Source organism: Podarcis filfolensis (assembly GCF_964270895.1).
Source record: "Podarcis filfolensis genome assembly, chromosome: 4".
Taxonomy (NCBI): Eukaryota; Metazoa; Chordata; class Lepidosauria; order Squamata; family Lacertidae; genus Podarcis; species Podarcis filfolensis.
The window spans coordinates 53,937,986-54,211,953 of NC_139607.1; the positions used below are offsets into that span (position 1 = coordinate 53,937,986).

The 273,968-nt window shown below is 40.6% G+C and overlaps 3 protein-coding genes across 12 annotated transcripts; 1 reads left to right on the forward strand and 2 right to left on the reverse strand.

Moving 5' to 3' along the window:
* The first annotated feature begins 20,835 nt into the window (after positions 1-20,835).
* GRIK1 (glutamate ionotropic receptor kainate type subunit 1) lies at positions 20,836-171,715 on the forward strand. 6 transcript variants are annotated; one of them, XM_083611277.1, is made up of 18 exons: positions 20,836-22,138; positions 104,262-104,429; positions 108,146-108,403; positions 111,600-111,781; positions 116,839-116,892; positions 118,467-118,640; positions 120,766-120,909; positions 132,608-132,715; positions 135,384-135,428; positions 140,000-140,113; positions 140,596-140,799; positions 141,755-141,978; positions 150,018-150,136; positions 156,069-156,286; positions 160,060-160,285; positions 162,436-162,686; positions 165,105-165,270; positions 171,230-171,366. In XM_083611277.1, exons 1-17 carry the CDS (start codon positions 22,015-22,017, stop codon positions 165,252-165,254), a joined length of 2,763 nt encoding a protein of 920 aa, XP_083467403.1. In that variant the 5' UTR covers positions 20,836-22,014; the 3' UTR covers positions 165,255-165,270; positions 171,230-171,366. The 6 variants fall into 6 exon arrangements, with proteins under 6 accessions (XP_083467403.1, XP_083467402.1, XP_083467406.1 ...); XM_083611276.1 differs by lacking the exon at positions 165,105-165,270 and having other exon boundaries at positions 171,230-171,715; XM_083611280.1 differs by lacking the exon at positions 135,384-135,428.
* A 31,406-nt stretch (positions 171,716-203,121) lies between these two features.
* On the reverse strand, positions 203,122-225,618 carry BACH1 (BTB domain and CNC homolog 1). 2 transcript variants are annotated; one of them, XM_083611296.1, is made up of 6 exons: positions 225,389-225,604; positions 216,802-216,941; positions 214,997-215,290; positions 210,561-211,919; positions 208,478-208,684; positions 203,122-206,159 (listed from the first exon to the last, which is right to left on the reverse strand). In XM_083611296.1, exons 3-6 carry the CDS (start codon positions 215,231-215,233, stop codon positions 205,881-205,883), a joined length of 2,082 nt encoding a protein of 693 aa, XP_083467422.1. In that variant the 5' UTR covers positions 215,234-215,290; positions 216,802-216,941; positions 225,389-225,604; the 3' UTR covers positions 203,122-205,880. The 2 variants fall into 2 exon arrangements, with proteins under 2 accessions (XP_083467422.1, XP_083467421.1); XM_083611295.1 differs by lacking the exon at positions 216,802-216,941 and having other exon boundaries at positions 225,389-225,618.
* Positions 225,619-236,597: 10,979 nt separating this feature from the next.
* On the reverse strand, positions 236,598-263,201 carry MAP3K7CL (MAP3K7 C-terminal like). Of its 4 annotated transcripts, XM_083611339.1 has the most exons (7): positions 260,591-262,519; positions 259,248-260,206; positions 258,473-259,156; positions 258,227-258,335; positions 249,761-249,822; positions 239,935-240,050; positions 236,598-238,873 (listed from the first exon to the last, which is right to left on the reverse strand). In XM_083611339.1, the coding sequence occupies exons 4-7, from the start codon at positions 258,294-258,296 to the stop codon at positions 238,693-238,695; spliced, it is 429 nt and encodes a 142-aa protein (XP_083467465.1). In that variant the 5' UTR covers positions 258,297-258,335; positions 258,473-259,156; positions 259,248-260,206; positions 260,591-262,519; the 3' UTR covers positions 236,598-238,692. The 4 variants fall into 4 exon arrangements, with proteins under 4 accessions (XP_083467465.1, XP_083467463.1, XP_083467464.1 ...); XM_083611337.1 differs by lacking the exon at positions 258,473-259,156 and having other exon boundaries at positions 259,907-260,206; XM_083611338.1 differs by lacking the exons at positions 258,473-259,156; positions 259,248-260,206; positions 260,591-262,519 and adding an exon at positions 262,616-263,201.
* Positions 263,202-273,968: the final 10,767 nt, after the last annotated feature.

Genomic DNA, 273,968 nt, shown 5'->3' on the forward strand with positions numbered 1-273,968 from the left:
TATTTTGTGATGGTAAATTGTGTGCAAGATGTTTAATTTGGCAGTGTTGTTTTAGGTTGATACATAAGATTTCCTAAAATTTCTTATCTGCCTGGTTGTAATTTACTGGATTATTTTGTATGCTTTGTGCATTTTTCTTGGAACAGAAAATTTCAAAACCAGAATATATTTTCCCCTACAAATATGAAACACAACCCACACTTTATTTAAATGTTCACATCTGTACCTTCCTTCCTACACAGTTTTGGTCTCTTGTTGACTGTTTACACCCTGTTGTGGAGCCAGGTGCATAATAGTGTTCAAAAGCAAACATTTGCTTTTAAATGCAAATTTAAAGGCCTCTCATTTGAAAGGAACATCTAACTTGGGTAGCTGAGTGGCACAAAGGGTGTTCTATTGCTGCATCGAAGAAGATGCTTGAGTAACATGATAAGTGGAAAGTAGTCTTCCTCTGAGTCACTCATATCCAGGTATTTAAGCATACAGTGCTCATACAGTCAAACCTGCCAGCGACCAGTCCTTCAGGCATTTAGCCAGCAAACTGTTTTTGTTCCATTATGATTCTATAAATGTCTTTTTAATTGTCTGCACCTTGTTGCTCTTTTCTAATTGTGCAGTTTTATGATGATTGTAGGAATTTTTACTTGTTTTGATTTAATTCCTAAAGTGGGATCTGTGGTATCACAACCCCTCCAACATGTGGAATCCCCAAACCAGGACACACGTCTTCCCATCCGTGCTCCCACATGACTCGCATGAGATCATGGAGCCCCAAAGACATGCTTGGGGGGGGGGAGAGGCTGTGTTTTGGGACACTCTGCAAGATTGCAGCCCTCAAAAAGTGGTGTTTTTTCCAGACTGAGATCTTGGAGTAAAATCGCATGAGATCATGGAGACCAAAATGACCAAATTGTGAAAGAAAAAGTGAAAAGTTGTGATATCTGGGTTTGAGGATTGAAGAAATATTGGTTTTTAGAAAGTGGAATAGCTGGATGTTACCTTGGAATGAATATTTTGAATAATTTTCTATATATAGCTGACAGACAAAGAATCTGAAATTATTTCCCCCCTCTCTTTCCCACTTTTTCTTTCTTTTTCTCTTTTTGAATTGTGTTTTTACTTATATTTATAATATACTTATAAAATACTTTATATTTATAACATACTTATAAAATATAAAATATAATATACTTATAAAAAATGGGTATTTGATATTAACTTTTGTATATCTTTTTTCAAACTTTTATAAAATCTGGGAGGGGGGGACTCCAAAAAAGAGCATCTCTTCAACAAGCTTTTTAAAGTTCAAAGGCTGTGGATTCAAGAACTTTACCTGAATACTTGTTTGTCACAAAGAGCTATATTTATAGGCCACTTTGTTGCAGAATTAAAAACTCTTAAGTTCAAGTATGGGCAATGGGCTCAAGCATACTCAGGTATTTATTAGACTATGGACATTATGCTCAACTGAGCACTGAATTTTCCAGTGTGCTACTGGCATGGAAAACTACAAAGTACATGCTCACACAAGATTGCCAAAGGATTTCTCAATTACTGAATTGATTAGGACTTTCAGATCTTTATTTCAAAGGCAAGATCATGCAGATGGAAGCATTAGGCACTCCTGCTAATGCATCCTTCAATTAATGGCCACTGTCAGCAATAACAAACACTTGTCTGCTTCCATTTTAAATCAGCCATGCTGGGTATTTCTTGCCTCCTTTCTTCCAGTTAAATTGAGAGTTAAAGACGTAATTATTTTTAAGATGTATTACCACTGAGTGATACAGAGCCCCAGGGGTTTAACTGCTTTATTGACAAGCAAGAAATTATGTTGGCAGCTGCACTGCAAATGCAGTTTTGCAAATGGATGACCTGGTCATAAGGGACCCATAGAGCTGAAACCTGAATGAAAGCCACTGCTGGAGTGGCAGGACTCTCATCAAAATGGGCCAGATTACAGGTGGAGAGAAGCTTGCGGTCAGGGGATATCACACTTTGCTTGATTGACAAATAGGTTGACCTATTATATTTGCCGTAGGGACGGGGGTGGCGCTGTGGGTAAAACCTCAGTGCCTAGGACTTGCCGATTGTATGGTCGGCGGTTCGAATCCCTGCGGTGGGGTGAGCTCCCGTCGTTCAGTCCCAGCTCCTGCCCACCTAGCAGTTCGAAAGCACCCTTAAGTGCAAGTAGATAAATAGGTACCGCTTTATAGCGGGAAGGTAAACGGCGTTTGCGTGTGCTGCGCTGGTGCTGGCTCGCCAGAGCAGCTTCATCACGCTGGCCACGTGACCCGGAAGTGTCTTCGGACAGCGCTGGCTCCCGGCCTCTTAAGCGAGATGAGCACGCAACCCCAGAGTCGGTCACGACTGGCCCGTACGGGCAGGGGTACCTTTACCTTTACCTTTTTATTATATTTGCCAGTGTCACTTCAAACCACAACTGCATCAACTTTGCAACTTTACATCAGCCCTGTATTCAATGAGGATAATATTTAGCCATACCCAATGTCCACCCCACCTATGTCACCATGCCAGACCATAGGTTATGGTGCAAGCCAGCACCCAATCAGCTTATATACTGCCAATATATAAATCCCACACAGGAAGACCATTTCTCCTGCAATAGACATTCAATATGGGGATTTCTCTCTCTCTCAGCTCACATTGCACCCACCTGAAGAGAAAAGGGTGAAGGCAACTGAGCTGAAAGAACACTTTGCACAAAATGTGTCTCAGCAACACGCAGGGGTAGGGGAGAATATTAACACTTCCCTGCCTAGACCCCTGACAGAAACCTCTCTTTGAGACTCCAGATGCAAGCACCTAGCACAAGAAAGGAACGGGAGAGGAAGCACTCAGCTCTACATGCAGGTCAGGCTTCTGTTGGCAAAGGCCAGGCCCCGCATTCTGGCCATTGCTATTGCTAGCTGTACATTCACAAGCACTTTTGCTGTGCAGGAAGACAGCCTAGATGCATGCATACAGAACTCCCCTGCAACCTCCAAGGCAGGGTAGAGGCAAGTAAGATCACAGCAACTTCAGTGTTCCAGTGTAATTAGTTTTTAAAAGAACACACACTCGTGGGGAAGGGTGGTCAAATTGAAATATGCCCCCAGCCCCTTATTGCGCTTCTATTTCCTCTCCAACCTGTAAAAGATACATGAACAGTTGAAAAAGAAAAAGAACACACACTCCTCAAGCCAGCCCCCTCCCAGGCTTGAAATTTTGAAAAATGTTTATCCTGTTCCCTGTTCCTGATAACATTGCTGAAAATGCTGCCTCATTTTTCATGGTCTGCAAATGGGGTTACAGTGAGCAGAGTAGCATCCCTAGCACAGTTTAGCTGTTACCTTCTCATGTCTCAGTTTTGACTGTTTTTAAGTCGGCACTCACCAGCTGAGTTTGCTGTTAGAGGGAACGATATATAGTGTGCTGTCATTTGGGGTGACTGTTATGATTAAACATTAAATAGTTGCATATTACTTACTGATACATCTTTTTAGCAGTTTGTTTTTTAAAAATCATTATCAGTATCAAATATGGTGCTGACTTTTCTACATGCTGGCGACAGCTTCCGAGTGGTCTGATTAAACCAGAAGCTAATTTAAATTGGTGGACTTGTTTTATTCCCCCTCCACACCCAGTTTAATAACAGTGGGATATGTCAGGGTTTGGTAACTCCATAAACAGCCAATAATATATATGAAATCAAACAGAAAATACAATAACCTTATCCCTACCAGCTTTGCAAGAGCTTATTGCAGTGTATGGTGATTATGCCCGCAAGCAAACAACAAATTGTAAATTAAACTAATACCAGGTTTATCATTAGGAAGCAAACATTTTAAGAAGGGTGGAGAGAAGCTAAATTAATCCCAAAGTGGATTGGGCCCCCTCATTACGTAAGACACTAATCCACAGCAAAAGCCCTTTTAGTAACATATGGGCTGCAATAATTTCCGGTGCTTTTTGCTTCTTAAGCATAACAAGCTGTTAACCTAGGGAAGTTTTCTCTGCTATAGAAGTTTGTAAAGAAGTGCAACATGAAATCTCCCATTTTTGTAGAAAGAAAGAAAGAAAGAAAGAAAGAAAGAAAGAAAGATGATGTTTGATATTGATAGTTGCTTTTTTTAAAAGCACATCAGTATTTCACATGCAACTGGAGACTCCCGCAGTTATCATTTGGTTGTTAATTTAAGGAAAGCAGGACCCATTTTAGAAAAGTTAGGCAGTTAGAGTCTCTAAATCCTTCATAAGGCTGATCTTTTCTTTTCCAGCTCTATGCAAATGATTGTAGAGGAAATTAATTTTGCTGAGACTTGCCCTGCTCACAGCATCTCTGCCACCAGTAACAGATCTTTGCCTTTTGCATTGCCTTTTGCTTATCCAGTGTCAGCAAAATGTTTCATTCCAGAAATATTCAATCCCCAGACTCATTTTCTATTAACTCCAACCCATTGAAGAGAATCTGTATAAGGGAGGAAGAGGGATGCACTTCATGAAAATTTAAAGTTTAATTACCATTGTGAACGTACCGTGAATTATCTTTCTAAATCTATTCATTATAGGCATTAACTAACGTGGCACTAGCATATATTTTCCCAAAGCATAGGCATAGTGTCAGTTCAAACAACAAGCTGCTATTTAGGACTGTTCTTTCTCTTGCTGGCTTTTTGCTTTTTAAAGCAATGCTGCTCAGAGCCCAAACATAGAGAGGGGGCAACCAACAGCTTGGTCAATCAATTAAATCTGCACAAATTTTCCCTGGCCTCACTTTATGTGGTCTTCAGCACCTATTGAAGTCACCCAGTATTCCATCCCTATCATAGTCCCTTCTTTCCTGTTCATGTCTTGCTCCCTCCCTCCAACCTGGCTTTTAAAAGTGTTTCCTCAATTGTTCTGTATGGTCTTTGCACACAGAGCATCAAGCTAAGTTATTATTATTATTATTATTTATTATTATTATTATTGAAGAGTACAATTGTGTGGGTGCTGGAAACTTCCATCTTGTGGGCCCATACTTCCCTCACCTCAATTCTGTATTCTGTCTCACTCTGCCAAGCTTCTCTGACACTTTGCTGAGTGGGGTTCACTCTGCAGGCACATTGTAAGGCTGCTGCTGGTGTATTGCCCTGGAATCTTCCCCATTGCATCTACTTCCTGCAATTTAGGCTGATGGCACAGCTTGGCTCCACTGTGGCAGCTCCAAGTGATCCCAGAGACTCTGTTGTGCTGCTTGCTCCCTCTACAAATGGTGCCAGCCATGCAGAAGCTATGTATCAACCACATTTCTGCCCTGCAACAGTAAAGGCACATCTGAGCTTGAGGGAGGAAGAACTCAGGCACCCATTGTCTCCATCCCCAGTCTCTAGAGGCACCATGTAGTTTGGTGCCAGCATCACGTACATGTATCATGATCATACAGGGTTGCTAACTATAAGGTGTGACTGTGCAATGGTGACAAAGGTGATAAATTTATTCTGCATGATGTTTCACTGTGTGGAACTATAGCCTAGAACTATAGACCCAAATGCAAATTGTTTGATTAAATCAAAAATAATAAATGGGGAAAAAATAGAATTAGAAAAGACAGGATGGGTTGAGGAGCTGGGATGAATTTCAGCAGAAAAAGCTTCACTCCAACAGCTGCGTCCAGTGCTGTTTTTCTAGAAAAAGAGGTGCTGGAACTCACCATGAATTCACCCTCGTTTTCTTAGAATGGCAATGGTGCCCACTTGAGAGGGGCTGGAACAGAGTTCCTGTGAGCTCTGAAAAAAAAGCCCTGGCTACATCCCAGAAAATTATTTTAAGAGCAAGGGGAAGAAGCATGTGAGACCAAGGTTATTTGTTTCCTTGGCATCCAAGGATGACCATATTCTCCTTATATGGTAGAGACATTATTTTCACTTTTAGCAAACACTTGTCTGTAGCAGGGAGGTATAGGGATTGTGTCCCAGACACCATGAGACAATTGAGGGGGAGCTTTGACTCAGGATAGCTTACAAAGATCCCATTTTGCCTCTGACAAGTTCAGAATCTTCAAAACTCCAGCCTTTAGCTCAGGATTTGTGATTCACCCAATCATTTGCATTTCCCTATTTTATACATTCATATACTAAAACATTACTTTTTTTAAAGAAATATTTTGCCTGTTTAATCAAAGATGCATTTTTCAAGGAAATATTTTTAATCAATTAATTTAACCAATTAATTGTTTAAAGTTTGCTGCTCAAAACAAATACACAGTCTTCCTCTGTTTTTCCCTATCTCCAACACTATCCCTACTTTGTATTGTCTCCCCTGCATTACATTTCATATTGTTAGCTTGTCTGGGCACAAATCTGTCCTTTTGTACTTTATAAAACATTATACACATCATAGATGATTCTATGTAAGTCATATTTAAATATCCATTAAAATTCTATATTGCCCTTCAGCTGAGGATCACAGGGCAGTTTACAATATAAAAATGCAAAAATACATAACATAGTAGCAAACAAAAATGAAAACCTCATACACAGTAGAGTGGTACCTTGGTTTACAAATTGAATCCATCCCGGAAGTCTGTTCTTAAACCAAAGCGTTCTCAAACCAAAGCGTTCTTAAACCAAGGCATGCTTTCCCATAGCAGCAGGGGATTCAAACAGGGGGTTCAAAGTTCACAAACCAAAACACTTACTTCCAGGTTTGCAGCATTCTTAATCCAAGTTGTTCATAAACTAAGCTGTTCTTAAACCAAGGTACCACTGTATTTATTATAATTAATAATAATAATATCCTGAAGAACAGGAGACTAAAGAAAACGAACTGACTTCTAGGTCATGGTGGTGCACACAAAGGTGAAACAGGTGAAATTGCACAGACCACTCCCTTTTGTTCAATTTGAAACTGAAGCTGTGAATATCTCACTGCATATTATCAGGGTTAAAAGTCTAGTATACACAGCTAGGATGTAAATGTATTTGTTGACTGATTATGCAGACCCATACGCTCGCCTCACTGAGATTCAGGCTTTAAACCATTTATTCCTTTTGTGGGATAAAAATATTACTAGAACACAAAGAAAAGATAAAACTTAAATTCTCATTGCAGCTATATGCCCATTTGATGTAAGACTTTGTCTGAATACAAATATTAACTCTATTATTTCCCTCAAGTGTGTAATGGTTTCCATTAGTAATAATAGTAAACCTATCCCCCAAACTGTTTGGGTTAATAACTTACTGTTTGCAAATTGCTCTGGAAAGAGCAGATATACTGTTCGCACTTGGGGTTGTTAGTGGCTTTGCTCATGGGCAGCAGCAAAAAGAAATTCTGCCTCATCACAAGTGCTCTGTGAATTTTCAGCCTTTAAAATAACTACAGTAGTTATATTTATACGGCACAAGAGATGCATTGATCTGAACACACACTGACTGGACAGTGTACTCTGCCCCACAAGCATTAAAAACAAGGAACAAAGTTAGAAAGGGGAGTAACTGTTTTTTCCGTTCCCTCATTCCTTGAAAGCAGAAATAATAGCTGGAATTAACTAGTATATATATATATATATATATATATATATATATATATATATATATATGGGATGGGAACCTGTGTCTCTCCAGATGTTGTTGAACTGCCTCTACAGCCATCACTCAGTGATGATAGAAATTGCCATTTGACAACATCTGGATGGCCACAGGTTCCTCATTCCAGTGATAAAGGCAGTTCAGTCTCATGGTTGATATGTTATGATACGTTGCTATATACAGCCCCATTTCATGCATCCCATAATTAGTGGATTCCCAAACATGAAGAACATTAAGCTGAGCCTTGGTGGATCAGGCCAAAGGCCTATCTTGCTCAGCATCATGTTCCCACAGTGGCCAGCAAGATGCCTGTAGGATAGGAAAACAGTAGCGCCCTCCACTCTGCCCTGTCCTTCCTACAGAGTCCGTATTCCGTTATATGGGAGGTATTTGCCATTTCCAAGGCACACAATCAAAGGCACAATAATGAGAGGGAACCTGCCTTATTTATTATTTGCTTATTTGTTTTTTTTAAAAAAAACACCTAGATGTTGTTAGACTGTGACTCCCATGATTGTGATTTATTAAATTTATATACCGCCAACTCCTAGGAGCTGAGGGGTTTTTGCCCCCCCCCCCATAAAATATTAGCGGCCCCAATCCCTAAGTTGAAGAGCATTGCCATTCAAATGGTGTGCATCATGTGACTGATTATGTGGGGTAAGGCTTAACTGGCCCCCCAATATTTTATTTAAATTGGCACTCTCATCATGCCTGACTATTGGTCATACAGGCTGGGGCTGCTGAGAATCGGAGTCTGAAAACATCTAGAGCAAAGGTTGACAACATCATGGCCATGGGTTCAAGGGTGCCCACCAGTACTTCCCATAGCATCTGCAAGAGCTCTGAGCAAATATCCCCTCAAAAGTCCATAGCATATGTGAGACTCTTGGCTATTTTTCCTCAGTTTCTGTTTGGCCTCTTGTACACTGAAAATACACACACTTCCCTTAAATGTGTCCGCGTTTCGTTGGATGCCAGCTTGAACACCCAGCCTCCCTTCCATTCTGAATAGATGAGAGGTGCAGACAGCTTCTCTCTAAGGTCGGGTTGGGTGGTGGCTGATGTAAACACCATTTCTTCTGCTGAGCAGGGGCATTCTTACACCATTTTGTAGACCTCTTTCTCTGCTCTTTTAGATGTGGCAGACACTTTGAATTGTGCCACACACATCCATTTTGTGACTGGCACTCATGATACTTTCTCAGAATTTGGGGCCTCTAGACTGGCCATCCCCTGATCTAGAGGGCCACAGGTTTACCACTCAGTACTCAAGGCTGCTGTGCAAATGATGTTTGAAGGGAAACCTTATACATATCTACTCAGAGGTTAGTCCCATTTAGCTTGGCGAGGGTTATTTCCAGGTAAGTGTGCAAAGAAGTACATCCTACATAATGCTGACTTGCAGAGGTGTGGAAGCTTTGATAGCTGTGAGACTCTCTAGAGTTTCCCCCCTAATATGTTACTGAGTTAAACCAATTATTGGACTACACATCTCATCCTGATTTGAAATTAATGGAGTTGTAATGAGCCAAGCACACCAAAATATTCCTATGATATGGTTCAGTAGTAATCAGACATCTCATACATTTTTTTTTCTGCCTGTGTTGTAAGCATCGCAGCTTTCAAGAAGTCAGAGAAGCACGATCTGAATATAGTACAACATGAATGTTGCAAACATCCAAGTGATTCTTTGCATCCATGTCTGTCTAATGAAATGACACTATTTCTCTTGATCCTTTCTGTTTTGTTAGCATTTTCATCGGCAACAGTTACATTTCCAGACAATTCAGAAGTTGCCTTTTGCATTCATTTCCTTCAGTAACAATATCTGAGTTCGTGGCAGCAGCCTAATAAAGATGCATTGCTCTTACTGTAGCTAATATATCCTGCTCAATATACTTGTTACAGCTTAAACTTGCTTTACATTTTCTTCGAAAAGAACCATGGTTGTAAATCCCTGGGTGTAGAAATAAAAATAAAAGGTATCACAAAACAAGATTCAAAAGGCAGGATCTTTCTAAAACCTGGTCACCCCAAACCCTTCAATAAACAAAAGGGGGTGGGAAGCAACTTAACAAGTAGAACAAAAACTGTTCTATGAGCCATTGTTGGATTTTACAGATTGTAAGAAGTACAGGCTTGGCAGATCTCTGTCATCAGGCTTGGCAGATCTTGGAGGATCACTCGTCTCAGGTGGGTGGTGACTGGGCAGTGCAGTGTTCTCCTGGATGCAACTGATCATCTAGATCTGCTGCTGTTCTGGAATCAGCTGCGCTCAGAACAGCTGACCACAGCCACTAAGTAGACAATCAGCACTCTGCTAGTGTCATCCCTAGGCAAAGTGTGCTGCTAATGTCTATGGACACCAAGAGACTATTGCTTCAGCTGGGCTTACAATTCCAGTGCAAACATCAGTTTCAGCTGAAAAAAAGCCCTGCTTTTCACTGGGAACACCTGGGATTGAATCTTGAACTCCATGCATGCAAAACATCCACTAACTACAGAGAAGCTTTCAGTCATGTGAATCCCTCCTGCAATCTGAATTGCTATAGGTTTACCACCCCATTGGTTTTCATAAGAACCAGAACTGGGTCTCTCTACAAATTAGGTAATTCCACTAAGATGGCCTCAAGTGTGGCTTGGTGTGTGTGTGTTTTATGACAAGACTAAACTTAGCCCTGACAGATCAGTTGGGCTGACCAGGGACGGAGCAAAGAAAGGTATAGAGAATACCCTTCCTTTCAGTATAGCATCCGGTCAACTGATTGTGAATTATTGTGGCTTTTCACTTGTCTATAATACCAAGCATTCCTGTCTTAGATGGTGCCTGTAATGGCCCTGTTTCTCATTTCTCATTTGGAATGAAAAAGACTGTACTGCAGAGGATGAAGAACCTGTGACCCTCCAGATGTTTCTGGACTCCTTTCATGCCTGCCCATCGGGCCATGGTGTTTGGGACCGTTGGGATTTGGAGGCCAACTTCGAATGGAGAGCCACAGACTCCCAGCCCTGCTGCTCTGCATTCTTTCCCCTTCCGGCAGTGTTCTCCAAGAGCACTGAATACATGATCTGGGAACAGAACAGTTTCCTCAAGCAAGGAATGAATTCAAGGAAAATAAACTTGGGGAATTAAACTTCAGTGTGCCTAACTAGTAAATGATAAATATTTTGCACTGTCCCTTAGGTAATCACAAATACTTGTTTAAAACCATAAAAACATTTAGAACCTTTTCCTTTGCAGGAGGAATTTATTTTAGCTGACAGAGTAAAGCCATCTCTCATCTCCGGTGCTAATACAGCATGTAGTTCGTGACCTTTTCTAAGGGAGAAAATGTTTTGCCCGTATTCCCTTTCATACTATAGCAGAAAGTAATGAGTTCTGGGTTGCTTTACAAGTTCTTCACGTAATGTAAGAGTGCCTCTGTAGCCATGAAAAGACAGCTGCTTTATTGCAATAACACAGAGATTCGAAGGGAAGCATCTTAGGGCTTTCCACACTGCAGAGTGCTGCAGCATAAGAACTGCAGGCAGTTGGTTCAAGGGACTTCTTGCATCAAATTCCTTTCTTACCATGAGCATGGTTTTACTGTAGAATAAAAAGTATGCACTTGATGGGGTGGGGAGATGGAATTGTGAAATCATGCTGCTTATTTTACATATAAGTTAATGCTTCCTTTTAAATAATTTTTAAACAGATAAACAGTGAATATCCAATGGCTGTTTAAAATCAATTCCAGCTGGAAGATAGGCAGTGCAATTCTATTGATCTTTATTCAGCAATAAAATGTTTTACATGCAGCAATGTGCTCCTGAGTAAGCAGAGTTGCACCACTGCAACCCTAAGCTTGCTTATTCAGAATTAATCCTTTTCTAAATGCAAAAAGGAATAGGAATGATGATGTGTAGTAGTAATACTTTTAATTTGTACACCACTTTTCTACACAGATGTACCTGAAGTGACTCATAACCAAGAGCAGAAATACAGTCTTCATATTAGCACAATACACTTATAGAACAGTTAAAGAAATCCACCCAAGCATGCATATGTATAACCTCATAAAATAAGCCACAATCCTTCCTGGAGGAGCATTTCTGCCTGGAATGAAAAGGATATCTGCAATCCAAGGTAAAGCCCCAAACCGCAGTGCCAATACAACAAATTCTCTAAAACTGCTTTCTGAATATAATGAACTTGACATAAATATTAAAACTCAGGGCATACTTTCAGCTTCCTTGTGCTGCAAAGGCAGGCTGCAAACAAGGTCTGACTATGCAGAAGACCATGTCAAGAATAATATCGGCTGTAGGGATAAAATAAGAAAACCTTGTGTGAGTAAAGTCTAAACAAATCATGAGAAGCAAATATGCATTTGGGGCACACAGCCTCCTAATATGCCCTTGTCAACAAACTGTCGTGGTAGGTCGTATCCAAGGTCTGTTCCAAGTGGGCTGAATAGAGAGGAAGGTTGGTACAAATTAGTCAGAGGTCAGCTTCTTAGATGCAACCCGGTTGCAATAATTATTTTATCTTAAAGCTCATGAGCAAACCATTATCTACCAACCTAACCAAGGGTTGTAGTGATGGGGAACCAGGATTGTAAAACATTTTGTATGCTGACAATATTTTTTTTTCAAAAATCTGTTAATCTCTTCCTATATGTTCCCTCGGTCACATGTCTTATCTCTATATCTACCACTGTGATCTATTCACCTGTGTTTATGGGTGGGTGGTTTTGATCTTTCTTTAGCATTCTGGTCCAAAGGCCTGGCACCCTGCCAAAGAACAGAAATACCATAATATAGTGGTGAAGAAAAATGAATGTAATACCTACAGGATACAAATAATTATGCTGTAACATTTTTCTCCTTCAAATCAATGATGTGTAAATCTATAGTCTCTAAGATGCTAAACAGATATATGGTACAACCGTACTTGGAATACCATGTAGCGTTCTGGTCTTCTCACCTCGAAAATGTTATTGTAGAACTAGAAAAGATTCAGAAGCAGGTGCCCAAAATGACCGAGGGGGTGGGACCAGCACTATCGGAAGTCCAAAGTGTTCTGGCCCACTTCCAGCTCTTGAGGCTCCTAGCCATAATAAAAATAAGAATGACAGCAGCTGAAAGCAAAAGAAGGCACCGAAAACAGAGCAAGACGTATAAACACATGCGTTGTTGTGTTTTCCAACTGAGAAATAGCTTTGCTATTTCCAGGAATGAGAATGCTTGGTTAGATTTTAACATTTGCTGAATCCAGGAATCAGAGGGGTCTGGCATAAAGCTTAACACTCCAAACTCATAACACAGTTTAACCTGATAAGATGTTTTAAAATATTTCTTCCTGTCCAATATTACCGATGCTGCAAACACCCACAATTTCATTTTAAAACATGGCATAGCTTTGGACTGGGTATCAAGCTTATTACATCCAAAGGGATGCTGAACCCTCCTTCCTTCCTGCCTTTCTGCAGCGTGGTGTAGTGTTAAGAGCAGTGGACTCGTAATCTGGTGAACCAGGTTTGATTCCCCGCTCCTCCACATGCAGCTGCTGGGTGACCTTGGGCTAGTCACACTTCTCGGAAGTCTTTCAGCCTCACTCACCTCACAGAGTGTTTGTTGTAGGGGAGGAAGGGAAAAGGATATTGTTAGCCACTTTGAGACTCCTTAAGGTAGTGATAAAGCGGGATATCAAATCCAAACTCCTCCTCCTCTTCTTCTTCTTCCTTCCCTTTGCTCTTTAACTTCTTTTCTTAAAACTGGGCTGGAAGAACAGTGCCTGGGATAACAATCCAGGTAATTTCAGTCAGGGAAGTTCCAGGTGCCTTAATCCATACACTGCTTTGGGAATACAATTTAGACACCACCCCATTCCCACTACTATACTTACTATAATATACTTACCTTATACAGCACAGCAGGCCTGGGGGAGCTGTGTCCCTCCAGAGAACACTGGACTACAAATCCCATCATCTCTGCCCATATACTGGTTGGAGCTGAGGGGCGTTAGAAGTCCAAAAACACCTGCAGGATTCACAGGTTTCCTGTCCCTTTCACAGAGAAATACTATTTCAGACATCAGTTTTCCAGCTGAGGGGAATAAAGATGCCACCATTTCCCCTTGCTATTATTTGAAACACTCAATTATTAGTACTTTTTCACCTCACGCCAAAATGTCAAATTCAGAACCAGGTGTGGAGCTAAGGTGAGAAAAACACCACCTGAACCAACATGGGAAGATCAGGAATTGGTGCTGTTCAACATTACACAGAAAGTCTGTAGCAGTCCAAGGGATTAAAAATAACAGTGTTGATTGATTTCTCACTTTTGCAAAGGCATTTTTTATTGCTAAAAACACTGCATTATGTATCATAGTCACAGTGGAGGAACTTGACCTATATCAAATGGATTGTTTCAATTATCTGCACTTCAAGATAATTAAGAATCACAAGAAGTCCAAAGTGATCTATGGGGAAGGCTGGCAGTGCACTTGACAACATTACTAGAGATACGGTCGACCTTCCCTGACCTCAAGTTTGATCCATGTACCTAACAATAAGCACGAGGGCAGAAAATGGCTCAGGTTTTTCTCCATCCCAGCTATCACACAGTATTCTAAAGCATCCATTTTCAGTTGATGGCAATGCTGGCAACTAACTTCCAGACGTATTCACAATACAGCAAAAACAAGCTATCCTGACTGAGATATATTATCCTGTCTCATTTTGTGCAGAAAACACAATGAAGTGTTTCTATAGGATCAAATAACAAGATTGTCATCAGCTAGCTGCAATGAATGCATTCATGCAGCAACACAACAGAGTGGACAGAATGTGAATTAATCCAAAGTCAAGGATAAAACAAAACAAACAACAGAGCTGAAGTCTGTGCGGTCCATTATCAATCCATATGCTACTAATTTTATCTGTTTTTATTTTATTGGGGGGGGTAATCAAATGAAGAAGGAAAGAACTAGGTATTGTGAGCATAGCTGTCAACTGTTCCCTTTTTTTAAGGGAGATTCCCTTATTCCAAATAGGATTCCTCACAAGAAAGGGGGAAAGTTGACAGCTATGATTGTGAGACGAGGTTAAGGGAAGCTGCTTGCTTTAAAGAATTGTTTCATTGGGATTTATTTATTTATTTCAAATTTATCTCATTGTTCTTCCAAGAAGCTCCAACCAGTGTGTGAACAGGTGTATCTACTTCCCCATTTTTTAAAATCACAATCCTGTGAGGTCAGTTAGGCTGAGAGATAGCAACGGGCAACGTTATGGTTGCTTGAGGATTTGATGCCCAGCCCTCCCTGCACCTAGTTTAACACTCTAACCATTCCATAATGTTGGCTCATCAGGAATCACAAACACAACAAGCATAGAAGCTCTTGAACTAGTGAGCAGATTGATACAAGTTCTATCTCTCAATTCGAGTTGCAGGTTTGAGATAGTGGAGTTGGGGAAGGGAGTGGCACTAACAGCATCCTTTACATAACCGTGCCCCTGCTGCCTAGATATGCCTCCTACAGAGCTGGTTTTTACACATTGCTCCATCCTGCCCTTCATCACATTTTTGCTACTCTGACTGCTTGCACCCACTGACTTGAGTGTCTCTCTTCTCTGGCTGCACCGCACCATAGTCATTCCTTGCCCTTTGAACCAGTTGATAGTTTAGCTGCTGGCTTTGGTCTGCCCTGACTACACTCCCACTCTTGTGATCTTGAAAGGATTCCACAGTTGCTGGTGAGGGTTTTTGGCTTTGCTTCTTGCCTCTAGGATGGGTTTCTCAGCTGCTTGCCACTAGCAGTCTCAGACTTTGTCTTGCTCCTGCTCCCAGATCTTGGCTTAGATTGTACAACTTCGTATAACTGCAAGAACACAAAACTGCCAATGATGTTGACTCATTAGTCATGACAAAATGTAATTTATGAAGCTTTGGGTTTTGAAGGGGGGAAAATAACCATATATTATTCCATACATATCTAATTCAGACATAGCTGAGAAGTAATTCTATAGGAAAACAGATTGCTTTCTTTCTTTCTTTCTTTCTTTCTTTCTTTCTTTCTTTCTTTCTTTCGGCACTGAGGGATGGGGAGAGACTAGTGGGTTGGCTCCCAAACACTGTTAATGTAATAACATTTGTGGCCAGTAATAATAATAATTATTTTTTTTTTTGAAACTCAGTATGCATTGGCAATAAATTAGAATTTCTGGGTTGGGGCCAGAAGATTGTGTATGTTTCTAAGAAGTGGGGTGGATTTTAAGAAGTCTGGAAAGCATTGGAATCTGAGGAGAAACTGTTTAGAATCATATATTGATTCTAAACGAGGTACAAAGGACAGAGTGGATGTGTATACAAGATGCTAAATTAATCTTGAGGTGAGGAGAGAAGAAGTATAAGGAGAAATCAATAATAAGTGAATATATAAAGATAATAAGTGAATGCTGAAAGATAAGTTACAGGTAGGTAGCCGTGTTGGGTCTGCCATAGTCAAAACAAAATAAAAAAATTCCTTCCAGTAGCACCTTAGAGACCAACTAAGTTTGTTATTGGTATAAGCTTCCGTGTGCATGTACATGAAAGCTCATACCAGTAACAAACTTAGTTGGTCTCTAAGGTGCTACTGGAAGGAATTTTTTTATTTTGCTGAAAGATAAGTTCAACAAGGAAGGTTGCTAGAAGTTCGGTGTTTTAGGACATTGCGAGCCAAACCTGTAATGCCCACAACAGAAATACTCTAGATCAATTTAAAGTAAATGTTACACTTCCCATCATAAATATTTTTAAATGATTTGCTTGTTGTATCATTTCAGCAGTTCCATAGTTCAGTTAAACATTATGTCCAGTAATGTTGCAGTGATGTGGCTTTTGCTTTGGTGAGCTATATTCTAAGCATTTAGAAGCTGGTTCAACACACTTTATTTTGGGCTGTTAGTTTTCTTTTGTTTTCTTTTCTTAGAAACAATACATCCCCCCAACAGATATTGAAAGGTGATATTTTTGTATTAATAAGCATATTGTTGTTCACAATAGGCTGCAGGTCACTGAGAAGTTTCCGGGGAATTATAAGTGACAAGTAGTGCCCTGCAATTTTCTCTTCTAGGTTTGTCATGTAGACGATGGTTCCTGAATATCAGTCTGGCCCTGTTGATCTTCTGTTTCACTTTGTTGAGTAGGTATTGCAGCCTGAGGAATGCCTGACATGAATTCTTCAGCTGTGAATGTCTGTCTCATTAGCCTGAACAGATGCATTCAGGATCGCTCCAGTAGCAGTCCTACATCAAAGCTACAGGGATAAAATTTATAATGTAGGACATATAAATAGCCTTCATTTGATTACCCTAAGCTGGATTCTTGCAATAAAAGTCAAATTTACTCCCATAATAGGCCAAGTTGCAGTAGCAATTTTGGCATGACTTAAAACAACAATAGAAACACATTTTAAGCAACCTAAAATAATTGGTTGTGTTGTTGCAAGTAAGCTCCCATTTCTAAAATAAAGGGACATTACTAATAGGCATAACATTTATGTGTGAACATTTGGGTCCAGTTCAAATTGATTACATATTTTTCAGCTGCAAACCAATGGACAGTAACCTCAGAGCTCAGTAGGACTTCTGAGTAGACCTGTGCAAGATTGTGCTGCTAATTAATCAATGCATTCCATTCAAATATGTTTGCATATTTTATTTGCATATTACCAAAACTTCAGTGGCCGAATTCAGAGGCCTGCACTATGTATGCCCATGGGCTGACATGTCCAGTGAGATTTTTTTATGTTTTCCTTTAGGCAGAAGATCCCCATGTTGTTTCACTAGCTACTTATGAAAGCCTCTGCAGTTCCAAAAATTATGATGAGCCATGCAACATGGGGGCACCTTTGGAGATGTGGAAATAATGGTGCAGTTATTTGGATGGTTGGCAATACAGTACAAGTGCCTTTATTGAGGTATAAAAGGAAGTATAAGGAGAGGGCTGCAGCTCAGTGATAGACCATCTGCACTGCATGCTGAAGGTCCCAGGTTCTGTTCTGAGCATCTCCAGGTATGACTGAAGGAGATCCCTGTCTAAAATCCTGGTGAGCCATTGCCAGTCATTGAAGACAATACTGAGCAAAGTGGACCAATGTCTGACTTGGCATAAGGCAGCTCCCTATGATCCTAAATAAATTCCAGTTTAACAAACAAGATGGCTATTCATTGTTAGAAGGAGACACTGTCTTAATTCCCCTCCTTTAATTTGCTATTATGATAGCACACCAGAACCAAAGTAGCTAAAGCAAGTGTGCCCTTAACTCACAATCCAATTGATTACAACCTGTCCCCACCAATTAAAACTGTCCCCCAGCAATTAACTGATCAATTTAGTTGATTAAGCTACTGATGGAAAGCTGCAGCCTTGGGAAAAAGGGCTTTTGTTTGGTGCTGCTCGCAGGGGAGCCATGTTTGCAAGCATCAGTCGAGACATAGATTTGTCTGGACTGATCACACAGAGAGTCTCTCTGCCAGTGCTACGCATGCCTGGCAACCACTACTGCGAAGGCTCTGCATGCAGTTGGCCAGTTCCACATTGTAAGCAGCTTGCAAGCATTGTGGTTTTGCCATGGAGTGCCTTTGGAGCTTAGAACATTCTCACGGTATTCCAATGCATTTTACTAATGCACGGAATTAAATATTGGCAGTGCAATGAATGAGTAAGCAAATGTGGCAGCCAGCCTGCTCTGAACAACATCTCACGTGCAAAAGGCTCTGGGCACTGAAATCTGCTTGACATAGGAAGGGAGCACTGGCCAGAAAAGAGCTGGGATTTCCTCTTGACTCTTGTTTGTTTCATTTGAGGGTACGTCAGGATGCTGGCCAGAGAAAGGCAACAGGGAACATGATTTGGATGTGAACTGAAACCTAGGCTGGTACTTCAGACAATGCAGTCCTCCAAGTGCACTGAAATATAGTGTCGCCACTGAATACTAATTCAAGAACTGATGTGAATTCTGAACTGTTGACTCAAGAGGTCCAGAGGCTAAAAATCTCCAGGAGAGCCATAATGATAAGAAGGGATGACATTCTCTTTTAAAACAAATTTGCAAATATTGCCTGTACCTTTCACACACAGTCTGTTTTGATTTGCAGTGTGTTTTCTACCCCCTGCCATAACAAAGCCAGTACTTAAAAGTTAAGCAAGACTTATGCCTAAGGTTACTGTCGGTAAAATTTTAAATCCTCACATCATCCTTAATTGGTACAGCCTAGCATAGTAATACAGTTTAAACCCTAATCAAAGCCTTTTTGTAGCATTTGAATAGTCTAGTGTTTACTTTTGAAAATTTATATCATACATGAATTCAGTAGCTGGCAGTAACAAATCTCCTATGTTTTGTTATACTTGTTCATTTTCTTGTACTTTGCTTCCTGTGTGAAAAAGCATTTACATGATTTTTTTTTGGAGTAAAATAAGTTACTAGTACAGCCGGTGCATTTTCCATTTCAATTTTGTAATTTTCTGCTTGAGAAACATTGCCTTATGTCAATGAAGTGGATAGTATGGTGACTGACTTTTAAATTGATACTTGTTCATGCATCCCCATTATGAATCAAGTCAGGAGAGCAGTGGAAATAAAACTTGTTAATCATCATTCAGTCATATTCTGTCAGTGGAGACGACAACATATTGGCGGGCCCCACATGAATGCTGCTGCCTTTGATTCATATTTTCATGGAATTCACAGGTAAATTCCTTGCGAAGTGCTTGTAAATTATGTTTTTAAATGCTGCGTTGCAGGGAACTGATTTTGGCAGGCCAGAACTCCCCACGTCTTGGAGCCCGATTTGTATCTTATATTTTCAGTCTCCAGTAAGCCAATTCTGAATAAACCCTGCTCATTAGGAAATCTATGGTTGCATGAGGATTGCTTTGGTAGTCAGCTCCATGGAGAGCATATAGGGACTCACTGCAACTAGAATAAATCTGGCCTCTGAGATGCAATCCAGACCATAGCTTGCCACAAGCTGAAAACAGGTGCACTCCAGAAGGTTGCTAATGGATTCAGGAGGTTACCACTAATGTGGTAGTGAAAAAGGGTAACTGCTTTGCCCACCGGAAACCCAAGCCATGGTTTGGCCTGTGTGGGAATGCCAAGCAGCAGCAGGCAAAATGCAATGGAGACTTGAGATGAGCACCGCACCCCATAGTGGCCTTTGACTTCAAACGTATCCATTCTTAAGGAAATCAGCCCTGAGTGCTCACTGGAAGGACAGATCCTGAAGTTGAGGCTCCAATACTTTGGCCACCTCATGAGAAGAGAAGATTCCCTGGAAAAGACCCTGATGTTGGGAAAGATTGAAGGCACAAGGAGAAGGGAATGACAGAGAACGAGATGGTTGGACAGTGTTTTCAAAGCTACCAGCATGAGTCTGACCAAGCTGCGGGAGGCAGTGGAAGACAGGAGTGCCTGGCGTGCTCTGGTCCATGGGGTCACGAAGAGTCAGACACGACTAAACAACAAAACCGTCCGTCCAGGGGCACTGCCCCAACCACCTCAGCCAGCCCCTCACCTGCCTGTCATCTTACTTACATGCAGCCTAGGGAGCATAGGAGCCAACTCCCAGGGACTAAAGTTCTTTCTCCCCCTCCCAAATATTTGTGGAGGCTGCACCTCCCCAAAGGTGATGGGCATTCCCATTCAAATGGTGCGGACCACATCTTGTGGTCGGTTGCTTGGGGTGGGGCTTACCTGTGCCCCCATATTTTATTCAAGTTGGTACCTCTGCCTGCCAGCTTCCTGGGTCTCCCCGTTGCTACTTGTGGGAAGGAGGTGGCTCTGCCTGTCACTGACTCTCGCTCAGCCTCCCGTTGGCCACTTGTGCTTCCTGGCAAGGAAAAGGGTCCCATGGGCTTTTTTAAAAAAGGTCGCATGCTGGATATGAGGTGTTGGTGGCTGAAGTGGATCGTGGGAAAGTCGTCTCTGGACTCCCCTCCCCCCAAGCAGGAGCGATGAGGTCATCTGCAGGTGCACCTGGAGAACTGATGGACTGTCCTTACTCTGGCAAGTGAATGAGCCTTTCAGGTTTTCACTGTGATCGCGACATACCAGCATAAGGGAAGCAATAAAGTGAAGCCCGTCATAATTCTATAGCTGGGTTCAGGCCATGCTTTTCAAGCACCGGGCTCCCCCTCCCAATCATGACTCGCAGCTGATCCCTATATAAATGTATCAACGCAGCCCCTGCAGTTTTATTGAGGGCGTGGCTGCAGGCTCTGAGCCTTTTACACCCCGGGAAGCTTGCTGGGCTGAGTAAAGTAAGTAACCGTCGGGGAGGGAGAGTTTTTAGTCTCGCTGCTTAGCCCCGCAACCTCGAAGCTGCGTTTCCGAATCGGGTTGAGCCTGCCACTAGCGGCGAGCGAAAGGCACTCTGCATATGCTCAGCGGCGCTGTCTCCTCGGATCTCCGCATGCCCCGAGCTGAGTCTCGGCCGCGGCCTCCGAGGGACCCCGGCTCCGTATAGACCTTCAGTATTTAATTCGGCAGAAGGCGGCGACGAAGGGGCAGGAGAGACCTGCCAAGCGGGCGGGCCGGAGAGGAGAGCTGCGCCGTCTGACGTCACCAAAGGATTTTCGTTCACTTTCCGTCCAATTGATCGGCTTGGAGTTGACAGTGTCCCCTTTAATGAGCCCCGAGAGCGGCGCCGGCCAATGCGGAGAGGAGCTTGGCCGGGATCATCAGGCGGCGAGCAGAGACTCAAATCAGTGCTGGAGCGAAGGCGCCCAAAGTAGTTTAGTTCGTGCGGGGAAAGAAAGAGAGCGAGAGAGACGGAGGGAGAGAGGCAGGCGCGCACGGAGAAGCTGCGCCTCGGTCCCCGCTCGCATCTGCTGGAGATCCGCCTCGGCCGGGGGACCTTCCCGCTTCCCCTCCCGCTCCAGCCCGGATCTTTCCCCCGCTCGCGCGCCTTTTCTCCCGAGGGACACTTTGGCACTTGGCGGCAGGTCTCATGAGGGAGCCGCGTCGCCGGCCATTTCGAGCGGCAACTTTCCAACCTCACCAACCGCTTCGCTGATCTCTGCGAGGAAATCTTCCTTCCCCACCCTCCCCACCACACACACACTTAGCACCCCCGACGGCTGTTGGATGCAGAGGGGTAGCGTGATGGACTAAAAGGGGGAGAAAGTGGGGGGTGGGAGACGACGGGAGAGATCGTAGTGGATCCCCTCCAGCAGCAAGATCGGCAGATCTTCATGGTGTAAATAGAACACCCCCCACACGCCGCGATCCGACCCCCTGCACCCCGCAAGCATCCACCACGCCGCTCCTTACCAGGATGAAACAAAACCCCGAGCAAGAATGAGGGATCGCGATCCTGCCCGAGTGGGAGCAGCAGCTTCTGCATGAGGGGCGAGCAGAAGCGGGGCCGAGAGGCTGAAGCATGAATCCAGGCGAGGAGTGAAGAAGATGGAGAGACCCCTTTGCTGCGAGCCGAGGCACTCCGCGATGGAGGCCGGCGCAGGACTCTTCTTCCTCCTGCTCTACCTTTGCCTAGGCGTCCCCCAGACTTCCCAGCAAGTGCTCCGGATCGGTGAGTGCCGGGCGAGAGGGGGGCGGGGGCCCGGAACGGCGGAGCTGGGGTGTGCATTTGTTTTATATAGGGGAAATCTGCCTTGTTGGCTTTTATGCACGAAATCCCCCCCCCTTAAAATAACATATCGCACGCACAGGGATGAAAATGGGGTAAGGCATCCCCGCCCCTAACCACGCTGTGAGAAAAATCAGCCGGCTATAATTCTATGCATGTATTTCTCTCTGTGTGTATCTATATATGTGTGTGTGTGTCTATATCCTTCACATGACTTGGAAAGCTTGACTTGTTACCTGCTGAAGCGCTTGCCCAGGTCCGCAGTGTGCGGTGGTGACTGGGCACACTCGTAGCCCCGGGCTGCTGAGAGGCTGGCTGGCTGGCTGGCTGGCTGGCTGCAGTGCACGCAACTGACCTCTTGCCTCCCCCCCCCCCAACTCTGGTCGGTCCCTGTTCCTTGGGAGGTGTTTGTGTCGCCTATGGATTGCCTCCTGGCTTTCTCTTCCTCTTTCCTCGTGTTCCTTGGATCCGTAGCACTCTCCCCCACTTTCCAAATGCAGCTACTCAGAAGGTCTGAGAAATAGACAGAACGAGCAAAAGAAGTTTGGTTGGTTGTGTGCGCGTGTGTGGGGTTTCTTAAGGTGAGTTGCACTCTTCAGCACTCAGCCCTGAAAAAGGAACGGTTTTGTTCCCCTTTAGGGTGCCCTTTTCAGGTTATCTTTGGTTTGGAAACTACTCTGTCTGGATTTCTACCCCCACCCCTTGCATTTGCAAGAATGGAGCAGTAAGGGGTTAATTTCCCTGCCCCCCTCACCCACTGAATTCCAAGTGTTTGTGTGGAAGTGTGTTTATGTGTATGAGAGCAAGGAGGTTAGAGGGTGTTAGTTTACATTAATTCTGAGTCAGCTATGTTCTGGTGGTTCCATTCAGTCTAACTCGCTTGAAACCGATGGTGTTGAAGTGCTCACACTTCACATCAAGTTGTTTTGGGTGTCAAACTAGGGAAATGTTGGCGGCTTCTCCCTATTTAACAAAGCACAACCTTGAATAAAAGATACAGCATTTAAAACACTTGCTGACAGGGCATTTGAAGCTAGTGTGGTTATTCTTTTTTTAAAAAAAATAATGGCACCCAAGAAACAGTGTGACTTGATGACTTCAAGAAGCAAGCCAGAAAGTGTTTCTTTGAATCTGAACGAAGAGTTGGAGCTAAAAATTGTACAGTTTTGTTGATCCATTGGCGTGATGGTGTGTCAGTTCTTTTCCCCACACTGATACTGATTACTTGGCAGAAATACACCACAAAGGCTGCACATGTGTGCAGTTTACTGGAGAGAGAATTAAAGGGAAAACTTTGCTCCATGGAAACCAGGCAAAGTTCAGAGGAAGTGTTTCTTCCCACAGTGGGCTTCTTGTGTCAGTCAAGTGAGACAGTGAATACCAAGTATCAAAAGAAACGGAAGCAGACACTGGGGAAAAGCAACAAGAAGAATACATGACTCAAGCAGGATTCCCAAACATGTTTCTTTTTGCTGACTGAACTTGCATAGCGAAGTGGCTAACAGATGCATGTTAAGTTTGTCCTTTAACCAGGAAACTTTGAGACTATCTCAGAGACTTAATGCTTTGTAACTGTGAAGAAAGGCCTATTAAATGGAAAGGAATTCAGTTATATCCATAGGCATATGGCTGTATAATTTGAATTAAGCTCCAGGAAAAATTGTTCTCATGCTGATAGGATCTCTCTCCTACAAAACAGGCAAGATGTTCCTTGCAAGTCAAGTGGGACTTGATGATGCTGAGTATTCCATATCTTTCTTTTGTGAGTACGTAACAGTTTTTTGTATAGGAAAATGCCTATATCTCATCCAGTCTGAATAGTGCTTTATAACATGAGAACACAGTGCAGTAGCAATATAATAAAGGGAAAAAATGCTGCAGGGACATATGCATTAAAAATTAAAAGCAGCAATAATCCTCATACAACCATGCTTCTGTGAACCTCTGAGACCTCTGGGTATAGGGCGGTATATAAATTCAATAATTAAGAATAAGAATGTTTCTGAGATCAGCCATGGGAAACTGTCCACACTAGACATGCAAACATAAATAATGGAAAGAACCCCATAATATGCCAAAGGGTTATCTTGGGTGTTGTTCCTGAAAGGCCTTCACTTGCATCCTATCTAACCTTGATCCTGAGAACTCATATGCACTCTACCTACATGAATAATCCTTGTAAAGTCAATGAGCTCCCCTTTGTGATTAAATGGAAGCTTGATGCGTAATGGGAATATGTTCAACAGTGTGTGAGCTGCTTTAGAGAATGCACATCAAGAGGGGCTTAGGATGCAATCTCGGAACTAGTTACACTTAATTATTGCACTGAAATTGTTGTGGAAACCAATATCAGATTATGGAAAATGAAAATGGCAGCCCAGCAGCCCTAATTCAGCTTAAATTGCTGTGCTGCATCTGAAGCCTGATTTCATTCTCAAGGAGCATTCTTAGCTTTCTAGCTGGAAAATCTGTCCTTTTTTTCGTGTAGTAATGCACAATTAACACTGACCCTTATGGTTTCTATAGGGCTATATTGTGCAAGAAGGCAGAAAGGGGCTCTGTGTTCTTCCTGTTCTTCTTCTATCCACTCAAGAATGATACAAAGACCCTGCTATGGCTCATCTGTGCTACACAGAGATTATGGGAGAAACACTGGAACATGAACCCTTGTAGCAACTTAAGTTAGGGTCCCGGGGTTGCACTAACTCTTCTGATGTAGCACTAAAGTAAGGAGCTATCAGGATGATAGCTTGAATCTCTGCACTCCAGAACCTAGAAAGAACATGGACATAATACAAAACCATAGTCTAGTGTTGCATCACAAGCTTGCTCCCCCATTCCTTCTCGCTCTTCAGTGTGGCTGTGAGAAGATGGGAAACGTCCACTTCCATTTACAACTATACATAATTTGTTTTGTCCATATAAGAACAAACTGGTTATTTTAAAGCATGACTTGTCCAAGCAAACTGAGAGCAAACAATAGTTTCCGATCCTGGCTTTAGATAAACTAGGGATGGGAAACCTATAGCCCACCAGATGTTGTTGCGCTCTAACTCCCATCGGCTCCAGCCAGCATGTCCAACAGTCAATGATGATGATTTGTTGTACAGCAGCATCTTCAGGGATGAGCCATAGTGAAAACTAACCAAATTCCCAGTAAAAATAAAATGATAATCAGCAGTTGGTTGAAAACAGAAGCAGATGCTTATAATCTCTTCTTGGCCAGATCAGATGAAGAGTGTTGAGTGGGGGTTTGGGGTAGGGAATATACTTGTGTACCTCACTAAAAGGTATATTGTGCCAAATTTCTCAAGACTGTACACCACAGCCTGACATCATATGGTTACTAACTTAGCAGGAATTAGTCTACTATAGGAGTACTTTGCTATTAAGCTCCGTCAGGTATGAAAACTGACGGCATTAACAGATGGGAACATCTTCTTCCTCAAACTGACAAGTGGAATATCAAAGAGTGAGCTTCATAGCTTCCATTTCCCCTCATATGATGAATTCTTGTGAGTCTGTCCTATTGTATTTCTTAAGGGATATCTCTTCCTGTTCTTTGACACATGACAGAGCAGGCAGAAACTGTCCGTACATTCAACAATTGATTGTTGTTCCATTTATCTGCATCATCTTGAACCAAAGTACTTATTCCCAAATACTGTAAGTTTTTAAAAACTGCAAACAAACAAAGGTAGAGCAAGCATTGCTGCAATTGGGTTTCAGTTGGTGGAAGGTGTATTAGCTGCACTTCCAATGTTGCAATTTTGACCATGCTGCAGTTACCATGTCATTATTACTTATTAGAATCTGGTCTTGACTTTTAACTTCAGGAGCTGGTTTTGAATTATCTGCTCTGCACCCATGAAAAGATACAGCTGCATGTTTTGATTCTGTCCTAGAAAAAATATTTTCTTTTTATCTTTATTTTCTTATTACACTGAAAATATATGTTCTCCTGTCTATATTGATTAATAAATCTCTTATTTAAGTGAGTCTGTTTTCTGCCAGAATCCACTTAGCAGGATTTGCTAAAGATTGCAATTATGTCTATTGCTTGGTTAAGCTCCTGGGAAAGTGTTCATTTGGGAATGTGGTGTGGAAAGGAATTGAAAGGCATGCAGCACAATGCTGTGCGTGTTTAATCTAAAGTAAGTCCCTATGTGTTCATAGGTTCAATCCTAGGTTCATTGAGATTTACAGAGTGACAGGGATAACACTCAACAATAAGGCAAAGATCTGCAATCTGAATTAATTACTACCAGTTGGTAACATCAGGACCATGTTAGTGTGAAATAAATAACCTCTGAGGATACTGACATTATTCAAAGTGTCTGTATGATGAGTTTGTTGTTGTTGTTTAGTTGTTTAGTCGTGTCCGACTCTTCGTTACCCCATGGACCAGAGCACGCCAGGCACTTCTGTCTTCCATGATGAGTTTAGTATTGGAGTTAAAACTGGGATCAGTGTTCAAGTTACCAATGACACCTGGGTGTTCAGGGCTAAAGTGAGGACTAAGCAGCCTCCAAAACAGCTCATTTCTGTGCCACATACATTTGCATAATGTCTACATGCCTTATTCTACCACTAGAACTTCTGTTACACCTGTGAGTGCTTTGATGACTCGCCATTGTACCAACCAGGCAGAGGGCCTTCTCGGCAGTGGCACCCTTCCTGTGGAATGCCCTCCCACCAGATATCAGGGAATTAAACAACTTTTAGAAAACATCTGAAGGGAGCCATGTTCAGGGAAGTTTTTAATGTCTGACATTTTATTATTTTTTCTATATTGCTGGAAGCCGCCCAGAGTGGCTGGGGAAACCCAGCCAAATGGGCGGGGTATAAACAATAAAAATAACAATAATTTCACAAATGCCTATTGGCAGGTGCTTATGACATCATAGAGAGCACTAATAACTTATCCCCGCCACATACTATATCCTATCTAGGTATTCAGTATCAGACCTCATAGACTAGAGTTGGCAAACTCCATCCACACTCTAACCATGTTCATTTGAATGTCTGCAAAGGCCCTGGATGTATGACTGGATGTATGTAGAGCTAGCTATACGTAACCAAGAACTTGGCAATTGGTTTCTTCTGTTTCCCTGAGGAGCCTGAGAGATGGGTGATTTGTCAACATCAGCAACTGAGCCCACAGCTATGCAATGATTTCTACTCAAATCTCTTAATGTCCAGTTTTCTCTTATTCAACAAGACTGGCTCCATCAGTGTGGAAACTACTATTGACTTCAGTTGAATTGTACTTACACTGGTTTATAAAAAAAAACACAACTACTGAAGTGCAATTATTAAGGATGACTAACTTGAGAAAGAGGTTAACTTAATATGAATATTGTCATAGGAGGTGGTGAGATCATGCAAAGTTCTTAAGGTAGTGTCAATTATTGTTCTTAACTTTGGTTTAATTTTTGGGAAATTTCATACCCATTTTTCTATGCACTAAGTCAGTGCAGTATACACTGAATAAAAACTTAACGGAAATGAAAGGTTCAATTGTGTGATGCAGTCTCAAAGTACTATACCCCCAATTTACTGGGAAGTTGTCCTGTACAAGCCCTATTGAAGTGAATTTGTAAAACTCCCATTCATTTCAAAGACGACTGATGCAGGCAGCTTCTTCTGAAAACCTTACTGAAATGGAAGAAAATTGCACTGGAATAGAGGATCAGAGACTTACTTCCTCTATACATAAAGAATGAACTGGCTTTTTGACAATATAACATTTTGATTTCAGTGGGTTGCTGACTTTATGATTTCCAAGAACATGTTACAAAAGCCTTTCCTTTGATGTATGTGCTTGCAATGCACTCCACAGTAATAGCAGAAATGTTATCTTTATATGAACACACACTCATGTGTATTACCAAAAAATGAGAGACCAAGTTCATGAACCCAATACATTTGATTTGATATCCAAGAATTTTCATTTTCTGTAGTGAGAAGAACATCAAGACTTTATCAAACAGTTCATGAGGCTTTGATGAGATTAACTAGTGGATGATACAACCTGACCCCTCAAAGTGGAAATGTACATGCAGAGCTCATGTCACAGAGCTCCAGCTGTTGCGGTCTTTGGATAAGAAGATGTCCACCATAGTCCCCTTGTCTGAGTGGGGCCACTCTTTCATTTCTCTGTCATCACTGTTCATCAATTTGCCCTCTCCATTGGCCTCCATCTGTAGAGCTGTTCCAAAGGAGAGGACAAGGTGGGTGGAAGCAATTCCTCCTCTGTTCACTTCTCACTTGTTTAGAAGGGCCAGATGAATCAGTAGTGATAGGAAGGATATTGTACAATACATCAAAAATAAAATAAGCAAGAAAATACAATTAAAAACCATGCAGCATCTAGCACAACGTATTACAATTGCTAGAGCAGGGAGAAAAACCATTAAGTGGTCCACCAAGATGCTCAGCAATTTTCAAGACATGTTTGAGAACTAGGTGAACAGAGCATCCTTGAAAGGGGCTGGCTGGCACCCTGAACAGGAACACTCCACTCTGCCGTATAACATTTTTTGCAGGCCCAACTTGACTACAACGACGTTCACTCTTGTGCTTTTTCACTGATTAATGCCAACATGTTAATCAATCTTGCAAGAGGCATCTTATTACAGTTTTATATATGTGTGTGAGAATTATCATTACCGTCTTAAAACCCATGGTTACAAATATATATTTACACCAGATAAATAAAAGGCAAATGTCCTGAAAATATAGTAAACACATATATTTATCAGTTATGTGAATTGATACTGATTGATAGCTTTGCTTGTACCAAAATGCAAACATCCGTTTAGCCAAATGAGGATATGATGATGCAGGGATTAGAAAACGCCTGCTGCATCACATTTGATTATTCTAGGATATCTGCTTTTGAATGAGCAGGAAGAAAAATGCCACATTCTTTTGAAATCCATATGCAATCAAAGAGCTATGTTTTTCATTTTCAGACAAAAAGTGGCAATCTGAGTTTTATATTCCAGAGTCCATCACCTGCAGGTTAATTGTGTTGTAATGTGTTTAATTTACAACATCTTCACTTAAATTACAAACCTGTTACAAAAGCCCATTGATTGACTATTACAGTTGGAAGATGAATAGTCATGTCACCAACAGCTTCCATTGAGATTCTGTGTAACCACTGTAAAAGAAATACATTTTGTTATCAGCCACATATACTCCAGTCCAGCAGACAAAGTGGTATCCTCTATGGAGCAAGTATGACTGCACAATTCCAGTCCCCTTACTGGCAAACGCACTTGCACTCCTCAGTTTCAGAAGCTGCTGCAGTTCTTGCAGGAGGAAGTTCCCCTGTTTGCCTACCACTGGAAGAGAGCCTGGAGATGCCTATTTGTACCACGTCCAGGCTAGGGATGCCCATCTGAAGGACTCCATTTGGAATCTTGCCTTCACCTTTGTTTGGGTACAACAGTATATCTTTCTCCTGTGTAGATTAGGTTACCTCAAGTGGAATTCCAGCAGTCAGAAATTGAACCCCCCTCCCCTGAAATATGTTGTTCATATGTGTTCTGTTTTAGACTCCATAATATACAGCTGGGCAATACATTTAAGAGGGAAACCCCAAATGTTACTGTTTTAGAGACAGATCACCAGCTGTTGTGATGCTCAACTGTAGGTAAGCTAGAAAACCAGCAGTGTAAGGTGCAACTAAGGCACTAGTCTCCAGTTCTGGTTCCTTAGGGGAATCTACTATGCAAAGAGAAGAGAACAGAGGGTATCGTCTGGGCATGCAAGATGCAAACAAACTGTTGCCCTGGCAAACCCAAATCTGACATGGAAGATTTTATCACCCTTTCAGGTCAGGAAAAAACTCCTTTGGTTGGAAGAATTAATATGGAGCCTGAGACAACTTAATAAATGCTGGGAGCCCTTTCATCAGCAGCTCTGAGTGACTTGGCACAAGGACAAGGGAAAATAGAACCAGAGGGTCAAGTCTCTAGCCCCAGAGACTCCTGTAACTGTTGTTATGGATCACCCTGATCACCCTGAATATAAATAGAAATGACATTTTTATTTAAAATGTATGTATACAGCCCTTCATTCTATTCAGAATTTCAAGGCACGGTCTCATCTATTTAGTAGTAGTAGTATTAACCTCAATTTTTATCCTGGCCTTCCCAAGGAGGCAGTTGTGCAACATCATAAATAAAGCAATATTTTTTAAAATGGAATTAAACACTAAAAACATATTTTCATTATGTATACATAGTTGCTGAGCATACCAATTGCCTGGATGCAGAGAAATGCTTTCAGGCAACATATAAATGATGGCAGTATGGGGGACAGCATCACTTCAGTAGGGAGGGAATTTCATAATCAGGATGCTGCTCTGTGGGCTATACCTACCACCAAAGTTGGGTTAAACATAACAGGAAAGTGAGGGGTGCAGGTGAAGAGCCCTCCTAAGTACTTTAAAGCATGTGCTAGCAATATGCTAGGATAAACAAAAGTGTTTTAGCTTGGCGTAGAAAAGCTTCCAATGTGTGAAACCAGGTGAGCCTTTAGCAGGGATGGAGACCTCTGGCTGGATGGGTGGATGGATGGAGACAACTCCTAACACCCTGGACCACTGGCTATGCTGACTGGGGATGATTGGAACTGGGAGGGAGCCACACTCTCTCCACTCCTGCTTTAAAGAATACATTTGTCTTGGCTATTCTAGAGCTTTGGTTCTAGCAGCTGAGGGCTATGTGAAATTCTATGACGGGCTGCAAAAAGTTGGTTGGGACACTGGCTCCCTCTGTTGCTCCTTCCTACATTCTGCTGTCTTATATAACACTAATGTGAATTACATATCAGCTAAAGCTGAGTGCCAATGGACACTACAGCTTCAGCATAATGGTGAAGAGGCAACTCCCATATGCTACTATTGAAAGCTTGCATTGAAATTGTGTGCTCTGCTGCCAGTGTGCATAGGATTAGACTTTAAAAGCCGCACTATATCAAATATGTTTGTATTTTCCAGAGGGGATAACTGCTACATTAATAGTTAGCTTGTCTAGTTATTTTTCAATTTTGGTTTGCTTTTCTGATTCTTACTGTGGCTACTAGTCACTTCAGGGGATTAGAATATTCATCTCTGATATTTTCTATGCAACTCTCCGAAAGCCAGCAAAACTGGAAATGTCTTCATTTGTAACTGTTCCTGTTTCTTATAATTTGAATATGGTGCCTGATATTCTTTCATTACCTGCACTTTAGATCAGTTCACAATATTTAGTCATCTTCCACTTATTTATATAACTTTTTAAAAAGTTGGTCTCAAAGCAGTTAATAGAAAAAAGAAAATAAATATAGTAATAGCACAATGATGGATGGAAGGCTTAATGTTTACTAAGTACTGACTCTTGATATAAAAGCTTTTTTTTATTGCATTGTCAGAAAAATTCGCACAGCGGCTGAAGCTTTGTGGAGGAAAGGCAGAATCAGAGTCCATTCTGGCAGTTTGGTGGGACATTGTCGCATAAGTGACTAAAAACAGATCTGCTCAATATGAGTCTTTCTGCAAAACCTCCATTCCTCCTAGTTTATCTGACATGCTCTTTCTTTCTTTCCTCCTTTCCTCTGCTAGTCTGAGTACCTGAAAAGACAAAGGAGACAATTGATTTGATGGTGGGGTTTGTTGTTGCTTTGTTCTTTTCCTTTGTTGTATTCTTACTGTCTGCAAATGATTCCCCTTCCCCCACAATAACCACAATACATAATAAAAGAAATTATATAACCACTATGTAATAGTGACAAACATGGCCAAAACATCCAGGTAAAAGCCCTCTCTTTTGTCCAAGACTCTTACAGTCACCCCAGCCCTCAGCTCACTGGAAATATCAACCCTAACTTCAAAGAGAAAGCAAAACCACCACAAGGAATTTCAGATAGCTTACCTTCCAAAAACAGAGACTCTTATTTCACCAGAGTCCCATGTCCTGAGCCAAGAAAGGTCACTCACTATCATGTACATTAGTTCCAGTTCCCTCATGAATCTCCTCTTTCCCCCCAGCAAATTCTGTAATGCTGGGCAATCACAGCAGCTCCCATGATCATGGCATTAGCCTCTCAGCCAACACAAGGATGGCTGGCTTAACTGAGCAAGCATACCAACCGGCAGCAGAGGCCCATCGTGTTTTGTCACCTGAGGTGAAATGGGAATGCACAATGCTCCATGATCATCTATTCCGTCCGCAGTTCCCCCCACTTCCGCTGGAATGCCACCCCTTTTGCCAATCTTGCTAAGAGCCAGGGCAGTTCGGAAGGTGTTGTCACCTGTCGTGCACAGGAACAGCCCCTCTCATCAAACTCAGTGAGAGCTGGGGCACTCCAGAAGATGGAAGCAGTGGGGAAGGCAGGGTGCCACCTCTTGTGCTTCTACCACCTGAGGCGGGTGCTTCACCCTGTCTCATCAGTGGGCTGGCTGTCCCAACTAGTTCCATGATTTGGTGTAGGCTCACCCATCAGTACTACTTAAATAATGTCTTGAGCCAGGTACCAGGGCTGATCTGAGGAATTGCTGCACACTATTTTGTCTAACAGTTGTGTTTGGCCACATGAATATGTGTTCTCCTGCCCAGGTATATTCAGAACTGGCCATGAAGGTGTATTGCAATAATAAAATACACTGGAAATGTTGGGTGAGAAATCAGGCCTCTGCTTTTCTCTCTGTTTGCGCCAGGATGTAAACAGCATCCAGCAATTTCTGGCTCTGACAGATTCCATTCTTTGCTATAGTTTCATAGCAGTCAATCAGAAGACTTGGTGCTTTAGGAAATTCTGATGTGAGAGAGGTCTTTCTTCAGGTAATTTGCTTACTTGAGCTTGTAATTTTATTTCAGCATAAAAATGAATGAATCAAAGAATTGGCAAGATGTTATTCCTTGGAGGTTTGTGCCTTGCTCTGCTGTGGTATTGAAACATGGGTGAATTTCAGATTTATGCAAAAGGCAACCACTTAGATTCCAATTAAATCCAAATGGTCAGTAATTAGCTCTTGTTTTAAAGCCTCTCAGGAATTCTAAAAGAAACAATCTTCAGAAGGAGCAGCAATTAGGGAATGATGCTAGATTATGCTTAAATTCCTTTAAATTGCATTAAAACTTGAATTCTTCCTGAAAGATAGAAACTATTTCAATAACCGGAAAATATATGGATAGGAGCAAAATATATAATTGTTTGCAATGTGCATTCAGATTTATAAAAGATAATCTGAAGACTAAATGGCATACAGAACTGAACATTTCTTGTCCTCAGTGGCTCACGCTATAGTCAATGCCTTTGCTGCAACATTAAGGCACAAAAGTTTGTCCTGCAAACTCCATGAGCCATTAATTAATGCACAATTAAATTCCTCACCTTACAAATGACTCATATTAAATAAAGGTTGAAAACTGCCCAATTTCTTGCCATTTCCACCCCAATTATTGTCTGTGCCATTCTCACCTAAATGGAGTATACTTTTTAATCAATATAAGGCTCCATCTGCACAATACATTTAAAGCAGTATGGAGTCCCCGTACTGGGATCCTGGGAACCTTAGTTTGTGAAGCATGCTGACAGATGTTAGGAAACCCCCCTGTTTTGTTCACAGAGTTACAATTCCCAGAATTCCCTGGAATTAGAAATTGATTGTTAAAGCACTCTGGAATTATAGCCATGTGAGAGGGAATAGGCATCTCCTAACAGCTCTCAGCACCCTAGACATACTTCAGGTCCCAGGATTCTTTGGGGGAGCTATGACTATTTAAAGTGGTATGGAAATGCACAGTATAGATAGGGCCAAAGTTGTTCGTGGTTTATGACTGCCGTGGCTGATGTGTTGCTTCTTTCGATATGTAACTATCCAAGTCCCAAGGTCATCAATGGAGACCCTTCTCCAAGTGCCCTTGCCACAAGAGAAAGGGGTTTCTTAGCAATGGCCTTTGGGTTATGGAATGCCCTCCTCAGAGAGCTGGGTCAGGCACATACTGTACTATAATGTCCTTTCAGCGCCTGGCATTTCACACACCTTTTTAACCGCCATGTTTTTAATTTCCGGCATCGTGTGGTATGTTCGTGCATTGGATCAACTCCATGGAAATGGTTAGGCCTTTTATTTATTAGTTGCTGCTGCTTATGATTTTTGGCTTCCCTCTCTGATATTAAAGTACAATTTTTACCATTGCTGCTGTGTATAGGAGGTTCTTGATGTGGATTTTTAAATGTTTTTATCATTTTTTGTACGCTGCCCAGAGTATGTATGCAGGTGTGTATATATGTGCATGCACACACACACACATGCACACGTGCACACAAATATATATGTGTGTTAACCTAAAGCAATGTGCCTGTGGTTTCCAGGCAGTCACCAGCTTGAGCCTTCAGAGCATACCCTGGGTTCATATACCTATACATGCATGCAATATATCAATATATGTGTGATCTCTCTCTCTCTCTCTCTCTCTCTCTCTCTCTCTCTCTCTCTCTCTTCTTTCTTTCACTCTCCCTCTCTCTCCCTCCCTCCCAGGTTTTCCATATCATGCTTAGTGTCCCACTTCTGCAAATAATTTCACACACAATCAATACTGAAAACACTTCTCCTAATTTTCCCTACTCAAAGGGCAATTGTTTTCATTTCCCATGCCTGCTATAAAACTAAGTACATTCTGTTTATACTGGTGGAGGACGACCTCTTCGGTGTTTTCCCTCCCCTCTTCATTATGGACTATTTTGTACGTACTGTTCAGTAATAAAGCTTAAATCTTTCCTCCCCTCCAAGTATTTTAAGCAACTCCCTTTAATCTTCTTTTCTCAGAAAGGCTTGATTTGACTGACTGGTCCAGAGATTGTTCAGCAGTTTAAAAAAAAAAATCCTGTCCAAAGAACTGATTAGTTTTACTGCATAGCTTTGGATCTGTGACCTCGAAGTCCAGTTTGTCCTAGTTTATGGAGGGTTTATGATTTAGGAAAGGGAATGTTCCCGTTGCCTTGCTTTCTCCTTTCTCTGCTGATGCAAATAAAACTTTACAGTAACAGAGTTCTTTAAAATCAAATGTTTTAAACAACGGGCGTATAAAAAATAATGACCAGCTGCCTCTATAATTCGTAAGTGATTGTATCAATTTGCCAGCGAAGTGAATGGGAATTGTGCAAAAACACTCAGGTGAACAATGCAGCAAATAGTTGCTGCACTGCTCCATTGTGACTCTTGTTCATTTCACATGGAACAGTTCCCAGTGGACTGCATTCACTGTAGCTAGTATTTCTTTTTTCTTTTTCTTTTTAAAAATTGTGTGTGTGTGAGTATGAATACTAAAGGAAAAACCCAACTACTTGTATTTGCAGCCAGAAAATTATGGAGGGTGTAAGAACCTTTTCCTGTTTTTACTCTTGTTTCTGACACAGTCTATCCAGAATTTAAAAGGGTTAAGCATGCAGTCAGCTCACTCCCATTGAAGTCAACAGGCTTTTAATGGGCTTGAGCTTCAAGTATCTTACTATTCCTATCTTGTTTTTTCTGACAATGGCCTTAAGATCAGTGTAGTTTGTTCTTTTACAGAAGGGTGACTGTGGTGGAAGGGACTCCAGATCAAGAACCACTTCTCACATTATATCTTTTAGATGTACACCAAGTGTGTGCCTAAAAGTGTGAAGTATGAATATGGTAAACTTGCCTTTGAAAACATGTGCACTTTGTGGCAAACTTACTTTTTTGGGGGGGCAATGCATAAAATGGCCTAATGTTTGTATACTCCTTTAAGACCTGAAACATTAAGACCTCAAAATTACTGTAAACAGTATACTATGCTTTGATTCTGCTATGGAAACACTAGTTATTTTGTGACGCTAGTTCCATGGAATCTTGATCTGAAGAGTAGAACATATTGCCAATGGAATGAAGTTAGTTACTGTAGCAACAGTATCACATTTGTATACCTCTGTAGTGCTGTCCACGTGTTACCATTAAGTGTTAAGGAAACGTGTGAGAGGTCACCACTATTCATTCCAGGGTTCTAAACTTCAGGCAGTTGTCATCCACTAGTAGTAGAGTGATGGAAACAGCAACAAAGGATTGCAAATCCAGCACATTGTTCTCTGTTGCCTGACCCTGTGATTTCTTAATGCTTAATGGTAGCCCTGAAGGAGAGCTTGTTTGATTGTGGTAATCTGTGTAGATAATAGGCTTCTACAGATGGACTGATCCATTCCTATGGGTACATTAGCCTTCAAACAGAACTTTAGCGATAATTTAGTTATTTAAGATACATCTGGGGTCTGGGTCAACTCCAATTAAAACTGATAAAACGGAGCTTCCCAATTTTATTCATATTGCAGCTGAAGTGGGCCTATAAGGAATTATTTGGGCCTAATGAGGAATTATTTGGCACCCTTTGATGCAAAGTAAGCTAGCTGCCTTTCAAAAATAAATATTTTACCAGAACAAGCAATGTAATTCTACTGGGGAGTTCTTTCTGGTATTTGGAGAATCAGCATAGAAAAAGAAAGGGAACGAATAAGAAAATGAAAGGGAACAAATGAGAAAATGAAAGGGAATGAATAAGAAAAGAAAACTCAGAGTGCTCCTGGGTAGCTCATTCGGTAGAGCATGAGACGCCTGGTTTGAGCCCCATGTTGGGCAAAATATTCCTGCATGCAGGAACACACACACACACACACACACACACACACAAATATTAATTCTTCAAGTTGGGCAGTTATAGCTGCAGAGCTAGCGAAGCGACTAGAGTGAGGGAAAATCAAAGGGCAAAATGGCCCACCAGCTGATTTCAGAATCTTTCTTAACATTTACTCAGAGGATGAAGGAAGCTATGCAGTTGTGGGCATAGCTGAGTGACAGAGCACATGCCAAGATTTCTAGGTTCAATGAATGGAATCCTTTTTGTCTTATTGAAAAAGGATAGTAAGTGGTAGATCTAGAAGAACTATTACTAGAGTCAACAGTACAGGTTAGACAGAATTATGCTATGACTTAATTTTTCTGCTTCATATGTTAAGTCACAAAACTTGCCGAGTTAGAAAAAACAATCGGCCATCCAGTACAAATTCTTCTTTGCTTGTTATTATTGGCCTTTATTGGCATAAGTTTAAACAATAAAATCATACAAAGTCATCCAAATACAATAATCCAAACACATACAATATATAAAAGACTAGACAGCCACCCTTGAGTAAATCAGGCAACTTTAGATTTAGCTTTAAAAATCTTGGCTAAATATCCCAAAACAATCTTGGTAGTTTTGGGACTATCATCCCTCAGTAAATATTGGATTACAAACTCTTTGTAAATCAATATTTTAAGCTGTAAGGGAGTCACTAGGAGATCTTTGCAAAGGGTGTTGAGAAGAGGGCAATCCAAATTTATGTGATATATTGTATGTGGTGTTTTCTTATTACAGGAGCAGAATCTTTTCTGGAAGGGTTTTGTTGTTTGTTTGTTTGTTTTTAAAAAACACCTTCCAGACAAAACAGAGGAAGGAAATGTATTTAGATGAGCTGTCATAAAAGCTCTGTGATGCAATGGAGTATCTAAATTATAAAAGTAATTAGGCATTACTCCATGGTGGGGCTTCAATCCTAAGTAAGCAGATGAACATACAAAAGGATGGGAGTTTTTGGATTTCATGGTCTAGTGGTCTCTGCTTGATGAGAGAGAAGATTTGTGGCTCATCTGATAGAAGAAGGGAATCTATTGCAATCCCTATTTGCCTGAGTTTGAGGGTAATATCAGAAAACCATGTAAAATTATGTGTATCTCTCAATAAAGAAGTTAGTAAACTTTCTGGGTCTGTATTAAAATGAATATTTAACCCGTATTTGAAAGTCATAATCCAGCCCCTAGATTTCAAGAGATGCTGGCATAACTCTGCACACATAGCCAAGTGTTGTTGTTGTTGTTTAGTCGTTTAGTCGTGTCCGACTCTTCGTGACCCCATGGACCAGAGCACGCCAGGCACTTCTGTCTTCCACTGCCTCCCGCAGTTTAGTCAGACTCATGTTTGTAGCTTCGAAGACACTATCCAACCATCTCGTCCTCTGTCGTCCCCTTCTCCTTGTGCCCTCCATCTTTCCCAACATCAGGGTCTTTTCCAGGGAGTCTTCTCTTCTCATGAGGTGGCCAAAGTATTGGAGCCTCAGCTTCACGATCTGTCCTTCCAGTGAGCACTCAGGGCTGATTTCCTTAAGAATGGATAGGTTTGATCTTCTTGCAGTCCATGGGACTCTCAAGAGTCTCCTCCAGCACCATAATTCAAAAGCATCAATTCTTCGACGATCAGCCTTCTTTATGGTCCAGCTCTCACTTCCATACATCACTATTGGGAAAACCATGGCTTTAACTATACGGACTTTTGTTGGCAGGGTGATGTCTCTACTTTTTAAGATGCTGTCTAGGTTGGTCATTGCTTTCCTCCCAAGAAGCAGGCGTCTCTTAATTTCGTGGCTGCTGTCACCATCTGCAGTGATCATGGAACCCAAGAAAGTAAAATTTCTCACTGCCTCCATTTCTTCTCCTTCTATTTGCCAGGAGGTGATGGGACCAGTGGCCATGATCTTCGTTTTTTTGATGTTGAGCTTCAGACCATATTTTGCGCTCTCCTCTTTTACCCTCAATAAAAGGTTCTTTAATTCCTCCTCACTTTCTGCCATCAAGGTTGTGTCATCTGCATATCTGAGGTTGTTGATATTTCTTCCAGCAATCTTAATTCCGGCTAGGGATTCATCCAGCCCAGCCTTTCGCATGATGAATTCTGCATATAAGTTAAATAACCAGGGAGACAATATACAGCCTTGTCGTACTCCTTTCCCAATTTTGAACCAATCAGTTGTTCCATATCCAGTTCTAACTGTAGCTTCTTGTCCCACATAGAGATTTCTCAGGAGACAGATGAGGTGATCAGGCACTCCCATTTCTTTAAGAACTTGCCATAGTTTGCTGTGGTCAACACAGTCAAAGGCTTTTGCATAGTCAATGAAGCAGAAGTAGATGTCTTTCTGGAACTCTCTGGCTTTCTCCATAATCCAGCGCATGTTTGCAATTTGGTCTCTGGTTCCTCTGCCTCTTCTAAATCCAGCTTGCACTTCTGGGAGTTCTCGGTCCACATACTGCTTGAGCCTTCCTTGTAGAATTTTAAGCATAACCTTGCTAGCGTGTGAAATAAGTGCAATTGTGCGGTAGTTGGAGCATTCTTTAGCACTGCCCTTCTTTGGGATTGGGATGTAGACTGATCTTCTCCAATCCTCTGGCCACTGCTGAGTTTTCCAAACTTGCTGGCATATAGCCAAGTAGGAGACGTAATTTGTCGCTCCTAGAATTTGTTGGAAGAAGGATGCCTGTACACCCTCTTTCTTTACTTGAAAGACCATTCAGCATAGAGTTCGACTGTGGTGAAAATTCCTCTGGATGACTTAAGCAACCAAACTACAAGAAAGAATAGAGAAGGCATATTAGAGTGGCCTAATGTTGTTCCTATTATAAACAAAATCAATCAAATGCAGAAATGTCTATGCCCACCATAGGCAATGAATGTTAGAAGAAAACATCACCTCTATTTCTGCTTACTGCTCACAGTCAAGAGAATGTGTTTCTTCCCCTCTATGATGGTGGTTGGCCCAGGCTGGCCAAGTGGCATCTAGTTTGGAGACCAATGGCTAAAAAGTAGAACAATAATAGAATATATAAATAGGCATTTTAATTAAGGTCACTAAGAAATGTTGCCCATAGCTTTTCCCCTCATGAATAACACTCTGTTGGAGAAAGCTTCTTCACGTTAATATTTTATATGCAAAATTTTTTATATATGTGCCTGTATGTGAAGTCCTTAGGTGGAGCTGATTGTATTTTAGAATCTGACCTCATGTGAAGGGAGAACTTTGTTGTGTGAAGCAAAATGCATTTCCAGTATTTAGACCATTGTCTGGAAAAAGATACAGACCCCCCTAGGAACATAAATTGGCTGTGGTTGTGCTACAAGAAAAAAATCAAAGATGATGGTGATATTTGGTGGAAACTAAATAATGACCTGTACCCTATTGAAATTAATGATGTACCTTTTCTCCTGGTTCTTGTTAATTAGAATGTTCCTCCTTGTATTTTTTCCTTTTTGCATCTCCTACCTACTCGACTGTAGAGTTCTTCAGTCTCAGCTCAACACCGACTCATTCCCCTGAAACCTCATTAGAAGCTTTCTTTCTTTCTTTCTTTCTTTCTTTCTTTCTTTCTTTCTTTCTTTCTTTCTTTCTGTCTCTGAACTATCAGTTTGGGCACAGAGGGTTTTTCACCCATCCATAGCCGCTTGATTTTCTTTGTACCAAACCACCCAGAACTCAACAGTGGTGTAGCCAAAGATGAATAAAAATTGATATGTTTCCAATAACAGCTATGTTCAAAAATTTCATTTTCCATCTAAATTGTTTAGTCATCAGCTGGAAACAGAAGAAAAAGTTAAGGGTACTTTGCCCAAGATGCATTTTAATATAGGCAAAAAAACTGCTACCAGTACCCCACCTCTTCTAGCCTTATCTGCCACTCTAAATTGTATACTTGCTTCACTGAGCAGAATAAAGATATTTCTGAACCATGCTTATTAAAGGATATACTGTATTTTTTGCTCTATAAGACTCACTTTTTCCCTCCTAAAAAATAAGGGGAAATGTGTGTGCGTCTGATGGAGTGAATGCAGGCTGTGCAGCTATCCCAGAAGCCAGAACAGCAAGAGGGATTGCTGCTTTCACTGCGCAGCGATCCCTCTTGCTGTTCTGGCTTCTATGATTCAGAATATTTTTTTTTCTGGTTTTCCTCCTCCAAAAACTAGGTGTGTCTTGTGGTCTGGTGCGTCTTATAGAGCGAAAAATACGGTAGATTTTTCACTTTGGAATGAAGAGCCTGTCTTACACATCAGTAGTTGATTACATCCTTCCCACACCCAAAGTTTGTCATGCAAGGTAGAGGCATCAAAATACTGTATTTTTCTGTGTATAAGACTATATGTCCCCCCAATTTTTTAAAATTTAAAATTGGGGGTCATCTTATACATGGAATGTTGCAATTATTTATTTCTTAATTTGGGGCTCAAAAAAATAGGAGTCATCTTATACATGAGGGTGTCTTATACATGGAAAAATACGGTACTCGCATTAGGCAGTGTGCTTTAATAGATCCAGGCAATTATGTCATTGGGAGAAGTTATATGTGTGAGATGATATATAGACCTCTATTTGTAACCCTTTGCCTCCTTGTTGTGGTTCTAATAAGAGATTATGTGCACCCTGGTGGCAATTGGGAAATAACTCTGTCATTTGGTCTAATTGGAGCTTTCCTCCGCTAATGCATATTGCAGGTACGAGGGGCCCAATTCAGAAGGGAGTAGAGCGGGGACAAAGAGTTAAAGCACTCCCCCATGCGAGGGCCCTGTTTCAGATCAGTTATGAAAGAAGAAGCTTGAATTAAATGGCGAACTACGTGGTAAATGTCACATGTAGTTGGGCCCCTAGAGTAGTATTCAACTAAGGCTGGATCTAGACACATCAAAGAAGCGTTTCAGTTAAACTCATACAGGGAAATCTGGTTGGGAAACATGGGACTCCACAACGCCATCTGGTGTCACTGTTGTATATCACATATATAATGCATATATAGTGGTACCTCGGGTTAAGAATTTAATTTGTTATGGAGGTCTGTTCTTAACCTGAAACTGTTCTTAACCTGAGGTACCACTTTAACTTATGGGGCCTCCCGCTGCCGCCACGCCACCACCGTGCGATTTCTGTTCTCATCCTGAAGTTCTTAACCTGAGGTACTATTTCTGGGTTGGCGGAGTCTGTAACCTGAAGCATCTGTAACCTGAAGCATCTGTAACCCGAAGTATCTGTAACCCGAGGTACTACTGTAAAACACTTTTTCTTTACCAATCTAGCTGAGTCCCAGATTTTACTCAGAGGAGACCTATTGAGCTTAACGGACTTAACTTAGTCATTGATTTCACTGAGTCCCCTATGAGTAATGCTGAGTTGGATACCACCTTTAGGCCTCTTGTCTATGCACTAATTCTGTGAAGCAGCTTTAAAAATAAGATAAAGTTCTTTGGCATTATTTTACAAAAAAGATGTGAGTGTTGCTAGATACTCTCTTCCCCCTCCTATACAATTTCAGAGTGTACTCGCATCCAGGCAAACCATTCAGGTCTTTTAAAAATGTCAACGATGGGCAAATGTTCCACAAATGTGTCCCCTAGCCTCACAATCAGGACATTCCCCTCAATTTGTGGTGAAATGTTTCATCTCTTTTCCTTTCATGCATCCCATCTCCCTAGAGGTCAGAAATCTCATTTTACTCAGGCCGGTGATAAATTATTCAACTGAAGTAAGTAGAGAGCATAAGGATAAAAGTCATCTTCAACAGACTTATTTGCACACTCGGTTGTCCTGAACTAATGTGGTTTTTGCCTCATCGACTTGAGAAAAGGGACTCTAATCATATGTACATTAAGTAATGTTAAAACAGGCAAATAAGGAATTTGTTTCTTGCGGAGCACCTGCATTTCAGTGCTTGGGGGCATGGTGATCATTCACAGGTTCTGTTTCCATTGAAGCAGAACTTTAAGCAAGTGGCCGTAATTTTACTGATAACTCTTTTCAAAGGAAAGCACGTGGCAAAAAAGAAATTATGATTTAAAATATTGAAGATGACAGCCATCTCTTTGATATGCCTCATTTAACAGTAAAAGTTAACAGACAAGTGTCATGGGACTTTCCCTGTCTCTGATTTACTCGGGAGTTTCTGAGAGTAACTGGAAAAATCCATCGTTAGAGCTTTTTTGGCATTATCATTGCTTTGACATTTGGTTTAACATGATTATAATTCTTTGTAGGGCCTGGCAGTAAAACAGATAGGAATTTCCTGCCAGATCTTGTTCCTCCACATGTAAAGTGATTTCTGTTTTGTTCTTTCCCCTTTAAGGCTTTTTTTGGGTATAAAAATATGAAAATGTCAACATGGATCTGCGGTTCTCAAATTTGAGTTTTCCCACAGGTAACTTAATGGTGACTGTGATCATTTATAATGGGGTGGGGATATCACCACAGGGACTCTTTACCTTTACATTACACAGTGATGAAGCTTTTTGGCAAATGCATTCCCATATAACCTGACCGAAATTTCATTGCTATTTTGGAGATCCTAGAGTTGTTTACAACTTATTGGGGCAACTTCTCTGGAGGTATTCACAAGGGATCTTTCCTCCAAGAAGAAACCTATAACTGTGTAGTGACTTTTCATGGATTTCCATTGCTGATAACTTTATGACAAGATTATCAAGATAATCAGAGCAGATTGTGCCACTGTTTTATTGCACTGTTCTGGGGGTGTTTGGGGAAAGGATACAACTATTGAACCTCCTAAGATGAAATTTGCATAGGAACTGAAACAGAGTAGTCTCAAAGGAAGGTCTGAAGGCCCTCCATCAGTGTGTACTCATAAGGAATAAACACAGTTTCGCTCACTAAAATTTGGAAAGGAAGCCAATAAAAAATACACAATGTGCATTTTGCGTGACCCCAAAAATACTGCTGGAAAGTGATCTACATTTACTACAGTTACTGACAAATGTCCACAATGGGGATAAGTACAATCTGATAAAGCAGGGCCCTCTTAAAATTGTGCATGGAGACATATTTCTTCCAGTCTAGGAAGTTACTGTGCTATTCCATGTATAAGACTAGGTTTATTTCTTTTAAAATCATGCAAAAAATGGGGGTCGTCTTATACATGGGTAGTGCATAGGGTGGCTGTTTGATTGGTTGCTGCTGCAACTGTTAACGACTATTGTGCATGCTATTGGTTGCTGCGTCAATGGGTGGTGTTGATTGGCTGATGCTGCAGTGATTGGGCGGGCGATTGGCAGCTTCTGCTGGTGAGGTGACAGACGAGAGGTGGATTTTGTGATGCGTGGGGGTGAGCAATTTTCGGAAATCCTCCCCTTAAAAAAGCTCAACAACTCTGTGCCATCTCCCCCCATTTTCTTAAATTTGAGTCCCAAAAATAGGGGGCATCTTATACACGGAAAAGTACGGCACATAGTTTTTGCTCAAGGGATGTTGTATAAATTGCAGCCTGGTTTATGTTTTCTCAAATCAAGCCCCACTGTGTTTTATGGGACTTGTTCACTACTTACAGTACATCAGATTGAAAGTTCTCCATTAAAAGGTACCATGTTTTACAATAAAGCCAGAATTTGGGAACCTGGAGGCCAAATACTTTGTGCACATTAAGGTCTTTTTGTAAAACTGAATTCACTTTCTTACTGACAATTTATCAGTGTTTTAGAAAGTGAAATTTCATTGGCTTTGGGGAAATATAGGCAAAATACAGGAGCCAGCATATGAGTAAGATGTGCTATGGTATCATGCAGGCCCTTTTCCAGTGATTCAGTGTTGCACCCATAGTAATACTCACTGTCTTGAACTAAGGACTCGGCTATACAGCTGCAAATGTAACGTTTTAAGTGCATTATACAAAAGTGACACTAGATGGCGATGGTGAGCTAATGGTAAATTCAATATACGGCATATTTTAAAACGTTTTTTTTAAAAAGCATTTTCACAGCGATTTTTCCTATATATCTAGATTCAGCCTAAGTCTAGTGCGCTGAGTTCTTTAAACCAAACACTTATCACTGAGAGATACCTCTGTCTTGAATTCAACAAGGCACACGTGCACAAAAAGGAGACGCAACATAGCAGTAACCTGCTCAGTTACTGTACTTTTGAAGTAGAGTCTCATCATCTTCAGTTTATTCTTGCATGGCCGTTGATTTGTGATCAGTTTTCATGCTATGTAGATTAAAGGGCTGTGGTGTGCATTTTTCTGAATACGTACATACGTACACATCTAGTGTTTCATATCTCATCATGCTGCTGAATATTCTGTCGTTCACCGACCAACTTTTCCAAATATTCTGTGAAGTTTCAGATTGGCAGCAGTTTCCAAATTTTATAATAATTTCCAAAATGTCTGCGACTTCCAGATCCATAGTGACGGAGTCTGTAGAGAAATCTTGAAATGATCTCTCTAGAAACAATAAAAGCGCCATTAATTGCTGCTTGGTTGATTTATATTTTGACAAAAATATATTATTCCGACTGAAGGCAGCACCAGCTAATTTGTTGTTATTCATCCATATAATTAAAGCTCATTAAGATTCTCAACTTGAAAAGCTTTGAAGAACTAAAGGACAAAGCCCTGCCTACATCTATCCCCCATCCCCAACTGGTGATTGTCAGGGCTCTGAGGAGTGTGCAGTGGAGCCAGGGTTCCCCCAAGGCTGATCCAGGAGAAGGAGTCAGTGATTTATGGGCTTTTGTGCCACCTGTGAAGCAGCAGCCAAGGCTGGAGGAAGGGGAAGAGTCTGAACAATTAGAGATGGGGAAGGATGTGCAAGACATGTCAGAAGCAGAGGAAAGGACTGTTCCTGAGAGGAGTAGGCTGGGAGAATTCCCCCCACCCTCTTCCCCACTGTCTCCATGGACCAGGAGGGGCTTGAAGAGGCAGGCACAGCAGCAACATCTGTATTGGAGAAGGCGTATGGCATTGTTGTAGAGTCTATACCCGTGGATCCCCAACTCCCCACCCCCCACCCGCGGACCACTTGAAAACTGCTGAGAATCTTGATAGATCACTTAATTATTTTTCTGCCTGATGTAGCAATTCAAATGTTAATACGATCAAATACCAAAAAAAAAAAAAGAAATAAAAGAAGCAGTACAAATAATTTTAAAAACCAGGACAGCTGTTCTTTTTCAACTTTTATTTGCATTTTTAAAAACAGGAACAGGGCATATTTAACCCCCTCCCTTCCACCGTCCAACTTGCAACTTCATACCAAATACAGTATGTATACATACACCATATGACTTCCCTTCCTCACTTTTCCTGGTTCCTTTGCTTTTCTACTACTCTGCGTAATCCACATCTTTTTAATCATCCAATTTGTTATCTATTAAATACTCTATCTATTTAAACTCTGCTGGATTTCCTCAAGACCTGCTAAGCTATGTATTTGTCTATACTGGAAAAACCAGCACAGCTGTTCAATGTAATGGATGTGTCTTCTCCCATCTTCAACCACTAATTCACAGACACATCACAGACCACCCGAATGAAATCTGTGGACTACTGGTGGTCAACAGACCAGTTTGGGAACACTGGTCTATCTGAGACCATGGGAAGGAACAAGCATTTCCCCAACAAGAGGCTGCCAACCATTACATTTGCACAGTTATGCAGCTACCAATGCTGGATCAGGGCAGCTATATCACATTAGTGGTTAGACAGAGGGAATTCTCTTCATACTCCCCACTGTTTTTTTTATTAGCTCTTTAAATGAACCATTTCCTAAGGGGCACTATTCCAGCCAGTAGTCTGATCAAATAACTCAATTTCAATCTCAATCCTTTTTTGGCATATATACAAGATTCTGAAAGGTTCAGTACAATAAAATCACTCAGCAAAATCTGCATCTAGCCATTAAAATAATGTTAATGAATCCTGATTGCGTGTTGCAGAAGCCTGGCTACTATCTCCATCTTATCCCTACCCTGGGTAAACATTAGGAAGGCTACCTTACATTTATCTGACTGCCACTCCCTTCTAACAACCAGCTGATTAATGAACATAGATTGAATTTGGGAAATCTCCCTTGCAGTATTGCCGAAGTTAGCGCATTCAGTCTCACTAGCAGATACCCCCTGCGCTGATTCAGGCTGGTTAGATGGTAGAGATAAGTCGTCATTGGCTGTCCACACTGCACCATCCCCAAACTTGCACAGACGCTATTCCTGATTTGGCTACTAAGTTCTTGAAATTCCTTGTCTAACAATCTGCGTTTAATTATCTCAAACACAGGATTTCCCAATAAGCAGTACAGGGAGTCCAGTGAGATTCCTATCGGTTTAATTTTGTTCTCAGTCCCTCTTAACCCTTCTGATGCTTGGTATTCAGCTAACATGGCCGCAACAAGACTATTAAGTTCAAATCTGTAATGCAGCAACAACCAAAATAAAAATGTTAGCAGCCACGCTTTTGTTACTGAGAGTCTTTTGTTTGTTTCTAGACACAGGGCAATATAGGGGACACAGTTTGGTATACCAAAAATTTAAGCCCAATCCTACCTGAACATCTGCTTGGAAGCAAGTCCAAAGTTCTGTATGGCATTCTTATTTGCAGTCCTCGTCTAACTGAATTCAATGTCAACACACTCAGTGTGTTAAATTTAGCTCTCCCTGATCTCTCCTCACCACTCTATTTAGTGATATATGACCAATGGATCATTTTAAATATGTTTTCTGGAGAAGTTCTCCTCATGACGACCCTTTATGTCCATTTTCATTTTGCTTGCTTTTCTCCCACACTTGCAGCCCACCATGTCACAGTGGATTTTGCTTCATTGGTTGGATAAACTCCCTGGAGCCAACGGTCATGCACGGTAAAAACTAATCTTTTGTGAGATGATGTAATGGCTGGGGGGTTTTGCTAGATAAGTTCAGCCTTGGTGTCCCTGGTGTTTTGTCCCAAAGCACAGGCACATAAAGAGGATAAAGAGAGAAATTGGATAAAAGGCTAAAACTCCAGCTCATAATTCCTTCCCTCAGTGCTCTCAAGACAACAATGGAAGGTTGGCATTAATCTTACACAAACAGGACAGGACTGTATTTTGCTCTTGCTTCCCCACACCTCTGCCTGCCATACTTTTCAGCATACATGGCACACAATTAGAAACAGAACTGCAAGGACTTTAGAGCATCTATGCAGCAAAGTGCCTGGAGATGTATAAAGCTTCAGGGAGAGCTCTGCTGTGAACTCTGCCATGTTATAGGTCAAGACTTGAACATTTTAGACATCTTCAGTGGTTGCATTTCATCAGAGTGCAGGAACTCTCTCCTGGCACTGGTGGATTGATTCATTGATCCTTCACTGGTGTCTGCATGGCCAACAGCTTCTTCCTGGTTAAGGAGCAGAAAAGGCACTGGTTCTTCCAGCTTATTCATGTAAAATGAAAATAATAAAACAATGCAGCTGATAAGTCTTTCTTACTTTTACAGGCCCTTCTAGAGTTTTATTCTTCAGCAATAGATAGCACAGAGGGCCTCAGCAGGCAGGGGAAACATCAGGTTGTTAGTGCAGATGACAGGATCTTTATAACAGGCAATCATGATGGCATTAGTGTTTATCCACTGCAGTGCGAGTATAAATCACAGCAAATGGGCTTTCCCTTGGAGTTGGGATCTGTTGTTTTATTCCTTCCCAGAAGCAAATGTTTATCCACCAAATCATCAATGTGTCAGCCATGGTTTATGCTTAGTCCAGGGAACTGTCTGCTGACTCTCTCCTTAGCATCACCAAGGGAAGACAAAGGAGCTATTGTGGTCTCACAGTGTCGGATATTCTCCAGCAGAGGAATTTCTAAGTTAGACTCCCTTGCAAATGCTAAATAGCAGAATCGGAACTGATGTAGTAGTTTGAATTAATCTTGGCAAGGACAAAGACGATGGGCTGGTTCACATGTAACGCCCAGCCAAATGAGCATGCTTCGTGTGAGCATGCAAGGGTTGAGGGTTCCTGGAGAGGAGATTGAAATTGCTGATTGCTCCTCAGTCTTGCTTTTGCTGTGATGATGTAAGATGAGCCATAGTCTGGCATAGTGTGATGTGCAAACCAGGCTGATGGTTTCCTGCCCCATTCAAGTGTTAATTTACAGAGTTACTATCATTATGATTGATGTCAAAATGATGCCAAGTGATTGGCAGGTGGTTGTCCTACCCACTTATCAAAGTTGGCCTGTGGGGATGGGGACAGATAGTAATGTGGCCTGAGCCAAAAAAAGTTCCCCACTAAGCTGGGGAGCAGACAGCAGTTCAGCTATGACTTCCTGTCAGGGGTGAGCAACCTGGAGCCCTAAGGCTGCATAAAGCTTACCCTAATTACAAAAGCCCTCTGCAAGTTCAAACCTCGGACAAAAATGCCCTGTCTCCCTGTGTCAGCCCACTGGTTAGGAAGGGAAGAAAAAAGTGAAAAGAATGTCACTCTTCTGACTCTGATTCTGTCCACTGCTGGGTTTGGCACCATTCACAGCTGCCATGGGGTCCCTGAAAAGACCCTGAAAAGTAACCCCTAAGGGAACCCCTGTGGGGAAAAGAGTCCCTGTTCTATGCCATATGTGGCTGTGATGAATTACCTTATTTTAAAGATCTCTGGCTTTTAAAATAAAAGTTACTCTCAAAATGACAGAATATTATCCAGTTCAAAATATTATGAACAGATGTAAGAAAGCAACCTCTTTTCCACTGTGGTGCCTCTTTTGTTGCTTGTAACTTTCTTCCCAGGAAGTGAATTTGTCTTAAAAGCATTCCTCCCCCCACTCTTTTGCTGAGAGGGAGAACTTGTTCCTGCTGGGATTATCCTGCACTCAGTACTATTACATATGGTTGGACCCTCGTTATTTTTTTCCTGACTAGAACAGAGAGCCACCAAAAGGCAAGATCACATTTCATTTTTTCCTCATCTCAGCCAGAGCAGCTGGAGGACAAAGTCCCAAGAACCTAACAAAATAGATTGCAGTTAAATGGAAAGCAGAAAACCAACAACCCGTTATCGATCAGGGTTTCTGCCTAAGACTTTATTTCTCTGCTTCAGCATGACAAAAGCAGAGTCTTTGCCCCCCGCCACAACTGCCAGTTGAGAAACTGCTGTGCGTGGCGTACAGCTTTTCCTCATACCATTCTGAAGAGCTTCCTTATTTTTTGGTCCGTAGCTTTGAGCAACTTCAAACCAGCAGGGTTTTGGAAACGCTCCTAGCAATTCCTCTTCAGAAATCCACTTGTGCTGGAGCAAAAGTATGCAGTGCACACCATGGAGTATATTCTCCTTTCCCGAAGATGTCAATATACAGCAGATTCTACCTTAAATTCAGCCACTTTCAACCTGGGTAGTTTCTTTGATGGGCACTAAGATCTTTACTCTTCAATGCAAACTCTTGTTGTTCCGAGTCATTTTGGTGTCCCTTATTTAGTCCAGTAGGCAGCTAGCTTTATGGCAATCGACTAAAAGTCCTAATCCACAAAAAGATGTTTAACAGTTTAAACTGAAGCTTGATTAATGACACGAGAAGATTATCAAAGGAGATTTAAGAGTAACCAAGGGTAAAATGAAGGACTTGAAATATCCTTTTTTTTAAAAGGAATAATAAAGTGATCTGTTAGGATAGTCTAATGCTAACGTTGAGGACCTAATACACTAAGCACTTACACTGGAGTACTTTTCTCCAAATTAATTGCACCCATGTAAGTGGCTGGTAAATCAGCCTGGTGTTTGTTTCAATCTAAAATTGCCTTGCTGTAAAGGTCAGCTTATATTTTACTATGAAATGTATATGACTAGGAATAATGGTTTTGCAGCGCCCGCCCCTTGGTACAATGTCTGAACCGTTGTTGTTGTTGTTGTTGTTGTTGTTGTTGTTGTTAGTTTGTTTAACATTGTAGAGATAAATCTATCAAGCATGTGTTCATTAATTTTGAGATTTTGCCCTATTCCAAGGGTAATTTAAAGCAATTATGCATATACATGAAGGATCTGTGCTCCCAAATGCTTCTCAATATGAGGGCCAAGTCTGCTCATTACGCACCAGTTACATAGAGGTCAGTTGAAAGAGCTCGTGCTGTGAAGTTATTTGCCATGTGGGTTTTCCAAACTGCATGGTGGAGACATTCCAATCACTAGCAAAGGAAGTTTTGTGGTGGCCATTGGCAGTGGGAGCACCGCATGGCGGCTATAATATATGGAAGGGGCCTCGATATGTGGATTGGTGCTGTAGCATAGAAAATCTCTATGCAAACTTCAGCAGTGCTCAGGCCGAGGCCCCCCCCCCCAATGTCTGCATTCCAAGCATGACCGGGAATTGTTTCAGCACAGCTGGCAGCAATTGGAAAAAAAGCATCAATATGGGGGACGTTGCAAGCCACATTACTCTTAGATAAGCTGTAACCATTTGTCTTCTTCCTACTTCAGCTGGAGAAAATACAGCCTCTTGCAAAAGGGGAAATATCTATCGTGACATGAACTCTAATCCACTTAGTAAAATAAACGGTTCCAGAGCTGGAACTGGATCTGCTCTGAAAGTTACCTTGTATTATTACCCAGAAGCAGCAGCAAAAGGATTGCCAAGCTACTAACAAACTCTATCATGGTGCTTCCAAGTATTCTGCAAAGGGGGAAAGTTTACATCTTCCTATGGGAAAAAAAAAGAAAGTGTGCCGTCCCAATGTGAGGATAAGTTCTGCCATCTGCACTTTTCTTTGAAGTATTAAGAAAGAATGTACCTATAGGCATGGTTAACCTCCAGTTTGTGGACTTGATCTGCCTCCCCCTCAAAGCCACTGATTTTGGTGGCAGCAGCAGCAAGTAAAAAACACACACAACCCAAACCAAAACATTAAAGTACACACAGTGCTGGGGTAAGTGGAGCCAAAGCCCCCACAATAGATTCAAATTGCCTCCTTCCTGAGAAGGAAGGTGTGGCTGTGTGTGTGCCTGCCTGTATGTGTGATGTGTGCCAGCTGGATCTGGCCAATGGCCCATCTAGTCCAGCATCCTGTGGCCAGCCAGATGCCTGTGGGAAACTGGCAAGCATGATTCAAGCATAGGAACTCTCCCCTCCTGCGGTTCCTAGTAATGGGTATTTAGAATCAGTATTGCCTCCAACTATGGACATCATGGCTATTAGCCACTGACAGTGCTCTACCCCATAAGAAGAGGAGTTTGGATTTGATATCCCGCTTTATCACTACCCTAAGGAGTCTCAAAGCGGCTAACATTCTCCTGCCCCTTCCTTTTCCACAACAAACACTCTGTGAGGTGAGTGAGGCTGAGAGACTTCAAAGAAGTGTGACTAGCCCAAGGTCACCCAGCAGCTGCATGTGGAGGAGCGGGGAAGCAAACCCGGTTCACCAGATTACGAGTCCACCGCTCTTAACCACTACACCACACTGGCTCTCCATTTGTCTAATCCTCTTTTAAAGCCATCCAGGTTGGTGACCATCACTGCTTCCTATGGGAGTGAGTTCCATAGTTTAACTATGCTCTGCGTGAATTTTATCTAGCTCAAATCTTCTAACAATCAGCTTCATTGGATGCCCATGAGTTCTAGTGTTATGACAGAGGGAGAAAAAACATTTGTCTATCCACTTTCTACATGCCACCAGTGCTTTTTTTTTTCCTTCTAAAAAAATGGTTAGGGGTGCTCTCATTTTCCTACTCATATTGAAATACTGCCCCTCAATGAGGCCAAACTTAGATTCACAAAATGTTTAGGGGTATGCGTACCCCTGCGTCCCCCTAGAAAAAAAGCACTGCATGTCACACATAATTTTATAAACCTCTTATCATGTCCCCTCTTACTGCAGCCTTTCTTCATAGGACAGCCTCTCCATCCATCTGGAATAAAGAGAGAGCTTCCATTCTTCATAGTCTCCTTGCTGAACATTAGTTGCCAGACTTTTCTGTGCCATCAACCTGACGTTCCAAATTAATAATGATGTTTAATTCATTAATCAACTTAGAAAGCAGCAACACATACCAATAACAAACTCTGCATCAAACAATAATTTGAGCTTCAGTCCTTGGATCCAGCAGTATATGCTTTGAAGTGGCTGCAACTGCTTCGTCCTGCTCTGGCTATGATTTTACGCTCCAATAGCAAAGGAAGTCACAGGTGATTCTTGGCACCTCCAGCTAGCTGGCCATTCTGCAGGAATTCATTATCAGGCTTTGCCTGGGATGACCCTGACAGGCTTTCGGCTCATGAGCCCCAGATGCTGCTGTGCCCTTATTGTCAAATAGCTTGCACTTCTCCAGATCCTGATGGAAGTCTAAAGGGCATGCCACAGGATAGCAGGCTTCATCATTTGGGTCTGAATGTTTCTGACACTAGATTTGTGACCCCCTTTCTGGTCTCCATGCCAAATGTTTGCTGTTGGCATTTATTCTGCTGAGAAAGACCAACAAATCCCCGGTGTGTTAAAACCTTAAAGTGTGTGTGTGTGTACGCGCACGCGCATGTGCATGAATGATAGAGAGATAGATAGATGATAGAGAGATATAATGCATGAATGTTAACAGTGTGCAGTGACTTTCCTGCCATTACATAACTTAAAAACAAATGTTCTTCATGTAGTAAAGAAAGAAAGTGATAGCAGCATTTAAGAAGGCATAATGTATGTTTCGTACATATCCAAATGTACACTACGGTCTCCACTCATGTGCAGGCATGCACAACAATGTGGATGGTACAGTGGCTGCGGGTGTGTATTTGCATCTGAATTGCAATACATGTAGTAATGCATGTCCTTATCCTAACCCCCCAAAAGGGCTCATGTGTTTTGCATCCAGACATCTTGCTCTGTTGATGTGCATGCACACCAACTCTGTGTGCAGAGGTCTCTCAATCCATGAAGGATACTTGAGTGCCGAAGCTTTATACCTTTTTCCTGGCTTGGGTCAATTATGCATATGCCATGATGCATATCAATGATGTCTGTATACGTAAGAGACGCACCACTATTTCCTGAGCCCTAATCATCAGAGCTATGGGGTTGGCCTCAGAAAACGAGACTAGTTTCCTGCTCCCAACAATCCCAATGCAGCCACCAATCCTGCCATTGTTTAGGGGAGGGTTTACTTATCTCCTAAGCCTTCAAAGGGGGGAGGACCCCTATCATGTTCCCTGAAGTACCTTTTAAACTTTTAACTATCCGGCTTTCTGCTTCTTTTGCGAGTTGCTCTCTGGCGATTAAGTCATTTCTACCTGCCTACGTTGGGTCCTACTGTCCCTGTGCCCCTAAGCTAAAGGGTCAGGGACTCATCATAGTAGTTATTCTCTTTCTCTGAGAGAACCCAGTGCTCTACGCCTCATTTTGGTGTGTTTGTGTTTCCCAGCTCCAAAAAACACTGTGGTGATGCAGTAGCACCCTCCTGGAGAAGTCTGCATTGGGATGGGGGTAACTATTGGGCCAACTGAGACCTTGGACTTTTGGCTTGGGAGCACCAGTGTGGTGTAGTGGTTAAGAGCGGTAGACTCGTAATCTGGTGAACCGGGTTCGCGTCTCTGCTCCTCCACATGCAGCTGCTGGGTGACCTTGGGCTAGTCACACTTCTCTGAAGTCTCTCAGCCCCACTCACCTCACAGAGTGTTTGTTGTGGGGGAGGAAGGGAAAGGAGAATGTTAGCCGCTTTGAGGCTCCTTTGGGTAATGATAAAGAGGGATATCAAATCCAAATTCTTCTTCTCTTCTTCTGTAACAAAATTCACTGACACAAGTATGAAAATGGCTAAATTATTCATCCGTCTCTACTCCCTGAAGGCTACCACTTCAAACAAATGATTGATAAATGTTTTTAATTGTGTGCACATATATATTTGTTGCTTATCTTATATCTCAATCTGAAATTCGTTTCCTTGGGATAGATAGAGATGCCCCTGGAGAAAGAGTACTCAGCTGTGAATGCAGTGAAGCTTCAGAAATACCAGGCCAAAGACCTGGAAAAGATATGATGTCCACAGCCTGTCTGCTAACTAATGAAATAAAAACCCACCCCACCTACCACCCTTCCAGTTTCTTAAGGCACAAAAATGTGAAGACCACCCACAGAAATCTTGTTTCTGATTCCAGTGGTGAAAGGGCAAGCTATATTTTTCTATGTCTAAAGGCCTTATCTTTTGTGGCTTTGAAATCTGAAAATGACATCTATCCCTTTTTTCCCCACCAGCCAAGAATATATCATAAATTTGGAATTCAAATGTGCATTAAATTATCTATCGGAGCGTTCAAATAATCTTGTTTACGTTAGCCACAAATTCACATTTAGAATGTGAAGGTGCATTAATACTATTCAGGGCAGGAAATTCAGTGGTGCAGAGATATTATTGAAAGATTTTAGCAACCTCCTAACAAATAAATGTGACTGGAAGAAGAACTAGAACGATAAAGCATCAGCAATGCTGGAAGTATCAGCACAATATTTGCTCCCACCGAGGCAGTTGTGTGGATGCACGATGCAGAAATGAAAGCAGAGAAAGGGAAAGCAGTGGAAAGAAATCTGAACAATTGCATACCGCCAGTGATAATGTCAGATAAGGGCAAATGGGATGGGGAGGGGAAGCAGGTGGTAGGGTCAAGGCAAGGAAGAACAAAGCAACATGAAGACAAAGTGCAAAACACAGACGAGCTTAAGACCCAAGAAGAGGATTCTCAGGAGACCCACGACTAATTTACTAGATAAGATTTATACTTTGTTCAGCTTTGCTGTTATAAAAGAAACTGATAACAAAAGGCCACAATTTCTCAGAGATTTTTGTCTCAGGAAAAGCAAAAGTCAAGCAAAGAAGAGAAAGCAGTTGTCAATTAGAATACTAGGAAGTAGAATTTGAATGACATTTTGGCATTCATCCTGAGTGGGTGGCACTGAGCTTCTTGCCGATCGGAAGGTCAGCGGTTCGAATCCATGCAACAGGGTGAGCTCCCGTTGGTCTGTCCCAGCTTCTGCAAACCTAGCAGTTCTAAAGCATACCAATGCAAGTAAACAGGTACTTTTGCAGTGGGAAGGTAAATGATGTTTCCATGCGCTCTGGCACTCATCACGGTGTTCCGTTGCACCAGAAGTAGTTTACTCATGCTGGCCACATGACCCAGAAAGCTGTCTGTGGACAAACGCCGGCTCCCTCAGCCTGAAGTGAGATAAGCGCCACACCCCATAGTCGCCTTTGACTGGACTTAACTATCCAGGGATCATTTACCTTTTTACCTCATGCTGAGCAAATCTAGGCAGAATTGCTTGGAAGTAAGTCCCACCGAAACGAATTCCATGAGACTTCACTTATAAGTAAATGTGTGTAGGATCAACGTATAAATGAAATGCATCTAATATTTACCAGTAAAGCTGAATTCCTTAGTACACTTAGAGACTAAGAATACAATCCTAATCAAGCTAACTATGGAAAAGCAACAAACAGTCTTGTGGGGCCTTAAATACTAACAAATTGATTATTGCACAAGAGAGAAGGAAAAATAAATAGTAAAACGAAATGCAAACATCACAAAATCTTAAGTGTTTGTAAAACAATTATATCAACTGTTCGCAAAGTAGTGTTGGTGATAACACAAACATTCTGGCATTGGTAAATTACCTAACACCTTTAGTGGCATAAAACCAGTTCTCTCTATTAAGGCAGCAGTTGATGAACTATGTGATAAGTTGCAGTTTAGTGGTTTCAAGCTGATGTCTATCTTTGAAGTTCCATTGCTCAAGACTGACCTCTTGGAGGTCATGTTTTACAAGGCATGCTCTTATGCTGTAACATTACTTAGAACACAGATGAACAACGGTCAGCAGCACTGAAGAAATGCAATATGACATGAGTTGAAAAGCACTGGAGCATATGGAGTCAGGACATTGATCCATCCGTCTGTCACAGAAAACAATGGAAGAGTGCACCTTTGGAGGTGAACTCAAACGGTTGGAGGGTTACAAGCACCTGCTGTGGCTGTTGAGACTGATACGGGAGAGACATGTTTTGTTGCAGCTGGGGCATGGCTGTTCTGGTGCAGGTGTACCATGCTGTGTTCACAAATTAGTTCATGCCATGTGAAATGTCTGAGTTGGCGCTTGAGAAATCAAGATATGGAATTGTAGAAACCCTAAATGTTGATGGGGATGCAGGTGGCGCTGTGGTTTAAACCACTGTGCTGCTTGGACTTGCTGATCGGAAGGTTGGCGGTTCAAGGCCCCGCGACGGGGCGAGCTCCCGTTGTTTGGTTCCAGCTCCTGCCAACCTAGCAGTTTGAAAGCACACAGTGCAAGTAGATAAATAGGTACTGCTCCGGCGGGAAGGTAAACAGCGTTTCCGTGCACTGCTCTGGCACAGGCTGGCCACATGACCCAGAAAAACTGACTGCGGAAGCAGACAAACGCCGGCTCCCTCCGCCTGTAAAGCAAGATGAGCACCGCAACCCCAGAGTTGTTTGCGACTGAACTTAACTGTTAGGGGTCCCTTTACCTTTAAATGTTGATGGGATCAGGCTTTGCCTCAATCTGACGTTTATCTGCTGCTGCACAAAAAGCAGATGCAACAGCTGAAGTTGCATAAACAAGAGAAGCAGCAGCAAGCACACCAACCTCAGTTCATTTAAACCTCGAGCTAGAGATTTGTGGCTGTGCAATACTGCAGTGCATCAGTGCTATGGGGATAAATATGCTCTGATCGGCTTGAGTGTGCATTGCAGGGAGTGCCACTTTGCTTACTGTAGCCTCAAGAAGAAACCAATTCACTAGTACTTTGGTGCTCCATAAAAAACTTGCCTCAGTACCAACACAGGTGTGTTGTGGGGCTGCTGTCCTGGTGCAGAAATGGACTGGGATTCTCATGCTAACCGCATATACACTAACCTAGGAATAAGTCCCACTAACTTAATAGAACAATTCTTGGGATTGCACGATAAGTCTGCACTGCTGCTAACTGGCCAATACATCTTTTGGGAAGCGGCCTTTCTTCCTCTTCAGCACCTGATAGATGCTGTTTTTAGATTATGGATCTGGAGATTGTCTCTTGCTTCTGTTATTAATTTAAAGCAAGCTGTCAGCCTTATCCCTAAAGTGATTTGTCAGCAAAAGACAGCTTCTGTGATTTTATAAAAATGCATCTGCTGTATGAATATATTTTTCTTTTTTATGCCTGTTGAGTAGAGCATAAATCCCATGATATTCTCAAACATTATAGTTTTTGCCTCCTATTTCTACAAAGCAGGGCAACTCACCTTACATTAGTTTTCATTACCTCGGGGGGGGGGGTATTCTTTATCCATTCATTATTTGTAGGAGAGGAAAAAAGGGTCCAGATTTTACCAGGGTTTTTAAAAATAGAGTCTGAATTAACTTTAGGAGTTGCACTGATTGGGGGGAAAAAGGTCTATGGGGAACCTAATTTGGAAATGCTCATTTATCATGATCAATGGAGTGGAACCTTTATGAAAAAAGTAGTTACCCTCTTAGAAGATCCCCTCAGTGGGGATTTTTAGTCATTAATTTGTCCCTGCTCTTGCAAAAAATAATAAAAAGTACCCAATCATTTTAATTATTCAAGGGCAGGCTTTTTCTTATTGTGTGACACCACCACCCCATTTAATAAGGTGGGAGTGGAATGTGTTGAAATTGTAAAGTTATGGCATGCATTTTTTAAAAAATTCCTTTAAATAAATTTTAAGACTCAGTCTGTTATATGTAATACAATTTGAAGGCCACAACAATTGCACAATGCATCAGTTAGTCCAGACAAACACTGACAATTCTGCTCAGCTATCTATTGATTTCAGTTGACATTTCTCCTGAAGTGTACGTGTTTGGGATATTTTGGAAAGACCCTGGACATTATTTGATAGCGGGTTCACTCAGGCAATTGAGATGTGAGACTGTACTATCAGCAACCAGTGGACAGTTGCTAGAAGAGACACTTTGATATACATTGTCCCCAAATTAAGGGTTGGAATGGCATTGGAATGGCAATTTCTGTGAATTTATCAACATTGGCCACTCACTCACATTCACTACAAACATTCTAGGTAAAACTGTTTTTTGTTAATTTCACACCAAGTAAATGTGCTCTCCTGTTTTGTTTCTGTGAGGCAAGGTGGATTCCCATTGAGCAGCTTGCTTCAATGAGAGTTGGAGGTGAATTAAGGCCTTTTGAGCCTCTGCCTTCAGTCCATTTCTCCAATGTCCCCTTTCGGGGAACTAAAATATCCAAAAGGATCAGGCCTCTGGCCTAAATATGGGCACTTCTGCATTCTAGGCTGTCCCACATGGAACATTCCTCATGCCATTGAACAAGAGAGATAATGTGGGAGGTACTTGGTTCCTCAGGTCCAGGGAAAGTCATCCTTGAAGGTCCCAGCTCTGGTTCTATGTGTCTTGGTACTCTGGGATCTGGTTCAGTGAGCTGCTGCCTACCAGACTTATGTTCAGTTCACCAGCATCAAGCTCAAAGCCTGCTCCACATCTTCAGCTGGTGACATTGTAGGGTTCCACTCACAGCTGGATTTTGGAGTCGTGCCATGTCTCTTTATCCATTCTAATTCAACAGCTATTTCTCACTCCATATGATTTCTCTGAAGGCATATAAATATAGGCGTGGGTCAGGCTGTTGATATCTGCAGCCCACACTGGGGGACAGTGCCAACTTGATGCACTCCAAATGTGTTGGGCTACAGTTCCCATCATCCCTAAATGACCTTGATGTCTTGGGTTGATGAGAGTCATAGCCCGAAACATCTGGTAGATACCAGCTTGGGAAGTGTGATCTACACTGTGTACCATACCAGAATTCCCTTAAGTGGGGTACTATGTCCTGATTCGAGAATTTGAATCACTGGCTTACAACAATGTGTGCTTGTTTGTGGAAGGACCTGGCATTTTGTGGTGCAGCACTCTCAGGTCCCTAGAGAAATAGCTATGCTTTTGTGTTGCAATCAGCAACAAGCATTTCATGCATGCTGGGCTGGATCTATGTTGTGGTTTGGAGAAGTCAGTGGCAATTGCCCTATTGATTTATATAGATTCAGTGGATCGCACCTTAGCTCTTCCTGTTTTATCTTATAACAATGTTGGACTGGTAGCTGAATAGTCACAGCTGTCCCAATCCATCTAAAGGTATATATACACAGATTATCTGCATGCATTCCTAGCAGGATGAAGCATGCACAAACAGATCCTGTGAATGCACTTGTCCGTCCGAAAAGCAACCACTGTAGCTTTATGTACAAAGTCATAAAATCACAGAATTGTAGAGTTGGAAGGGACCATGTGGGTCATCTAGTCGAACCCTCTGCAATGGAGGAATCTTTCACCCAACGTGGGGCTTGAACCTACGACCCTTATATTAATACTCAACTTCTACTGACTGAGCTATCCAGAGTCCCTATTTAGAAGTTAAAATCCCACCTATCCGGTGTGTGAGAGAAGGCGGCACTCAGTGGCATCTGGGTTTTTAGAGTGTGCTCCACATACAGAGCCACAGCTGCTCTGCACATCATGTGTTGGATCAGAATTACACTGCTCTTTCCCACCATCCAAAAACTGATAGTGGTCCACATTTTATTGACTCTTTGTGTGAAGATGTTAATCACTGATACACTTTCAGAAACGCTCAGATGTAAGGAGAAATATGTGACACTTGCCAAGATATATGCAAATCCTTGTTGACAGATGCTGGCAAATTGTAATTGAGTTTTAGCTCCCAGTAAATATTCATATTTTTTAAAAGAAAAGAAAAAGAAACAGACTTCTAAAAATATATTTGGCACTTATTTTAACATTAAAATTGTTTGTAGGGTTTGCACATGAGTGACCAGTATAGTTACAGTCTTAGTACAGTGTATGCGTTCCACAGGAAGAGTTTTATTCAGCGTGTTTGTCAATCAGAATCTAGATGCCAAGTTGACTGTAGATCAGAAGCAGGTAAAGCAGAAGGGCAAGTGGCAATACTTCTGCCTTCAAATGTAGTATCTGGAGACGGTTGTATTTCGAAAGGAAGGGAAGCAGGCTGGGCCAAAACATACCAAAACACACAGAGAACCAACAAGCTGGAAGGAAATGACACACAAAACAAAACCTAGGCCTTTAAAAATAATAAACTAGACTAGAACATAGAAATGGCTATGACAAATCTAAACATCACACATTCATGAAGATACATTTCTCGCCAATGCCCCTCATTCTATAGGACCACAACCATGCCATTCAGTATAGTGATCTAAGAGAAATGCTAACTTTTCAAATCCTCCTGTCTAAACTATTTCTAAATTGTTCCCTTACAAGCTAAAACAATATAGAAGCTGCTAGATTCTAGGGTGTCAGTAGGACTTTTTAATGGTAAAACTATTGCCCTTGGGAGTTGTAGGATTTGTAATTTTTACCCCGATGGATGTTTTATCCTTTTGATTAGCATTGTAAACAAGTGGGTATGCATTCCTGTTCTGTCCTGCAGTTCCCTCTTTGTAAAACTGCACCTGTTTGGATGCAATCAGTCTCTTTGAAGATGGATATGCCAAATGTGGCTTGTAAGCATAAAAATGAGACCAGGAGTTCCAGCTAGCAGGTATTTACACAGAATCCATTAATAAGCTTGGAAAGGGGAAAGAAACGAAATGAGGCAGTGAGAAGATGCGCACGATCAAAAGCAAAACAAGTAGGTTCTCTTCAGGCAGAAAATAGGCACATTATTATAAAGCACATGTTCCTCTCTGAAAAATAAGTACTATATTACTGGCACTTAATGGCATTCCTATCTGCAACATTTCTGTTCCGATTAATCCGCTGCACGGTTGAAGTGATCCACTTTTGTGCGCTGGCTAATGTGATGCTTTTGAGCGTTTGATACGCCTCCTCTGAAGTGTTCTTCAAGAAAGGAGCACATTCAAAATGTGAGAACTCTTTCACTTATAAGACCGTATGCAAGTGGGTGTTGAACATTAGGTCTCTGGTGTTTTGACAAAAGCAAAGAAGGTTTTTGATATGTCATGCACTCAAGAATCCATAGCACTGACCGTAAATGTGATTATACCAAATGTATATTTGTTCACAGCTCTTTTTCTTTTCTGCTTTCAGAGAACAAAAAAGGGCAGTATTTCTAGCTTTGCTTCATAATAAATGTTACAATGTATGATGTGTGTGAATCAATCTTATCTGTGCAGACCCAGCAGAATGAAAGGTATAATGATGGGGGAGTGAAATGTCAATACATAATTCATATCTGACAGAGTTCTATCAGGCAGCACTTCATAGCATAGAAGAGAGGTCTTCAAAAGCATCTAAAATTCATCCAGCATCAGCTCATTGTGTTTCTGCTTGGGTGGCAGAATCGATGATTTGAAATGAGCAAAGTGCCATTCTGTACCATCGCTAAAGCAGATGTGAGAAAGGTCCAGGTCTCCCATTCTGGCCAAGACGCCTCTAGCCAAGCAAATCTTGGATGGCGTTTCTCAAGTGCACCACTAAAAGACCATCCCAGTATCAAATATAGAATATATTTTTTTAAAGATTAAAACTAATTTTGTCATTTTCATTCCATTTGTCTTCCTTTTGAATGTCTTGCCTTATACTTTAATATTTAGTTACAGTGCCAAATTCTTGCAGTTATCCTAGAAATAGCAAGTAAAAAGTCAGCACTAAACTGGTTTTGGATTAGGATTTCTATTGCCAACTGTGGCATTTTGTGGCAAATGATTCATGCACCTTTACATAAATATGAGGAAAAATAAATTCCAGAAAATACCCTCAGTTGGTAGCCAGTTTTATGTTTCGCACCTTCAGCTGGTGTAACTTTTCCTACTAGGATATGGCCATCAGTAATTTCATAATAATAATTTTATTATTTATATGCTGCCCATCTGACTAGGTTGTCCCAGCCACTCTTCCAGCAAAGTATATAAACACCATATGCTGGCCATTAGCTGCATTAAACCCTCCGCTGGCATTGTCAGTTAACAGTTCCTTTTCAAGCTATCATACAGTGAAAGGTTATACCACTATTCTGTTATTATCCTGCCTGAAAAGCATAACACTTATTTTTTTATTGTTGACAAAATACAATCCTTTGCTATTTTTTTGGGGGGGGGGAGGAACCGCACAGTGTTTTATCTCTGACAAAGTTTGAGCTTGTGGAGGATGCGATTTATGGACAAAAAACAGCAAGTCAAGAGAAAATGCTTGCAGTCATTATGTGCCAAAGCTTCAGAGGGAGAAAGCCTGTGACCCTCACATTGTATTTTTTCAAGTTGTTAAACCATGAAGCATAAGTCTTTTCTAGCCTCAGATACCCCTTAATTAGAAATCCAACAACTGGTTTACGATGGAAGTTTATTGAAGGTCAGCCCCAGCCCGACCCTATGCATATCTCCTTGTGCATTCAGTGGAGCTTGCTACCAAGTTACGTGTGTGTAATGTTGTAAATGTAGTTATTGCCTTTATGCATGTTCACAGGAGTTTGGATCCTGGATCCAAGCTATAGCCTAGGTAAGCAGAAATGAATTAATGAAGCTCTGGTTTTGTCCCACCCCTTTCTACGAAAATAATAGTTAAATCTGTTACACCTAGACAATTCATGTAAAAATTTTAAGTCTCCTTACTGCTCTGCATGTAGAAGGTGCTAGGTTCAAACCCCCTGGCATCTGAAGTTTAAAGGATCAGTAGGCAATAGGAAAAAGTTCTGCCTGAGACCTTGGTCAATGCTAGGCTAGATGGGTAAATAGTAAGACCTGATAAAAGGCAGCTCCCTGTGTTCAATTTTCATGGTCCATACTCATATCTAGAGATATGCAAATGTGAAATAAAGAAGGTGAATTATAGCACTTATGAGTCATGAAAGTGCTTATCCGTATCACTCTTCTGATCCATTGATTAGAAAGTATCACTAGATGCAGGTATGATTCATGAGAGCATATCCGTGTTCTTAAAATATGATCTGGGATGAGGGAGGAAGCAAGTCTGGCATAGCTTAAGTGGCAGCTTGAAGAACATAGCTTTTAGAACAGCCTTTTTGGTCACTGAGAAAAACAGGATTTGATATACTCATTTGCATTTAACTTCAGTAAATGCAGAACATAAATGTCAGAATCAGAAAACTGAGAGTAGGGAGGGGAAGTGAAGAATTATGTATGGTTTCTTTCCATGGCTCTGAAACATGTTGTAGGGCATAAACAAAATATAGATTCCCCAAACCCTTGACATCTGCTATTTTATTTCATGCATGATTTCTATACATACTATATTTTGCCATGCAAATAATGGTAATTAGTATGGTTGTGCATCAGATTTGGATAAATTCCACATCTTGAGCCAAATGAGGCTGGTTTGAAGGGATCTGGCAGATGTCTGAGCTGAATTGGGCTCTGAATTACTCTAGGTCTAGGCCAAATCTGGGTCCTCCCAAAGTCTTGTGAGTGATTCAGAGATTCAGAAGCAAAGGGAGAGTCAGACATTTCTTTCCAAACCTTCCATGTAAGGAAACGACCAGGGTGGGTAATTGGGGGAGAGATGGGTAGTGTAGTTTTGTGACTTAAGGGGAATACGAACCTGCACTTATCCTTCTGAAATTTGACAGTATTAATACCCTTAAAGAGTGCTACTATGCCTCACACAGGTCTGGCAACAATTTTTTTTTAACCCCAACACAATAGATGTTTCATGTTTTTATACGTGTGTGTGAACATTTAAAGGAGCCAGAATAAAACCTCAGCATTTATTGTTTAGAATTTGGTGATCTTTATCTACTCTGGTGATAAAGGTGCTACAAAGCCTAGATTCCTGTTGGCATCCATCTGTCTCAGGAGACCATGATGCCAAAGAGGGTTGGGGCAAGAACACAGCCCTGTTTCATGCCACTCTTTATAGGGAAGGCATCTGAGGAGGAGCCGTCATATTGAACAGTGCCACACATGTTCTCATGGAAGAACACAATCATGAAGCTTAGGTGGGCATCCTGTCTTGCAGAGCACTGTGAAGAGTCCTTTTTGACTGATGAGGTCAAAGGCCTTTGTCAGGTCTATGAAGGCGATGTACAAGGGGTGTCTCTGCTCTTAGCAAGCAGATGAAGCGATGGGCAGAGCACTATCAAGAACTGTACTCACAGGAAAACAGGATCTCTAACACAGTATTCAACAGTATCCAGACTCTGCCTGTCTTGGAAGAGCTGGCTGTCCCTCCCGCTCTCCCCTGACAAGCTGAAAAATGCCATCAACTCTCAGGAATGTAGTAAAGCCCCAGGACAGGATGGAATTCCAACAGGTGCTGAAGGCCAGCTTAAATTCTTCCCTGATGACACACCTCCATGGCCTCCTCTTGCAGTGTTGGGAACAAGGATCCGTGCCACAAGACATGTGTGACTCCAGCATTGTGACCATCTACAACAGGCATGGCCAAACTTGGCCCTCCAGCTGTTTTGGGACTACAAATCCCATCATCCCTAGCTAACAGGATCAGTAGTCAGGGATGGTGGGAATTGTAGTCCCAAAACAGCTGGAGGGCCAAGTTTGGCCATGCCTGATCTACAAGAACAAAGGTGACTGCCAGGACTTCAGTAACTACTGTGGGATCTCCCTGCTGAGTAGAAAGCCTACATGTCGAACAATTGGAAGGGGCTTCTTCCCCGTCACCCCTTTTTGAAGATGGGGACAACATTTTCCCACCTTCAGTGTACAAAGATCTCACCTGTTCTTCAGGAATTCTCAAGATTATAGACAGAGACTTTGAGATTACATCTTCAAGCTCTTTTAGTACCCTTTGGTGCAGCTTATCAGGTCTGAATTCATTTAAAGTAGAGAGGAATTCCCTTACCATCTCTTTTCCTGTCTTGGGCTGCAGCTGCCTCCTTGCATTGTTTATTTTGTTATCACCAGGTTGGCCACTGCTTTCCTTTTGGATGACAACAGAGGCAAGGTAGGTGTTGAGCAGTTCCGACTTCTCACAGTTAACCTGCATCCTAATTTTCTACTTAAGTTCTCCCACCCCAAATTAATTCTAGAACAAATGTGAGGAGGAAAATGTGCTCATCAAGGATGGCTGCACTTTAATCTATTTTAAATCCTCAACTTTAATCTAAATCCTACAAGTCCAAAGATATTAGTCACTATTCTTCATGCTGCTTTTTGTAAAATGAATTCTTTTCCAATTATGAGGGGAAATTATATTATTGTTTGAAAAAGCCCATGAGATTGATCTCCAGAAAATCTACACAAGTTAACTTTTCTTCCATATCTTCCTCTTAGTAAGCATAGTGCAAGCACCCTATAAGGAAAGGATACAGTATTTGTGGCTAACTAATGGTATGGGTGGGGACGCGATGGCACTGTGGGCTGTGGGTTAAACTACAGAGCCTAGGACTTGCCGATCAGAAGGTCGGCGGTTCGAATTCCCGCGACGGGGTGAGCTCCTGTTGCTCGGTCCCTGCTCCTGCCAACCTAGCAGTTCGAAAGCACGTCAAAGTGCAAGTAGATAAATAGGTACCGCTCCAGCGGGAAGGTAAACAGCGTTTCCGTGTGTTGCTCTGGTTCACCAGAAGTGGCTTAGTCATGCTGGCCACATGACCCGGAAGCTGTACGCCGGCTCCCTCGGCCAATAAAGAGAGATGAGCGCCGCAACCCCAGAGTCGGCCACGACTGGACCTAATGGTCAGGGGTCCCTTTACCTAATGGTATGGGTGTAGACAATTGTACACAGTGGGAAAAGTGGATTAAGATATTCCTTTCTCCTCATTTCCTCATTCTTGTTCCCAGAACGCCTTACCAAAAAACAAAACAAAATACCACCTCCGTGCAAAAGGACAGGTTTTCCCCATGTTGTGTCACACCCACATTGTCCCTGCAACCCCCCCCCATGTTATCTGTAGGTCTTTTGCCTTGTTGTTGTTGTTTAGTCGTGTCCGACTCTTCATGACCCCATGGACCAGAGCACGCCAGGCATTCCTATTTTCCACTGCCTCCCGCAGTTTGGTCAGACTCATGTTAGTAGCTTCGAGAACACTGTCCAACCATCTCATCCTCTGTCGTCCCCTTCTCCTTGTGCCCTCCATCTTTCCCAACATCAGGGTCTTTGCCTTGTAGATGGGGTCCAAATCTGTTGCAGCCCACCAACAGGAAGAAGAATCCTAAGAAAGCTGTCAATTATTCATCATCTCCCTCTGCCCCTCTGTCTGGCAGAAAAACAAGCTCAGCCTGTCAGTTCTGATTAAACCCCAGCACCCAAGAATCCAGAGGGAAAAATCTGCAACCCAGGGATCTAGGGGATCCCTGTTGCCCCACTAACCCATAACAACATGGAAGCCATTTCTTTTTTAATGAGGGTAATTTATAGATATATAGGCTTGGATCCTAAAATAAGATAGATGAAGGAAGTCCATAAAAGGAAAGTTTCCTACCTCTTTGTCCCTCCTTCAGCAGTCTGTGCACCCTGAAAAGTCTTCCCAGAAGACTGGGGGGGGGAAAGCTTTTTGAACAATGTGAGCTGGGGCAAGAATGATGCAGTGGGGAGGAAGGGATAGGGATAGGAGTAGGACCCAAGCCAATGTCATTTTTCAGTGTGCAAGGACCCAATTAAAAGCACTTCGCTTATGTTTGTTCTTTGAGACAAAGTTTGACAATAAATGGTCGTGGTCACCATGACCCAGCACTTAAGATAAGCTGGAATGTTTGAGCAAGGCTGCACTCAGACAGCACATTATTTTCCTGATGTTTCCTCACTGCATAATTTCACGTTTCATGTGATCTTTCCCATGATGTAAAAGCCACTTCTGGAAATCTCACAGAAGTTTACTGCTTCATTCAGTGTAAATTGCTTTCAGAAAAAAAAAATCCATTTGCAACCCTATTAACCCGGAAAGTTGCAGGAGCTGTGCACTGTAATTTCCCTGTGGTTTTCATGGATCATACCACTGCCACTCACATGATGATATCTTGGGCGGTATTCTGGCATACAGTTCTTCCGTGGCTGAATCATGAGGGAACAGAAGCACACATGTATATAACGGATGGCAGCTTTTCTGCCATGTATATTCCACCAGTCCTGTTCAAATGCAAGAGCGTACCTGCAACATGTGACCTACCTAACCAGCTGGTCTGGTTCCCCATTGGTCAGAAAGAGTTAGAGGTCACTATAGAGACAGCCTTTCAAAAGCTGAGCTGCCTTGCAGCTGCATGTTTCTGCCATCAGGGTCCCAGCTGGGTCTTGCATACAACTGAAGAAATTCTCTATCTTCACTGCCTACTTGTAAGTGGACCATAACAATTATATAGGAGTATAGTAAATAGGCTAGGATTAGTCCCGTTGTAGAGCTACAGTGCTCTGGTTTATTTTGTACTCTCTTGACTTTCTGCTTGCTTTCCCCTTACCTTTTACAGTCATACCTTGGGTTACAGACGCTTCAAGTTGCGCGTTTTCGGGTTGTGCAACGCGCCGAACCCGGAAGTACCAGAACAGGTTACTTTCTGGTTTTGGCACTCGTGCATGCACAGAAGCACTGTATTGCGACCCATGCGTGTGCAGATGTGGTGCTGCGGGTTGCGAACGCTGCGGGTTGCGAACGTGCCTCCTGCATGGATCACGTTCGCAACCCGAGTGTCCACTGTATCTCTAATACAGTTCCACAGTGTGGGCTGCCTTTACACTCTGAGTAATTTCTAAGGGAACTGTCTGGGAAACACAGGGTGTGTTGGTTTCAGAGTTCCTGGGTCTTAGGAAGTTTAGTGGGGTCTGTCAGGGAAATGAACAAGCTGCTTTGGGCTTGGCAGGCTTCCTCAACCTTGCCCCCCCAGATGTTTTGATACTATAATTCCCATCATCCCTGACCACTGGTCCTGCTAGCTAGGGATCTTGGGAGTTGTAGGCCAAAAACATCTGGAGAGCCGAGGCTGAGGAAGCCTGGCCTTGGGGTAGAATGAGACAGCTGGGAGCTAGCTCTGCTTTCTCCAGCAATTTGTAAGAAGTGCAGGGTGCGCCAGCTCAGAGCCTTTTCAAATTAATTGCTTTGATTCATCCCAGGTTTCACCCCTTAGAGCAGGCATGGCCAAACTGGCCCTCCAGATGTTTTGTGACTACAACTCCCACCACCCCTAGCTAACAGGACCAGTGGTCAGGGATGATGGGAATTGTAGTCCCAAAACAACTGGAGGGCCAAGTTTGGCCATGCCTGCCTTAGGGGCTGTGTGGATAATTTGAAAAGGGTGATGGTGGCAGCAACTACTGGAGAGTAAGACCCAGCTGGCAGCAGTTGGGCAAGGAAGAGGGTGTGAGAAACTCTCCTCTCTCCCCTTTGTCACAGGGGGAACCCCCAGTGCATATTTGGGGTTGGGTGGGAGGAAAGGGAGGAAAGTTCTGTTGTACAAGCATACTTTATCCTTGCACAAACCTACCTGGACTGGGAGATGTTTGTCTTATTGTATGCAATTAAAGTTCTTGTCATTTTTGTCCATTCCATTTGCAATTATCTTTTTGTTAACAAATGCATGAACAGAAACATTCTTATAACGGTAAAGATACATCTGATGAATCGCAATAATTAGGCAGTACTTCCAAACAGGAAAAATAAATTCTTTAAAGGCTCATGCTTTGAGTTTTAAATTGCTTTTGCTGTCCTGGGTGCATTTTGAGAGATGGAAGAGGATTTGACTGTGTATCTGCACTGGATTCATCCAGTGTTCAGCTTAGTTTTAATGAGCAATCAGGCATGTTGCAGCAATGAGAGATTCTTTCTTATAAGGAGCATCATTGATAGGGAAGGATAATTCCGCTTTTGAATAATGCAGGGAGGGAAATTAACATCAGAATAGCATGTAATGAGAATAACAGAGCAAAGGCAAGCAGTGCAAAAGGACGTATCCCTTGTTCAACTTCACAAAATGTATAATGTGGTGACGATCCAGTATGTGTTGTGTCAAAAATAGAGCTTCTTGAGTTCTATTCTGCTTTAGAGGAATTTTACTAAAGAAAAGTGTTCTGCAAGAACAGTAGTGGCTGAAAACAGCCACCAGTTTATTTCTTTCTTTCTTTTTATAAGTAATTCACTTGTTGTGCTACCAGATTTGTAAAAAACTAAACTAAACAACCCACCTATTTTCAACACTGCCAACTCCCAGTCTCAAGGCAACATTTCCAATTAACAAATGCATAATATTGGTAGCAGATACATACACGGTACTTTACTTTCTCTTCATGACTGTTTATGGCTTTCCAGTGCATATATATATATTGCAGAATAGAATCAAAATTCCAAAGACTGGCAACAAGGTTAGATTCTTGAAAAAGTTAGCAAAGATTGTACTATTTATTAATTGTATGTCCTCTTCAGGCATTTCAAAGAGGGGGGAGTAAATCACATGAGAGGAAGGCAGTGGGGTTGAGCGTGGCAATTCTGCTCCTTTTCTGTCATTCTGCCTGTTGCCTTCCAATTTTCATGGAGGCTTCTGGCATGTTTTAGAATCCTGGAAAATCCAGGCTCCAAAATATGTGGGGAGCCTCCACAGACACAAAAGGTTCCTGAGTCCCCAATTCAGTCAGCTACGTTCTAGGAGTAACAGAGCAACCCTAAGAAAAGGAAGCCAGAGAAATTTATGTCAAATTAAATTAAATTAAATTAAATTACCCATATTCCCAACTTCAGTCAGGATCAGGTCTATTGCCTGCTGAACAGACCTGAGCTTTTAAATAGTTTCACTTACGACACCCTTTTTGCCTGTGCAAGTTCAGATGAGTTGCCAGGTAATATGACTGAGTTTAAAGTAGGTTTGGGATAGGTGTCTCTCCTAGCCTCCTCCTGCCCCCTTTGAGGAACTTACACTGGCATAAGTTCTTCCAGTGAGCTCTGGCTGATTCAGCATAGCTTCATCTCAGGCAGGTTAAGGGACTTATGCCAGTGTATCCCTGGTTCAGCTGGAATGAGGGTGTTATTCTGGCACATCCACAGCTTCGCCAAGGCAACCCAAGAGGCCCCTATTCCAATGTGATTCATCCCTGTGGATCTTGAGTTTGGATTGTGCTAGAGGGTGATAAAAATGGAAATAAAAGAGACAGAACTAGTGCACTCATAGTCAATATTCCCTTCTGTAAGTTTACTTTCTCATATTTGGAAGGCCTGAAAGTGGGCTGTCGACCAAGAATCATTCTCTCATTCTCTCTCTCTCTCTCTTCCCCTCCACATTAGCTACAGTTTCTCCTCTGCATATGGCTCCATCAACTCCTGATGGAAGACTCATATAAGCTTTTATCACCATTTGTAGCAAGTAGACTTTGACAAAGGGCACATTTTCAAAGCTCTGCCATTCATTCTACAGGTTCAAAGCTGCATCTTGTCCCATTAGATTAAAAGCCAACCAGCAGGATACTGGGTCAGCTTTGACAGTTTGGCTGAGAAGCAAAGATCCACTATCTCAAAGACATATTACTTAAAGTGCACTTGCCATTAGCTGAATTGCAACAAAAGCGTATAGTTGTTTATTTTGTAGTAAGGGCAGGAACTTTGGCAGCAATGGGAAAGTATCTGCCTATGGATCAGAGGGTTCATGCCCTGAATCACACTAAAATTGGGCAATGAGATTCTTAGTGCTATATATAACATGAGGGCTGCTATTCAAAAGATTTGAAACTGCGCTTGAGAATATGTTGAGACGAAGTTGGGATGAATCCCCTTGTCCAGTTATCCAGAAATCTGTGCTGTGCAATCCACTCCTGCTGTGCAAAGCCAGCTTATTGTGCAGCACAATTTGTGCCAGTCTCTCTAATTTCTGTGGAACTCCACATGCTTGGTATCAGCTATCAGGCTTTTTCCCCATTCATATTTAGCTATTACAACCCTTCCCTTCCCTGACATAGGGACTCATAGTGGGGCCTGGGGCCTGCTTCTACTCCACTGAGTTCTTGTGCATGCACAGACATAGGTCTCTCAAACTTTACTCTCCTTTCTCCACCTATAGCAGAATAGATCTGTACAAAGAACATAAACCAGGTATCTATTTTTGAATAGTCACAGCAGGAGCAAAATCTAACTCTGGGAAGCGTATATTGTCCATCTCTGTCACCTCTGTCATCCATCACCCTTGCTACTAATGCCAGGAGTTGCAAATAATGCCTTGCCCCTCTGGTACCAAATCATCTGAGGAGACCTGATCTTGGTCATCTGAGGACACGGGGGGGGGGGGGGAGTAAACTATTTTCCCCAAGGAGCTTTCCAGAAGCAGCAGCTGAAACAGTGGTAGCAGTAACATTTAACAACCAGGGAGAGGACATTTTACATCATCATCCCTGTGTCATTGCAAAAATAACAGTATTGTGTTACTTTGTGGTGAATTAGTACTGGATTTGCTTGCTTTCCAATTCTTTCCCAGTCCTTTTTTTTCTTTTATATTGTCTCCATTGTAAGCTTGTGAGAAGGGAAAGGGCCCTAGCTGAGTGGCAGGGCATCTGTTTTGCATGTAGAAAGTCCCAGGTTCCAGCTTTGGCATCTCCAGGCAGGGCTGGGAGAGATTCCTGCCTGAAAAGCCTGGTGTGCTGCTGCCTGTCAGTGTTGGCAGTATTGAGCTAGATGGAGGAATTATTTATTATTTATTAAATTTATTGGTTGCTTCCTCTTGCCAAAGGCAACTCAAAGTGACTTGCAACAGACTGACTCAAGTACAAGGCAGCTTCCAATGTTCCCCATCTACATTACCAAGGAACTGTGTTTTTAAATATTTGTATAGCATTTAGAAAACTTTAGATGCTTTGTTTTTGTTGTGGTGGTTATCATTACAAAGTCTAAGTGGACTGCCTTAATCAAATGTGATACTGACACATGTTGTGATGATTTTTAACATGAACATTTCCTAGCCTTATCTGCCAAGAGAAAAAAAGTTGGAGAGGCTCATTTAAACCACCAGGAAATCATCTCGTCCCTTGTCTAGAGGGAGCAGCTTTTCATGCTCGAAATGATAATAAAAGCACTCCGGCAATTAAATAGGCATTTGTATTAGAGTTATAACTTCCTTGTTTCCCACCTAAATCATCCTAGGTTGTTTAGAAACCCTGAATTACTCCACATCATCTCAAGAGGTTCAAGAAGATGAGGCCAAATTAAAAATGACTTAATATGTCGGAAAGAATCACAGGATTGCAATGTGACACTCTGCGTCTTGAGGATTGCACCTGCAGTGTGGCAGGGAATTAATGAGTAAGATATTGGCAGTATTAATTTGAAACAGTGAAATTGCCCACATATGTCTTAGCATGCCTTCCTTAAATAGAGAGTGAATGTGCATGAATGCAGTAAAATCCCCCTTCTTCCCTTCATTGGCAGCAGTCTGTGTGATGATGGGCACAGCTACATTTCTTCTTCACATCTGAAACAGGGATGAAGTGTTCTACTTTTTATAGTAAAAAGATAGTAAAAATGAGCACCAGGCCAGCCCAGCCATTGGGCAGAGTGCAGCGTCTGCTTCAGGCAGCGGATTTTGGATATAATGAAATGGTAGCAGACTGTGATTTGACCAATTGATTATTTATGGATGATGATGCTGTTTTTTATGGCTTGTGGGGTGATCACAGAGGTTTGTTGGGGGGTTTTCTGCTTCAGGTACCAAAATAACTTGTATGAACTTGGGTATTATGCACTGTGACTTGGATTTTTCTCCCTCTCTGCTTTAGGAAGCACCAACAAAGCCCTCTGATTTGCCCACCCAGTCTGATGATAATACATAAGATGTATTATTCTTGTTATTTAGTATTGCAGACTGTGAGGAGGAAGATAAGCAGGACTTTCATACATGCCCTCTAGCTTATGCATAGTGACTTGAAAGTATTGTTGGCACTTGGTCCAAAGTGAGGTTTTGAAGACTGTGCTTTGGGGAGAACCAAGGCTGCCCAGGGGTGGCGAAGGTTTTATTAGAACAAAAGTTGAGTCCAGAACTTGTTGTCATTGTCTTTGCTTAATTTGAAGCAGATATGATTCTGAATATGTGGCAAGTGCCTGTCCCTCATCTCTTGGCAGCTCTATGAAGAGCATGTGTGGCTTTAAAGAAACAAAAAGCTTCAATATATAATTGAGCCATTAAAATAAGCCAAAAACAGAAACACTTTAAGAGTAGCACCCAAATAAAATATAGAAAGGAAAGTGAATAAAAGGGGAAATGATAAAGTCTGGCACTAGAAAGACACCAGAATTGGCTCTCAGAAGAGAGCATTGCCACACTGTGGAGCCATAACTAAAAAGGCCCTCTCTATGGTAGCTCCCAACTTACCATACCTCAGCTGTTGGTGTTAGGCTGGAGAAGGGACTCTGTGGGAATCTTCAAATATGGATATCTGTAAATATGGCCAATTAAATGTGGATATAAGCAGTCCTTCAGGTTTGCTGCCCCCAAGCAGTGAAAGACTATAAAGATCAAGATCAGCACTTGAAACTGGGTCCAGAAATTGACCAGGAGCTTATACTCATTTCCCATACTTTATTGTCTATTGAAGACAGAGCAGGACTTGACTCCTATCAGCCTCAGCCAGCACAGCCAAGTCAGAGGTGGTGGGATTTACCTAAACCCCCCCCCCATTTCATCATTTTTACTAAACCCCAAATCCCCCCAAAAGTAATGTCATTCCTGGTCTCATAATCCACAAAGCTCATTTGAGAAGAAAGCATTTTGTTTTCCACAGTTTTGACTTCTCATTCAGTGGACACAACATGGTTGCTCCTGCCATTTCGGAAAAGCGCAAAAACAAAAACAAAAAACCCTTGAAGATCAATGCATGTAAACATGGCCAGTATGTATTCTTAAATAAGATTTGGTTGAAGGTCTGAACTAAAATTCAGCAGCCGTGAGCCAACTGAGGAAGTCAGAAATAGTTCTAATCAATCAGTTAATTAATTAATTATGAAAAACATATAAATTCCTTAACAGAACAAACAAACCCCTAAGTGGTGTGCATGAAACAATAAAGAAACCATTGCGTGTTAAAGACAAGTATACATAGCTAAATTATCTCCTGGGTAGGCTTGCTGGGGGGGTCTAAAACAGCAAGGTTGGGTGCTTAATGTTAATAGGCAGTGCTAAAACACTGGCTCCTAGCAGATATGGAACAAACATTAAAAGGCACTTGTAAAGGGGAATGTTCCACAGATGAAAGCCCTTGAGTAGCCACATATGGGGCAAGGTGATCCTTCAAATAAGCTGGTCCCCAGCTGTTTGCTGGCTTTATTTTCTGCTTGTCCTTTCATACAAGTGTTGAGTGCTGCGTGGGCAACTCCACAGTGTGTGTTTGTGCATAAATGGTAGATTCAGGGTTGCTACTGAGGTGCTGCTGGGTGGCTGCTGACTGGAAAACAGCTGCCCATTTGAACTTCCTACCACTTCATTTTCCCACTGGATGCAGAGTTGTGAAAACATAAGGTGTCTGTGTTGAAGAAAAGTGAGGGGAAATGCTCTCCACAGCAACTGCTTCTGGTATGAGTGAGGGCCAAACTAGATGTAGTGTCAGAGATGTGAACTTGCATTTCTAATGTGTTAGAAGCAGCCATGGAAGGGGGATTTTTTTATTTTAACTCTGGCACAGTAGAAGAGAGAAAGGTTAAATCCTATGCCAGATTCAAATTTCCCCTGCCCTGGAGCTAATATCCATTGACAGATCTACTCTCCATGAAGTTGGAGACCTTAAGCGTCGGGGACATATTCACCACGATGGCAGTGAATTCCATAAATTAATTACACATTGTGTGGAAAAAGTAATGTTTGTCGCATTACTTTGAGAGATTAAGATGGAACTCCTTTCATCTCCGTGAGAGAGTCAGAAGCGGTCATTATTGTTGTGTCCGCACCTCAGATTCCAGTTTTGTCTTGTACTTGCTCAAGACTAAAGCTGTGTGCATGCCATACATTATTATTTACCCCGGGGACTGCAGTTTAGCTGTCACAGAACTTACAATTCTCAGCATCTTTAATGAACTACAGTTCCCAAGATTGTTTAGGAAATCATTTTGCTTTAAATGTATGTCCTATATGCAGTCCACATTTTTTGGTCTTGAGCAAATCACTTCTCTCTCAGCCTCAGCAGTTTCCTCTTTGTAAGTGGAGAGTGTGGAGCAGTGAAACAGGATGGAAGTTTGAAGTGGCTTAGTATTTGATGCTCAGACCACCCTCTGATTGTCTGTCTGTCTGTCTGTCATCTTTGTGCATGTCACTTCACAGAGGAGAGTTCTTGCCCCTCAACAGTTTACAACAGAGGTGGCTGGGGGAGTGGATGCAGGGTTGATTCAGAACGAAGTACTGTACAGTGGTACCTCAGGTTAAGTACTTAATTCGTTCTGGAGGTCCGTTCTTAACCTGAAACTGTTCTTAACCTGAAGCACCACTTTAGCTAATGGGGCCTCCCACTGCTGCTGAGCCGCTGGAGCACGATTTCTGTTCTTATCCTGAAGCAAAGTTCTTAACCCCAGGTACTATTTCTGGGTTAGCGGAGTCTGTAACCTGAAGCGTATGTAACCTGAAGCGTATGTAACCCGAGGTACCACTGTATGTAGTTATTTTAGAAGCTTAGCAACATAAAGTAACAACAGGGCATAGAAAATATGGGCTTCTGCCAATGGCTTCACAAAAAAAGATACTTACCTTTATCCCACAATCTGTTTCCCACAGTTGTCATGAAGGTAACAGCATCTGCCTAGAGCCAGATATTCACAAGTAGAATATGCAGGTTCCACTGAGTAAGGACTGATTTGATGGGTTTTCACAGACGGAACTAGAGCAGACCAAATAGGATAATCTTGGCTGGGTGAAGCCAAAGAAAAATGTAGTGAGAATGGCTTGACAGGGTGGGTGGGACTTGTTAGGGCTGTCATTTTTTTGAGGCCTCCACTGCCCCTGGTTTCCTTGGAGAAAAAAGCAGCGTAGTGTGCCAATAATTTCAAAAAAACCCGTTTAAGAAACTTTCTAGAGCAAGTGGACCAAATAATAATGCTGAGAACTGCGTTACTGATTTCTGCATAATAGGAAGATAATTGGCCCTATCAAAACCAAATAAAAAAGAAATTTGGGTTAGAGGCTACTTACAATGTTACACTCATTGCAAGCAATTCATCCATCTTTAGCTTCCGGGCATTAAAGAAGATTTAATTTTAAAAACAAAACAAGATCTGGCAGTTCATTCATAATTAAGGAATGGATGCGTGTATCAGGCAACAAGCAGCTTTTGCGAGCACTAAAATGTTGAAATGGAGCCAAAGACATTTCATAATGAGAGAAGTCATTTATTGAGGCCTTTTATTCTCCATCTCAAGAATGGTGGGTTCAGTAAGGGAAGCATGCAGAAAGCTTGCACACAGGTGCACAAGCCGGAGAGACGTCACCTCTGGTAAGGTTTGAATTCCTAGCAGCTTGTACTTTGATTCCCCTTATTTCTCAGATTGGGGCGCATGATTAATTATTTGATGGATGACTAACTTTTTGAAGGAGAGGCTGAGAAGTGACTCAGTGCTCAGGGAACAATCTGCCAGAAGCAGGAGCGATTTATTGAAAACATGACATTTTCAAAGGGCCTCTGATTTGTCTGCATGCATAATGTGAACATTCTCATTGGTGTGCACAAGAGGGCTCCTAGCCGCAACTCAGCCGCTTAGGAAAAATATGGCTGGTTGTTTATGAGAAGTCCATTGTCATTTATGAGAGTGTGACCTGCCTCTGCACAATATCCCATTTACAAGATGGTCTGGTGTAGGTGAGTTCATAGGGGAGGAGGGAGAAATGGCAGCAAGTGCCCAGAACAGCTCATAGAGCAGGAGAGATACTCATGTGGTTGCGCCCAAGGAGCTGTGTTTTAGCTTCATAAACCTGTGAGGTTGGCTAACCCAGTAGTAGGGCACCATTTTAGCCTGAGGGCCACATTGCCTTCTGGGCAACCTTCCTGAGGCCACATGCCAGAGGCAAAAATGGGCTGAGCAATTAATAGAGAAAGTTTGTCTTTGCACAGTAGGCTAATTTCTACACACATGCACACACCCTTCTCTGTCTTCCATCTAGGCATAATGAAAGGCCAAAGACACATTCCAGCCATACTTGGGCCTGAGGTACGAATGAGAGGGGAATCCATTGCAGTTTGCATTTAAAGGTGAACCTGCCCGATTCATATTTTCTGAAACAATATACAAACTGAACTCCAGCCATCCTTTGACTATTTAATCACCTCCAAATTTGCAGTGCAGTTCTCCAGCCAAGTAACGTTTCAAGAACGCACTTATTTGGATAAAATGTCCAAGAAAAATGCACAAAGGAATGCAAGGAATTTTTTTTTTTTTTTTTTGCAAAGATGTGTATATTAGGAGGAAACTGAGAGATGCTGAAATTGTCAGATTTGCCCATCCCTAGTGTTTCCCACCCCTGAGCTGGCCTATAAGAGGCCACTCTCCCATGAGCTGCAGTCACAGCTGCACGGATATTTGAACCTGAATTCCCTGCTTCCAAGCTCAGCATTCTAGCTCTGACTTTGAGGTGGCACAAAAAGTTGCTGGTGGAGACACACAGTCTACTAGGATCTTTAGAAATTCAGCTTTCATTTGTGTATCTTAACTGATCCTGGGACCCAAGTGTCTTCGACCTTCTCAGTATGTGCCTTTTTGGTAAAAGTGGTGTTTAAGCCCAGTGTTGGTAGTGGAGCAACTTAACTTTTCTTTTAAAACCAGCTTTTGGATTTCTCTGGGCAGGATATTCTAAATGCAAGTAGTATTCTGCATGCAAGCTTCTTTTCATGTGTCTGCACACAGGTCTGGGATAAGAATGAATGCTGTCACTCGAGCTGTTATCTTTTGTTTCACTTTAACAGCCGGGAGCTTTAAATAATCTCCAAGGTTGTGGGTGTGGGCCCTTTCTTCCTCCATTGCAGGATGAGAAGATTGCAGCTGTCAGGGTCGGAATAAAGGCTACAGATGAGAAAAATAATTCCAGTCTCACACCCTATCATTTATCCGATGGAATGTTGATAACAGTTAAAACAAAAATTGCATATGGACTTTTAAAATCCTGTTTCCACTTTTGAATCCTATTCTGAAATCTTCCGTGCACCTGCAAGTCATGCTTGCATGAAGAGTTATGGCATATTCTTTTAACGCACGTATTCTCAACCATTTTTCACCTGAATATTTGCATTTGGGTGATATTGTAACCTTTTTTTTGCATCAGATACTATGTACCCTTGCTATAGTTTAACCTTTTGAAGCCTAGTCGTCTTTATTCTTGTGAGCCAAACATGCTTGCATGAGAACAATAAAAACTACTAGCCATGATGCCTATTCTCTGCCTCCACAGTCTGAGGCAGCAATGCAGAAGCTGGAAACCACAGGAGGGGAGAGAGCTCTTGTGCTTGAGGGTGACCCACAAGCATCTGGGTGACCAATGTGAGAATAGGATGCTGGACTAGATGGGCCAATCCAGCAAGCTCTTCTTAGGTTCTATGGATTGGCTTCAGCTAAGTACTATGCAATGTAGGCACATTAAAACCAATGGACTTGATTAACTGAAGCCCACTGTTTTCAGTGTGTCTACCGTACGACTTAGTGCAGGGGTAGAAACTTCAGACCTAGGATCAAATGTAGTTCCCCAACCTCTTCTATATGGTCCTTGAGATTCTACCTACTGGGCCCGCTTCGCCCCCCTCCTTGAGTGTTTTGGGGTGTGTCCTTGATTTCTTATCATGCTTCTTCTTGCTTCCCTGGATGGATAATAGAGAGGGGTGCAAATGTGTAGAAACCATCCTTCTGCATAAAGGTAAACTTCACATTCATTGCTCTGCACTGGCCACTGGAAGAAGTGAATGTTGCCCCTGGTTTGAACAACAACAACAACAACAATTTACGTATTATTTACACCCCACCCATCTGGCTGGGTTTCCCCAGCCACTCTGGGCAGCTCCCAACAGAATAATAATAATAATAATAATAATAATGCGACAAAATATCAAAAGGTTCCCTAGTCCTGATTCAGTTATATAGAACTGTGTATATACAGTCTTAAAGCTACAAAGAAAATGTGACGTAGTATGACCATGTGGGACACACAAATGTACCAAAACATGTGGCGCATTTCGTCAAAGTAAGTTATTGAACAGACTGAAGAAGGGGAGCACCATGACGGCCGTGGCCAGTATTTAGTCCTTATATGGAAATGCAGATATCCAAGGAATCCTTGAAAGAGAAAAGCAACTGGTCTTGCTCCCACCCCCCAACCCTTTTTAATATATTTGTACGCAGGTGGATACAGAGCACACAATTGATAAACAGTGAAAATGACTGTAAAGAAAAGCCTCGGTCTGCCTTTGGTTTGGTGTGTTGTTCAAACCTGGGCTTTTTATTAAGCTTTTTCCAGACTAGTCACAAGATCAAACCCTGAAGGCAATCTGTGTGAGGGAACCTGTTTCCATGTTCAGATTTCTCTCTCATGACATCATGGTAGTAAAGTATTGGTTTTTCTGGTGTTTCCTGTCATGACTGAGTTCCTTCCAGCTGTGATATCTGCATAAACTACTGTGGCATTTGTACTCCCCCCACCCCCGGCTAATGAACCGATATAGCTGCCTATAATTTTTGTATAAGGAATTCTACACATTTGGTCCCCAAATACATGAGAAAATAGCTGCTATTTTGCGTTGGGTTTTTTTTAATTGAATATGCTATTTTCTTGCATTAATATTTTAATAGTGACACAGATACCGCATAATATCTAATTAAGTCATACTCAGAGTAGAGCCATTGAAATCAATTGTCTTAAGTTACTTAATTCCATTGATTTTCAGTGGGTCTGCTCTGAGTATGACTTATGTTTGATAATTTGGATATCATCCAGTCTTTAAAAACATTCAAGAAGAGGATTTTGAAGACTGTGAGTGATATCTAAATAATCAAACGTTAGTCATCTTGTAAAAATCTATCTAGACTATACTTTGAAAATGCTTACCTCAACTGGAGTCACATAAACTGTCAGACCTTTTAAAAATGAAGGGTATTCAAAAATCTAGCTTATAAAAATGTAATTGATTTTTTGAAGAGTTATTGACTCTGGCAGGCTGCTGTTGTACCATGGCTGCACCTCCAATACAAGATTTAGCCATAATTACTATATGGAGCATGGTAGCATTTCAGGTCATTTTATATGTAACCCTTCCACAATTTTGTTATATAGGCTACAAGTGACAGTTCTTCAGTTTATTTGTGCATTTTGTGCAGATCATCAATGCCAACTTCATTTCAACACAAACAATTGTTAAAAACGCACGTGAAACAGAGTTTTAATTTAGAATTGCGTTGGGAATAAAGATCCATAGTGTGACATATCTGCACTTTCAGACATCGTATCTCTCTGTGTCATTTAAAAGAATGAACTTCTAAGTAGAGGAAGAAAACATCGTTTGATTTTTGTGGTTGTTGTTGTTTCATTTTTTTTGTAGCAGTTACAAAACCAGTCTAATTCTAGCGCTGTATTTGGCCACTGTTTTCAGAATGATTTCATTTTAGTAACAAATAGAGCATTATTCAAAACCGTCTCACTGATTAGAACTGAGATCTCAAAAACAGTTAAAATGAAATTCTCAAGCCTCTCATTTTGCTGAAACCTCTTGTTTTTGGAGATGTGACTTTGAAGGAATGTTGTCTGCAGGTCTGGGTCTAATATAATACTTTATGCATATTTTTTGCTGCAAAAGGTTTGTGTGTCTCACTCACTAAAATTAGTTGGCGTTTTTGAAGAATTAAACAAATGACCCCTACCCCAAATTGCAGTGAAAATGAACCCACTGGTTCTGTCATGTTCTAATTAAGACTTTCAGATCATATAGACTCTGAAGTGCAATGGAGTTTTCAGACAATGCAGTTGCCTTTAGGGTTTAGTATGGAAGCATCTACTCTGATATCCCTCCTCCTCAGCTTGCTTCTGAGCCAATAAGTCCCATTAAACTCAACTATGAAAAATAACACCCAAATAAAATGCCTTCACTTAAAAAAAGAAAGCAATCACAAAACTACTGGACTTCAAATAAGAACCCAACAGCTTCAATTATAGAAAACCAGAGTTACAATTCAACCACCTGGTTAAGTGCACACTAAGCATCTGCTAGGCTTCTCTTTGACAGGCTGTTTATACCTTTTTTATGCATAAATCTCTTTGATGTTTATTCCCCCTTCCCTACTCCTACTGTGGCTTATCATTCTCAGAAATACCTGTTCGTGCAAAGTGAGGCATTTTTCCAAGGACTACTTATTTAATTAACTAACGGACAGATACAGCCTATATTTATAGAAGTTACTCAGAGGTGAAAAGGACTGAAAAAGCAGTTGTGAGGGAGAAGGAAACAGCAGACCAAAGCAACAGCGTGGCCAGCACCCTCCCATCCACACCACAGCTTTGTTTTTCAGCTGTTACAATCTGATTGCATTTTATATATTGCTATACAGTTTAAGACTTTGGGTCAAGGCATGCTAGATATTAAAATAAAATATTAGTGCTTACCGGATGAATTCAATGACTGCAGGTACAGTACTCTGCGATATGACATAGGAAATGTTTAATAATAATTAATTTGTTTTTATTTAAAGCATTTTTACCCATATTTTTAAGTTTAAAAGGCTCCCAGAATGGATTGTAAGATCTGTATTAAGATAATCTCTGCCCTGGGATTTAGAATCTAAATGATATGACACACAAGGGGAAAGGGATGAGTTGGCAGGGGAGCCAAGATTCTATGTTTTATGGAATCATGGAATTGTAGAGTTGGAAGGGACTCGGAGGATGCTCTCGTCCAACCCCCTGCAATGCAGGAATATGCAGCTGTCCCACACAGGGATTTCACCTGCAACCTTGGCCTTATCAGCACCACACTCTCACCAACTGAGCTATCCAGTTCTTTCTTTCTTTTATTAAATTTATATCTCGTCCTCTTTTGAAGATCACAGGTGATTTATGAAATAAAAACATGAAATACATAGAATAATAGCAAAAACAACAAAACTTATTATATTTGTATGTCACTTTTTGACTGAAGTCCTCAAAGTCACTCACAATATTAATAAAATGCAATGAATACAATGAATGCCATGCACTTATAAACAACACCAAACAGGATCAGCTTGAGCAGGAACACTACTTTATCTGCATGCTTTTCCCTCCACAGAATCACAGAACTGTAGAGTTGGAAGGGACCCTGGGGATCATCTAGTCCAACCCCCTGCAATGCAGGAATATGAAGCTGGTCCATACAGGGATTGAACCTGCAACCTTGGTGTTATCAGCACCATGGTCTAACCAACTGAGCTATCCAGTTCCTTCCCACATGTCAGCTGGTGGTAGAAAAGCTAATGGGACAATCCTACAGGAGTCGGAGCTGGAGCTTTTTCATGGAATCCTTCCCATAAGCTAGGTGGTGGCAGATGGCCCTGTGGCTGAGAAGGGGATGCTTGTGTTGCTCTAGTGCTGACATGTGTGAGGAAAATGCTTCTACCGTTTCTTTGTTTGCAGTTTAGCTCAAGCTTTCTTGACATAGGATTAAGCAGTTAGAGTCTATAGAGCAGGTTCTACTAAAGACCAAGAAACCCCTTTAAAATGCGATTTAAAGCATTTTCTTGCAAGAGTGCCAGTTTCCTGGTCTGTAGAATAATCTTATAATTGCCACTGCGCTTTTGAGCTTTCAGTTCTTGAGAGAGCATTTAATCCTTCTGCAGATTTCTGCAGGCACATTTTGGGCCTAATTTGCTTCTGGTGTATTTTAGAGCAGGTAGCATTCCATATGACGTGTAATTAGATAGTGAATGCATATGTAGTATAAAATATGCTTGAATTCTTTTCTCATAAATTGCATCCTGGATTATCTGAGAGCACAAAATTAGAGGCTGGAAGCTAAACTTAATTCTGGCAGCCATTTAAAATAAGTGATTGGGTAGTTTTCCAAAAGCAAGCAAGTTCAGCAGGTACAGTGAATAGCAAGCTGCTTTCCAACCCATTTTAAGTAAACAGTTTAATTATGAAGTTATGTAAGTGCAACTGCAGTCCCTTGAGTGCAAGAAAGGATATTGGCAAAGGTTTTAATGTATATAGAAGAATCTGCAGTGAAGCATAGATGCTGCGAAAGAACTTGGATTTCATTTGTGTGCATCTGAGAGACTTATTTTCAGATGTTTAATTTTTAAAAAAAGAAATCTGTATAATTAAGGTTTGAGTTATGAAAACATCTCCAGGGTGCCATGGCAAACATTATGACACAAATGTGAATAAAATAGTTATAACTGCATGCAAGTGCACTAAGCACTGTGCAGGACTGGCCTGAGACATGTTGTCATCTCCAGCATCTGCAATACATGGATCCAGTAAAGAAATAATAGGAAAATGTGATTTTCCAGAATGTGAAAGAGCCTACCTGGTCCTTGGGTTGGGACACACCCTTCTCTTTTCCTTTCCTTTCCTTTCCTTTCCTTTCCTTTCCTTTCCTTTCATGGAAGGCTTTGCTTATCTTTCTTTCTTTCTTTCTTTCTTTCTTTCTTTCTTTCTTTCTTTCTTTTAAATACAATTCCATTTGCCTACAAACTCAGAACTGCAGTGTATTAAACTGTGGTTTCAAAGCAAACCCAGGATCAGAAACCATGGTTTGATCCTGGCTTGTATTGACAAATCATAATATAAATATGGCTCTGATAGTTCAGAATCACAGGGAACTGTGGTTTCATGTGCTCTGGCACATGAAAGAGCTGTGAATAAGCCAAAGACTGGTGGAATCTCGTACATGAAACAATTTCCTGTTGCATATTAACTCAGCCACTATATGAGAGGTGTGCTCTATATTTCCACATAGGACTTTGAGGCACATCTCGCAGACCACACACTTCTTCATAGGCATCTATAAAATCATTGCTGCTATAAGCAACTACTTGGGTTAACACTGCAGTCAGCACTGAGTACTGGCACTGAGTACTGGCAGCAGTAACTGGAAAGGAGAAGTTGTAAAGAATCTTCCCGTTCAAGCAAGCAAGTTTCTGCAGAGGGGAGAGAAGACGATATCTGTAACTTTTCACATGGTGTTTAGTCACTGTCATCCCTGGAATTTATGCTACACAAACAAGATGTTCCCCATGTACTTGATGTTAACTCGTCTGGAATAAGTACAATTTCTGGGTTCTACATTCACAACTGTTGATATTGCTTATATGGGCTACTTATACCTAACATGCTAACCATCTGGTAATATGGTCAGGATTCTTCAGGAGTAATCAGGGCTCCAATTAAATATGGCCTTGTGATTTGAAAAATATTTAACATGCTAAGGTTTATGAACATGACTATGAGTTGTGTTATACTGTATACATGTGTGAAAGCTTCGTACTGAAGCATCTGAAGTAGTCAGTTGTCTTGGTTTGTAAAGGGAAGCTGCATTTGAAATACTCCTTTTATAGAGCACCTCCATTAATTGCTATGGGACTACAGTGGTACCTCGGGTTACATACGCTTCAGGTTACATACGCTTCCGGTTACACACTCCGCTAACCCAGAAATAGTGCTTCAGGTTAAGAACTTTGCTTCAGGATAAGAACAGAAATCGGGCTCTGGCGGCGTGGTGGCAGCGGGAGGCCCCATTAGCTAAAGTGGTGCTTCAGGTTAAGAACAGTTTCAGGTTAAGAACGGACCTCCGGAACGAATTAAGTACTTAATTCGAGGTGCCACTGTATTCCACAATAAGTGGCTTGTAGATCACAGCTTTGAGCAAAAGTGCCAAGATATGGGGAAGTCTGGCTTTGTATAATTAGGAACATGATCCATCCCAAGGTTAGTGAAACTGAGTATATGGAAGGTATCAGTATGAAGAGCTTTGTTGGATCAGACCAAATACTCTGGATTGATCCAGCGGAAATAATTGTGTGTGTGTGTGTGTGTGTGTGTGTGTGTGTGTGTGTACAGAGGGCCAGCTAGAGAAGATGAAGGAGGGATGTGGGTTCTACCACGTCCTCAGTGATCACTTCCTTCTCACGCCTTCCTGGAGACTCCTATGCTCTGATTTCGCATGCAGTCCTTTCCCCACCTTTTAGTAGCATGCTGTGATGGGTTTTTCCACCAGCTTTTTGAACTATTTTAATGTTTTTTAGGAGAACATTGTACTTTGCCGCTGCCTATTTTGGATACGGTTATAAATTGCATCAGCCAGCTGCGGTAATCTATAATAATCTGTTCCATGTTAAGGACTACCTATTGCTATGAGCTCAGCCATAGGGCTGCTGCGTCATGTCCATCAGTGTTGAGAAAAACATAATCTGTGGGTTGTAGCACATGACTCCAAGTTGCTATGCAAAATGTTACAGTTTCCTTGACAGGCAGCATACACCAGAAAGCTCTTAATTAAGCAGATTTGTTTCTATACAGATTTTGCTCAATCCATTGTGGTGTTGTCGTCCCCCCCCCCCCCATTTTCAGCAAAAGAGAAAGCTATTAACTTTGTTTAAATGTTATATGTGATTAGGAGTGCCACTCTGCTGAATTCATATATGAAGCAAAAGCACTAATGTTTAATCTGATTTTCATTTTGAGTATGATGCATGCGAATATAATGGAGATTGGATCATTATTTTCTACAGGTAGCTGCTTTTGTATTTCATCAATTGGTCCCCTGGCGCTATGGGTAAATAGTAGAATGCTATGCATTCAATGGAATCCATACAACTTGCTCTTGAACTTGTTCCTACTGAAGTCAAATTTTGATCAACTCATCCTGTTCAATTTCAGTGGAACACAAGTTCAACTAATGTAGTCTGGATCCAACCCAATATTCATCATATTGTGCCCAGCCTTTTGTACAGAAGGCTAGCTCATGGGTTCTGAAAACTTAAGTCTAGTTGGAGAGGCTATCTCCACATGAGCTGACTAAAATCTCTACAATGTCACAGAGAATTCCTGGAAGAATCACCTCAGTTTGCATGTGGTGCCAGCCAAATAAGAAGCAGTGCAAGTGAACATTAAAAGAGGCCCATTTAGTCCAGCATCCTGTTCTCACAGGGGCCAAGCAGATACCTGGACGTGTGGTTCTCAATAAGTGGTATCCAGAGGCAAGCTAAAGCTTCTGACCTAATTGACAGACACCTTTCTAGACAATTGCCTGGTTTGTTTGAATGAATTAGCCAGCTTTATCTACAAAGAGGGCTTTCCCTCAGTTGCAGAGCACCTGCTTTGCATGCAGAATGTTACAGGTTCAATCCCTGGGATCTCTAGGTAGAGCTGGGAATACCCCTGTCTGAAACCCTGGCTAGCCACTGTAAGTGAGTGTAGCTTAAATGGTCTGATTCAGCATAAGAAAACTTCCTATTTGACCTGTCGAGCTGCTGTTTTCCTTGCACAACAAGAGTGTGGGAGCAAAAATCAAGCCACGTCTCTTAGGTGTGTTTTTTTGTTCAATGTGTGCAGAAGAGGAAGGCATGGTTTCATGATACGGATTGATTCTAAGGTATGGCATCCACTCTTGTATCTATCCAAAAATATGGATTGTCATCATGATTTTTTAACTATCTTTGAAATGTTTGAAAAACCGTTTCAGTTGCTTCAGCATTTCCTAACAAGCTCTTAAGAGCTAAAAGTGCAATCCTATGCATGTTTACTCAGAAGTCCCACTTAGTTTAGTTGAAGTGCACTTCCAAAGAAATGTGTAGCATTCATTTTCCATTCTTTTTATAAAAGAAAGTGATTTTCTAAATACTTGGAAATCTTATGCTAAATGATTGGGGAAGGGACAATAAGTGTACTGTATTATCCATTAAGTTTTATTTACTCTGACAGGTGATTTAAAAGTAATAGGTACCTTACAATAATGCTGATAAGAGATAGATAATACCGCTTGAGATTGAACTATTTGAGAAAATAATGGCTGAAGCTCTGCATGAGTCAAATGGAATCTACTACAAGGATAATCTCTGGCTAAATGTTAAGCTGTAGGGGGAAGCATAAGCTTCAATCAACTGTTACAAATAATTTGATCCCAGGGCTACAAGTGCCTTAAATTAAATCCTTCTCAGCAGGATCCAATCTAAATCATTAAAGGCATGTCACGTAGAGCACTATAATCATCTTCTATGTGTGCTTGATTTATGAACGAAAAGTACAGTAAATCATAGCTTCTAATTGCCTGAGTCTCTATGTTCAGAATCACGCAGAATGCTCCGTATTAATAACATTACTAATGCCCCTCATTTTCCATCTTGAGGCATCCATCCCAACAGGACTACTGCAACTTTTCTTTAGCCCAACTGTTTCTGGCAAGGTAGCTAGTATTTGTTTTGGCATTATTCTTTTTGGGCAGGAGTCTGTGCTTTGTCTTTTGAGCTCACTGGGGTTTTTCAAATTTGACAGGCTCGTCAGAGATGCAAACCACTACTGTTAGAACAGCTGTTAAGCTTATTATCTGTTCCAGAAGAGAGCAGAAGACATCAGTGCTGCAGGGTCTGCATAGGATGGATTCCTGTTCCATGCCACTCACAATTAAAGCTGGTAGCTTTGGGCTACAGCTGCTCTGTGCTCTATGTGCCCTACAGTTTATCTTATCTACATGTTGCATTGCCATCTCTTAGGCTGCCCTTTTGATGATTCCATCTACGCTCAGACAGTAAAGGTACATGGTGAAGTACTTGGTGTCCCACAGCAAGAGAACTTCCTTTTCTTGGATTCTTGCTTAGGTTCGGGTCTCATTTTTTTTGTCATGTTACAAGAGCTGTGGTTGGCTTTAGGAAACCAACAAGGTGAAAATAGTGACTTCTGTGGTTTCATGAAAGGTTGGGGATTGTGTCAACCTCAGTAGTTAGGGGATTCTGCACCATATTAATGGGGGATGGGGGAAGCCAGTAGGAGCTGGGAATACATGATGCAAATTGTTTTCAAGGGTAGTGTAAGGAAAGGCATGCAGCAGAAAGTAGGAGAAAGTAGTACATAGAGGGCATCCAAGTTTCCCATCAACTGTGGAAGTTGTGGAGAGGACCATAGGTGCTGTATACCAGATGCTTCTCCTAAGTCTCTGTGCTTATTGGAAGGTACAATAGTTGGTGTAAGCTTCATGGAGGAGCTGTGGGCAAGTGTTATTCCATACCACATAACAGGGCCAGGGTTTGGATCTTAATGCTGCCAGAAAGAAGTGTACTGCATACAGAACCTAAGTTTGGATTTCATGACAATGCTACTACAAGACCACTCTGAGCTATTCAGTTCCGTCAACTATGACATAAATTAATTTAATTAGCTCAGGGGTAGCCAATATGGTGTCCTCCAGATGTTGTTAGACTCTCACCAGCACCAGATGATGGGAGATGTATCCCCACAAAATCTGGAGGGCACCACATTGGCTACCCAAGCCTTAGCCCTAGCCATATCTTCAAACTACATTCACTAATGGGGTATGCGAATCAGCTAGCTTCACACCCTAGATTTTCATTATGCTAAGCAGTAGTTGCAAATTGCAGTCTTCACATGTACAACTGTACATAAGTAGGTTCTTTCACTTGACTGGGACCCTGCACAAGATGGTCCATGATCATTTGTACAGGTCCTACCATGCATGTATACACTTCCATTTACATCTCTACTGAACAGGCACAATCCTGACCCCCCCCCCCACATCAACGAATCCAATAAATGCAATTTGAACGTGTAATGGGGCTCTAAGACTGCAGTCCTACTACAGCATAAGGCCCACTGAACAAAATGATGAGCAAACATGCATAGACTTGCATTCCATGTGTTTCAAATTGCACAGGTGACTCCTATATGAACAGTACTTCTTGAATATGTTTGACAGCTGCCCAATAAAATACAGAAAATACAAATTCAAAGTGACTTAGCAAGCCAAAGGCAGGAGAAGCCACTCATTGCAAAACATGTGTGCTCCATAGGACTATCATAAAAGTTTTCATTGAAGTTGCTCAAGTTGTTAAGAGCTTGTGGATGGAATGAAATCATAGCCCTTGAATGGCTTGTGAACCATACTTTATGCCTTATAATCTTCATAAGCTACTACATTTATTTCCTTGAGGTAGAGTGAGTAGTTTTATATTTAAATTAAGCTTCTACCAATGCATTGCATCTACATAGCTACAGACAATAGTTACTGTTAATTCTGGCGGTTATGTTTATACAGTGCTACTTCGGTTCTTGAACGGAATCCGTTCCGGAAGCCTGTGCACTTGGTGGAAGCTAAATCGCATGTTCAGGTTCTGAAAAATGTCTGAAAATGGAAGCATTTACTTCTGGGTTTTTGACATTTGAGAACTGAAAGGCATTCAAGAACCGAGGTACCACGGTAACTGCTTTTTTTGCTTTTGTCTCTCAAATACAATTGGATGATGTGTTGCTGGGGTTTGATAATTACATCAAATTTGTCTTTGTGAGCTCAAAAATATAGGAGAACAAATGGTCCTTGGTTGTAAAGTTCATATTCTTTTTTCTATTAATACAGATTTCTGGCACAGATATTACACATTTTATGGAAAGTAAGACATGCACATGCTGAATCCAGGTTCATTAGGTTGCACACTGCCTAGTCCACAAACTAGCTATACAGGATTTAGATGTAATTCAGTTTAATACTATTGGGGACCAATTAGAACTCTACCAGCTGAAACAACAGGCCTTTGCTTTTAACAGGTACATTGGCTTATATACCTAATTAAAGATAGAGCAGGAGATGGTCCCTGTGCTGGGATGGTTGAAAGGCCCAAGAAGACTCTAGCAAATTATACCTTTGCCATAAAGGCTTTAATATTTTCAATAGCTTTAGCAAAGACTGCATAGATGGTTTCTTTTTGGAGCAACGACCTGACACTTGCAGTTCTTTGGTGTCATGTGGGTTATGAATGTTTTTCCTCCAGGTTGCATTTTCATTTTTCCTTCTTGAACATGCACATAAAAACTGGGGTGGGGGAGGAATCATACCGTCCCAAGCAGAGTCTTTGTTGCTAAAATGTTATTTGTTCTCCAACTCGGAATGACAAGTCACCTGTTGAATATTGCTCCTTATATCACTGATGAGGACTGACGCACTTCACCCATCTTCATGTCTGTGAAATTACAGTGTGGTTGTTCACAGTTCTTTTGAAACTGAGTGCTTCTCTACTTTAATCATACCCAAGTGGTCAGTTGTCCTTTAAAAGAAATTAAAAGGTGCCTAATTACTTCATTCCCCCTAGCACTGTTCTGCCATTTCAGTCTATATACCCATTTATATAGCATTTTAAGAGATCAAAATGGCTTCCCACCATCCCTTTCTCTGGCAGTACAGCCATTCGCCATTCCCACTGCATTACATTTGGAGATTAGGGCGACAATAGCAGCACATTCCTTAAAATGGGCCAGGTGAGAAAGAATTTTTTCACACATGCCAGAATGGCTGGTGGTTTGGAAGTTTGATTATCTTTCCCTGTAGCTACAGCATATCAAACTGCTTGAGTCATCCAGATTTCTCTTGCTAAAATCTTGGATGGGGCAACCGCTCATCTCCAGTCTTGCTGTTAATTAGCATAAAGGAGGAAAAAATCAATTTCCCTACCAGCTGGGGTGAGTAGATCCCAGCAGGGGTCATGTCCTTTATGAAAATGCATAACACTAAGTGAAGCTAACGTTATGGCTTGCTTGCTTGACTTAACTTGTTAATTAGTTTCTGGGAAGTGCAGGTTCCTCCTTCCCTGTACTTCTTTGGGCTTAATGGTAGTTATTAGCTTAGAGTAAGTTTTGCTTATTTATCTTTAGGAAGAAATGAAGGTTACAAAGAGGATTTGACTTTAAAAAAACAACAACCATTAAGTTAAGTTACCTGTAAAATATGCTATCCAGTTGGAAGCAGGATTTAACAAAGCAGTAGCCGAGAAAGGAGGTTTAGCATAAATTTCGCAAATGAATCAATTTGTTTCTCTACCACACTAAAATATCTTACAGTAGTCACTGGGTCCTAACACTCATGCTTCTGGTGGCATTCACATTGTTTTCATTTCCTGATTATTTTAATTGCAACCTTCTTTCTTTCCCCAGATTTGCTGACCATTAGCTCTACATCTTGACCATTAAAAGATATTTAATCTAACATACAACAACACGAGTTGCCCACCGAAGGCTATTTAAAGTTCTGACAAAATATAAAGTAAAAGTAAAATGCAGATGGTGGGGAGCAAAGAGAAGAATGAAATACATTGCAGCCACTTTAAAATGCCACTTTATTGTGGGGGTTCTCTGTTCTCATCAGCTGCACAGCTCTTAGAAGTACAGATGGGCTAATCAGTCCGTTTCTGGTTCACGTCGCTTTCATGTGTGTTCACTCGGAAGTCTGTTCCATCCCATTTCCACATTAATCTTTTTTTATTTATTAAAAAAAAAATCTGCATGAAAAATTGTAATTAAAAACACATTTCCATTTGTTAGTTAGTTTGTTTTAAATATTTAAATACTTCTTTTCCCGGAACACGTGATGGTGAAAAGCAATATGATCATAAAAATACAGTCCGATAGTATAACATTGCATATAGTAAATATAATTCAACCAAGATAAAACCATTCCCAAAGTCGCATCAATAAAACAACAAAACAGCATATCCAACCCAGCCACCTCTCGCACGAGGTGAGAGAAACAGGTGGGTTTTTTTTATATCTTCACATCTTAAAGGTTAGGGATCGCTGCTGAGAAGGCCCTGTCCTTAATGTCCACTAGTTTAACTGATCTTAAAAGTGGGCCAGTCTTAAAACATGGGCAGGTTCATATGGATGCAGGCAAGTAACCTGGCTGCAAACCGTTTAGGGCTTTAAAGGTCTAAACCAGCATTTAAAATGAGTCTGGATATCCACTAGCAACAAGTGTAACATTTTAATTAGGGTATACCAGCTGGTGTACCAATCTAAGTCTGCAAACCCCTACCCCCACTTAGCTTCAGAATAAACTCTGTTGATTGATGTTCTGAGTAGACATGGGTAGATTGAAGCCCAAACCGGTAAAAGGCACGACTTCTGGCGTTCTATTAAAATGCACATAAAACAAATAAGACTTTGTTATACATTTTTTTAAAAAGCAGAGAACTGCATTAGATCATTCAGGAAGTAATTGAAATGCCTGAATAGGGATATGGTCTTATTTAAAATAATAATATCTATCTTATTTCACACAGGAAGTATTTTTCAGTAGCTGGCAAGGAAGTGTAGGCTTTTGGGGAAAAAACATTTCCCCCTTAAAAAAAAAGATTAAAAACCAACTTTCATAAAGCAATGCTGCCATTTTAACTAGCAAATAAGCTTGCTCTCTTGAGTTAGGAGTGGGTGCAGACAATGCAGTACATTGGAATTTTAGTATTCACTAATGATGGCATGAATAGAGCATTTCTCAATTCAAACAGCCCTTGGTGGACTAAGAAGCAGTAATGTTCCAGATTGATAATTGCCAAGAAAGTTTCAAAACCCAGACCCCTTACTTTTAATGTCTCTACGGCAGCCAAGAGACATCATTTAGAACACAGTCTTGTAAAGAAATTAAAAATGAGTGCAGTTCCACATGTATGTGCTGATGGAAAGTTTCCTATCGGAGTGCATCATGGGTAAAAATAGAAGGAATGCTACTACCGCCAATACAGCTGCATAAAGTGCAGGTGATAAAGTGTAGAACAAGCCTCTTCAGTGTAAAATGCTTAGATAGTTCTTGTTTCATGCACCCATTAGTGATTTAGACTTGAACAGCCACATGACAGAAGACTGAAGAGAGTTGTAAAAGCACTGATCTGGCAGGAAGGGTCTACTGATTTAAGCCAAAAGCCTCAGGAGAGCCTTAAGAGGTCTTTGGATCCTAGCCAAGAGAACATCACACAACGTTAGGCAAAGGTAGCTGCTTCCCTCTGTTAAATGCTGAGGTTTTGTTATACCAAAATGGAAAGTGTTTGGTGCTAACATTATCTGCAACCTGACCTTGTTGCTGGCCTGAAAATCGCAAGAAACTGTTTCAGCTTAAAAGCTCAGTATGGAAATATTTTTGTCTATAGCAGCATCACACATACTGTCATTTCTTCTTCGTCTTCCCATGAATGGCTGTGTCTGCTTGTCACATAGCGACAGACTCGGTCAAGTGTAAATGGTCCCTTATGTAAAAGCATCAGAGAACAGTTCTGCTTGGATGGCAACAACCGCCTGAACATATTCCAACACAATTCACCATAGTGTCTTTATCAGATGCTCTCAATGCGCTTTATAGCTTTTAATCTTTGCTTGGTCCTAACCAAGCGATATTTAATCTGTGCCTTACATCTTCTACATATCTGTATCATACAATGACAACCACGGTAATTGTGTACCAACTGAGCATGGTTAAAGATACTGATTTGTTCATGAAATGAACATATTTGCTTTCTATAGACAGAACAAAAGGTTATGTTTAAAACATTTTCAAAATGCTTCCTCCAGCTATGGCATTTACCATAAAAAATTAGGCAGGAATGATTTACTTAGGGAGCAATCCTAACCCCTAGTGGTGGGTGGGGCAGCACTGCCTCGCTGCTAACCTCCTAGCTGACCTTGGGATTCCCTTCCAACTCTACAATTCTATGATCGTGCCACTGGTAAGTGGGCAGTAAGCTACTGCTGATGATCCTCCTGCCAGCAAGCCAGGAGAAAGGATTCTTGCAACTTTTGATATAAAACTCAGTGTATCTTCCAAGGAGACCAATCCTCTGGCCCCTCAGCTATGAGTCTGGACCTGGCATGGTGCAAATAAGGGGGAAAGGTTTGGATAGAACGGAGAATCTGCTGCCCCGTGCTCCCCAGGCCCTCATTAGAATGGCTCTGCATATCTCACCCAAGTCCACTTAGCAATTGGATGCCTCTTAGCTATCCTCAGAGGAAAAGGAAAACATTTGGTACTCATTTTTTATTGGTGCTAAATAATGATGTGCTACTAGGTGGCTGTGCTGAAGAAGCAAATAACTAATACCTACCTCTCCCAACCTTCTCTCTTGTTGCTTGATATACTTTATGGATGACCAGTTAGTAAATAGGTTATTTATCTGATGTGATAACATTTCATTAGATCTCAGAAGGAACTAATCTTCTTAGTTAGTGGTATTCCCACTTTCATCTCTCTCTCTCTCGCACACACACACACACAGAGAGAGAGAGGGGGGGTATCTAGAAGGTGGCGTGTATGTTTTCAGTGGTATTCGCACACTTTTGGAATCCTGTCCTCCTTCAAAGGAGCACTGTCTGGGCTCCTCTCTTGTGGTCTTTCTCTAAATACTTTTTATTATGCTAAGTCTTTTGACTGCTCTTATTGCCACCCTCCTATATATTGTTTCCAAAGGAAACACGAACCCTGGGTAGGTGCCTGGAATCTTGCACTACTGTGGAGATGGGTGTGGTGTGTAATGTTTTTGATCTGATGTTGCTTTTATTACGTTTGTTCAATACAATAAAAATATTAAATATTTAAAAGTTTTCATTGTAAGCCACCTTGTGAAAGTATGTCATGAAAGTCAGGGTAGAAAAATATTACATTTAAACAAATGAATGTGTATATTAATTGGAAGATTTTAAGCAGCGCAGTCATCATGGTTCTTAATGTTCAATCCTAGATCCAACTGTATTGCATTTTTCTCTCTCTCTCCCCCCTGCATGAAGTAGAAAAGAGCACACATATTTCCCTCCTAATCTCAAAGCTGTTCCAAAGATCTAGGTAGATCACTCCCTGGAGTTGAGAAGAAAGGGAGCTTATTATTTCATTGATCAATGAAATGCCATTGCAGTTAACAGAATTAGTTCAGAAGAAAAAGGTAGCAGGAAGGGAACAAATCAGATATCACTCAAAAGACGCTGTATTCTTATTTCTCTTTCTTTCTCTTTTATTTTGATTCCAAAAATCAAATTGTTCTTTTAAAGCTGTGCTATATGAAAAGGCTGTGATCTCAGCTAATCCATGCTTTTCCAGGATAAGCTCAGATTTCTGCAGCTACAGTAAAAACCTTATGTTTGTAAGCGCCTTATAGATAACTAATGGGCACTCGAGCAGTGTAACTTTTGATGAGGAAGACATAATGTTTATTCTTTGTACAGATAGCCCATATAACAAGAAAGAGGACTGGGTGGGGGGCAAGATCAAACCATTACATGTCTTAGTTCAAAAATATGCACTAAATGCACAAAAGGTAAAAAAAAATTCTTGAGAATCTCTTTACTTCCCATCCCAAGGTGGTGAGCTATATTATTATGATTACCAGTATATTTTATTTATTATTTTGTGGAACACTTTCTGCATTATAGCTTGCTACGTGTGATTAACAAAGATGTGAGGCAAAAGTGATAATCTGACATTGATCTCTATAATTTCATTTGATTAAAAATAACATTTTTGTTATTTCACACTGCTCAGGGTTTGCATCCATCTGTGTGCTCCTTCTCTTGACTGTGGATAATTATCAAAAACATAAAGGTAAAGGGACCCCTGACCGTTAGGTCCAGTTGCGGACAACTCTGGGGTTGCAGCGCTCATCTCGCTATATTGGCCGAGGGAGCCAGCATACAGCTTCCAGGTCATGTGGCCAGCATGACTAAGCCGCTTTCTGGCACATAGACCAACACTATTGAAGGAAGTTACTGTCAAGGTTGCTTTATTTGGATTCAGTCTCTAATCATCTGCGGCATGATATGGGCATGTTTATAATGTCAAAGCAAATTTGTAGGATCCTTGCTGAGGGTATTGCGGGAAATCAAAATTTTGATGTGGCATAGTTGTGAAGGGAATTTCACACATTACTAGGCTTTGGGTGCCCTTTGACAGTGTAAACAAGATTATGAAAGTGTCAAAACACTCTCTTCTTCTCTTGCTCCTCTGTTTCTCACATAATTCCTCTAATAAGGATGGTCAAAAAAAATGTTTTGTTTTCTGAAGGAAGCCCAGAAAAGGGCTCCATAGAGGATTTATTCTATCCAGAAAAGGTAACAGTTCCATCATTTCAAAGCTTCCTGTAAAGGAGCTCAGGTTGTGTCTGTATGTGTATAATTTTCCCCATTTGCCTCCTGGACTTCAAGGCAGTAGTGGTGACAAACTCAGGGTTGTCATAGGAGAGGCTTTTTTTGCCAGGAGGGAGACGTCAGAGAAGAAGGAGAGGCTGGCAAGAGAATATAAGACTCTCAGTTGCTCTTGGACTCTTGCTGGGATAACTGATTCTACTGGGCTTCTTGGCTCAGCTTCCTTCAATGTTCTCTTGCTCATCTCCTGCCTCATCACTAGATGCTGGTCAGACAATACAATGAATAAATGCATGTCAGTTAACCACTACATTTCATACCCCTGCTTCACTGGTTATTCTGATACTTCGCCAGCACATAACTGGTGTTCATAGGCACACAAAAATGTTTTTGCTTCCCAAGCAATATTTTAACATGTTACAGACACGTGCCTACTGTCCAAAACTAAGTAAATCAGGTCAGTTGTTCTTTTAAAAAGGGATTCATTACTGAGAAACTCGGGAGCATGAATTATGTCAATAGAGCCATAGGGAAATACTTTCAGGCTTGAACGCCTAATTGAAAAAGACTCTGTTGGGAACCAGGAACCTCCATATAATAAACACAAAATTTGTTTTATCTATCCTGTCTATCTACATGCATATTTATACATTTTATTTCATATTTGTTATTAAGAAAGTTGCACTCAGAGCAGCTCACAAAAGATAACTTTATATTTATGGCAAATCAGAAGGACAAATTGATTGACTAACCATATAAACCCCCTCACTTGTTGTCAAGGCACACAGGGTGACTGCCCTCCTCCCCACAGACAACCATATAGTTAGATAGCCTGTGAAGCATCCCTCCAGGAATACAGTCATCCACCCAGAGCATCTCCATATGAGGTAGCAACGTGGGTATCCACACTAAAAGAGTGAGATGAGTTTTAATGGGTAGGAGGGGATATATTCATTGGGTAGGAGAGGATATATAAGTTGCAGTTTATCCCTCCAGGCACCCACATATGTGGGTTGAACAGTTTGAAACAAAATTAAAAGCATAGAAATTAGGCTGTAAAACTTGTTTTGAGCAATCTCAACTATGAAGGAAACTGGCTGCCCCCTTCTTACCCTGCTTAAAAAAGAATCGGACAACAATTTGTAAAGTAAGTTTAGAAGTAAAATTTACATCTTGGTTCACAGCAGTGGCAGCAGTAAAAACTACAGTGGTACCTTGGGTTAAGAACTTAATTCATTCTGGAGGACTGTTCTTAACCTGAAGCACCACTTTAGCTAATGGGGCCCCCCGCTGCTGCTGTGCTGCCGCCTGTTCTCATCCTGAAGCAAAGTTCTTAACCCGAGGTACTATTTCTGGGTTAGCGGGTCTGTAACCTGAAGCGTATGTAACCCAAGGTACCACTGTATGTAGGCATAATATTGTGCCTAAAACTGGAGCAAGTGAAGGCATGTCTGCATCCAAAGCTGGTCAAAGGAAGAGAGGGAGTGGGGAGGGAACAGGAAGTTACATCTGTGATACAGGAAGCATGATTCCTTGATGCCTTCTCTGCTGCCACTGATTTGAACACCCAAATCCATATTTTTAATTGATGTAGCCTAATTTGTTAGAAAGGTTTGCATATAGAACATCCTGTCTTAGCTCACCTTCAAGACTTTCTCAGCTCTGTGATTCTGCTTCCCCAGGAGTTATGGCAGGAACACATAAGGTTGAAATATTAATTTGATCATGGGGTTAATGTTAATATGCTGTGACAATGTCTCCGGCTGTAATGTCCAAAGGTATTTCTGTACCTATGCAATTAATCTGACTGAAGTGCAAATGGTTGCCGGAAATATCTAATAACCTTCCAGCCTCATTCTCATCTAGGAGTGTGAGAATATGGTGGTTTTAATATCTATGTGTGAGTTCTTTACATGTCCTTAATTAATTCATAACTGCACAAGCAGAACTTTACTATACATAATTGTATAATAATTCCAAAGAAAAAGTCAACAATATTAGCTCAGAGAAGAGTCTACCCATACTTTGTCCCATAAGGCATTTAAAAGTGAATTCCCTTCTGGTCTTCATTCTAGCCACTGCATTTTATTTACTTTGTTTATAGCTACTTTTCGTTCATACTTATTTCATGTTTCTAAAAGTGCGCTGTATTTAAGGATACACTGTTAAATAAGTGGGTATTTCACAATGATGCTTTAGTTATTTATGAAAATAATGAAATAACTCTCTTGTCCTGGTTTGAATCTATGTTGAAATGAAAACAGTGGTGTGGTACATAGTTTCCAATGGAAGCAAAAAGATGCCACTAAACCTGGAGTGGGAAATCTGTGCGCCTCCAGATTTTCCTGGACTACAAATCCCATCAGTCCCAGCCAGCATAACCAATGGTCAGGAATGATGGGAGCTGTAGTCTAGTAACACCCAGAAGGCCACAGGTTCCCAGTCCCTGCTTTAAACTATCAGCCCCAGCTAGCTTGTACAATGGTCAGGAATGGTGAAGATGGCAGTCTAGCAATATCTAAAGGGTCGCACATTACCCACCTCTAATACAGCCCACTATTGTCTACACTGACTTGCAACAGCCTTCAAAAGCACCAGGCAGCCTTGCTAACTTTTAACTGGAGTTCGTTTATGTTAGGTATAGAACTGAGAGCACTTACATGCAAAGTATAACACATTTGGTAAAATATCAGATCAGTTATTGTCTTTGTCTCAAAAACTGTTATATGCATTTATATCAGTTATTGTCTTTGTCTCAAAAACTGGTATATGCATTTATGTTCTCTAGTGTGACTTATTTACTAGACACTTACTGTAGACAGATCAAGGTCAGAGCATACACAAGATGTATGACATGACTACATTTTGAAATAATGATTTTAGTAACTACATCTTAGTCCAGTCACCTGAAACATCCATCAGATGTTAGTTCATTCTTTAATACTTTTACACATGTGCAATCAGATGTCAACAGTAGTAAGGAAGGATTCAGAGAAAGAGGACAATGGAGCTTATCTTATGCTAAAAATTCAAATGTATTATTATTCCTTATTCTGTATATATGCTCATTCACCCTCCCATTTGTCCCATGAATCCTAGGCATGGCTCCAAGAGGTTTGTCTTTTATCTTGCTTCTTTCTCCGAGAAAACCTGCTGTTTATTGCTGAAACAAAGCAAATGTCAACTGGGTTTTCGGCAGATTGACGTTTGTTCTGATTCAGCAATAAACAGCAAGTTTTGTCAGAGAAAATGGTGGGGCTAAAGAAAAATGTTTTGGACCCATGCCTAGAAATCATGGGACAAACGGAAAAAATCATGGGACAAATGGAAGTGTAGATTAGCCCTCTTGTCATACTTCCCTCTAAACTAAATGCCTCAACCATTTGAGCCTTCCTTGTAAGGGAAAATGCCCCAAAACCTTCATCATTCTGGCTGCTCTTTTCTGTACTTTTGAGCTCTACACTATCCTTTTTTGAGCTGGGTAACCAGAACTGCATACAGCATACAGCACTCAAAATGGATTCATAATCACGCCCATGTAGAATCAGGGCAGAATTAGAGGAAGATTTGGGAATATATCCATAGCACACGTCACTCCAAAGTGCTCATTTGCCATAGTATGTGTGGGAATGAGTTTAGCGCAGTATTAGAATGCATTCTTTGCATGCAGAAGATCCCAGAGTCAACCCTTGGCATCTCCAGGTAAAAAGATCAGGTAACAGTTATACCAAAGTTTCTCGGCCTGACATCCTGCCAGTCAGAGTGAATAAAGCTGGGCAAGATGGACAACTAGTCTGCACTGGTATGAAGCAGCTTCCTGCACTTCTATTGTGCCATTTAAAATAGAGGCAAGGAATCTGTGGCCCTTCAGATGTTGTTGGACTCCATCAACACCAGCCATCGTGGCCATTGGTTGATGGTACTTTTAGTCCAGCAGCATGTAAAGGTTCCCTTCCCCTGCTTAAAGGATTAAATATCACACTCTTCCCGTGAATTTATGAGAGTTTTGGGAAGAGTAAAGGATATGCTAGTGTCTTTAATCCCACAGAAATGCTCTAGCCAATCCATTTTGAAATAATCATTTGATTGCTTCAGGACGGAGTTCTTGGCAGGTTTACAACAAAGTATGCATCATTCAGTTCCGTGAGACTCTTAAGTAAACATACATAGGATGTGGCTGTTAATCTGAATGTTCCAGGCCTTTATTAGGCTGCAAAACCTGTAATAGAATGGACCTGTAATTTTACATCAAGCAAATGAATTGGGAAATTATAGGTTTTACCTCTAAAGACCTTCCACTCAGATCTTCGTATGTATACTCACTATAAACTGCACGTTTGTCCAAAGATCTGCACTGACTTCCATGCGCAGACTTTCCTAGCATTTTTAATGATTTATTTCATTATCTTTTTTATATTGAGTTTCTTCCTTGTAGCTCTTTCCAGGCAGTTAATTTCTAAGATACACTAATTATGTTTACCTATATACAGCATCTGACATTTTATGGGTTCTCCATCAAGGCTGCCACTTTAATCTTCCATTTCACCGTCAGTCTAGAGATTATGATTCACAGGCTTGTGAGGAATTGAGTAAATATTGAAACAGATGAATAATTTGTTACTTGCATATATGTCATGATTCCTTCTACAGGAAAGCTCATAAAGTGTATTCAGTGTTTTATTTTCAAAGACGAACCACTGGAGAACTAATAATCTCATAAATAGTTTGCACATTTAGATCATGCGGTGGGGGTGTGTGGAAAATCAATGCCAAAGCAAAAGCAGCAGAATCAGGGAAATGATTTAACTTTATGGTGTTAAAGGAACTAAATATTGGCATGAACAAAGATGGCACAAGCTAAGCGTAAGTAATGACTGATCTTACAGCTGAGGAACTTTCCAATCTTTAGTCTGGAGGCTTCCTTTAGTTTCACTGAATAACGAGGCTGTGTACATCCAGCAAATTAAAGTGGATCTGATGTACCCTGTATGTACACGTTCTTTTTGTGTACAGACAATGTTGATCCATGGATAATGTGGTAATGGGGGGGGGAGATACAATGTACACTCCACGTTACCCACCTGTGGAACTACTGAAGGGCATCATGTGGATGTGTTTTTTAAAAAACACATGTAGGCCTGTTCTCATGTAGCCACCCTCCAGACCTTTTGTGGAGGAGACACACGAAGAAGGGCCTGCATGATGATTGCAGGATTTGGGTAGATTCATATGGAGAGAGGCAATCCTCAAGTTTCTGGGTTTGGAGGAGTATCAGATGATTGGAAAGTCACCGGGTCTTCATATCTTTTCCCAGCACACACCCCTTTTGCTCCTACCACGTCAGAGTTCAATACTAGTAGGGTAACAGCCACAGAGGTGGTTGTACAAGTCAGAGATGGGAGGGAAAATGACACTTGATCTCCCTTTCCAAAGTTGGAGCTCTCTCTCCCTGTCCTCAGATTGGGAGATCCAATGCACCCTTTGACCTTTGGTGTGCCCTCCCAAAGAATTTAGGATTCCAGGACTGATAAAACTATACTGAATTAGAAACCTGGAGTTGATTAAGGAGCCTTATTTGATTGCAATCTCAACCATACTAGGCTGCTGTGTCTCAAGGCTAATTGATTACTAGAAAGGAATAGATGCAGGCCTGGCTCTTTCCTTTCCGTGTGTCCAGGGTATCTAAGAGGATCTCTACTGTCTTGTTCATAAATTACACAGAATGTCTCTTAGGCAGTCCTATATCACAAGCAAGGCGGTGACCCTTTTTGTAACACCATTTTTTATTATCAAGCTTGTGCAGGAAAATTACTGGCTGAACTGCAAGAAGTTTGCGTTTATAGGAAAAGCAGGATTCTGCAACCCCAAAAGGTGGACGCCAACTCAGTGAGTGAGGGGACGGTGACAAATAGTAGCAATGAAAGTTATTTGGTTCGTGTTCAAACTGACAAAGGAACTGTCAGATGTTTCTTGATGGCTGGAGGGAACTTATAGATATAAATCTTCCAGAGATTACAGGAGCCCTGATAAGAGAAAAATATGACGGACAGAGCTGACTGACATTAATTTCAGCATGTAGCTCAGTAGTTGGTACTATAATCCAAACGAAGTACTATTGGGGAATGCTAAGTAGAGTGAACCAAGGGACCAGTAGACTGGTTGGTAATGCCATTATTCATTATCTAAAAGAATTATGGGATAAAGAATTGTGAGGCAGCTGTAATATAGAGGGATACATAATAAAATTGTTTAAGATGTGATCATCTATAAAATTACATGTTATTTAAATGGTAAACCTAATGTTACTTGCTTAAAAAGTGTATGACATTTCAATCTTATTTTCTTCTAAGAACTATTAACATTGTGACTGCTGAGTTAAAATGTAAAGCAGGTTGTAATTCTACTGTGTATTTCCATTTCCTGATTGTCAGATAATGACTATGCTACTCTATACCGGCGACATATAAAAAGCAAAAGAGCCCTTGCAGCACATTAGCAGATTATATTTTGTTGACTGGGAAATATTAAGCAATATGTGAATTGTGAATTTCACATGGGGAAATAAGTGACTGCAAAATTCAAAGTATTCTCTAGTGGATAGCAGCAAATGAGTAAATTATACATGCAAATCAAGAGCTGCAGTTAGATGTGGCTGCTTAAAGAACTTGCTTCAAAATATGCTGTTGTTTATGCATTTCTCAAGCCCCACATTTCCACAGAATTTGGCCATGAGATTGATATAATCTAAGGGGCATTATCTACAGTACATGTTCACATACAGCTGGGGCATGACAGATATTTATTGAAGTAATGACAGGTGCCACTTAAGCTGGACCTCAAATTTTTAAAATATGTGTTATGTTATTGTATACTATACACTTACAATCTTTATGTTGTGATTTACTCCTTCATGCTGTTATCTCAATAAAGGCTGAAAGATAGAGGCCTGGTTCAGACAAGACATCACGCTTACCATAGGCGGAAGGCCATGGTATCAATATCTTGGTTGCCCTTCTCTGGACACATGTAATCTGAACCTGAAAAACTGGTTCATCTAAACTCTGGTTTGTTTGAAACAAGTCACCTTCCAACCATGGTTGATGATGTTGGCTTATTTCAACAAACCATAACTACCCTGTGGTTGATTGAAATCAAAATTTACTTCTTCATTTATTTCAAACAATTTATATACCATTTGATTGTTTTTTTAAAAAAACCTCAAACTGGTTTACCTTCTCATTATCCTCTTGTGTTGACCAACTGATGGTCAAGCCACCAGCTGAATACCAATATACCAAGGTGCTACAAGAAATAAAATTACTCTCTCCACCGATTTTTTCTCTATTCCTTGTTCTGAAATGGACATTCCTTATTTTCATTTAGATTGGTGTTGTATGTAATGACATGCTAAGACAAGCTAAAACATGACTAAAGCTTATTTTTTTATCTCTTTATTTTCACAGGCGGGATATTTGAAACTGTGGAAAATGAACCTGTCAACGTGGAAGAGTTAGCTTTCAAATTTGCAGTCACCAACATTAACAGAAACAGAACACTGATGCCTAATACCACATTAACCTATGACATCCAGAGAATAAACCTTTTTGATAGTTTTGAAGCTTCAAGACGAGGTAACTTCTAAGTGACTCTCAAATGTTGTGCCCACACTGCCTCTAAAAATTTCTGTCTTTCCTTGTAGTCAGTTTATTGCAGCTAAATTTAGCTAATAAATGTCAAATAGGTTGGGTTTTTTTCAGTATAATCTGTGACAACACACCCAAGCCAGCATATTTCTTCAACCACAATCTAGGCCTTTACTGCATAATTATCTGAAACAATCTAATTCTTTGTTTTGTATAAGATTTGAAATGGCTGTAATTGCTTGCGATATTTAAATATCTAGAGAGCCATGCTGAGCTGATCTTCTTTGCTAATATTTAGCTCTGTGATAGTAATAGTATGCGACAGAAAATCAAACATTTTCTCTCTTCCCTGCTTATAAATGAGCAGCCTTTCTACAGTATGGGACATGTAGTATTTCAGTATTTAATCTTCAAGCATTTGTAAAGGGTTGTGTGTATTGATGTGCACCACAGACATACTATCAATATTTTGAGAGAGCAGACTATCCTTGCATTTGTTTTGCCTGTGTCTCCGAGTGTGAATTTTTGTAAAATATTTTTAATTAAGCCCTGACCATATAGGAGTATTGACAAAATGCCCCTAGACCACAGTCTACTTGAATCACAAAAGTCTACTTCAATCAAGTCAGCCTGTAATGGTATAACCTTGAAAGCAGAAAGCTTTTCTAAACAATAACCTTTTAAATTAAAAATTGATAGAGGAAAGCCCCACAGAATGTTAAAATGGAACATTTGTATCTGCATTTTTGAGCATTTATTTATTTATTCAAAACTTATCCTACTCTTCTGAATAAAAATTCTTCCAAGGTAACATGCATGGTAAAAAAGCAATACATCAATTGTAACAGAATAAATAGTTGTCTGCCCCACTGAAACTTCTAAGGAACAATTAAAATAAAAAGTTATTTAAAACATGGTTAAAGAAAATAGAAGTAAAAGATCCCTTAGCTGAATAAAATTTCCTGCCTAAAAGCTACCTTAATCAGGTTTATGAAAATATTGCCGGAAATCACTGTTGGATTTCAAGGTTGTAATAAGTTTATGTGAGTAGCAGCAGCATGGTAGACGGTTTCATAAACTTATTTGCTAGTAAACCTATTTGATTCTCAGAAACTGAAGTCCGTTATGTAGTGAATACATTTGCAGAGCGCATTCTGAATCCTTTCTTAGTAATTCATGACTCTGATGCCACATGTGGTTCCATCAGAAAATGTACAGGTCTTTATTTCAAAGGACCATGAGATAAATTACCATTTATATGATATATGTCAAGAAGGCCTCTAAGAGGTGAATGACTAGTTGTGCCTAAGAAAAATCAACAGTCCCAAGTGGGCTTTTTGATGAGGCAGGACTTCTGGTCTGCATGTAGATTAGATGGTGTCAGACATGCCTTGTTTCTTCAGAGAAAGATAAATGGATTAAATGCTTGCTTGTCTGGCATCCTGAGGAACAATTTAATAAATTGCTCAAAAAATTCTAATCCCTGTGGAATAAAGTATGAATACTTCATGATCAAACAGTCGTATCCCACATCCCTTATTACCTTGTCTCTCCTCTTCCACCTGCCTTTACCTTCTCTAAATTTAGTGAACTCTTCGTGTGGAGACCTCACTTTTGCAAATTATATTGTGGAAGGTAGCACATGTAAACCGAGGCCACTAAACAAATAATAACAACAACAATAATAAAAGTTTGAAACATAACATAATGGGGCTAAGGTCATACCATCAATTTCTCTGACAACTTCTCCATAGTAGATGATAATCAACCCTGTTTGCTTTCACCTCTTAGTTAGATTCTCATTGTTGGCTAGTTGCCTGAGGTGATAAAATCCATATTACTACATTGGTAAGCTGAGAATAAGGGTTGACTTGATGCAAGTAGATGAAGGACATATCCAGGTTGAAATGCAGTCATCGTTTACTGCCATTCAAGCCACTTCAGGTAGCTTTATATAGATGTGATAATTGTGATTAGAGTTGCAGTTGAGTGCATGGTGACACACACATGCACATAGTCTTTTACTAGATGCTACATAGGACATTTTTCTGTCTCAGCCAAAACCGCAAATGGAGCTACCCCAGGCAGAGTCAAGATGTGTAGTCTTGAAGGCTGACCAAGTTATTTTGGTACCTGATGAAGAAAATCCCCAAAGCACCTCTCCTTTGGCTAAGCATACAACAATAAAGCATGACATCCCAACTGCCTCTTCCAATTTCTAATGGCAAGGCTGGCTGTGCAAAGTTCTTCACTGTTTGACTGTAGAACCGTTCAGAACATCTGCTTTGGTCCCAGTTTCAAAGCCAGAACACGCTCATAGCTTTCAGAAAAGGACACTTTTGGGATGGTTTCATTTTCATTGGTCGGATGGCTCTTAAGTGATCTTCTTACTACCTTTAAAATAAAGCAGTGGGCAAACAGCACCTTTCCGCCAAATGTAACCCTCAGTCTAATTTCATGTGGCTCTCAGCCTAATTTCAAAAGCAATTTGCAAGTGACCCATTCAGGCCTCTTGCAAGAGTGGTCTGTCCCTTCTGCAGCAGCAGAGGAATAGAGAATTAGAGAGAAAAGGGGTGATGCGCCCACTTTGGCTCTGACTCTGCACACCGCTTCCTTGGATGCTCAGTGGTAGAGTATTCATCAGCAATACCTTTAAGTGTCTTAATGCAATCCAGTGGTGTCCAAACTTTTTACAAAGAGGGTCAGATTTGATGAAGTAAAGGGCCGTGAGGGCCAACCAAAGGAGCTTTCTTTAGGATTGAAGTTGTTGAGGTTTTTACCCCAGGAGGTAAACTGCCACAGGGGCCGGATTAAACTGACCATTTGGCCATTTGAAATCAGCATATAGATATTTAAAGGAATTTTAAATATCAGTAAGAAATTTCTCTGATTTGTTGCTCAATATATTATAATTTATCATGAAAGAAGCAAATTTAAGCATGAATCATACATGCTAGTTCAAGGATATTAAAATGACTCCAGTCTTTCTTATAAAATAATTTGCATTTTATCAGGGACTCGGACGAGATCAACATGTAAAATGTTATTTTGATTTCACATTACTAGAATTCTTGCTTTTAAAAAATGATTCAATGCATGATAAATATTAGTATAATGTGCAAATCTCTAGTTCCATCTTTGGTTTCCTCAAAGGTCCACATAAAATGAGTACATCTCACAACATAAAGTGTCACCATGAATAATAGTACCCTTTATCCTCTATGAGTGTTTGCCTTGAAATTAACAAACTATAACACCCTTGGATAGCAATTTGTCAGGTAGCTTGGAAATCCTTGCTGTGCCTATTGCAATGAAATGTATCTATGGTCACTGTGCCATGCATCATAATTCATAAGACTTTCATTGGGTGAATACATTACTAGAACAGCTCAGGGCTCCTGAATGTCTCACAATCGTGACTGAGGGATTTGAAGTCAGCCCTATTTAAAAGTAATGAAGTGAAACCCTTGCATTATTTTTATTTGAAGTTCTTGGGGTTTTGTAATAGGCTGTATCCCATCTGTGTAGTTGAAAACAGTGATGATATAAAATTTTGATGAGCTGGCCCTTGCTCCCCCCACCCCAATTTTGAACTCATTTCCCCCCAAATTCAGCAATTCCACCTATTCAGTTAGACAAAAGAGCAAAAGAGTAAAATGGTCCTACAGCATAATTGGTCTTTTCATTATCCCTCTCTCATACAGCATGTGATCAGCTTGCTCTTGGGGTAGCTGCCCTCTTTGGACCATCTCACAGCTCATCAGTCAGTGCGGTACAATCTATCTGCAATGCACTTGAAGTTCCACATATACAGACCCGATGGAAACATCCTACAGTGGATAACAAAGATTCCTTTTACATCAACCTCTACCCAGACTATGCAGCCATCAGCAGAGCAGTATTGGATTTGGTGCTATATTACAACTGGAAGATAATAACTGTAGTATACGAAGACAGTACAGGTAGGCATCACAACACTTTTTAAAACACACTGTTGTTTATTATTATTTATCAACTTTATATCAAAAAAGATACTGAAAGAGAATGTATATATTTTCTCTATTTTTCCTTTGTGGAATATTTTCTTGCCACTGCACATGAATGCAAGTATATATATAGATGGCCACGTGCTTTCTGAACATCAATTGTGGATCAGACATTTTCCTTAATCAATTCCATTTCCTTAAAACTCACCGGTAGCTATTATGCGGACTTTTGCTGCCACAGGACAGTATATGACAAAGGGATCATTTTGAGCCAAAGAGTTCTTATCAGTAAACGGAAATTACACCTGAAATTATTGTGCCTGAAGCCCCATTTTTCTCTGTTAATGTAACTTGTGTCACAGTGGCTGAACCGGGTTCTTTGCTGCTTAATACAGCTGAGCTGTGGATTTACAGCCAGCTTCCCTCTGCTAGCTCATCAACTGTATAAAAAGTCCTTTCAGAAAGCCTGTGAACCTGAATGTTGCAGTTTGAGGCCTCCCTTTTAGCAGCCAAACTATGCTTTGTATTGTGCTACTACAATTTCCACTTGAATAATCATAATGGTTCATATTCTGTATTGGTTTGTGGATGCTTAAAAACTGAAAGGAGAGAATCAGTCTACCAAGGAAAAAAGTCAATTTTCCTCATGCAATGCGAGGCCTTGAGCTAAAGCCAATAGCTCGCAGCATAGCAATCACCACTTCACATCAGAGGAAATAGGGTGATACTTTATGCTGCTTTATACTTCAGCTTGCATTCTATTAGTGCACTTCTAATGCCAGAGATGCTAAGTAGGTTTGCACAGGAAGTAAATCAAATGTGCTGGCAGGCTGATGATTCATTTTCAAAATTACCATTTGTCAAAAGGGCTTTTAGGCGATTCCTGCTTTAATTCAATATCTTTTTCTAAACAGCCCCATTATCCTTTGGCTTCATTGGAGAACATCATAAGGGTGTGTTTATGTGTATGAATGAGTAAACAAATTTTGTACATAACTGGACAGAGGGTGCAATATGCTAAAGAAACTCTTGAATGTCTTTTTTTAAAGCAGAGGATTATTTACCTATTGACCTCAACAGACAGCAACCTAGTGAATTTTAAATATTTTAGCCTGATCCTCCACCCATATTTGGATATAAACAGATTTGGAATATATTTGTAAGCACCCTTTCTAGGAAGTATGTCTGAATCAAGTTGGGCTTACTTTTGAATAATTATAGGATTGACTCAAGTCAATGGAATCCAGCATCCTGCACCCCCACCCCGTTGATTTCTGCATTACAGGACAGTGACTGTTTTTGTCAACCATGGCCAAATTATTCAACTCAGGACAGGTTGCAAGATAGCTCTATTTTCAAGAGAGGTGAAGGCTTAGGAAACTGGCAGGTGTGTTCTGTCTGCTGACCTTCAGGGCTCTGGATAGTGATACCCTAGGCATCCCTTTGCTATTCAGTTCTACACTTATTGCTACTTGTTGATTTGGTTAGAGATAAAGATATGCAAATAAAGGGAGAATTTCCAGGTTTGGTGCAAGCACTCTTAGTGAGAGAACCCCAGCAGAGATTTAAAATCACAAAATATGCAGCAAAGTAAAGTGTAGGTTGTTAGACCTTTAAAATATCCTCTTCTAAGCTGCTTCCTAAATTACCCTCTTCCCTTAGCATAGAAAGAGACCACACATTTGTTAAGTTAAAAAAAGGTTTATTTACAAACTCTTCAAAGGTCAGATTCATGTGCTTTCACATAAAGCAGTTAGAAAACACAAGCAATAAAAAGTAGGTTATAAAAGGTGGCTGTTTCTAAATTATTTGTATAGAAACATAAAGGAGACTTGCTTAAGCCGCACAGCTAAGCTGGAGCAACCATCTTAGAACTCCTTACTGGTAAGGGTCACATGGTGGAATAGGAAGGGCAAAGGCTAGATAACCCTTATTCCCAAGTTGAGAAGAGTGACCTAACTAAGCCTGGCAGGACAGCTTAATTAGAGCATGTTGGTTATATATGACTGATTATTCCACACTACTCAGTATCCATTTGTTTCAATGGGTTTTCTAGAATGGATATTTTTGCAACCACTTCTGTTTCTATGCCCTCTTGTTTCTCCCTTAGGCCCAGCTAGCAACAGCCACTGCACTCCTACACCAGCTACTCTAGTTTTGGGCACATGGCTAACTTTGTGGGGGAGGGGGTTGCCTCTCCCCAATTCCTCCTGGTTCCATTTTTGTCTGAGTCTTGAAGTTGGCCACCATGGTCACATGTCTCCCATCTGAACAATGCTTTAAATGGCTTTTTGAAGTTTGTCGGTCTTCTCTGGAGTGTCCAGTAACTCCAGCAAACACAGCTGGGCTGATAAACTACATGGAGCAAAGAGAATCATTTTATAGCCCTCCAACAATGTAACAGAGAAGTTTAAAGCTGGGAAAGACAAGAAGTTAAAATCAAACAGATATTCCACTCCACCATTTCACAATGCTGACTCAAGGAAACAGAAAACAGACAGAGAACACAACCCTCCCCAGTTTCCATTTGACCATTCATGGAGGTGAGGGTGCAAATTAAATGTTGGCTGAAATATCAGACCAGCATTCATCTCAACACCTTGCTAAACTCGACCTGTAATTTGGATTCCTGACTGGTTCTCTTACCACATAGAAGTTGACCACAAAATGCTTGCATAGTGCCAAGAGTCACAGCAATCCACTTTCACTAAACATGTGATCCACAAACAGAAGGGCAGGCCTTTCATCGCACTTTCTTTATTATTTCATTGCTTACTGATCTTTAATATAAATTAAACGCTAGGTTTTCAGAGTGTGACTTGTTTAATATTAAAGGATATTGTGATCTGAGGCTCAGAGAAAGAGGCCCTGTGCTCTTTTGGGAGGAGGGTGTGGTATAATTTTAATAAGTAAACAATTATGTGCCAATAAGTTTCTAAATAGATTTTCAGGGTGTATTTTTTTCCTGGGTGAAGGTGCCCATAAAGCAAAAAGAAACTCCTTAAGCTTCACCAGTGAAAGATCTGATAAATGATATGCTAACACATTAAGCTTTTATATGGAGTAAATTTGAAATATATTGCGGAATGGTGAAATTAAATGTTGAGTCTAAATGACAGTGAAGATTCATTGCACAGAGCAGCTATTTGAATGATTGGGTGTCATTTTCCAGGTCTAATTCGCCTGCAAGAACTCATCAAAGCCCCTTCTAGATACAACATTAAAATCAAAATCCGGCAGTTGCCCTCTGGGAATAAAGATGCCCGGCCTTTACTCAAGGAGATGAAGAAGGGCAAAGAGTTCTATGTGATATTTGATTGCTCACATGAAACAGCAGCAGAAATCCTTAAACAGGTAAGAAGGAAGAAAATGCTCATTTGTTTCTATCAAAGTTATCATGCCATCTGCTTTTCAGCTTCTGGGAAGCAATACAACCGCATTCAGGTGGATTAGATTTTGACTCATTATCACTGTGTTGAGCAGCTATTTTTCAACAGTGGGATTCTCTTTGAGCCTCTTTTGGACAAGCAAAACCTATGTGAACATCTCTCAAAAGCCGATTTAAAGGCTATGAACATGTGGAAGATTTCAAAGGTTACCTACCCTGTGCCTGGAGAGGCTCTTGCAGCTTTTAATGATGTCCTGTACGTGCGTAGCAGTCAGAACCAGCACCTGAGGGTAAGCTCTCTAAACTGAGAGTTTCCTTAGCTTTCCCATATAGTAGTTCTGGGTTAGGATCCCAACCAAGAAAATCAGGCTTTAAGCTCTTTAGTGCCTGATCTGCTATTGTGCTGAGATGCATCCTGCAGGAATAGCACGCATGGTAGGCTGAAGTGCAAATGTGTATACCTGACTATGTGTATGTGCAATTATGTTGCAGTCACCAGAGTTTAGGAACAGGAACTTCCCTCCTAAAATTTATAAGCCCAGCACAGTGCACTTGTTGGTGCACTGTTGATGGGCACTGCCAATCACCCCCCCCCCATATTTTATTCAAGTTGGCACCCCTGCCCACCAGGATCCTGTGATAATGTGATTATTCGAGGAAGAATGAATGGTTGGGCCTTCTATGAGTAGAATGCGCAGAATTCCTGCTCAAATTAAGATTAGCATAGCCTACATATGTGTGAATTGATGCTTTTGAATTATGGTGCTGGAGGAGACTCTTGAGAGTCCCATGGACTGCAAGAAGATCCAACCTATCCATTCTTAAGGAAATCAGCCCTGAGTGCTCACTGGAAGGACAGATCGTGAAGCTGAGGCTCCAGTACTTTGGCCACCTCATGAGAAGAGAAGACTCCCTGGAAAAGACCCTGATGTTGGGAAAGATTGAGGGCACAAGGAGAAGGGGACGACAGAGGACAAGATGGTTGGACAGTGTTCTTGAAGCTACTAACATGAGCTTGACCAAACTGCGGGAAGCAGTGGAAGACAGGTCACAAAGAGTCGGACACAACTAAACAACACCACATACGTGTGAGGCCTTGGATTGGCATTTCATGCCCAAACACATCTCTTTGTCTGCTGCCTGTGTGCATGCATACCACTTGTTCATGCATAGGCTCTATACACAGTTATGAGCTCTTCAAAGAGCTGGAGTATATTAGAGGCAGACTTTTGCAACAAAATTGAGATAGAAACCCCATATCTGGATAGACATCCAAATATTGGAGTTTTACACAATTGTGGAATGCAGATAATTAGAGGTTTCTTGTACATGAAAACTGTAAAAAGTTTTCTAAGAAATTATTCCCACTGTGCTCAACAGGGCTTACCTCTTTGAAATTTGTGTAGGATTGCAGCATTACAGTTTCACATAAGTATATTCTTTCAACAAACCCTGGTCCACTATTCTTTCTTCAAGGGTGTCTTTTTATCACGACATGAAAATTCTTCTCCCTGTCACATATAATAATTTATAATAATTTATTATTTCTACCCCAGCCACTCTGGGCGGCTTTCAACAGAACATTAGAAACAGAATAAAATTCAAACATTAAAAACTTCCCTAAGCAGGGCTGCCTTCAGATGTCTTCTAAAAGACAGTTGTTTATTTCCTTGACATCGGATGAGAGGGTGTTCCACAGGGTGGGCGCCACTACTGAGAAGGCCCACAGAGGTAATATCTTCCTTTCATCAATTCACAGTGAGACTTCTGATGTATCTTTGATACCACCTTTCTTCTGCCTCAAAAGTTGTGGGGGATCTCATGTATGGCATAGCCTTCATAAAGGGTAGAGTCACGAGAACTATTACCACAGGGATAGGCAACCTAAGGCCCAATCGCCTTCTCAGTCTGGCCTGCAGACAGTCCAGGAATCAGCGTGTTTTTACATGAGTAGAATGTGTCCATTTATTTAAAATGCATCTCTGGGTTATTTGTGGGGCATAGGAATTTGTTCATTTTTTTTTTCTTCAAAATATAGTCTGGCCCACCACATGGTCTGAGGGATGGTAGACCGGCCCACGGCTGAAAAAGGTTGCTGATCCCCGTTTAGCATCACCTGAGCTCAGCAAATCCCATTTCCACCTTAAACCCACCCACTTCTGCTTCCCAGTATCAGGCAGTTTCTGCCAGGATAGAGAGTACTGAAGCCCTATTTGGGTGATGAAGATCACGCAATAACAAAGCAGAGTTGGATTAGATGAATCAAGTATAGATTAGAACCTGTGCTTATCTGGAGAATCAACTCTATGGAGTTTATTCTTTGTTTAGGGTTTAGTGTTCATGAGGGAGACCACTGCTGTATCTTTCTGGGAAGTTGTCAGAGCTGGGGGAAACCCGAGAAGCTTTTTGATCATAGGTGATTATGTAAGAAAGAAATAGAACAAAAAAATAGGTAAGAAGCTGATGTCCCAGTGAGGCAATGAGAAATCTGGAGAGTAGCTGGGTTGCCCAGAGTTGGAATATTAGAAAGGTTAATAACAGTATTCCTCCCTCCTCTAGTATTATGGAAACACAACATGTCAGATTGATCATTTATTTATTTATTTGCAAATACTGGCCAGTTTAAATTTTCCTTCATGGCAAGTGCACAACAAAAGCAAAATCTCAAACCACCTCCTCCCACCACTGCTTTCTCTCCTCAGGATATTATTTCTTTCTTCACCTGAGAAAGTTTAATTTTCTATTCAGTTTTTCTAGTCAAGGGCTAATATGGCCACTTCTGTCTGATGTGACATATTGTGACCAAAGAATAACTACCCTTGTCATATTCAAACAGCAAGGAAAAGCAGTAAGTAATTATAAGTATAGCTGCTTGAATTTTCCCCAAGGGTAAACTGCAGAGAGAGAATTCCATTTTCAGTATGATTATAGCCTGGAAATCTGAAGCCTTTATATGTCATACAGCAGGATATTATGGATGGTCGTTTTGTGTGTGTGTGTGTGGTTTTTTTAGCTGAGGGAGAGATGATATTTTTCTTGAATCCTATCTGTAATGGAGATATGATTTCATATTATTAAGTAAAGCCCCAGACAACATTGAATTCGTATCTAATACTTCTTTGATGGAGTTTGTAACCTCTATGATCTGGAGAAAATTGGCTGGTGGTATCTATACCAACAGATATCACCAAGCTGTTCAGTCAACAGATCTTATAACTCTGCTCAGTCTGTGATATTTTTAAATTCTTTGAACCAAAAAATTCTACGGAAAGAATTTACTAGTGATGAAAACTGAACCATCTAAGCATGCTAAGCTTGTGTCTTTTGATCTGAGTTTCAAAGTTAGTGGGAGTCAGACACCTGCATTTTCCAGTTAATTTATCAGCCTCAAGACTTTTATTCTGTATTCTGCTGACAACTTTTCTGGATTTGGAGGAAAGGCATTAAAAGGGGGGTTGAAGGAAGCCTGCCAGAGAGAATGGAAGGCTGCAGAGGTTAGTAATCATCTTTGACCTGAGAGAAGAGGTGGTGGCATGTACTGCAAAGCCATCCACTTTCTTGAGGTTCTAGCTTGCTAGCTGTGCTGTTGAGTCAGGATGTGGCTATGTGTGTGTGACCACTAAAGGTGTTATTTTCATTCTCTGGGAAAGTTGTACCTCCCACAGAGAGTTTCCTTTAAGTTACATAGATCTGAAACATATTAAGCCTTGAAAGCTATGCCTAATCATTCTTTTAGCTTTTTTGTGCCTCCTTCGAGCAATCAATTCTCCATAGGCATTCACCATTTAAAGAACAATTTCTTTGGCTACTCTGTCAAATTTATTGCTGTACATTTACACTAAAAGCTTGTGCGCAGAAGGAGGCCACCCCAGGATAGCAATATGAGTTCATACTATACGGGGAGCACTTGAATACAACAGCAGCTGTTATCTGCTACTCTGTAGCTTGGAACTGACTCTGTTTCACAAATCAAGCATTATCACCTTGATGAAGCTTGTTTCTACCATACTCTTCCCACTCCCCGAGTAGAGACAAGGACATTATAAGCTGCTTCCAAGTCTTGGCTTCCTCAGGTGTAATGGAGCAGTTACCACTGTGGTGGTGTTGTTGGTGTTGATATTCTCATTCTAAATCAGAATATTACGATATTCATAATCACAATTTGGTAAGACTTTGACTGGCTAGTGCATCGTCTGAAGGCATATGACGCCTCCATCTTGTAGCTAAGCATGGCTGGGGGCCTGGGGCTGATCAGTGTCTAGAGCAGGTTCAACCTCAGCCCTCCAGCTGTTTTGAGACTGCAGTTCCCATCATCCCTGACCACTGGTCCTGCTAGCTAGGGATCATGGGATTTGTAGGCCAAAAACATCTGGAGAGCTGAGGTCATGGAAGCCTGGTCTAGAGGGAGGGCCCTTTGGGAAGCCCCGTGCATGCTGCCTTGAGTTCCATGATCGAACAAATATGCTCAATAAAAATGACAATACATGAAAGTGTTTTGCTGTTGTTGAAGGGGTGGGGAGGTACTGGTTCATCCAGTGTTCCAGAGTATGTGTGCCTGCTTTCCCCATAGCTCTCCCCTCAGAAGGAGAATTGGGGGCTATGGACAGGGAGTAGAACCTTACAGTGGGAAAGCAGCAACATGTGTTAAAAACCAAGCATACCACTATTCCTTCATTCACTAGTGCTGATTTCTATGCTGCTAATTATGTACAAACCAGAAACCTACCCACACAAATGTACCAAATATATTTTATCTGTCAATTCTCCACCTCACTTTCCCATTTCCATTTTTTAAACTAGCATACAGGTAAGGAAAGTAAGATAAGGCACAATCTAGATATGAGGCTATTATCCCTCAGCACCACATACAGCACCGTGCTATTCTGTAGATCTGCAAAAGCAATATAAGCCCTGCAGTCACCTGCCATACAAATATGCTCATAATTTCTCGTGTAGATTGCTTATTATTTGTGTTGTGCTTCTCTCTCTGGCTTATCTCCTTCCCAATCTGCTTTCTCAACAGATCCTCTCCATGGGAATGATGACTGAATACTATCACTACTTTTTTACAACCCTGGTAAGACATTTTGATAAATTTGTATCCATTACAGCAGTAGTAGCTAAAGACCTTCATCCCCTATGATCTGTGTGTCAACCATTATAGATGAAAAGTGCTTCTTAACTGTATTACTGTTGATAGCAAAGCCATCTTGCAATAGGGGTGGCCTAGTATATCTGTCACACTCACCAAACCTATTTCCACCCCACTCTCATTTCTCTGTGCTGCATAGGGGAAAATAGAATTGTATGCCTGTGAATCCATACTTCAAAACCATATCTAAGGAATTGGGGAGGGGGAATGGAGAGAACCAAATCTAGACTATTCAAAATTAGGTCATCTTATTTAACTCATTACAGTGCTTCTCTATGTTAGTGGAAATGTTAATGTGCTAGAGTCATGCTACCCCATCCTAGTATTGCTATGTGATGAAGGCTAGGCAAAAATATTCCTAAATAAAAAATACTTAAGGTGACACATTTTTAGCTGTGTTCTACAAGGCATAGGAGGTATATAGAAAGGAAACTAATTTGTCATCCCTTGTGAGACACTTTGTTGTTGCTTAAAGCCAATTAAACACATTTTAGCTCATGAAACCTTTCCTTCCATAGGAAAGACTAGCAAGCTTTTGCTTTGTATCCTATAATTTAAAGAAGCAATTGCGGTATTGTAAACATTGTGAAGTTTTAATAGTGTGACTGAAATCCCGCCAGAGATTGACAATGTTTCTTCACAAGACTGTTGATATCAGCATCAACAATACTTTTCCTTGAAACAAATCCTGACAAGTGTCTCACACTTTTTGGGGGGTCCATGACATTGCTTATGAAATGTGTCACAAAAATCATATCACTTAAGGCCTCCATTATATCCCTGCTTTGCAAACTTCTAATGCACACAGAACTACTTCTTCACCAGCTTGAAACATATATCAGACACAGTGACTGCATGTTACCAAAGCTGGCAAGGCAGCAGAAATATGGTGCTCATAAGTACTAAAACTGTGTTGTTCATCACACTGCTGTAATCTTTTTTCATTCTCAGGGCTGGAAAGTTTTCTTAACATTGACCAGCCAATTTTTCAAGCTTTTCTTTCTTTTCTTTTCATTTGTAATAGCTGTAACATTATTACTGGGATAATATAAATCAATACCAGGTACTGCACTGAAACTTGCTTATAAAATAATGTTGTGAGCATCTAATGTTTTATGTTCCAACAAATCAAACATGAGATATGTTATAAATCCTACTGTGCTCAAAGTTATTCAGATTTTATAATGAATGTCATTTCTGGTGACCTTGGAGTCTGGTGAGCTTAAAGTCAAGGTGGGGAAAATAAATCCTACTCAGATCAAAGCTATTCTGATTTTATAATGAATGCCATTTTTGGTGAGCTTGGGATCAAGGAAAAACAGTACAAGGCTAGGAAAAAAACAATTCCTTGGTTCATGAGCCATGGCTTTGAAACCCATTGCTACTCTAGGTTGGCACTACTAGGCTACTGGCTTGACTCAATATATAGGATGGTTCCTTTTATCATTAATACAATCTATTCCTTTATTTTCCCCCAAAATGAAACCTTGATGATTTAGGATTTGTTTGCACTAGACCTGGAACCCTACAGATACAGCGGAGTCAATATGACTGGATTTCGCTTACTCAACATTGACAATCCACAAGTGTCATCAGTTATTGAGAAGTGGTCAATGGAACGGCTACAGGCACCACCCAAGCCAGAGACAGGTCTCCTAGATGGCATGATGACTGTAAGTGAAAGAGCACTGTCCACTATATCCACAATGTCCATTTTCTGTCCACAATGTTGGAAGAAAATGGTGTCTGCTCTGTGGTCTTTCAGCTGCTTGATGAAGACTTTTTTTATTTTAATGTCTGTTGAAAACCTGTTAAAAATGTTTTCTGGTGTTGCTTAAAAGATTTGCTATACTGCTTTTCATCTCTTCTGCTGGAGGTTTTATGCTGTGGTGGTGGTGGTGATTTATTTCAGGTTTATAGTTGTCTTTTAGAGTACAATCCTATGCATGTATACTCAGAATAAGCCCCACTAAATACATGAGGCTTACTCAAAGGCACGTGTGTGTATAGAACTGGAGCCTTAGGATTGTTAATAAATCATAGAAATGTAGAGTTGGAAGGGACCCTGAAGATCATCTAGTCCAACCCAATAAATAATAAGTTTGTGCCTTTGACTGTTGGAAATTTCAGCAGGTGTAGCTCTTCCTCATGTACAGTGACAAGCTACATCTATTGCCAACCCTTCTGTGCAGGATGACTCTGCTCGCATGTCAACTCAGTGTGCAACAGCTGTGAAAAAGGCAAACTCAATGCCTCAATGCCTCAATCATTAGGAAAGGGACTGAAAATAAAACTGCCAATATCATAAAGCTGTTACACAAATGTATTGTATAAGCACAGTCGGAATGCTGTGTACAGTTCTGGTCGCTTCACCTCCAAAAGGATATTGTAGAGCTGGAAAAGGTTCAGAAAAGGGCAATCAAAATGATCAAGGAGATGGAGCAGCTCCACTATGAGGAAAGGTTACACAACATTTGGGGTTTCTTAGTTTAGGGGGGAAATGAGTAAGAAGGCGCATGACAGATAAGATTATAAAGTGAAGAAAGTAAATCCTCTCTTATAATATTAGAGCCCATTGTTGTCCAGTGAAGTACAATACTAGAATACTCAAACAGGCAAAAGGAAGTATTTCCACAAAGAGTGCATAGTTAAAATACAGGCAACTCTCAACTTACGCTGGGATTATGTTTCAGGGATTCCCTGTAAAGCCAAAACCGTATATAGTTAAAAACACATAGGTTTTAATGGCAGGTGGGATTGCTAAAGTCTTTTTTCCCCAGATGACTGCCCCCTTTTTATTTTTCATTTTTTAAATTGTCAGGCGTGTGCAACTAAATGTGCACAAGTTAAATGTGTGTAAGTTGCTAGTTACCTGTATTGTATTCGCTCCCACTGGATGTAGTGATGACCACCAACCTGGATGGCATTAAAAGAGGATTGAACCAATTGATGGAGGATAAAGCCATAATAACTTAGGTTTTACATCCACTTGCAGAGGCAGTGTGCCTCTGAATAACTGTTTCTAGGAGCCGAAAGTGGGGAGAGTGCTGTTGCACTCAGGCCTTGCTTGCAGGCTTCCCAAAAACATATGGTTGGCCACTATGAGAACAGGAGTAGATGAGCCTTCGGTCTGATCCAGGAGGGGTCATCTTAGGTTTTTATGATGGTTATGATAAGTAAACAATTTAAAAGTGGCTCCCATTTGTAGTTTGTGGTTAAAGCCGGGTCCTAGATCTGAAAGATTACATGGGAAGCACTGCTCACAATAAGTTAAGACTTTAAATTTATTCTCAAACAAAGCTATTGATTTTATGTCAATCCTAATTTGTGCGCCAACAATGATCACAGATCTGTACTATATTAAGACCCGTTAGTAAATTCAGATCACATTTGATTGCTAAACTATCTAGTATTTATAAGTAGTGTAAGTAGGTCAATGAAGCATAGAATTAATCTATTAATTTCCCAAAAGATTTGCAGTGTGTGAAGTTTTATAATAAATAATAATATGTCTCATTAAATAGATGAGTCTAACTCTATCCATTGGTCTTATAGACTCAACAAACCTCTGTCGTTTAAATGTATAATTGCTCACTAAGGGCCTGATCCAAAGAAGTTTTGCTGGTCCAGAAAACAAATGTCTAAAATTAGACATTACTCTTACATAATCACAGATAACTAATGAGAGTACTACAAGCCTTAGACACAGGGCTCATATTTTGGAATGAATGAAGGGGAAATCAGGGGATGGGACTGAACATGTTGTCTTAAAGGTGTTTTCTATTTTCCCACATACAGACAGAAGCAGCTCTGGTGTATGATGCGGTTTACATGGTTGCAGTGGCTTCCCAGCGTGCCTCCCAAATGACTGTCAGCTCCCTGCAATGTCACAGACATAAGCCGTGGCGTTTTGGACCCAGATTTATGAACCTGATAAAAGAGGTAAGCATGGACCATTTGCTGGAATTCAGAATAGCCTTTTTCTCTATTGCTGTTTAATACACTAGAAATTCTCTCTACCACACAATGCTTGGTGTCATTTCTAGTGCTTAGCTAACAGCAGAATATTCACATATCCTCTTTACTGAAGGAAATTCCTGGTACAGTATTTAAAACTTCAGCCTACAATCTGGTACAAAGCAAACCTGACATAACTTTTGAAGGGCCATTAAAAGCAAAGATCACCCCTGCCCTCTGCATTTGAACTATTAGTTTAAGGTTTCTAGTGAACTTTCCACTGGGAGTTTGGAGGTGATTTCCATTTTTGTAAGCCTGTATCAGCATACAGAGCTTGGGGAAACCAAAATATAATCATTTTCAGTTAAAATGTTTGATGCTAGCACCAAAGAACATAAATATTGAAATGTGAGTATCAAAGTTGTCTCTTTTTAAACATCAGTTCCTAGAAGTTAATTTGTGTGATATTTTGATTATTTCAAGCATACAATTTCTATACAATAATAGACTTAGACAACTGTATATTCAGATCTAATGAGTACTGTGCTTTGTTGAAACAAGCCAACTTCAAACAATGGCTTATGAAGCTTCAGAGTAATTTCATGTCAGCATGTGCTCACAACACTAAATTATGGTTAACTGTAATTCCAAGTGAAAGCTTTCATTCTCCTGTTCTCTTTTGTGAGTCCAATCTCTCTTATGCTTATTCCTGTCACAAGAAACAGTAGCTGGTTGTGATGTCCAAACAGAGCTAATGCCTGAATTTCTACACATTTTTCTGTTTTTAGAAACTCAGCTAATCCTACTCCATATACAAATACAGTATATGTTTCACAACATCTATTCAGTCATCTTAACCCAGATTTACACTCCAAACCCAATTCCTCACTAGTCTTCCACATTAATTTCCCACAGTATCTAGCATATCAATAATAATGAGGTTGTGGAAAAGTTTATCAAAACATTTGTGAAACATTTCCAACCAGACTGTGTCATTGCTTAAGCAGTTTTCATTGAATGCCTTAATTATGTTATGCCCCAAAGCAACACAGCTTCTCAGTAAATGCAGTTCATGGTCTGATATGTGACTTTATTGTACAATTCACATTTATTGTGTACAGCTTGATTCTGCATGGCACATGAGATCTGACCTAATTACTGGTAGTTTCACAGATAATTTATTTTATGGTCTATAAAACATTAACTCAAAAGGCTCAAGCTTCTTATCTTTTGAAGTGTGATTTTTTTGTACTTAGCAAAAGAGAAAAATGACAATCACCATGATGGATTGAGAACTGCAGCACACCACTATGCTGCGCTATTTCCACAGCAGTAATTGCTTTCAAACTGTAGGGTGTAATAGATAATGCCAGAGCTTATCTATGCCTTCCTATTTTTGCTGCAGTGTGTACATATGTATTTATTTATTAAGAGGATTTATGTCTCACTACTTCAGGCAACCGCCTCTCAGAGCAACTAATGAAGTTCTTAAAACAATAACAATCCAAGCAACAAATCCCTTTAAAGAGCAACTAGATCAGCAGGGAAACTTGCAATCTGAGAAAATTAGACATAAAGCCCAAATATCTAAAAGTAAGAAGAATAAAATTATACTGTATAGTGCATATGTGTGAACACTGAGCCATTCTGAAACCTTTGGAAAGGTAGCATAAGAGCCAGCTACACATTATGTGGGAGATCTCTGATTCAGTTTCAGTGTATTTCTTAAAAGACAAAACTGCAATGCATTTGTAGGGGACTGAGAATTTCTTAAGAGCTAATAGAAAAGAGGTGTTAAGTCCTTTTCTTCTGTGCCCCTTTCCCTGTCAGACCTGCAAACATACTTAGCTGCTCCTTGCGCAGCAATCAGCATTTGGGAGGATAAATATTGATCAGGAAATCACAGCATCTGCTACTCTGAAGAAACTTTTAAATTGCCCCAACCCCAAGCTTTTCTACTCAGGTTTAATTAGACAGCTATATCAGTAGGAGCTGTATGCCCACGAACAGTATTAGATCCCCTCCTTTGAAATTCTCCTATCAAAGGAGTTTTAGTTTTATCTGACTGCTGAGTTTCACAAAAGGAAGGATCTCCACAATAACCACAAAATAAAAAATAAAATAATTGCCAAGGAATCTAGAATGACTATATTTGCCATTTAGCAACTAATTTCTATATATTAGAAAAGAAGATTGCTGATTTACTTTTTTTCCTCCTCGCTTTTGCTAAGTAAAAGGTACAGGACAGGGAGTAACAGTGGAGGCAGCACCAGTCTTACCTAGAACTTATAGCCCTGCAGTACTAGACATTTTAAAGTAGACTTTATTGAATTGTCTGCCTGTCCCTTGATTTTGAAAAATGGCTGTGCTTTAGATGCAACATCTTACCATGCACTTTAAACAACAAATGTCCTGTAATATCCAAGAGTGTACAAAATGGTAAATATTGCAACAGAAATACCATTAATGTTGCTTTACACAAACCCTGGATATTATGTATGAGTATAGGGAACATTAAGCTTTTGCTGGAGAAATATAAGCTTGCTGGAACCCTTTGGATATTCCTGCTGATTTAAGGTAACCTAACTAGAGTTCACAAGCCAGGTTTTGTGTGGGCAGATATTATATACAGTACATTGCCTAGGATCAGCATTCAGTTACAATCAGACGGGGAGACTAAATCCTTTCCAGAAGTTCCTGTTCCTGTGACCTAATGTCATTTGATATCTAAATGATACTCTAATCCTTCGCCCCCTCATGAAACAGTTTGCAAACAAATCTATATTCCCCGCCAGACAAAGAGGGAAACAGGTCATTCTCTTGCAAAATAAAATTTATCTTTTTCTTCAGGACAACTAAAATCAGTTCGGAGGAATTAAATTTAATTCCGCAGACAGCTGCCTTGCTATTTAACTCTCTGTCTCCAGGGATGGCTAACCTGTGATTCTTTTAATGAAGATAACCTATGAGCCCCAGCCAGCATGACCAATAGTTATAGATTATGGGAGTTGTATTCCAGCTACACCTGAAGGACCAAAGGTTAACCAGGCCTGATTTATAGGGAGAAAAGCTATTTAAAAAACCCAAAGCAGAAGAGCACCACCACCAGGCTCCATGTGCAAGGAAATGAGATAAATGCAAAATATACACGCCCCTCATAAGTAAAGTATTGAGGATATACTAAAGATTCCCGTTAGCAGCAAACATAGAAGGGACTGTAGCTATTTGTCCAACTATAAACCCTTTGTGAAAACTAGCTAAAGGAGAAATAATCATAAATAAACAGTAGATGAACAAAAGGAGCCAGAGGCTCCACAGTCCCCTTGAGCTTTCTCTGAATATATTTGTTACTTTTTCCCAATATATATGACATTTTTGCATTTCTCCAACTCCAAAAACCCTACAATTATGACGTGGAATAAATATGGATTTAACATTGCAATTATACAGTACAATAGATATGGATTTAACTCAAAATAAAAACTTAATTTGTAAAAGTTAACATTTGATGATGATTTGAACAATTTTCACAGCATGGTGATTACAGAAAAATAACAGGCAGGTTTGCATGAGGATTGTTAGTAGAACTCAATAAACCTATGAGAGCTTTATAATTTGATAAGAAATATTAGCATGAAAAATATGTTAAATTATGCCTTGAAGTGCATATTCTAGTTGGTAAAATGTGCAATGACTTATGTAGTCATTATAGTAATTATACAGTAAGCAGACGAAGAATAATAGAAAGCCAAAGAAGGGAGAAATCCAAAGCTAGCTGTTTATTATTGTGCAGTGTGCTAAACTAAATGAAAAAAGGAAACTGCATATTGGAAAAGAAACTACAGTCAAGGCCTGAAAGGCACATCCACACTTCTATAATTTTTATACTAGCTTACCGTATTTTTCGCCCTAAAGGACACACTTTTTCCCCTCCAAAAATGAAGGGGAAATGTGTGTGCGTCCTATGGGGCGAATGCAGGCTTTCGCTGAAGCCTGGAGAGCGAGAGCGATCGGTGCGCACTGACCCCTCTCCCTCTCCAGGCTTCAGGAAGCTATCCGCAAGCCTTGGGAGCCCGGGGGAGTTCCCCCCGGGCTCCCTCGGCTTGCGCAGAGCTGCCTGCACCCCGAAGCCCGGGCGCGCTGAGCAGTCGCGCCGGGGCTTCGGGTAGCTGTGCGCAAGCCGCGGGAGGGCTCCCCCGGCTTGCGCAGAGCTGCCTCTTATCCCGAAGCCCCGGCGCGCTGAGCAGTCGCGCCGGGGGTTCAGGTAGCTCTCCGCAAGGCGCGGGAGCCCGGCGCCGGGCTCCCGCGACTTCCAAGAGTTGCCTGCACGCTGAAGCCTGCGCGCGCTGATCTCAGCGCGCCCAGGCTTGGAGCAACTCTCCGCAAGGCGAGGGAGCCCAGCGCTGGGCTCCCGCGGCTTGAGGAGAGTTGCCTGTTCTGGGGGTTGGGGTCGGGGGAAGCTCGGGCTTCCCCCGCCCCAACCCCGTGCCTAGGGGGAAAATAATTTTTTTCCCCTTTATTTCCCCCCAAAAAAACTAGGTGCACCTTATGGGACAGTGCGTCCCATAGGGCGAAAAATACGGTAATTGTTGTGCCTTCCCCAAAGAATCCTGGGAACTGAAGTTTGATTATAGCGCTGAGATTTCTCAAGAAGCACACACAGAACTTCAGTTTCCAGAATGTCTTGAGGAAATGAAATGACTATTAGTTGCACTATACATATCCATTGAAACTTAAAAGTCTTAAATACAACTACACTAACACATACACATGAGTTGTGAATCGGGCTATGAATCTGGCTCAGGGAATTAGATAACTTTCCAGGGTCATACTTCCAAGGAAGAAAGGTGACTTTGTGGCTCACAGATCAGATCAGTGACTCACAGAATTGCGGTCCTTGAGGAATGTTGAGAGATATGGTTAATGGGAATGAAGACATTTTATACTCTACACACTAAACATTCTTAAATGTAGACTTTAATTGAGCTTCACATGCCAAATTTATTGACTGCTGCTAACACAGTAGGGATTATATTGTGGAAAAACTCTCAGCTGCCATCTGTCCAGGAATGGCTGTTAAAAATGTCTGGAACTAAGTGAAATGGATAAGTTGGTGGAAGGTATTCATAGGAGATCTTATTATTTGTATTGCTTTATTTATTATTGTTTACTGGAAAAGTAACTATGGATAAATGCTGGATATTTTGTTTTTGTAGTAATAGCTGATATTGTAACTGCAACAGTATAATAAAAAATCAAAATATGAAGAGGTGGGGAAATGCCAATTCAATCTGTCCAGATTTTCCATGACTCCTATGAATTCAATTGAATGAACTCCCCGCCCCCACCTTAACACTAGATCATCCAGTTGTTTGCTCACGCATAGTCTTTATGTTCTCTTCAGATAAATGTATGGCTGTTTTCCAATTGCTTTTCACCAATATGCGGCCCAGCCCATCTGGCAAAGATTGCATTGGGGTGGTTCAATGTGTAGCTTTTCAGAGGTATTCATCTCTCACTTCCTCCCTAATTACAGCTCATTGACTAATACCTGATGATAATAATAAGTTTAACTAATAGAAATGGAAAATGAAAGGGTAGTTGCATTAAGAGATGGATTCTACAGGGCATAAACTAGACATCCTTCAGGAGACATATACTATTGATAGTGGAGGTGAAAGAAGGTATAGAGGAAGGATAAAACAAAAGGCAAGTGGAAGAAAAAAAGGAATGGAGGAGGGAGAAGTAGAAAGAACTGGAACTAGGAAGCCAGAGAGTGTTTGGAAACATAGATACCTATTTATATTTCGTACTGGTTTGGAACTTATTATTTTGAATAAAGAAAAAATTTGAAAGGTTCAGCATGTTCTTTAACATATCACTTTTTTAAAAAAACATAATCTAAAAAAGTAATGTTTAAAATTTAATTCAAACCAGTGAAGTATGATATGGATAAGTGTGGTTTGCCTTAGAAGCCAGCCTCACATTCTAGCATATAGGACTGAGCTTAGGGTTTAAAGGACATAAAACTAAATGCAAAGAGCCAGGTGTATATACCATAGTTCTGGTAAAGTGGTTACAGTATTGGATTAAGATTGGAGAGCTCCAGTTCAAAATTTCCACATGCAGCTTGGGTGGCCTTGGACCTGTCCCTCACTCAGTCAAACTCTAACGGTTGTTGCAATGATAAAATGTGTGGTGGTGGTGGTGAGATCTTGTATACCACACCAAGCTCTTTGCAGTATGGGCAGAAGAAAGTACAAAAGACTTTTGGGTCAGACTGAGCTGCATCTAGAGTAGCTCAGTGTGGGAAAGTTTCCCTAGAATGGCCAACTACTCTAATTGGGTACAGTCACAGCTAAAAACTTCTGACTGATCTGATGGCTACTGTTGGCTAGAAACCATGGTGTAATATTGATTCTCAATGATGCATGACTAATAAATTTAGGGAAAGTGAAACAATGATCTCAATCAATGGTACAATGATAGAGTTTTTCAGGGAAAATTGCATTTGCTTGAATTTAAGATCGATACACATTCATATTCAATCTGTTTTTATTAAGGTTAATAACCTCATTTAAAAATATAGATTCCAGATATTATTGCGGTGACAATTTATCTTTCAAATACTGCACCTATAGATGAATTATGCTTATTGAGACAATTTTGACCACTGAAAGTTAGCATCTCCAGCACAATTTGTTAGTTATATTATAAATTAATGCTTCACTTGCATGCATATGTGGTGCCACTTTGTGCATGCATAACCTTGGTTCAATAATCTGTGATAGCTAGCTTATCAACTAGGGTGGCAATAATGGAAAGACCTAAATCCAAGTTTATGGTGCCTTTTCCATACCAAGCATGTTAACAATCATCTGAGCAACATTTTCCACGCACAGGGTCTGAAGGTGGATCAGACCACTCTTTTGCAGGGACTAAAACTGCCTTCTGCTGATGCAACTGTCATTGGCAGCTATTAATTAATGCCTGTTTCTGACAAAAGGTAGCTACAGGCATGTCCAAGCACTCGATCGCAATCTACTGGTAGATCTCGGGCATCCTACAGGCTATCCTCCCCCCCAAAAACTCGACAACTCTCAGCAATGACAATGGGTAGATCACTGCCAGTTTTTTTAGTAGATCACAGTCTCTTGGGAGTTGGAAGTGCCTGTCCTACACCATCTATCTGTCCATACTGAAATAGACCATGGAAAGGATGCTCCCCATATGATGGAGCCAAATCATATGGTAAATGCTTGTATATGGCATGAAGAAGGGGAAATCATCACAAAGTTGCCATTTTGGTTACATCACCATGGCAAGCATAACACGCATCCCAGCTCTCTGGCACAATATTAATATTGTGGGCCAGGCAGTCTCACTGGGTTGCTGGTCAACAACTAATTAAGAAATTACACCACTGAGAAACATATTTTCACAACCCATTCTATAATAATTAGAGAACCCTGGGGAAGGTAACTAGTACCTAAGAACTTTACAATACTTTGCAAGTGCTTCAGTCTTGTCCAGATTAGTTGCTGGCATCTTCTCAGTTGCTAAGTGCCTCACATATTTTACCACAGATTGTCAAAACTTTCACTTAACCAAGAACTACTTGAAAACTCACAGGCTGCTTTTTTCAACAGAAGGGCCACAGTTGGTCTAGTACAGTTACATAATTACTAGACCCTAGGTCATTTAGTTCAGGATGTGGAACTTATTCTGCAACAGCAGCTAGGGATTATTAATTAAAGCAGAGCTCCCTAAACTTTTGGAGCCTAGGGGCACATCTGGAAATCTAAGAGCTGTCACGGAAACCACAAAATACCCATTTCACAGAAAAAGTGGTGGAACTTAGAACCTCCCACCTGAAACAAACAACAACAGGAAAAATGTCTGCACCTCTCCCCCAAGCCCAAAACACGTAGAAAAGAAGGCATCATTTCCACAAAACAGCCCCAACCAATCAACCAACCCTCCAAAAATATTCAGTTTTTCTTTTTTAAAAAATGGGAGGGGAGAGGGGCCTTGGTTAACATCAAGGAGGATATCTGAAGGCGGCATGGTGCTCATACTATTTTAAAGTATGTTCACAATTCAATATGTGTTTTTATTTTGAGCTCCTTTTATTTCATTGGAAATGCGTATGTTGCTCTATATGGAACATTCAGGATTAGTAATAACAAATAAATCAGCTAAAATCAAATTAAACTGCAAAGACAACAGATGTTAAATCCCCAGAACACTGCCAACTTAATTTCTGGTCTTAAAATTTGGTTAAAATAGGAATATATGAAATGTTCCCTGAAGAAAGTGTCAGGACAGTATTCTTGGATAGATATCAAGGATGTCTCTCCAAGAACCATCACTAACTGAACGAGTCACATACTCTAGTGACTGGCAGGACACCAACAAGTATGCACCAAGAGAAGGGGAGTCAGTGATTTCTCCTAGGAAAAGGAAGCTGCTTGCCCGCCCTGACCGCTTTCTGGAGAAGAAGCCCTGTGAAGGAGCCCTGTTAGGGGATTTTTCCTAATCTAGCTTTTACTCTAAAGGCAGTTAAACACTGGCCATCAAATGTTCATTGATGACACATTCACACTTTGAAATTAGTTCAAAGTAAGATGTTGCTGGGACTTCTGGTCAAATAAGTTCGAATCTAATGCTTAACCCAATTACTTTTGAGCAATTTTATAGATTGGATTACAGCATCTGTAACTACAAAAGTGGACAGCTTGTTGCTTATGGAGGGTGTCAGTTAATGAGAAGGGCAGGCCCACCAGCAAGTCAATAGGAAATGTGAGAATATTTTCTGAGACAGAGGTGACAAAGGGCCTGTCAACTGAAAATTGATAATTCTCTGGCAGAACCATCAGGAGAATGACTTTTCAGTGAGAGCTCCTACGATAACTACCATTTACACTCTTGAAGAGCCTATTCTGTGAACCTTAAATCACCACAGACCTCTTAAAAATCGCACCCTACTATCCGTAACACTACAAAAAAACTCTGCAAATGCTACATAAAGGATTTAGGTGCCATGTGATTATGATATTGCTGTGCACATGATAATATTCATTTCAGTAGATTCAGTTCTACAGTTAAAAAAGATGGAAACTTAATCATACTTCTTTCAGTTTTGTGTACACCATCCAGGTTCATAGTAGATAGCGATCTACAATGTGTTTAATGCAGAATAGGAATAAATATATAGCTGAGAGAACCTGTAATTAGAATTGTAAAGCAGACACTGATGAGTTTGCTCTATTATAATATATTGTGAGACTTCCTGGCATTTTTAAGCTATTTCATGAAGGAGCAAGCTAAATGAGGATAATAAAGATTGTCTACACTTGAAAATCTATTTTCTTCTAGTGGTACAATGGAAGTCACTAGGAACTAGCCAAAGGCCAGTTTGCATACACAGGAAACGTTGGAAGAGAAGACTGCACCTGTACTGGAACTGTTTTAAAATATGGAATTGTTTTAAAATGCTTACATAAAATGCAAACATGGAAGTGTTGTTGTTTATTTATTTAATATATTGAACTGTTTTAAACTGTTTTTATACTTTTGTGGTTTTGTGGTTGTAATGGCTATATAATTGCATATTTTATTGTTGCAACCCACCCTGGAACTTTATAGTAAAGGGTGGGCAAGAAATCAAAAAATAAATAAATGAATCATGTATAAAATATTTCTTGCATTAGAAACCTTTCAGAGTTTTTAAAAAGAAAGCCGCATGAAAGAAACTGCAGTAGTTTGTTGCCTCAGATGGAACAGCAAAGCGCGTGCACTCTCTCTCTCTCTCTCTCTCTCTCTCTCACACACAGAGAGAGAGAGAGAGAGAGAGAGAGAGAGAGAGAGAGAGAGAGAGAGAGACCTGGCTGTAGCCAGTGCCTGGTCAATTAATTTATTTTGACATTGAGGCAGAAGCTTCACAAACACCTTTCTTCCCCTTCTTGGCAATAAAAATACAACTATAATAATGTAAGTAGCTAGTCATTTCTTGTCCTTTTATAAAGTCCCAAATCAGGTGCCTGAAGCAGTCTCCTTAGTCTGCCCAGTGGTAGGTCTGGAGCCTGCATACAAGTCCACCTCTTAAGCTTAAGCTTTTTCTTAACAGCATCTTAAGGCAAAGCTGTTACCTTTGACTCAGGCTGTCACATATATTATTTAACTCTCAGCAGTGATGCAGTTATTTATAACAGATGAGGCTAAGAGAGATATATGTTTGTGTGGGAGCAACAAGAACCAAAAATGTTGGTTGTAGACTTTATGCCCAACTACCAAATCAATCATTTCATTACTCCCAGTAAAAGAAAGGAACTGTCAAGTATGTTTCATGCTACCACATTTGTTAGTGTGCTATGTAACAAGAGAACACACAACCATGTTTTTTGTGGTTGCACCATATAATGGAACTCTCTCCTGAGTTATATTCACCTAGCATCTTCTTTTAGGCACTAGGAGAAATCCATCTTGTTTACCTGAGGTTTGACAGTTAAAAGTGATTTTTACTGCTCTTTTTGTTTCTGTTAGTTTGGCTGGTTTATATCTTAGGTCTTAATGTTTCTCTTTCTTTGACTCTTTTGGTTAATCAGTATTGGATTGTTTTAATTGCTTTAAGTGCTATCTAATTTGTCAATTGATTTTGTAATTGTTTTGTGTGTGTGCATGGTTTTCTTCTGGACTTTGTAAGTCACCTTAAAAGCAAATTTGGGTGGAAAGTTGAGGCAGAATTTTTTTAAATAAACAAAGTAAATCACCCACAAAACTCCATTCCTGTCTTTCCCTCCTCCACCTTTCTACAACTTCTCACAACAATGCATTTGATTTTCACAATTCTCTTCCCTCTGTCCGCCCCTTCATAGGCAAATTCTCCATTATGTGCTCCCACCAAGGGCTATATTAATGCCAGAGCTCAGCCCAGGTATCTGCCTCCATTAGTTAACCATTCAATCCTCAGCAAAACTTTTTTGCAAAAGTTCTGATTTCATTTCCTTGCTTTCTTTAGTTCCTTACATGGACACACTGCTGTTTTCAGTAAACTACCCCAGTTGTTCATACTTGACTCCCTTGTATTTTGGTTAAAATGTGTTGGATGTGGGCCAGCTCTACGAGACATATAGTGTGTCCTCTGGAATAGAGCCAGGGGTCACAGTGAAAAACAGATTCTTTAGCACAGTGTTTCCACTAAATTTACAGTCACTCTTGCTTATTCCCTGAAAGCAGAAAAGTGGTTTGTAGATGTCCTTATGGATTCACTGCCGACTGATAGGGTTTCTTTGTGTAATAAATTGGGTTAATGCCTATCAGAATGGCATCTCTGTTAATTTTTGTAATCCCGACAGTGCAAAGATTGGGCTGAGACTAGGACATATGACAGCTCAAAACTCTTTGCAACCCCATGAATTGTTTTTGGTTTGAATGTTGTTGATGGATAATGTACCTTGGGGATGTTCCCCAAGTTCCATGCACATGTTGTTTTCTGTCCTTATTATATAACTATTGATAATGCATTGAGTTGAATAAAATCAGAAAATCAATAAAAGAAGATTGGTTTTTTTGGAGTGTTTTTGAAAGGAATTCTACTAAGAAAGAGAGATTATGCGCAATTATTTTTGATGGGCTTGAAAAGTTGAGGCTACATATTATATATCTCTCTCTCTTTCTCTAGGCTCGTTGGGATGGTTTGACAGGGCGAATTACTTTCAACAAAACAGATGGCTTAAGAAAGGATTTCGATTTGGATATTATTAGCCTCAAGGAGGAAGGAACAGAAAAGGTAACCAGTTTGGTACCACTGTGTGCATGCTGTGAGCCAGACGGTGCAGACAGCAAGATTTTTATATATTCAAAGGCAGAAAAAACAATGAATATTGGGCACCTTGCTGTACAAATCTCACTGAAATTAATATAAAGTATGAGCATTTTTCTTCTTGTATGCATCTCTCAGTCATTTCAATGAAGTTTGTTCAACCAGACATCCTTGTGGTGTGCCAATTGACAGCATTATCCTGAAGCCTACACACTTAATAGAAGCAAATAAAAGTGGGCAGTTCAAAAGCTGGTAGTTCAATTTTTATTTACCTCTTGTAGCTCGTAATAATTTCCAAGTAACAACCTAGATATAATACCCTAACCTAATTAGAAGCCACCTACCTGTGCAATTAGCACAAGGAACTGTGTGTTGCACAGGCAGTTCTCCAACTGAATTTAGTAGTAGAGTGCAATGCATAAAGCCCTACAGAGTATATGCTACAAACGTGGTGATAAACAGTTTATCCCCCATTCTGTTCTCCCTACCAAACAGCTGATTGGCAGCATAGCAGCTTATTTTACAGGGCTGTATGAATTCCACTTCCACTAATGCACATGCACACTGATAGACAAGGGTCCCTGTTTCTACTCTCCACATCCAATCGTCTTTGAATTATGTCTAATGTCATCATTTTATATCCGAAATATTTTTTCAGCTATATAAAGTAACATTCATAGCACCAACCCTAAACTCTAATCTTAACAAAGAAAAAACTGATTCGTATTCCTACTGAAATAAGTGAATTGGATGGTACACTTTGGGAAAATATACACACACCTTTGGATCTTCATACATGCACAGATGCTGAAAACCAGCTTGTATATAGTTTACTGCTCACCTCCGCCCTGTTTTAGCTATGTTTTGTCTTTTTCAGTATAAGTGAAGCAATGATTATTGCCCCAACCTAGTCATCTCCTCCACACACTGCAGATCCACATGCACAAGTGTCCTGCTGCACAGTTGACAGTTCTAGTGATACACTTTCTGTATGCAAAGGCAGCTGTGGGATTCCATAATGTGGGGAAATGTTGTGAAGATAGGGCAAGGATCCACAATGCTTAGAGCTGGGGGTAGGAGCAGGGAATTGTCCTTGGCCTTGTGCTGAGTTCCGGAGGTGCTGTACAAGATGAGAGGCAAGACCGCACCTGTCAAGGCCAGAGAAAATGTATGGACCTCTGAGTACAGACTCACAGAACTGGAAAGTTGGAAGGGACCCCAAGGGTCATCTAGTCCAACCACCTGCAATGCAGGAATATCAGCTAAACCATATTACGAGTCTCATGTTCTACTGAGAGTAGGAAGAGCTCTATTTCTCTGCATGCAGAAGAGAGCATCTGATGCAAGCAACCTATGTCTGATAACAGCTACAGTCAGATGACTGTCCTTTTCTCACCATATCCACAAACAGCTGTACACATGTGCCTTTCTTACACAGAGGGAATTACTCACAGGCAAGTGTATGTTGGCTAAAGGCATTGCCGCAGCAAAGCCACTTCATGTTTATTAATAGAGTAGCACTTTTTCTACCCCATCTTAATTGCCCATGTCTGTCCACCTGCCTTGCGAACACTGCATTCTTTGAGAACTATGGATATGATATTTCCCCTTGGGGGCTCAATTACCTGCATGAAGAGCTTTACAGAGTCCTGCCCTCCCACTCCAGTATGTGCACAAGCACGTTATCTCTGGCGTTTCAATAATTGAACAGAAGGAAATAGCTGCAATGGTGATAGGCGAGAACACACAAAAATACCATTTCCCAGAGCGCCCTGACATGTTGGCATGCCTTTCTGCCCGCATTGAGGGGAGGAAGGGATGAAAACAGGGCTCTGTTAAGCCCTATGGGGATTCTTTCACCTGCAGGGGCTATATTTACATAAGCAAAGATCATGTCATATATATTCTGTTCATACTGCTTTCAGTCAGCTTTTGATTTAGACATCACACCCAAGCGAAAAGGTCAGGCACAGTCATATTTTATCAAGACAGCCTTGAGAAGCCTATAAACAATAGAGCTATCTAAACCCTCTATTTGTTACACAAGATGAAACATAAATAGCCTGCCTTTCTTAATAACATGCCTTGAGAAGCCGGTGGGTTTTTTTTCACTAGAAGAGCAACGTAAAACTACTCCAATCCAGAAAACTTGATTCCGCTTTACAAAAGCAGCTGCAAAGCTATTAAATCTATGTGTTGTGTGACCCCCCATTCAAACTGATCTACTACTGACTAAATTATGGATTAACAAGCCTCTTTATATAATATGGAACTGGTCTGTTTTTGGACGGGGCGGGGGGAGATGCTGGGACTCAGTGTGGGAAATCCACACTGTTATCCACAAGCAAAATATGCATTAGATTTATTTATTTATTTAATCAGGGGGGCTGTAGAGAGATAAGGCACTGAATTCATTCTAACATGAGTAAATTTTCTAATTTAGTTAAATGAAAGGTCAGTACTACTAATTACTAAACACAATAATGTCTCAATCCTACAGTAAGTGGTTCTGTAAGTGTACATGCTATGATAAGATTGAAATGAAAATGCTAAGACTATGTAAAATATACAGATTTGCTTTATATTTTGACTGAAGAACTGTTTTGTGTCCCTTTCTGTTCTTTTCTAAATTAAGGCTGCTGGTGAAGCTACTAATAATTTATATAAAGTATGGAAGAAGGTTTGTATATAGACAGATGATGTAAGAAACCTACAGGTTGAGTCTGAAAAAAACTCTTCCTTAGGGTTTTGACAAATGGTCTCCAATTGCAGTTTAGAGACAATAAAAGTCGGTCTTAGAATAAACTATGCTATGTAGTATAGATTTTTGATTAACCACTACATTTTATCTATCCAGTTGTAGAGTGCTGAAGTCACAGTGAGTTTTGGCCACAATCCGCTGAGGAGTCAGTATTATATGTAACAGCTTTCACTTTAGGGTGCAATCCTGCTATTAGCAATGCTCATTTCAAGACCCTGTAGGATTTATACACGAGTAACAAGGCAGCTGGATTGCAGCCTTAATATTTTGCAGTGATACTGGTAAAATAAAACATCTGGGGGGCTGAGGTTGAGGAAGCCTGTTTTAAGAATTCCTTTACAATAATACAGTCTTTTTCTACTGAATAGTGAGATCAGATTATGGGAGTCTGAAATGCTGATTAACTTTCCACTGTATCTGATGGCAAAGTGTACAAAACTAGGACCAAGTTTTAAACACTATCTAGATGCTACGCCCTAGTCCAAAACATATGATATAGAAGTACTTTCCATTTATTTAGAGAAAGCTTACTTCCATGTAAATGCCACAATTAAGTGGCACTGTTTGCATGCACTTAGCCTTGCCCATTAGGAGCTTCTCCAACTAAAAGAGAAATAGTGTATGCATGAGAACAACATAAGTATTTTCCTATCACAAAGCAGGAAGCTCTCATTGCAGCCCACTTGTTTAAACCTAGGATAATGGTTATATATCTTGCAACAATAATTTCTATCTATCTCTCTATCTATCTCTCTATCTATCTATGTAAACTCCAGGCACAGTATTATTAGTTACAGATTCTCATCAGTCTCATTATAACCTAATAAAATGCCTAATTATTAAACATATTTTAATAAGCAGTAAACTAGTCAAAGATTTTTTAAAAACCAATTTTTCTCATCAACTAATGTGTCATGATCTGACATATTGTAACAAATCTATGTGGGCTTTCATCCCCTCTTTTCATTGTTGGTAGTTCAAGTTATTATGCTGAATTAATTTAATCCAAATTCTAATGAATTTAAAAAATGCACTGGACACCATTTGTCATATTTTATGCTTTGAACTTGTCACTAAACTGCAATAAATCTCCTGAATTCACCCTAGTGCTGTGGTACTTTGGTCTCGTTCCTTCAATGCCCTCCTGACCTTTCCCATAACTGTAAGGTTGGCCTACACTCTCATTCCTTTGATGCTAATGTACAGTGTATATATTGTATTCTGTAAGTTTTGTGACTGTATTGTTCCATTTTTTAATTATTTTTTGGTATGAATGTGTTACAATTTCCCATTGTCAACAATTCCGCACTCAGTGTAAGTACATCAGGAAACCTACAGAACATTGGTTTGTGGTAGCACACACATTTTACATGTATAACCTGTAGTTCAACCTCTGCTATCTTCAGCCACAACCTATCAGGTTGCAGGGCTGGGAAAAAGCTTTGCCTGAGATTTGAGAATTGCTGCAGATTTGAGAATTGCTGAAGAGTGATAGACAGCATCGGACAACATGGCTCATTGGTCTGACTTAATACACAGTAGTTCCTTACAGTTACGACTTTATTGCAAAGACTGCAAAGAAAAAAATCTGAATCTATGAATAGTGTATCTTCCCCTCACTCCCGGCAAAGCTACATTATTATACAAGTATTTCATTTATTTTAGAATCAATACCACTGAATTGATTTCCTCTGAAAGTGAATGAAAGAAAGCTTATAGTGAGAAAATAAAAATATAGCAATGCTATTCCAAACAAACAGAAGCAAAGAACAGGATTAGATAGTTTGTTTCATGTTGATGCTGACAATCAGCCCCAGAATACTGAAACAAACAAACCAACAAACAACCAACCCAAAAATGGCCATTATTTTTGAGCACAATACTTCAAAGAATATAGCTTTAATCATGAAAATTAAAGCAGGAATGAGGTATCAGCAGGCTGAGGTAGTAAAAACAAAGCAATTTCCTAAGAAAGCTAAGGATAGCCTGCAGGTTTTCACCTACTGAAGACCTGATTTTTTATTATTTCATCTATAGTATAGCACTTTCCTATAATGCCTTGCATACCTGAAATATCTGTAACAGCTCAAATAACAATTAAGTATTGTACTTATTGCCTCAAGTACAATACTTTTCAGAGAGGCAGTTCACACATTCCACTAAACATCGCTGAAGAATCAACCCAAAGATGCTGATGGATCTTAAATTCAGAGAGGCCCTAATTTGAAATTATCTCACCAAAGTCAATATTGACAACTGACAGATAATGGCGTCTTGCCAATTTCTGATTTCAAAAATAGTGCCCATCCAGGCTGAATTAAATCTACTGGGTCATGACAAAAGCATAATAGAACACTGACAGATCATTGGCAAAATGGAACAGATCTGATGGATCAGGACTGAAATCTGGCAGGAAATTGACAGAATCTGATAGATCACTAGTAGAGCTTGTGTGTTTCTGCTGCTATTTGAGTTGTGTGGGTGTGAATTATTCATTGGGCTGGATCTGAAGATCTAAACTTTTAGACCCTGATACAAGTCACAGATGCCCCAAATGTGGTTTTACTGGTGACACCACTAAAATAATGGTCATTGTAGAAGTTCTAATGGTGAGCAATCGTATATATGAGATCAGCAAGACACAGATTCAGACAGACAGCATCTTATCTGGCAGTCTTGGTATACAATATTATCAAGTGGTCTTAGAAAGCAATCTGTCCAAATTTCACTGGATGAAGCATCAAGAAATCCAGATATGTATTAAGTATGTACTAATATAAATGCTACCTAGCTGGTGTATTTCACTTTCTTTCTTTCTTTCTTTTATTTTATTTGTATGCCGATTTTCCACAAATAACTCATGCTCAAAGCGGCTTACAAGAAAGAAATAGGGATGCATTTCAAACGAACTCTACAAAAACAATTTCACAAAACGCAGCAAAAGAAAAATAACAAAACCACATGTCAATATTATACGTACAGTATAACAAGATTACCGTATTTTTCGCTCTATAAGACGCACCAGACCACAAGACGCACCTAGTTTTTGGAGGAGGAAAACAAGGAAAAAAATATTCTGAATCTCAGAAGCTGGAACAGCAAGAGGGATCGCTGCGCAGTGAAAGCAGCGATCCCTCTTGCTGTTCTGGCTTCTGGGATAGCTGCGCAGCCTGCATTCGCTCCATAAGACGCACACACATTTCCCCTTACTTTTTAGGAGGGAAAAAGTGAGTCTTATAGAGCAAAAAATACAGTACTTTAAAAACATGCAGCATCTATTAGCAAAAATAACAAGGGTGCTTCACAGTTTCACCTTAGAAGCAGAAACACTCTCTCCATTCAAGTAAATGCCAGTTGCAGGAATACAATTAATATGCCCATTTTTTGTAATGCAGATGACAGGTACAGGGGATCAAAGCATCCTTTGAGACTATGTGACCTATTCCCATTGACAGGGAAGTCTTAGCACCAATGATGTAGATAGTGGTGGAGAAGGATTAAACTTCTTCTCTCTGACCTGCAGTCCCATTGCTGTCCCCCCTCCCCCAGAAATCCACATTTGTGCAATCAACACATCTGCTTTGGCCCTATTCTTGGTCATTCACACTGGTCATTGATAGCTATTTTTCTTCCCCTGCAATTCCATTAAAGCCTAAGGGGGTGAAAAATTGAATTCATGCACAGTTGATTTTACAAGTATGTTATTGTTTGCTTTGCAGTTTACATGCATGCCACTAGATGGGATTTCAAATTCCACTGAAATAAGAAATCTGCCTCCTGGATACATAGGCCTAAAGCACCTAAAAGTCGTCTTGTTACAAAATGCTCTTGAGTTTGGAAAAAAGGCCAAGGCCAGATTTCCCTGCCTCTTTTGTTTTAATTTTCTGAGCTATCACTGATCAGTGGGTCATTTTATTGGTTCTGTCATATACAATAGTCACAAAGTAACTAAAATAAATCTGTACCTTCAGCAGGTTTCAACAGAAGAGAAGGGCCAGTGAATATAGCAGCCTATTTCAGCAAATTCTATAAACTGATAGATTAGAAAGGAAAGGTTTTCTTACGTTTCCACTTCACCTTTACAAAAACAACAACCATGAACTAGACATTTAGAACAGAAATCTAGGTGCTCCACAATGCAGGCTGGTTTGCTTAAACAAAACTATATATTTTTAATATTTTTATACATAACTAATGTAACACTCTTGTGACTAGGCCATCTCAGCCTGCTTTTTAATGAGCAATATGTTTCCCTCTACTAACCGTACTCATCATCCATCATTTATAGATCCGTTACTTTAAAATGCAGCTTGTCTGCTCCTTTAATATCCTATACAACTTGTTTGTTGCTCAATTGCTGTAAAGTACAGTATTGCCTAAAAAATATATTCCTGGGCAGAACTGTCAATTGCATTTTTTTATATGAACTATCCTTTCCTTAACACAATTAATGAAGGTTGGCAGCCATTTATCTAATTTGTTCTATGTAGATTGGGCTTTGGAACTCAAACAGTGGCCTTAATATGACTGACAGCAATAAAGACAGATCTACCAATATCACTGATTCGCTGGCGAACCGAACGCTCATAGTCACCACTATTTTGGTAAGTTTGGGCATGCGTTGTTGCTACACTTTGTGTATTATCTTTGGTTAATTCGTGTTGCCTTACTAACCACTTACTTAATCACTACAGATTTTTGTTCATTCATGAAAGGGGTGGGTGTTTTCAGCCTCAAGAAGCTTTAGCAGGGGAACTTTCCCATCCTACCCTCTCCCTGCACACCCCATAAATCTGCTACAGAAAGTGAGGAGCAGCTAATAAATGCTATAAACAAACAAATAAATAAATGTGAACTTTTCAGGGATCTTTGGGAAGCATTTCAGCTTCTTCACTAAAAATGTATACCAGACTTTTGACTCTGCCATAGTTTTATGCTACTGTGCTATTCCTTATATAGTATTTATTATTCTTAAGTAGCCCATGTACAATTTTATCAGGCAATTAAGCCTTTCCTGTATTTTATCAATCACAGATGCACTTAAGAAGAATAATTTCTGAGACATGCCTTGTGTCTTTTCATGCAGGAAGATCCGTATGTCATGTACAAGAAATCTGACAAACCCCTTTATGGCAACGACAGATTTGAAGGGTACTGCTTGGATTTGTTGAAGGAATTATCAAATATTTTAGGCTTCATCTATGAAGTGAAACTAGTGTCTGATGGGAAATATGGAGCCCAGAATGACAAAGGAGAATGGAATGGAATGGTCAAAGAACTCATCGATCACGTAAGATGGAATCATCTTCTTCATGCTTGTCAACCAGCAATAGCTGGATACATATATTTAAACTAGCAGGCCACTCAGCCTTTTTAAAAATAATAATAATAGACAGAATAACCATTTGAGATGCAAGAAGAATTAGAATGGGAAAGTGTATACTGTATATACATATACTCAGGAAAGAGTATGGTTACAGTTTCCGCATAAAAACAATTTTTCCTACAAAAGCCAAATTTTCTTCACCATGTGGTAAGCAGTTTAGCTGCATCTTATAAGAACTTTGAAGGCTCCGTGTCAACAGCCAAAGAAAGCTGGATAGATCACAAGGAAGTGGAAACTTATGACTACTTTTTCTCCATACATTGATTGGTCCACTGTATCTGTTTATCTTGCCACTTTGCTCCTCTAGGGTATAATCCCCAGCAGCTTTCTTTAGCAGCAGGGAGTCTTCAAAGTTCTTAACAAGCAGAGTCAGCCCATTTCTCATGTGGTGAGCACAATGCATAGTCTATCTATTATGATATAGACATGGAGACGTCTAATATGTGCACCATTTCTCTTGGAAGCATGGGTGGGCCTATTGTAACCACAACCACATGATGCCAAGATTATCTGCAGTGGTACATTTGTATTTCCCACATGAAAGCTTTGCTGTGAAAGTGTCAGTCTGGAAGTCCTATGGAAAAAGGCTGTAACTGCTTTAATGCTTCTTCAAGGCATCACTGCACCACACACTCTGAATTATTACTATGAAATTAACATAGTTTGAATGATGCTATATTTCCTCCCCATTGAGCTTCAATGAGAAAGTTATTTTTCATTTAAATTTTATCAGTGCTTACAGTTATGAGCAAATGAATCTTATTTGTGTCAGTACGCTTGAGGAAAGTGGAGAAATAAAAAATGTGGATAAATTATTATTTTTTAAATGACAATATTATTTTCCAATTTTTGTTCTCAGAAAGCTGACCTGGCAGTTGCTCCTCTCACCATTACCTACGTAAGAGAGAAAGTCATTGACTTTTCCAAGCCCTTCATGACGCTGGGAATCAGTATTTTGTATCGGAAGCCCAATGGCACAAACCCTGGTGTTTTCTCCTTTCTAAACCCTCTTTCTCCTGATATTTGGATGTATGTCCTCCTAGCTTGCCTTGGAGTCAGTTGTGTGCTCTTTGTCATTGCAAGGTAAGTTGAAAGGTCATGTCTAACACTAAGCCACATTAATAACTCTTTTTCTATACATTGTACACTGACCACATACATTATTCTTGTCTCCAAAATAATAATCACATGATATTCTGTGCACTATTCTATACATAATATTGTGAACGCCAGAGCTTTATTATTGTAGAAACAGGAAACAGAAGAATTTGTAGAGCAGATGGGGTTTCTACAGTCAATATGCATATTAAGAAAGGGTTAAAGGTAAAGGTAAAGGGACCCCTGACTGTTAGGTCTAGTTGCGGACGACTCTGGGGATGCAGCGCTCATCTCCCTTTACTGGCCAAGGGAGCCGGTGTACAGCTTCCGGGTCATGTGGCCAGCATGACTAAGCCGCTTTTGGAAAACCAGAGCAGCGCACGGAAACGCCATTTACCTTCCCGCCGGAGTGGTACCTATTTATCTATTTGCACTGCATGCTTTCAAACTGCTAGGTTGGCAAGAGCAGGGACCGAGCAACGGGAGCTCACCCCGTCACGGGGATTCAAACCGCTGGCCTTCTGATCAGCAAGCCCTAGGCTCTGTGATTTAACCCACAGCGCCACCCTGTAACCTAAGGGTTACTATTACCATATTAAGAAAAAAACAATACTATGTTTTTAAATGAACACTTAAAGCTCCTTTACATGGCATCACTGGCTAAAAATAGCCAGAGTTAACAAGAACAAAACAAGAATATGTGGGGGACGGGATGGGGACGACGACAGGGGGATGTACCTTTCTACTCCATACTAAACTGTAAAATTTCCCTTTGGTGCAAATATTTCTGCAATGTGGTAACGTTGTTAACACTCTACTATATTAGCACTTGTTGGCATCCCTCTACGCAGTGTGTATGGAGGTGGTGGGCTACCCAGACAACAAGACCCCCATCTCAGTCTCACGGATGTTAGCACTATGCATGAGGTTACTTATGATGGTGCAGTTGAGAATAGAAGGGCTTCACACTGTCTCTTGACTTGACTATGGCCAGGATACGCAACATGTCACATGCACTTGGGGAGGGACTGGCAACTAGATATACAACTGGAGTTACTTTGTACTATAGTCTCTCTCGGCAAGGCATTTAACCAGTGCTTTCCAAACTATAACTGAGGGAAACATGAGATGCTTTGGATTTTTTATTAGATATTTCCAGTGGTCTTCCCTCCCACTTCCTGATTCAACCCTCTGTGTCTTCTACGAAGCCTTTACTGAAGGTCAAGGCATCTTCGGCCTGGATAATAAGATGAAGCTTGTACAATCTACCTCCCCTGATTTTGAACAATTCCCTTCCCTCCCCCACACACATCCCAGGCCTTTCTTGGGAGGGGGGTGTCCCCTGACCACCAGAAGAGAGACTTTATGGTTGTGCAGCACAGCCCAAGATCAATAATGAATGGACATCATCGGGCCCGTGCAGAGTTTGTCTGAGGCCCAGGGCGGGAATCTTGTTCTTGGCATGACAGCATAACTTCAGCAGGCCGAACAGGACTCCCTGACTAGCTTAGTCCTCCAAGGCCCAGGGCAAGTGTACCTGGCTGCTGCCCGCCCCCCTCCATGAGCCTGCACATAACTAAACAATGTCTTGCTGAGGCACACTGTCACAAGCAGAGTGTTGGTTTGCTTCAAAGACCACTTGCAATACATTTGCAGCAATTTCAGGTGCCACCTGAACTGTTTGTGCTCTCTAGAACATTTCCCAGACTCTTCCACAGTATGTGGGGATTCTGTAGCTGGCATACTGATGCAGAGAAGTTCTTTACAAAGCAAAAAGTTTGGAAACTCCTAGGCTACATCATAGTACTGTGAATAAATCAATTTGGTTCAACCAAAGTGATTTTCAAAGTAGATCTGCTATCAAACTGTACTTTTTAGGGTTGTTTCATACTTTAAAATGAACAGTTAGAGCAAAATATCCAAAAACCATATTCAACTTAGTTGTACGTGTGACAGAGAGAAAAGCAGAGAGTGAAATTAATGGTCTGGTTTTCCATGCAAATCCTAAACAAGGCTGTTGCAAGTGCAGCCACTGTTTACAGTCATAAACTCTGGCAAACTCTGCTCACTGTACCATGAATAATAGATTTGACTCTGCATGGACCATGAGCTCATACATGACTAATAACAATCTGACCATCGTTGACAGATTTCTTTTGTCTTCTGTGTAATGAGCCAAGACTGAAACTAGCTCTAGTCTCTAAGAAAAAGATGGGTGAAAATAAGTAACCTGCAACTTCCTCTCTCTTGGGCTTGATTCAGCAATGTCAACACAAGATGCTCTGAATGAATGCCAATCTCCAAACGTTGACATACCCACCTAGTTGTAATAGCTAGATATGAGCATTTTTTGTTATTATTACCAGCTTTCTCTTCTAGCAAAGTGTTTGTGTCCTCAACAGTTATCTGAGAAGCAGATACTTAGCAGTATTTTCCTAGCATGAAGATGAAATGATAGGAAAAGCTTCTGCCAGGCATGAGCTCTTTAGGACGCAGAAGTTCTAACAGAAAAGAAAGGTGGAATCTCTAGTGCTTCCTTCCCTTTCATATCAGGACAAAATGTTTAGATGCTTCTCCAGTTATTTGGAGACGCTTTACAGATGTTAAATGCTTTTAACATTTTAGAATTTTCAACGGACAAGCGAAGTGTCCAGACAACAGGTCAGGGGGCCATGAATTGCTAACTAGAATCAAAAAACACCACACAGGCATCTCTGCAAGCTTATTTCTTTTTTTGTAATTTTTAAAATCAGTTTTCCAATATACCCCCAATAATAGCCAAATTATAACAATAACAATTAATTCCCTAAGACAACAGCAACATAATTATGATTTCCATTCAGGATTTTATAATATATAAATTTATAACGCTTCAAGTGAGGAACTCAAACTATTATCTTTATTCTGCCCTTAATGGTGGCATACGAGGGTTTTTGCCAGGCAAAGTGCTTTTGCACTCAGCGCCTCTCTACCTCCCACATTCCATGCCAGACCGAAAGCCAGGTACCAAAACGAATTGCAAGTGAAGCCCATTCCCCCCTCCCCCGTCCCTGAGGGGAATTTGCAAGGATGATTTACCCTCTGTCATCCTTTTCGCTCGTCGATGATCTCCCGCTGTCATGGGGGCTGCCTCCATTAAGGCAGACGGGACCGGAAGCCCTCTACAAACTTATTTCTGAAAATAATTGATTTTCTTCATTTAAAATTATATTTTCTTCTATTTTCAATACACCTCATTTTTATAATATGCTCACAGATATGCACACATGCACAAAAACACCCTTGAGAAGTTGTACTTGCTATTATTAGATTTCTTCTCAGCGCATCACCACAAGATCTCCAGGTGGGTGACAGCAATGCCAAAACACAATATTACAATCAGCTAAAACAATTTACAATCAAAAGAACCTAAAAACATCTTTTTCAGGTGTCAAAGGCTAGGGCTACGAGATATGTATTCAGCAAATAACTAAAGCTATATGATGAAAATGCCAGAGCAGCTTGATGGGGAGGTAATTCCACACATTAGGGGCTGCACAGAGTTTTCCCTTTTGCAGACTGCCATCACCCTGACCTTCTGAGGGTGATGGAGCTTCCAACAGATCTCCCATCACTGATTTTAGCACCCAAGAGGGTCTGTATAGAAGGCTGTCTTTCAAATACGTAGCTAGCTATACTCATAAATGAACTGCTTTTTGAAAAACATCTCATTACCCCTTTGCGTGTGGCCTCACCAACCTCTCCAGTAGTGAACAACGGGCAGTGGGGTTGAACCACTCACCTGAACTCTCTCTGGCTGAGTCGCTGCAGAACACCAGGGGGAGAGGAAGAGAAGGGAGGCAGGCAGGCATGGTCAGCATGGTGCAAACACACCAGCGAAGCCAATCCAGTGCTCTGGCCTGTGCATTTGCTCTAGGCCAACCTTACTGCTGCCTCCACCTCTTTGGGTCAGTATGCAGCAGCAACTCAGCTGGAAGGAGGTAAAATGAGCAGCACAGCCCCACTATGTTCTCTGCTGCTGCCCTGCATAGAGAAATGGAATCCATAGAAGTATTTTCAGAACTGTGAGCTATGATTTTAGACAAAAATAACTTTGGGATATATTATACTATGATTATCAGCACATGCTCACTTTGGGAGAAAAGATGGCTAAGGAGCTAAGATAACAGAACTCAAATTACATTTTTTTAAAAAATGCCAGAACATTCTACTTATACTTCCAAATTGTTTTTTATCTTCCAAAGCTATGATTCTTTTTGCCATTCATTGGTGATATCCGCTGTCATAGATTTTCTTGATCTTTTGTGTTCCAGATGTGAACTACTTTCCACATGAAATGCCTAAGCAATCACAGCAGTGCCATATAAATGGAAAAGCCATTTGTTTCTAATAATACAAAGCTTTTAGAAGCAAATTATATTGGGATTATTCTGTGGGCCTTTCTCAGTCCAAGAAATGTGCCACTTTGTGTGACTGTATTTCTTGAAGTTTTCATTATGTTAAAAAAATCATTTTAACATAATATATTTGGAGTGTAGTTCAGTAATTCTAACTTGTTGTCCATTTTAAGAAGCCAGTATCTGAGCAACACAGTCACACTTTACTTGCATTTTTGCAAACATCGCTATATTGCTTATGCAACCCTAGCACAAATGCTTTGCTTTTTAATACTGAATGCAGTATTAATAGGACATAAATGCACATATGTGGAGTGATAATTGGTTGTCTTCCTAGGGAGCCTATTGTTTGTGCCAGAATTGGAAAATTTTATACATCATGCCTGCACTTTTTATAGAATGGGGCATCTAGTGGTAGATTCGATTCTGCAAGAGGGTCTTGAAGTCTAAAGAAAGGAGGGGAGGTTATGTGATGTCCTGCAGCCTTGTAGGTGGTTTAACATATTGTTAATGCTGCTAAAGGATGTTATGTATGCATACTATTATGCCTAGCCGCAGCCACTGACTTCCGCCAAATTAGAATTTAATCCAATTTGATGTATTTCTTTCACAGCAGCCTCCTGCACAATATGTTAAGAGCCTCAGGCTTGCACTGAGGTGAACAGAGGAAGGTGAATTGGATTAGGTTTCAAATGCCAATTGCTCTCAATATTTAAAGGGCATTTATGTCTTTTATTTATTTTTACATTTATCATAACTATATAACAGTGAATTCCTCGCATCTTAAAAACAGCTAATACTACCTCAGATTGATGACTTTTAAAAAGGAAATAAAAGCCTGAAGCAGTGATAGTGACCGAGGACGCAACAAAATATACTGTACTTTTTGCTGGATACATCAGTCTGAAACAATTTTGTTGAATGTTTTCCTATGGTTGATGGAACATGCATTCAGTAAATCTAACTGAATCAATGTCAGTTCCAAATCGAGGTGAACTTGACCTGCAACCAAGATCCAACCAATGAGGTTTACCCAATGTCAGTTCTGTAGGTCTGCCTTCTGCTTCCTGTAGGACAGCCTGCAGTTGACAGGAAATGCAATAGAGGATGCCACATAACATAATTTGCCTTGAATCCCAACTTGGAAGAAAGACAGAATAATAATATTAATAATAATAATTGAAGTGCATATTTATCTACAAGGTCTGAAGGAAGTTGCTCCTACTCAGCATTATGGGTTATATTTCATGATAGTCCTACTCAGAGAAGACCCACTAAAGTTAATTGACATGGCTAACTTAAGTTCATCAATTTCAATGATCTGCTTTGAGTAGGAGTTAGTTGAATACAACCCTGCGGTTGTTTTTTTAAAAAGATCTTTTTTAAAAAATAATTTTTAAAGAAGAAACCAGGTCCGTGTACTCAGTGGAAGTCCTTCATGGCTGTAATTCAGCATACAGATTTACTTCTATTTGACGGACAAGTTTTAGGTCCATCCATCCATCTTTTGTTCCACAGATTCCAGATAGAGCACATAAACTGCTTTTCTACAAGGGAGCAAATCATACTAAGGTTATCTAGAGGGTTAGACAATAGTATGGGCGGGAGGTGACACAGATTATAGACCAATTTAGACCGGGTTTTAGAATTCAGTTGGAATTAACTATTTCCCCAGCTCCTTCCCCCAGTGCATGTTGTCTGCCATAATCGTTTGCTCTCAAGAGACCTCCATACTGTGCTAGTATTGTCCATTGCTGTCATTTTGAGTATAAGCATGCAGTGGGGGAGCCAACAATAAGTAGGCAATGGATAGCAAGGGACAGCAGGTAGGTCAGCTCATGTAAGACTGTCAAATGAGCAGGTGTAACTCTTGCCTTGAGGGCAGATAGAGCTCTGATGCTCAATTAATGTTGCTATTCTTGTGCTTTAAATACAATAACTTGGGTTTTTTAATGGGACTTTATATAATGCATGTATTTTTTTTCTTGAAGCTATATTCTGCATCTTGTGTTTTTTTTAATTATCTATTGTACCAATAATGATGATGTTATTTAACTAACAGCATCCTAAACTAAAAACTGTTTCAATTAGTGCCTTCATTATTATCAGTGTTCATTGCTTCAAGCCTAGCACAGCACTCTAGTTGCAAGAGTGCATAAATTCAAAGCTTAATTATATTGTTAAAACAGCAATTAAAATGTACTGGCATGACATTGTCAATTAAAGCCATATTCATAAACATCACAATAAAAGTATGCCCTACAGCTGTGATAATCAGCAACAGGCAGGATTCTGTGGCTAGGACAGTCTTAAAATAATTTTGTGAAGTATAGATCACAAAAAGAATACAGTGTCCATTTTCTGCAAGAACTGAGGGTATCTGTTTGCAAAAGGGTAATTTATAATTTCTTCCGTTGACCCCTATAATACTTGAGCACAAGAATTCCTTCACAATATCAACCAACTTTTATTAGCCATTTCATTTCTGGAAACACGTGTCATAGATCAGCAAGTAGAAACAGATTTTTATTATTTTTTGCGTAGGAATGCAAAACATAGATACAGTGGTACCTCGGGTTACATACGCTTCAGGTTACAGACTCCGCTAACCCAGAAATAATACCTCAGGTTAAGAACTTTGCTTCAGGATGAGAACAGAAATCGTGCAGCAGTGGCACAGCAGCAGCGGGCGGTCCCATTAGCTAAAGTGGTGCTTCAGGTTAAGAACAGTTTCAGGTTAAGAACGGACCTCCGGAACGAATTAAGTACGTAACCAGAGGTACCACTGTACAAGAGTTAGGAAGAGCCTTGCATCTGGCATCGCTGGGATGTATGTGTGAAGCTCCTGCATAAAGAGAAGAGTACCTGTAAACACGAAAGGGGTGTGTGTGAATCCACGCCATGTACTCAAGTGTTCCACGCCACTTATGAATCCACGCCATGTACTCAAGTGTTCGGAAATATTTCACCCCTTCACAATGTATGTATGTGGTCAGCATAATCCTGGTATTCACAACTGCAGTATGAAGCGTGAATTGACCCTAATTTGTGGCACCACAAATATACACATCTGAATAGTTAACTGGATGGAAATGATCCAAACATTTATGTGGATCAATTCCTTTTCCAGAAATCAAGCTGTTCAGGCTGAAGTCCTGTAACACTTGAGGCTTACTTCTGGGTAGGCATGCATGCGGTTGCACTGCCTGCCTGGAGAAAGCTGAGAGCAAACTGGAGTGCATTTGGCAAGAACACATCTGAGGCAACAGTCTTCTCTGCATCACAAAGAGTCTTCAAAACTATAGTTCAAGGGTCACCTGGAAAGCAAGTGTTTGGAAGCAGTTTTCCTTCTCTTTGAAGAGTGTGCTGGGCTTATTAGAATCAAAGCACAATTATAGTTAAGGCATGTGACTGACTCTGGTGCTCTAAAACCTGCCTGCTGCATTGCCAAGCTGCCTTGGAACTTCTATGCTGTGTCTGTACATTTATGAATATGGCCTTAATTTTCTTCTCTTTTGTTTTCCTCATTAATCTTTGCATTTTGTGCATTGTTCAGCAGGTTTGCTGGTGCTGTCTGTATTTTTTTTTAATCTGATGTTTACAAACTGTTTCTGTTAACTACCACAGGTTTACACCCTATGAGTGGTATAACCCCCACCCGTGCAACCCTGACTCAGATGTGGTGGAAAACAATTTTACTTTACTTAATAGTTTCTGGTTTGGAGTTGGAGCTCTCATGCAGCAAGGTACACCGGTTACACCTCATTACTGCACACATCCCACAGTCTGCTCAAGAGCTTCTGTGCTGGTAAACTCCACCATTTGTAGCTCTAGCATATACTGTAAAACCTGATCTAGACAAGAGACATGCAACAACACTGTATATATTAACAATTAAAAAGGGGGTCCGGGGAAGAAATTAAAACTTTTAAAATCCAAAGTAAATCTACTGAAGGAAAGCATGCAATAAAATGCAAAGTTTGTTTTTTATATCACATGGTTGTACTTTGATAGGCAAAATCTAAGAATCAAGATGGCTTTGGTGTTGTTTTCACTGAAAGTAGTAATCTATATGAATCAAACTACAGAAGAAAATAATTTTCAATTAGACTTCATGCCATTTACACTGATAAGGCAAGGTGGTTTGTTTTTTTTAAGGGCCACAATATATTTTGTGGGAATCATTATTTCATGAGCATTTGTCAAACTTCTATTGCTTAAAAATCCCCAAACTTAATTAATCACTTTTCTGCAGGTCTTTATGGTTTTGCCTCTTGTAAATGCATCCAGCCTTTGACACCCACAACGTCCTAACAGCTGTTGATTCTGGAAACTGCACAGAGATGCTCATTTTACAATGAAAGGAAATGAGGTGCAATAGACGTGAAGAATCAGCGGTGCATATACTAACCATGTGTGTATATGATGTGTTCATTCTGAGGCTCCCATTAATAAGCTTTTGCCTCTATGTGAGGTGCGTGTTCAGAATATATGTTTAATCATTGTGAACCCCCTCAAAAAACCACACACTGAGAAAATCATGAGAATAGTGAAATATTTTAATAAAGGCATGCAAGTGAAAACACCCCTAGACCAACTCAAAGAACAATTAATATGAGGAATAACAAATTGGGGTTGAGTAGAAATCAAACATCACAATTTCATAAGCCTGATTTTCTAACACCAGAGGGAATTTGGCCATTGATTCTGTTCCCTGTAGTATATTAGGCATTTATTGGGCTAAGTGGGAAGGGGGGCAGATGTCAAGCACAGATACTCATAGAATGGATTCTATCCAAGATGAATTGAAAAATCAGCTTCTTGTCCCAGTTTGTCAGTAAAACACAGACTAAGGTTTTACAGTATTGGACAGGTCTATAGTTGTGAATGCTTTGTGTGTGCAAGTGCCCAAATACGTTGTGTTCTGAATGGCCTGCCATTTTTGGAGTTTACCATCATCCACAGCAAACTGTGGGATGCCGTGCCTACTAGTTACCACTACCTTGGGTACATGACAGTCAGCCCCAACCAGACTCTGCTTGTCTTTGAAGAAGCTTTAAAAGCAAAAAACCAAAATTGTAAGTTGAAGCAAATGTTTCCATGTACAAACTTGTGGTACGTGTGGACTGTAAGTGCACCATCATTAACATGTAGAGTCTGAACAAGAGATGAATGGTTGCTAACCTCTGCATCTATTGTTATGCTCTTTCTTGTTAACAGAAGCTGCTTGTTGTGCTTGATTGGAAGCCACTGGTTTATTACATTTTAAAATGTGATGATCAGACTTTCTCTTTTCTACAGAGCGTGAGCAAAGTCTGGATCAGGATTGGCTGTCATGTCTGCCATAAAAAGGCACTAGAGAGTCTTCAGCAAGTATTGTCTGACTCTGGTTCTTAATAATAGCACTATTTTCTCACACCTCTTATTTAAGTTCTCTATACAAATACAGCATATTTTCTTTGAAAGGTTATCAAAATACTTGGCAAATTAATTGACAATGTATAGAAAGCTACACAGGTCATGGCTCCCACCTTACTAGCCTATTTAATGACAGTGAAATTCCTCTGAAATGAGTACAGCGTGCTGCTTTGAAGAGCAATATCTTATGAATGAAATAAGGCTAAGGCTGCAGTCCCATGTCCATTTATCCCCCTAAACTCAATGACACTCTTCCTTTAGACACATATAGTATTTTAGTGTCATAACACAAGCCTGTGCTTGGTAACAAAATCACAATAATAATAGCAATAGTAATAATAATAAAATAATAAAAAAGAGAACTCCATAGGGCTTACGCAAGAAAAAAAACCAACCCATGAATGTGATCAGGCTGTTAAGCATATTTTGAATCTTAGGTCCCCTGAAGAAAACCTTCTGATCCAGCAATTTTCTGTATGTGCCACAACTCTGATGCACATATAGAACTCCTAATTCACATGTGCTTTAACTCATGCACTTCACTGGGATGAATGGGGCAACAATAAAGCTCTACACTTACAGGTCTGCTCCCCTCAAAAAGATTACTAGGGGAAATTGCACATAGAAGAGCTTCATGTATGCATCAGAGCTTGCATGAGGATCTGGACTGAGGCAAAAGACAGCAATGATTTCTCTTGAATATCTTGTAAAAAGATCTGTATGCTACCCAGGTAGGTCTAAAGGTGTTCATTCTTTAGCTGTGCTGAATCAGCAATCAAAATTTGTAAGTCATCATGGTCCTGTGAGCCAATTGCTTGCCTTCAGCTTCTTACTTGCTTAAGGCAGTTGCTGATGGTGTCCACTGACACTTTACAAGCTCAGCAATTTTCAACCTAACCAAATCTAAAAGAGGTAAAATGCAGACTTTCTGTTTTCACTCAAGCAACTGAGTTTCCTTATGATAGGAAATCAGAGGAGAGAAAGAAATTAGAATTAGCTAGAGGTTGAAACCTTTCAAAACTTCTCAGTGTTTTATTGTGGAACACTATCTAGGAAACCAATTTTCTAGATTATTCTTCCAAGTTGCAATGGTTTCTGAAATGTAGGTAGCCATTATTACCATCTATATTCATTAAAATGTGGCATTACATCAGTGTCTACATAATTTATATTCCTTTGCTGAGCTTTTAGTAAATAATGTTTTCATGAGGAACTGAATCAGCACTCTTTGCAGCTGCTTCTTGTGCTGGTTTAGATCAGCTGCAGATCAAATCTAAGGGCATCACCCCTGGAAGAGTTGGTGTGTGTAAAAATAAATTGTATTGTTGGAGTGCCAGGAAAAGAATTATAGTGGAGATAAAGATACTGGTTTTAAAAATAGCATTTCTGAGATTAATAGGAAGCTTTGGCTGCAATCCTACATCTACTCACTGGAAGGTAAGTCATGTTAAATTCAGGAAGGACTTGCTTCTGAGTAACGAGGAGTACAATCCCATTAAACAGGCACTATCCAGCTCTTACTGTAGACAACTAGTGACCCTGGGCTGAGATGATCATTCATATCCAAAACAAAACAAACAAATCCATTTAGTTCAGTGGTACTCGGCTGAGTATTGCTCTTTAGCTGCATATCTGCACTGGGTGCACACATGGAAGATTGCCTCTATGTGCAGATCTTTGCTGGATCAGGCTGTTAATTTTTAAGCAGCTCTGCATGTGCCATAAATATGCAGATCCCAATCTCATTTACAAAGAAACGTGTGTTTGGCAAGTATTCCCCATAAAATGGAAGTTATCGTTCCATGTATGTACATAGAATACAACACAAAATGAAAGAATAGAATCAGAGGCACCCACTTAACTCTAAGTAATTGGAGCAAATTCCCATCAATTACGCTCAAAATGCCTACATCAACATGCTTGGAGCCTTGACTCATTCTTAGCACAGACATATTGATATAAAGAGAAGTTTTATTTTTCAGCTATCATTTGGAAAATGATGGTCTTTTTCCAGCCATACAGTTTATAAACTAATAAATCTGCCAAGGCCATCGATCTTTTGTATTCATCTCACATAATTGTCTTAGAAGGCACAGCACTTCAGTGCCAAAAAATGTTTGCTGAACAAATTGTATCAAGTGTTTAGTATCCAGCTCAAAATTTGACCACATGCTGATGTATGCTTTAGTCCAATAAGCATTTAAGCATGTACTTTGACTCAACTGTAAATTCAGTAGGAGCAGAGACTTGCAGTTGAAGAGAAGATACACAAATGTGATTTCCCAGCTGAAACTAAAAAGATGAGCATACAGACCCTGCCCGGTTCCTTGTTCTCTCCCTTGTTGCTACATCCCCCTCCTATACCTGGTGAAAATTAGCAAAGCTCTCTACTGGCTGGTTCCCAGAATGGGGAGCCACACTAGATGTGATGTTAACTGTGTTGATGAACTTGGTGTGCTCAGTTTCTATTATGCAAATACAGGGTCAACCCAAACATGAGGAGGAATGAGACAACTGTTTTGGGCTATGGTCATAGGAACGCAGTGAACTGTCCCAATCCCAAGTGCCCCCAACTCATCTCATTATTGGCCAGTGGTCCTGCTGCTGCTGCTGCAACACCGCTAGATGCCTGTCTGCCCCCTAGCAAGAAAGGGTCTGAGCATTGGAAAAACATTAAGTAACTTCAAAGCATCTTTTGAAAAGTTTATAAGTTTAAACAGCCTCTCTCCTGGCCACTTTTGACCCTTCCACATAGTGAGGCACTGAGCCAGGGGGCAGGAGGAAAGAGGGAGGCAGATAAACCTCCCTCTAGTGATGATGTTGCTAGTGCATTTTTTGGAGAAGAACACAGGGGGGAGAAGACATGGGGAAGCGCAGGAAGAAGAGCACCATCGCTGTTGCTGCAAAGAGGAGGATGGGAGGGTGAGAAGAGGTGGCATGGCAGCAATATTTCTGCCTGCTTCAGGTGGCACAATCCCTTGTTCCAGCCCTGTATAATAGCTGCTACAAGGAAGCCTGAGCCCACCTTGCACCCATGAGTTTAACAATGTGTGCGAGTATTAACTTCATGTCTACGTTTTGCCCAGAAGCTGAAGGGCACTTTGTTAATTTTCCCTGGATAAAGCAGGAATAGGAAGGGGAAGCAAGCAAGTATGGGAAAGGCAAAGGGAATGTGCAGGAGAGGGCTGTGCAAACATCTTGAATCAGTATTTGATTTGCTAATATGCTTGTCTGTCAGCTCAGCCATGAAGAATAGACTGACTTCATGGTGCTTCAAGAAAACTTTTAATAATATTTCTGTCTTCCGTGCATTGAAAGGCTATGCAGGGCAAACAGGGCTGATTCTGACATAACATTTTGACCTGGCAGTGATGTTGAAGTGGTCCTGTGAGAATTTGTTAATTCTGAAGGGCCTGGATGTCAGCAGGCTCTCTAAAAATGGTTATATATATTTAATGGGATCACTTCATAAAGTCATCCAATGAGCACCAAATATTAAGTTGGAACCATTTTTACTGGGGCAGGGATGGGAAAATGGGTTCAAATTAATGCAATAAACATATAGATAGAACTAAATCTTTAATGTGGGGAAAGAATTTTACTTTCAACAATGAAATAACATGAAAATTATCCATTTACTGTCCTAAGCTTGCTGCATCTTGTGTTGCTTCACCGCAGTTGTCCATTATGGCTTAGGGTTCTCACTTTTAACTGTCCCTAAGAGCTTAACTGTATATTTAAAAGACAATTTATGTGTTTCCCCCCTTTTTCCTCTTACCCATTTAAGCTCTGTAGCTGTTACTAAAGTAAGCCTATTCCTCCATGTGATTTCGTGGTACCAAGCCATTACTGAGGTGGAAGGAAAATAATTCACATTAATATAAGTTCCCTGTTCCTAACCACATTTATTACAGTAATGTCAATGAAACTTACATCTGAGTAAGTGTGTTCAGCATCAGAGCCCAATTATGTTACTGGGAACAGCAATTTAGATATATTATTAATGACAAAGAATTTGGGGGGGGTGAATTTGGAATTCAGACCCAAGGACATCCATGTGTTTATCATTTAGCATTCATACTTCTTTTTCAAAGTATGTTTCCTTGTTTAGTGTTAACTCTGTATGTCCGCAATTATTACATCAAATCATTGTAGTCTGTTGTTCATACATTTAGCATGTTCCTAAACATAAGTCCGTAGAACTAGTTTGACATTTATTTCAGCCTATTGTAATACAAATGTTTTGATGGTGTTATATAGGATCTGAGCTCATGCCAAAAGCTCTTTCCACCAGAATAGTTGGAGGAATATGGTGGTTTTTCACCTTGATCATAATCTCATCCTACACTGCTAATTTGGCCGCCTTCTTGACTGTTGAGAGAATGGAATCCCCCATTGATTCTGCAGATGATCTGGCAAAGCAAACTAAGATAGAATACGGAGCTGTTAGAGATGGCTCAACTATGACCTTCTTCAAGGTAAGATAGTGTTTGCATTATCAGGTGACATTTTTTCTTGAACTAGATAGTAAATGTGAATGGAGAAATCAAATGAACCTGAGATATTTATGTCGGAATAGCTGCGGGAAACTGTGTGTGACCTGCACTGTTCCATTGCCGAACTCAAAGATCTTTGCTCAAAGCCATACTGCTCAGCCTGCAAAGGAACCCTCCACTGCACAAGCAGCCCAAAATAGACTGGAGCCACCAGTAAGCCCTTCAGAACTCCAGCTCAGCATTTGGGAAACAGCCAAAACTTACTGCAATAAAAGACAAATTGGGGGAAATGTGGCTAGTCAGTCTATAGAATCCCAAGTGATATATCACCAGTTGCCTTTGCTTTGTGTCATTGGCAGAATTACACACAATATCAAATTGGCACTTATGTTGGGCTAATTTGGACCAACTCTGGCAGTTATCTATCTGAACTAGTTGGAAAGATGTACCACAACTAAGGAAATATAAACAAAATTACATAATTATATAATTTCAAAACTATGTTATATAGATATAAACCAAATATATTTTACACTCTCTTGTCCCTGGAGTATCAATGGTGATGAGGTAATAGTAGCAGCCCTTCCCACATTTCCTGGGAGGGGGCTTCCGAGAGGAGATCTGCCAGAATTTTATGGGACACACGCCCAGGGACCATTGGTTTGCACCTTTAACTCATAAAATAAACCACGTCTTCAATTCTAACACATTTTATTCTGGAATAATCACATTAAATTTAATTTAGTTCACAGGGGCAGCTCTCAGTTTATTAGTTTCATGCTCTGAGCCTGATTATGCCAACAAGCTATGAATATGGCAGAGCTATATAAACAGCAGTTGGTAATCTCAGGGAGGAAACACCTGAGCAGATGCAGGTAATTATAGTTATCCACATCCCCACTGTGGGATCTAAGCATGGTGCACAGAGGCAAAGCTAACCTTTAAGAAGCTATCACTGTAAAGACGCTGTGACAGATTGACAAAGCTATGGGAATTTGGAAAGGAATGTGCTCCTGCTATCTCTGCTGTTTTCTGCGAACAGATTTCTATGGTTGCCACCATAACTTTATAAATGGCTGCTTTCAGTTACTGACCACACATTTACAAGTTCACAGTGAAACTGTGGGGTTGGGGTTCTCAACATTTATATTTCTGACTCTTCTAAAAACTAGCAATATCTAAGTGTATTAACACATCTGCAAAAATACAGTTAATGACAAACTTCCTTGATACCCTTGTTCATAAATAAAGCCTTCCTTGCTGCTTGGAAATGAGATTAATAAACTAACTGCATTAGTATTTAGTACTTTCTATTGTTATTCTGTTGGTGTTCTCCATAAAAGCATCAAAATAAATAGAATTAAAGAATAGTTGTATTTTTAAACCATTTCCCCATTTTTTTCCTTATGATAACTATGTACATTTCTCCTTTAGCATTTATAAACATGTTTTTGCTAAGATGGCTCTAGAGGCTACAGCCGAAATGTTTTTTTAATACTGTGAACACTTATAAATCATGCAACACAGAGAAGCTGAAATGCCACTATACAAGAAAGGTATTGCCCCTCAGAAGCCCATACCAGGAAAGAATGGTAGCAAAGCTTTCAGGGCATGACAAATATTGGAAGTGCCCTGAGATGGTGTCAGGCTTGGGCTGGCAGGCAATGAGGAGAGGGAGGAAGAGGGGGAGGCTGAAGTGCTGGAGCCAAGGCTGGAGGAAAGAAATCCTCACCCTTCCTCAGATCCAACACCTCTGGATGGAGAGGCAGGAATCCCAGTTCTCTCCTAGGAGAGGAGAGCCTCATGGAAGCTGCAGAGGACACCCAACTGGTGCTAGGAGTAGATGAACAGGAGTCAGAAGAGTGCAGGCTTGTCACTTAAGACCTGGTCATGTCTCACAGGTGAGAACAGATTCACCCAGCCAGATACAATGTGGACTGTGATGCATGCAAAAAGCCTGTACATTTGTGTGGCAGCGTAATGCCAACACAAACAACCAGGCCACTGAGGGAGAATGGCAAAACACTTGCAATGTCAGTCAGTCAAATTTATTTGCTAAAAACCACTGGTCATAACAAAACATGGAATTGATTTGAAGTTAATTTCCAGAAATTGCCATGTGCCTGATGGCCACACGAATCACTTCTAAGTTGTGCTGCAGTGCTAGTGATGCTTTAAGTCATTCTCTCTCTCTCTCTCTCTCTCTCTCTCTCTCTGCCCTTGTTTGCTTCTAAATACAGAATCATAATTCCTTTTTGTTACCGAATTGTTGTGAGGTAGATTTTATTGGTTTTACTGAACTGTAGCACTGTCTTAATTTTGTATATTATTTTATTTGTCACCTAGAGAAATATTTTAATTAGGTGATTAATCAATGGAATCAATTAATAAATTACTTATTTCACAATACTGCCGTAAGGATAAATACTGTAATTTGGCACACTGAAACCAGTTTTGCTAATTAATTACAGATTTGTGTTGCCAGAACGTGTGTGTCTTTCCATATTGCAATTATGTGGAAATTTATGTTGCCCTACAGTAAAATATGGGTTATACAAGTGTTTGCGATGGTATTCAATGCGTACAAAATAACCTTGACATTTAAGTCAAAAACAATGTTTTGTTTAAAATAGCATACTAGAAGAGACATAGTAAAAGTTCAAATACTGAAAAGTCTAAGGTTAAGTTTCTGCTTAAAGATAAGGTAACATCTCACTGCCCTGGGGCCATCCCAGTAGATTATATTTACAGAGACATCCTGTCTCGCAAAGTATTGGCTACACCCATCCATGAATATAAAGACTCTGTAATGGGATTCGACTCTTGTTTGGTGAAGGCAATAGGGACTTTATTCACAAGCTGTTTCGTTAAAGATTTATGGAAGAGGATCCTTTTAACATGTTGGAAATGTACTGGTTTCTATGCAAGACTAGAAATATAAGCATCACCATGTAAGATCCTGGTACCACCCAAAGTGATATTCTGTATGCAAATCTCAACTTCTTAAGTATTTTTTAAAAAAAACCTCGTGTTTTCCAGCAAATAGAGATGTATAATTGATTTGAATAGCAGATATCACTAGCAAAAGATCATATCCCAGTCAGTGATGGAAGAACAAGGCTGGGACTATAATGTTCTTTATGGATAAAAGAAAACACAGTTGTGTTTTGGGCTCTATAAATTAAAACCTGTATTTTGAATATTCAATAATTAAACAGTTCACCTGCAATTTTATAATGGAGACCAGGGGCCTTGGTTATCCTGAGCACTCTTTTAAGTTCCTGAATTCTTTTTTATTAGTTTGTCTTTATATTTTTGTTTGAAGCTGACAAACTGTCTTTATCAGACTGGACTATTTTTAAGAACAATACAGTACATTCTATCACAGCTGAGCAATAGCACAGCTCTTTTCCTATAGAACACCTGGCAGTAATTGTTCTGTACTGTCCATCAGTTTTCCATTGTAGGTCTCACTGGGTCACAAACAGACCACAGGCCTCTATGGTATTTTGTGACAAATGGTGTTAAAAGAAGCCATGTGCTCATTATATTAGCTGTTGGAAATTTGTAAAAGTGCTGACCCATAAGGCTACATTCAGCAGAATATATCTGAATGGAAAAGATTCCCAATTCTCAAAAGATTCTCCTACACTCAACAACTAGAGCTGATGCCAACTAGCAATGTGAGGGTTTAAATATATATATATAGCGTGTGAATAGGACCTATTTCTGACGCTTGTGACTTCTATTCTTAGAAATCCAAAATATCAACTTATGAGAAAATGTGGGCATTCATGAGCAGCAGGCAGCAGACAGCGCTGGTAAAGAACAATGACGAGGGAATCCAGCGTGTGCTCACCACCGACTATGCTCTGCTGATGGAATCAACTAGCATAGAATACGTCACTCAGAGGAACTGTAATCTCACCCAGATTGGAGGGCTCATTGATTCCAAAGGTTATGGCGTAGGAACTCCCATTGGTAAGAAGTGTATGAATATCAGTGGTGATTGCTAGACTGTGATAGGTAAATTAAAATCCTTTTTATCTGACACATTCACTGCTTTGCAAGAGCTCTGGTAGGTCGAAAGAGTTCCAATGTTTTTCACAAATATATCCAAATAAGCCCCACAAGCTATTATTTTATATTCTTTTATATCTTCTTCTCATTTTAATAACGAGAAAAAACAAAGAGGCGTTCGAAATTGATGGAACTTTCCTCCCGTAGAGGTTCAACTAAAACCCAGGCCTCAACAGCAGCAAGATCAATTGCATTGACCTGGTAGTTTCTAGCATTTCCTGCCCTATTTCCCTACCAGCTATTTTTGCTTCCTTGGTTGTACTTGCCTTCTTTAAGGCACCAAGGTGGGCTACTAGGGCAGCCAGGCTGGGGCCTTTTTCATCAGAAGAAGTTATAGATGGAGATGGGTACTTTGAGGGGGACAGTTGCCCTTTCCTTTCTCCTTCTGTACTTTGAAAACATGATAATTGTTCCTCAGTGTCCTTGGTCCTATAGAGGAAAGAGTAGATTTCATGTCAAGTGCAGGCCTCTCCTTGTAACATCTAGCAGCTTATTCTTCTCCAGATTCATAATATGCAGGCTGCTCTCAGAAAAAGCAAGAGTAAAGCCAGGCACAAGGCCTCTTAGGGAAAGCCCAGCAAGGCCCCAGTCATCTGGGTACATTGGACCACACCTAGCACAACAATGGCATGTTTGGCATGAAAGGGAGTAATTATACTGGAAGTCTAGGGGAGCCCCCTGGGCCATGTTCTCCACGCATGTAGAGCTACAACCTTAATATGACTAATAAATACTTTCAATAATTTCAGTAAATTTGAACAATTGTGTCAGTTCATCATTCCAGTTTAATGCTGCTGATTTTTAATATTAGGATTCTAGATTAGCTTTTAGGACTAGGTTTATCCAAGTTCTCTTAATTTGTAAAGTATTGTTGCATTTTGACTAATGTTTCAGACTGTATTTGAATTTCTTTGATGACAGCAGTCGTCAACCACTGCCCCCAGGAGAAAATGCAAAGGTTCCAAGATAATGATTGATGCACTGTAAAGATTTCAGGGCAGTGATAAAGATTCTATGCTTCAAGCCCAAAACAATGAAGGAATAAATTAGAACAGATGGTAGCTCCTTAGGGAGAACGTATGCATCAGAAATACAGCTGGGGGATGTAGTTATAAGAGGTTTCTTATATGATTAATATGAATTTAAAGAAAGATTTGGGAAGATATGTGTGTGTTTATGGTGAAATCAATAATCTCAATGTCATCCACACAATTGAAACAAAACAAAAAAGTTAAAATATTTCATAAGCTACAATGCTTGCAAAGTCAACAAACTCAAATGTTTTCTTGCATTATTGCTTTGCAGTGTTGTTGAACTGCCAACAACAAAAAACAAATGCACAAGATGACTGATGGGAAAGTCAGGTTTCTCCAGGATTTACAGACATCTGACAACTTTGTCAGCCTTGCCACTAACAGGTGGTGGTGGTTATAGGAAGGGATAGAAAAGTTTATTTTGTCCAAATATTAGGAAAATATTCTTCTACATAGATGGAACAGTTAGAAAACCGACACTTCAAGGTACTTTCTACATTAATACTATACATGTTTCAGGATTGAACTCTTAACACTGAGAACTTTATCTGTGATTGAGGCCTGATCAGTGCTGGATAAATTAAAGGTTCAGGTGTCTGGCTGTAATATTACAATACTTTCCGTTTGGATAAAGAGCAGTGTTACTCAACGAACAGAAAATTGGATCTCAGGTCAAAGTCCTACTAAGCCATGGGATCAACGGCTGAACAAAGAAATCACCAAGATTCAAAAAGATTAAAAAGAACTATTGCCCATTCCGTGTGGTATAACAAGCAATATGGATAACCAGCATAAGTAACATTGTTACAAAGTCCAGTTCTGGATGCTTGAATGCACATTGTATATTTTAGTGCTCTTGATAATGTCAACTTAGTACTACTACTACTACTACTACTACTACTACTACTACTGCTATACAAAGAGCTGGATCAGACTGGTAACTCTACTTTTGCCTGTGCTCTTGCCTGAATGTCATATTCAATCCTCCTTGTTTTGCTTCCCTCCCACCCTGCCCAGGCTCTCCTTACAGAGACAAAATCACTATTGCCATTCTCCAGCTACAAGAGGAAGGAAAGCTGCACATGATGAAGGAGAAGTGGTGGCGAGGCAATGGTTGCCCTGAGGAGGACAGCAAAGAAGCCAGTGCCCTTGGTGTGGAGAACATTGGGGGCATCTTCATAGTGCTTGCAGCAGGACTTGTTCTTTCTGTGTTTGTAGCTATTGGAGAATTTATTTACAAATCGAGGAAAAACAGTGACATCGAACAGGTAGGTAGAGTTTGAGTGAGTCTGTGTGGTACAAAAATGTGTTTGCGTGTGGTTTGAGATTGGGAGACTGAACCCCAAAACTGCTCCCTCTCCATAGATTCCAAAGGACTATCTTTGTATACAGGGTCATTTGCCAGCAGCAGCTGTCAAGGTTATGTTGTGACCTGGCAATACAGTACTTGCCGAGAGTCTATCTCGGCCTCTTTCTGCATAACTGTTTCATTGCAAGGCAGAATGCAGCGCTTAAGCTACCTACCTAAGAAGCAGGTCAAGACCCAGGTTAGGTTTTTGCACGCTTTGGCATTTCAGTGCAAGAGCTCCCATGGGAATCTCAGCTTTAGAATAGGCTCTATGAGTCAGACTCCTCCACTAACAGTCTGCCAGACTTTCTGGCACTGCCTTGTGTACATTTGTTAATGAGGAGAGGGAAGTACCAAGGGCTCCATCCAATTTTTGATACTTGGCAAAACTGTGCAGAACTTTTTGGCACAGTTAATATTGCACACAGTTGTTGTTTTATTGTCAGAAATCAAGCATAGGCTGGCTTGGAAGGAAATAAGGCAGAAATATCTAGCTCTGGATGTAGCCTTGCTGTATTTCCAGCTGGAAATGTATGTACCAGTTGATTTGGGACATCCTATAATGAAACCAAAGCAGATGATCGAGAGCTAAATTCCCAACACTAGTACAAGAGAACAGTGCCTTGGCACCTGCTCCTCAAACAGAGAGGTTACAACGTCTCTATGAGGTTCAGAGGTGTTGCTGACATGCCCATCATAAAAGCTGCCACAGTGGCTTCAATTCATTACTTCTGGAAAAGCCGTGGCCGATCCTGAGATTATAGCATGGGTGTTTCCTTTGCTATGCAGCAACAGAGAGCTTTCCAGCTCTGCTCGAATAATGCAGGAGGCTGCTGCAGCCACCGTGGCTTGAGGCTCTGCATGTCTGAACCACTATGGATAGAATCAGCCTGCTATTTTGAAATCTATATTTATAATCCTACCTTTGGAACATTTTTACCTTAAAATTAGCAAATAATGCATGGCGAGTTGCCTGATAGATGGTTGCTTTGTTATTAGAGCAACTATATAATACAGTAAAGGTCAGTTGCTTCTATGCAAATCCTGTTAAAATGACTGGGGACTGCACAAGAACAGTGTTTGCTGGGTGGCATCTGTTTTCTACAGTCTTGAAGCCAGTAAGAAACAACACATTCATTTCAGTGAAACTGATAAACTGATATGTACGGATCAGCATTCTGTGCATCACAAGAGGAGAATTCTGACATTTATGTAAAATCATCTCACTGTATGGCAGAAACTTGTAAAGAGCAGGGGTGGATGAGCAGTTTCCCCTATTTTGTTTATCATTATCATTATGCAGGTTGGTAGGTTCTGCCCTGTATACTGTAATGTCTGCCTTAAAATTTACCTTGAAAAATTTAGAAAATTAATGTTGGCATAACTTTCTTCTTTGTTTTCATTATGAGATTATGTGCAAATGTTAATGGTCATCAAGATTCTTTTTTGTGCTCTGATTTAATCAATGTACACAAGCTAATCTTATCAAGATTCCTTTTTGCATGGTGTCAGCAGAAATTTTTTTTTGGGGGGTGGAAGTACAAGCTGGATACTGCATCAAACTCTCTGCATGTGCAGAAGTTTGAGAAGTCAGAGAATCAAACCCAGAAAAATGGTGGATCGGTAACACATCACTGCCGCTCTTTTAAAAAGTTCAGGTAACTCAGAACCCCAAAATCACAGAAGAAAATCTCATATGCATCCCTGGTAAATGGTAATATGGGTATTATTCTGCTCTTCTATCATTATTCAGTGAAACAATTAAGAGAACTGTGAAGGGTAAAGCATTCATACAGATTGCTTGGTTCGTGAAAATATGAACATTTAATAATCTAAAGTACAAATATACATGATCTTCAAAGGTTAACTTATGGCACCTCCAGACTGCCACTATTTTGCAGCAGGAATTCAAGCACACACTGGAAGTTTAGGTTTGCTTAATGAAGCGTGGATTAAAGGGCTCTTTCACCCTAACACAACAAATCCATTTTTAAATGACTTTTTGTTGTTTGGAAAGAGATAGGGAAATACAGTGAAAAGTATGGAATGAACATACAGGAAGACATACAAACACCCTACAAGCAAATCAGGATAAATGCTCAGTAAAGACAATATATAATCAATCCTCCACATAAGCTTTGTGCAAGAAAATATTGATGAATGCTCAATAAACAGGTTGTCTGGAGGGGCCATTAATTTTTCGTATTTTTGACAGTTTTCATTTCCCATTTCCTATAGTTTTGGTATCATTCTTATTTTAAACTTTCTTGTTGGTTTGCTTAACCATTATTATCTTTATTTTTCTTTTTTCCATCTTTTCCTTTCTGCATGCGAAAAGGCCTTTTGTTTCTTTTATGGACTGCAGTGCAAGCAAACGCATCCATCCAACTCCACTTCTGGGACTACCTTATCTACGGAGTTAGACTGTGGCAAATTAATTCGGGAGGAACGAGGGATTCGAACACAACCCTCAATCCATACTGTATAGTTACAGTAAAGCAAAGGTGTGTGCACCTAAGGCATACCTCTTCAACAATGTACATTAGCAGGAAACCATATTTTGGCTGGAATCCAAAGAAAAACGTGGTGGGTTGTATTCAACACAGCACTAATCTAAGTCAGCACAAGGATTTATTCTTCCACAATAGAACTTTCTCTCCCTCTCCTCCCCACAGCCCCTCTCTAAATCTCTTCTGGGTTTCCCCAAAAACCCTCTGAAGCAGATTTGAGGGCAGAATGTAGTGAAGGGGGGGAACCCCCTTTATTCTTGCTAATCCTTCTGCCAGCACAATTATTCAGTTGAATACTACCCACTGTGTTAAAGTCAGTTCTGGGCTAGAGTTTCTTATAGTAGCCCCACGTGTCAAATAGCAAATGGCTTTTGAAAGTGAGAGGACTTACAAAAGCAGGTTGTGGTATGTTATCAGGAGCTGCTTTTCAAAGATTAAAAAAAAAATCCTACTAGGCATACCTACCACTTGAGTGTCTAAAATACTTTTAAGCTTTTTCTACCAAGGCTTTATCTTCAAACTGTTGGATGATTCTCCAGTCATCCTGAAGATTGGTATAGTTAAAAATGCATTCTAAATGCCACATCACAGTGTAACAGAATGTTATAATTAATAACTGTTGTTTGGTAAAATACAGTGGTACTTCTGGTTACAAACTTAATTCGTTCCGGAGGTCCGTTCTTAGCCCGAAACCGTTCTTAACCTGACGTACCACTTTATCTAATGGGGCCTCCCGCTGCCGCCACACCACACAATTTATGTTCTCATCCTGAGGTAAAGTTCTTAACCCGGGTTAGTGGAGTGTTTCCTGAAGTGTTTGTAACCTGAGGTGTTTGTAACCCAAGGTACCACTGTACAAGATACATTGGAAAGGGCTCCTACACATCAGATGTAATCCCTATCCACAATGCATTGGTTTGGAGCAGGCCCACGTTTTCATTTGTCTAACCATGTGGAATGAAACATACATCCCTATCCATTCTCTTTTATGAGGATGTTACCGTATTTTTCGCTCTATAACACGCACCCGACCATAACACGCACATAGTTTTTAGAGGAGGAAAACAAGAAAAAAAATATTCTAAACGAAACAGTGGATGTATGATTTTTGTGGTTCATGCTGTGGCCACAGGCATGTGATCTGACAGTGAGTTTGGAGTAGCCTAATGCAAAAATCCTGAGGATCCATGTGGATCCATGCTTTGTAACCATGTTTTTGCACCACTGCGGCCCCAGGCAACAGTGGGTGCGTGATTTTTTTGGTGCAAGATGTAGCCATGGACATGCTATGTGATCTGATGGTGAATTTGGGGTGACCCAGTGCAAAAATCCTGAGGATCCATGTGAATCCATGCTTTGTAACCACGTTTTAAGTGGGGAGGGAAGGAAAAGCACTCAAGGGACAAGGAGCATGTGTGGGGTGGGTGGAGAAGGATGCTGCTAATAATGAAGAAGAGGGGTATAAGGGGAGAAGGCTCCTCTCCTCTCCCGCTTTGCTCCTTTAAAGCAAGCAGGCTCTGCTTTTCTCCCTCCTCCCCGCTCATCCCCGGCTTAGCGAGTTGAAAAACTTTGCTGCTATTTAGCGAGCTGAGTGGGGAGGAGAGAGGGACAGAGAGCCTGCTTGCTTTAAAGGAACCAACCGGAACTGCTCCTTTAAAGAAGCAGGCTCGCTGTCCCTCTCTCCTCCCCACTCAGCGGCTCTTCTCCCGCTTTGCTGTTTCAAAGTGAGCCACGGAGGAGGGAAGGAAGGGGAACCATGGATCCTCTGCTCACGACTGCAGCAGATCCCCACCACCACCCGTAGGCATTCCCTCCATAACACGCACAGACATTTCCCCTTACTTTCTAGGAGGAAAAAAGTGAGTGTTATGGTGCAAAAAATACGGAATTCCTATCTACATTGCAAGGTCTGTTGTCTTGGATCACTCCACCAGTATGTGCCTTGCTGCTTACATCTGTTTTTGGATTGGGGTCAATAAATTTTTACCATTCTTTTTGCATGATTCAGCATTTTCAGGTAAGATAAATTTGTTTGCATTCTATCCTGGCAGAACTAATCAGAGTACCAGCACCTGAAACCAAGGATTTTAGATAATAAGTTTTACCTGCACTAAAAGCCAATGCTGTTCTTTCTTATCCAATCATAAGCTTTCAGGTGCCTGTTGACTTCTGAGAACCACCGCACAGATACAGACAGTTCCATTCTTTGCTGACAGCTTTGTGTCTGTGAAGTCAAGATTTTGAAAAAATCATATATTTCTAACTAAAATCCAATTGATAGAACTTACCAAATAAATTGCAGTATTTATATGTCATAAAATAGCTAGACTTCACAAGCCAGTAATGAATCCGGTTTCCAAATTACTCTAGTATAGCATCATAATCTGATAACACTGTCCATTTTCATATCACTTCAATTAGTTAGCCTTACTTGTGCTTCAGTGTGTTGTATTTTCCAAACAGAATTATGAGAATGTTTTGGGCAAAATGCAATGCTATCTTTCAAACTAATAAATAAACTCAATCCAGTTGGGGCCATTACATGTGTGAAAGCATGCTTCCATGCATTTAGAATGGGAAACTGCTTGCACCAGCTGTTTCCCTTCCCTGATCCAGCATCTGGAACTGTGCTTACAGAGCCCATTCTTTAAAACTGAAATCTCATCTATCATCTGTACTATGGCCAGTGTAAATATTGTAGAGTTGTAGTCAACAAAGTTTTACTCAGAGTAGACCCACTGAAATGAATGGACATGATTGTGTTTGAGCCACTCCTTTCAATGCATCTGCTCGAGTAAATATCACTCATATTTTGTCTCTCTCCACCCCCTTAAAATTCTTCACTTTTCACAGTTGACAATGTTTGCAGTAGGTCCAGGACTTATTGGGAACCCACTAAGGACAAAGGTTTCACAACCCACTAAAGGCAACTTGTTCAACTTCAAAACCGCTCACACACTTACACCCCAGTTATCATTGCTTCTACTTCAGAGCTAAACTGATTTGAGTGGAAAGTTATTGTGATCAGAATTGTAACCTTAGACATCAATAAAACTTTTAGTTTAAAATAAGATTCTAGGAACAACACAGTGTCATCAGTTGTCTGCTTCAAATTACGGTCCTAAATGCTCACCCCCTTTATTTACACAACATTGCACTATTCTCCTCTTATGTAACCTTCAGTTTGTTCCAAGGCAGCAGAGTAATATTTAATTTAATGCAATACTTTTATGAATTCTACTTCCAATTTATGCCATCGCCAATTGATCAACATTTCTATATTTCTATACTCCCCTTGACTTCCATGTTCTGTAAGCTAACTAAACCATGGCTACAAGCTGCGTATCAATGACTCACTGTTTTTTCTTGTATTCACTTTACCTTTGTATCTTGTTTATAAATTCCATGTTATAAAAAGGAATCTTGGCAAAGGAAAGAAAACAAGTCAATGGACACGTTGGATGTATTTCTGACAGGCATGCAACTTGCACATGGGGTTTGCATTCAGCTCCCGTGTAATCAATCTGGCACCAGACCAGGCAGCCCATTAGCCTGACTTTGCCCTTGCACGTTTCTATATACTACATGGATTTTCAATATAAATGGTACCAGAGCTACACAGCCATTTGCTGACACATGCACAACAGCCTTTTCCCACATACAACTCATGATCTCTAGATTATAGCAGATGTGTCTTTTTGACTATTTATAGACACGGACACTGCTCATTGGCTGCTTTTAAAACAAAACAGAAACTCTCACTTATCCAATTAAGATAAATTTTAAATTATTTGAGCATATTACTGAAACTCTTGCTACCTTTCCATCTCCATTTTCCTTACAATTCTGGCATAGAGCATTTCAGATGTACTCCATTTTTTCCCCATTCCCACATGACCAGAATAATTTCTACAATGGATATCTTGTGGCCCTTCAGTTGGCCCAGTCAGCATGTCCAAGTGTCAGAGATTATGGGAGTTGTAGTCTAGCAACATCAGCAGGCCCTAAAAGTGGCCACTCCTGCTCTAAGCTTTTGGATTTATTTTTAAATTCTTCCTTTCCTGAATAGCAAATGCTAATTAAACATTTTGAGATATCTTACACTGGCTAGCAGCAGCTTCTGAGGATTTCAGATACGTTTCAATGAGCTGTGGTTTTTCACAGTAAGCAATAATTTCTGTTGTCCATCTGTCCATGCATGACATAGACTAGAATTAAAAGAAAAACACCACTTCCACCATAGTAATCTTCACAAACATCTTCTTTGTTTTTAAACAAAGGAACTACAAACTCCCATTTCAGTGTAGTATATGGGAAAGGAAAGAATGAAATCCCTGTTGGCTGCCTACAAGTCTTCCTACATACCTCAACAGGCTCAGAAAATTATAGCTCGAGTCCTTTCCAGTTTCTTTCTTGCAATTTAGTCTCTTTGTTACAAAAGAACAATTGATTGCAATTCTTGAGACGAAAAACAAAAAAATTGTACAAGGGTTTGAGAACTCAACTTCTGGTATTGGCACTTAGCTATATAATCTGGGTGCTCACAAATGTTTATTACTGTTAACCTATTTCTTTGTTACTTCTCACTACTACAGTGATATGTTGCTGCTTAAAACGTTCCTGTTTAAACTGTTCAAGCATAAAACTTATCTAAGAAGTTCTAGTCACTCTTTGAAAGAAAGAAAACAAGCATTGGTCTTGCTCCCTACTTGCTCCCTACAGTTTATGACACAAACCTAAACAGGAAAATAAAGCTTTGGAAAAGCCTTTTGCTATTGCATTTTGGTCATGCTGAATAAAGCATGAAAAAAGTTCAACACAAAAGACAGAATTTTGGCTACATTTTCTGGTACAAAATCAGTAAGGGGCAAAATGACAATGAGGTAGAGCAGGTGGTGGGCAGTCTAATGAGCAACCAAAATAAGACTAAGTACTTGGGTGTAAGCTGATTTTGTTCTGTTGAAGTCCATGGTAATGAACTAGCTAAAATCCCAAAACTTGGATTTTGATCAGTATGTGCAAGTTTAGCCCCAAAATTTGTACTTAGCTGAGGTACCAATCCTAGCTTCACTGCTGCCTCCCTTTGTCAGTTATTCAGAGGAGACTTCAAGGGTGGGAGAGTTCACTCATTGTGCTGGTGGCAAGAGTAAGAGGGGTATTTCCTTGCATTGCCTAGGCAATGTTGTGTTGCTTCCCTCTCTTCTTGCACTCAACTGAACCTGGTGAGTCACTGCAGCACAGCAAAGGAAAATAGCAAAATTCATCTGGTTGCCTAATCAATGTGGGGATGCTTCCCTTTCTTCGAGTCCTTTGATGGGGCTCACTTCTCTTGTGGGGTCAAAGTTTGCAAACAGCTGCAGAATAACAAATTAAACGCATGGTTCAGGGTTTTCAGAAACCCACCACAGCACAAGCACCATTTTGCTCCGAAGTATTGATTTTGTAATATTTTGGCTCAATGCTATTTAGATAAAAATGTATGCTGATTAATAGTTTATTTTTTTCAACTGGTAAGGCTTTGCAGTTGGATGCAAGTTAGAAGTCTGCTAAATCAACAAATCTTGGTTATCCTCATTTAGATTTTTAAGGGGCAACATGAATTCCATCTGAGGTTGGATATTATTAAATATGTGATTCTACTCTTTTGCAACCCTTATTTCTGTGTAATGCCAATTAGCCAGATTCCTGCCATTGGGACATACACATTTCAATAAAGAAGCAACCAATATTTACAATTTCTGGGGTCATAAAGAATCCTTTACACATCGCACCCCTAATTCAATTCTGCAAATTCACAGTAATAGTGGAAGAAATCTAACTCAATGAACTGAGATATTCAAACTTCCCAGTTAGTATGTTCAGAATCTAGTTGAAAATCAATTGTGCAAAATAGAGTGACAATCTGTACTAAACATAATTCTTAATTATTTTTTCATCTCCCACCTTCTACTAGTGTCTTTCTTTCAATGCCATAATGGAGGAACTTGGAATTTCACTCAAACACCAGAAGAAATTAAAGAAAAGGACAAGAACTAAAGGACGGTCGTCATTCACAAGTATCCTTACTTGTCATCAGAGGCGGACACTGAGAAAAGAAACCATGGCTTGAATGAGTTCAACTTTCCCCATGGAAAAGATCTTGAGTAAAAGGCAAAGCAAAAAACTTTTTATGCCTACCAGACAATTGTACAGAGGGATTTTTAAAAAGAGACAGCTTACATCTCAGAAATTCAGTGTGATTTCCCCTTTTTTAATCTCGAGGCGGTACAGCAGTATCAGAACTCACATAAGACTGATGTACTACAAATCACCCAGGAAACGTCTCGCTTTTACTTTTGAAATGATTTGTACGGTCACCTATTTTGCATCTCTCTCTACTACTTCCCCATTCATTGCTGTATGTGCTTTCTAAATGAATAAAAACAGGGATTTTTCAGTATGGAATTATTCTTTCACTTCCTCATCAGAAGTCACCTGACATTTTCTTCTTCAGCATGATTACACTGAACTCAGGAAGCTGCCATACAATGAAGGTCAAACCGCCCTGAAACCTTCAGGTACAGGGCAGTATAGAAATTAAATAAATAATAATAAATAATAATACATAATCACTTAATAATGCAACAGGCTGTTTTATATCTTGTTTTTCCTTAAATTATTATATATAGAACATTATTCAGCCAAAGGCCTGGTTATAGAGAAACGTTTTCACCTGGTGCCTAAGGATATGTAATAAAGGCGCCAGGCGAGCTTCTCTGAGTTCATTCCACAAATGCTGAGTCACCGCAGAAAAGGCCCATTCTCATGGATGAGGAACACAAATAAGGGGCTCAGATGATGATGATGATGGGGAGTGGCGTTCCTTGAGGTATTGCAGTCCTGAGCTGTTTAAGGCGTTATAAGTCAACACCCACACTTTTAATTGGGCCCAGAAACTAATTGGCAGCCATTGCAGTTAGGTCAGAATCGGTGTAATATGCTCAAACTGTCTTGCCCCAGTGAGCAGCCCAGCTGCCCAATTCTGCACCAGCTGAAGTTTCTGAAACATCTTCAGAAACAGCCCTATGTATAATGGACTGTAGTACTCTAGCCTAGAGGTTACCAGATCTCTGTATGACAAATGAGTGAGTTTAGTCAATATGTTAATAGGACCAAATGCTGACAGGAAGTTCTACACTTCCATGATGGGAAAGGGTTATGCTGATGTCCAAACAGATTACATGAAAAAAATCAAATACATACATACATACAATCTATCAAGTTCCCCCTGAATTTCATCCAAAACAAGGGTTGCAGGGTTGCTGCTCAGGTGAAATCAGAAGAATTTCAAGTGATGAAAATAAAAAATCTGATGAATATAGGGGAACTCTGCACCTCTAAAGGTACATTGCCAGACGAATTTGAACCTTTCTTCTCTGGCAAAACATACAAAACAGTAAGACTAGCAAAATTTATCAGAGAGATCTGCCCATCTCTAGGCTTCAGCTTTAGCTCTCAGATGATCTCAGAAAGTTTTCTAGGGCAGATCTATGGAGTTCTGCAGCAGAAGACAAAGGAGATTTTCTTTTCTCAGTGCCACTGTGATAGACACAATTCTGCTTCAGGCACTGAGCACACACAAAACCATTATTGTGAAGTAGCATTGTGTACATGGGCAATAAGAGTAAATTTATAAACCATGCATGTTCCTCAATCCTCATTTTTAGTAGAAGTGTCATGCTGCCACCACTAGTGGGTAGCCATGAGCGGAACTGAAGTTTATAAGTAATCAATTGTGCAACTGAAGAAGATAATTTCAGCAAAATCATGCCCATCTAAATAATGTGTGTGTGTTATTTATATGACATAATGTAAGTGTTCTGGACAGAGGACTTGGATTTTTATTTTTAGCATCCACCCCCTGCTTGTGTATTGCATGGAACAATGTGCACATCAAGGAACAAATGATTTTCACATCTTGAAAAGTCACAGTCATGTGGGCAATCTGACTAAATACAAAGAAATAAAGGCAAGAAAACTGTGCTCCCTCCTGCTTAAAGCAGGATTCCACCCTCCTGAAAGAAACTTTTCCTGGGTGTCACAATTATTTAATGTTCAGACGTAACAATACTTTTATTCAAAACAACACACTCATATTCTTTAGCTCTCCAGGTTCCAGTTAAGAACTAAAAGTAACAAATCACATAAACTACCCAGGGAGAAGGTGATAACAGAGGGGGCAGGAAGAATTAAACGCACAAGTGAATTGTTCATTAGGAAATGTTTTGCAACCTCCTGAATATGATTGTGGGAGAATTTTTAATTCATGACACTAGTCCATTTTCATATATTTCTTTTAAAGAAAACTGTAACACTCCCCATATTAGCACATTATGCACTACAAATGACAGAGGGTTAGTTGAGCCTGTTCACAGAATTCTGTATTGTATTTAAACAGGAAGCACTGCTGCAAGCTATGCAAACATTCACTTCACCTCAACATCCTCCTCAAATCTTATTACCCAAGATACTTGTCATCTGGAGATCTACTTGTTGATTACTCTCAGTGAGTCAACCATGTAGTACGAGGCTCAGGCACATGGATATCAATACATGACTCTCTGATTAGGTAATAGTGCCATGCACTTTAGGCCCTTCCAGTGGAGAATTAACAGCTAGATCTTCTAAGTAAGACAAATAGTCCAGCTGGTTCAACATCCATCCTGCTTCTAACAGAGACAAGCCAGGAAGCCCACAAGCATGGGCCAAAGGCAGCAGGCCTCTCCCTATGGCAGCGGTGTCCAAACTTTTTTCAAAGGGGGGCCAGATTTGATGAAGTCAAGGACTGAAGTTGAGCTTTTTTAAGGATTTTCCCCCAAGTGGTTGAGCTTTTCTTAGGATTGAAGTTGTTGAGGTGTTTTTTTTAGGATTTTGCCCCAGGAAAACTGCCACAGGGGCCAGATTAAGCCGACCGGTGGGCCCCCAAAACTGGCTTTGGACATGCCTGCCCTGTTGTTTCTCCACCATCCACCAGGGACTACCATTCAAATATTTACCTTAACTAGTGGCTTCCACCACATCTTGTGAAAGTGAATTCTGCAAGTTCTATGTAAATGTTGTGTCAAACAGTACTTTCTTGGTCTATCTTGAATCTACTATCAACCACAAGTGCTATTAAGAAAGGGGGGGGATCTCCATTATATTGATTTCATCTGCGCCATAACTTTTTTAAAACTATGAGCATGTTGTTTTTTAAAGCCTCTAATGCTAGAGGTTTTCCTTGTAGAAAAGATGCTCCAACCTCTTGTCATTTTCATTACCCTTTCTGAACCTTTTCTAGTCCTTCAGTACGCTTTTCTGAGATGAAGTAATTGAACTGTGAGAAGTATTCCATATGCGGCTGCAAAATATATATTTTATAAAGACTATATTATGATACTAGCTGTTTTATTTTCAGATCCTTTCCTAATAATCCATAGCAATGAATAAACACAAAAGCTGGCATTTCCATGGAACATTTCACTATGACCCCAAGGTCTGTTGCATAGTCACAGCCGGCATACATCCTAACAGTACATATACAAAAATCGGACTTTATTGTCTCAAACTTTGCATTTACCTACACTGAATGTCATGCTGTTTCTCACACACCCAGTCTGGAGAGATCTGAGAATCATAGAATTTATTATTTATATGCTGTCCATCTGGCTGCATTGCCCCAGCCACTCTGGCCAGCTTCCAACAAATTAGAACATAAAACATCAAGCTGGAAGCGATCCCAAGGATCATCCTCGGTCCTGTATACCTGAAGGAGCATCTCCACCCCCATTGTTCAGCCTGGACACTGAGATTCAGCACCGAGGGCCTTCTGTCGGTTCCCTATGGCAAGAAGTGAGGTTACAGGGAACCAGACAGAGGGCCTTCTCGGTAGTTGCGCCCGCCCTGTGGAACGCCCTCCCATCAGATGTCAAGGAAATAAGCAGCTATCCTTTTTTTAAAAGACATCTGAAGACAGCCCTGCTTAGGGAAGTTTTTAATATTTAATGCTGTATTGTTTTTAACACTCGATTGGGAGCCACCCCAGAGTAGCTGGGGAAACTCAGCCAGATGGGCGGGGTATAAATAAATTACTATCTATTCCAACCGCCTGCAATGCAGGAATATGCAGCCCTCCCCTATAGGGACTGAACCTGCAACCTTAGTGTTGTCAGCACCATGCTCTAACCAACTGAGCAGTCAGCACTCTGCATCAATTTTCACCTTCCTGAATAATTTGCTAACACTTGAATATATGGTTGCCTCACTCCTGACTTGAGATTATTCATGAATAAATTACATAGGACTTTTCCCAGTACAGATCCTTGTGGGATATTGATCCTTAAGGGGCCCTGCTGATTACTTCTTTCCACTGTGAAAACTATCCATATATTCTTTGCCTCTGCTTCCTGCTTGCTAGCCAGTTACCGGGGAGAAAACAAAAGCTGCTTGGTTCACTTTGATGTATTTCACCAACTCTCCAATTTTGTGTACAGAGGCTCCCACAGAACATAAATATGTCCAGTTGGCTGAGGTTCTGACTTTCCCTGAATGAACTACAATGGTATTGCAAAGCTATCTTGCCCTATCAATATTTCATGGCACAGATAAAGCAGATCTTTATAAATCCATAAAATAAACTTGGAGAGCCTCTGAAATTTGACAAAGGTGAAGCTAAAAAATGATAAACAGGGAACTGTCGCTTCATGCATCTTATCCATTTTATGTAACAGCTTAGTTTCTTCTCTGATACTTGTCTGGTGTGGTTTAGACCAACACATGTATGTGATAAAGAAGTATCTGAATGAGTGGTAAGACTGTATGAGAGGGCTGGGGAAGCTCAGGTTCAGGGACTAAATGTAGCTCTCCAGGCCTCTCTGCCTGACCCTTGGGACTCTCCTCAGGCAACACCAACTCCTCTGTCCAGAGGCCCTCCATCAAAAAGACCAACCCCTCACCTGCCTTGCTTCATACCCTCCTTGCACGTTACCGTCTGGCTGGAATGTGTTCTTGAACTATGATAGTTCCTCTTGCTTGACAGGATGGAGAATAGAAAGGGGTGCGGGATTTTCTGTGGAAAGCAGCCTACATACAGAAGTAACATTTATATTCATTTATCCAGCTAGTTTTCCCTCTTACCCTTCACACTGGTATGTGTCCCCCCCCCCCCCAATGGCTGCTCAGAAAGGAATGTATTCCTTTGGCTGGAAAGAATTCTCCACCTCTGATGTATGTGATGCTCTGTCTAGCAGCAAGATTCTTATGTTTCTATATGTCATTCCTAATAAAAAGAAAGCAGATTATGAACCTACCTGTTTCCGCCGAGTGCTGGCCTATTAGCAGAATCTATCTGGGCACAGAAGCCTGAGTAAGTACAGTACTCCACCCCTGGGACCTATAGGCAAAAACAATACAAAACACTTAAGTTTCTGTAAATCACTAAGGTACACAGTGAAGGGGAAATGCAGGTTAGATTTTTAGTATGTATGTTCCTTAGCTGTTGTTGCTTTTATTTAAGGTCCTGCCAAGTTAGCTAACAACATATAAATCCTGTTCTAATGTGTGGTGGTTTTATTTTGGAAAGGATCTCTGCAACCTGGACTTAGCACTGCAAAATCTCATAACTGGCACATTAGTGTGTGTTTTTCCTCAAACCTTCCCAATTAACCAAAGAAGATACTGTGTATCTTTACTTCCTAATGGCTGGCTGTGCTAATTTAACTCACAACTGAAAAACTGAGCAACAGAAGTTTTAGATCATCATCATCATCATCTGAGCCCAGAGAAAATACATCACTCAGCAGATAAAGTTTAGTTCCAAACTGAAGTACCGTATTTTTCGCTCTATAACACGCACCTGACCATAACACGCACGTAGTTTTTAGAGGAGGAAAACAAGGAAAAAATATTCTAAACGAAACAGTGGATGTATGATTTTTGTGGTTCATGCTGTGGCCAGACATGTGATCTGACGGTGAGTTTGGGGTAGCCCAATGCAAAAATCCTGAGGATCCATGTGGATCCATGCTTTGTAACCACGTTTTTGCGCCATTGCAGCCCCATGAAACAGTGGGTGCGTGTGTTTTTTGTTGCAGGCTGTAGCCATGGATATGCTATGTGATCTGATGGTGAATTTGGGGTGACCTAGTGCAAAAATCCTGAGGATCCATGTGGATCCGTGCTTTGTAACCACGTTTTAAGTGGGGAGGGAAGGAAAAGAACTCAAGGGACAAGGAGCACGCGTGGGGTGTGTGGAGAAGGATGCTGCTAATAATGCAGGAGAGGCTCCTCTCTGGCTTTGCTCCTTTAGAACAAGCAGGCTCTGCGTCTCTCCCTCCTCCCCGGCAAGGAAACCATGATAGTAACCACTCTGAGACAAATCAAGAAAAATTGCGACCAACACTCTCCCCCAACAAGCGCAGTGAGGTCAAAACACACACACACGCAGAGAGAGAACTGGCCCTAAAGTCACAGGGGTGCTGGGGGAGTGAACGGGAAGCAAGAAAAGGAGAAGGAGCCCTCACACACACAGAGACACACAGAGTGTCGATTCTAAAGTCGCAGGGGCGCAGGGAGAGTGAACGGAAGCAAGAGAAGGAGAAGGAGCCCTCACACAGACACAGACACACAGAGTGTCAATTCTAAAGTCGCAGGGGCGCAGGGAGAGCGCAGGGGCGCAGGGAGAGTGAACGGGAAGCAAGAGAAGGAGAAGGAGCCCTCTCTCACACACACACAGAGTGTCAATTCTAAAGACGGAGGGAGAGCGCAGGGGCGCAGGGAGAGTGAACGGGAAGCAAGAGAAGGAGAAGGAGCCCTCTCTCACACACAGACACACACAGTGTCAATTCTAAAGTCGCAGGGGCGCAGGGAGAGTGAACGGAAGCAAGAGAAGGAGAAGGAGCCCTCTCACACACACACAGACACACAGAGTGTCAATCCTAAAGTCGGAGGGAGAGCGCAGGGGCGCAGGGAGAGTGAACGGGAAGCAGGAGGAGGAGAACGATAGCTCAAGCACACACACACACAGCCCCTACAGTGGCTAATCCAAAATCGGACAGCAAAAAACTGCAGGCAGGGACAGAGAGCATGGGGTTGTTTTAAAGCAGCCAACCCCGCTCTGCTTTTCTCCCTCCTCCCCGGCTCCGCTAGCTGACAGGAGCCGCTTACTGTTTCAAAGCGAGCCACGGACTGCTCACAACTGCAGCAGATTCCCCCGCCATCTGTAGGCATTCGCTCCATAACACGCACAGACATTTCCCCCTACTTTCTAGGAGGAAAAATCTGCGTGTTATGGAGCGAAAAATACGGTAAATGTATCTGTGTAAACTATAGATGCAGGTACAGTACTGCAGTTTCAGAATTGCATTCATTCTCTCAGTTCTCTACTGCTTTGGGGAAAATGTCAGAAAAGCATAAACCAGGATAGTCCAGAATCGCCACAAACAGCTTGGAGAGGAAAACACAAGAGTAAAACACGGGAACACACTAGACTGCTATGATTTACTATTACATGTTGCTTGAGTTGGCTAAAATGCAAGGTGGAAGGTGGCTTAAGATGACAAAATACTGACGTGGTCTAGATTTCCAGGGAAATGAAGCTCTTAGTAAAGTACCAGAAGATATATCCATAATCCTTTTTTCCTGTTACATACAGTTTCAGTTTGGGATTAATGTTTTGTGTCCAGAGGAAGGGCTGGTTCTTGTTTCACACAAAGAACATTTTTTAAAAAATAAAAAGGTTGAATTTACACTTGTAATGGAAGGGCTCTTTCCCTTAGCAGAGGAAAGCAAAATTCAAAGGGCGGGGGGGCTTCTGATAGAGGAGGCCATTTTTCACTATTTTCGCTTTTACCCTGTAATCCAGAGCATCACCTCATGCAGTTGTGGAGAGCCCCCCAGTCCACTGGAGCAGGCTTTTTGGAAGGAAACAGCTAGTTCTTACACTTATCATCATACATTTGTTCAACAAGATAACTAGAAATCTCTAAGAATGCTTCTGTTCATTAATTTTCGATTTTAAACCATTTAATTTACTTAAGAAAAAGAAGTATCACTGGGATCCAGCTTGCTCAATCTGATCCCTTTTCTTTGTGCAACTCAGCCTTAAATAAATGAAGCCACAGATAATAAAGCTTCAAAAAGAGAAAGATGATTTACTTAACTGCCGGTAGCAGAATGACTCCCCAGAGGTCTTTATAAATAATATACTGTATTTTTCCGTGTATAACATGCCCCCATGTATAAGATGCCCCCTATTTTGGAGGCTCAGAATTAGAAAATGGGGGGAAGATTGCCTCCGTGTATAAGACTACCCCCCCTTTTTTAACATAATTTTTAAGTAAAAAAACCTAGTCTTATACACAGAAAAATACGGTAACTATTTTTCTCTCGGTGTTCTTCTGCAACAGTGTGCTTTACTTTGGACATCTTTCTCCAAATACCATTCACACATGGCATTGTTTATATATCTTTGACTATATAGTACAACTCTCCTTGAAGAGGCCGAATGCTACATTCTTTGGTATGCCTCCTAGAGGACAGCTATTCTTTGGACCAGAAAGTACTAGTTGTTACAGAGCAGTGGTATCCTGAAAAATTTGTTTATAACAGAATGCTCCATAAACAAATGGCAATAAATGTCAATAATGACTCTTATACAAAGGAAAAGCAAGAAACCTATGAAAAAACGTGAGTCAAAGCAGCATATTACATTCAAGTACCAACATGGGGGAGAGCCTTTAAAAGGCATAATCGTAAAACATCTAGGCTATTCTAAAGTTGTCATGATCTTACACATAAAATAAAGGAAAAATATACCATCAGTAAAGTAACCATACCATCAGTGTGGACTACACTGGAGATTGCCTCTTTTTTTGGTGCTGTGGGGAGTTAGGTGTGGGGGAGAAAAGAGGCTGAGGCAATACCTGATCATATAAAGTCATAGTAAGTAGGTCTTATGTAGAAGGCAACTACTTCATCATTCCTCAAGTGGAGTTTATCTTAGCCACAGAGGCTCCCCACACGGGATAATATGTCATACTCTTCTGGGTGTGAACACTTATATGGTAACAGCAACGTGTAGCAATAATAGTCCCCATACCTAGGGTGGTTCATCACTATTCTAGTAACAAAGAACATTCAGGGATGCTTTGCTATCTTTTTGAATTTGAGTACAGATAACCCAGAATAACATACCCATGCCTTAATATGCATAGAAGTGGTGATAGGGCAATGATTGGAACAAAAGAATTTTGCTTTAAAAAAACAACCCCAAACCTGACTACATGCACCATTTCCTGCTTGCACAGTTATGTAAAACAGAAAATAGAGTAAACTCTCAGACATATCTCATCTAGTCTGCATCTCAGCTTTTACTGGAACACTCTGCTTTTCTAAGGATAGAAACATGAGATCCCAAAGGGAAATGTCTAGCATTCTCAGTAGGTGGTCAATGAGACACAGCGTAATGAAATATGTACATGAAGCGTAATACTAGCTCCATCAGCCGAACAAAGACACGGTGATTGGCAGTGATTGAAGCAATTGCTTCAACACTTATGCCTTAAGTGATAAGTGCACTGATGATACTATTTCCAAAATGATGAACCAAGTTATTGATGCAATGATTTTTACAAGAAATTCAGCTTTGAGAGAGTGAGAGTCTTTAAATGGTAAGCATTTCCTTCCTACATTCAAGCTGCATTGTCATCCACATTATTAAGAAGGAAGGTCATGCAAATAATTGCAGGAAAAGGAAGAGTAAATTGCTGAGGGGAATGGAAAAGGGCACACTTTTTTTTTGTCCATTTTCTTCCCACCACCACCATTCCAGTTCTTCTTTCCCTTACAATCTATTCAGTGATGAAAGAAGATCACTCACTTTGACACCGAAATTAATTGGAAGGTTTTGGCATCCCAGTACATGTAGTATTGGACCCATAATTTTTAAAAATGAATTTTCATGGCGGGAGGGGGTGCATGAACTCAAAAGTACACTTTAAAATCATGCAGAAGGACATTTAAATCTACATTTTAAATAAGTAGATGTGCATAATTAAGCTTTTAATGAAACATTTATTTTAATAGTAATCTAAAGAAACCTGGTACAGTGGTACTTAATTCGTTCTGGAGGACTGTTCTTAACCTGAAACTGTTTTTAACCTGAAGCACCTCTTTAGCTAATGGGGCCTCCTGCTGCCGCTGTGCCGCCGCTGCACGATTTCTGTTCTCATCCTGAAGCAAAGTTCTTAACCCGAGGTACTATTTCTGGGTTAGCGGAGTCTGTAACCTGAAGCGTATGTAACCTGAAGCATATGTAACCCGAGGTACCACTGTATTTAAGAATTAGCTAACAATGTACGCAACTCAGAAAGTTACTTTGGTGTTGCTGCTGTTTTAACAAAATCCTGCTCAGCATAAATCTCTGGAACAGGCTGGTATTGTCTCCTGTCTCTGGACAACAGCAGGCCAAGAATTATTATTATTTATTAAATTTGTATACTGCCCTATACCCACAGGTGTCAGGACAGCATACAATATAAAATGACAATATAAAAACACAACATTCATAATAAACACAAGAACAAAAACAACCCAATAATCCACAACCCATAACACATTGCACCAATCTCATTCCGAGATATGTTTCACCACGTATTAACTATCTGTGTTGTCATACTTGTTCGTGTGTCATCCAGCATAATATACACGGTCATGCGATTATTTCCGTTTGTGATTGTGCTGAGAGAGTTGCTGCCAGAAGATTTTGCCCCATGCCAAAAGTTATGGGCAACAGCAGGCAAAGACAGAAACACTGAACGTCCTACATCACTCCAAAGTGGGAGAAGCAGCACTTCGGAAATTTCTTGCCAATGTTTGCATGGTTCATCTGCAAATATGCCATCTTTCCCTGGAAAGACTCGGGCACACAGCATCGATCCTGCCTTCATAAATTCTGTGACTGTGCAGATAGAAGATCTCAGACAGCAGACCTTGCCTTGCACTAGGTTCCACCAGGGCCCTGGAATGAACTTCCTCTACCAGTCAGTGGTGGTTAGGGAACTGGAGTTTGAATGGATTATGCAGTTTCGATTAAAAAAACAAACCCCAAAAAACTTTCCCACAGATCCATCTGCAGGAGAGTCCCCTGATCAGCCACAAACCGTGGAACAGATACTAAAACATAAGGCACTACTTGCCAACAGGGAATCCATGCTTACCCATAGTGGCTGGCCAGATGGGCAGGGTATAAGAAATTTGTTGTTGTTGTTGTTTAGTCCAGGATAATAGGCAAGTACTGTCCTATATTTCACACAAACACACGCACACCACAAAAAAACCCCACAGCCTCCTATCACCTACACTTGGATAATACAAAAAGTAGCAAGTCTACCTGGGATGAATGGTTCAAACTTCCTTCAGTTCCAGCTCTTAACTAGATAAAGCTCTAACAAATAGCAGCAGACTTTCCCAAGCCAAAGTCTTCTTCCAACTCAGGACTTTGAATATCCTTTTGCTTCCCCAACCCTCCTAACCCAAAAAAGCAGGATTGCTGAGGAAAGGGGTTGGTCCCTGCAGAGCTGCTCTGGTGGGAAATGGGAGTTCCTGACTCAGGGTTCTAGCATATTCTAGAATAAACCTGAAAACAGTCACAAATTTATTTTGGTGTTCCCTCCATGTGGCTATGAAAGACACCCCCAAGATAATAACTAGGCAAATAGGGCTCACCCTTTAAAACAAGGTAGGCCAGGCCTGCCCTGAAATCCACTCCTTCAGCTCTTCAGCAGCTCTTAATCAAAATGGCTTCCAAAGCCTTGGGTTGCTTTGTCTCTCTCCCCACCCCAATTTACACACCTGATCTTAAAAGCCTTGGAGCTCCTTAAAGTAACAGGCCTAATTAAGCTACTTCTTTATTATTTGATTGATTTGTCCTGTTTCAGTGCCACGTTTCTTTCAAATGAACCCCAAAGCGACTTACAAACAATAAATAACAATAGCGTGATAGGACATCACAAATCCTGCATAAATCATACAGAATAATTAACAAATCGTCAGCAAAACAATTGCAATCTATAAAACACTGTTAACATATCAACAACTACAAAATAAGCTAAACAACTCATGTTGGTTACATAGGCTTAAAAGAAGGATGTCAGGTGCTAAATCACATTAATCACATCTAACACGTTCAGTGTTTTTCCCAAATGCAAACCCCGGCCAGGAAGAAAGAAAAGGGCACCAGGGAGGGGGATTCATGTGGTCTGCATGGGATTTCCCTCACATGTTATATGCTTATAAAAAAATTGCCCTGCCTGTTTCTGCTCTCCTTGCAATCCTTTTGGCAGCAAAGGGGGGCAAGCAGTGAAACATATAATTTTACAGTGGCAGACAGAAGGACCCAGAGTCCTGTCAGCTCGCAGCTTTTTGTGTTGACGAAGAAGGAAAGCAAGCTTTCCACTCAGCTAAGGCATTTCTGCCATATGGACAGTCTCCCCGACCCTCTCAGGCCAAGGGCTAGCATATGTATGCTGCCTTCAGCTACTGGGAATATTCCCTTGCAGCTAACACATGCACATAGGAACAGCCTGTGGCCAAGGAACATTTGGGGGATTTGTTAGGGAGCTTGTTTTGAGTCCCACACACTATTTTTCTGCAAGGATAAGTTACCATCCTCAGAGACTTTCTTTTCTTCTTTCTTGGTTGCCTGGAAAGACACCTTTCATATCCACAGACTAGCATTTAACTTTGCTATTAGAGGGGTTACTGAGGCCTACGTGTGGTTAGTCAGGCTTTTACGGTGCTTTCCCATCCAGGATGAAATATAAACTACTGTTTATACAGTACAGCTTCACAAGGAAATAACATAATTCACTTTTATTTATGGTAATATGAAACAAAGAGAAACATTGTGCCATAAAGACTAGTGTTGCATTTAACTATGTAAATTAACTGGGGGAAAACTCTGACAAATAACTTAATTGCCTTGTTTTAGAGCTCACCTGACACATCCTTAATATTAATCTGATGTTTTCAACAAAACAGTAGAGTATTTGCATTTTATTGTGTGCATTCATACAGTGTTATGAAAATTAGCCAAGTAGCATTCTTCTTATTCTACTAATTTCCCTGAAATCCCAGGTTTATATGGAGTTTTTCTCCATGGGTCATTTCACACACAACACAGTATTCTGGGAATCATTTTGAGTAGAGGTTGGTAATCTCCAGTGCAATACATACAAGTGGTTACAGTCATAGCCAGTAAAATATTCCTATATTAATTGCAAGAATTTACCATCTACTTTAAAAACAGAACAGTACCCAAATGGAAAAGACCCAAAACATTACAATAAGATAAAATGCAAGCAAGCAACCTGTCTATTTGCAACCTATTTACAGGGTTACAGACATTTCAGGTTACAGACTCCGCTAATCCACAAATAGTACCTCGGGTTAAGAACTTTGCTTCAGGATGAGAACAGAAATGGCGCGGTGGCAGCAGGAGGCCCCATTAGCTAAATTGGTACCTCAGGTTAAGAACAGTTTCAGGTTAAGAACAGACCTCCAGAACAAATTAAGTTCTTAACCCAAGGTACCACTGTAGTTTAGGTCAGTATGTCCAACACGTGGTCCTCAAGGGCTTTTGGGGCAGCCCTTGACAACAATTGACATCCCCTCCCCAGCCCTCACATTCCCTTCCCAAAGCCATGTAAGTGAGATGTTGGGCTTTGTGAAGGAGATCAGGGGACTCTAAGACCCTGCCAGAGCCTCTCAGCTTATCTGGCTGTGGGAAGGCAGCAAGAGGGTTGAGGGGGGGGGCATAAAATATTGGCCTCGCCTCCTCTCACCCGTGCAACAAGGCAATGAGAAGCCTGCCGCTAACATGTCAAAATATATTCTTCCGGTGCACTCGGTATGAAAAGTTGGGTTGCCCTGATTTAGGTAATTTACAGACAGCCTAGATATTGAGCATTAATCCTGATTTATTTGCTCAAAGTTTATGGGAAAGTTAGATGGCTTCATTGAGCATTCTTTCCGATTTGTTTGCATTCTCCTTATGGCAACAAGTCTGATTTGCGGGGGAAGTGGGTATGTTGTGCAAGACTTCCAAATCAACTATAATAGCACAGCCTGAATTTGCTGTTTTGTGCCTGAATCCCAACCAAAAATAGAAGTCTGAAAGTTCCTGAATATAGATCATTGCATAATTTCTTTGGGGAGATTTGGGGTAGAAGGATTCAGAGATTAATCTTTACCCATTTTAGAAATAGTTTATCTTTGTCAAGTTTATCTGAAATATTTCCTGATTATCATCAGGAATGTGCATTAGATACAGTCTTTAATCACAAAATTAATCAGCCATTTTATTTACTGCATTCCCCCTTTTCTTATAACTTGACATATCTTTTTCAATAATCAAGGCAAGTGAGGATATAGAAGGGACATATTGCAGAACAAGGTGAATTATTAGGAAGGCTTTCTCTTATTCCCTAAAAGAGCAAAATTCTAATATAGTTAGGGACAAGACACAATGTAGAATGGTATGCTGTGGTTGTGGCTATTTAGGTGGCAGATCACAAAAGATACAGTGGATATTTAACTAGTAGATTCTAGGTGAAATGAACTCTAAAGCACAGCAATAGCTTTCTCACAGTGTAAAGAGAAAGAAATAGCGAGGACTAAAGGACATCAAATCAAGATTCAGGAGAGCTTTGCACAATCCTATGTTGTAATGACAGCTTAAAATTTTGGTAGGTTGATGAATTCTGAGATTGGATTTAAACCTCTTTAATTTGGCTTGCGGGTATTTAATCTCTTAACTTTGAATTCTTAATCAAAACTCAAAGCAGATCTTTAATCTTATATGTAGCAAATAGAAGATTAGAGACCCATGACCTGCCTCTAGTACACAGCTGCTTTGCTCCCCTTTCTTCCTTTCCAGCAAGAGCAAATATAAATGACCGGAGCAGGAAGGGATTATAGGAAAGCGTGTATGTTAAATGGTCAGATTCTCTTTCATCCAATATACATGCTCTTGTGCCTTCCCTCCCTCTGTCACCCCAAAGGATGAAATCCACTACAAGAGTGAGAGAGAGTTCATGTGTATTTTTATAATATTAAAAGAAAGCCATTCCACTTTTAGAACAAGACCAGTATGTCTTATTTCAAACTCCTTTGTGTCTCTCAAAATCAAACAAACAGCACAGACCACTTAAAACAGTTAAAAGAAAAACACCACCAGAAACAAAGGATGGCAAAAACCATAGCTGTCAAGTGTCCCTTATTTGAAGGGACAGTCCCTTATTCCAGCGCCATGTCCCGCTGCTGTCCCTTATTGATAAATGTCCCTTAAATTATATCCCTTAAATTTCAAAGGAAGCAGCTCCTCTTCCTCCCTCCCTCCCTGCCGGCCAGGGAGGAGGAAGGTTCCAACTGTGTTGCTTGGCTGTGTTGCTCACCCAATAAGAAGTCTAAGAACGACTGGGGGGTGGAGCTTGCATGCCTTGTGTGTGGCTAGTTAATGCAAGCTGAGGGGGTTTTTGAATGCTGGACGCCATTTTGGTGCACGTGCTGCTGCAAACTTTGCAGTGCAAAGCCAGGCCGGGGAGCCCTCTTAAGTTGAGGCTGCATAGGCCTTGTGGTGCATGTGATTCAGATTCTATTCAGTTAAACCTCTGGTTACAAAGTTGGTTGGACAGTGCTCTCGAAGCTACCCAGCATGCGTTTGACCAGACTGCAGGAGGACAGGAAGACTGGAGTGCCTGGAACAGGTGAGGCTGCAGGTCCCTTATTTTGGCTGCTGGTCCCTTATTTTCAAGGCTTCTGGTCCCTTATTTTCAAATCGGTAAGTTGACAGCTATGGCAAAAACACATCTAGACTACAGATGTGGAACCTGTGGCCTTCCAGGTGGTGGTGGACTACAGTTCCCATCATCCTTGATCATTGGTCATACTGACAGGGGCCAGTGGAAGTTGGAGTCCAACAACAATTGGAGGGCCAACAGTTCCCCACTCCTAGACTTAAAACGATCTAATAGTAATACTAATTTCCTTACCTTAAGGAGCCCTAGGAACTGTGGTTCTTTAAGGCATGGACTATCAACGTCCCATTCTCAGCACCTCACAGTTTTCAAGATTCTGGGAGAGAAGGCATGACAACAGAAACAATATACCTTTGGAGTATGGATATGTTTTTATTAGTACAGCTGAACTCTAAAAAGCAATACACAAACCCACAGGATCGAAGATAAGATGCTCAAACCACCAAATCTGAAAAGTGGCTTTCTGTGGCATGAGAGCCTGGAGCTTGGAAAAACGCTGAATACATAATGCTTTCCACTGAAGGTTAGTGGACTGCGGCTTTATGGTGCCCCATCTCCAGTGCTTGTCTTCTGGTCTACCTCTCAGCCAGGCTGAAATACAAAAGTTATGGTCTTAAGAAAAAGGTATGACCAATAACGCTAATAGCTTATTAATATATGGGCCTTTCATTCTAAACTTCTGCTTAGGGTGAAGACAGGCAGACATTCTAGCTCTCTTCAGTCATTATGTTTTAGAGAGAAAGAGAGAGAGAGACCATGTCGGTCTCCATGGATTGGAGGATAAACTTCCTCCTCTGAAAGGCTCCCTGCATCTGATAGGGTCCTGATTTTCCAGAGGTTCTAATACATGGAGAGCCTTCTGAGACACTATTTATGGAATCTGTTTACTGTTCATCTATGAATCATCCAAAACAAAGTAATCAGTCGTACACATTTGTATTTATTTTTCCCATCCAATTAAGTCCGCACTTCTGCACACTTACCTTAAAGAGCCAGTTCCATTAAGTTCAGTAGTGCTTACTTCTGACTAGACTGATTAGGATTGCACTGGAGGTCTTTCCCCCCTCCAAAGTTACATTTATTTCTAGTATATTTGATTGTAAGGCTGTCTTCCTATGTGTTCTTAAATAATTGAAAATAATAAGCCATCTCCAGAGACTGCACTAATCTCTTGCCAACTTTCATCAAAAGCTACAATATACGACAGAATAATTAATTTCTTTTTCTTGCCATAAACAGAATCTAAATATATTTTGGGGGATTTAAAAAATAATATTAACTGAATGAAATAATTTTCTGAATTCTGTCACAACGTTTTGCAAAGCATTTGCCCAAGGTAATTCACATAATCCATAGATTTGCAGCAGACAGTATTCCTTCACTTGAGAGAGATAGCTCAGAAATGAGAAGCCCATTACTCGACAAATATCCTTCAGGAATACTAGCAAAATCTCCTCATGACCAAGCAAGCTGAGCAATACAAAAGAACTGCTAAGTTTTGAAAAGGGCCTGTTACACTCACAGCCACAAGGCAATGTTCTATTATGTCAAGCACAAAAAAGTCTACTGCCTTAAAGCTATATAAACTTAACACTTTTAACGTAGCCAGCTGCTAGATGGACAATCAGATTCCTTAAAAAATATCAGATGGGTAATATTAATTCAGGGAAGGCTGCAACAAACAGAAATTATAAACATGGGTATGCATTGACCATCTGGCTATTTAAAAGTTATGTTGATGGATTCCTTTCATCTAAATCCATGTTTGAAATAATTAAGCATTCCTATAATATACTTACTTGACGTTCCATGCAGTAATGGATACAGTAGCTGTAATAAATGACAGTATGTTTCTTAATCCCTTCTGTTCATGATTGCTATATATCTTCCTAAAAAAAGTAGTCTCCGCATGTTATTATGGGGCAGATTTTATGTAAACAGAAGTAGATTTTAAAGCCATATTATTGCTGGGATCTTTGCACCGAAGGAACATTTGGGCTTCTGTGTTTGTTAGCTCTAAACCACAATTTATTTGCTTAACATTCACATATGCTGATCTAAATTTATTAAGACCTAATGAGAGCCAAACTAGACTATACGTTATCTAATTCTTTGGTGGTCTGTCAAGAATTAACTTTAGCTACAGCATGTGGTTTATCTGGAGCAAGATAAATCACAAGTTCAGGTTCAGATGGATGGCTAAGCCAGACCACCTTTTAGCTACAGGTAGCAAAGCAGGATGGCTTGGGGAGAATCAAAGCAGCCACTATTTCTACTGTGAGTAGCTACATACTCACACATTGGTGCTTAGGTATGGCTGTCAAGTGATGGCAGTGGGGCTGGCTTGGGATCTGGTGAATTTGGGGCTGTTTCAGTCCCTGTTTCAGTCCCTCCTCACCCTGCTTTGTGGCTACCATAACTGGGAATCCCACCTGTAATCTCCTCTCTTTTTGGCAGGCAAAACAGATAGCTCCACATTGGAGGAGTGTTGGCATCACCCTGTGGGTGGAAGACAGAGGAGCTGTTTTGGATTACAGCCTGTGATGTGGGACACTTTGAAAGAGATGCCTATTTTGTGGAATGTGTAGGACAACACTTGTGATGATCTGGGTCATGATATGAGAAAACAAAGGCCCTGAAGCTTGGCTTTTCCTTTTGTTTGGACATACTGAACCATTCCCTTGCCTTTGGACCTTCCCAGAGATTTTGGAAACTAGGCATTCTATGTGGCATCCTCATCACCATATGATTCAATCTTGGGCAACAACAAACATCAAGCTAAAGGTTCTCCCCAGCCATGTACTGCAGTTTACTTGACATGCTTGATCTTCATCAGAAATTTTAAAATGGAGGATGGTGTTGTCAAGAACTTGGAAATCCACAATGTGTACCTTGTGGGCTGCACTGAGGTAAATTATGTAGGCCTGCTATAGCAGCACCTCTAGTCTAAAGGCACCTGCAGGAAGCTAGTCTCTAGAGCCACTTGTGCCTACTTTTTTAATTGTATTTATTTTCTACAGTAAGTGGCTGCTTGACTCACTTCTGATTGTGCTCATCTATCCTTTTGTTGGATCAAAGCAAAGTAGAAACAGGTGAACTGTGGAGATGGGGTGAGGAGCAACCTATTTACTTTGTTTGTTTGTTTGTACAGGGATTTATACCCTGCTCTTTAGTAAAATTCATTCTATAATTGTAAGCAAATACCCAGCCTACCTGATTTGTTCTGCTTCCCAGGCTTATAGATAAAATTGAGTGTGATGTTAATGTAATGCTGTTTAAAACAGAACACATTAAAAACAAAGGACATTCATTATTTACATAAACCCATGGCTTATTGCACATGCATTAATTATATTCACAAGACTTGGCAGGGCAAGATTACCACTTAATGTTTGTCATGCTTTCAGCTCATTAAATAGCTTTTACAAGAGGAAACAATATATCTGGCAATTTTGCTTCATTCTAACAGAAAAAGCATATACTACAAAATGTGAAAAAATGATCAAATACATGTAATTCTTCGTAAGAGAAGTGGAAAGTGTTGCTTGATTTGGCTGAGATTTTTCCATTTTGACATGTTGCCCAGGCTGTCCCCATGCTCAACAGTCCCCATCTCCTTCCTCCAGTTCTGTCTTCCTCACATTGCCTGGGCTTGCATTTCCATCCTCTAGATCCCTCCTCCTCTCTTATCCTGGGATATCCATGCCATCTTACCGCCACATTTCTGTGGCCAAGTGAAGTGCAGTGTGATGAGATCTTTACAATTTTATATATAAGAGAGATATTGTTGAGATACTTAAGGCTCTGGCTCCCCAGAGGGAAGAAGCAGGTGATATGTTCCCCTGGGTGTGTGAGGTCCCCTTTTGTGGCAAAAGTCAGTTCATTTTCTGGAAGTCCTGCCTGCCTGGCAATATTGTGAGAGAACTTGGCAAAACAGGTGCCCTGAATGACAATTTTAGGTACTTAGCTTGTTTACCTTTAGTGTAAGAGTGGGGAAATCTCAGGTCCAGGGGTGCAGCGTAGCCCTTCAGATATCTCTTTCTCTGGTCCTCAGGGTTTTCCCCATGCCCCTCCCTTCCTCAACTCCACCTCCTAGCCTACCTAGTTTAGCACACACATCTGATTGGGTTGCCTCAACCACTCCCAACAAAAATGCAGGAAAAACAACAACATCAAGCATTAAAAGCTTCCTGAAATAGGGCTGCCTCCAGATGTCTAGGAAAAATTATATAGTTGTTTAATTATTTGACATCTATTGGGAGGGTACTCCACAGGGCAGGTGCAACTACCCACAATGCCTTCTGTCTGGTTTTTTGTAGTTTCACTTCTCACAGTAAGGGGATCACCAGAAGGCCCTCAGATGGGACAGGGAGCGCCATCTAGAAAAGTTTCCCAATCCCTGCTCTGAAGCCTCTCTTTGGATAAGAGAGAAAGAGAACAGATGGATTGAGCGGATGGAATCTGGGGAACTGCTTGCTTTCTACAGCTATCCATATGGACACAGATCAGCCCAGGTGAACTGCTGGGAAGCAGGTTGTTCAACTAAAACAGATTCTAAGATAGCCTTTTGAACCCAGGACAAAATTATATATATGAAAAATTCTGCTGGGGCCCTGGGAGCTCATTGGATCTCCATTATGCATTACAAAGTAAGACTCTTTTGGCATTTTCTGGGCAGAAAGAAAAAAGCCTTGAGTCAGACAAAAGGTAGGCTTCAGATAGAAAGGGATGTTCCTTGGCCAAAACAGTGTCTTATTAAATTCCAACTGAATTATATTTGTTTTTATGAGTCCACTATACTAGCCACAACCTGTTCTGTAAATCACACTGTGAGAATTTCTCTCTCTCTCAGTGTGAGTTTTACTACTCATCTGTTTCAGTTCCTGCCTTTAATTCACAAGCATGATTTGACATAATTGGTAATAGGGAGCATATGCTGAAATAAGTATATTTTTCACAGATGCATTTGTACTTACTGTTTTGTTTAGTCAGAGAGCACTTATTTATTTACACTGGAAATTGTAAATATCCTTGAAAGGAAAAGAAGACTCACAGATGGGTGCTTTCCCTCCTGCTTTGGAAGCAACAATTTCCTAGTCTTGTCATTTAAAAAGCAAATAAATATGTGCATATCAATACAATGGAGCAGAAGAGTTAATTGTCAAATTCTATTCCCATTTATGTTAATGGGATTATTTGGGAAGACTAGGTGACCTTGAGGATTACCATTTCTTCATATAAACATCTGAGAAATTTACAACTGTTTCTTATAATCCAGCATAGAGGAAATAAGTAACATAATAGTGTATGCAATCCCATGCTTACCTAAGAATAAGTACCCTGAACTCAATGGCACTTACTTCTGAGCAGACATATGTAGGACTGTGTTATAAATTGGTGTGTGTGTGTGTGTGTGTGTGCTTGGTCCAGCACAAGGAGCAGGCAACTACATTGGAATTGATGTGCTGTCTAGTTTTATTGCTTAGTTTCATCAGTGTTTCAGTTATAAATGGCTATTTACAGAGTTTTATGCCTAGTAATAAACATTTGCTATCAGCTGAAAGGCAGCCAACATTTAGATTGGAAATGATATATTTCTTGTAAATCAGATGGTCTTTGGAGAGGGGAATGGGAATGTTTGAGCCAGGCACAGAGGAGAACTATGGGGATTGTTTACCTCTTGTCCATAGGAGGCAACAGGGTGGTGGGGGGACACACCAAAAGAAAGTTTACAGATGTGGCGAGGAATACAGAAGGCCCTCTTCTGAAGATCTGAAACACATATAGGGCAGGGACCATTGGTCATGCTGGCTGGAGCTGTTGGGAGTTGGGAATCCAACAACATTTAGAAGGCCACAGGTTCTCCATCCCTGATACACGAGATGGTTCCGATAACCTGAGCTACTTCTATACTAGCCAATTGCTATTTTTGGTCCATTCACTCTCTACTGATCATATAGAGAGTGTTGTCAGCAAACTATTGTTCTTTTGTTTTGTTCCTTTTTAGATCTAATGCATTCGGACTGGAGGGAAAACCCTGAAACACTGCAACCTCAGCAATTCTATTTACTGCTGACTCTCCCTTCCACACACTTCCTTATTGTGATGAAACACAAGTACTGTGAACACTTAATGCTTTTTGTTTTCTCGCTACATTCCTCAGTTTCAACTGAGGTGGGACAGGGCATGCGAGGGCCTTGTGTTGAGTCAGAGAGTTCTGCAAAGCCTTCACAGGCCCACTGAAAGTGGGGAGAGTGTCCCTCCCTTCTATTAGTCATGTTGATTGTTGAATTGTGAGGTTTTGAAAGCAGCAAGAGGCTGTGCTGATTTATAAGACTCCAAGTTGCATTTTTAATATTGAAGAAAGGTTAGTAAGGAGGAAAACATGATAGAAGTGTGTACAGTTATGCACAGTATGGGGAAAGTGAAAAAAGAATGTTTTTCCTTCCTTTCTCATAATATTAGAAAGCAAGATCTTCCAATAAAGGTGGGTGTTGGGCAGAGAGGCAAATGCAGAATTAATTCCTACAAGCTGTAGCGATGGCCTCTTGGATGCCTTTAAAAGGGTGAGGGATAAATTCATGGAGCATAAGACTATCAATACCTAGTAGCCTTATGGCTATGTACTACAGCAGTAGACCTCTGAATCCTTGTTGTTTTTCTGGTGGCCATAACCCCACCTCTCCACACCATAGCTGTCAAGTGTCCCTTATTTGGCGGGACAGTCCCTTATCCCAGCGCCATGTCCCGCTGCTGTCCCTTATTTATGAGGCTTCATTTGGCTGCTGGCTGGGCTTTCTGCCTTTGGCTCAGAGGGGCTCAGAAGTTGAACATACCTGTGCCCGGAAAATCCCTTATTTTGGCTGCTGGTCCCTTATTTTCAAATCTGTAAGTTGACAGCTATGCTCCACACACACACCCCATAACAATACTCCAGAACAATGCCAGGTCTGAGGCATTTGAGGTAGATGCAAAACATTTGCTAGGCTGACATTACAGTTGTTGTTGCTGCTGCTGCTGAGAAAAAGCTCAACTGATGTTTACACTTAGCTCCACCTACTTGTTGAAGTATTTCTCTGCCACCCAAAGAAAATTTAGCAACGTTGCACCCCAGTACAGTTTTAAGTGGCAATTTTTGCTCAGATCTAAGCATGAAACCCTTGCTGCTTTCAAAGCTTTGTGGCTTTCAAAGCTTTATTCCATAAGAGAGTGGAAGAGGAAAAGCCCCTTCTCTTGCACTAAGCTTTGGAGTTCAGAAATAAGAAGCCCTGTGCATTCTGTAACCCACAGCACTAAGATGTGTAAAAAGTGCTGATGGACGACAGTACTTGTGTTCTAGCACTAAAAGGAAGTTTGTCTTTCCCCCACTCACCCCCACTCCATCTTAGAGGGGTCTCATCAAATGGCTTCCTCATACTTCACTGTGTGGATGGGCCTTGTCAGATGTTAATGCAGTGGCCATGTGTCTTACTTTACAGAAGAGAGCCCTCTGTTTAAGGCGTCCTCTATATGAAGCAACCAGGGGTGGTTTAAAGATATTTAAAACTAGGAGGCGTCTTATAGTTGCTCACCAACAGCACCTGAACCACAGAATGAGCAGGTACTCAAGTCACCTGGGCACAGTCTTCCTCCCTATGGCCTTTCTATTAAGTTATAGTACTTACAGTGGTACCTTGGTTTGCGAACTTAATCCGTTCCAGAAGTCCGTTCTTAAACCAAAGCTTTTTTAAACCAAGGCGTGCTTTCCCATAGCAGCAGGGGACTCAATTTACAAATGAAACACACTCAACAGGAAGCGAAACACATTCTTATTCCAAGGCAAAGTTCACAAACCAAAACACCGACTTCGGGTTTGCAGCGTTCTTAATCCAAGTTGTTCATAAACTAAGCTGTTCTTAAACCAAGGTACCACTGTATTTCAAAATCTGTATCTATACTAATTTTAACCTGTTTTAGTATTTTAACTTTTGATTTTCTTGCTTTATCTTTTTGTAAACCACTTCGAGGTTTCTTACAATCAAGCAGTGTATAAATTTTATGAAATAAGTAAACATACATACATATAAATCATCACATGTATGTTTTATGCTGCTGTGTGATGTTTAAATGGCCACCCTGGCTATTAACAGAAACGCTGTACATTATCAAGTGCAATAATAATAATAATAATAATAATAATAATAATAATAATAATAATAATTCATTTATACCCCAGCCACTCTGGGCAGCTTCCAACAAAATATTAAAAATACAATAAAACATCAAACATTTAAAACTTCCCTAAACAGTGTGGAACAGCCATTTTTTAAAACTCTATTTACAGCCAAGAGTAGAAGAGTAATATCTGAGCAACACCAAGGAATTCCTAGTGTGGGAAGTGATTCTGGTCCCCAGCCATTTGGGACTTTAAAACTCATCACCAGCAGCAGTTCCAATTTTCCCTGGGGGTGCTCTCACAGTTGCTGAAGCAGTTGTAGCTGTGGGATCACACACTCCCAATAAATCTGAGAGAAAGATTAAGTCATATCAAAGAGCAAATATTTATGCGTTCTCCAAAGGGTGGTCTGAAAGAAAGAAAGAAAGAAAGAAAGAAAGAAAGAAAGAAAGAAAGAAGCTATCTCCTTAATTCAATATTTAAAGTAGCACAATGTGGTATAGGATTTTCATATAATTCTTCTATGATCAAAGTCTTTACTCAAATAGAATCTCTGTGGGAAGATTCCCAAAAGTACTTGCTATATGCCTATAGTAATCTCCAAACCTTGAACCCGTACCCCATATTATGACAACACACCTACACAAGAGCTGCGCTAGAAGAATTCTTTACATGTTGCCTTGAGTTGCATTTGAAATTAATGAAACCTTTGTAATGAACTCCAAAGCTTCTCACTCCCCTTTATTGGCTTACTCCTAATGCAATCAAAATTAACATCACTCACGCTAAATCTGCAAAAGAAAACACAGATTAACATTGAACAGTAATTATTTGCTCAATGCCAGATGGAGGAGTATAAGCTTAATTTTGTTTTCTCAAATTAATAAAGCTCACACACACATTACATCTGCTGGGCTATCAAAATTCTAAACAAGGGGATGTCATGAAGAAATAAATTTCAGCATGTGAAAATAACCCGTGTAATGTAACAGAAACTCTCCATAACGTAGACACTTTGGGATTCTATGTCAAGAAGTGTGTAAAAACCCAGGCAGTCTTAATAGTTAAATGTTGCTGCCCGTTTGTTAGAATCCAAAAAATGGAAGAGCCACAACCGACAATTAAAGAATGGCTAGTTAAAATTTGGAAAGTGGTGGAAATGAGAAACCCAGAGCATTGTTTCGATTGTGGGATGGAAGACAAAATTTATAAGTAAATGGCTCCTGTTGATGGAATGTATAAAAAATAGATATACTATGTATATTGATGAATATGATAGCATCACTGTTTAGTAAGAGCATACTGTCAGAACAGTACGGATTTTATTGACTGAGTATATGTGTGTGAGAGAGAGGGAGAGGGATGTAAATGCGGTACATTTCTTTCAGAAAGGGAATAAAACGATTGATAAGCATTTAGTGAAAGAAGGAGTGAGTTTATAATTCTGAGTATTTTTCATATTATGTACATCACACTTCTGAGTCTAGAGTTTAAGAATGAATCAGTCTCCAGACACTTTATTTTGGCATTTCATTCAGCAGATCACACATGCAGAGCTCTTCAAGGCTATACATACATTAACACAACAGTGGTTATGATTAATAAAGGGGTATCCAGTTGTAGCTTTTGGGGGGGTTAAGGAACCAGTCAGTTTCATAATAGAATTATGCCCTGCAAGATTTAATACCACGCAACTGTGTTTTTCCTTTGAACTTCACTCTCTGATATCATTTTTAAATCCTTAAACTCGCCTTAACAGCAGATGAAATGGGTGGTTTGAAATGATACATTTAATGAGCTAACATTAGCAAGCAGGCAACAATGGGGCAAGGTTTATTTTTCTTCTGGAAGAGATTGCTGTCAGCTAATACTGTTTTTTACCTCACTAAGCAGTCATGCTTCCTTAATTGGGAAGGTAAACTATTTATGGTAACTTGAGAGCATAATCTCCCCTCTGGTATTCTTTTTCATAGACTGGACATTCTGTGGTTGGACTGAGGACTATCATGTTCAGAGTGCACTTATGTGTAACTCCCCGATTCATATAAAATGATTACCTAAGATGGCTATTGGGTGCCTGTGGCGAGGAATCTACTGTACTGAGTCTACTGACAGGGCCTGCCCACCCTGTCCATGGCTGCCAACTGTTATCAGCACTGGCAATGAGACCATGTCCACCACAACACCTGAGGGCAGCAGGGCAGGTAAGGTGGCACAAAACGGATTCCATGGCACACACTGCTCTCTCTATCTTCCAAGAGCATGAGACTCTTAATCCCTTGGTCATGGGGTTGGGCAAAAGATTCCTGCACTGCAGAGGGTTGGACTACGATTCTGTGAAGTCATTTTGAATCATTTAGAAATACTGCAGGCTAAAGCAGAGCCCTATCGTTCATCATCTGATTGTCTCCGTTTTTGTGTCCTGCTTTTAAAGGCAGCATGCTATGTTTAAAAGTCATTAAATCTAATACGGAAGGCTCAGAAAGTCATACCTGGGACTTCTAATTTTGGATACTGCATTATTAAATGTGATTATGGCTTTGCTTCTACATGAAGCCTGCTTAATTGCCAATTTCATGAATTAATTCTCTGTTTGTGATTTAATACCTCTATCCTTTTGATTTAGTTAACAGCATGGACTAAGCACCAGGCTAGTGCTGAAGGCAGTCTGCAAGAGACTGCTGCCATCTTCTGTTCAAAGTTGGCAAGTGACAGCAACCATCCTTGGAATACACCTCAATTATACCAAGTCAAGGCATGCGCATCATGCGTGCACACCCACCCACCCAACAAGTTTATGTAAAAATGACTTTCCCTCTAACATTCTAGGCTTTGCTGATAGAGAAAATATATGCCAAAGTGGGCTGAATAACTTAAGCACCTACTCACACATTATACTGCCCAGATTAAGCATAACATGCATGAGACAAAAATGGCAGAAAGTCACGCATCTGAACCAAACTTTGACCTGGAACCTAATAGTTGTGTACCATGATGGCTTTGCAGTAGTGCAGGTGTGGGGAACCTTTGGCCCTTCGAAAGTTGCTTTGATTTGTAGGTCTTACAGACTTATATTTAAAAGGAGTAGTTGCTGAACTACAACTCCCATCAGCCCCAGCAAGCTTGGCTGGTGGTCAGGGATAGATGGATCTGAAGTTCAACAACATCTGCAGGGCCAAAGACCCCCCCACTTTCTGCTCATACAAGGCAGGGCATCCCATTATAACCGATTCCTCCCCACCAGCTTCAGCCATCTGTGCTGCATCTTCTTCATGCAGCAGCAGAGGGTGGCTCAACCCTCAGCATCAGTTTTCCAGGGGCACAGGGGCTGGCTGTGTATGTTGTGGGGAGAATTAGTGGAAACTGGTTGCACGAAGGAAGTGCTTTGTGCCAGCACAAAGCCATCAGTGGCTACGTCCCAAAGTAATAACGGCTGACTACAAAACTTTCTTTTGAAGTAAAGCTAAATTTAGACAATCTTTATAGGGAACTTGTCATAGTCATGGAGACACAAGTATGGCATTAAATCAAAGCTCTGCCCTGCTGTAGCCCCAGCCAGCATAGTTCCAGAGTTATGTGACATCACCCTCAGGAGCAGCTTTGGGAGGGGGGAGTAAAATGCTGCAGGAGAAGAGAGGAGACAGGGAAACCCCACTGAACAACCATCAAGCCTTTGCTAGTTACACTAGAGCAGCCTGCTTCTGGGTTCAAGTTGGTGTTATGGCCCGGTGTCAGAATATCTCAAGGATCACCCCTGCCCCGCGCAAAAACTTTATTCTACTCCCAATGCCTTTGCCTGGGTCCCTCAGCCATCAAATTAACCATAAACATTACTCAAATTAGTTGTGGAGGCAGCCAACATACGGAACAGTCTTCAAAGAGAGGTACAGCTGGCCTTTGTTTAGACAAGCAGCAACCATTTTCCTTTCAACAGGCTTTTCAGATTACTGCTTCTTACTCATCTGTTAGATTGTTACTGTTGATGCTTTTAAACACTTTTCACAGTTGTTAAAACTACCAATTTGTACTTTGTTTTATTGTGCCTCTGTAAGCTGCCTTGAAAAATTCATTTAGTTTAAGCAAGTTCAGGCCAAGAGCTTCCAGAGAAACTGCCAACCATCATAATCATCTTCTTCTTCTACTACTACTACTACTATTCAAATTCAACAGAGCACTATTTCAATATGAAACCAGATTAAAAACAGCAATAAAAAGGATTTAAGCAGGTGCTGAAAGGTTATTGATTTCAGACCCAGCTGTGCCTACCTGAGGAAAATCCCCTTCAACTGGGCTCACCAACAGCTTGGAATGTGGAGAGTTAAACCAGGAGAGTTAAATTAGCTGTAGAAATACAAAGATGGCAGCTGCCTGGATATTTCAATGGGAAATTTTAGGTTACTTGTAAGCAACCCTGGATTTGTATACTGAAAGGTAGGTCTGAAATAGTTGTGACTGAATAAACAAATATCCTTAACTGGTCTGCAACTTTTTTTGTTTTTGTAATAGTCTTCATTTTCCCTCGATGAGTGAACTGTTGAAATATACTGAGAATAAGGGCTTCTGCAGATGTATCTTAATGTTTAAAAAAGCTCATGTAGGGAAAAGCTAACCTTGAGGTGCCCTCATGATGGTCCCAAGCCGTTCAGAGGGAACCCACGGCCTTCCAGATGTTGCTCATCTTCAATCCCAGTGGTCCTTAATAACAGGTGAGCTGCTGGGGTCTTGCAACATCTGAAAGGTCAGGGGTTGCTCACAGCTATCCTAGAGGTAGGAATGAGGGAGAAATTAATTCCATTCATTTTGTACATCGGCCTACTTTATTAACTTCTTGAACCAAAATACAGCTATGTATTTGCACTTCTCCAAATTTTGTGATGCGGTTTTCCAGTGAAAATAATAAACAAATGTTATGCAAAACTGCATACAAAACCCATCTGCTACCGAACCAGTTTCAAGGTCCTGAATGACTAAGCAAAAGGGTGGGTGCATGGAGGGCAAGTTGTAAGCAACCACAATTTGTGACATTGCACAACATTGTTACAGATCGGGGACACGTCTGTTGAGCCATGATTCAATTTCCCAGATTTGTGGAGTTTGAGCTAACATGATACCCTTAACTTTGGTCACAAATAAGGGTTTTTTGGGTTTTTTTGAATCAATGCATTCACCAGGTTTTGAAAAAGGAGACACGATTACAGTGCTGGCATCCCCAACGTCTCCCAAAGAACCTGACTCTGCCTTCTTGCAAACTGGGAAGATGATAGATAGATGATAGATAGATAGATAGATAGATAGATAGATATAGATATGCTATGTTGTACTTGAGGCAAAAGAGTAACAATAAAATCAAGAAACTGACTTGCTGATGCCAAGGTCAAGCAAGAAAATTGCCAGAGTTATATGAGACATTTCACTGTAAAATCTCAACAAATTGATTATTGACTGCATTAAGTCTATATAGCAAGCAGAACTCACTTGCTGTACTTCCCTCTGTAATACACAGCTCTTTGTGACACTATTAAAAGGATGGCTGTGAAAATGGATTCAGATGATCACCACTGAATGACAATTCTTAGCTTGCTTCCTGGTAGCTTCATGGGAACTAAGATTGTGTAATAACTCTTCACCAGTGCTTGGAAAGTTCATTTTAAAAAGGAGCAAGCTCTAGCTCACGTTAACCCTGTACCAAAAGAAGCTAGTTCAAGCAAATGTTCATACTCTTACAAACTAGTTCAAGTTCATACAGCTGAACTTTTTTAGCTTATAAAGCTCATCCTTGGTGATAAATTAATAAATCACTTTTCAGAACATTATAATAGGGCTGCCATACATCCTAATTTCCCCTGACATTACCGGGATTTCAAAGGTGGAATTGATGTCCGGGGGACATCAACTCAATAACTTTTGGGTTTTCCTAAACGACGCTTAACAATTTTGGTGGTTTCCCCAAAACTACCTGGTCTTTACTTTTTGAAATATGGCAACCCTACATTACAAGCTGTGTTGAAGTATAGAGTCTAAAGGTAAAACAGGGGCCACACACAAGTAATGTACAGCAGAATGCAATGTAAAGCAGAATGCACAAGTAATGGAAAACAGAACCTTCTCTCATAATTGATATTTCCATACTAGAATAGGCTTACCCTATTTAATTTATGCCTCCCACACAGCTATTAAAGCCACGAGGCATCATCTGCTTTGTTCCTGTACTTGTACTTTTGCCTGCAAGCTGCACCTGTTGGGAGAAAGCAAATCATTTTATTATGGAAGATGCAGGATATGCCTCACATTCCTTCCCTCTGCTTGCTTAGCAACAGCAGTAGTTCTGGATCTGCCGAGTCAGTCTTAGAATGTTGCCTCCACATTTTGCTTTCTAACTTTTATAGATGTCCAACTAACTTGACTAGCTTGAAGAGATTAAAGTGAGGAGGGAATCCTCATAGTGGTCTTCAAATATCTGAAGGGCTATCACACAAAACATGGAGCAGTCTTGTTCTCTGTTGCTCCAGAGGACATATCTAGAACCAATGGTTTAACAGATGGCAGCTGAACATAAGAAGTTTCCCAATGCTAAGAGCCAGTCAGTAATGGAGGGGAGTTGATGGGCTCTCATTTGCTGCAGGTATTTAAGAAGAGGCTAGGATTACCATCTGTCAGGGATGCTGTCATTGCATCCTGCAATGCAGATCGTGCACTGAGCTGTGGACTGGATTATATGAAGTCCTTTCTAACTCTATGGTTCTGTGAAAGGTGGAGACTAATCAAAATAAATTAAAACACAACCACCCTACACTTGGAGGGGTAAGGTTTGAATTATATGCGGAATAATATATTACATGAGCATACGGATTTCAGGTGTGCCCAGGCATGATTTAGTTTGGCAAATTTATATCCCACCTTTCAACCAGTTTGCAACTACAGGCAACTCTTCATCTACAATCATTCTATATGTGCACACCTGCACATACACACATCACATCAAATCTGAAAGTGACATCACAAAGAATGGGGCAGTACAGGAACAGAATGGGATGTTTGCAGGCTTTTTCAATGGTGTTTCAAATATATGTGATTTCACTTAAATGAGTGGTGCCTTAGAACGTAACCCCCATGTAATTTGGGAGTTGCCTGTATTATAAAGTACAGTGGTACCTCGGGTTACAGACGCTGCAGGTTACAGACTCCGCTAACCTAGAAATAGTACCTTGGGTTAAGAAGAACTTTGCTTCAGGATGAGAACTGAAATTGCACAGTGGCGACGCAGCGGCAGTGGGAGGCCCCATTACCTAAAGTGGTACCTCAGGTTAAGAACAGTTTCAGGTTAAGAACGGACCTCCAGAACGAATTAAGTTCTTAACCCGAGGTATCACTGTAATATAAGAACACAGGGATGTGCTCCTGCTCATGTTACCCGTCACCCCATTGCTAATTCCCTTCACCTTACAATTGACCAAACCCCCTCCCTTCACATTTTACCCCCTTCCTCAAAAAATAATAATAAAAAAAATCAGGACATACCCACCCCTGGAAGATTGCCCATTTACCCATGAGGAAAAGCAGCTCTGAGACTGAAAGAAGCTCCACATTCTTGGTTTAAACAAAGCAGAGGAGCATAAAAAGGAATTGTGTTTTGTTTAAAAGTGGAAGCAAAACCTTATAATCTATTTAGGTGGCTTAATTCACATGGCATGAAACCATGTTTTTTCTATGTCTGAACTACGCCACTATATGAATAAGCCCTTATTAGCAAGGGTTTCAGAAACTTCCTAAGAAATAGATAGTTTTATGACCCAAAGCTTAACCACAGTAACAAATTATGTTTGTTTCTCCAAGTTAAGAATGAGACTCAGGAAAGTAAGTTTTTAGGAGTTTTATTCCAATTCAGTAATATTTGCTGCTTTAATATATTATATAAACTGTATAAATAATGTTATTTCCAGAGTTCAGCTTTAGTAGTACTAAATGAATCAATCAGTATGCATCAATTCTACAATGCCAAAATTTTACAAAAATGAAGACCTCCTTAGAAAGGGTAGTGGTTTTTATTGCATTAGAAAACACTGTACTATGAAAGATATAAAATCAATTGTAATTATGGAGAGTCGTTTTTTACAATCTTGATGCTGTTTTGTTGTTAGAACACCTAACAATTTGCCCAAAATATTTTAAACTACTTTTGACATGCCTTGATGCAAATATATTACAAGTTCAAAACTGAATGTTCTTGGCTGAAACTAAAAAAAATACACATTTTACCTGAGAGTCTTGTATATTAAAATTGCCATTGAAGTTCATTCCAACATTTGCAAGTTGATGTTTTAGCCGTTCAGTGTTTGCACACAACCTGAGGCATCACTGTACAAACTTTCCTAGAGGTAGCAGATTAGGTATTAAACCACCTCCTTTTTTCAATTAGGTGTTAGAAACTGAGCATATTTAACAATTCCTATAAAAATGTGAACTGAACCTGGAGCTTCAATTCACAGACCATGAGTGGTATTCAATTAAGTTTTACTTAACATAGACCCGAAGAAATTAGCAAACATGACTATGCTAGCTCCATTAATTTCAACAAATTGACAGAGAGTAAAACTAGTTGAATACCACTCAGTAAATTTATTAACCAACAGCAAGAATGCAGTGCAGGCTCTGATGCACTGCTCTACTGGACAATAATCCAGTCTTCCAGACTCTTTGTTAGTTGGCTTTGAGAGACAGAGACTTAAGCCAGACTGTCCCTGTCAACCTCAACACTAGCCAGCCCATAGAAAATCCAGTTCCCTACAGATACAATTTAGTTTACAGTATTGACACTTAGCTGTATCTCAAAAGCAATTATGTCAATATTATATCCTTTCAAAACAGAGCTACTTCTTTAAAGTATAAGTTTTACATTATAAGCCTAAACAAATTTGGCACTGCTAACTGATTTGTCAGAAAGGAACAGGGTGGATCAAGAAGGAAGTTGAAGCATATGACTGCTAGGACAGAAGTTATGTGCACTTTTCAAGAGTAAGTGCCTTATTAAATGCACACAACACCCAAAATGCTAGAATCCTTCCCTAAAATTATCACAATGGAATTGAACATACACAAAAGAAAACAAAGGAACTTATAGAGGAACTTCCACAATGAAGTCAAAAGTCTGTAAGCTGTGTAAATCATAATGCTAATTCGTGACAAGTATTTATGAATACCACTGCAGCTTTGAATGATCTTGAAATCATTCTGTGAGGTAGTGTAGTTTTTGTAATACATGCTGGTTATTAAGAGTACTGTTCAGATTATGTATTTGGCCAAATGTTCCCCATGTATGTTCGCATTATATTTTATAAAATGCAATTTTACTTTCCTAGAGGCTAAAGTCAACACTAACTTAACCAATATCTTAGCATGTTAAGAAATAGCAGATCTACTATGCTAAAATCTTGCAAAGCAGTTATAGAAAGATGATCATATTCCAAACATAGGTATAAAAACAGATGCCTGTTTTGAGGTAGGAAATGAAGAATTCCATTGGCTTTTGCATTTGTAAACCAGCAAAAATATTTGAGGTTCTGTAGATAAAGCTTCTGTTATTAAGAGTAATTACAGATTTTATATGGATTTTCTGTAATTAATACAATGCAGAGAAGCCTACCATAAAATTCTCTATTTGCTTATTTTTATTAGAACTATTGAAGAATCGAAGTGATTCTGTTTTTATAAGTGAAGAACAAGACAATGAAAACTGAATATAAATTAACTATCCATTTAAGAGAATAGTTTTTAAATACATCCGAACTGGTCCCACTATTAATAGTAAAAGCTGAAATCCTTCTAGAATACTTGATCATTTTCATTCTCCTTATAACCACTTATCAAATCTCAAGCAAGAAGCACAAATTTTATGTCAAGCAGTACCTCACGTATTGGGGGCAGTATCCAACAATGCCTAAGGACTTTTGCCCAAGGGATAGAATGGAATTTCCTCTCCTGTCCCCTCCAGTCCCCAAGCAGATTTGGTGGGTGTTTGGGGGAGGAAAGGAAACAAGAGTCCCACTATGTCAGCAGAACCCCACTGTCGCAGCACTGGGTTCCACCTTTGGAGATCATGGAAGGACAACATGACAAGAATGGGAAAAGCCTCTAATGAAATGACCCACTATTCCCAAGGATGTGTCACCAGATGCATTTATTCGTTTGAAACACATCTAGGCTGGATTGTTGAGGGAATTTTTAAGAAGGCAAATTGTTCCAGTTATTTTGATTCATATGGCAATGGCAGCCTAAAGCCTCTAAACTGCACAACAGCTCCTTCACATGTCAGAAAGAGAAGCCCATAATTACTTTTAGGGTTCACAGAGAATGGTGGATAGTTAAGCATAAGCAGATGCCCACTATTCCTCCTAAGCAATCAATCTTTTAACCCTGTTAGTACAAGTGTGATAAAAATACGGTTTTTCTGTAGTGCATTTATCAAGTCATTCATTGATGAAAACTGGCAAGACCAATACTGTTCTGCACACCTCTTTGGACACAATGTTTTCTCAGATATTATTACAGGAACTGGACAATTTTTTGTGCTTGATCATATCTGTATCACATGCTCCTTTTACACTTTGGTAAGTGGAACTCTAATCATTTGTTGATGCAACAGAAAGACCTGCAGATAATTCTACACACAATGGCGTTGCAGACATAACATCAGCTGGTGCTGGTTGTTCCTTCTCTGGGACCAAAAACGAAAGTGGACAATCAGAGGCAGAATATTTTGCAAGAATCTGTATTTGCTCATGACTCAGTGCAGCTTCCTTGCATACTTGTTGGCAAAGTCCTGTCAGATTCTGCTTTGTCTCAACCAGTGTTGACAAAATTTGATCTTTCTCCTTCAGCAAGTTCTCTTTTTCATTTTGCTACAGAAAAACAAAAGAGTTATAAGTTTGGTACTTTGCTCTGAAATGCAGTATGCTTTATTCTGAAATGAACTGTGCAGCTTTATTTTATTTTTTTTTAATCAAAGTTAAATTGTACTTCCAGGTGTGTGGATTAGTTTAGAAGAAAACAATAATGGATGACACTAGATGGCTTGATGTGTACTCATTTGCAAAAATTAAAACAAAATGTAACACAAGTTCAAGAACAGTGTTAAAACAATACTAATAGCTACTCCCATACATACAAGTACTGAGTTCAATGTGGTTCCAAAGGAGGTGGGAATATGATCACAGCTCAAAAGTAAAGCCAGAATGTTACTTATGTGCAGCTTTAATTCAAGTGGTCTAATTCAGCAATCTAATTGGCTATATTTGTGAAAGGGTGATACACTGAACTTTCAATCTATTTAAAGGTAGCAGTGTAGATAACTGGTATCCCTTGGACAAAATGCAGCATGCTGAAGAGTGCTGTTCTGTCTGAAGATACCCATGTCTCTTAATGTTTCCTAGACTCTTGCTCCTTCACTCATGTAAATGATGGAATTTTCTGACATGATTAGTAGTATCAGACCAAATAATCTGTGGACCACTTCACATAAGCAACTGGAGGAAGCACACCTTCACAAACACAACTAGGCAAACTGAGCAGGGAAATCTAATTCTAGCTACTGCATTTTATATTAAAGACTTACAATAACATAGTCTACAAGCTTACAGCCCTATGTGAATGTGTTTGTACCAGAAAGGACGTGCTAGGCTTTTTATTAGCAGCCATGTGTATGATGGTCCAACACAGAGCTATTAAGTGGGTGGCAATAATCCAGATTTCCCATAGCAATAGGCTCTACACAGATAGCTACATATACTTAGGGCTGAAGAAGCATACACAACAAGAAGTAGTGGTACAAAATAGTCAATCGACAGTCAAGTTTCAAAACTTGGGTACTCAATTACCTACTAATGTTTCCAGCAGCTTCTCTCTTTAATAGCATAATTGTGTTCTAACAATCAGTTGTGTAAATGATATTTATAAAGTAATAGGGTAGCATATCGTTATGATTTTCACTTCTAAGATGTATGAATAAAAATGGGAAGAAATGCAACACTAGTTAGCCAGTGTGGATTAAAAGTGTCTTTTTGTTTCTGATAAAGTGTGTACTCTGGACGAAAGAGCCCTTGCTACAGTAAATGGCATCTTTACTACAAATGACTCAGGGACTCCTGGTTCTAGGCAGAATTACGAATCACCACTGCCTTGTAAAGCAATTTGTTTTGTTGGCATGACACCACATACCAAACACCAGGGTCAAATATATACCTCAGATCCAACACACAGTCAGAAACAGATAGACAGCAGCACTAAGGAGATTTTCAGGACGTTTTTCAAAATTCCCTCCATCAAGATACTTGCCACCAGTAAGGTTATTATTATCCCCTACAATACCCTATAGAGATACCAGAAAAAATGTAAAGTTTTTCAAGAAGTAAGAAAAGATCAAATTTACTGGGGAGGAAACAGGATGGGACCTTCTAACCCTTTTAAAAGACACACTTTGACCATCACAGAATTTCCCCCATCACTGATACAATTGCTATCGGTGAGGCAACATGCCCTCAATCTCCCTAAAAGAAACACAACCTCCAGAGCAGCGGTTTTCAACCTGTGGGTCCCCAGATGTTGTTGGACTACAACTCCCATCATCCCTGAGCTCTGGCCTTGCTAGCTGGGGTGATGGGAGTTGTAGTTCAACAACATCTGGGGACCCACAGGTTGAGAAAGGCTGCTCCAGAGCCTGGAAAGAGAGAAAACACACAATCCTCCATACATTGCTACCGTTATGTTCACCAATAAAGCAGCTCCCTGACACTGCTTAGCAGAAAGAAGTGTAGCAATGAAAACACAAAAACAGATGGTGAAGGTGGCTGTGGTACAGCTACTGCTCTGGCTGTAAATGAAGTAGGTGGCTAGCCTGACAGGAGGGAGTCAATGCAGCAGCCTTATTGTGCTAAGCTTCTCCTTGCAGGCTGCCAGCTCAACTCTGGAATACACAGTTCTGCACTGCCACCTCCATGTACACAGCTTCTCCCTCCAGCTACTTACTGCCCATCAGACACTTTGCAATAGTTGCAGTTCAGGTGGGGTATAAAGAGAATGGGAGTCAGAAAGATCTCAGGCTGCTCAACAATACAGCTATCTCTGAAAACTTACAACCATGATGAAAGGAATCTACAGGTGTGGCAAAAATGATCCAGGATTCTTTTGAAAATGTAGGTTTAAAAATGCTTTTCACACATACCAGTTTCTCTATTTCACACTCAAGGTTCTGTATGCAGTCAAGCTTTCGCTTACGACAGCGCTGTGCGGCAATTCTATTTTTACTTCGCCTTCTAATATCATGGATACAGTCCAGCTCTTCTGGCGTCAATTTGTGCATTTTTAGAAATGACTGAAAGTCATTTCTAGAAAGAGAAATTATCTTCTGTGGATTAAATGGCAGCTTTACCTGGAAAGTAAATATAGCTTTAGAAACTTGCACACCCTACTGTGTTTCAAAATGTGGAGACCCATGTCCTAGTGCAATCATTTACGTGGCCAAAACACAGCAAAAACAATCTCAATACTTGCTTTCTAATTGATTGGTACATTAATAGCTTAAAAGTTAAAATATATAATCACCTTAAGAGTCACATTCAGAAAGAAACACAACCACTTTGTATGCTTATAGTGCTAATATTTAGAGCAGCACATGGAAAGGAATGGTATTTTATCTAACTAAATCTGCAATAATGAGGAATTTCTGTATAAATGTTTGGCATTTGAAGTAGCAATCCTTAGCAAAAAGTGAGGAACATGAGCATTTAAACATGAAGTTAATTTAAACCTTTTCAGCAGGTCTGAATATTAGCCATTGTGAATACGGTATGTTAAGTATGAGAGGAACTTAAGAACAGCAGGGTTCTTCAAAGATGAAGACCAAACGCCTTGAAAATATTGATGTGGTCAAAACCTAGCTCCATTTTAGAAAGCCATACTGTGCATGATATGTGAACAATTAGAATGTATAGCCAGTCTCCGGAATCAAGCTGTAGGGGTGGTTTGCTAGTCACCGTTCAATTCACTAAACTGAATACAGGGGAATTCAATAATCAGTTAAGAGAAAGTACGTGGGAGAACCACAATGCTGTTCTAAGTAGAACCTAGGTTGGTCCAGTCTGTGGTTGGGAGGGTGATGATAAGAGACTGATCACATTATATCAAGAGCATGCCTGTGCAGAATAGGAGCTGTGCCTAGACACCTTTAGAGAAAGTGTGCGTACGCATGCAAGAGTACTGGGCAGCCCGGAAGCCAAAAAGTTCAATGGTTCACATCCACCTGTGCAGACAGGTGTTAGTAAGGCAGCCGCTGCACAATACAAAATGACCCGTATTTATATCCAGAGTAAGTGTGGCCTGTGCATGATCCCAAATTTTGAAAGGGGATCTGGTTGGGAACACGATCACAAATGCAATTTTGTGTGGCTTGTGGAAAGAAATTTACATTAGCTGCAATAAAAGATCTAATTGTTCAACAAAAATATTTCAATGGAGGACAGAAATTATGCAAAACTGACATTTTCATACCAGAATCCAGTATCAATTGTACTTTGTTACAGTGCTTAAAGGTAAAGGTAAAGGACCCCTGACCGTTAGGTCCAGTTGCGGACGACTCTGGGGTTACGGCGCTCATCTCGCTTTACTGACTGAGGGAGCCGGTATACAGCTTCCGGGTCATGTGGCCAGCATGACTAAGCCGCTTCTGGCGAACCAGAGCAGCGCACGGAAACACTGTTTACCTTCCCGCCAAAGTGGTACTTATTTATCTACTTGCACTTCATGCTTTCAAACTGCTAGGTTGGCAGGAGCAGGGATCGAGCAACGGGAGCTCACCCAGTCACGGGGATTCGAACTGCCAATCTTCTGATCAGCAAGCCCTAGGCAGTGACAATACCGTTCTGGTGATTATTATCTTGGAACCGGTTATGGGGAAGTACCTTTAGTTGCAAGTACGCATGGTGGAAAACTAAGTCTAAAAATAAAAGTGTTTCTTCAATCCTAAAAGCCATTTCATCTTTCAAAACTTAATATACTTCTTAAGGCAGGTGTTGCAAGTGCAAAATCAGCACAATTACGCAACCCATTTCAACAGAATTTACTTCCTAAACAAATTCATTTATGATTGCAAACAAAAGCTGTCATTATATAAAACGTTTGTTCGTTTTAAAGTGAGGAGGAAACTCTTAAGCTTTCTCTTAAACTTTCCAGTAATAAAGTGAAAGAGCTCTCTGAATTATAAAATGCAACTTTTAAGACAGAAAAGGGGATACTTTGTACATTCTCACCTCACATTCCTGTTCTCTGGCAGAACAGGATTCACTATCGCCTTCTGTATCAGTTTCGGATTCTTCTTCCAGGTTTATCACACAGGTGTAAGGGCACTGATCTGATTGCTGTTCTGGAACACAGTCTCCACTATTATTATCAGTGCTGTTTTCAGTTCCAAGATTACTGATGAAGGGGCAAGTGACAGAGCTCAAAGTTGTAAAAGTTCTTTGAGGGCCATGTTCAGGACTGTCACTGATCCTAATACCTAACCATGGGCACTCAGTTTTCTTTTCGGAACAGACCTGCTCTGTAAAGTCTTTCGATGATGCAGGAGACAAGCTGACTTGACACGCTGGATCTGTGCTGTAAACATCACTCCAAAATCCTTTTGCTAGCTGTTCTGCTATCTCTCTCTCCACACTGCTGCGATTGCTAGGCGAACTGCTGTTCACATTTTCTCTGTCACACAAATGAGATTTCAAAGATGGGCCCTCAACGTTTTCATTCACTGATTTGCAACTTCCAGCTCCGGAGACAATGCCATTTTTTTCAGCTACCTCTGTATTGCTCTGCATACCACTCAAAGTCAAATTACAACATTGATCGTATGCATTTAAGAAAGAGGCAGAATAAAGTCCATGAGTGGCAACAGAAAAATTGTGGGGGGCAAAAGCAGAATCCATCTTCTCCACAGAGCATTCAATACTTTGGAACAGAGGCCTTGTCTCTTTTATGAACTCTTCTTTCCCATCTTCTTCCATCTCTACCTGAGCATCTTCACATTTTGCGACCGGCTGCACAGCTGCACAGTCAAGAGATTTCTTTATAGCACCAGTAGTATTTGATTCAGTCTGATGAACGGATGCAATCTCTTTAACACTGGAGTTGGACTCCGCAATAGCGACTTTATCATTTCCTAAAGCTTTTTGGAACTTCCTGTATTTGGGATAGAGGGACTCTAAACCAAAGACATGACCCCTTTCTGATACAGACTCACAGGTCTGACTGGCATTATCTTGCAGAATAGACATTTCCAAATTTTGTTCATTTTTGCAGGCATTCAACTGAGGATTTTGAATGCGTTTATTTTGTAAAATGTCATCCACACCATCTATTTCTAGAGCCCCATCATCAGCATCTATTTTACGAAGCTCTTTCTGACAGCGCTGTTTACAACATTTTGGGGGGAGGTATTCCCGCCGGCCGGATTTATGGTCCAGGAATTTGAATTTAAGAAACTGAAAGCAAGATTCCTCAATGTCATGTACTCCCAAAAACTCTGCACACTTGCAGACTTCAGCCACATTGTCTTTATCTAAAATAAGTTTGGAAGTGTATGCAAATTGAAGCAAAGGTTCAAATCCATTTAGTGTTACCTGTCGCAGGGAAGAGGAGCAAAAAGATGCATGTTAAATTTCTAACCTGCAAAAGACAAAAATGACACTTGTATGAAAATTAACCCTTCCTGTTTAGCAATGTGAACCATTAACAAGTTATGATTAAAACTGCTTCTAAATAACCATGCTTATTTTTGGCTTGCTTACTCTCAAACAGTCTCATTGCTAGACAAACAAATGCTACAATGTACACTAGAAAATATAAGAAGAGAATCAATCAAAACTTTCAATAAAAGAACAAATGCATGTTTGGCAGGACACTTTGACTATACAGAATTTTATTACAAATAACGTTTTGTAGAACTGCTATAAATTCTATATAGGTACATTTGTTACATGGTGGCTCAACATCTAAAGTTATTTGTGGCTACAAAGGAATAGTAATCAGATTGCATTTTATTTTTCACTTTTTACAGCTTTTTATAGAAGTATTTTCACTCTTAAAGCACCTCAGCACAATCTGTCCTGAAAATCAATTTTTATACACAGGGCATTCCAACTTATCCTATGCAATGTTATACTAAAATGCTTCTGAAAGAGCAACGCATCTTGTAACTGCAGCCAAACACATAGGCAGTATATGCATGCACGTGCAAAGGAAAAGAATAAAGCAGGTAAGAAGAGAGTGAAGAATGAAGTAATGAGGAGAGGTACTAGAGATTGATGTTACCAGACTAACGAAAATAGCTGAAGGATTGGAAGCTGAAGACTAGAAGTCTAAGCATGCAAAACTGGTAACCTGGAACACACATATATTACACAGAAGTTTCACTGGGTTTTGTGAAAATATCAATACATTATGTGGAATGCAAACATGGTGGTAAAGTTGCAGTATAAAGGAAAGAAACATGCTCAAAGGGGCTGAAATAAGGAACTCATTCTACATGCAGCCATTGCTGCTCTAAGATCTGAGGGGGAAAGAATGGAGGAGGTCTGTGATGGCCATCTACCACTATGTTTCAGTGCCCGTTAGGAGTAGGTATTTAGTACTCACATTCTTTGGAAACTAACTGAGCAACAAAAGTGGGACTAAGGAGGGCTGTGTGTGTGTGTGTGTGTGTGTGTGTGTGTGTGTGTGTATTCCACTTTTGAGTCAATGCCAACACATCATACTTCCTCCATGAAAGGAAACCCTGGAATTGTTCTACCAAAATGCAAAACTGATATTAAAACATGCAAAATTTAATAATAATTATTGAAAAGCAGATGGATAATCTATTTTTGTTTCACACATCTTTCCTGCAAAAAGGATATGGATCTTGAAGTAGATTTCACTTCAGCAATATGTAACTTTAGTCCAAGCCCTAAATTAATTCAATGCATTCTGTTAATATTTTAAAGAAAATTCATTTGGAATATAATGGATTTGTAAAAGTACAGATATTGATCCCTATGATGTTTTTTCCTGGTGCTATTACTAAGCTATCTCTGCTGTGTGAAGGATGTTTTTATTACAGAAAAGCATGGACAGACAACTTCTAGGAGTTGGAGATGCCACAGCAATCATTTATGCATTGTGCCACTGGTGGCTTGACTGAAGCACACCCACTACTTTGCCTGGATTATACTTCTTGGAGAGAATAGTGGCTAAACTGTACAAGAACACATAATTAAAATCTCGTACAGTGGTACCTCTGATTACGAACTTAATTAGTTCTGGAGGCCCGTTCTTAACCTGAAACCGTTTTTAACCTGAGATACCACTTTAGCTAATGGGGCCTCCTGTTGCTGCCGCGCGATTTTTGTTCTCATCCTGGGGCAAAGTTCTTAACCCGAGGTACTACTTCCAGGTTAGCGGAGTCTGTAACCTGAAGTGTTTGTAACCAGAGGTACCACTGTATTAGTTTTTAGGTTCCTAGAGTATTCAAAAAAAGAAGTTAGCTGTAGAACAGGACACTACACCAGGATGCAACACACTTAAGACTGTTCAAGACACAAGCAAATGATGGCTTACCATCTATTACATTTGTTGTAGGAATTCTATATACTTTTTTCCCCTTTTACGGAAAGAGAAAAATTTACATTGAGGAGCTACAGAAATGGAAATTCAAGTGGAAGAAAATAGAGGAAGTGCATGTAGAAGGACTGCATAGCAAGAGAAGTTCTTTTTGTCAGTTTCAGAATTAATGTAATTGTGGTTATTCTAGAGAACTGTTTACATGGTTGTCTGGGAATCATGAAGGTTTCTGTTAAGCTCTTCCTTATAAACTCAGAACCTTTCAACATGAGTGAGCCTGTATTTGTATCTTTAGTAGGAAAAGAAACTGATACATCTGTTTTCTCACAATATTGACAAACACCCCTGAAATAAGGAGTGGCTGATGCAATTATCTGCAGATTTACACTTGATATAAACTGAAGGGGATAATCTAGTTAACTGTGAGCATGAAAATATGCACATGAAGCTCTTTGCGTCCTCCAAACTTCTCTGCATGTGGAGGAAGAAATGAGTGAGGGAAAGATGTGGCAGGAGATTGGATCATCCTCTATTTTATCTCATACAGGGCACAAAGTATTCATAGACTTTATAATCTTGGAATAATAAACAAGCACCAGATTAAAACATATCTGTTCTCTCAGGCATTTGACAGAATGTGAGATGTTGGTTAGTAGTCTGTCTGCTTGCAAGTTAGTGTACTGTTTTACTGAAATGTACCTTATAGTGTATTTTGTGTTTTTACCTTGTATTTTTACAATGTGAACCTCCCTGAGATGTACAGATGGAGGCCAGTATACAAAATTAATTAACTGTAATAATAATGATGTTCTTCATGTCATTGCTTTTGGGTGTTTAACCTTCTTGTAAGTTGCTTAAGAGACTTTCTGTAATAGGCAACTACTAAGTCAAATCAATAATACTAATACAGAAGGTTTTCTGCCCTCCCAGAAAATCATTCTATGGCTGCTTGAGATAGTAATTCTAAACATCACTTGTATGCTTTCACTAACTGTAATATCTACACCACCTTGAGCAGGAACAACATTTTTAACATGTGAGTAGATAGAATAGCATACATAGGAAGTGAGCTAGCAGCAGCAGCAGCAGCAGCACTTACCTCTTCGGGTAAAATAATAAGATCAGGTTCCAACTGACCCGCAATTCTTGAACGGAAATAATTGCTGCAGGCTGCAAGCACAGAGCGATGGGCCCGAAATCGCTGATCTTCCACTAAGATGGTAACATCACAAAAAAGGTCTTGCTTTCTCTGTTCGTCAAGACTAAGCAGAACATTGGCACTGTGTACTGAAGATTCATATGCAAAAACCACACTGTTCCTTTCACTTAAAGACATTCTGTATCACGTCTGTGGATGAAGATCTCAGAGGGAACATGCTTCTATTCTTCACACCTGAGATAAAGGGAAAGTTTTTTTACAGAATGCTCAATAATACAAAACACCATAAAGTTAAAGGAATCTAAACCAAGAAAAAACATTGCAGAAGATTTGTCACCACTAAACAAAACTGTCAATTATTAATAGATGCATTTTATAACCTGTATATGTGGCCTAATCAGGTGAACAACATAAAATTTGTTGTTGTTTAGTCGTGTCCAACTCTTCATGACCCCATGGACCAGAGCACGCCAGGCACTCCTGTCTTCCACTGCCTCCCGCAAGCATAAATTTAGTTTGTTTTGAATTTATTTTCACTTTTCACGATTTTATTGTTTGGTTTTATATTTGGTTTGGTTTGTTGTAAACCAGTGTGATATATGATAAAACAGTAAATAAATATTGTTAGAATTTTTAAAATCCAACTGAAAGGCCTTTGCCAGGAGGCTTGCCTGGCTCCCTGCTTACAATCATTTTCATCCTCTAAAAAGTTAGGATAGTTTAGATTACCCAGTGTGTTGATTTGTGGTCTGAGGCAAAGGTGTATCACTATTCAAGTACATGTATGCTGTATGAGTTTTATTCTGTTGTTTCAATGCTTTTATTTATTTTTGTTGTGACCAATAGCTGACACATATATGGTGGTAGTAGTAGTAGTAGTAGTCCTATTTTAAATGTTAAGATCAAGTTGAGTGTTGTTGGGTTTTTTAAATCACCACACACATAAAACACAAAACCACAACAATCTAAGGTAGTTGTAACTGTGTACAAAGCTAACAATGTACATAGGAAATTTGCTACGTAGACTGAAAAAAGGAAGTTTCAAACCACTGAAGATGTAGATCAAAGTTCATCTACCCACACCCTAAGCAGAACTTTCATTTGGTATATAACAGAAGTTGCATAAATTTAATGCAAAAATGCTTCTAATTACTAGCTCCCTTCAATTTTCTGTTTAATGAAAATGTTAATTTAAAAAGTATCACAACATAACACTTTTCAGCCCATGTTTTCTTTGACAGAAGATTCTTTCACCAACTCTGCCTGATAACTGGAGACAGATGGTTGAAACTCACTCAAAAGCTGGTAAACTAGCTGAATATCTTTCTAACTGCAGGACTATGTTACTGTAAAATGTTCTACATAGGATTCATAAACTTCATCTGGTGCAAAATATAGCAGCTAATCTCTTGACAGACTTGGGTTTTCAATGGCATCGTACACCAGTGCCTTAGCATCTGTGATGGCTTCCCGTTTATGGACACTGGATAAAGTTTGTAAAATCCAAGCTGTTTACCAACTACCTAATAAATGGATTGACCAACTGTAGCTCTTGAATCATTGTAAGGCCAAGCCATTCCCTCCGCTACCCTCCACTGGATGACAATATTAATACCAGCTCTTTTAAGCCTAATTATGAAAAACAGCAAGCTATTTCTTATCACCTGTCTCCATCAAAATGTGCTCAGTTTACAAGACTGCATAAGGAGTGGGGGCAGAACTTCATATTGAAGGAGTCATCATACCTGAATTTTTTGTCAAGCTGAGTCATTTCTTCCTTGTGTATCTCTCTAGCTAAATACATTCTGCTTATGCAGGGTAAATTGTGCAACCGCATTGCCTGAGCGAGTCTGTACAAATGTAACTTGAACTTTAACAAACAGGTCTGTTGAGGAAGCAAACAGAATGAATGCTCTTTTAAATTTATGGGCTCCAATATTAAAAATGGTGTAGGATACAGAAGCTGGGTGGAGGGATCATTGCAGACTTAGAAGAACAATCAATGTCAGTTTTGGGAACACTTCCGCCTTCATATCCTAATGAAATTCCACATGTCAAATTAAAAAAACTAACACTACATCTTTAGTAGTCACACATGCACCAAACTTCAAGGAAAAGGGTACATTAGAAAGTACAGTGGTACCTCGGGTTGAGTACTTAATTCGTTCTGGAGGTCCATTCTTAAGCTGAAACTGTTCTTAACCTGAAGCATCACTTTAGCTAATGGGGCTTCCTGCTGCCGGAGCATTATTTCTGTTCTCATCCTGAAGCAAAGTTCTTAACCTGAAGCACTATTTCTGGGTTAGAAGAGTCTGTAACCTGAAGTGTATGTAACCCGAGGTACCACTGTATTACACATCTCAGAAGCCACAAGGAGACACTGAATCGGCAATACAAGTTAAGTGGGTACACAAATTCAGAAAGTGGGAGCAGATCATTACAGCTTCTAGTTTTCCACCCAGCACAAATGAGTGCTTTCAATGAATATGGCCCCTAGGCATGCTGTTCCAGAACAGAAGCGTCGTTGTTCTTTCACATATACTACAGGCATACAAATCTAGTCCTCCATGCAGAACATTGAGAACAGTATTTACCCCTAGGAAAGGCATATTCTGGTTGCCAGGATATCCCACAATTGCCCACATTCATGTTCGGAAAACATCTTATGACTGCCTTTGCTAAAAACCCAAATTATAAGGTGTGCTACATTGTATCTGTGTTTTGAACCTGCTCTATTCTAAGTCACAGAAGATTGTAAACATACGTAAAACAAACCAGAAGGCTATGAAAACTTCCTTAGTAAGACATCCCCAAGGTAGTGCTTAGGACTGAATTAGGATCGAAAGGTAGGATAAATGTGAAAAAAATGGACATGTTAGTTTGTAAAGTTAAACCTTTATAAATATGCTGTTACTTCCCTGTACCATTGGGGAAAGTTTTTTAAAACTAAAATAAAATTAGTAAAAGTCTTTCTAATTTTTTGGAAAGTATCTTGGACTGCAATATCATGTATTCAACCATGATGTATGGAAAAGATTTAAGTTTCAGAAGAAGGAAAGAATTAGTTTATAATGTTGTAACTTTGAGAATCAAGCTACCACTAAACCACAGGTCTATACTGAGCCCAAGCCTTGAACAGAAAATCTACATTGACACAAGCAAAGACTTCCATTTCAGAACTGGGTAAGATCTAATTTAACTATACATTGGTGTTTTTCCCCACAAAGACACTGCACAACTTTCATTAATTAGTGTCTAGGGAGAAGAATAGTGCCTTAAGTTGCAACACAAAGGTTTCCACCATGCAATATTGCTGTCCAATATAAAGCAAGATTATTGCAATGTTAACTAACAAAATAAAGGCAACTGGATAATACTGTATTCAAAGAAGAAAAGTGTACAGATTTAATATGGATGCATCTGACAATCCAACCTAAAAATATTTTCTTTTGTTGACAACGCATTTCCCAACTGGTGTAAAATATGGGGGGATAAAAGCTGTCCACTTAGGACATTTACATAGACAAGAAGCAGTAGCTAATAAATGACAGTTGGCTATCTAACCCCACCCCAACCACCTCCCCGTTTATGGAGGAAGAGATACGCTTTGAATGAGTGCCTGCAATAGTTAAGAGCTGCTGATTCATTATGTTATGCTGACATGGCATGAAACAGCATTTTACTGAAAAAGTTACTGCCTCACTTGAGCAACCTTACTTTAAAGTGACCAGAATCCCGCCCCCCCCCCCTAAATACTCAATTTATAAGCATTTGGTTATTATGGCGATCCACTGCAAGCATTTTAATGACTGTTATGGGGGGGGACCACTATATGATTAAAAACATATTCTAGATTTTGGGATGTTGAAATGATTAATGTATATAAACTGGGGGAAATGGTTAAACTAGGACCGGGAAGAACCTTTTTTTAAAAAACAACAACAACACAGCCTGAAATCCTGCTAGATGAGCTTGGGCCAGTCATTATCTCTCAGTCTAACTTGCTTCTCAGGATTGCTATGAGAATAAAATGATGAACCACTTTATATTTCCCTGAGCTCCTTGGAGGATACTAGTGTAATGAATATACACAGGAGATATATATTAACATGATAAAAATGAATGTTTATTGATGTTGTGAACCAATGTTAAAAGAAATAGGCACCTTAATTGAGTCCATAACAGATCTCACAAATACATACTTGGAAGAAATCTGTATCATTAGGTACGGTGACAAATTACAGTGGTACCTCAGGTTAAGTACTTAATTCGTTCCGGAAGTCCGTTCTTAACCTGAAACTGTTCTTAACCTGAAGCACTACTTTAGCTAATGGGGCCTCCTGCTGCCGCCGCGCCGCTGGAGCATGATTTCTGTTCTCATTCTGAAACAAAGTTCTTAATCTGAGGTACTATTTCTGGGTTAGCGGAGTCTGTAACCTGAAGCAAATGTAACCTGTAGCGTATGTAACCTCAGGTACCACTGTATGTTGTCAGACTGTCAACCTAGGAGAGATACCTGCTAAAGCCATGAAGATCACTGGGTGACCTTGGTCTAGTCACCCCCCTTATTATCAAACCAGTCTATTTGTGAGGATAGAAATTGAGATGGGAGAACCATGTATACTACTTTGAGCTCTTTGAGGGCAATAATAACAAATAACATCATTTGCATTATTGTTCTGTGTAAGTGTTCTTAAACATGCAGTTCTTTTGACCAAACATCAGGAAGAACTTCCTGGAAATAAGAGCTATTTGACAGTGGAAGAGACTCCCTTGGAAAGGGATGGGACTCTTCTCCATTGGAAGCTTTTAGAGAGAGTTGGAATTTTTTTAAAGAGAGTTGTTTGGCCAACTGTCCAGGATTTTTAGATGTCCAGGATTTTTTTGGGGGGTCGCTTCCAATTCTACATTTCTATGAGTCTATGATTAATGTCTGCAACAGCAGCTATTTGCCTGTTGAGTGAACATGGCCAGGAAACAAGAGATGTTCAGTGGGCAGGAGGAAAAGATGATGGCCATTTCAGAGAGGGAAAAGAAAAAGAAGGTATTGAAGGACAAAAGAATGGGAGGAAAAATATTTATACTTGACTACAGGAAAGCTGAGCTATGGAACTTCTCTCCACAAGGAAAATGTTGCAGCAAAGAATCAACAGAAAGTGTTGTCAATGTAATTGCTAGCTGATAATTTTCGGCTTTCACAAGGAAGCCCTGGGGGGTAAAAAGTTTATGAGCCCCGGAGCTAGATAGTGGGATATGTATCAATAATTATCATGCCAGAAACTAGGAGAAGAAAACCAATGTGTTGTCACTCACTCCCCGAAAGCACCACATTTAACCCTTCTGTTGGTTGCTATCACCCACAGAGATGCCAAATATGATGCTTGGATAGAATTGCATTGCTTCTGGAAGTGAAAGAGTTAAAAGCATTTTCTCCTTACATTAAAGTGTTCCTAAAAGTCAGTCCCATGAAAAAAAATACAATGAGAAGGGTTTAATTTAATTTATATCCTGCTCTTTCTCTCAAGGGAACCTAGGGTATACATGTGTCTACTTATCAGAGAGACCCACATAAATTGGAAATTTGGGGACATCATAGCTTTTCAATGTCTGTTTCAATAATATGTGTAGAAATCATGCTCTGTGTTACAATTTTTAAAGTCAAAGCTTCATACAATATGAGGGAGTGCACATATAAACTGATTTTTGAGAGTTCAACTTATATTTAGTTGAAGACTGACTATATAACCTCATTCAGGATGTAAAAAATACAAAGGTATTTTTACGCAAAGCAGCTCTAATAGTAATTAGTGAAAATGTGACTGTTCTTACAAGTCTTAACTGCAACAAATGACCCCAGGGCTTTTCAAATTAGCATGCAAATTAGTATTATCCTAAAACCTCTTAATTTGAAGTGTTTGAAACCTTATCCTAACACCTCTTAATTCAAAGTGCTTGAAACTGCTTAGCTTGCAGCTGCAATCCTGTAAATTTGTCTCCACTGGGCAGAGCAATCAAAACCCCTGATGCACCATGATGGAAGATCTAGATGAGGCACAGGTGGCCCTCTGCCCAGGAGGGCTCCACTGGTGAGGAGACGCCACAGCTGTAGAGGTCCTTGATGCGAGGGGGGGGGGCTGCGGGTGCAACAATAGTCTACTATTCCGTTAAGCCCTGCTGCTGCCTGGCCAATATTAGGATCATCCCCTGAATACAGGGTTGTAACTTGGTATCCCAGTCCCAAACAGATTACTTGACCGTTTTAGAAATTTATTTCCAATAAGTTTAAGAAGAAGCAAATTAGTACTGCCACACTAAAATGAACAACAGAAATCCGCCATTCATTAAAACTGAAATCCAATACATACAGTGGAACCTCGGGTTGCGAATGTGATCCGTGCGGGAGGCACGTTCGCAACCCACAGTGCGAGATTTAGCACTTCTGCACACGCGTGAGTGCCATAACCCGTTCCAGTACTTCTGGGTTCAGCACGGTGCACAACCCGAAATCGCGTAACCTGAAACATCTGTAACCCGAGGTACCACTGTACTTACTTGTGATTAGGGCCTATTGAACTCAATGTGGATTATTTCCAAGAAAATATGTGTAAGATTCCAGGGCTGGGTATCTAAATATTAGTTTGGAAGGTGTTAGGCTTCATTTACAAATGTGCTTCTTTTCAACTGAAACATTATACTCTTACACTGTACAGAGTTAAAGTCAACTTAAAAAACAATCAGTATGCCATTGCTACCTAGTCTACAGATAATTCTGTGTCACCACAAATTATATCATCCCTAAACCTCATCACACTTTTGAGTTATCAGTCAACAGACTACTGTAAAACAGTAGGAAGCAACTCAGTTTGCTTTTGAGTAAGCATGTACAACTCAGAGCTGCAAGGTCTTTCTAGACTTTCTGAATTTCCCATGTGCTCCCCACACTGCAATCTGATTGAATGCGTGAAGATTACTATGCAGAGTTGCTTATACTGGTCCAACACCAACACTGTAATTAGGAAAAAAATAAATAGTATAGACCATCTGGCTTCATCAAAAGACCAGCTCTTCCTTCCCAAATCAAATTGGAATCATGGAGTAGGAAATGCATTCCCTGTACAAATCTAATGCTGATTGGTGGCACTCCTTTACTGAGTGCATAGAACCCAACCAGATATTGGCTGGTGAGGAAGAAAGGCTCCAAGTACTTCAGAATCCAATCCATACCTGGAACTTTGAACTCTCCACTTTCAGGTGCTCCACACTCTCAAATACAACCCAACTCATCCTTTGAGAACTGCTCTAATAGCCCAATCCTGAGTATATTTTAAACAAAAAGTAAGCTCCATAATGTTCAGTGGGGCTTATTCCCATGTCAACCTATTCCAACAATGTACACTATTGCAGACTAAGCACACTTTATATTCAAGGATACACAAATTTATATCCACCTCCAACTCTGTCCTTCATCCAAATGGAAAGCATGGGATTTTATATATTTCCTACTAAGCTTGAAAGGTACTCCAGTCACCTCCCGAGTGAAGTGTGACTTTGGGAGTTATGTGTCCAAGCTCTTTCCAGCTCCAAGGTAGAAGGGGTAGGTTTGTCCCTGTCCGGATAAGCCTCAGAGATGCTCCAACATCTCAGCAACATCTCAGTGATTTCAGAGCCCTCCAAAACTTAGGGTAACATCAGGGAGAACCTCTGTCCTTATTGAGGATTCAGAAGGGCAGGAACCCTTGTCAGAATGAAAAAGGTCTCATTGGTGGCAAGAGGCTTATGGTCAAATGAAATCAATGGACTTACAATGCAGGTGTTTATGATTAAGCATTATTATTTATTGGAAGAAAATACCTTATATGGGAGATCTAGGCTTTAAACTACTTGGTTCATTTATTATATTATTAGACAATTGTCCATGAAGTTCAAAGTGATACGATGATAATAATGAAATCACAAATACATTTTTAAAAATCGAAATAAAACAATCTGTCCATGATAAAACAGTAGCCAAGACCACTCTGTGCAGAATTTGGAGCTGAAGGTGATAAACAAAAACAAGTTAATTTTTGCCTTCAGAAGTTTACTAAATACAAGTTTAAGCAGGCCTCAAAGAGGTTTCCCTGTCTGTTACATTTTCTGTTGTTTTATGGGATTTGAAATAAGCACTTTGTTTCTAAATCTTGTAACAGAACAAGCATAGCCAACATGCATTCAGAGGCACAAATTCAAACGGGGGAGGGGAGGGAGGAATGATATGAAATGTAGTTGGGCTTGTTTATCTATTGTGGTACAGCTAGACGCTTATGTCATGCTGCCAAGAAAAATAAAGACAACAGGAGGAGGAAAGAAGGCACAGCTTATTGTTTACCTTACCTTGGCAGTTTTTCATGAGCCTAGAGATCTTTTGGAAAACACAATTAAGCTTTTTGTTTAATTCAGGCAATACATTAGTGGTGTAATATATCTGTAACAGACCTCGCCGAAGTGCAACCAAGGAGACATATTCAGATCTCATTCAAGTACTGTACTGGCCTTTTAATCTACTATGTTCACCTGTCAGATGCAGGTGCTAAATCCAATGGGTTTCTCCCCCATTACAAGTAGACATGTTTGGCTACTTTCTTTATAATTTGAAGCATTCCACTTCACAATACTAACTCAGCTTCTTGACATCACATTTTATCAATGTCCCTAAGAGGAACACTCAATGTTTCAAACTAACCTCATGATCCTGTCCACAGAAGATATGGGATCAGCTGATCCTGCACATGTTTACTTGGACACAGTTTCTGCAATGATTTATCGTTAAGAGTATGTTCACATTAGCAGCTTAAACGCAGTGAAATAATTTTTCCCAGCTGTGTTTCTAGCCACATGTGCATAGTGTTGCTCATACCACAGAGAGGGGGTAAGAATGTCTTCACATGACATGCATGACCTTTATGGCTTCTATGCCCTTGCAACCCACCCACCCCCCAAAACTCATGTTCATGAAGCTGTCATCTGCACATGTGCGCTCTTCCGTGCATGTGTGATGGTTGTCTTAAATGTTCACATTACCACTTATCCCTTCCAACTCTCCAATTCTTTGATTCTATTATTCTATTCCAACCCAGTTGGATTTTAGCTGGTTTGAAGAAAAACTCATCAGTGTTTTTCAGCAGAAAAACAGCAGTGTTTCTCAAGAAAATAATGGATCAATGTAGATACTGCTTCCAAAATGGGCAGTGGGAGAACACTGCACACTGGATTCAGAGCAAGCAATAAAGTGAACATACCTTAAGTGTGTTAAGGGTTGCATCCTTCAAGCTGCATTTTAAGCACATTCACTCAATGCTGCCAGTGGTTTGGATTGCTTTTATTTTCTATTTGTAATTATTTGTTTGCTGCTTGCACTTTTAAAAAGTTGTGGCTTTTAAAACTGCTGTTCACCACCCACAGAATTCTAAAATCGCTATTAGGCCAATCACAGTGCCACAAAACACAGGCAAAGCATTTCAGGTCTGATAGTAAACCTAGCGTGGCTGGCAGGAAAGCCATGCGAGTTCATTGGGCACAAAGTCTTGAGATGGAATGTAGCAGGAGAAAGCAGGCGTTCAAAGGAAGCTGTCAGGTAGGCTTAAAAGGTTGCATTCCGTAGGCCCAGACAATGCGAGTTATTCCGACGTTATTCAAACGGAAGACATAAAACCAAGTCCAACTAAGCCCAGACGAACCTTATTCTTAGTCAGAGTGTTTAGCTTTAGACTGCGGTAGCCTTCGATGGTTCGTCCACAGCAAACCAACCCAGCTCCTTGTGACTCTCTCTGTGGCCAGCGGGTCTTATTGTCAGTCCGGCTCACAGGAGAAAAGGCACACGGACTGCACACCCCCCCCCCAAGGTCCGGCAACCGGACTCTATAATCACAAGGTCGAAGGATTAGGAGGGGTGGGTCTCTGCCCCGAAGAGACTACACGGGGTGCGGGGGGGGGGAGGACACTGGCGGAGCCACCGCGAGGCACCCAGAGCCCGGCGAAGGCGCTTCTATGCCTGTGGCCCGGACACCGCCGCCTCCACGACTCCGCCACCCGCCCCTCGAGCCACTTCTCAGCCTGAGCTCGAAAGGGCAGCCGAGCCTCGTCCTCGCCCTGCTCCAGCCCCCCCCCCACTCGGACGCGGAGGAAAACATGCAGACTCTGGGGAGCCTCTCGCGAGTTGTGCGCCTGCGCTCTCGCCCTCCCTGCCGCGCTGTCCCCGCAACCCGCCGCGCCGCCCACGAGCCCCGCTCCGCCCGCCCGCGCGAGGGTTTCTCCCTCCACCTCCGCCCCAGCGCCGCCGGCCATCTTACTCACCCGCAGCTCCCTCAAGCGAGCCTGAGCCACTTCGACCCCCTGCCTCGGGGCCAGCTCCGCCGCGGCTTCTCCAGGCGCTGCGCTGCCCGACCACAGTCAGGTGACAACATCACAGCCGCCTCCACGAGCTCTTCGCCGATTGGGCGCTGGTGCCAGCTGACGCTCGCCCTCCTCCCTCGGCTCCCTCCTCCCAGCCCCGCCTTGGTGTCCCCGCCTACTCCCTCAGCTGCGCATGCGCTCCCTCCCGTGAAAGCGTCCGTTGACGTTCCGAGCGAGGCCCCCTCCTCCTCGCTGAATGCGAGGGAGCGGAAGTCGGTCCCTCTCTGCTGCGCTCGTGTGGGGAGAAGGGCCGCCTCGAGGCGTTTAGCCGCCTGAGGCGGAGCGGCAAACGTTGCCTTCCATAGTAGTACCCAAGGCTGGTCGAGTTAGTTCGGCACCCGATGCGGAAAAATGCCGCGAATGTTTCTTCCTCCGTCCCTGGCACCTAATAAATACAGTATAAAACAGCTAACAATTTGCTGCTCTTAACAGAGCTGCAGTTCCCAGCACCCTTAAACTATGGTTCCCATAATTCTTTGGGGAAAGTTATTAAGGTGACGAGTACTTTGAATTACTCAGCAGATGGGTAGCTGCAGCAGCTCAGTCTTTGTGCGTGCAAGGGTATTATCCAATATGCAATAAAATAACACACAATAAAATAATAAGTATAAGTAATGGGTCAGTGATGCATATTTTGCTTCAAGTTCAGGTCCGAATGATTGAAGGCTACTGATTTACACAGATTATTCTGCCTTTGGTCTTCAAATGTAAGACGTTATAATGATAAAAAAGAAGAGGAAAACACTTTAATTCTACTGCTATTTGCTCTCCCACAGAGCAACAAAACAATGCCATCCAGTCATTTTATTACTGAAATGTGTGACAAAATATGCAAATCTTGCATTTTCTCCTTAATAGTGGATTGATTGATGGACCTCTTCTGGCAGCTTCCTTCAAAGCCATTGAGAAGGAAGGAGCTTTGCAACAGCTACTTTTTCTGTGGCAATTTATAGCTATTTATATGAACATATATCAGTATGTACTCTACAAATAATCTAATTCATCAGAAGCCTAACATTTGCTAGATGGCAGTTACTATGATCAACTGAAGTAAAGGCCAAAGGATAAAGAATATAAAATGCATGTTTTGATTGGCACACCAATAGAAATAAGCTTTATCTGTACCTAATAAAAATAGCTACTGTACAGGTCACATATTGTTCATTGCCTATAACATAGTTCACAGGGAATTATTTTATCTCACTTTTTTGCATATGTTGCAGTGTTCCAAATAGAAACTTATGTCATAGCAAATAAGTGCTGTGTTCCTTGTTCCAAAATAGTGGTGCCAGATGCAAAGGTATTTTTTTCAATGTTGCTTATTATGTCAGAGTGTTGGAGACATAATAAAAGCTGAACCTACTGACATTCTCTCTCCTGCACCATTTTTACAGGCATAACATCCCTCCCTTGCTTGCATCTGGTCTTCTCAAGATCTTGCATTCATTAAACTTAGTTTAAAACAGAACAAGGTCCAAGCCATCTCTTCAGTCTTCCTTCAAATTCATATTATGTGAATTCTTCAGTTTATACTGTATGGCAGAAATGCACTGTAATAAAACTAGGTGGAAAGCAAATATGAGCAGTCTAATTAGGAGAAATAATAATCATGATTCAACTGTGTACTGTATTTGTCCATTGATGGTGGTGACCATTGATTCTGCTATAATTCCAGACCTTTCACACACAAAACAACTGCTGGTTCAGAGTTTACTCTGATTAATTCATCAAGCTCCTAAATATTTGGAATGATTTCAGTTCTTCCTTTTTTAAAAAAAAAAAAATGGGGCCACTTCCATTGGTCTTCCTAGCATCTCACCTCTCAAATTGTATCAGCAATAAGCTTGGCACATCAGGCAATTGACCAGTCCAATATTGTCAACAGGCTACCTATTATTTTGCTGCTGTCAAATAACAGTATGATTTGTTAGCAAAGACAGGAGGAAAAACAGCATGGCCTCATGGGTAGAAGTCCTGGATTCAGATCCATAGTCATTTATTTTTGTAAAGTTGCTTTGAGACTTTTTTTTGGTAAAAAGTGACTAATTAATGAAATTAATAAAATAATAATAATAATAATTAAGCCCAATAGGTGACGATGGGCTAATCACACACTTTCATTTTAATATAGCTCACAGGGACTTTGTGAAGATAAAACGGCAAGAACCTCGGGTTCTTCAAAGAAAGAAAAAGGAGTAGCTCCACATTCCATATTCAATTAAAAATAAACTGCCAGTGGAGGGAGCTCACATGCTGCAGTGCCACAAAATCCAGCCCATAAGTAGAGGAGATGCTGGAATTATTATCCAAAGATTAATAATTAAAAAGAAGGCCAGTTTAACTGGAATTCTGAGTTCACTCTGAATAAAGAGCTCAGCATGAGTGTAAGACATCCGAGGCAGCCCAAGTCGAGTAGGGAAGCCCCACTGGTTCTTGCCAGACCTCCTCCCCAGAGTGGCTGATGTGAATGGGAATCCCCCTGCAGTAATGGACATATGACCAACGAGTCATGTATGTGCAGGCCTAATAATCTTCCATACCCATTGCCACATTTAATCCAGGCAACACCTCGAATTCAGCCTTGTCAGTGATGGCTTCCATTCAGTACACATGACCCCACCTTAATTAAAAGAAAGCACCCTCTTTTGTATTTTCTGAGATCCAAATTCACCTGTGGTGGGCACAGGGACATTCCTTGAACGTGATCTGAGTGTTTAAGGTGCCCATGTGACTCCAGGTAACTCTGAGGTTTGCTACCAGGATCAGTTTGCCAACTATCTTATTGGTACCACCAATTTGACAGGTGGAAGGAAACGCTGTCAAGCCTTGCACACTTACTGAATTCATTAAAACACAGGTTGAGAACGAGACAAATAGTAATTTTTTTCTAAGCCACATTAGAACATATTAACACATTTTTGTTACACTTTTAACTTGGGTTATTATGATACTTTGTGGTTTCGCACTGGTAAGACAAACAGCATGAGTAAGGACTTGCTTCTTTAGAATGACACAGCAAAATGGGTTCACCTTAAAGGTTCAGAAGGAAGATATTGCTGAAAAAACAAAATGATAGTTTCACAATGACTTTGCTGTTACGCTTTACTCTAGAAATTCATAATTTTCATCCTGAGAACATAACAATAGAGGACACTTTATTATTATTATTATTATTGAAACGTTTGCTGACAAACCAGACTATTCCTAAATTGCAATACCAGGGGGTTCAGGAAGCCAGAACAGGGGAAGGTAGAAGGGTGCTACAAGCTGAGGGAATACTGTTGAATATTGCCTTTTTACAGCATTAAAATGTGACTGAAATCATCACAATAGCAGAGAGCTGAACTAAACAGATTGGAAGAGGGCACTGCTATCTGTCCAAGCCAGATTCCATTCTATTCCCACAAGTCTGACGCCACATGGAATTGGGGCAATAGGCTCCACCCCAAACTTCACACACATCTTGTGCAGAATTTACACATGCACAGTACGCATAGTTGTTCGCCACATTGTTTGAAATCCTGAGTTTTGCAGGGACCTTGATTGCATGAAGAGAGCCAACACACATTCAAGCAGTACATGTGCAGGCCCTGTGCAGAATAACTAATGGATGCAAACAGACCCTAAGCACAATTCAAACCACAGCCCCTTCAATGCAGCCAGCATCTCATGAACACAAACAGTGCTTTCATGTGGTCTGAAAGTGGCAACATGTGAGGGGCAGTCATTGCCATGATGGTGGTGATTTTTTTCTCTCCTTGCCCACCACCACCAGTGAAGTAAGTGGGAGGGAAGTTCACTGCACTGGGTGTGGGCCTGGAGTGTGAAGTTCCACTATCCAAGGGAGCGTGGTCATAGAGGAGAAGAGGCTATTGCCTAAGTCTGATCTTCCCCTGTGAACATCCCTTTCCTACTCACAACTCAAATCTGTTTCAGCCATTCCATTGGCATATCTTCCCCAGCAGCACCAGCACCTTCCATTTACACATATTTGAGGTATTCCACTGTTGTATCAGTCATGGGAGTAGGTGTCCAAGAAGGCATCGTTTTCCATTCCTCCCTGTATCTGTTATATGCAGCACTGTTTCCATTTCACTGCCATTCACCTTCTGTCAAAAACAACATTGGACTCAGCTAGACTGGTAAAGAAAAAGCAATTTATGTGTGTTGTATATGCGATATAACATTGTGCCACCAGATGGTGATGTGGAGTCCTGTTTTCTCTACCCATTTTCTTTGTTTAAATTTAGTAAAGGTAAAGGGACCCCTGACCATTAGTCACAGTCACAGACGATTCTGGGGTTGCAGCGCTCATCTCGCTTTAGTGGCCGAGGGAGCCAGTGTACAGCTTCCGGGTCATGTGGCCAGCATGACTAAGCCATTTCTGGCGAACCAGAGCAGCGCACAGAAACGCTGTTTACCTTCCTGCCAGAGCAGTACCTATTTATCTACTTGCACTTTGACATGCTTTCGAACTGCTAGGTTGGCAGGAGCAGGGACTGAGCAACAGGAGCTCACCCCGTTGTGGGGATTCGAACTGCCGACCTTCTGATCGGCAAGCCCTAGGCTCTGTGGTTTAGACCACAGTACCACCTGCTTTTAAATTTACAACACTTTAAACTGAAACACTTATTTGATGTGTCTAGATCCAGCCACTGTCTTGCTGGCTGCTATGGTGAAAATATGTAGCTTATGTAAATTATGCAGTTAACTACATTGCTTGCCATTATGTTGTTCTACCCCCTACATTTCAATGTAAACACAATGCAAACGGAGAGATAACACAATAAATTACGTATCACTTGGATACTGAAAGCAACAACAAGAGCAAATAAGAAATTGCATTCACTGCATTGATTTCTCTTTTGAATATGGTGCAAATAAGGGAATAGTGGCAATTTCCACTCCCATTTCTGTTGTCTTCAGAATTCTCTAACATCCTTACCTCAGAGTAGCAGGTCTTGCATTCTACCAGCATAGCATTTGCCATATCCTATAGTCTCTCAGCTGCCATATCTTAAATATACAACTGCTTTGTGAACATATAATAAATTAATAAAGAAAAAAGACTGACTTCTTCCCTGTTTTGAGAATTGCAAAGAATTGTAGAGTTGGCAGGGAACCTGAGGATAATCTAGTTCAGCCCCCTGCAATGCTGGAATCACTGGGTCATACATGACATATGGCCATCCAACCTTTGGTTAAAAACCTCCAAGGAAGGTAAGTCCAATTTCTATGGAAGCTTCATAGCTCACTGTTGCTTCTGCATGGACTACTATGCCTATGAATTTTCGAGGGTGACCAGCCGAGTGCATCCCCATTGAAACAGAGCTATCCGATTGGCATATGGTGTATTGGTGCTGAACTTATACAAAATGTATAATTTGTAACAAAATGTATAATTAGGTAAGTGGATGCTCACAAAGGCTTTTGCAAGTCCCCCACCTTCCCTTTTAAGTCCCCAGTTTTGCTCTGTTATTTTTGCAAGATTCATCCTCCTAATTTAAGATCAGAGCAAAAAAATGTCTGACAGGTGGGACAGGCGTCGCCCACCTGTCAAATTTGGTTCACATGTTAAGGATCTGGCCTGTGGAGCCAAACAGATTCCCCACCCCTGAATTAAATGAATACCTATTTAAACATAGTTTTCAGAAATGTCTATAGTTCTGCTTATTTGTCTTCATTTCAACTGTAAAGGAAATGAGGCAGCACAAAAAAAGAAACTGCTGACTGGAGACATGACAATGTTTTTCTGGGTACTTTTTGTTTTTGAGAGATTAGGTTTGAAGAATTTTACAATCCACTAGAGTTTACAATCCATTAGTCTCTGCCAGATTTCACAATGATGGTGTATTTAAGGGCAGGCACTGATCTGATGTCTCAACAGATAGTAATTGATATTTGTCATTTATGTAAGTTGGTCAAGAAATCATAGAATTGTAAAACTGTAAAGTTGGAAGTAACCCTGAAAGTCATCTAGTCCAATCTCCTGTGATGCCAGAATCTCAACTATATCATAAAAACCTCTGCTTAAAAATCTCCAAGGAAGGAGAACCCACCATCTCCCAAAGGAGTCCGTTCCACTGTTGAACAGCTCTTACAGTCAGAAAGTTCTTCCTGATATTTAGCCAGAATCTCCTTTAGTGTAACTTGAAACTATTGCTTCCGGTCCTAGCCCCTGGAGCAGGAAACAAGCTTGCTTCATCATCCATGTGACAGTCCTTTAGATATTTAAAGATGGCTGTCATATTTGCTCTCAGTCTCATCTTTGCCATGCTAAACATACCCAGCTCCTTCAACCATTCCTCATAAAGCTGGTTTCCAGATGCTTAATCATCTTGGTTGCCCTCCTCTGCATACGTTCCAGCTTGTCAATATCCTTCTTAAATTGTGGTGCCAAGAACTGGACATAGTACTTAAGGTGTGGTACTTAAGGCAGAATAGAGTGGGACTATAATTTCCCACGATCGTGACACCATACTTCTGTTGATGCAACCTAGAATCAGTGATGGATTTAGGGCAGTGTGGGTGGTTCCCCTGCATGGGGCGCTGAGCTGAGGGGGCACAGAATTGAGAAGATTCATAATTGAAGAGATCTATCTGGGGGTACCAAATATTGGCCTTGCACAGGGCGCCATGTTATGAAAGATTACCAAAGTCCGCTCTGGATTAGCTTTTTTTGCTGCTGCATCACACTGTTGAGTCATGTTAAGCCTGTGATCTACTAAGACTTCTAAATCCTGTTCACATGTACTACTGGAAAGCCAGACGTCCCTATCCTATATTTACGCAGCTGGTTCTTCCTGCCTAAGTGTAGAACGTTATATTTATCCCTACTGAAATTAATTTTGTTAGTTTTGCCCCAGTTCTCCAATTTGTTATGGTCATATTGAATCCCAGTTCTGTTTTCTGCATCCCTGGCTGCCCCTCATAATTTGGTGTCATCTGCAGATTTGATGAGCATCCCCTCAATTTCTTCATCCAACATGCAGAACAGATGCTCTTTCCTGTAGAACACAGCACAGTTGGGCATGTAGAGGATGAGACAATATTTTTAGATATTCTAGTGCCAGTGTGTATAGGGCTTTGTACACTGGTACCAACATCTTGAACTTAGCTGGGTCCTAATTGGTAGCCATAGGGTGGCGCTGTGGGTAAAACCTCAGCGCCTAGGACTTGCCGATCGCATGGTTGGCGGTTCAAATCCCCGCGGCAGGGTGAGCTCCCGTCGTTCGGTCCCAGCGCCTGCCAACCTAGCAGTTTGAAAGCACCCCCGGGTGCAAGTAGATAAATAGGGACCGCTTACCAGCGGGAAGGTAAACGGCGTTCCGTGTGCTGCGCTGGCTCGCCAGATGCAGCTTGTCACGCTGGCCACGTGACCTGGAAGTGTCTGCGGACAGCGCTGGCTCCCGGCCTATAGAGTGAGATGAGCGCACAACCCTAGAGTCTGGCAAGACTGGCCCATACGGGCAGGGGTACCTTTATCTTTTTTAACTGGTAGCCATTGCAATTCTTTCAGCGGCGGTGCAATATGATGATAATATTTTGCCTCAGGGAATGTTTGAGCTGCTGCATTTTACCCTGGATACTGCCTCTACATCAGCTTCCTTTACATGCATAGAATTCGACTGCATAAGTCCATAGCATTCTCATTTGCTGATACAAAAAAAAAAAAAAAAAGCTAGATAGTGAAGATTGGAAGCCATTGCAAGTAAACCTCAAACAAGAACAAGGTCTTAGTGCATTTAGTATTGGCCTATAGATGGTGGTGGTGATTCCTTCTTTTTCATTTGCCTTTGCAAAAGTGGTATTTACTGGGGAAGCGTAACTTCTTATACAAGAAAGGGTGTGGCTGTGTTTCAATATCATTCTATGACTTTTAGCATTATATAAATACACCCCCCCTTGTGTCCTCCAGAATGATATTAAATAAGAGATAAACTTAAAATAATAGAAACGCTTAAAATAGGAATGGGCATCAATAGACGAAAAGTTTCAAATGCTTAACATCAAACCAAAATAGTCATTTTGTTTTTTCAGCTGCACATCTCATGGCTGGTCTGAGCTCACTGCATAACTAGTGTATTTTTAAGCTACTCAACTTAAAACTGCTTATCTTTCCTAGCCATGTGTTTCTTAATACCTCTGCTCCAACTGAGGAGCAGTCTTTCGCAACCCCAAGAGAGCTTGGTTTTGATCAGTGCCTCAGTGATACAAAGCAATTCATAAACTCCCTTCTGTAGTATATTTTTTCCTGAGTAAAAGGCACCATGTGCAACTTGAACCTCTACTGGCAAAAATGAATTAAGGAGCATCCCTAAGCTGTGAGCCTGTTCCTTCAGGCAGAACACAACTTTATCTAACAAAATCCTGTGGTGTGTAAACTACAAACACAATAAAGGTTCAACTAATAATAAAGCTTAAATGAAACATTTTCAAGTTCCATTAAAATAAATGAGAATTAAAAACACTCAGCTTTCACGGGATTGCTCCCAACACAGTTTAAGTTTCACCTCACATGTGATTGTGTAAGAAGTGGTGACTATTTCTGGGAACCGTGACGTATGTTTACACTGAGGACCAAACGTTATTCCCAGAATATCTCTCCAGTTTTATTTGCTTGGTTTTTTTTTCTTTTTCTTTTGAGAAGCAATAACTTTTACAACATCTCAAATTTGTTGAATCCTTCTTGACAAGAATGTGGCAGAAGAGTCCACCAGCCAGCTCAAATCATATAATGGGGTTTTATGCCCTTTTCTTCAGCTCAGAACTTCTAGAGAGTAAAGTTCTTTCTGGTGTAGCTTCTCTAAGAAATGTACAATGAATAGAACATGGACTGAATTCCTGACACAGCCAGCCCCTAAAGCAGCCACTGTGGCAATTCTGTACCTGTACAAGCAGCAGAATGCAAACAAATTGTTGGAGAGATTAAGATGGCTCCATTTTGTGGAGTCTGCAGTTTACCTGTTTTGTCCCTGGTTGTCCAACTTGAACTGCTGTAGCATCAAACTGCTTTTTTGTATATATTTATAACCTTTTCAAAGAGGATAATTCCCCAAGAAGTTGTCAGTACCTCAAAATATTGTTATTTCAATTCCAGCTTTGCAAAATGCTACAGTCACTCTCTTATCTGGCAGTTTCAACATTGCATGACTCATATCCTTACTGCCTGGAATATTTAAGAAAAACATATTGAACATTTGCTACATGTGGAAGAACATAAATACATTTAAAAAATGTATTATTATGTTGCCAACCAAATGCTCTGGATGTAAGTTAGGAACCACATTCACATTGTCCTCCTAGGCTTGACAATTTTATGATGAAAAACTGATTGAATCATAGGCTTAACCCCTACCCCACAACATATGGCCAGCTCTTCAGACGGGGTGACCATTATTTTCCTATATAAGAAAGCTTTTTCTTTTTAATTCCACAATATTAAATATATATATTATTTACACACACACACACACACACACACACACATTTTGTAGTTTATGAATTCCTACATGGATAATCCATGATGTTGTGACATCTGACATCTTGCAAGGGATGAGAGCGTCTCATTCATTTCCATGGAGGCAAGAGACCTGCATGCCCATTCACATGAACACACAGATATGTTGCAGGTAGTTAGCCGTGTTGGTCTGCCGTAGTCGAAACAAAATAAAAAAATTCCTTCCAGTAGCACCTTAGAGACCAACTAAGTTTGTTATTGATATGAGCTTTCGTGTATCTGAAGAAGTGTGCATGCACATGAAAGCTCATACCAATAACAAACTTATTTGCTCTCTAAGGTGCTACTGGAAGGAATTTTTTTATTTTGCTTCGACACAGATATGTGGTTTTCACTGAAGTGAAGAGGGCAATGTGTTGTAACTGAGATCTATATTTAGAAGCAACCAAAATTTGACCAACCAAAGAAAACTGTTTATGTAGTTACAGCCCAACGTATATTTCCATTCCATAATATTAAATATACACATCACATTTGCTTTTATTTTACCAACTAAGCCCTGCAGGATAAGAATAAAGGCCCATCTGGTCCAGAATTCTCACAGCGGCCAAGCAGATGCCTATAGGAAGCCTTCAAAAAGGACATGAGTACAACACCACTCTCCCCACTCGTGTTGCCCAATAACTAATATTCAGAGGCATATAATATCTGATACTGAAAGCAGAACCTAGCCACCATGGCTAGCAGCCATTGACAGCCTTATCCTCCATGAATTTATCTAATTTTCTTTTAAAGTCATTCAAGTTGGTGGTCCTCACTACATCTAATGGGAATGAATTCTAGAGTTTAATTATGTGCTGTATAAAGAAATGGTATCTTTTTTCCTGTCTTGAATCTTCCAATGTTCAGATTCACTAGATGACCCTCTCCCCACAACATATCTTTTTTCCTGTGAACACTATGTATGCCTTATCACATTCCCCTTACTCACTTTTTTTCTAAACTAAAAATCATGAAATGTTGTAACCTTTCCCTCATTTTTGCTTTCTCTAAATAATGCTGAAATTGTGAAATTTTACCTGCGTAGCCAATCAAACCCTTCCTAAAGTTGGCTTGAGACAGGGGTGGAAAATAGCTGTGTTCTGGAATGATGAAATAGCTAGGTTTATAAATTTAATGAATGAATTCACCATGCCAGGATACACATTAAGAACTTTAAAAAGAAGGAAATGGGGAAAGGTTCTGAAAATGAAGAGGAGGGTAAAAAATGGCCAGCTGTAAAACTCTTTAAATGAGGTACAAACTTTTGTTGCTCGTAGGATGCTAATTCCACACACAAATTTTACCAAGATTGGGGAAAATATAGTTTGTCACACAGTAGACCCTAACCCAAGTAAAGTGAAATGCATTTAAACCCAGTTTAAATCATTAGCGTTTAAGTCACCATAAATCTACCATTAATTTCATGAGAATTTACAATGCACTTTATGGTAGTTGAGTTGGAGCCATTGTAGAATGCACATGAACCAGAACCATTGCTACCAGTTTAAAGTACTGTACTTAGGGAAAACCTTATCATATATAAGCAATTCACACATCTCAGCCAGACCTACGACTTACCAACAGGAGAAAGGAAATTCAGGAACAAAGTAACTTTTAAAATTGTATTTTAATGAAAAAAATACTGTATGAATAGAAATGGAAGTATAACAAAGAATTTTTAGCTGATTCATGAAAACAGAGTTACCAATAGAGGAAGGAAATACTTGATATTAATCTTTTATGCTTAGCTATTTCTCCTAGAAAATTGATACGGATACTATACTACTTTTACACCACAAACCTAAACACATTACCCAAAAGGAAATCCCATTACTGAACTTACTTCCAAGTGATGCTTTCTGGATTGGGGCTCCAAATGACAACTATATAATCTTAACCATTCACCACTCTGGTATCTTCATGTTCTTTTTTATTTCTTGCATTGCAAAAAGATGACACATAATTTTAATATCCTGATCTTAACCGCATATACTTAGAACTAGGGCTCACCAATATTAATGGATCTGATTTAAAAGTATGCTCAGAATTGCCTGGAATTCAGTAATATTTTTGTCTGACAATGCATAGGGCTGTCATTTACATAGGGCAATGCAAAAGTCTCTTTCTCTCTCTCATACACACAGACACACATTTTAGATTGTACTTTTCTCAAGAGCCCCTTTATCTCCAGTTATGAGATCTGGTTACGCCTTTGCCTCCCTCTGCACCGTGATCCTGATTGAAATGGTGGGATGGGCAGGCATAGGAGTGCTTTTAAGACGAAAAAAATGAGAAGGAAAGTCAGGACATCCAATCACAGATCTCATCTGAAGTCATGTACTTTGGCTTGAAGATGTATCTATGTGGCAATATAGGCTGATTCCCACAAGGCTTCCTGCCCCCAGTTCTTAGTCAGACTTTGCGATGCACTAAATCAGCTTCGAAAAGTCACCCAAACTGGTTTCTCACACTGTTATTACTCAGACTCAAAATGCTGCAGGCAGCCAAGAAGATGGTGTGTGAAAACCGACCTATGCTGACCTGTATGCGCGCATGGCACCAACATTCAAATAGCTGGCTCACTGCATGGAACCACACCTGGAAAGTCTGCATAGACAAATCCAAGGTGTCATGCACAGAAAAGGTTATTATTTCCCTGGGGAACGCCCTCCCTTCAGGTGTCATGGAGATAAAGAACCACACAACTTTTAGAAGACATCTAAAGGCAGCCCTAATCGGGAAGTTTTTAATGTTTGATGTTTTACTATGTTTTTATATGTGCTGTAAGCCGCTCAGCCAGATGGGCAGGGTATAAATAATAAAATTATTATTATTAATTTGGATTACATAAACATTCTGATTCTGAGCAAACTTATATTGAAAAGCAAGTCCTGTCACTGAATTATCTATAGGACGTCCTCTTAGAAGGACTACAAGCTCATTAAGGTAAGATTAAGATCAATGGGGCTCACTTTCAAGGAAAACGTTAAGAGTGGTACAGTACTGTACAAGGAAATGTGCACTTTTCCATTTCCTTGCCACATCAGAGTTGTACAAATCACTGTTTCCAATTTGCAGTGTGTTCCTATGCAAGTCTACTCAGAAGAAAGTCCCAATGAGCATAATAGGACTTAGTCCCAAGTAACTTTGTATAGGATTACAGCAATAGTTATTTAAAGAAAGTGATTGAGGTGCCAGGTTACTAGTTTTTAAAAGTTATTCAGTGTATGATTGCCCTTTGGCACATATTGTCAGATAAACGAACTAGTTTTTCTCCCATAAGCTGTTTAGGTTCATGAAAGAACAGGCGTGTGCTCCCGTGTTTCCCATATTTAACAGTGTTCCTACTAATATGCCTTAGTATGGTCCACTTCCCAACACAGAGACTATTCAAATCAGTTTCTAGTGTGCTTGTATCTTCCTAAAATTGGAAGAAACATATTCAGACTGATCCATTTGAACATATAATGGGGATAGATAAGCATTCAATTATGTTCCTTGAAATAAAATATCTATTATATAACAAATAAAAATATACATATTAAGCTAGTGGCTGGCAAGCATTAAATCCATTTTAGACATTTGCATATTCTGCAAGTGAAGTGTTCCAACATATCAGAGGAAACCTTGGAGGGGGAAGGAACACTTGCCTAGCACAGAACAGGAGCCCAGATTTTTTTGGCTCAGACAGGTTCATTCAAAGTTATGATGACCCTTGCCTCTTTTGATACTGTATTCTAAGCTTCTCCAGCTGTTCGACACATTGCGTCTGGGCCAGCTTCAGTGTCCGGTTCTCTTCTGTCAGGTCTGCATACTCCTTCGTTAGCTGAGCAGCATCCATGTTTTCTTTCTCAGCTTGATCTAGCCTAGAGATCAGCTCCCTTCTGGAAAAAGAGAGAGATTTTTAAATGTCCTTTGTGTCCCTTTGGCTTGGAGCCTAAGAACTATGAAAAGAAGGAAAACACATTAAAATGCTGTTCTGTGAACTCTTAGCTAGCAGAAGACTTCTGTATCAGGGTGAGTTACAGTATAAGAAACAGGAAGAGGAAAAACACTGGCTGTGACTTATGAACACCCTAAAAAGTGGTTAAATCTAAAATGTAAATATTATATAACTCACATTGAAAGCTTAATCCTCCATGAATAAACTGAATACATGTATATGGGTAATGTTTAGACAAACCTTTGGTTTTGATTTTACAATTAATCATATCTTCTCCTCCCAAACAGGAAGATAGGAAGCTGATTTAGATGGAGCCAAACTATTGGCCCATCTAGTTCAATATTGTCTGTGCAGACTGGCAACAATTCTCCAAGATTTCAGACAAAATATCAAAAGAAGAGTGATCTAGCAACCGTAGTGGGAAGTGATATGACAAGATAGCCTGATACCCAAGGCCATCAGATACGTGGGCCAAAACCACCCACAGAACATTATATTGTCTTGAAAGTCAATGTGTTAGATGGCAATTTTTAGATCCAAATAATCTTTTGACCAGATGGTATTGGTTGACAATGCCAAGACTCCATATTCAAAACAGCAAAACAGGTAAGGTCAAACTCCATGAATGATATGCATCCCCAACCTCTCCAGGTCACAGGACATGAATCTATTATTGCTTTTCTCTTGCCTATGGATGCCTCTGTGAATTTAACCTTTAAGCTTGCAATGTAGACAGACAATGCAGAAAAAGAAATAACACACTTGGGAGGAATACAAGAAATCTCTCTCCCTCTCTCTGCCCCCCCCTCTCTGAATGATATCCTGTGTTAGTCATATTCAGAGAAGACCCATTTAAATAAACTAGTTTACTCTAAGCATAACTTAGTTAGATGTCACTCATTTAATTTTAACTAGCCTCTTTGATTAACGCAGAAATTCTTCATGCAGATGTTACCTTTCTGAGTATATGACAGTTATTTAGAAAAGGAAACACACACTTACTTTCTTTCTTCAAGCAGTGCAATTTCCTTTTTGACTTCATAGTATTCTTCTGCTATTTGGCAGTGCTGTTTGAACACCTGCATAGATTCCTTTGAGTCATGGCAAGGAGGTAGAGGCTTCATAAACATAAAGGGGGAAACAGTTTAAGGTTTTTAGCATTCAGGTGAATAATCAGAAATGAAATTTAAACTGAGATGTTGTTTTAATATAATCATTTGTGTTCTTATAATGAGTGGAGCATTGCCTCGTGAAAGTATTAGTTTAAAAAAGAAGACACCCTCCGCATCTGTTATAAGAATAGTAGTACTGTATTAATTAGCAAATGGTATTAAGGATCTAATTGAGTCTATGGAACATTCACGTTCAACATATTTATGAATAACAGCTTTGGCTTTATAATAATTATTTAATTAAATAATGCAACAAAGTCACATAAGCTAAATTGCGGAAGTCAGAAGGCAATGTAAGAATGACCAATTATTTCTAAAGATATAAAATCCAAACCTGGGCTAATACCTCTGACAACTAGAGCCCTGGTGGTTTGGCTATGACCTTACATAGCCCATGACTTACAACACAGATAATATCACAATCCAATTCATGTACAGCCTTGCATTTTGTTAATCATATCAAATGTAAAGCATTTCACACAAGGACATAGGAAGAGCCTGTTGGATCAGACCAATGGCCCATCTAGTCCAGCATCCTGTTCTCACAGTGGCCAGTCAGATGCCTGTGGAAAACCAGCAAGCAGGATTCAAGCACTCTTGCCTTCCTGTGGTTTCCAGCAACTGGTATTCACAATTTACATTTTCATTCTACAGAGTAATCATACCTGTTTCTCCAGTGGTAACTATGTTCAAGTTATTTTTATAGAGTGACATAATGCGCAAATACAGGCTGTGGACCCAAGCAGCTTACAGTCTAAATTTTTTACAAGGGGAAACAGAGGGATAGGAGGGGTACGGGTAACAAAATGTAGAAATTAGACAGCTGAGTCACACATACAGAGAGTTTTGGTTTCAAGCTGGGGACAGGGACAAGACGCTAATTCAAAGCCTTCACAGGGTCATATATAACATTCACAGGAATAGACATGGTTAGACTTCATCAAAGGTGACCACTGAGCCTTCTGGCTAGGGCTCATAGGAGTTGGAATCCAGCAGCATTTGAAAGGCACCACGTTGCCTATCTCACAAAAGCTGAGAGAGGTGGGAACCACATAAAGTTGTGGGAGAAGACTCAAAGGTCTAAGGAGCAGAAGAAGCCAGTTCCTTTAAGAGGAAAGGAAACTAGGGAGCAGAAGTTGGAGAGGACAAAGACAGGGGTATAATGAGACATACAGATCTATTGCTGGATTACTAGATATGAATGCCAAAAAGGAAGACAAAGATTAAGCAAAGAGATAGGATGGAGCAAGGCCATGAAGACTTTTAATGCTAGATTTAACAGTGTGGAAATGATTCTGCCCAGGACACTACTTGAGAACACTATTACAGATGCACAATTACAGCATCTCAGGGTCATGGCAACTCAGTCTAACAGATGCAGATGGACAAGTGAGGAAAGACTGAAATTCTGATGTAGTACATCAGGCAACAATAACTGGGATGGGGAGTGGGAAAGATGAGAAACTCCCTACCACTTGGGTTGGGCATTGCACTCATAACTAGTGATGCAACAAATAGTTTCATATTCATGCTCTTCAATACTACAGAATCCCAGTGATGGCTCATGAAGAGGGCGGAAGAGATGTTCTGCTGGTGGCACAGAACTTGTCAGGACAGGAGTGAATATGGTGGCTGAGGTAAGGTCAAGCGAGTTCTGGGTTGCTGGGAGGAGCTCCCCAGGTTGCCAGAACTGCCCTGATTTTGCTACAGCCTTGCCCCACCCAACCTCTGTCCCTATGAGGACAGCAAGACACCAACAGCTGCTGAGGAACTGTTTATGTATCACAAATCATGGTTCAGGGAGCACATCCTCTAGCTCAGGGGTCAGCAACCTTTTTCAGCTGTGGGCCGGTCCATCGTCCCTCAGACCATGTGGTGGGCCGGACCATATTTTGGAAAAAAATATGAATGAATTCCTATGCCCCACAAATAACCCAGAGATGTATTTTAAATAAAAGGACACATTCTACTCATGTAAAAACAACAGGCAGGCCCCACAAATAACCCAGAGATGCATTTTAAATAAAAGGTCACATTCTACTCATGTAAAAACACGCTGATTCCTGAGAAGGCAATTGGGCCACACCCGGCCACGGGCCTTAGGTTGCCTACCCCTGCTCGAGCTTCTGACGAGGTATGCTTTTATGTTCCCATTATTTTTCATTTTCACTGCATCAATGTAGGCTGAGGCACAATGGAAAATGAACTACGTGATGCACCCACCACTTCCTCAGTTCACTTCATATGTCTCTCAGTTATTGCCCGTTGAAACTCAGACCACAAGAAGTGGGTTAAGCTAGAAGGTAGCATACTTACTGCTAATCTTCTGGAAATTTCCAGACAGGAATTCCACACATTCTTCTCTTAAGGAGACATCACCCCCCCAAAAAATGTGTCCTATGCATGTCAACACTGTCTAAGGAGGGTTCATTGATTTATTTATAAAATACTTTGCAGTGATTCCGTGGGCGGCGGGGGGGGGGAGCTTTGTAGGTTTGGCAACAGTTCCTAAAGATCAGCATTGGTGGACAATCTGGCCAAAGGAGAGCTTTTATTCTCCTACTGATCTTCTCCTGCAATGTAAAGATGCAGGGAAGAGTTTGCAGTGTTGTGTTCTTTCCATCACAAAAAGGCGATTATATACCCCTGAAACTAATCTTAGTTTTTATATGGTGGTGTAGGGGAAAACCTGTGGCCTTCAGGTACTGTTGGACTACAACTCCCATTGGTCATGCTGGTTGAGGCTGATGAAAGTTAGAAGCCCAACTATATCTGGAGGACTACAAGTACCTCAGATCATCTTTTTTGGAGGTTAAGACCTTCAATAATATGCTATTGTTCTGCACATGGCTAGACCTACAGCAAGTTCCACTGCCTAGAGTGGGATTTATTCCCAAGTATACATACAATTGCAGCCTAAGGCTGGAACCCTATCCTCCCTTATCTGAGAGTAACCCCCCAATATTCTGATACGATCTAGATCATCATTCAGTAGTTATTCTGGAGACATCTTTCTGTGCCTTTGAATGAGCAGCACCTTAATGAGCAGCAGACAAAAATCAGTGGCCACAATTTGTCTGTTACCATGGACTGTGTGTAACACACTTTGAAAAGGGTAAGTAAACTTCTCACTATACAGCAACAAGCTGCTTAAGTAGAAAAAGAAAATACTTTTTTCATTCATCTTGACTCAGTTTGTTGCCCAGTTGAGAAGCACACAGCATTCCTCTGATCTAAAAGAGAATCTATTTCTAACCCTGCTCCCTCTTTTTAGGCTCCTCTATTTGTGGCGAAAAATACTTGGAGTCACTCTGTTGGGAGTGGCACAGCACATTCATACTTGCATTCAGCCTTTTAAAATGGCATAGTATTTTCGCTAACCTTCAATATGTCACTTCAATAAGAGTTCACTAAAAGAAGAATGGCAGAAGATTTCACATAAATAAATGATAACGCTACAACAAAGAAGCAGATGCCTGCTTGTAATTCTCTTTGTAAAAAAGGTAAAGGTAGCCTGCCCGTACGGGCCAGTCTTGACAGACTCTAGGGTTGTGCGCTCATCTCACTCTAGAGGCCGGGAGCCAGCACTGTCCGCAGACACTTCCGGGTCACGTGGCCAGCGTGACAAGCTGCATCTGGCGAGCCAGCGCAGCACACGGAAACGCCGTTTACCTTCCTGCTATAAAGCGGTACCTATTTATCTACTTGTACTTAAGGGTGCTTTCAAACTGCTAGGTGGGCAGGAGCTGGGACCGAACGACGGGAGCTCACCCCGCCGCGGGGATTCGAACCGCCAACCATGCGATCGGTAAGTCCTAGGCGCTGAGGTTTTACCCACAGCGCCACCCGCGTCCCTAATTCTCTTTGAGTTCAGTGTAAATATTATTGCTATTTCCATACCCCTTGTCCAGTGTGTGTGTTAAGATCTTAAACATCTTCTCTCCTTCAATCTGAACATGGTTTTACCTACTTCCAAACCTGACATTCTCGCCACTGTGCTTTTCTGTCACCAATATTTTCCTTCTAAAGACTGGCTACACATAAAGCCATGGGAGATACAAAAGGTTAAAGTGGACATCAAGCAGTCAATCACTGTTCCTTCAGTAATTTTTACAGGGACTGCATGAGGGGACACAACAAAAGCTCTTAGCGCATAAACATTTAGGGAAAGGCTATAGTTATGAGCAGAGATACTCTAGGATTTGTGTATATATTATCTATGAGAATGGGAAACTATGGCAAGTCAAAATTCCTATCCTTAGGAATTAGGCCACACCTTCCAAGGTACGGGGCATAATTTGTGGGGGCTGTACCCTGTTCACCAGGGTACACAGCCCCCACATTTGTTTTCAATATCTGGAATTAACCTAGAACAGCAGTTGCCAAGCTTCTGGGGGAAACTGGAGAAACTGCCATGCCCCCGCCAACCAAGCACACACCACAACCTATTATATTAGCTACAATAGAATGCTTCTTTCAAGTCTAATTTCAGCTGGGGCGAGAGGAGGCCCCTGTGGACACTAAGGAAAGCCTTTGTGAATGCATGTGCACCTCGAGGTGCCATCTAAGCAACTCTTGACCTAGAGCATAAGGTGTAGGAATAAATCAAAGTGCCCCTGAACAGGCTCAGGGTGCATTTCTCTCATCAATGGGGTAAATAATGTGGGTTGTATTTAAGCACCATAAATTAACCCAGCTTCTAGATTCCTGACCGCCTTCCGTTGGTCTAGAAGTAGCTCTACTGCAAGAGTCCTCTAAGAACCCTGAAGGGCTGGGACAAAACATTTTGCTCCCTGACATGAAGGATATAAAAACTTAAGAATGTAAGAAGAGCCTGCTGTATCAGGCCAAAGACCCATCTAGTCCAACATTATTTTCTCACAGGGGCCAACCAGACCCAAGCACATGAACACTCCTTTCTCCTGTGGTTTCCAGTACCTGGTATTCAGACACATCACAAGACAAAATATAGAAGCTGGTGAGAGTGGTAGTTCTGTCTTACTTCAACCCTGATGCCAGGACAGCATCTTTCAACTCACCTGAGGGTAGCAGGTTAGCTTAGGGATGCAGGGCAGATTACCTGGGACACACTGATCTGTCCTACCATAGGCTGCCACTGTTCCCCACCTGCCAGGATTGACCAGCAGAGGAAGCAGTTGCACTCTGCTTAATGGTAGGGCGATTGCTGCCACGTTCCTACATAGAACACCAGTTTTGTTACCAACAGCTGTGTGGAGCTTGCATTCCACAATCCCATTCAGCCTTCACCAGCCCAGTGCCCTCCAAATGCTTTGGATCACAACTCCCATCAGACTGATCAAGCTGGGTTGGATTGGAGCTTGCAGTCAAAATCAGCTTGGGGGCATCAGGTGGGCAAAGGATGGTCTAGTTCAGCAAACACCACAGACTTTCAGATCAGAACTAAATTTTGCTCAGAGCAGACCTAGTGAAGTTAATGAACATGGTTAAGTAAGGTCCATTAATTTCAATAGCTTTACTCTGAGTAAAATTTAATTGAATACCACCTGGGTTTTCTCCACACATGACCTGCTCCTCCAAAAGAATTATCCACTACCAGGTAAGGGCCTAAAAGAAACATTAGTACAGTTTGTTGGATGCAGGAAACCGAAGAGAAAGATGTTTGAGATTTGAAATGCTCATAAAAGCACCCACTGTTTAGTTTTTGGACAGGAAACAAGACATCTGTAAAGACCAGGACATTTGTAAATGCTAAGGACAGGTTTTAAAAAATAGCAACAAAGGGCAGGATAAACATAACAGAGATTCTGAAAATGTGAGACTATAGTTCTACGGTGAGGGCTTAGGAGGCTAAATGTGCTTTGGCTGAGGGAGCAGGGGCAAATGACTGTGTCCCCAAATGTAAAGCTAAATCTGGGGGCAAGAGAAAAGAACAAATGGAACTGATAACGGTGGTTCTCGTGTGAGACAAAGATAGTGAAAATAAACATAGGCCAGGGATGTTGCTTGATGTTACGCTTAATTAGTGCATGGTTTCAAGTTTGGATTAATGGTCATCTATAGTTTTCTTGGCTATTTAAAAAGTAACTAAATGCATACTTCTGGTTTGTGCCCAGTACTCAACTTGCCTTATAATATGTTCAGGCTTTCATGAATGTTTCTATTGTTATCCTCTCAGTAAATCCCCTTTCCAAAACTAGAAAACTTTTTATTCTGGATTTAGGCAGCCAGTGTCTTTCTCCATCCACCCCTGGCCTCCTATAAAGAGAAAGGCAGTCCATCTGTCTAACAAATCTGTCATTTCCTTCTTTCCATGCCTCTCATTCCCCCAATGTCATTTTTAGTCAGCTACTTGCATGGATTGCTTACTGAAATTTTAATAGCTCAAGTGGCCTCCATCTTGTATCTTTAGAGATGCCCGTCCAATTTAGTCTGTCCCCTACCATAGTCAGATCTAAATGTGAGGTGGAAAGCATGTAGCTGTCCTGTTTTGATCAGGTTCATCTGTGTCAAAGCCATGTTCAGAAAATCTTAAATACTTCCAAACACATATGAATTTGCATTGAACAGTTCACAAGATCATAAGGCAGCAAATGACTGTTAGATTATACATGCTGTACTGGAATAGACATGTAAGAACTGTGTTTCCCAGCACTTGTAAATCAGAGGTCTATTAATTATCTATCACCTTCTCTGTAGCTGTTTTTTATTTTCCTTTGCAGGAAAAACTATCCCATGGCACAGAAAACAAAGAAAGAGGAATACAGGAAAGAATACACATTTACCTGATTGGTGTATTCAGAACAAAATACTTGCTCTGCATTACAACATACACCAGGCTTCCTCAACCTCGGCCCTCCAGATGTTTTGAGACTACAATTCCCATCATCCCTGACCACTGGTCCTACTAGCTAGGGATCATGGGAGTTGTAGGCCAAAAACATCTGGAGGGCTGAGTTTGAGGAAGTCTGACATACACCTGTTTCTTCTGTATTTCTAAATGTCATATATAAAGTGGACTGAAGAAGCATACATATCTGAAAGAGATGCATTCTTATATATTTATTTCATTCACAAATGTGCATTTCAAGGTTTTTCCATCATATTTGAGCACCTGTGATGGCCCCTGCATTTCAAGTGAATACTGGGAAATGCAAAGTTTTTTGTGGCAAAAACATGTTTGCTATCATACAGGCAGTGACTGCTTAAGTGTACATTGGGCGGGAAACTTGGTAACATGCGAAATGACCCATGGGGGGGTGGGAGGTGGGAAATGTTATGTGAAAGGGGCCTAGGGACCAAAGGATTCATGTACCCACTAGAAAGTGCAAGGCAAGGGAGCCAGCAAAGAGAACATCACACTGCAAAGTCTACAGACAGCTGGTTAAAATGCCTACTGTCACTGTAACATCTTGACCAGGCAGCTTTAAGGGGAGCAAGCGGGACCAAACTGATGGCAGGTGGGGTAGCAGAATTTCCACATTTTGAACTAATGTTTGCTAGAAAGCTTCCAGTCTAGATTTTATTTAAGGAAAGAGAAAAGAGCAGAGGTCCTTTGCTGAAAATAACCAAATGTGGAAAGTGCATTCTTTCTTTTTCTAGATGCATGATCTCAGTCTCGATCTGTGTTCTTATTCCAGTGACGCACTTGAACATGTACTTCAAGCCGTCTATATTCAGCAAAGTTCTTGTCCTTACTGGGACATGTTTTTTATGTAAATTTATTAGGCTGCTCCTAGTTCAACAATATAAAAAAGGTTGATGACAGGAAACTTTATTGTCTCTCCAAGCCTTCTGCAAATTTACAAGATTATACCTGGCTGGTAAGGATAATTTTAAAACTGTTAAATCTTATTCTTGCTTGCATAGTGCAGCATACAATATATACATAGCTGACTGGTATTAGCATGCATACACTGCAGATATAACCACAAGCACTGTGTTGGTAACAGTGCCATTCACTTCCCCTTATAAATGTTAACTAATGGACCACTGATTCAGTTCCTAAAGGGAAACCCCTTGCCTTTCCGGACCTCAGGGCTTCTCCATTTTCCTGCTCATCATTATTAACTTTATGCAACATTTCTCCTACTGCAGAAGGGTTGGATTCAGTACTAAAATGTGGAAGGAAGAAAAGACACTGTTTAACTACAGCTGCAACAGAACTTCCTTCTGTGTAAATATACATAGGACTGCACTGTAAAATTCATGAGCTGAATTGCAGCTCCATCTACTTTTTCTTAAAAAATAAAAATGGCAGTTCACCCTTCTTGGACTGACATTTTGGGTGGGTGAAAGATTCTGTCCCTCGCCTTCTTCTCCTTTCACCTTTAAACTAGTGTGGAACCAAGAATTTCTCCTGCATTTTTAAAACTATTCTCTGTTGATCAATGATAAAAGAAACTGTGTCCAAAAATTATAAAAGGGGAGAGTTGATTTCAGTAAAATTTGCATAGGTGATGCGAAGCACCTCACTTCTGAGGTGTGTGAAGTATCCTTTCTTTCATTCTGCACATCATCTCATCAGAGGACTGCATTTTGCAGACTTCCTGGGTGCCTGTGCTTCACCTAAGCTCCAGGAAAGCTAGCCTGAGTAACTTCTCTCATGTGCCTTTTTAGATCAGGAAGTGCAGGCAGCTTGGGAGAATGCAGAGTACTGGAGAAATATTTACTGGAAAGAATAACTCACCCAGCACCCTTGGCCCCCTCACAATGAAAAGGTAAGCTAACAGACATTCTAGAGAAATTCTCAAGTGCCCTGATAATGAGGCAGAACACTGGAAGCCTCTTTCACTGATGATTCTGTGTGTGTGTGTGTGTGTGTGTGTGTGTGTGTGTAGAAATCAGGGCACAGATTTCAGCACAGAACTACTTTACAGCGTCCATCTGCTGCCTCTTAGGGTGAAAAGATGGAGATGGAGATATATGGCGGCTGGGAGAAAGATCCAAAGGGGAATGAGAAAGAAAACAAAGAGTTTGAGTCAGATGAAAGGTATCTTTTGAGGTGTCTGGAAAGGTTGCTTCAAAATTAAATCACCTCCTAACACTGCTCAAGGTGGAATGAATTTCTTTGTTCTTTGCTGCCTGAAGGCCTCCCATTGTCTCAGGAAGAAATATTTCACTTTATAAATGTGGGAAAATCAGCCTCATGTGACCAACATACTTAAGTCTAATTAATGCATGAAGGGGTTAATACCACAGAGTAAGTTGTCCTGCCAGGCTTGGCTAGGTCACTTCTCCTCACTTAGGGTGAAAGGTAATCAAGCCTACTGTTGTACCTCAGTCTACCAGAGAAGCTCAGAGAAGCTTAATGTGGCTCTAACAAGCATCTCTTAAGTTCCTATACCAATAGTATAATTTAAGAATATTACTGCCTGTGCAACTTTCCCAAATGCTGCATGGAAAAGCACATGAACCTGAGTTTGGAGAGTTTGTAAATAAAGCATTATCAACTTGCCAAACATATGGTCTTTTTCTATGTGAAGAGAAGAGGGAGGTTTTGGAACTCACAAGGGCATATTTTAAAAGTCTAACAGCCTATATTTCCATGCTTTTCATTTTTATAGTTTGAGTACATACATTGACAATCACTCACTACAACAGCAGAAGTCTATTTTTGATAGTTATAAATAATCGTAGTTCACACTATGGATTTTTGTATTAAATAAAAGAGTCACCTGGAGCTGCTTTTCTAAATCTGGAAAAGCCAAAGGAAAAGCATTCTCAGGGGGTGTATCATCTGAAAAGAAAACAAGTTTAAATTATTATTTTGAAATCTTAACAATTATTAAGAGGCAGACTACATCATCAGCTGATGTAAAGCATAGAAAAAACGTGCATGCTTATATTTGTTTCCCATCTATACAAACATATATATGGTCAATTACTTAAAGAAAGGGGGGACCCGAGTACCAAATATGGCCCCCCAGGCACCTCTATCTAACCCTCAGTCCACCCACTCTCCTAAGGCCACAGCTCTCAGCAGCCCTACTTCGCAACCTCCTTGGGTGTTTTTGTCTGGCTGGAATGTGTCTTTGAACTCTGGTTGTATGGATGGAAGATAGAGGTGTGTGTGTGTGTGTGTGTGTGTGTAAACCAACCTGATGTACAAGGTGAAACTTGACATTTGCCTCTGACCTTGGTCATCACTGGCGTGTGGCCCTTGGGAAGACTGCGCAGATGGGAATGCAGCTCTTCTTTTGAAAAAAGTTCCCAACCCCTGTAGAGCATAGGCTCTACAATAGAAACAGAGAATGTGGAAGAAACGGATATGCTTTGCTCAGGGGGGTGGGGGTGGGGTCTGCGTAGGGTTGCAGCTCTTTGCAAATTGTCAGGGAATCAGGAGCAGGAGCGATGGGGAGAGAGGAATTGGAGAGCGAAGGGGAAGAATCCGAGGGCAGCGTAGGGGAGTATGACAGTGGCCCGAGAGATTCCATGAGCTTCTCCAGCGAATCAGAAGATTCCCAGAAGGGGGCGCCGATGGTCAGGGCAAGGGGGGTCCAGGGGGGACGCACCAGAAACAAGGAGCCAGAGGGGAACCCCAAAACAGCAGTGGAGGATCGGGACCAGTTTCCCCACCAGAGCGTAGTGGGGGGGAAGAGTCACATGCGTCAGGGCCAGCGTCTCCTCCAGAGAGGGAGTCAGGGCTGACCACGCCTCCATCGGAGAGTGGAGGAACGGAAGGGAGGTCAGTTGCAGCTAGCCCCCCCGAAGGGGGAAGCAGTGACAGCAGCAGTGAAACGGTCAGGGGGAAAGCTGCTGGCTGGGCGCGCGCGCCAAGTTCAAATGTGCAGGCGCGCGGGACAGCAGGAGACCCGGATGGGGAACCAGCTCCTAAAGCCCGCCGGAGGGAGGGAGAAGGCTCAGGGGAATCAGCCTCAGAGGAGGCTAGAAAGGGCGAGACCCCGGCGGGCAGGCGGACCCAGAGGAGGAAAGAGCAGCGGAAAAGGTGGAGCAAGGCTAGAATCTTAAATTGGTGTCAAGGGGGAGGAGACTCAGACGGAGCATCAGCGGTCTAACGGTTGAGACGTAGAGCTGCGCGCTGCGGCTTTGGAAGTGAAACTGAACTTCAATAAAGACTTTGTACTTAACAACGAAGCAGCGTTGGTCCTTTGTGAGCTGGGACCTAGGGTAGCTCTGACACAAATGATTTTACTGTACATGGAATCACCTTTAGGGCTTCATCCATCACATGACCACATATTTGACCACATCAAATATGTAATGTACAGTTGTGACAAGTCTGAAGCTGCCTCCTTGGATAGCAGCCCATTGAATGACAGCACTAAATGCCACTGGACTTAGGGAATCATGAAGTTCAGCTTAGTACTTTCTCACAGTTTTACAGATAATCTCAAAATAAAAATAAAAATGACACAGTGATTCCATTAAGTCTAAGCCTAATGACTGCATCCATTTCCCCTAAAAATAAGGGATCAAGACCCATAAAGGTCATAGATAAACACTAGCTATAGTCTTGGGCTGGGGTGTTTGGGGTTTTTTTGGGGGGGTAGGGTTGTTCCTGCTGGTTTTTTGTATCTTTTTTATAGATCTTGTTGTGATTTAGGTGAAAATTGTTTGGTTTAATTGTCTACTTTTTAACGTTTATTTATTGTTTCTGACTACTTTTGTTATGTTGCAGTTGTGTATTTTTTATGTTGTAAGCCTCCTTGAGCATGGTTTGAACTATGGAAAGGCGGCATTCAAATAAAATTATGTATGTATGTATGTATGGACAACAGTATGCAGATAAAACCTTCCAGAACTTTACGGTTTCACATAGTACAACTCTCTGCTTCAGCTCATTACTTCAGTGGGCTTGAACACGGTTTGTGCTGTTGCCTGTTGAAGTCAAGTTCTTCTATGCATTTTCCCATCTCAAGAATGGATGACCGTCCCTTCCAACAATACAATTATATGATTCTGTTATTCTTACAGTACTTGCAAACAGAGGCCTGATCTTTTCCTGACTGCCACTTGCATGTATTTTATAGGGACAGGGGACTAAAAATGCAACATCAATACAGTTCATACTGAGATAGTCAGAACATGTATTTTGTATTCTGGGATCATACCAGCGGACAAAAGAGGAAGGACCATCAAATATTACTATAGCAGAATGTCAAGAGTGGACAGCTGGGTAGTGGTGACATTCTCCTTTTCTCCTGGAATGAGAATGGAATGACTAGATCCCTGGCTGGTTGCCACAAGGCAGCATGAGACTGCTTGGGCTAAGGGGAAAGCTTTGGTGGGTTTGGTGTGGGCTCAAGGCTTTATTCTTCCTGCATCTGGTTTAATCAAAATATCTCTGGCTTATTTATATGCATGTTATGTGATATGATATCAAATGGCACACTAATATCACACTGTGATACATCTATTGTTTCTTTGGCCAACTAAATTCTTTCAAGAAATAAAAACAAGTATGGCTGGAAATAATCTTTCCTATGTTAAAGGTATTATTATTGTTGTTAATTCAGAAATCCAGGATTTTAATGTAGCTGTAATTGGGCAGTAGTGAATCTACCCAGTGCAATTAAAAGCTGGAGACGTAAAAGGAGCCAGGGACAAAATTAACAGCTTTCACCATAGACTGTGGGATGTCATCTGGACACCAGGTCTACCTGTTGAGGAGCAGTAGATACCTACTGGGAAACACTGAAGGATTAGATTTGGTATGGTTTTTCAGAGGCCAGGTCTACCCAGCTTAGTGGACCTGGTGTCTAAGCCTTGTTGCCACCAGGTCTGCCAGAAACAGTTATGTATGTATATGCTTTGCCTGGTCCTGGAAAGATTCCTACAGATGTCCATGAAGAGTCTGGAAAAGTCCTAAACCTGCAATTCTAAGCATGCTTGGCAAGAAGTGTCAGTGAAGACAGACCTAATAGTTTAAAAGTAGAGTTGCAGCTGGTTTTTCAGCTACAGTGGTCAATCCAGCTTCCTCTTGGTATTGGAATTTGGATACCAATACTAATTCTATCAAGTCAGCTGCTGAGTCAGACACCAGACTTGCTCTTCCAGCCAGTGTTCCAGGTGGACTGCAAGTAGGTATGGGGGATAATTGCAGTTGGGTTGACATTTTAATGCAGAACTCCCAAAGGGCTTATCCAGACTTACCTTTTCTCCGCTCCTTCCAGGCATAGTCTGCAATTTAAAGCTCCGTATCCAAGCACACGGGGACGCAGGTGGCGCTGTGGGTTAAACCACAGAGCCTAGGACTTGCCGATCAGAAGGACGGTGGTTCGAATCCCCGCGACAGGGTGAGCTCCCGTTGCTCGGTCCCTGCTCCTGCCAACCTAGCAGTTTGAAAGCACGTTGAAGTGCAAGTAGATAAATAGGTACCGCTCCAGTGGGAAGGTAAACAGCATTTCTGTGTGCTGCTCTGGTTCGCCAGAAGCGACTTAGTCATGCTGGCCACATGACCCGGAAGCTGTACGCCGGCTCCCTCCGCCAATAAAGCGAGATGAGCGCCACAACCCCAGAGTCGGCCATGACTGGACCTAATGGTCCTTTACCTCTACTATCCAAGCATACCCCTTTTTTCTCCAGAGTTTACCCTGTGAAAATGCACTCTTTAAAGCTCAGTTGGAGCAAATGTCAATCCACAGAAATCCCGAACTGACATTTGCTCCAATTCAACTTTAAAGAGTGGGCTTTCATGGGGAAAGCTCAGGACAAAAGAAAAAATACTGAGACATGAAGAGTTAAGGCGTGGACCTCTGGCTGGAAAGAGTGGGGCCAAAGCTAAGTGTGGATAAGCCCTAAATTACAGTATGCAAACTGAAACACAGCTTTCACTCGCAATTCTCACTTTTCCAAATTTTGCAGTGCTGTTCTATAACCGAATAATGTGTAAGAAATGTGTGTATTAGGGGACAGTGGGCATAAATATGAACATATTAGTTAAAATAACATTCAAAAATGCATGGCATTAGGTAAATTTGCTTGCAAAAATGTGCATATCTGGAGAAATTCACACTAAAATGTTGATGAATTTTCATGAGAACTTTAAAAAATAAATAAATCACAAGCTGATGCAGAACTGCAGAGAAACTGACTCAAGACTGGAAAAATGGGAAACTGAGAGAATCCAAAATTTACAAATCTATCCATCCCTAGGTGCAAGCTTTCTTTGCTTTTTTTTAAAGTACTACATTTATGTTTACCAATATGTGTTTTAATCCTTTGCACAATTGTTTTAAAGAAAACATTTTCAAAATAGTTCTTTTCACAGAAGCTGCTCAGAGGATTCTCAAGGGGCTGGGGAGGAGTGCTCCCTGTGATGTAATGACCAATAGCCAATCAGCACTACCCACAAGTAGTAGAACTATTTCCCCCCACAAATAAAAGGTTTGATTCCAAAGAGATGAAAGTACGTCTGCTCTACTTCTCTACAGCTGTTAGGTCTATTTTCAGAAGCCTCAACTAGTTGTGATGCTAATTGTGCCTAAGCAATTAATATCGACAGTTTAAAAAAATTAAATAGCACATGGAGGGGAGGTTATCTCATGGTCCCAATCAAAATCTCCTCCAGCCCTAGTACTCATTGGTGCTGATGGGATTTTCTTCAGGACCGTAATGAGGAGAAAGGGTTAAATCCCTTACATGTTGTGCACTGTGGTTCTAATCCTTCTGTCACTCCTAGGGTGGCTATTTAAATATTGGTCATGTTAATTACCTTCTCATAATTAACACTGGAGTCCTCAGTAAGCAAGCTTATGATAAGGGCTGTTACTTTCTGAATTTTATGCAACATCTTTATTGTCAGTTGCAAGTGTTTCACTTTTCGCAACAGAACCCTTTGTGCATTTTTTAAAAATCAAACCAAATATTCTAAAAGAAGAAAGTTGGGTCACAGTGAATGGCCAAAAGGAAAGACAAACATGACTCAAGTCACATTGGTAGCACAGCTGCTCTAAGAACATTTAACTGGGTAGTTATAAAGCATTTTGACAAGGATACTGGATATTATACTTCTTTTGGCAACTAAAGAAGCCCATATAACTTTAACACAATATTTTAAACAATTTAATAGTGGTAAAAAAGGTAAAGGTAAATGACCCCTAGATAGTTAAGTACAGTCAAAGGCAACTATGGGGTGCAGCACTCATCTCGCTTCAGGCCGAAGGGAGCCACTGTTTGTTCACAGACAGCTTTCTGGGTCATGTGGCCAGCATGACTTAACTGCTTCTGGAGCAACAGGACACCGTGAAGGAAACCAGAGTGCAAGGAAACGCCATTTACCTTCCTGCTGCAGCAGTACCTATTTATCTACTTGCACTGGTGTGCTTTTGAACTGCTAGGTTGGCAGGAGCTGGGACAGAGAAGTGGGAGAGAAGCGGAAGCTCACTCCGTCGCAGGGATTTGAACCGTCAACCTTCCGATCGGCAAGCCCAAGAGGCTCGATGGTTTAGACCATATCACCACCCACTCCCCGCTTTACCTTTACCTTAATTTAATTGTATATGAATTGGAAATGCCATGGATTGAACCTGGGATCGCCATCAGTAGTATATATCCAATTCCATACACTTTATGAAGAACATTTTAAGCATAGAAAGCTGCATTATATTGGACAGGTCAGACTTTACCCAATTCTTTAAATTTAAATTATTTATATGATTTTTAGACTGCTTTTCATCCAAAGTCTCAAAGTGGTTTTTAACAATAAAAAGAAAGATGAAAACCAGATACATTTTAAAATAAAAGCAACCAGTATAAACAATGCAGAAAAGGGGAGCTTGGATTTGGCCCAGAAACAGTGCCCAACACTGCCCAGCTCAACAACCTATTTCAAAAACCCTTACTTTTGTTTCAACAACTTTTGCGTCCAGATTTTCACTTTTTGAAATATGGCAACCTTAGCTACACAACTCGTCTAAAAGCCTCAGAGAACAGACTTGACTAGATGACAGAGGGTCAGCAATGATGGTGCCATCCATGCCTCTAAAGGGAGAGAGTTCCAAAATCAGGGTGCAGTTACTGAGAAGGCCCTGCCCACCATTCAAATACCGAGAGCAATACTCGCTGGCAGGACTACAAGCAAAGCTCTCCTGATTGCTCTCATGGTCTGAGCTGGCTGATATGGCCTAGAGTTGCATACTCTGACTGCAGTTCTCTCAGGTCTTAAGCACAAGGTATTTCACATTACTTGCCACCCAATATTTTTTTCATTCAAGATGCCAGGAATTGAACCTGGTACCTTCTGAATTCAAAGATGTGCTCCATCACCAATGAGCTATAGTCTACAGAGGTGGGGAACCACTGGTTGGGTTCTAACTCTCATCAGCCCCAGCCAGCATGGCCAATGGTCACGGACATGAGAAGTGTAATTCAACAACCTCAGGACCACCACTGGTTCCCATCTTTGCTGTAGAGTTTAGTCAAGCTGCCAACTCTGTTGTTGTAATAATGGTTTGGGGTAGAGCAAAATAAATTTTAAAACAGATTTAGCCGTTAACCATAAGAGCAATGGGGGGGGGGGAGCCACCTAAACTTGTTTAGCCTATTTCCCTGCTTTACCCATGACCAAAAAGCCATTTCTTTTGCTCATTCTAGTCCACTGCAGTGCAACACCCTGCCGCCTCACTTTCAGCCCAGCTTCTTAGTTCTTGCACTGTGGATCCTCTGCAGCACTCTCCATCCTAGCTTCTCTTGATTTCTGGCTCTCTCCTCTAATAATAATAATAATAATATTTGTACCCTGCCATCTGACTGGGTTGCCCCAGCCACTCTGGGCGGCTTCCAGCATATATAAAATCATGATAAAACATTAAACATTGTTTGCCAGCCTCACTTATATATATATATATTCCAACACCTCCACTCAGCATCTTTGCTTCACAAAAGTTTTAAAGTTTCTTGTTCTCTAACCAAGTTGCTTCTCCCTCCTCATAAATTCCTGTTTCCTGGTCCGACCTTTTCAACTCCCTGGCAAGTAGGGCAGGCCCAATAAAATTTTGCTGCTTGAGGCAAAGGAAAAGTGACCGCTCCACCCCTCCAGCAGGGGTGGGGGCTGAGCCAGCAGGCAGTTGAATCATGCTTCAACACTGGTGATGGGACAACATCCTGCACTACACCCAAAGGCTGGGTTAAGGGCTGTACAGGTCAGCAGCATGCACAGCTCTGTTGTCCAACACCTTCCCACCCAGGAGCATCTGCTGCCTGCAGCAGTCACTCTACTGAGCCTTGAAGCTTATAGTCTAAACAAAAAGCAAACATTTCACAACTAAGAACAAAACACCAAATGGCATATCCTTTAGAAGACACCTGAAGGCAGTCCTGTTTAGGGAAGTTTTTAACGTTTGATATTTTATCCCCAGAGTGGCTGGGGAAACCCAGCAAGATGGATGGGGTGTAAATAATAAATAATAATAATAATAAATGCAGTTTCGTTCACAGGGGCTCAAAGATACAAGAGTCCTTTCAGGACCTGAAATTAATCTTAGTCATTGACACCAATGGTTAATGCAGCAATTATTATAAAACCTTCAGAAAACTAAGTCATACACAACTTTTCCACATAAATTATGCAGAGGGAGTATAACACATACATGGCAGAACTCTCCCCCCCCCCCTGCACTTTAGGCTGCAAAACTAAACAAATAGTCAGCAGTAATATAAAGAACAATGTCAACCAACTTTTTACTTCTTTTGTTTCTGAGGGAACATACAATCCAGCTGTTTCCTGAGAGCTTCCCTCAATTTGGTCAGGAAGGTATTTTTTTACCCAATCTTGTTTTTTTCATACACACTATCTCTCTCTCTCTCTCTCTCTCTCTCTCTCTCTCTCTCTCTGTTGTCCTTCTAAAGATCCACCTAGAATTCTGTAATGTTCGTTGGCCTGTTGCTGTGCTAGGCTTGTGTCTTTCTATTGTTGTTGCAAGTAAGAGCCCTGATAAACAATTTCAACGAAACAGGTTTGCTAATAAGATTATAACAACTTGATGGATGTATGAAACCTCCAGGTTTAGGGCTGTATATAAATTTAATAATAATAATAATAATAATAATAATAATAATAATAATATGGAGACCAAATCATTTCAAACACCAAAGAAAAATCAAACTGTGACACTGAAGTGCCAATTTGTGGCAATAATGGACAACCAGGACAAAGAACCTTTAATAAATTTGAATTTTACCTGTGGAGTCATTTAGACTGAAGGCAATTCGTATCGGTTTATCAGCAGGTACCCTTGCGGTGGTGATCATGTGGGCACTTGAGCCTATGCGTTTACTTATGTGTTCCAGCTGCAAAATATAAATATTGCATATTTTATGGGTCTTGAGAAGCCAATGCAATGTGATTTTAATGTTCTTCAAATATCTTCATAACTTCTCTGATGTAATCCTCTCTCACGTTCAGGAATATTGCAAAGCATAATTACCTGCAAGTAAATTCCCTGTAATTATTCTTTCACATATAAGGTGCGCAATGTGCAGAGAGAGGCAGCGCACAGGAATCATATATATTTCCAGGCAAATCCAAGTCTTCCATTGAACAATTGCTAGCCAAGACAATTTTTCAGAGAAACTCACTGTATTTGGCTGCCATTCTTGGCTTTTCCTAGGACAATGCAGGATTTAGTGCAATTATATATGTCTACAAACTGGGTGTAGGCATGTGGAAATGCATAACTGATCTGTGACCAGTCCTTTCTAAGCATTATCATCTGAGATATTTCTACAGGTTTTTGTGCAATTTAAGGCATTTTAAAAACAACCAAAGATTGATCAACAAAGGTAGTGGAGAACACCCATTAAACAAAACGACAGTGAAAAAGTCAGGGAAACAATTCTTTGGCACAAAACAGCCCATTGCTTTACAAATGGGTTTTGCTTACAAACTGGCAGTATTAATTTTTTTTTAAAAAAATGGCAGTATTAATATACAATGCTATCTTGCAATAGGTCAGATCACTGGTATATCTAGACGAATATACAGTGGTACCTCGGGTTAAGTACTTAATTCGTTCCAGAGGTCTGTTCTTAACCTGAAACTGTTCTTAACCTGAAGCACCACTTTAGCTAATGGGGCCTCCCGCTGCCGCCGCGCTGACATAGCACGATTTCTGTTCTCATCCTGAAGTGAAGTTCTTAACCTGAAGCACTATTTCTGGGTTAGCAGAGTCTGTAACCTGAAGGGTATGTAACCTGAAGTACCACTGTAAATGAGTTGTCCTGCATCCTCTAAAACATGGCAGGGAAACCTTTCGAGCTCCATGGGCCACACCCTTATCCAGATTGGACAGCAACCACCTGATGACACCATGATGTCAGGTTCAAGGTGCTGCTAAAACTAAGGTTTCCCTCCTCCATTTTAGCAGGGCCTTTGATGCAATCCTTCCTTTTGTTTGAATAGAAACTCCTGCTAAACAAGGGGGGGGACACATTTGTTTTATTTAGCTGAAGTTTTAATGCAAACCCCTTCCTGAACGAAGGAGGCTGTATGGAATACTGCCAAACTGAGCACTGCTCAGTTGTGTGCTCCTGTTCCCTACTACATACAGGATTTACCCTGCCCTTCCAGCCAAGTGACACCAGCTGGTGGATGTGGTTTGTGAAAGATGGCCTCACAGGCTAACTTAGATCCCCCCAGCAGACCAAGATTGGCCCACAGTTCAGAGATACTCCCCCCAACTCTAAAAAGCCAGCTAAAATACTACTAAACCAGGTGTTCTGATGCTTACACTGTAATTTTTTAGACAAACAGATATGGCTGTAACCTAACAGATTTCATGAGTGCAACTAACTTGTTTTAATTCTACATTAAATGAGCCCATGATAAAATAAGTTTACTAAGTTTGAAGCCAGCCACTTACTTGCTCATTGCAGCCGATTATCACCATTTGGAGCACCATTCCAGAAAATGTGATTACTGGGTCAGAGAGTGATTTGTTCAGAAACCCTGCGATTTGTATACAGATACCAGATTTTCCCACAAATCTAATACTACTTCACTGCTAACAAAGTGGCTAACAAAGAATTAAATCTACTGAGTCAGTTGTAAATTACATACTCAGCAATGTAAGCAAGGTGCATTTATATTCTGCCATTGGCCTGTCCTGTAGTTAGTATGGCATTTAGCTGGTGGAAAAAACAACTCATTGCTCTGCCTCCTTCTAATGCTATAAAGGTAAAGGTACCCCTGCCCGTACGGGCCAGTCTTGCCAGACTCTAGGGTTGTGCGCTCATCTCACTCTAGAGGCCAGGAGCCAGCGCTGTCCGAAGACACTTCCGGGTCACGTGGCCAGCATGACAAGCTGCATCTGGCGAGCCAGCGCAGCACACGGAACGCCGTTTACCTTCCCGCTGGTAAGCGGTCCCTATTTATCTACTTGCACCCGGGGGTGCTTTCGAACTGCTAGGTTGGCAGGCGCTGGGACCGAACGACGGGAGCGCACCCCGCCGCGGGGATTCGAACCGCTGACCATGCGATCGGCAAGTCCTAGGTGCTGAGGTTTTACCCACAGCGCCACCCGTGTCCCTGCCACCCACGTCCCTACTAATGCTATATTTTTAATGTAATAGCAGGGGACTGGTTTGTTCAAACATCACTGGTAGAGATGGGAGAATCTGTCAATTTTAGTTTCTCATTTTTCCAATCTTAAGTTCAGCTCCACATTTTCCTATCAATTTGTGACAAAACACTCAAATGTAAAAGTCTATTTTTCTATGCAATTTTGACTAATACACATAATTCTGCAAAGCAATTTTCCCTATTACAATGCAGTTTTGTATGTTATTTTCATTACTTTACCCTAATATATGCATTTTTGTGCACAAGCTGCAGAATTGCATTGCAAAATTTGGAGAAGAATCTCCAAATTTTGGTTCACACATTGTTTCAGAAAGTGCAGAATGGCTAGATTCACCTTTAACATTTCACCTGGAAAAATTAAATGCAGCTCGTAAAACTGCAAGAACTTTCGGAAAGTCTGGACTTTGCAGTCTTATGGCCACTGTATTTTATATTTTATTTTTTGAAGCACTTAAAAAAACATTTGATAGCAAGAACTAGTTCACACAAAAAAACATCCTTAACACCATTCTCTAACAGCATAGGATGCTGTGTAGTAGGCATATATTTGGCCAGCCCACATCTATTTTCCAATGTACCTTGTTCTTTCAGCATTTATCTAGCGACTGTAACACTATCCTAGTTGTGAAAAGCATTTAAACATGTGCTTAAGCCAAGGAGTGTTGTCATTCATTTCAGGATGACACACTAATGCAATTTGCAGGCTCCGGAAGTCTAACACATCGAACAAATTGTGTTCAACCTCAAAGTGACCCATTTAGACTATTAAAATGCAATACCCTAAATTACCAAAGTTAGTGTACCTGGTCTACTAAAGCACAAGCAGTAAGTACATTGTTTGTTTTGAAAGATGTTTGCTGTGAGAAGTTCTATGATATGTCCCATATCTCTCAGATGCTGTAAGATGATCACAGCAATATCTAAATCTGCTAATAGCTACACAAACACAGGTTGTAACAGTGTTAGTTCTGAAGAGAGCTTGCCAAAATCTTTAGAGTTACATATAAAGGTTTGGGAACTCAAGTTATACCTTAGTCAATGCAAATAAACCAAACTTACATCCATATTCTTTAGCTTAACTACTAGGCTATTAAAACTGCATAATAAATATTATTGATGCATCACTTAGCTTACTATCAATTATTTAAAATCATATCTATACATGTATGATTAAATCTTCTTATTGAGTTTAAATACAGTACTGCTTTATTTTCTCTTCTTTACAATCACAAAAGCATTTGAGATGGTAAAAATACATAATTATAATTTATTGCTCATAGTATTGTGACCAAACTAACCTACTGCAAAACAGACAGAAAGCATGAATGAAAGAAAGGTTATATATTTGGAAAACCAACATCATCACTTTTCCCTCCACGAGTCTCCTGTGTTCATCCTTTGGATAGCTTGGAACAATGCACGAAAGGCATGTTAAAAAGTGATCAAGCTATGAAACAATTTATATGTTAAAAAGCACAAGGATTTTGAGTACAAAGCTAAAATGTGCTTGTAGCAAAGCCATTTGTTTTAAAAAGCCATTCTCTTATCCTGGTAATGTAAGTTTCTTTTAAAACATTTGGTTTTCCACTTTTCAGAAAGGCAACTACTTTTCCTGTACACAATACATACATATAGTTTTCTCTGTACTTTACCAAAGAATCCCAAAAGGTCTTCCTCTCAGAGAATGAAACAAAATGAATCTATGCAAAGAAAGGACAGAAAGTTCATTCACAACATTCTCTGTGTGAACATCATCAGTGAGATAAATTAAAAAGAATTGCCTCAAATATATCCCTTTCCCCTCTCTCCTGATGAAACCTAAAAGCTTTCAATTTGAAAAAAAAATCCCAAGGAAACAGTTCTTCAGTTCAATTGCCTGTGAAACTGAATGATCCTTCCTTATTTATTTTTTTTAAATCTGCAACAGAACTCAAGTTAAGTGTGGTTACAACTCAATCAGTTAGTTCAGTTTTCACACCTGTTGCCTTACCTCACTTAGTAGTGTCTGCACTTGTATAATCCAGGGCCAGCCACTGCCTTGGCTTGTCGCTGCCTTTATGGAGTAAAGATTCAATAGAAGAAAAGGCTGCACCTGCTACATAGCAGCAACTGACAAGGTCTGAGAAGTTGAAACAGCTGTCAGGGCAACATGCTGCTACCTGCACTTCCCATAGGCTTTTCAGTCCCTGAGGACCACCCTTTTCCGTTTCCCTTCACAATTTCACCGTTTCTTCCCTTCCAACAACGAAGGATTACAGTGTTGTCATGCTTCATGGGGCAAAAAATCCTTCCATCAGAGGCATTATTAAAGCGGTGAACTGTCAAGAGTCCAAGATTTTTAATTCATTAGTCCTGCCAAACCTAAAATATACAAACAGACTTGCTTCATAGGACTGGAATGTTTTCAGCATGACCCAATCAGTGTCTGTGTCTATTCCAGCAAACTGGAAAAGATAGCCTGACTCCAGTCAGCAAAAATGTCTGCGTCTCAAATCAGCTTGGGTGACATTGCCAACTTGAACCGGCTGCAAGCAAACTATCAGATGATAGCTCCCGCTGCTGTTGCTGCTGCTATGAAAGCGAACAACTAGGTTAGATGTTTGCTGCTTCAGACCGGGCTCAGTAAAATGATACCATCCAATAAATGAGATGATAGACCTGCAGCAATGAAGAGACAATGGGCTATTCTTAGATGCACTGTATACTAAGGGTCTATTAATATTTTTCTTAAGGCATGTCTATAGCCATTCCGGAATTACACTGCCCGAAACGGAAGAGAAGCAATATGTTTTCATAAATCACAGAGTTTACAATTGATGTTTTATGTGAAAGCTAGAACTGCTGAAAATACAAGCAAGCTAATAGCTAGTAAATTGCACAGTCTCACCAAACTTTTTCCCCCAATGACAATATGTATATATCCTTCCTCAGTCTATATAACGTGCTTTATTTACAGCTCTGACACTCTTTTTGTAGTATATCATGTATTTTTAAAAAATGGTTGGGTTGAAATTATTTTACATTTAAATTATTATACAATCATGATTACACTGAAGTTATGTTGCATTACCTTTTGAAAGTTATTTATGGAATCATGCTTTATGTATAAATATATATATTTAACTCCCATATTAATAGTAGCTGTAAAGAGCTGCTTTTTTCTGACTGCTGTGGTAGAGCATTTCTGAGCTGCCTTAGAATATCAGTTACTGGGGTGAGGGAACGGAACAGGTTTTGCAATATATTTTTCTTAGATATATACAAGTTAAGCAGGGAATATCAGGTAGGCAATAAGACAGACACTACAAATCTTAAAATAACAAACCCCCCCCCACACACAAAGGAACAGCCAGCCTTGCAGCTTCCCAAGGCTGCTTGTTACCAGGTGACAGACAGGGTGACACAAACTCTCATTTGGAACAACCACCAGGTATCAAAGGCTGCTGAGCAAATATTTTCAGGCTGTACAAAAGTTTACGGTGAAATATCTGTTCAGTTTACATGTGATAATATCAATTGCCATAACAGTACTTGGCTACTTTCTATTATTATTTTTAATTTCCAGAAATACATTGGTGCATGATAAAGTATGGAATGTGCAAGGTTCATAATAATGCATATGAAAGTCATCAATATATAGATGACTTAGGATATCTTATTTCCTATCACAGCCACTTCAAAAACAGATACATCAACATCCATCTACATATACTTTGCTCGTCTTCTGTTTGTACTGTTAATTATAGCACGATCCTAAACATGTCTACTCAGAGACATGTGCAACGAGGTGTCCCCCAGGTAAACGTGTACAGCACTGCAGCCACAAAGAGCTATTAAATTACTTTATGTTTTGCCCCAAAGACTGAGAAGTGACAATCCTATATTAAGACACATTAACAGTGGCATTTGGAGGCTAATCCTTCAGAACAGAGTACTCTTGTGCAATTATTTATGCCCAGCAGAATAGACATAGTAAGCACTACTTCACATAACCTCTTTCAAGGAGTCCTTTCCAAGGAAATTAGCAGTAAATGCCAAATTACTGCTCAGCCAGTTGCATAAAGGTGCATGGTAAACTGAACTTGTTACAGATAGACCTTCCATCTCAGTTTGAACTTTGGCATATGAGATCACAACAAGTCAACAGCAAGCTTTTTCTGAGAATGGGTTGAGCCAGAATGTGCTGAGTTACTAGCCCACCATGAATCCAAGTATTCAGAGAGCTACTTCAAAACATCAGCATCATGAAGAAATGTATACAAGAAATTGCTTATCTGTGTCACTGTATTTATCAATTTTTCAAGCACTTGTTTGGCAGAACACTGCTGTGTAAACAGAGGAAACAAATAAAATATAACTGTGTTCCATGTTCGTAAGATTTATATCTCCTAACTATATAGCTGAAATAACTAAATATGGTTTTTCACAAATCCCAAAAGACTACCTTAAGAGTGTTTAGTCTACCATCCTCTGCCAACTTTAATCTATTTTCAGAGATTATTAACTGCTGAGGGTGGCAAGTCACCCACCTGGGCACAGAGACAACACATATCTAGAGGACTTGAAACAGATTTAAATCTAAGTTCAAGGACTTTACACAATGAACAGTCATCCGGAAATACTGTTGTATTTATGACATGGGTGACAGTCAACATTGGGGAAGAGTGACTAGGTTATCAATGGTGTGGCTATGGATAGGAGAGGGATGGAAAGCACAAGATATTTATGTCATATTCATCTTGCATTTTTTACAATGTACTGTTCAAACTGATTCAGGACCTGGGGATGCACCAAACTTTCTCCTCTGAGGACTTGTTTTTGTTTTTAAATCAAATGGCTGCAGAAATGTGGACAACTGAATTTCAGATGGGAAAAACAGAAACGGAAAGAACTAAAACTGACAGATCTGTCCATCCCCATTGCATACAGTTTTTGGACCTCTACAACAGCACTCCACATAATTCTTTTAATTCAACGAGACCATCACCCAGCTACTAAAACCATGCCTGTAAGACCATCAGAAAAATATATTCAGGGCCTTCTGGAAAGCCTGCAACTTAGAAACCTGATACAAGTCCAATGGAAGGAAATTCTGTAGCCATGGGGCCACCATACAGAAAGACCCCTTTGCCCCTTCACCTGACCAACCTGGGAAGTGGACACAGTAGGAGAGCCCCTGAAGCAGATATTAAAAGTGCAGGCAGGATGGCAGTCCGATAAATAGCTTGGGCCAAACTGTTTAGGGCTCTAAAGTTTCCTCACCCCTATTCTAATTCTTTTACCAGTCTATAATACCTCGGGTTATTACCTCGGGTTACAGACGCTTCAGGTTACAGACCCCACTAACCCAGAAATAGTACCTTGGGTTAAGAACTTTGCTTCAGGATGAGAACACAAATCGTGTGGCGGCATGGCGGCAGCTAAAGTGGTACCTCAGGTTAAGAACAGTTTCAGGTTAAGAACGGACCTCCAGAACGAATTAAGTTCTTAACCCGAGGTACATGTGTATTTTCATTATAGCTGGGGTCTCTTCCACATTTGATCTTTAATGTAATATGGATCTATCTTGAGTTTCCCACAGGCCCCTCTGTTTATCCCTGGGTGTTGCCAACCAACATTTGGATTAGAAGACGTTGGAAATGTTTTCCAGTTCCTGCAGTTCTTAATCAAATGTGCCATCCTGAAATAAATAAGGATTTTAAAAAGCTGTAAACATACAGGCTATACAGTAGGGTACCTTCTCAGTATTATGGAGAGGACAGAATGCCGATAATCCCTCTTGTTCTTCCTTTAGGAACAGGGGCAGTGGTGCTATGTACTGTTTCCTGCCAGTGTGTTCTAGTCATCAACTGTTTGGTACCAGAGCAAAATTCTTTCAATCATGGATCATATTATGAAACGTAAGCTCATCTCCAGGGATGACATACAACGTATCATGTTTTAGTCATCACACATTCCAACATTATCATCTCCTGAATTAGAAACGTTACAACTTATTGACACTGGGAGTTTGACAAGTTTGTAATTTTATTCGTTTATTTATTTAGCCTGAAGTATTCATTGCCTTGCATATGTAAATAAAGGCCAGAATCTTCTGCCTAATAAAACACCTGTCCTCTTCTATTTTTTAACTGCACTACTTTCACCTCATTACAGCCGCTTAGCCCGAGTAGCGTTTGGGTAGTGTATGACCTCACCAAAGATGAAACAGTGTCTGAGGCGATTAGTCAGCCTATAAAAATAAACTTTGACATGTTCTGACACTTGGATGACAGTGTTCAAAGGAGATGGAGGAAAACACCAGCCCCTTTCATACATTATGCGCACTGAGAACAAATGTGCCGAGGCAGGAGGGTGACATTGTGGCAGCAGGTTCTGTTGCCAACTGATGCCCATTCATTTCGACAGTTGAAATGACTTTAGGCAAATTCAGTGCCACTCTCAAAGCACACGTGTTCTGTGTGCACATAATGTATGGAAAAGAGTACTGTATTTTTTGCTCTATAAGTCGCACCAGACCACAAGACACACCTAGTTTTCGGAGGAGGAAAACAAGAAAAAAAAATATTCTGAATCTCAGAAGCCAGAACAGCAAGAGGGATCGCTGTGCAGTGAAAGCAGCAATCCCTTTTGCTGTTCTGGCTTCTGTGATAGCTGCGCAGCCTGCATTCGCTCCATAAGACGCACACACATTTCCCCTTAGTTTTTAGGAGGGAAAAAGTGAGTCTTATAGAGCAAAAAATATGGTATATCCTAACGTGGGGAATTACTTCACACAGTCAAATATGTTTTTTCCTAAAACGGCAGAAATGAAAATGCATTGTTCACTGGTGGAGTTACTTATACGGCTAGTCTATTACAATGAAGTCAAAATCAGGATCTTTGTTTTGAAGATATTCAGCACCTGGTTTGTTGAGCATTAAGTACACATTTTGGAGTTTAACATTTTAACTCTAGCCTCAATATTCACTTGTAAGGCATGAACACAGTTTGAGCAGAGGCTAACAGTTTGACACAGCCTTCAGAATATGCTGCTCTCAGTCATAGCAACTACTCTGGAATATGGGAGGGGAGGGGCTATATTAACAGGTTATTTCTTGCCTTCTTATGGTACATTATGAGACAAACGGATTGGTGGATTTATATCTTACGATCCTTTACTAATCTTGAACTGGGTGTGTCTGCTGACAAGACAAGCCCTATCCAACATTCTCATCCCTAGATATATATTTTAGTCACAGGATAGAGCTCGTATTGCCTGTAGGCACAACAAATTCAAGACGTGGAGCTTTTCTTAGAATTTAAACGCAGAAATAAGGAAAGACATATGTGTTCTGTTTATGCTTATAATGCAGTTATTTAAAGCCAAGGGCCATGGGGGCAGTGGGCAGAGAAAGAGATTCATGTCTGAGTTGAAATAAGGTTATCTCAGTTCTAGTCTGACACTGTAATTACTGCACCTTATTTGATCCGTAAGGATTGGTTCACATCTTTTGACCCTTTGGAAGTCTTGTGCAACAAACCCACTTCCCCCAAAGATCACACTTTTTGCAATAAGGAAAGTGGCAGAGAAGTACACTGGGGAATGTGGAATAACACTTGCATGATGCAACATCATCTGACCTCCCCACAAACAAATGAGAACCTCCCTGAAAACAAAACAGGACGAATATTCAGAATGGCAACAACATTGATCTAATGATGGCAACTTCATATGCTCAGGAGACACAGAATAGTTACAACGAGGGTCCAAAAGATTTAAATGTAAGGTTTAAAGCATGCTTTAAAGGAGCGGGGCGGGGGACACTAAGGAGACTTTATTGTTTTTGAATAGCTACACTTCTACTTTTAATAAGCATAGGTGGAAGGAATTGAGATGCAACACCTTGCTGTGGTGTTCACTGTGGCCCAAATGACATGGGGCTAACATTGCATGTTTAAACAAGCTTGATTAACCTGGGTGCTTTTGGAGAAGAAACAGCCATGGGGCTTCACAGCTTTTCGTGCTGCTTTGCCCCCAAGTTTCTGTTTACAGTAAACACAACTTGCAGGTGCAAACAGTGGCCAGGAGGGAGGAATTTTTCAGTAAACAAACAAACAAACTGGTGTGAGGTCCCAAGTGAGAAAGATAGCACAATGCCCAGGTTCAGCACACTTTCAAAAACGTGAAAAATATCGTGTATATTTTGGACCCTGTGCAGGGGCGGAGGAAGAGAGTGTGGTAGGTGTGGGCCGCCCTGAGTGTCACCACTGAAGGGGGTGACAAAATGCTTCAGGATGACAACAGAAATTGCGCGGCGGCAGCAGCGGCAGCAGGAGACCCCATTAGCTAAAGTGGTACCTCAGGTTAAGAACAGTTACAGGTTAAGAACGGCCCTCCAGAACGAATTAAGTTCTTAACCCAAGGTATCACTGTATCTAATTCAGCAGGAGCTTTCCCCAGCCTTATCTGAAGAGGCCACGAACTGAACCTTGGGTCCCGTATGTGCAAAGCATGCTCTCTGCTGTGAGCTATGGCTCTCCCCCATTTTCAAAACAAAAATCGCAATATTTTCAAAGAAACATATTGCCTAAGAATACTGCACTCTTTTTTGCTGTTGATGAAAGACCCATCCTGACGTTTGACTTCCCCTTTTTTCTAGTATCAAAACGAGAACCCCCACCCAAATATATCCTTTTTGAGTGCATTTGCTGTAACTTGAAGCAGTTCCTTTAACATCACAAGATAAGCAGGGCACCAAAGAGAGGGAAACACCGCCACCAAGAGAACATATTTGAGAAGTTCTTTATACAAGTTGATGTGTTTTAAGACTACAGGGGGCTAACTGGTTAAAGATTATGGGTTCAGCAATAATAAAAATAATATATATAATTTTAAATACTGAGCAATATCAGTTAACTGCTGATATGTCCACCAGTGGTGGGAATGTACATAGAAATGTTGCCTAAGAAAAGCAGTAGTTTAGTGGGTGCTGAAATAATGACAAATACAGCTTTCTTTCCCAGCAGGCTTTGCAGCACCTCACAATGTCTTGGACCATATTTCCTCCATCTCTCTGTTCCTAGGGAGGCTTATTTCTGTCCCTGCCTCCCTAAGTCCTTCACTGTCACCTACTGCTCACCTGTCTATGTCCAGGTTAATTTTTTTATTATTTCCTTAGCAGGCTTGCTTCAGGAAATCAAGAGGGTACAACTCAATCCAACTTGTCTCTTGCTGTAACAGTCCCTGGTATTTCACAAGATCCTACCCCGTTTCATGAATAAATAAAGTAAAATAAATTATTTTCCTGAAATGCTGTTCACTAGATCTGGCATGTGAGAATTGTTTTACTTATTTACTTTACACGCTACACTGTTTTGTTATGCTTGGAACAGTTTTACTTGTTTTATTGATTTTTATAACTATATTATATTGTAACCTGTCCTGGGACCTTATAGTGAAGGGTAGGCAAGAAATTGTATAAATAATAAAAATTGTTATAAAAATAGTCCTGCTCACAGGGAGCCACAAGAACAGAAAAAATATCTTTTGACATCTTTTTTGCCAGCCACCCAAACATTTGTCTATAAACTCCAGTATTTTCTTATAGCCATTGATTAACAGAGGAAGATTCTGAGGAGAATCTTGAGTGCATTTCCTTGTCCCAACTGACATAGCTGGAGAACAGCTGAACAAATCATACCAATTATAGTGTGTAACATTTTCTTCATCAAACCATATGTTGTACCCTTAAGGCATATGGTCCGTGTTTCATGGTTTCACAGTTGGCTGAGATTCCATTTTGCGCACTGTCATCATTATTTTCTTATAGCCAAATGTGCCTGTCTGAGGCAGAAATGGCTCATGTTCTTTATACATAGAGATGTGCTTACTTGATCTACTCTAGAAGGACATCTCTTTGCCACCCAAACATTTGTCTACCATTACAACTTGGTGAAGGTAAATGTTAATATTGTTTAGTATTTATATTTGGTGATATCCAGACAGTATTGGCTATAGACAATGCTAAAAAGCAGGTGACATCTTTGGACATTTTACAAACTTCAGAAATGAATTGATTGGTATAGCTATATTGGGGAAAATAGTCTTTGTGAAATGCGTAGAGGTTGGCAGATTAAGGTGAAAAAAGCAGCAACATCTTTTTGGCTGTCTGCCTCTCAAGTAATCATACATTTACATATGGAGCCAGAAAATGAAAACTGATTAATATCCAAGCAGAACTGCAAACTCTGCATATTCTCTGATTCTTTTCCAGAAGGATGTTGCTTTCCAGTCCAAACGGCATCTTGAAACTTCCTACATAAGATCAATTGTTTTATTATACCTGCCAATTTTCATTTAATCTGTCCCCTATGCTTCATATTCAGAGCCAATTTCTCTCCATTCCCTAGTCACAATATGAATCACAGAGCCTATTCTCCATGGTATTTATGTTTCGTATCTAAGCAACTCTTACATATTTGAGTTTATTACTTCAGCAAAGGTTTGGGTCAGTTGTTTTGAAGCAAGGCCCCTTCTCGGATTCCCTCAATGAAATGACCTGAAATGGCAGACAGGCTTCCCTGAAAAACAGGTTGCCCATCACTACTATGCCCTTCTGAAATGTGCAGCTGCATATTGTTCCAAGATGCCCGGCCAGTATCCTGCACGAGCTGAATGTGTGCCCAGAATTCTCTGCAATGCAAGGGCTCCTCACCAAAGGAACCTGAAGGCAGAAAGTATGGAACTACTGATTTTGTTTATATATCCCGTTTATGTTGAGCTAATGGTTTGTCTTGTGCAATTCCATTATTTTTAGTTCTCACCTTTTACATTTGACTTGTCTTTCACTCTTCCTGATCTCAGACATGTGCCCTGGAAGGTCAGCGTTACAGACATAAGAAAACGAGTTGGTATTTGGGGACTGTTATATTCTTAGATGATGCCCACATGTATTGCACCAAGAGGCACTCCCACCTGTGTAAGCCAGGAGGAATGCTTGTTCTTAGATGATGAGTGCCAGGTAATATTTTGTAAACAATATTTTGTTTTTTTAGAAATCCATTGCCATTTCATCAGGAGCATGCCTTTACTCAATTAAGAATGCTTTAATAAATGAATTCAGCAAACAGAGTAAATATTGTAGATATTCTGCCCTGAAAGGGGGCACATCAAGTCACCTGATGGCAATGAGATCTAGTTGGTGGTATTAGTCAGAGCTCGAGAACCTCATAGAGCTTCAATGAAGCTTTCCCCCACAAAAATATCAGGAAGAACTTTCCAACAGACTGATACAACAACAGAACGGGTTCCCGAGAGAAGTGATGGACTTCATTTGTCATGGTCATTTGTCATGTATGATCAAGCTGAGATTTCTGCATTGCAGGGGGTTGGACTAGATGACCCTCAGGGTCCCTTCCAACGCTACAATTCTATGGTTCTATGAAAGTCTGGAGTCTAAATCAGGCTTTTTCTCTAATGTGATGATCTTAAAGTATTAGCCTCCTGGTCTAGAGCCCAGTACAGTACTCTATCTCCTCTTCATTAGTTCTCTTCTGGTTTGTTGTCTGCACTAGTTATTCAGCAGTGAGGAGTATGGGAAGATGGTTAGTTCCTTGTGGACCTTAGCAACAGGGGTTGTGGGCTCTGGATATGCTTGTTTGGGGGTACAGTGGTACCTCGCAAGACGAATGCCTCGGAAGACGAAAAACTCGCAAGACGAAAGAGTTTTTCGTTTTTTGAGTTGCTTCGCAAGACGATTTTCCCTATGGGCTTGCTTCGCAAGACGAAAACGTCTTGCGAGTTTGTTTCCTTTTTTCTTAAAACCGCTTGAAGAGGTGCAGTTGCGACTGACCGTGCTTCGCAAGACGAAAAACCGCACAAGACGAAAAGACTTGCGGAACGAATTAATTTCATCTTGCAAGGCACCACTGTATATTGACTGAGAACCTGTTGCTCAGGCTCAGTGTTGGGGCTTGTGGCTGTGGCTATCTGTCCCATGGCCTTTACCACTGGTACTTCTGATCTCACAGGTCTCTCCTAATCTAGGTCTGAATACAAGCTGCTGCCAAAAATGGGGTCATGACAGCAGCTTCCAACACACATTTTTTTTAATCATAATTTTATGGTTAAAAATAAGCTTCAAGGATAATATTCAGCTTAGTTTTACTCAAGAGTACACCCACTGAAATGAATTAAAATGATGGTGTTAAATACCTTAATTTCGAATACTCTGAGAAAAAATTAGTTGAATACTCCCCAAGTGTTTTTTGGAGACTTGTTCACATATAACAAATTACACCTGCATACAATGGCATATATTGCAGTGCTAATCCAACAGTTTGAAAAATGATTTCGTATTTTTATCCTATCATCGCTTAAGTTTTCTGGTGTTTTATCATTTCCAAACTTCTGCATTTTTTTCTTCAAAAATAAATCTTAATGAGCACTCATTAAATTTGTCAAAACTAAGGTGCACATAAGCTGGGGATTTCCATTTGTACAGTAATAGATTTTGGCTGGTAAAAAGAGGGCAACTGCCAACAGCCAAGTCTGTGACCTTTGGATGGTCCTCTATCAAGGCCAAGCACCCTGCAGAATATAGTGTGGCTAAATAAAGATCAAGGCCAACTCAAAGTCATGACCAGATGCTGAGCCTCAAATAAGTATTCAAGACATATTCTAAGTGTGTGGGGAAACATGCTTTTTCACTCTTATTTTAGTCAGATGTTATGAGGAAGACATTTTAAGAAGATGCTTTAATATTTGAGTATGACATTGGGAACTCAGCTCTTAAACATCTGTGTGGCAGACTTGACCTGATCTATCATAATGTCATGGCTTCTTGTATGTGCCGATGGAACAACCATTAGAATTAGGTCACAACCTGTTAGTCTGAAATATCAACTAAAACATTTATATGTTATATTTTTTATAATTATAAGCACCAAAGCAAAGCTCTGGGATGCCAGCTTTCGTGAGTTGTTATTGAAACATTTGGTGACTCTACCTTCTTGAATGAAATAACCATTTTCTCGGGGGGGGGGGGGATAATAACCTCTGGAACTTTCAAAATATTTTCTCAGTACAGTGGTACCTCAGGTTAAGTACTTAATTCGTTCCGGAGGTCCGTACTTAACCTGAAACTGTTTTTAACCTGAAGCACCACTTTAGCTAATGAGGCCTCCTGCTGCTGCCGCACCACCGGAGCACGATTTCTGTTCTCATCCTGAAGCAAAGTTCTTAACCCAAGGTATTATTTCTGGGTTAGCAGAATCTGTAACCTGAAGCGTATGTAACCTGAAGCATATGTAACCTGAGGTACCACTGTATACCAAATCCAGTGCTCCTTATAGATGAAGTG

Bases quoted from the DNA above. Each gene is read 5' to 3' on its own strand.
- GRIK1 (XM_083611276.1), top strand. From the start codon at position 22,015: ATGGAGAGACCCCTTTGCTGCGAGCCGAGGCACTCCGCGATGGAGGCC. The intron at 116,893-118,466 runs GTAAGACATTTT...TTGATGATTTAG, and splicing joins ACTACTTTTTTACAACCCTG to GATTTGTTTGCACTAGACCT. The intron at 156,287-160,059 runs GTAAGATAGTGT...TTCTATTCTTAG, and splicing joins CAACTATGACCTTCTTCAAG to AAATCCAAAATATCAACTTA.
- BACH1 (XM_083611295.1), bottom strand. From the start codon at position 215,233: ATGTCTTTAAGTGAAAGGAACAGTGTGGTTTTTGCATATGAATCTTCA. The intron at 211,920-214,996 runs GTAAGTGCTGCT...TCCCTGCGACAG, and splicing joins TTATTATTTTACCCGAAGAG to GTAACACTAAATGGATTTGA. The intron at 206,160-208,477 runs GTATGTGTGAAA...GTTTTTCTGTAG, and splicing joins AGTGTGAAATAGAGAAACTG to CAAAATGAAAAAGAGAACTT.
- MAP3K7CL (XM_083611337.1), bottom strand. From the start codon at position 259,945: ATGGTGCTCCAAATGGTGATAATCGGCTGCAATGAGCAA. The intron at 249,823-258,226 runs GTAAAATTCAAA...TTTTCTTTTCAG, and splicing joins CAGTCTAAATGACTCCACAG to ATGATACACCCCCTGAGAAT. The intron at 240,051-249,760 runs GTGACTCTTTTA...ATGTTTATGAAG, and splicing joins ATTTAGAAAAGCAGCTCCAG to CCTCTACCTCCTTGCCATGA.